This window comes from Oryctolagus cuniculus, chromosome 7, assembly GCF_051225735.1.
Source record: "Oryctolagus cuniculus isolate XC-2025 breed Fujian yellow rabbit chromosome 7, ASM5122573v1, whole genome shotgun sequence".
NCBI classification, from domain to species: domain Eukaryota; kingdom Metazoa; phylum Chordata; class Mammalia; order Lagomorpha; family Leporidae; genus Oryctolagus; species Oryctolagus cuniculus.
This window is the reverse complement of record NC_142873.1, coordinates 23,746,045-23,979,636: the sequence shown is the minus strand read 5'-3', so window position 1 is coordinate 23,979,636 and position 233,592 is coordinate 23,746,045. Positions and strand designations below refer to the sequence as shown.

The window sequence follows — 233,592 nt, the reverse complement described above, 5'->3', positions numbered from 1 at the left end:
TAAATGCTCATTCCTAAACTTTCTAGAAAATAGAAAATATGAATGCAGCCTTATTTGCCATCCTCAAATATTAAGAGGCAATAGACTTAGCTACAGTAATGCCTTCTGTGTACAGAGGACAGACCAGGTGCTGGGCACTATACTAAGCATTGTACTCATGTTGATTCAGCGGAAGTCCTCACGACCATCCTATGGGGCAGGTGCATTGGTAATGATCTTCATTCTACAGATGGAGGAAAGCCCTCTGCTCAGGGTTGTTTTTGTTTTTGTTTTTGTTTTTTTTTGTTTTTTGTTTTTTGTTTTTGTTTTTTTTTTTTTTTTTTGACAGGCAGAGTGGACAGTGAGAGAGAGAGGCAGAGAGAAAGGTCTTCCTTTGCCGTTGGTTCACCCTCCAATGGCCGCCGTGGCAGGCGCGCTGCGGCCAGCACACTGCGCTGATCCGATGGCAGGAGCCAGGAGCCAGGTGCTTTTCCTGGTCTCCCATGGGGTGCAGGGCCCAAGCACCTGGGCCATCCTCCACTGCACTCCCGGGCCACAGCAGAGAGCTGGCCTGGAAGAGGGGCAACCGGGACAGAATCCGGTGCCCCAACCGGGACTAGAACCCGGTGTGCCGGCACCGCAAGGCAGAGGATTAGCCTAGTGAGCCGCGGCGCCGGCCCAGCTCAGGGTTATATGACCATCACACACTAGAGCAGGATGTAAACTGAGGCAGCCAGCTGTCCAGACTTTCTGAGTCTCAGTTTCTCCTTCTGCAAGCACAGTGATTTCCAACCCAAAGATTTTGCTTTCATGAGGTAAGACACTGAGAGTTCCACATGTTGTCTGATATATGCTTATTGCTCCATGAATATTACAAATTACCTTTTAATTATTTTTAAAGAGTTGATTTTTAAAAAAATTATTTATTTTCATTTCATTTGAAGGGCAGAGGGACAGAGACAGGGACAAGTTTACTCCCCAGATGCAAGCCACAGCTGGGACTAGGCCAGGTTGAAGCCAGGAGCTAGGAAGTCAATCTGGGTCTCCCACATGGGTGGCATGAACCTAAGGATTTGGGTCATCACCTGCTTTCTTCTATGGTGTGTGGGTGGGTGTGTGTGTGTTAACACTCCAATATGGGATGTGGGTGGCTCAAGTAGCAGCTTCAGGCCTGCACTAAACACCCACACCCAGGGATTATTATTTAAAAGAAAGCTCCTTCTCTCCCACTCTTGTTCCGACCTTGGTTCTGGAAAGTATCCATCTTGGACGAATGGAAAGGAATCCTTCTGCCGTGGAAGCAGGGACTTAGACTCTGTGCTCTACAGGATCTTAGCGACCACTTAGTCTGCTGATGCCAAGCTGGCTTCTGGTTCTGGAGAAGGTGCCAGGAACCTACACATCTAGCAGGATCCCCAGATGGGGGTTTCCTGTGGCACTTCCCTGTGCAGGTTGCTCCCCGTCATTTCATTCCCCCATTGCTGGAACTCTTCACACACAGAGGGGTCAGCTCCTCTGCTCCCCAGTGTCCAGGGCCTCTGAGGTAGCTTGACTAACCAGACTAAAAGTTTTCCAAATGTTACATTTGAATCCAACTCATTTACAAGTAGGTGCCCTTTGGGACTCAGACTTGGAGTCATGTCACTTCTAACTGTGAACAGAGATGGGGGCCTGTATAGAAGATTCCATGCCAGAGCTCCTCAGAAGTCCTGCAAAACTGGGCTGTGATCTACTTTCAGAGGCTCCCCCAAGCCTTCGTCCATCTCCCTCACTGGGCAACTCCTCTGAAATACCTCAACCCTCTTTGGTCCTGCTTCCTTATTCCTAACACCACAGTTCCTTACTTTGGGCCTTTCCACCTGTGCTGTGATTTCTGTTTATGGAGCCAGCCCAGGAATGGAGAGAGAATGATCTAGAACCCTGATGAAGGCAGCTGCCCCCCCCCACTCTGCTCAGCAACAGTGATAGCAATGCCTGTAAACTATTGCTTAAGACAAGCAAAAAGACCCAGTGCAAAAGTTCATGTACAACAGAAGAAAGAAAGGAAGAGAGACAGAGAAAGAAGAAGGAAGACAGAAAGAAAAAGAAGGAAGGGGGAAAGGGAAGGGGATGGGAGGAAAAAGAGAAAAAGGAAGAAAGGAAGGAAGGGAGGGAGGGAGGAAGAGAGGGAGGGAGGAAGGGGGGAAGGAAGAAAGAAAAAAGGAAGGAGAGAGAGAGAGAGAACCATGTTTGTGATCCATCCACCGTCTCAGCCCTAGGCCAGCCCTTATGGTCTAACCACGTCTTCTTTCCAAGGCAACCTCTCAGGGGCATTTCCACTTGCTCCCTGGAGACACAGGTGCCCACAGGGAGTGAGCTCCTGAGGGGTCACTGTGCTCCATATGTTCAGCTCCATCTGCTGCACCCAGCAGCTACTCCCCTACGTAAGTCCCTGTAAAACACAGGACTGCAGCATTAGAGGATTCCATTTCAGATTTAGAAATTGTGATTTTAGAACTCTGGCATTTGTTTCAATAAAACCATACCTACCATGGGGAGTAGACTCAATCCGATAAGCCTACGTCTTGGTGTTTCCTCCTTTGATAAGCTCCTTCCGGTGAGTTGACCAGCATCTGTGACTGCATTGGGAGGTCACTGTCATCATCACGTCCCAGTGATGATAAGACCTGTTTTCCAGCAGGGGTTCTCTTGGCTGCACTGAGGAAATAGCACCATGTTGGTGAAGCCCACATGGCAAAGTTCATGTAGACAACTTCTAGGACCTAAGGGTGACCCCCAGTGGACAGCTGTAAAAAGCCAGAGATGGGAGGAGTATTGTGGCACAGTGGTTAAGACACTACTCAGGATGTTTGGCTCCATTTCTAATCCAGCTTTCTGCTAATACACACCCTGGGAGGCAGCAGGTGATGGCTTAAGCACTTAGGTCATTGCCACCCATAGGGGAGACTCAGTTTTAGTTACTGGCTCCTGGCTTCAGCCTGGCCCAGTCCCAGCTGTTGCAGGTATTTGGGAAGTAAACCAATGGATAGAAGATCTTTCTCTCTCTCTCTCTCTCTCTCTCTCTCTATATATATATATATATATATATATATATGTGCACACACAAATACACACACACATACACACATATTCTTTACGTCACTCTACCTTTCTTTTTTAAAAAAATTTTAATTGTAGAAGCTGGTGCTAGGGCATAGTGGCCTAAGCCTCCACCTGCAGCTCAGGCATTCCATATGGATGCCAGTTTGTGTCCTGGCTGCTCCTCTCCAATCCAGCTCTCTGCTTATGGCCTGGAAAAGAGTGGAAGATGGCTCAAGTCCATGGGACCCTGCACCCTCTTGAGAGATCCAGAAGAAACTCTTGGCTCCTGGCTTTGGATCAGCCCAGCTCCAGCCATTGCAGCCATTTGGGGAGTGAACCAGCACAAGGAAGACCATTTTCTCTGTCTCTCCCTCTCTGTCTGTAACTCCACCTCTCAAATAAATAAATGCAATTATTTAAAAAATAAAGATTTAATTATTTATTTTGAAAGAGGGAGAAACAGAGAGATCTCCCAAAGGCCCAAGGACTTAGATCATCTTCCACTGGTTTCCCAAGGCATTAGCAGGGAGCTGGATCCGAAGTGGAATAGCAAGGCCTTGAACCAGCATCCATATGGGATAGTGGCATTGCAGGCAGTGGCTTTACCTGCTAGATCACAACATCACCCCATCTACTAGAGAGAGGGAGAGGGAGAGGGAGAAGGGAGAAGGGAGAGAAAAAGAGAGGAAGGAGGAAGGAAGGAAGGAGGAAGAGAAGGGAGGGGAAAGGAGGGAAGGGAGGAAGGGAGGAAGGGGGAAAGGGGGAAAGGGGGAAAGGGAGAAGAGAGAAGAGAGAAGGCAGGCAGGAGGAAGGAAGGAAGGAAGGAAGGAAGGAAGGAAGGAAGGAAGGAAGGAAGGAAGGAAAGAAGGAAGGAAGGAAGGAAGGAAGGAAAGAAAGAAAGAAAGAAAGAAAGAAAGAAAGAAAGAAAGAAAGAAAGAAAGAAAGAAAGAAAGAAAGAAAGAAAGAAAGAAAGAAAGAAAGAAAGAAAGAAAGAAAACATTTTTAAAAGCCAGAACCCTTGGTCTTGCTGCCAGCTGGAGTAAGGAAATAGGCTTCTGCTAACGCGAGTGAGTTCCTAATAGATTGCTCCCAGTCGAGCCATCAGTTGACCATGGGTCTTGGCTGACACTTTAATTACAGCCTTGGGACCCTTGGTGGGGGGCCCATCTCAGCCGTGCCTGGTCTCCTGACCCATGGAAATGTCAGAAATAAGCAGGTGTTGTTTAACGCGGCTCAGCCTGTGGCCATTTCACAACAGTGGGGAACTAACGCACTCACATAAGCTGGCTTCCCCTTCTTTCATCTTCATTTTATTTATGTTCATTTTGATGTGAGAAGAAACACATCATTATAGAAAACACGGGAAAGTACAAAGAGGGTAACAAGTGCCCATACAATCTCGCAGCAGCTGAGTGTCTGCTGTGTGCCGAGCCCTGTTCGCTGCTCTTTCTAGAGCTTAAGTCTGTAACCACGCGATGGGGAGACGAAGGCTGACTGGGGGCACACCCTGCATGTTAGCCTTCCGTTACTGCAAGGAAACACCCGTGGAAGCTGTGTTTGCAGGAAAGAGGTTTATTTGGCTCACAGATCTGAAGATTCAGCTCCAAGAGCAGGTGACTCTGTGGGTTTGGCCCCTGCCAAGGGTGCCAGTGGAGCACTCGTGGAGGAGGATCACATGGAGAGCCAGGAATCAGAGAGGGCTGCTGGGCCCAACTCAGGCATTTACAACCAACCTTTCGAGGTGCACCCACAGGTGCACAGGCCTCCTTCCAGGTGCACTTCCTAAACAGCAGAGGTAGATTAAGTTTCTAGCATCTTAGTACCATTAACTTAAGACTTGGGAGACAAAACTTTTATTGTGGGGACCTCCAGAGGACATTCAACCTCCAAACTCATATCCAAGCTATAACACCCTTGGAAAAGTGGCAGATATGGGGTACAAACCAATGCCTGCTTGATTTTACAGCCAGAACTGTTGACACAATGTCAGGGATTTTCAGGTTTTTTTGTATTTAAGGTCTGATGACAGACAGGATTTTGATAGCACTGTAAGAGTTATTAATCTGAAACACTGTTACTTTGAGTCTTAAAAAAAACTGTAGTGAAGATTATATGTTAACAATGTTTCTGGAGCATTTCTGAAGATACCTGGCTATTTATTTGGTGGCCTTTTCCTTCTCTGTTGCTGTTTATATGGAATGATTTTGAGCTAATAGCATGTTCTATTTTAGATTCTTGCAGCTAACTTCATGTATTTTCCAGGAATATTTGGCATTGGCTTGCAAGTTTGCCATATTATCTATTCTCAGTTTGCAGAGAATGGTCCCCTGCTGACTCACTGTGGTACAGCCTTCTCTGTCTTCCAACGACAACACCAGCTGACACTGAGCAACTACTATACACTAGTATCAATCATACTGGGTCAGGGCTGGCACTGTGGCATAGCTGGTAATGCTGCCCGCCTGCAGTGCTGGTATCCCATATGGGCACTGGTTCGAGTCCCGGCTGCTCCACTTCCAATCCAGCTCTCTGCTATGGCCTGGGAAAGTAGTACAATATGGTCCAAGTGCTTGGGCCCTTGTACCCACGTGGGAGGCCTAGATGAAGCTCTGGCTCCTGGCGTCGGATCGGTGCAGCTCCAGCCATTGTGGCCAGCTGGGGAGTGAACCAGTGGAGAGACCTCTCTCCCCACACCCCCACTCCCGCCTCTCCTCTCTCTGTGTAACTCTGACTTTCCAATAAATAAATACTGGATCAGGAGGACCTGTGTTTGTTGGAAACACTTGAGAACAATCCTGTCCTTGATCAGTTTAATAAGATAAGATTCAATGGGAGTTTTGTTGTTGCTGCCTTCAGTTAACTCTGGCCAAGATTTGCACCCAGAATATGTCAAGCCTTGTGCTATATTATTTTGTTATTGGCATTATTTTATTTCATCCTAGCACCAACCCCAGGAGGAATTATCATTTTTAAAAAAGATTTATTTATTTATTTGAAAGGAAGAGTTACAGAGAAGCAGAGGCAGAGGCAGAGAGAGAGAGAGAGAGAGGTCTTCCATTCGCTGGTCACTCCCCAGATGGCCGCAATGACTGGAGCTGCGCTGATCTGAAGCCAGGAGCCAGGAGCTTCTTCCTGGTCTCCCACATGGGTGCAGGGACCTAAAGACTTGGGCCATCTTGTACTGCTTTCCCAGGTCATAGAAGAGAGCTGGATCAGAAGTGGAGCAGCCAGGACTCGAATTGGTGCCCATATGGGACTCCAGCACTGCAGGCGGTGGCTTTACCCACTACGCCACAGAGCCAGCCCCAGAATTATCTTTTTCTTTTCAAATATTTATGTTATTTGTTTGAAAAGCAGAGTGACAGAAAGAGGGGGAGAGCCAAAGAGAGGTCTTCTATCTGCTGGTTCACTCCTCAAATAGCCGCAATGGCCAGGTCTGGGTCAGGCAGAAGCCAGGAGCTTCATCCAGCTCTCCTATGTGGGTGCAGAGGCCCAAGCACTTGGATTATCTTCTGCTGCTTTTTCAGGCATATTAACAGGGAACTGGATCAGAAGCTGGGCAGCTAGAACTCAAAACGGTGCTCATATGGGATGCCAGTGTTGTAGGCAGCGGCTTTACCCACTGCACCACAATGCTGGGGCTAGGAAGTATTTTACCCATTTCTCAGAAGAGGAAAGTGAAGCTAAGATCATAAGTCAGTTGCTCAGCCTGGTAACTAGAAGAAGTGACAGATACCTCACCCCTGAGTGTATTCATGCCTCCTGCCAGACTCTTAGCTGTGATACGTGTTTGTTTTCCTTAGCGTCTCAGACATTCTTGCACTGTCTGGACTGGTACACTTTGCATGTAAGAATAAACTCCTGAGTTAGAGCAGTAAAAATATTTCTCACTGACCCAATACTTTCCATCATTAAGACTTTTCTATCTCATTGTTTTTCAGCAACACATCATGGATTTTATTGGGCGGAGAGTTATGGTGGAGTTCCTGGGCTGGCTTGTATGCAGGCACTCAGCTGGGACCTCAGTAGCCCTTTGCAGAGCTGGGGGCCAGCAGGGGGCAGGTCCAGGGCCTTCTCAGCCTCCTCCAGTCTCTAGCCGCATTCTCTGTCACTGCTAATCTCCTTGGTGTAACTGAGAGAGCCATGGAACCAGGCACACAGGAGAACTCACATTCTTGTCTGCAGATGCTTCCACCTCCTGCTCCCTGCTTGAATTCACCTCTTAACCGTGTTGCCCATCTGACCAGGATTTCTTCTGACACAAAATCTGATGTGAAAGCATGGGAATCAGGGGTAGGGAACAGTAAGTGGGACACAGGTCAGAGGGAGCCCCGTCCCCATCTGGGTGCCTATAGTGAAGACACCTCAAGTTGGGCCCCTCAGCCCAGAAGCAGCATGGCCTGCTGTCCTCCCCTCTTCCAGGATCTACAAGCAACATGCAGAAGCACCTGACACCCTCTGTCCCTCATCCACCTGTGCTGGTCCCTAGATGATGATATAAGAAAGTAACTTTGCACTAAAGGATGATTTAGATAAAACCCACGGTTTACCAGGGGCACTAGGCAGAAAGCAGAGTGGGTGAGAGATGGCTGGTTTCTGGCCCTCTGCACTGGTGCTGTGTTCTTTCCCTCCTTGGGTCCCTGACAGGGAGGATCGAGGACCCAGAAGCTCTTGGGGAGCTCTGGGTGAGGTAGAGACCCACCACCGGTCTGCTGCTTGCCAAAGCCCAGGGGCAATTTGGTGTGACTTCCTGCCTTGGCACAGGCACACTAGGAGGAGCAGGCTGGCTCCTGGCTGCTGTTCTGGCAGAAGGCACTGCACCAGGGACTGCACAGCTGCCTCTGAATATCAAGCATCATTAAAAGTATGGGAAGATCAGAAAGGTGCAGAAACCAGTGCTGTCCTGACCATCGTTTTCCTGGGGAGCGACTTCCAGCAGGGTCTTGGTGGCAGGCTGGGCAGATGGGCTGCTTCCAGCTTGGTTTGTGCATGAGCTGCAATAGGAGAAGTGTGTCTCCATCCATGAACAGATGTCTTCCTGTCACGTGTTCGTCTTGAATGCCATCCATGTAGAAATCCCCTGGGACAGTCACCCCAGGAGGCACCACACCCTTCAGGGGTTGCAATCCCAGGGAGTCTCCTTCTCCACATCTTGCTTGTTGAGTCTGGAGCTCAGCCCACCAGAACTTGTCTTTCCAAGTGAGGAGGGAAGCCTGCCTCACCACCAGCACAGCTCTCCCATGCCTGTCTGTAAATGGCTTCAGGTGACCCAAGAAGAGCCAGATCCCTTGTTACAGGCTTTGACCCCAGGGTCCCACTGATCACTTCTGCCTCTGTGACATCTCTGCTGGTTTGGCTTGGAGGATGGGTTCTGCAAGGAGAGCTTTGGAGGATGAACTTGACCACAGACAAAAACCAGCCAAAAGCCACTCAGATTTGCAACTCCATCTGCAAAAGGCCAATCCCTTTCAGCGATACTAGGTAAATACTAGGACTCCTCCTAGTGCGTGAATACCTACGGGATTTCAAATAGGTAACTTGTGCTCCTGGGACTCTTCCCTTGTCCATGGCATTCTTGTCCTTAGGATATCCCATCACAGAGCTGCAGGAAGCTCAGAGACTTCTCTCTAAGCCTGGCCCTCCAGGAGACTGCTGCCACTCAAAGCAGAAGAGAAGCTATGACTCTGATGGGAACAGAGACAGGAGACAGGGGTGAGCGCTTCCTGCTCTGCTTCCTTCCTTCCTGAAACAAAGCAAGACATTCTGAAGCGAGATGAGGGACAGGAGGCTGTGCTGCTGCAGCTCCAGGATAAACAGCTTCTAGTTAGAATGTGCGACACAGGTGGGGGCAGAGGAGGCAGGGAGATAACTCCCCAGCACACTGAGGGTGCTGAGAGCGGGGCGGGGCTGTGTGGCTTCTGCCTGCAAACACTTATAGATGTATCTCCCAGCGTCTGGGCTCAGCCAGGCAGGGGTGCCTGAGTCTGAGCTAGGGAACAAGGCAGGAGGACTCCTTTGGGCCAACTGTGTGTCCTGATCCAGTCCCAGACCCTAAGCCTACCTTGGCTATGGCTTTTAATACTCCATCTCCCAAAGCCTGATGAACAAGAAGAGCGATATTGGGGTGGAGGAGGGGTTCCCTCTGGCTCCACAGCTGCTCCCCAGTTGCATTTAGGCTCTTCCTGTGGAAGGGGCAGCCCCCAGGTGTGCAAAGTCACAAGGAGAACAGTAGCCTGCTAGCCTGCTGGCCCAGCAAAACATGGAGCCCACTCTTCTTCCCCTCCCACCCTTTGGTTCCCATGGGAGCCTCTTTCCTTCTGCAAAGTGATAAGGCTTTATTAGGGATAGGGCATCTGTCAGAATGGAAGGGGCAGATAGAGAGAGCCCAGTCGCTAGGACTGGGGGAGAGCGAGGTTACACGGTTGAGTGGAGAGAATGCGGCTCAGCAGAGAGGCAGAGACTGAGTGCAGTCTGTTTGGGCTCCCTAGGTTTTTAAGGGAGTCTGTTTACCCACCTCCCCCTCTCCTCCAGGACAAAGGATGGGAGTCCTAGCAGGAGGGTTTGTTGGGAGAAAAATAGCAAATTCCTCCCCAGATTTGCTGGCACCTGTGCAGAGTAGGAGGGCTCCCCTTAGGGTGTCTGAGAAGGCTTCATGTTATCAGGCCAGGTAACCCATTTGGTCCTGAGGAGAGAGAATTCTCCTGGGAGCTTTCCTTGAGGGAAGGGCTAGGACCACCTGAAAGGTTATCAGGGTCTGGGCAAGACTTTGAAGTGCAAAATGCTGGGCTTCTGGAGCTTCCACAGTGGGTGCTGGTCTTCAGGCCCTTCTCACATACACATAGGCTAAATTTCTGACTTCCTACATGACACTAGGGCTGGGCATTTAGCCTAGCAGTTAAGGTACTAGGCAAGACATCCACATCCTAAATCAGAGAACCTAAGTTTCATACCCACCTCTGGCTCCTGACTCAGCTTTCTGCTATTGCACACCCTGCGAGGCAATGCCAGCCACATGTGAGACCTGGATTGAGTTGCCAGCTTTGAGCTGGCCCAGTCCCAGCCTTTGCATGCTGAGCAAACCAGGAATACCCACTTGCTCTCTCTCTTTTTTCACTCTGCCTCTCAAATAACTTTTAAAAGTTTGTGGGAAAGTAGAATCAAAAGATACATTTATTTTATGCAAAAAAAACTTTGAAACCCATGCATACCAGGAGTTTTAAAAAGTATGTGAAAATGCCTATTATGAAAAAATTATGCATGGACTTTAAAAACTTTTCGCACCAGAATAAACATCTTTTCATTTATTTTCCCATGAACTTTCTTTAAAGATTTATTAATTTTTTGAGAGGCAGAGTTACAATCAGAGAAAGGTAGAGACAGAGAGAGATCTTCCATTTGTTGGTTCACTCCCCAAATGACTGCAGTCACGAGAGCTGAGCCAATCTGAAGCCAGGAACTAGGAGTTTCATTTGGGTCTCCCACACAGGTGCATGGACCCAAGGACTTGGACCATCTTCCACTGCTTTCCCAGGCCACAGCAGAGAGCTGGATTAGAAGTGGAGCAGCTGGGGCATGAACCAGCGCTCATATGGGATGCCTGCACCACCTCTCCCATGAACTTCTGAAGTGCGCTTGTACAAAGAGTTTGTGGCTGGGATATGTTTGTGAAATCACACCTCACATCTACTTCATATCATTGCTTTGGGCAGGACACTTAGCTGTAGGCCCGGAGTCAAGTTGGGGGGGGGGGGTGGGGAATGACTTGCTGAATTGATTAACTGCAGGATTTGTGCTTTGCTGTCATCGTGGCTTAGCCCAAGGCTGCAACTCTGGAAAGTGTATTTCAGGCACTAAGGTTGCCTCATGGAGTAAGGTTTTGAGATGGGTAGGCCTTCTACAGGCTCTTCTTCCCACTACACAATCCCACAGCCTGTGGCGAGCCCTCCATTGTGTCAGATCCTGAGAATGCAAAGCAGGAAGACACAACTTCTGCCCTGAGAATGCTCCCAGTGGGCCTGAGAGATGCGGCTGTCACTCCTACAAGGATTTGACCTTTCTAAGCCCCGGTTTCCTTATCTGTAAAATGAGCAGAGCATCCTCATTCTCATGGGGACTTGGGAGAATAGAGTGGGAACCTTGTTCACAGCGGGCACTCAGCAAGGTTTAGGTCTACGTAGACCAACAGCTGGAGGGACTGTCTGACATTGTGGCAAAGAGTGGGCCCAGGAGAGCTTAAAAAGGAGATACAAGGCCAACGTTGTAGTGAAGCAGGTTAAGCTGCCTGCCATGCCGGCATCCCAAATGAGCACCAGTTCAAGTCCCAGCTGCTCCACTTCCGATCCACCTTCCTGCTAATGTGCCCAGGAGGGCAGCAGAAGCTAGCCAGAGTGCTTTGGCCCCCACACCCCATGTGAGAAGCTCAGATGTGTTAGGTAGAAAGTTAGAAATTAGCCTATGTGTGTGAGGGCCCCAGGAGAACAAAGTTTCTTGGGAAAAGAATGCAACAGCCTCAGAAGCAGCCCCGTATTTACACTACAAAGGCCTGCCCAGACCCTGATAACTTTCCAGGTGGAAATGGGTTACCTGGCCTGATAACACTGAGCAATAAAACCTTCTCAGCTTTCCTCCTTCCTTCCAGGCAAGCACCCTAGGGGAAGCTCTCCCTAGTCTGATAATACTGAATAGTAAACCTGGGGAGGAATTTTCCTAATTTACACTAAGCAAACTTTTTGTCCTGGAGGAGAAAGGGGAAGAATTAGACCTATTCCTTTAAAAAACCAGCAGTCTGAACAAAGGCTGCACACTCAGCTCTCAGCTCTCGATGAGCTGCCTGCCTGGCCTGCCAGGTGTATTCTCTCCATTTAACCATGTAACCTTGCTTTCCCCCAGTCTGAGTGACTGGGCACTCTCCCTCTATGTGCCTTTCATTCTGACGGATGCCCTGTCCCCAATAAATCTAGCTACTTTGCTCACTGTCTCATGCCTGAGTTCTTTCTTGCATGAAGACAAGAACCCCACCACTCATTTCCACTAAGAGAGTTCTAGGCTTCTGGCTTCAGCCCCAGCTGTTGTGGCCATTAGGGAAGTGAACCAGCAGATTCAGACCTGTGTGTGTGTGTGTGCATGTGTGTGTGTGTATAACCTTGCCTTTCAAATAAATAAAGATAAATCTCCCCCCCTCAAAAAAAATAGAAGGAGATCCTGGTGCCTGGGGTTGTTAGGAAAGGCCACCATGGAGGAGGTAGCCTCCATCTGGGCTTGAAGAAGAGTTAAACAGAAGCTAAAGTGGGCAGTTACTGAGGAAGCCAAGGCAAGCCACAGGTGGAGGTGGGACTGCAGCATGCTTAGGAGAGAAAGACCCCTCAATGACAGCAGGAGTTTGTATACAAGAGGTAAGGAAAACAGGCTGGAAAAGCTTGTGGGAGCCAATTGCACAGAGCTGGCAAGGCAATGGCTGCGTGCTCCATGTAAGGAAGCTTGTCATCCCCAGAGGCAGACGGACACAACCGCAGCATAACAGCACCCGGTGTGTCTGTTAAGTAGGAAGTCAGAAATTGAGCTTATGTGTGTGAGAGAAGGGCCTGAAGACCAGCACCTACTGCGGAAGCTCCAGAAGCCCAGCATCTTGTACTTCAAAGTCCTGCCCAGACCCTGATAACCTCCTAGTGGGCCCTTCCTCTAAGGAAAGCTCCCAGGAGAATTCTCTCTCCTCAGGACCAAAGGGGTTACCTGATAACATGGGGCAATAAAATCCTCTCAGACTCCCTAAGGGAAGCCTCCTTACTCTTCCCCAGGTGCCAGCAAATGCCCTTCCACCAGAACTCCCATCTTTGTCCTGGAGGAGAGGGAGAGGTGGGTAAACAGACTCCCTTAAAAACCTAGGGAGTCCAAACAGACTGCGCGCTCAGCCCTCTGCCTCTCTGCTGAGCCGCCCGCCTGGCCTGCCCAGGTGTATTCTCTCCACTCAACCATGTAACTTCACTCTCCCCCAGTCCTAGCGACTGGGCACTCTCTGTCCCTTCCGTTCTGACGGATGCCCTATCCCTAATAAAGCCTTATCACTTTGCTCTCTGTCTCACGCCTGAATTCTTTCTTGTGTGAAGACAAGAACCTCACGGCTTCCATGGCCTTCCCTCCGGTAACATGTCGACCACCCTAGCACCTGGATGGTCAGAGGAGCAGAGTTTCCAAGCCGGGGAATAACCACCGAGGAAAGCCAGCCTGACACCTGCAGAAGCTGGGAGTCAAGCGCTGGGGAGAAGCGGGAGGCAGAGGCTGGGTGGCAGAGGGGACAAGCAGTTCAGGTCATCCATGAGCCTGGACTTGGTGCAGGGTGAGGACCAGCATCCGAAAAGGACAGGCAGCTTACAGAGTGAGGTCCACTGTTTCAGGGAGGAGGGCTCTGGAAAATCCAGCCTGCTCTAGAGAGAGCCACCCTCATCCCCTCAAATCCAGCCTGTCTGGGAAGGAGCTGAGGGGCGGAAGGGGACGTCTCTGAGGGACTCCTGAGTCTCCAGTGAACTTGGAGGGGAGAAATCCCAGCAAGGTTTCTCCTGCAGCCCACGGGAATTCTGTCTGGCTGTGCTGGAGGGGAGCCCCCCGGTCTGGCTCCCAGAGAGCCTGAAATAGAATCGAATTGCAATGCCCCTGATGATGTTACATAATGACATTACATAAGCCCATTACATAAATCATAGCCCTGCTAGTGACCAAGATGTCCCATGGCCAGAGGCTGACCCAGTCCAACGCCCGTAGGCTCTGTCCTTTGTGGGGACAGTTGGATAAATCTGCTTCGGATAGCCCGTCTGAGCCCAGCATCGCTGCCGGTGGGCTCCCTGCCACCTCTGCCTTCTTCCTCGCTGCTGCTTTTGGACTCTGTGAAGCCCCAGCGTGGTGCTCAGTGGGCCCCAGATCTCTGCTGCCAGGCAAGGACAGGAGGCCTCTCCATTACAGCAGGGGTGGGGTGTGACCTGAGAGCCCCAAACCCACCACCAGCCCTCTTCAGGCCCTGTCACCCCCTCAGCAGTGACCTCAGCCTGTGCAGCTGTCCTGCCCTTGGTCCAATGTCTCTTCATGAACAAACCCTAGCACACACATTCACAGGCATACACACACACACACACACATGCAGCAGCGATGTTTGGTGGAAAGTACACCAGGCTTGGTTGCATGAAAAGTCACTTGCAGAGTAAAGTAATACAAGGCAAATGTTTTGAGTGATGATGCCTCTGCAGGGATAACAGCTCAGCTTGAGGCAGATGTAATAGGTCTGGCGGTGGGGGTGAGCTGCCTACAGGTTCCTGGTGCACCCCTGCTGATCACAGTCCAGCTGCCCCAGCCCCTCCCAGCCCCAGGGAGCTCATGTCAGTCTCTCTGTCTCTCTCCAGCTTTGCCGCAGTAGCTCAGGCAAGCCCTCTGCTGTGGATTGACCTGTGTCCCCCACACAGCCCCTGCCTGCGAAGGTGACCTATTTAGAACCTATTTAGAGTCTCTGCAGAAGGAGTCAAGATGGGGTCCAGATGGTGGGCCCCAATCCAGTGTGACCAATGTCCTTAGAAGAGAAGGGACATAAAGACAGAGCCGCACAGAGGGAAGGCACAAGGAGACTGTCACAGCAGCACAGGCAGGGACTGGAGTGATGCTTCTTTAGGTCAAGGCATGCCAGCAGAAAGGCCTGGAGCATAGCCTCCCCAGAGCCTTCAGGGAGCGTGGCCCAGCCTCAGCACAGAGAGACAATAGATTTCTATTGCTTTCAGCTCCACAGTTTGTGGCACTATGTTGAGCAGGCCCCAGGAAGCTGATATAGCACCTGTGGTGAAACAGCGGGAGCCACATGACACAGCCTCCCCTCTGTGTGTGTGTGCAAGCAGGGCAGTGAGCGTGGGACACGAGGCAGGCGGGACAATTTCCAGGAAGTCCTGAATCTGGGGCCTGCAGTTGGGTCCGGTTGGTGGTGTCACAAGTCTGTGATACCCACACTGTCTTCCCAGGTTCCTACCCATCTAACCCATGAACAAACACTCAGATTCCTTCCTCCACCTACCACCCCTCCCTTTCCTGCCTTGTGCTGTCTCAAGATCTCCTGGGTGCATCACCTGCCCCAGTGCCTCTGTTCTAGATGTCATTTTGCATGGAAACTGAGCTTCATCCTGCCTGACAATCCCTAAATATTTGAAGTCACCCTGACACTCATCCCTCAGCACAGACTCCGGCACTGCACCTTAGGGGGACTCCACAGCTTACAGACAGAAACTCCCGGCAAGGAGCATTCTGCTGCAGATACCCACACCCACCTTCATGGACCTCTCTTAGGTCTCTGCACTCAGCATTGTGGCTCCTTGCCTTGAGCTTGGCAGTGAGCATGCCCCTTTCCTCTCCCAGAGGGAGTGAAATGTGGGGTGAATGGAATCAGATTTCCTAGCCAGCTGGGAGGCCTCTTCCCAAGGAGCTTCTTGGCAGGTACAGTCCAGTTCTCTTGCTCTTTGGCCCATGATCCTTTGCACATACCTCTCTTTACGTGTTGCTCTGCCACATCCCACCTGTGAGTCTGTGAGCTCACTGAAGACCAGATTTCGAGGGTCCTTTTTGCAAGGGGGCAGCAGGACCTGGTGTTTAGAAGCCCAGACCCTGGGGCAGCCATTTAGTGCAGTAGTTAAGATGCTGCTTGGACTGCCCACATCCCTTATTGGTGCACCTGGGTTTAAGTCCCAGTTCTGCTTCCAATTCCCACTACCAGCTAATGCACACCCTAGGAAACAGCAGGTGATGGCTCAAGTGCTTGGATACCTGCCTCCCACATGGGAGACCTGGATTTACTTCTTGGCTCCTGGCTTCAGCCTGGCCCAGCCCTGGCTATTGTGGACGTTTAGGGAGAGGACTAGCAGATGGGAAATCTCAACATCTCTCTCTCTCTTTCAAATAAAATAAATTAAAAACAATGTAGATTTTTTTAAAGTCTAGGCCCCAGGGAAATATAACTCCAAACCACTATAAGATACCAGCCCACACTTATCAGGATAGCCACTATAAGAAAAAAAAAATTAAAAAACCAGGAAATAGCAAACGCCAATGAGGATGTGGAGTAATTGGAACCCTTGCACACTGTCGATGGGAGTGCACAATGATGCGCCCACTGTGGAAGACAGTGCAGCAGTCCTCAGAAATGTAACGGCAGGGCTCCTATATGATCCAGCAACTCCACTTCTGTATATGTCCCCCAGAGAACTGACAGCAGGGACTCTGCAGGGGCGTGCCCACCCCTGTTCCCAGCAGCATGATCCACAGCATCCATAAGCTGGAAGCTACTGAGTGTCAGGCAGGAGACTAATGGAGCAACAGAATGGAGGACAGACACATAGCCTCGGCTGCAACTTGGATGAAACCAAGGGCGTTTTGCCAAATGACACAAGCCAGATACAAAGATAACACGAATGTTAGTCAAATTCATAGAGACAGAAAGAAAGCAAAATGGGATTGGCCAGGGCGGGGGGAGGGGAAGACATGGGAGTTATGGGAGTTATTTTTGGTGAGACAGATGCAGTATTTTTTCTTTTTTTTTTTTTATTTATTTGACAGATAGAATTAGACAGTGAGAGAGACAGACAAAGAGAAGGGTCTTCCTTCCATTGGTTCACTCCCTAAATGGCCGCAATGTCCAGAGCTGTGCCAATCCAAAGCCAGGAGCCTCTTCCGTGTCTCCCACGTGAATGCAGGGGTCCAAGGACTTGGGCCATCTTCTACTGCTTTCCCAGGCCACAACAGAGAGCCGGGTAGAAAGAGGAGCAGCCAGGACTAGAACTGGCACCCATATGTGGTGCCTGCGTCGCAGGCGGAGGATTAACCCACTGCACCACTGCGCTGGGCCCCTACAGTTGCAGTATTGTAAGATGCATTACATGGGGTTCTCCAGAGAAACTGAAGCAATAGGATGGGTATAGAGATGTTGTAAGGAATTGGCTTGTTCCACTACAGAGGAGGACAAGTCCAAAATCCATAGGTCAAGCAGAGGCCTGGGAAGAGCCAGTGCTGGCTGAGCTCCTTCCTGCTCAGTGGTGGCGCTGGGTGCAGTCTTCGTTCTGCTCAAGTCTTCACCTGATTGGGCGAGGCCCACCAACACCTAGGAAGGCGATCTGTTTTCCTCAAAGTGCACTGGCTCAACTACCCTCACACAAACCTCCAGGATAATGTGTGACCGTACATGCGGACACTGGCCACTACACAGACGCAGCCAGTTCTGGGGAGGTTTAGTAGTGATGGCTGCATAATGTGAATGTACTTAACACCCCTGAACTGTACACTTCAGCATGGTTGAGACATGATGTGTATTTTTGCCACAATTAAAAACAATTCTTTTAAATAGCACAGGCTCCGTGACCTGATGACTGTGTAGCTTTCATCACACACAGCCTGTGTCTGTGTTGTTGAGACCCGCTGAGCCCCCTTCACCTCAATCAGAGAAAATGGACCAAGGACCACGATGCCCACCGCCAAAGTAGGCATTGGATTTATTTTAGATTATTACTATTGCTACCATTACTACTCCCAGCATCTAACAATCCCAGTCACTCAGGGCATACTTGTTGAATAAGTGAATGAATGAATGACTATTCCAGTTACTTAATTGCTCTGTGCTTCAGCTTCTTCATCTATGTAATGGGGGTGATAATGGTCGTTATTGTGAAGCTCATGTGGATGTGTGTGGATGTGTGTGTAAAGACCTCAGATCAGCCTCTGGCACAGCAATTGTTAAATAAATAATAGCTACCATTATTATCGGGGTATAATGGCAAAAGCTTTGCCCTGCCCCTCGGTAGTTCCAGGGAGCAGCCGGCAGAGGGAGATGTAGCACGGGGACCTGCTCTACGAAGAGGCCAAGAGGGAAGAACTCTCATTATTTCCTGCTGCAGTGGCAGAGGCCCTGGGATAGGGGGCGCTGCAGAGGGGGAGTCTCTCCTCCCTAACTTATTCTTGCTTTAGCATGAATTGCACAGGACTTTCACTGAACCCTGGTCTCTCTGCCCCCTCTCTGTCAGTTCCAGTGCTGGTGCCCTTAAACAATCGCCCAGGACTCTTGGCCAGCCCTGACTGCCACAGCCCAAGCCCTGCCCCTTCTCTACCCTCCTCCAGCACTCAGAAGGGGATACCATCCTGAGTGCATCCACCCACACCTGATGGTGTAGGCATAGCACAAAACTGTAACTTCTCTCCCAGTTGAGGTCTACTCCTGTGAGTCAGGGGCCTTGTTACTTCTCCGGAGTCTGCCAAAGCACCCAACAATCCTGCTCCATGAGGGACTCACAGCTTATCTCACGTCTGAGCTGACAACTCCAGGGGGACAAGTGCTTTGCACTGTTCCCTACAGTGTTGGTACAGGCTGAAAGCTCAGCCGGTGTCTGTGGGCAGTGGATCAAATCCAACTTGAGACTCTGGCAGTCTGCAATGTCCTAACCCTGCAGATGGAGAGGGAGCAGGTGCAGGGGGTGGAGCCACACCGAGATTCTTGTGTGTTCCTAATCATGACACGGGCAGATTTTCACAAAAGCCTAGATTTAGCATCACCAAAGTTTACTACCTCACTTCCCTCAAATCTTACCCTTGCCAAACAACCTCTAGATTATGAATCTGGTTCCCCAAGCATGGGTCTGAGGAACATTTCAGGCATCTTCCAGTAGGAAGCAAGATACTGGCCATGTGGTTTCTTTTTCTTTTTTTTTTTTTCTTTTTTATTTTTTGACAGGCAGAGTGGACAGTGAGAGAGAGAGAGAGACGGAGAGAAAGGTCTTCCTTTTGCCGTTGGTTCACCCTACAATGGCCGCCGCGGCCGGCGTACCACGCTGATCCGATGGCAGGAGCCAGGTACTTATCCTGGTCTCCCATGGGGTGCAGGGCTCAAGCACTTGGGCCATCCTCCACTGCACTCCCTGGCCACAGCAGAGAGCTGGCCTGGAAGAGGGGCAATCGGGATAGAATCCGGCGCCTGGACCGGGACTAGAACCCGGTGTGCCAGCGCCGCAAGGCAGAGGATTAGCCTAGTGAGCCACGGCACCAGCCGTCCATGTGGTTTCTTTAAAACACACCACACTTGGGGCCGGCACTGTGGCATAGCAGGTAAAGCCACCGCCTAGAGTGCCCTCATCCTATATGGACACCGGTTCAAGTCCCTGCTGCTCCACTTCCAATCCAGCTCTCTGCTGTGGCCTGGGAAAGCAGTGGAAGATGGCCCAGATCCTTGGGCCCCTGCACCCATGTGGGAGACCCGGAAGAAGCTCCTGGCTCCTGGCTTCGGATCAGCGCAGCTCTGGCCATCAAGGCCAACTGGGGAGTGAGTCAGAGGATGGAAGACCTCTCTCTCACTCTCTCTCTGCCTCTCCTCTCTCTGTCTGTAACTCCAACTTTCAAATGAATAAATAAATCTTAATAAAAACACACACACACACACACCACACTGGCTTGTTCACTGGCCATCTTCCTGCCTCCCCCAAGGGAAAAGGCAGCAACATTAACTTGGGAGGGGAGTACTTGGATTCACGGGGTGCCCATTAGTTGTTCACACTTCTAAGAGCCAGCCCAGCTTGGGGATGGGCTTCAAATCTGAAGCAAGAGCCACTGTCCTCTCTGCTTACTGGGGTTTGCTCCAACACTTGGGCTCCCAGCCTGTCACACAGGAGGGCAGCACTGGTCTGTGTCTCTCTCCATCTCTGCCAGCAGGTGGGGGTGGATGCACCCAGGGATGATATCCTCTTCTGAATGCGAGGGGATGACCACACTGGCTGTGAGCTGGGTTCCAGTGAAGACTTCCCAGGTATCAGGTGTCTAGATCAGAGCTTAGAGCTTAGAGGAGGTTAGCAGTGTAGGGAGTTAGCAGTGTAGGGAGGAGGTGGAAACCCAGGGCTACCAGAAAGATGTAGTGCATGGCAGACATGAGTGAGTCCTTTGCTTTCACACATAAAGAGCGCCCGAGTCTATGACCTTTGAAAATTCTGGGATATGATAGCAGTGAGATAGCTGTCCCGCAGCTCACCTTTTTTGAAATATGGTGCAAGAAGCTGGAGCCAGGGGTGAGTATCAAACTCAGACACTGGGATGTGGGATGCAGACACTTTAACCAGCATCTTAAGCCCCAGGCCAAATGCCTGCCCCTCTTGTCTCTATTAAACTATCACAGTCCAGAGCAATGGGTCCAATTCTATCATTCTGGTGTTGGACGGACCTGACCCCCATCTCCCTCACATGTGAGAGCTGGAGTTTGTGGGAAGGAATGAAGTTTTCTCACCTGTCAGTTGCCAAACTCTCCAGAGTCTGGATTAGTTATGCCAAGAGCAGTTGTCACAGACAAGGTCCCCCTCAAGCCTGACTATTTTTGTACGTTGTCTACTTACCCTTCTGGATTCCACCACGTGATGAAGCAGCATGAAGCCCTCCCCAGATGGAGCCACCCAAGCCTTCAGAACCATAAGTTACCCACACTGGGTACTCCATACCCATTAGCCACAATAAGCCTTTTTGCCAAAACAAGGTTGGTGAAAAGTACATGTCAGCTAATTGTTAAAACCTTTCTTTCCTCTCTCTATATATAATAGCCAATTTGTGTGAAACTTCTGGGAGTACTTTCATATACAGGCATGTTAAAAAGTTTAATGTTTTGCTAAGAGTCGTGCCTGGGCACCTACCCCAGGAGCAACGCGTGGGGCTTACATGTTGATCTCTGTGAAACCACGGCTGTCTGAGCCCAGAACCCCTCCTTGGGGACAGCCTTTGGAAGCTCCACACTTTCATGGCAGAGAGACTGCATTTTTTGAGCCCATGTTTTCTGTTTTGATTACCACCGGGCTTGATACTAAATGACTTTAGACTATTTGCAAACAAGCTCAGAGGACAAGGATATGCCTTGTAGGGACTCTTCCAAGAGAATGTGAATTCTTAGAAAACAGAGTCTGGCACACAGCAGGGTTCAGCAAATATGTTGCAGGATCGAAAAGCTGTTCCTACACAAGAATCCCAGAATGTTTACAGAAAGCAAAGCATTGGTATAACCAACACAAACATCGTTTTCATGTGTTTAATTGTAGAAGTTGAGGAGATTTACTTTTCTAGCTAGAATTACAAGCTCGGTGCCTGAGAGGGCAGGTAGGTGACTTCAGAGAGAGACACCGAGCAGGGGTTTAGGACAATGGGGAGTAGTGAGGACCCTGGTCCCTTAGTCTAAAGAGGTGAACTTCTGCTCGCATCCAGCCATTGGTTGTCAAATCTTCTGAGTTTTGACAAGAGGAGCTAGAAGCGCTGACTTTTCTGTGAAATTTCCAGATATTTAAAATACTGGCATGGAGAAGGGTCCATTCCTGTTTTCCGATCACATCTACTACCTTAACCTGGAGTCACCTACTCATTCTCGGCCATGAAGCCTAAAAACTTACCTGCATTCATGCCTCCCCAGGCCCAACAGTGAAAGAGGCTTCCTACCCAACAGCTACCCCTCACCTGTGTCCAGGTGTCACTGTCTTCTACCTGCTTTAGGACCTCACTTGTGTGATTCACCTCTGCAACCTAAATTCTACCCCAGCAACCATCAGCACTGCTCTCTCCAGGACTGCCAATGCAGATACAGCCGCATATGGAGGTCCTTAGTTTATGTGATCTCCCTACAACCTGCAATTGCTCCCTCTGTCCAGGTACAGTGTCTTTGCCTAGCTCCTTTTTCATTACCACTCAAGAGGTTTTCCTGTCCATTCTCCGGCACCCTTACTTTCCTGGTCTACAGGCTTCTCTCGAGGCCATTCCCTAGTGGTGCTGGCCCAAAGGGTCCTGACCCAGGCTGCCTCTCTTCTCACTCAACACGCACTTCTTTGGGAAGTTCACCCACTACCCCATAGCTTCAGACAATTACAGGGGTAGTTCTCAAATCCACTTGTCTCCAGCCCAGCCCTCTTAGCTCTGCATCTGTACACCCTACTTCCCACTGGTCATACGCAGGCCACACTAACCTGTCAGGTCCAAGCGTCCTCCCTTAGCATGAAACTCTCCTTCCTGGGTAACCTGCTGATGGAATGCCACGATCACCTGCACAGTTAGTCAAGCAGAAACCAGACTAACCCTGCCTAAGCCCCCCACTCCCTCTCCATCCCTCATTCATCAGTAAGTCCTGCCCCATCTGCCTCAAGGGTCTCTTGAGTGTATCACTTCCCCCTCTCCTCTGCACGACCATGGCCCCAGGTCACTGTGTCCAGTCTCCCTCCCTCAAGTCTGACATCTTTGTAATGTGCACAAACGTGAATGTGCCAAGTTCCTTCTGCTCCTAAACCCTGCTGTGGTCCCTCACTCCCTTGGGTACAGTCCAAGCTCCTGAACATGGGAGAGGCCTCACTGGCCCTCAGGCTACTTCCCAGGCTTCTCAGCCCGCTTGGTGGCCGCTTCAGCCTCACTGCCCTTTGGGCCTTCATCCACACCACCCTCTCCAATCATGACCTTTCTCCACTCACCTGAGACGTAGCTACATCCTGCGAACCTCGCTCAACCTGGTACAGGTCTGGGGATGTTCTTCCCACACAGCCCAGGGACCCTTGGGACTCCCCCCACAACAGCACTTCTCACATCAACTGGGAGCGCAGTGAGGGCTCTTCCCTCACTCATGCTCACTAGCACTGTGCCAGCACAGAGCAGGCCACCAACAAATACTTCCTAGGATTATCTTTGGTGCTAGCAGCATTAACAAGGAAAAAGCCTCAGCCCTCGTCCACATCAACTCTGTGTTTTAATGAGAAAGTGGAGGCCCAGGGAAAATGAATGCTGTGCTCCACAGGAACTCCAAGGCCGGCATTCTCCCCACCACCCTTCTGCCCTTTACTGCCATCCCCAGTGCTCCTCCTCCTTCTGCCCCTTCACACCTTTTTCAGGCCTCACTGTAGTCTGCAACCTTGGCAACCTCCCTTGACCTCTGCGAGCTCTCCTGATGTCCTCAGGCCTTCCCCTGGTTGGGAGAGTGCAGTCACAGCAACTCTCACCAAGAGAGAGTGCACTCCAAAGTGTGCTGGGAAAGCGACCTCCATCTGCTCTTGGCTGCGACCAGCCAGGCTGGCGGCAGGTGAGGCCGGCTGCTCCAGAGCCCTTCGCAGAGCTGCTCCCAGGGCTCAGGGCCCAGGCTGGCCGCGGTCTCCATGGGAATGGCCAAAGGGCGGCCTGCCTGCCGGCATTCGCTTCAGTTCCGGTCTGCAGGGAGAGCACACCAGTGCTTCTTCCTCGTACAACGCCTCAGAAGCAGGGGGCAGGGGAGAGGTTGGGCCATGGGGTGTTTCACGTTTTGATTTGCAAGAGCGAGGGAACAGCAGCTGGCCACATTGAACTTCTCCAGAACAGAAAGGTCATCGGGGTTTGTTGATGGGCAGGCAGAGCGGGGGCAGGGGAAGGAGTCAGGGGTCTCCTCCCCTAACCACTAACTGCCCAGAACTTGCGGTTTTGAACTCTCACACACTTTCTGCTTATAGATAACTATTCTCTCCCTCCCCAGTACACAGCCCAGGCTTTTCTGAGCAAGCCGTCGGGGTGGTAGTCTCCCAAGGACTAAGGCCTCAACAGCTTCACGCAGGGGCTCGCTGCGCACCAGTCTTCGAGGACTGCTCCCCTTGACACGCGGGGAAAGGAACCGGCCCACAGGGCTCTAAGCCGCCTGGCAGCAGCCCAGGCTCCCCACCAGGGCAGGGGCTCAGAAGAAGATTGGGGGTGGCGCCACCTGGGCAGCAGTGGGCCAGGCCGGCGCCGAGAGGTCTGTGTCTGAGGCCGAGTGAGCGGCTTCGCCGTGGATGCGCTGGTGCCGCACCAGGTGGGTCTTGCGGCTGAAGCTCTTGCCGCACTGCGGGCAGGAGAAGGGGCGGGAGCCCGTATGGATCGCCTGGTGGCGGACCAGGTTGGTTTTGGAGCTGAAGCTGCGGGCACAGACAGCGCAGGCGTGGGGGCGACTGCCCGTGTGCACCGCCTGGTGGCGGCCCAGGTGTGACTTGCGGCTGAAGCGGCGGCCGCACTGAGCGCAGGCGAAGGGCCTGGCTCCACTGTGGGCCCTGGAATGGGCAACCAGGTTGGGCCGCGAGCCGAAGCGACGGCCACACTGAGCGCAAGCAAAGGGCCGTTCTCCAGTGTGCACGCGCCGGTGCCGCGCCAGGTGCTGCCCGTGGGCAAAGCCGCGCCCACAGTCTGGGCAGAAGAAGGACCGATCACCTGCTGGGGCGCTCTGGGGAGCTATGGGGCCCGACCCTGGACCGCAGTCTGGCCCACGGGTAGCACAGGCCAGGGGCTCGGCCTCAGTGGGGTCCACGGTGGTGCCCAGTGCGCACTCGTCACACCCAAAAGGACGCCCCTCGCTGCGCTGCAGACACTGATGCGTGGCGAGATTCTTCTTCCAGCCGAAGCTCAGGCCGCAGTCAGAGCAGGCGAAAGGCTTCGGCCCTTGAGGGGAGGGAGCGGGGAACGCGGCGGGAGAACCAGGTGAGGCCGACGCCTCGGGAGAAGGCTGGGCCCTGCTGGCCGCCTCATGCACCCTCTGGTGCCGCACCAAGTGCTGCTTGTGGGTGAAGCTGCGTGAGCACTGTGCGCACTGGTAGGGTCTCTCGCCGGTGTGGATGCGCTGATGCCGAATCAAATGGGTCTTCTTTCGAAAGCGCTTCTCGCACTCGGTACAAGGGAAGGGCCGCTCGCCAGTGTGGGTCTTCTGGTGCGAGCCCAGGTGTATCTTCTGGCTGAAGCGCTTGCCGCACTCTGCGCACGGGTAGGGCCGCTCGCCCGTGTGCGTGCGCAGGTGGCGGGTCAGATGCGCCTTCTTGCTGAAGCGCTTGTCGCACTCAGAACACGGGAAGGGCCGCTCTCCGCGGTGGCTGCGCTGGTGCAGCAGCATGTGCGTGCGCTGCGTGAAGCTGCGGCCGCAGTCCGGGCAGGCGCAGGGGCCCTCGCCACGATGCAGCCTCTGGTGCAGCCGCAAGGTCAGCTGGTCCCGGAAGCGCCGTTCGCACTCTCCACAGCCATAGGGCTTCTCCGGGACCGGAGCCCACCCGGACAGCGCGAGCCCACCCAACGTCCCTGGCGTGCCTGGCTCCAGTTTGTAGGCAGCAGCCAAGTGACCCAGTTCAGGCGTAGGAAAAGGGCTGGGCAGTAACGCTAGATGTTGGGGCCATTCCACTTCCTCTTCGGCCTCCTGATCCTCATCCTCCACTTTGACCTTTCGAATCATCCACTCATCCCCTGAAAAGCCAAAACCGGAATTGTCTAGTGAGCCCCATGCACCGCAACTTGGATTTGCCAACAGACAGCCACTTCCTGGAGCCCAGCAGTCTGCCTCCTGCTCTCTCCCCTTTACCCAGAGACTCCTGGGAACGAGCAGGATTCCAAGCTCTTCTCTTAGTGCCCCTCCCACTGTCTCTGCAGCCAGAATTGCTGAAGCCACTTCCCATGCACACACACACACACACACACACACACACCTGCTTTACTCCCAGGCTTGCACTGTCACCAAAGGCCTTCCCCAGCCTCCTTGGCAGCCACTGCTTCCTCCTGCACCCCTTGAACAGGAATGCTGCCCACCCTGCTCCTCATGCTGCACTCTGGTTCATATCACTATGAGAGGCCACCCCAAATCTTCCTGTCCAGAGGCTCCTTTCTGAAACCAGAGTCTCCCATCTCTAGTTGAGCAGCTCCCTGGGGATGTCCTGTGCTTAAGCTGCTAAAATCGTAACCTTCCCAAGCCTACCTCTGGCTGCTGTGAACAGGAGACCTATGACCTTCTCCCAGTGGGATGTCCCCGGAACCGTGACCTCTCACCTCCACCTCCCCTCCAGCCGCCACAGAGTCCCAGGGCACCCTTGTATTCCTTGCCGTTGTCTCTCCAAAGCTGCCCCTGCTGCTGCTCCCTTCCTTCCTGCTGGTGCAGTCCAATGGGAAATCCCAGTTAGGGAAGACAGGACTTTGGGAACTAGCAAGGCTGCATTTCACAGGACTTGGGGAATTAGTCACTGTTGCCAGCCCCTGGAAGATCGCAGCCAGCCCTCTAGAGGAGTCCTGGCCCAAAGGCAGGTTTGAATTCCTGGGTAACTCGAACACACGCAGGGGCAGGACCCAAGAATCTGCTCCCTTTCTTTAAAGCTCCCAATGTAATGATCCAAGTTCCTGTCTGGCCCTGACGTCCACCATAGCTTCAGCCTTGATTTCATCACACACGGACAGCCACAATTATATCTACACCCACCTTGCTTCTGCCAATCCACTGGTTCCCAACAACTGTCTACTTACTGAACCATAATATTATTTGCAGTTCCTTTGTGCTACTCTCCTACACTGGAACCATCCATAGATCCCTAGTACCTACATAATAAAGTGGATTGTTGCTGCACCCAAGGCTCACCCTCAACCTAGTCCAACTTTCTTACTTGCCCCAGGCAGGAACCCTTCACTGTAACCAAGCTCCTCTCTTCCAATCCTGTCACATGTCAACTTTCCTGCTTAAAAGTCTTTCTCAGCCTAGATTATCATCCCAGCTCCCACCCATCCCTCCTCAGAGCTGAAGTTCATGCCTTTTTCAAAATGCTATACAAAATCAACATTTTTGACAAGCCCAGTGCGTAAGGATCTCTTACTGTAAACTTGTAGCATTTACTGGTAACACTTTTATACTTACTGTCACTTGCCTTTGCATTGCTCCTTTCCTTGTACTAATTCCTACTAATGTTAGCTCAACTAAACCTTAGCTTCCTGTATTCTATTAACACCTGTCTTTATGTAGCTCATCAGAATGATAATTACCACCATTTATTGATACACCCTGGATACACTCTGCTGCAAACATTTACAACCACCTGGAGGTGAGACAGCCTGCCAGAGAGCACTCTGATAGGAAATGTGGAATAAGAACTCAAACTGGGTCTGTGCAACTATAGCACACCTCTTTCCACACTTCCCAGCCACCTGTGCACGGCAGGCATCAAACCAAACCCTTGTTGAATATGTGATGTCACGCAGGTGAGAGGACAAGAACTGTGGAGTGTGGTGGTGGAAGGAAGTGATGCGTGGGGTTGTGGAGTGAGAAACAATGACTGGGAAGCCCCACCCTGGACATGGAGAGATGAGTTAGAGACAACAGATTTGGAACATCTGAGATCAGTGGATGCTGGTGGGAGGGGACAGATGGGGGAAGGCTATCAATACCGTACATCTTTATGAGGACTGTCATCCAGGTGATGAACAAGCATGAATTTAGATGGAAAGAGATGAGGCCAGGAGGCCAGGACTCAGAGTGGGTCTGAAGTGAAAGTGTGTTTCTTTTGGTGGCCTGCCTCTCTGATTCCCACCATCCACGAACAGGAAATCCCATTTGGGTCCAGCAGAAGGATGCCAGGACCCTAAGGTGGAATAGATCAATGGGATGACTCACCTGGGCAGGAGCCCATGGGCTCAGCCTTCTGTGGTGTACACACCTGGCCTCCTCTGCAGGGAGTCTCAGCTTGTTCAGGGTGGGCACCTTCCTGGCGCCTGGGAACTTCGGGCCCTGGCAGAGAATAGGGTACCTCAAGGACTCTAGAAGCATCACAGATGGGTGAAGGGCCCTACTGGTGCTGGGACATGACAACCCCAGTCCCTGCCCCAGCCCATAGGGTTACACTGCAGGCATACCTGCAGAGGCTGAATTCCCAACTGCCCCAGGGAAGCCTCAGGCTCCTTCAAGCAGGGTAGCTGCTATGGGTGTACAGGTGCAGGAGCCACTTGGAGGAGTTTCTGGAATATGTGGATGTCATGTAGTGGGAGCCAGCAAAGGCCCCTGCCCTGAGCCTTGCTTGAGGCCCCAAGGAACAGGGCTGGGGGCTTCCTCTTCAGAGGGTCCCCAGTTAGTTCCAGGGCATACTACTATGGGGATCTGAGGGTCAAAAGGCCAGGCAAACTTCTGCCTTAGGCACTCTGTTCTGGCTGCTCCCCCCTGCCTGAAAGCTCTCCAGCCAGGAGATCCTCCCCTTCGCTGCCTCCCTGAGCCCTCTTAACTCTTGCTCAAAGCTTCCCTTCTCATTGAGGTTTATTTACTCCTGCAACATGGTCCATGTTCACCTTGCTTCATCTGCTCCCCTCACAGGACACGCCAGGTTCTCACATAGTTTACAAATGTACTTATTTTTATTGTTTAGTGACTCTCTATAGTCACTAGAATTCAGCTCCCTGATGGTAGGGATTTTTCCTCTGTTGTGTTTAGTGAATGTGGAAAGGCAGGGAGGCAGGCAGGCTCCTCCCTGAGCCACCCTCGCTGGTTCCCACTTACTCACCTGAGCACAAGCCCAGTGCTCGCTCTTCCCTAGAAGAGGACGTCTGCTCCTGGGCATTATGGGAACCCTCCCTGGGCTCATTTTGGGGGGCCATCTCTGGCTGTCCCACAGAGAATCCTGTAGCAGACAGAAGGATGGAGCCACATAAAGAAGTTGGCATGAAATCAGAGGTGGGGACCCTGCCTTCCCAGCCAGTCTGAGGGGCTTTTCCCAACCTGCTCAGGAAGGACACGGTCTCTGGCTACCATGGACAAAGTCAGCCCAGGATCCCTAGCAGGCTGGCCAGGCATCACCCTCAACTCCTTGGAGCAGGGCAGAAGCAAGAGGTGGAACCGATGTAAATGCCACCGTGGCCACTGGGTGCACATACAGTCTGGCACAGCCTCCACCACGCACAAGGCTTTCAAGTGCCCTGATGGAGTGGGGAAGGGTGCTTGCTGTCCCACATGCCCCCCCAGACCTCTGTGGGGGGTCTCAGGGTTTCAAGCCCCTGAGGGTGGCTCCACTCCCTGAGTTGTAGATGCCCCTGAGCCCTGCTTCCCACTTCTCCCCTCCAAGCTCCTTCAGTTCTGCCTGCTCACCCAGGGAGCTGAGGGCCTCCAAGGTCTCCCTCATGGCAACCTGGAGTAGCTCCTCTTGGGAATCAGGCCACAGACCCTAAGGAAAAAAGACAGGCATCTTTAGAGTCTTCAGACAGCTTCCACCTGGTCCCTGGCTCTGCCCCACCCCTCCCTAGGAGCTCTCCCAGGAGCTCTAAAGGTGATGTCCCCAAGTATAACTGAGGGAAAGGATTTCAGAAAGAAGGGGGGAAGGGGCACCCCCAGAAGAAGGCCTAGGAGCCACCTCTGCAAGCTCTGTTCAGCTCCAGCAATCAGCTGCCCCCAGCCACCCTCGCCAGGCAGGTCTCAGAGCCAGTCCCAGCCCATCTGCACCTCCACCCTGCACCTCAAGGTCCTTGCCTGGGGAAGTGCAGGAACCACTGGATTCTCTGGGGAGGAAGTGGAAGGTGGGAGGACAGGGTGGGTAGTGGGAAACTTCATCTCCTAGGCCCTCCAGCTGTCACTGCCTGAGCAGGTGAAATAGAAGCCAGCCCTGGGCGGAGATGAGTGTCACTTTAGGGCCACCGCTGGGGGAGCCCCTCAGAGAAGGGTCCTTGTTAAAGCTAGGAAAGGACTCTTGCTTCCCCCTAAGCTCCTACTTCAAAACCATCCCCCACCCCCTCTGGGACTCCCCACATCAGGACACTTATTCCTGGGCCCCCTTCCCTGCTTCCCCTCCCCCAGCAGACTCCCCGTCCCCCTCTCCCAGGCAGCCTTCCCTGCCCCCTTCCCTCTCCCTCTGCCTTCCGCCCTTTCTCCCCACCGAATGGGGCTGGCTTCTGGAGCTCCGCCCCTGCCCCGCCCCCGCCCCGCCCTCCCGCTTGCCCACACCGGACCAGCCCCTCCGGCCCCCTCCGGTTGGCCCTCTCCAGCCGCTGCCTCCCCTGACCCTCCACTCCGGGCAGTCTCCGAAGCAGCGCTCCCCTCCCCCTGCCCAGGCTCAGGGCCGCCTCTCTTGCCCTCCTGCCTCTCCTTGCTCCATCCCCCCTCCCGGCTGCGCACCCTCTCCCTTCCTTCCCCCCTCCTCTTTTCCTTCCTCCCCAACACCCGCCCTCCCCCTCTCGGCTCCTCTCCCCCACCTCGCTGTCCCCTCCCCTTCCCCTCTCCTCCCCCACTCGGGTTTCTCTTCCTTCTCCTCTCCTCCCCCTCCCCAGCCCTACTCCCCGTCTCCTCCCTCCCTCCCGCAGCTCTCCTTCCCCTCCGCGGCCCCCGCCTCCCTTCCCCCTGCCTCCCCAGCAGGCTCTCGCCTCGCTTCCCTCCCCTCCCCTCCACTCCCGGGCCTCAGTGCCGCTCTTCCCCTCCCCCTTCCAGTCCGCTCCCGGGCTCTCTCCTCTGGCCCCCCACGCCAAGGGGGGGGGTCTAGGATTGGCACCGGTCACACCGACCCCAGCCCTGCTCTTCCCCAGCCCGCCTCTTCTGGACCCCTTTTCTCCCCAAGACCTTCCCTCCCTCTCAGTGGCCCTCGTCCCCATTTCTGCCCCCCCCCCCCCGACTTCTCATCCCCCTCCCAAGTTTCCCTCGCGACCAGACCCTCCCGTTGGCCGGCGGCCTCTGTTCCTCCTCTCCAGTCACTCCGGGTCCCGGCGCCTTCCCCCGCGGCGGGCTCACCTGTCAAGCGCCCTCTTTTCCAGCCCCTCCCAAGCGGCCCGGAGCTCCGCGCCCCGCTTTTCCTTCCCCTCTCCGGCGACCCCCTCCCACACTCCCTCTCCCCTTTGCCGAGACTCCGACTCCCTCCCCCCGGGACCCTCCCAACCCTCTCCCACCCGATCCACCCCCCCCCCGCCCTGCCCTCCAGCTCCTGGTCCCCTCTCCCTTCCCCATACGCCCCTCCCCGTCCTCCCGGCCAGTCTGGTCTCCGACCCCCTCCCCTCCTCCGCCCCCCGCGCTCCCTGAGCCCCTGCCCCCGGGCTGTCACCTGCGCGGAGCAGGCAGTGCCTGTGAGTGTTCCCGAAGAAGGGGAAGCGGGCGGAGCCGCCTGCAGCCGGGAGCCTCCCCGGCCCTTACCTGGCGGCCGGCTGCTTCACCCGCTTGCGGCGGGGACCCAGGCGCCCGGGCCTCCTGCCCTGGCTGGTTCAGCTCACAATGGCGCCCGCTGCCTGCAGCTCGGGTGCCTACTGCCCGAAAGACGGACAGACTGACAGCCCCGAAACTTCGCGGGGAGGGGAGAGGAAAAGACCGGAGGGAGAGGGAGCGGGGAGGAAGCGGGAGGGGAGCCCCGAGGCAGCAGGCTGGGGGCGGTAGAGGTGGGAGTCCTTAGGAGCGGGGTCGCGGGAGGGTGCACCGCGGGGCTAGGTGTGCAGGTGACGGTTTGGAGGCATGATGCCCAGAGTAGGTGACGGAAAGTGGGAGCTTAAGACCGGGGCCTGGAGGAGGGGGAGAGACAGCAGGGTGGGGAGGGGGAGGGAGAGGAGGCTCGGGAGGAAGGGCGCTGAGGCTGTGAGGGAGGGTGCTCGGCGCCTCCGAGGGAGGAGCCGGGGATAGGTGGAGCGCGGGCTGGGGGCGGCGAGGAGTTGGGGGGGCAGAGGAGGGGGCGTGTTCAGGAAGGGGTCCTGTGAGTGTCCCCAGGGCCCGCGGGAGCAGTCCCAGACCACGTCCCAGCTCAGCCGATCCCGGCTCCCACCCGGGTAACACTCGGATCCACCCAACCCCACACCCTCCAGCCCCGAGGATTCGACTCGACAGCCCTTCGAGGAAGCCAGTGAGGGAGAGGGCTGTGCCCCGGGGCCTGCGGAGAATGGGCCTTCGAAGCAGACAGCGGGGGGGGGGGGGGGGGGGGGGGTTGGAGCTAGGTCCCTAGAGAGAAGGCTGGAGAAGAGACACCAGGGGGTGAGGCTGGAGAAGAGACACCAGGGGGTGAGGCTGGCCCAGGGCTGGGCGGAGACTTAGGGCGGGGCCGTGGGAGGGGCAGAGAGGGGGCTGCGGGGAGGGGAGGGTTCTCCCTGCCACCTCCCACCCCACCACGCACCCCGGCCTGGAAATCACTTTGAGTTAGGTATGGAGGGCTTCCCTGGGCCCTCGGAATGGGCTTCTGGGGAACCAGACCTGCTCACCCTGTCCATTTTAGAAGTGTCTCCAGCTGAAACCAGGGGTCATCATCCCAGGCCTCCTTTCTGAGAACTTTCTCCAAACTCTCCTGGGTCCTGAACTGGGGCTGCCTCCCTCCTGTTCCTTTAGGGAGAAAAGAGGACGGTGGGGATGCAGAGCTGGGAGTCTGAGAAGGGCAGGAAAAAGATCAAGTGCCCCTGGCTCTGGGTCCCATCGCAGGGATGCAGATACATGTGGAGTCAAGATCCCAGGGCCAGCCTCAGCAGGTGTTGACAGTTGCAGTGAGAACCTGCAGGAGCTGGGCCATAGCTCAGCAGAACACAGGAGGCTCTGGGAGCAGAATGTGTCACTGGTGTGGTGGGGAGGGCTGTGGGCACATGGGCCTGAGTTTGGGTCACCTGGGGAGTGTGCAGGTGCTAGTGAGTGAGAGAGAGGGAGGCTGAGAACAAGTGTGGCCAGGGCCAGACCCTAGGGTGGGGAGCCAATCCTAGTGACCTGTTTTGGCTCATGCTGTTATGGCCCTGGGACCAATGGTGGGCCCAGAAAAACATGCCTAGCCTGGCTGTGGTGCCCAGCAGGCTCCTCCCTCACTCCAGCTGGGACTCCTAAGCAGGAGGCTCAGTGGGATGTGGGGTTGAGGAGATGGAGAGGTAGGAATTTGAGGTTCAGACCATATACCAGCCTAGGAGCTGTGCTGGTAACCAGGATGTAACCAGGATCGCTCTGTGGCTGTCCCCTCCCAACAGGACACTGGAATTAGTCCATCCGGCTCAGCCTCCCTGCCACTTCCCACCCAGGCATCCTTCCTGAAGCTCCTCTCAGTCCTCAGGCCAGGCTCCATGGTTCTCCACCCCAGGGACCCACAGAGACTCACAGAAGAAGACAGAATGGGTCCAACCAGCCACATATAATCACCTCCTGTAAGAAGTCATGCCACACAAAGGAAAGGCTACAGTGTCTCCAGGGGAGCTCCAGCTACCCTGGAAACTCCTGCTCAATAGCTCTCACCTCCTGTGTGCCTGGTGGGAGAGGGGGTAAGAAAACAACAGGGAGAGAACCACACAGCCAGGATTTTAGTAATGGAAGATCATAGGGGTCATTGAGCCTCATAACCTTTTTTTGTGGTGTTGAAGCCTGCCCTGAGAATCTACTAAAAGGTATGGATGGAACTGTCCTCAGAAAAACACGCACATGTGCAATTTCAAAGTCACAGAGTCCCTAGGTCCCACCATGCACAGGTGGGAAGTCCCTAAGTTTTTGCTAGGAGGGACACTGAAGCCCAGGGAGGGAGTGTGGCACTTGTCCTGAGTCCCCTGGGTTAATCTGCAACAGTGCTTGAGGGTATGGACATGTCAGAGGCTCAGAGTCTGGTGGCACCCCCCCCCCCTTTACACACACAGCTGGGGGATTGTTTCCTGGGAGAGTTGGCCTTGAGGGGGTGGTGTGGGCAAGTCCAATCCGGTTCTTGTCAGCTGGTGCCCCAGGGTGGGGGTTGGGGGGATGAGGCTGGGATAAAGCCTCCCCAGCCCCAAGAGCCTGGCTCTCCTGGCTGCCTTGAACAGGCTGCCCACCTGGCTGCAAGAGTTAGCAGTGTGGCGCAGAGACCAGCACTGCTCCCCTGCAACCCTTCCGCAGCATCACATCCCTCAAGCCAGGCCTCACTCCCCCCAGAGGAGGCCAGGCAGGGACACCATGCTGCTGCGTGCCCTCCTCTATGGGGTGTTGTGGGCACTGGCTTATGGGTAAGCAGCCCACCCTGTATCCCTCCCATTAAGATCTTCCTGCTGCTGCCCTCTGCCCGGAGACCCTCAGGGCACCAGCCCCCTCCCCACCCCACCCCCACCCCCCGCCCTGGGCTGCTCTCTCCACCTTGTGGTTTCAGTAACTCCTGGAAGTTCATTCTTATGGATGGGAGTGGGGTCCCAAGTGACAGGGCTTCTGGGAGGCCAAGGGACAGCTGTGGTTCCCCCTTCTTGGCCAGGCGGTGGTGTGAGTGGACAGAGACAATCCATGTGGAAGAGGAAGTAGCCCCTCGCCAGGAGGACCTGGTGCCCTGCACCAGTCTCTACCATTACAATCGCCTGGGCTGGCGGCCGGCCCTGCCCTGGAGTGGCCGTGCAGGGCTCACGGGGCCACCAGTGCCTGGACTCTGTCCCATCTACAAGTGAGTGAGGGTCAGAGCCTGCACTGTCTACCAGGAAGGAAGGGATGACAGCCGGACATCCTGAGACGGGGAGGGCTGGGGAGGCCCTGGCAGAAGCAGGCATTTGGGAAGCAGGTCGTGGGTGGGCCCAGAGAAGGGTGGAGAGTGCAAGCTTGGAGTGGGTGGATGAGTGAGCACCAACAGCAGGCTAAGCCACAAGTGGCACCGGGTCTGCTCCCTCTGCCAGCCCCCTAGACATCTTCCCAATGTCCTTCTCAATTTGCATGTGAGAACATTAAGGCCAAGAGGGGAAAATTGCGAGACAAGGCTCCTCACAGAATAGATGGCCAGACTAAATGTCCCAGGCCCTTTCCTGTGGTGAGGCTGGACTGGGCACTAACACTTCTCCCCGTGTCCTCCTTCTCCGTGGGTGCAGGCCCCCGGAAACCCGGCCTGCCACGTGGAACCGGACAGTGAGGGCATGCTGCCCAGGCTGGGGCGGCACCCACTGCACTGAGGGTAAGTGCCTGAGCAGGTTGGGGTGAGCGGTACCTTCTGGGGGCTCCTGGGCAGGAGAGGGAAACCCACATCTATAGTTTAGGAGCGGTGCAGGCTGCCTGAGGAAGGGAGCAGGCCAGGCTGAAAGTCCCAGCTGCCCCCATACGTACTGTCTGATTCCTCTCCATTCTCTCTTCTGCCCACCACAGCTCTCGCCAAAGCCGGCCCTGCCAGCCACTGCTTTGCCACCTGGCATTGCCAGCTGCTGGCAGGCTCAGTTAATGCTTCAGCAGGCAGCCTGGAGGAGTGCTGCTCCCAGCCCTGGGGACACAGCTGGTGGAACGGCAGCTCCCAGGCCTGCCTCAGCTGTTCCAGCCAGCGCCTCCCAGGTGGGTCCACAGACCCTGGCATTCACCACCCCCATGGAGGTGTTGAGCTCTGGGTCTTGTTCAGGGCCCTGGCTGCTCCTCTTCCCGCCACAGTGACTGTGCCCTGCCCTCCTGCCTCCTGCTCTGCTGGGAGCCCTGTGTCCTGTGCCTGAGCAGAGGCTTACTAGTGGTGTGTCTTGCCAGGCAACACCTCTTCCCCGGCCCTCCTGCAGCCCCTGGCAGGGGCCGTGGGCCAGCTCTGGAGCCAGCGCCAGCGTCCCTCAGCCACCTGTGCCACCTGGTCTGGCTTCCACTACCGTACCTTTGATGGGCGCCACTACCACTTCCTGGGCCGCTGCACCTACCTGCTGGCAGGCGTGGCTGATTCCACCTGGGCTGTCCACCTGCGGCCTGGGGGCCACTGTCCCCAGCCTAGGAACTGTCAGTCGGTGAGGTGCAGGAGCCGGGGATGGCCCCAGGGAAGGGCAGCACAGGGGAGGTGAGCCACTGATCCCTTTGCACTCTGCGTCCTCCCAGGTTCGTGTGGCAATGGGCCCTGAGGAGGTGCTGGTCCAGGCTGGCGACGTCTCTGTGAATGGGCAGCTGGTCCCCAAGGGGGAGTCTCGGCTGCTCCACGGTGAGGGCATGGTGGGGCAAGAGACTGACTGCCCAGGGTCTTACTGGCCCCTCTTCGTCAGGCTGCCCACCTTCTGGGCAGGTTCAGAAGAGCAGCTGAGGTCAGCTTACAACCCAGCCTCTGCCTCCTCTCCCCCAACACTGCTGGTGGAAGGGGTCTGGAAATGAGAAACCGCCTTCCCTGCCCCATTAACTCCCTCAGAGTGCAGCCTTGGGCAAGTCCCTCAGCTTAACTGCCCCAACATCAGGGGAGCATCAAGCCTCAGTTTCCCCATGGGCCTTGGAAGTGTATGATGAGGAAGCACTCTGGGGCTAATCGAGGGGAGGCTCTCCTGCTGGAAGCTTTGTCCTGGCTGGGATCCCAGGGGCGAGGTGGGGGTGGGCTTCCGTGTGCCTGTGTGTATGTGCACACGCATGTATGTGTGTGGGTGTATGGGAGATAAAGTGCAGAGCTCTCTGGAGTTGTGAGATTTCTTCCCTGCTCCTGTCCTCTGAGCTGCTCCAGCCCTGCTGTAGAGGTGGGAGGGGTGAGGAGAGTGGCCACAGGAAACCAAGTGACCCCCTCCCCCTGCCCAGGGTTGAGCCTGCAGTGGCAGGGGGACTGGCTGGTGCTGTCAGGGGGCCTGGGAGTCGTTGTGCGGCTGGACAGGTCCAGTGCAGTCTCCATCTCGGTGGACCATGAGCTCTGGGGACTGACACAGGGCCTCTGTGGTCTCTATAATGGCCGGCCTGAGGGTAAGTGGAGATGCAGCTGGGTAGTGGGTACAGGAGGGAGGGAGACACAGGAGACCTCAGGTCCCACACCCCTACCTCACCTGTCCTCAGACGACTTTGTGGAACCGGGCGGGGAACTGGCCATGTTAGCTGCCACCTTTGGGAATTCCTGGAGGCTCCCTGACTCTGAGGTGAGACTGCCCTCCTGGGGCCCTGTCCCCACCTGCCTGCCCTCTCCTGGCTTCTCAGCCCCGGCCACTGCTCCTACTCCTCCCAGCCTTTGTTCTGTCTTCATCTCTGGTCTGTTCCCAGGATGGGATGGGCTGTCTCCCAGAGCTGGGCCCTGGAGTCCCACAGGGAGCCCAGCTACCTGCTGTAAGCTGACTGTGGGGGCATGCATCTGCCCCCCTGGCCCAGTAGCTGCTCATGGAACCTCTTTCCTCTCCCCACTGGGGCTTGCCACCCTGCCGCTGTCCATAGCCCCAGGATGGGCACTGCAGTAGGACCTTGAACTGGATACAAGGAAAGTGGTCACCTTCTGGGTGTCCTGGTTAATGTCCCTCACCACTGCCATCTGGCTTGCCTCTGTTTGTCACCAGCCTGGGTGTCTGGATGCAGTGGAGGTGGCCCAGGGCTGTGAGGGCCTCCTGGGGGACACAGGGGCAGGAGTTGAACCAGGCCGACTGCGAGCGGAAGCCCAGGACGTGTGCCACCAACTGCTGGACAGTCCATTCCGGCAGTGCCATGCCCAGGTATGGGTAGTGATAGGGATGGTATCTGGCTCCGAGGGGTCAGTGCTACAGAGGTGCCAGTTAGGTAAACTGGTCCTGCCACTAGATTGCTTTGGGCCATTATTCTAGCCAGGTCCCTCTCTGCCCTCAGCTCTGTCTCTGGGGTATGCAATGTCTCATATACAGGATCTCAGAGCAATTTTCCAGTACTCGTTCTGTTTGTTTATCAATCTGGGGATAACAGAAGCAGAGGTGGCAGGTACTGGCGAGAAGGCACTTATGGGCTGAGGGGCTGTCCATTCTTGGCAGGTTCCCCCAGATGAATACCACGAGGCCTGCCTCGTTGCCTACTGTGCAGGGGCCATGGCAGGCAGCAGTTGGGAGGAGCTACGGCAGACCGTGTGCACCACCTTCACCATCTACGCCCAGACCTGTGCCAAGCAGCGTGTCCACGTGCACTGGCGGAAGCCTGGCTTCTGTGGTACTGACTGGGCCTCCTGCCCTGCAGAACTGACCAATGGCCTTCCTCTGCCACCTCCCAGGGCCTCCCACCTCCTCGGGGCCAGGTCTGGCAGAGGACTACAGCCCCTCTTCTGTGCCCACAGAGCGCCTGTGCCCTGGGGGCCAGCTCTACTCGGACTGCGTCTCCTCCTGCCCACGCAGCTGCTCAGCAGTGGGTGAGGCCGAGGAGCCGTCCTGCCGAGAAGAGTGTGTGAGCGGCTGTGAGTGCCCGGTCGGCCTCTTCTGGGATGGCGCCCTCTGTGTGCCCGTTGCCCGATGCCCCTGCTACCACCGGCGCCAGCGCTATGCCCCTGGTGACACTGTGCACCAGCTGTGTAACCCATGGTGGGTCTCCAGGCCTTGCTGAGGGTGGTGGCTGTGTGGTTCTCTCTGATTCCCACTTTTATGCTGTATCTGCAGCCTGCCTCCCCCAAATAGCGAGCCTGCTCCCGGGCCTCCCGCACAGATCTGCCACCTCTCCCGGCATGATGGGTGGTCCTGCTGACACCTGGCTAATGCCCTCTACCCCTTCTAGGAATGGTGGGGGGAGAAAAGGTACTGGGATGCTGGGGAAGGAAGTCCTCTCCAGCTCAGCTGATGCCACATGACTCTGTGCCCACAGCGTGTGCCGGGATGGCCTCTGGCACTGTGCCCAGGCCCGGTGCCCTGCTGAGTGTGCAGTGGGCGGGGACGGCCACTACCTCACGTTTGATGGGCGGAGCTTCTCCTTCCGAGGCAGCCAGGGTTGCCGCTACAACTTGGTGCAGGTGGGCAGAGGACAAGCTCCCGGAAGGGGTAGGGGGGTCTTGCTAGAGCTGGGGCCTGCCTAGGGGGTATCCTGGTGACTGCAAGGAAAGCATTAAAGAAATCAACAAAGCTCACAGCCATGCAAGGAAAAGCTGAGTGAGACCCACTGTTGTGGGGAGATGGCTCTGCAGTCCCAGGGCCTACATTCGGTTTCCCACCTGCTCCTTAGGCGCCCCAGGAGAGTCTCCCTGTCCTCACTACCCCAGCCCAGGGCCTCAAAAGCAAACTGTCCCCATAGTCCCCTCTCACACATGGGACAGGCTGGGTTCATCACGGGCCACTTCAGGCAAGACAGCCACAGGGAATGTGAAGTGCTCCTTCCCACTCCAGCCCACTCCCAAAAAAGTCAGGTCACTTCCCGGGCTCAGGTGCAGGCCCTGTTCTGTTCAGCCCATTGGAGTCTCATCAGTCATCTCTCCACCTAACTACTGGGTCATTCCCGCTGCTTTACAAGCAGCATGGTGTCCTCAGGTGACTGGTGGCCACCCTCCTGACACAGCACACACAGCCAAGGATGCACATGTATATACATGCACACAAACACACACACACACACCCCAGCCCTTGGCCAGGGCCGGGCCTCACCTACCCCCGGCTGTACTGAAGGTATTCTGTAGAGAAGGTTCACAGAGGCCTACCCAGAGAACCTGAGGCTCTGCCCCCGCCCCCCAGGACTACACGAAGGGGCAGCTGCGGATCACGCTGGAGCACGGGGCCTGCGACTCTGGCAGCTGCCTCCACGCCCTCTCTGTCTCTCTGGGAGATACCCATGTCCAGCTCAGGGACTCAGGTAACCTCAGCTCCGCCTCCTCAGGCCACTCACCAGGCCTTTGTCCTCTCTCCTCCCACCACTTGGAGGCCAAGACTGTCCCCTGCCTCAACTTCCGCCAGTCTTCCAGATCTGAAGCAGACACTGTCCTGGGAAAATTTTCTAAGGCATCTTCTGACCTGTCTTTGGGGGGAAAAGAAAGCCATACGGTGAGGAGAGTCCGGGAGGCCTGGTGGTGTGACTAGGCCTGGCAGGCCCTCTCAGCACTGTGCTCCATACCTCCCCCTCCCCCTTTCTCTCTGCATCTCTGTTTATTCATGGCTTTCTCACATGCTGACCTCAAAGAGAAAGGGACAGGCAAAAATGGATGCTGGAGGAAGGGGGGGGGGGGGCTCAAGTAGGACAGGTGACGTCCAGAGGTCATTCTATTTGAGGCCCTGACACCGGCCCTCCCACTTCCCCCCAAGGTCCTTCCCTCCTTGCAGCCCCCTACTCACACCTGCTGCCCCAACTGCCCTCATCAGGCTCCTTGTTCCAGGAGCTGTCCTGGTTGATGGTGAGGATGTGCGCTTGCCCTGGACTGGTGCTAGAGGGCTCAGCATCTTCCATGCCTCCTCTACCTTCCTGATGCTGCGCTGGCCAGGGGCCCGACTCCTCTGGGGGCTATCTGACCCGGCAGCCTACATCACCTTGGACCCTCGGCTTGCCCATCAGGTGTGCCAGGGTGGTGGGTGAATGGATGGGCCAGGCCACAGTGGGACTGGATGTGACTGTCCCCTGTGCACTCCTGTGGCCCAGGTGCAGGGCTTGTGTGGCACCTTCACCTGGAACCAGTGGGATGACTTCCTGACACCGGCAGGGGACGTGGAGACCAGCGTTGCTGCCTTCACTAGCAAGTTCCAGGTGCTGGGCAAGGAAAGCTGCCCCCCAGGGGACAATGCCCCCCTCTCTCCTTGCAGCATCCACTCCCAGCACCACACTTTTGCAGAGGCAGCCTGTGCCATCCTGCAAGGCTCAACCTTCCAGGTAGCCAGCTTGGGCTCCTTCCTCTCCTGTAAGATGGGAAAACACCTGCTCTACCCTCCTTCTGGGCTTTGGGGAGGATTAAGGGAGACAGACGGCCTTAACCACAGAGCTGCTGAAAGGGAGGGCACAGTGGGGACTTGAGGGGATGGGGCTATCCGTGGGGGAGGAGCTGACCCACTTCCTGTCTCCCTCCCAGGAGTGCCACGGGCTGGTGGACAGGGAGCCATTCCGGCTGCGCTGCCTGGCAGCCGTGTGTGGCTGTGCCGCCGGCAGGGACTGCCTGTGCCCAGTGCTTTCTGCCTATGCGCGCCGCTGTGCCCAGGAGGGGGCCCCGCCTCTCTGGAGGAATGAAACCCTCTGCCGTGAGTCCCTGGGCCCAGCCAGACCCAGCTCGTTTCCCAGCCTCCTTTTAGGAGTAGCTGGGGAGAACCTCTGAACTTGAGGGTTTTGCTGGACTTATTATTCCCCTGGGGGAGGCACAGGAGGTGTAGTCAGAGCTGGCATTGGCTGTGCCCCTGACCCGCATGTATCCCTGTGCCCAGCTGTGCTGTGTCCTGGAGGCCAGGAGTACCAGGAGTGTGCTCCGGTGTGTGGTCTGCACTGTGGACAGCCAGAAGACTGCGGGGAGCTGGGTGGCTGTGTGGCTGGTTGTAACTGCCCCCCAGGGCTGCTGTGGGACCCCGAGGGCCAGTGTGTGCCCCCCAGCCTTTGCTCCTGCCAGCTTGGAGCCCGCCGCTATGCACCTGGCAGTGCCATCACAAAGGACTGCAACCACTGGTGAGGGTGGCAGCCTCTGAGGCAAAGGCAGCACCTAGTGTGACACAGAGGAGCTTCTGAGAGAGTGGGCTGGGCTGTGTCTGGGACGGGGTGGGGGCTGGGGCACTAGGGTCCAGAAAGCTCTTTCATGTATACTTTCTCAGAATAATCTAGTGAAGTAGGAAGCGGAAGGATTGATCCCACTTTGCAGATCAGAAAACAGGCTCAGATGGGTTTGACAGCTTGTTAATGAGAAAGAAAAGCGGGTTTGGGGCCAGTATCCAAGGCTTGGTGGGTGAGGGTGAGGCTCTGGTGGAACCTGTCTCCTACCCAGGCTGAGAGATAGGGCTCAATGTTTTGGCCCAGAGACTGGCCCAGCTGGGGAAGCAGGGGCGCCAGTGTTTGTCCCCAGCATGGTCATTTGGCTTTTGGGAGGTGAGCTGCTCAGGTCTCTGGTGTCAGGACTTTGCCCTCAACATTGGAGGATACAGACACCTGGGTGCCCAGTGTCGGGGCCCTGAGACTCTCACCAGGTCAGATCGGGGCATGGCTCTTACTCCCTTCCTCCCATCCGCTGGCAGTGTCTGCCAGGACAGGGGTCTCTGGAACTGCACAGCTCACCGCTGCCCCCCACAGCAGACATTCTGCCCCCGGGAGCTTGTCTACGCCCCTGGTGCCTGCCTCCTCACCTGCGACAGCCCCAGCGCCAACCTCTCCTGCCCCACAGGTGGCACTGACAGCTGTGTCTGTCCCCCAGGCACCGTGCTGCTGGTGAGGCTGGGAAGGGGCTACATGGGGCAGTGGGGTGGTCTTCCCAAAGCCAGGGTACTGTCTGTTCCCCCTAGCTGCCCCAAAGGGTAGGCAGAGCCATTAGGCAGCTCTCTGCAGTGCCCCTTGTCCCTGCCCTCTGCCCAGGAGGAACGCTGTGTGCCTCCTGACCTCTGTCCCTGCCGTCACAGTGGGCGGTGGTACCCACCCAATGCCACCATCCAGGAAGACTGCAATGTTTGGTATGTCCAGCCCCCAGGACCTGGAACTCTTTGACTCCATGACCCCAAGCTCCCTCCACTAGAAGAGGGTGGTGGTGGCAGGTGGGATAGGAAGTCCAGGCTGGCATGGATGATGGGAACCCTCCAAGCTCCCTCCACAACTGAAGGCCCCACTGGTGTTCTTTGGAACCCAGGCCAGCTGCATGCCCCATGCACAGCTGCCAGGGCCCCCTCAGTGACTCTGTATCCCACCCCCAACCCTGTCTGCAGTGTGTGCCTGGACCGGCAGTGGCACTGCACAAAGCATCAGTGCAGTGGTTGGTGCCAGGCATCCGGCGCCCCCCACTATGTGACCTTTGATGGACTGGCCCTCACCTTCCCTGGGGCCTGTGAGTACCTGCTGGTGCGAGAGGCCAGCGGCCACTTCAGTGTCTCTGCCCAGAACCTTCCCTGCGGGGCCAGTGGCCTCACCTGCACCAAGGCACTGGCTGTGCATCTGGAGACCACTGTCGTGCACCTGCTCAGAGGTGGGTGCACTGCCTGTGGAGAGGTGGGGTGCACTAGCCTGGCATCACAGCTCCCCAGGGCTCCCTGTAATCCCCTCACAGCCACCTCCCTGGGCCTGGTGCTTCTCCTCATGGTTGGGACCTGTAGCTCTGGGAGAGTACCTGAATTCAAGACACAGAGGAGTTGAATGCCTTGCCAGGGACATGTAGGTAGAGAACACAAGAAGCATGCATGGCAAGGCCATTTACGCCAGGCTGGGCCTGAATGTGTCTGTTCCTCCACAGGCCGGGCGGTGATGGTGAATGGGGTGAGCATTACACCCCCCAAGGTCTACACAGGCCCTGGGCTGAGCCTGCGCCAAGCTGGCCTCTTCCTGCTGCTGACAACCCGCCTGGGCCTCACCCTGCTCTGGGATGGAGGTCAGCTCCCTGCCCACTTGATCTGCACTCGGTCTTAGCACCAAGGGGCTGGACTCTGCCAAACCCTCCCTCCCACTGCCTGATGGTCCCTCTTCCTGACCCACGTAGCTCCAAAGTCAAGGCTGAGCACCCCTCGCCCACCCAGGGCAGATTCCCAGACTGACCACCCCTCTCCTAGCCTCTGCTCCATTCCCCCAGCCCAGCTGCCGCCCCTAACTCTCAGACCAAGCGGGTCAGTTTCCAAATGATGTTTGCATAATTCTATTGTTCTTTATCCTGAAAGCAATATCACTTCAGCAAAGCAACATTTAGAAAACACTAAGTTTTAGAGAGGAAATGCAAATAAATCTCATAACATCCCATCACCCAGACACAGGCAGTTGGCGGTTTAGAAATAGAACTGTGACTGGGAAACTGAGGGAAGCCCAAATAACCCTCCTACGGACTTGGCTCAGCACAGTGGTGCTGTCCCCAAGCTTGCAGTCACTGAGAGCTGCGGCAGTGGGAGATCTCACTGTCCATCCTGGAGCCCAGTTCTTCATCCAGAATCTGGCCAGATGGAGAATATTCCTACTTACTCCCCAGCCTGGCTCCAATTAGAAAAAGAAAATGGCACTGCTACTTCTCACCCCCACCCCCACCCCCACCCCAAATGTAGGTCTGTTTATGTATCACCATCAATCACTCCCCCAAGAAAGAAGGCACCAGCACCTCCTGTTGGTGGGGGTGGGGACCATGACCATGCAGGAGGGTACCCACACACCTTGGGTCTTGTCTCCCCACCGAGGCCCTGGTGAGGGCCCCAGGGTCATTTGTCCATGATGCTGCTGCCAGGCACCCGGGTCCTGGTGCAGCTCTCTCCCCAGTTCCGTGGCCGAGTGGCTGGGTTGTGTGGAGACTTTGACGGAGATGCCAGTAATGACCTGCGGAGCCGCCAGGGAGTCCTGGAGCCCACAGCTGAGCTAGCTGCCCACTCCTGGCGCCTCAGTCCCCTCTGTCCTGAGCCAGGAGACCTGCCGCACCCCTGCACTGTGAGCCCAGCAGGAAAGGGAGAAGGGAGGTGGGGGTTCCGGAGCCTGGGTCCAAGGAGGGCTTCCGGCTGGCCAGGCGCTGTATACAAGTGCATCTGTGCCTACAGGTGAACGCCCACCGGGCCGGCTGGGCTCGGGCCCGCTGCGGGGTGATGCTGCAGCCACTTTTTGCCCAGTGCCACTCCACAGTGGCCCCACAGCAGCACTACGAGTGGTGTGTTTACGATGCCTGCGGGTGAGGAGCGGCCGGCCTGCTGAGGGGTGAAGGTTGGGGGGACCAGGTTCTGAGGGTGCTGAGCTGAGTGCTCCCTCCCACAGCTGCGATTCGGGAGGTGACTGTGAGTGCCTCTGCTCTGCCATCGCCACCTACGCAGACGAGTGTGCCCGGCACGGCCACCATGTGCGCTGGCGCAGCCAGGAGCTATGCCGTGAGTGTACCTGCCCTCCCACCCGCCCCACGCTCAGCCAGCCAGCATTTCAGGTGCTCAAGGGCAAACATGGCTTGAGTGCTCACTGTGGGCCAGGTGCTTTTCTAGATGAACAAAGTAGATACCAATGGCTGCCACACAGAGCCGACATGTTCCAAAGTGCCTGAGGGAAGTCTCCATGTGTCCTGTGTACTCCATGGGTGTCACATTCGGCTAGCTCATCCAGTACCATTGCAAACTAGTACCTTTGCAGCTTGGCGAACCAAGCCTCTCTCCTCTCTACCCAGCCCTGCAGTGTGAAGGCGGACAGGTGTATGAGGCCTGTGGGCCCACATGTCCCCCAACCTGCCATGACCACCAGTCTGTGCCTGAGTGGCACTGCCGGGCAGTTGCCTGCGTGGAAGGCTGCTTCTGCCCTGAGGGGACCCTGCTGCATGGTGTGTAGAGGCAGAACGGGCGGAGGGGAGGGGGCACTGGGACTGGGAAAGGGCCACGAGGCCATGGGGGGCAGGGCAGGGCCAGGAGCACTGTGCCACTTTCTCCCGGAGCCCTGCTGTCTGTGCTCTCAGGAGGAAGCTGCGTGGAGCCGGCTGCCTGCCCCTGTGAGTGGGGTGGCAGCTCCTTCCCGCCAGGGACTGTGCTGCAGAAGGACTGCGGGAACTGGTGAGTGAGGTGGGCTAGGGGGTGCTTAGAGGAGCCTTGCCGGTGCTGATCCCGGGGCTCTGTGTGCTCAGTACGTGCCAGGAAAGCCAGTGGCACTGTGGCAGTGATGGTACCCACTGTGAGGAGCTGGTGCCTGGCTGTGCAGAGGGAGAGGCCCCATGCCGGGAGAGCGGGCACTGTGTGCCCCATGAGTGGCTTTGTGACAACCAGGATGACTGTGGCGATGGTTCAGACGAGGATGGTGAGTGTCCTCGCCTGTGTGTGGCAATGACAGGGACGGGAAACTGGGTTTACTAGGGCTGCAGCAGGTGCCCCCAGAGTGGCTTCCCCCTGCTGCCCCACTGTTCCCACTGCCGGAGCTACGACTTGTAAGGGCTGAGGTGTGGGTAGGGTGTTTGCTCCTGCTGGGGCTGGGGCTTCTCTAGGATCTTTCAACAGTGTCTTGAGCCTGTTCACTTGCCCTATGCCAGGCTGTGCCACCCCAGGCTGTGGTGAGGGGCAGATGTCCTGCAGCTCTGGCCACTGCCTGCCCCTGGCCCTGCTCTGTGATGGGCAGGATGATTGTGGAGATGGCATGGATGAGCAAGGCTGCCCGTGCCCACCAGACTCATTGGCCTGTGCTGATGGGCACTGCCTGCCCCCCGCCCTGCTGTGCGATGGGCACCCTGACTGCCCAGATGCTGCTGATGAAGAATCCTGTCTGGGTGAGTTGCCCCACCCTGCACTCCTGCCCACCAGGCACCCCTCACACACACATACACACACACGGCCCAACTCCACATGAGTCCATCCTTGTTTGGCCAGGTTCCCCCTATGTGTTCCCAGCACTGAGAGTCAGGACAGTGGTTGTTGGAACAGCTCCTCCCTTCTGGTTGCAGGGCAGGTGGACTGCGTGCCTGGGGAGGTGTTCTGTGCTGATGGTACCTGTGTGCGGGCCTTCCAGCTCTGTGACGGAGCCTGGGACTGCCCTGATGGCGCGGATGAGGGGCCTGGGCATTGCCCCCTGCCCTCTCTGCCGGTGCCCCCCGCTGGCACCTTGCCTGGCCCATCCACTGGCTCTGTGGACACTGCACCAAATTCCTCCGCCAGCAGCGGCGCTGGTGAGTCTCCAGCGGGGACTGGTGTGAGAAGGTTGGCTGGGTCTGGCCAAGAGAGGGAGGGTGGGAGAGGGCTTTGGCTGCGGCGCTCTGCGGTGAGACGCAGCCGGCAGACTTCCAGACCTGGAAGGGAGGAGAGGGCTTCTTAGGGGGATTGAAGGAGCCCAGCCCTTACTTCCAAGCCGTTAAGGCCTCCCTGAGCGAAAAGGGAGTGTAGTGGAAGTTCCTGGGCCAAGGAGGCAGCAAAATGCAGGAGGGGTCTGACCTCGGGGAGGGGCTGGAGGTGGAGTAAGGGGCGGGGGCCAGGGCGGGCCTGCAGCGCGGAAGGGCCTGCGGCTGCGATCGCATCGTGAGACACGCCCAGGGCGGTGGAGCCGGTTGTGCGTCGCCCAGGGTGTCACCGGGTGCCCGCCGCAGCGCCTCCCTGCGGCCCCTGGGAGTTCCTGTGCGGCAGCGGCGAGTGCACACCGCGGGGCTGGCGCTGCGACGCCGAGGAGGACTGCACCGACGGCAGTGACGAGCGCGGCTGCGGCCGGCCCTGTGAGCCGCACCACGTGCCCTGCGCCAGCGGCCCGCACTGCGTGGCCCCGGGGCAGTTCTGCGACGGCGTGCGGCAGTGCCCCGACGGCTCCGACGAGGCTCCCGACGCCTGCGGTGAGCGCCCTGCGCGCGCCTCTCCCCGCTTGCGCACGGTCCCCCGCCAACGCCCCCTGCCGCCCCCAGGGGGCGCAGCTAGAGAATGATGGAGGTGCGGGGGCATCTGAATAATCCGTGCCGCTTTCCTCACTCCTCTGCTCTTTTGCAAGAAACATTCTATTTAAAACTTTTCTGCCCCCTCACCCAGCCCTGGGGAGAGAATTTAGTCTTGGCCCACAGCTAGGCAAGAAGGGTCAAAATGGAGTGGGTCTCTGTGGAGGGCTTCTCTGTCCCAAGCTTCTCCCCGCCACACCTGAGTGGAGCACTCCGTGTCCCCTGCAAATCAGTCCTACAGGTGCTGGCCACCCCTCCCCAGGCCTGCCTGCCCCTCCTTCAGCGTCCTGTGAGCCTGATACTGCCCCCTGTTGGCTCTGCTCCTACCTGCCCCTTCCCAGTGCCAGCTCCTCTTCCCCAAGGGGCCAGGAGGGGCAACAGGCCAAGTCCAGTGGTATCCACAGGCTCCACCCAGCTGCCGCCCTGCCCCGGCCTCTTCCCCTGCGGCTTGGCTCCCTGGCTATGCCTGAAGCCAGAGCAGCTCTGTGACGGGAGCCCTGACTGTCCCCAGGGTGACGACGAGCTGGGCTGTGGTACGGACACTTTGTTCCCACGATGGGGGTGGGGGGGTATGGTTGTGTGGGCCAGGAAGAGAGCCCTCCCCCCCATGACTGTTTTCGCTCTTCTTCCCCAGAGAGGCTGCCAGCCCCAGGAGGCCCCAACAGGACAGGGGACCCCTGCCCAGAATACACTTGCCCAAATGGCGTCTGCATTGGTTTCCAGCTGGTGAGATTGGGGAACGGGGTGGAGAAGGCAGAGACATTGTGCCCCCCGCCCCAGTATAGCGGGAGCCCTGAGCGACCCTCACCCTGCTCCCCAGGTGTGTGATGGGCAGCCCGACTGCACGTTGGCAGGGGAGGCAGGGCCCTCCCCAGAAGAACAGGGTTGCGGGGCCTGGAGCCCCTGGAGCCCGTGGAGCCCGTGCAGCCAGACCTGCGGGCCTGGGGTGCAGGGCCGGAGCCGCCGCTGCTCCCCACCCAGTGTTCCAGTGCTGCAGTACTGCCCAGGCCCCGAGCACCAGTCTCAGGCCTGCTTCACTGTGGCCTGCCCAGGTGAGTGGCCTGGGCCATGAGGGAGGGGCAGAGGGCAGTGGGGCCGGTGCAGTGGAGGTGTGAGGAAGGCCACTGGGCCCGCCTCGAAGCTTCCTGCCCTTCCCCTTCCCAGTGGACGGTGAGTGGAGCTCCTGGTCACCCTGGTCTGTGTGCTCTGACCCATGCCAAGGGACTGTGACACGGCAGCGCCAGTGCCACCCGCCCCAGAATGGAGGCCAGGCCTGTGCCTTGCTGCCTGGAGGCCCTCACAGCACCCGCCAAACTAGTGAGTAGAAGGGAGGAGGGCCTCAGGTGGGGCACAGGTGGGCCCTGCTGCAGGGGGGAGGTTTGCCTCTGCTGCAGGCCCACCCGCCCTGACCTCTGACCTCTGCTTCATCTCAGAGCCCTGCTCCCAGGACGGCTGCCCCAATGCCACCTGCTTGGGGGAGCTAGTGTTCTGGCCCTGTGCCCCCTGCCCTCTGACCTGTGATGACATCTCTGTCCAGGCCAGGTGCCCACCTGACCATTCCTGCAGCAGCCCAGGTACGGGAACTCTAGGCCCAGGGTCAGGCTCTGTATCTGTGAATGGAAGCCTCACCCTGGGCCTTCCTAGGCTGCTGGTGCCCAGAAGGGCAGGTGCTGGGCAGTGAGGGGCGGTGTGTGTGGCCTCGGCAGTGTCCCTGCCTGGTGGATGGTGCCCGCTACTGGCCGGGGCAGCACATCAAGACCAACTGCCGACTCTGTGTCTGCCAAGATGGGAGGCCGCGACGCTGCCGGCCCAACCCAGACTGTGCAGGTGGGGCCTTGCTTTGCCTTCCTTGGGCTCCCTGTCCCATCCCTGGGCCACCCAGGCCCTCTTCCTGGCCTGACTCTTGCCCTGCACCCCTAGTGAGCTGTGGCTGGTCATCTTGGTCCCCCTGGGCCGAGTGCCTGGGCCCTTGTGGGAGCCAGAGCATCCAATGGTCCTTCCGGAGTCCCAACAACCCCCGCCTCGTGGGCCAAGGTCACCAATGCCGTGGCATCCACCGCAAGGCCCGCAGGTGCTGTGCCCCACCCCAGGGACCCATCTTCACCCCCACCTCCTCCTCAGGCAGCTTCCTGTGTGGCCCTTCACATGCCAGCAACTCTGCATCCATCACAGACTCCCAGTTAGGACCCCGGCCCTGTGGACCCCCATGTCTAAACCCCAGTACTCCCAGCATCTTTGGGGATCCCCAGTCCTCTCTTATTTCAGTTTTCTTCCCCTTAGATCCAAAAGCAGGGTAGACAAAGTCTACAAATGCTGCTTGATAAATCCAGCGCAGGAGTGGGACCTTGGGCCTCTGGAGGTGCCTGGCTGAGGCTCACAGGGTCCCCACTGGGCTGGCACAAATTGTCTCCCTCCTTTTGTAGGCCACTTGCAGTTTTCAGGTGCAGGGGTTGGGTGGGGGATAGGGTGACCAGATATCCCCACTCGTCCTGAGTCCCAGGAATCTCCATACATAGTCCCAGTAAACCAGAGGATTGGTCACCCTGGGGCCCCCTCACAGGCCAGTGCCAACCCTCCCTCCCTAGGTGCCAGACGGAGCCGTGTGAGGGCTGTGAGCAGAGGGGCCAGGCCCACCGTGTTGGGGAGCGCTGGCGTGGGGGCCCCTGCCTTGTGTGCCAGTGTCTACACAACCACACTGCACACTGCTCCCCCTACTGCCCACTGGGCAGCTGCCCCGAGGTGAGGTGTCTGGGAGTGGGGTGGGCAGAGGCTGGGCTCGGAGGAGGTGGACAGGTGCCTGACTTCCATGCCCTGCAGGGCTGGGTCCTAGTGGAAGGCGTGGGAGAAGCGTGTTGTCACTGTGCCCTGCCTGGTGAGTGGGTCTGGGGTGTGGCAGGGCAGCCCTAAGGGCAGGGGAATGTGGCAGGGGTTCTTGGAGAGAGCCGAGGATGGTGGCATGGAGCAGGGGGTCAGGGGGCCAGCCAGACACCCAGCCTCAGGATGATGGGAAACCTGGTGCTAGACCCTGGAGAGGGAATGAGCCCTCTGGGGCTTGTCCCTGTGCGCTCTCTCTCTCTCTCTCCTTGCCTCCCCTGTCCCATTGGGGCATTCTGCTTCTCCACCCTTGAGGGTGCCCCCCTCTCTCCAGGCCAGGCATGCTTGCTTCCCTGTCTCCTGCAGAGCAGCCAAGATACAGGTGGGCTTTATCTTGCTAAGATGCTTTTTCAAGAGCATCTTTACTTGGAAATGAGTTGCAAATGAAATAGGAAAGGAGCGAAGGTTCAAAAATGGGTGTAACTTATGGGTCCAACTTCCTTATCCTAAAAGTGCACCCACAGGTTGCTGAGGTTAGGATGGAGTTGGCATGGACAGTTGTACAGGTTGTTCACTGCACAGGTTAGCTGGCGAGGAGTAACTGGACTCTAGCCTGCAAAACTGGACCTGAATAGAAACACACAAATATGCCCCATTTATGACAGCAGCCTGGCTGTCTTGGTCCAAAAATGGCTTAAGATTGGCAATTTTGTTCCACATTCTCTATTCAGTAGAGGTGACAACCTACAATTCACATCAAGGAGAGGAGGTAGGGCTTTTCCAGTTAGGAGGTTGTTCCCGGGAAGCAGGGAACAAGAAAGCAGGGAGAAGCCTGGAGTGTTGGGCTGAGGACTGGTGTGAGCCTCTCTTGGGCTCTGCCTCCTGACCCTTGAGTGTTGTCAACAGGAGAAAACCACACAGTGTCTCCAGTGGCCACTCCTGCCCAAGCTGCAGAGCCCAGTCCCCAGATTGGACCCCGTCTGACCACCTACATCCTGCCTTCACTGGGTGGTAAGAGCTGCGTGCCTTCAGGATGGGTGTCGAGAGGGGACATGTTGCCCAACCTGGAAGGGGGCCCAGGACCCCTGGCATCCCATGCAGTGGAGGACATCCTAAGAGTGTGGGAGTCACCCCATCTGAAGTGGCCTCCCCTGATTCTGCCATCTTAGGACCAACCTCTGGTCCTGGGCTAAGCTCAGCTGGCTGAGCCTTTCAGATTTGCTGGCTCTACTTGGCTTCCTAACATGCGGGACAGCCCCTGCCAGCCCCTGTCCTTCCTCCCCAGCTCCGTCCTCCCCTCCCCAGCTCCGTCCTCCCCTCCCCAGCTCCGTCCTCCCTGCCCAGCTCCGTCCTCCCCCTCCCCAGCTCCGTCCTCCCCTCCCCAGCTCCGTCCTCTCCTCCCCAGCTCCGTCCTCCCCTGCCCAGCTCTGTCCTCCCCTCCCCAGCTCCGTCCTCCCCTGCCCAGCTCCGTCCTCCCTCCCTAGCTCCGTCCTCCCCTCCCCAGCTCAGTTCTCCCTGCCCAGCTCCGTCCTCTCCTCCCCAGCTCCGTCCTCCCCTCCCCAGCTCCGTCCTCCCATCCCCAGCCTCTGTCCTTTCTGTGTCCAGACCCCTGCTACGCTCCCCTGCACCTGCCCCAGCTGCCCGAGGAGGGTCTACACGCATTGCCCCAGAAGCTGGAGCACCTCCTGGTGGCTCCCACCAAGGTTCCCCGCCCTCAGGCATGGAGCCCGGGAGAGCACTACCTGCAGCTGGACCTGCTGCAGCCCCGAAACCTAACTGGTGAGCAGGGAGTCTGAGGTGGACAGAGGAGGTGTGAAAGGACAGTGATGGGGGCTGGGGTGAGGTGGGGCAGGGGTGCCTCCCTCAGCTCTGGTCCTTGCCCTGGCCCTGGCCTCTCCCCAGGCATCATCGTGCAGGGCGCTCGTCCCTCCAGTGCTTACGCCACCAGCTTCTCCCTCCAGTTCAGCAGTGATGGTCTGCACTGGCATGACTATCATGACATCATGCCGGGCACCCTGCCTCCACCCAAGGTACCACCCATGGGCCCTTGTGCCAGTAACCCACCATGCCACTTTGTCATTGTCCCCAAGCTCCTTTCAGTCTCCCCAAGGAGCAGGCCCTACACCTGTTGCTTGTCGGACACCTGTAAGTAGCAGGGACTGTGCTCTGTGGAGCAGAGGACCCCGGGGCCGCTGTTAAGTGGACTTGAGAAACCACTGAAGTGGCTCAGGGCAGGCATGCAAAATTCTACAGCTGGGGGTAGAAGGGAGCTGTCAAATTCACTGACAACTCCAGGGAGTGCAGACCCACTTGGGTCCCCGTGGAGCAGCCTGGGCCATGCCCTGCCCTCCTGGTGTGCATCCTCCCTGGGGAGACAAAGCCTGTGAAGTGCTTGGTCACCCTCACTGTCAGGAGCACCTGCTCTGTGCCAGGTGCCAGGCCGAGCTGTGGTGCCACAGCAGTGAGCACCCCCTGGCCTCTGCTCTTAGAGCCCTGCTTGCTCAGTGGAAGGAGCTTCAGCCAGGACCCACGTGGCAACTGCAGGAAGACTCATGGAACCCTGCCTTGAAGGCTGTGGGACGTGGACAGGGCAGAGAGAAGGGGCCTCCAGCAGAGCCATGGTCAGCAGGTGCTCTCTGCTGCAGCTTGTCCCTGGAAGTCAGGGTGGCGAGGCCCCCGAGGTGTGGACATTTGGCCAGATGGTGCAGGCGAGGTACATCCGCGTGTGGCCCGGTGATGTCCCCCGCAACAACGTTCAGCACAGCGTCTTCCTGCGGGCTGAGCTGCTGGGCTGTGAGACAGGTACAGGCTGGGCTGCAGAGGAGGGAGCGGGAGTGGGATAACAGGAGCCTTCAGCAACACCCCACCCCCACCCCCACCCCTGCAGTGTCCCCGCCAGTGTCCCCATGCCCAGGCGCCAGGCACCGCTGTGAGAATGGTGAGTGTGTCCCAACGGGAGGTGTGTGCGATGGTGTTGCAGACTGCACAGACAGCTCTGATGAGGAAGGCTGCTGGCCTCTGCCTGCAGGCACTGGCAGGTATGGTGTGGCCCCTGCCCAGTTGCACCCTGCCTAGACGTGGACCCAGCAGGGGGAGGTGCCCTGTGCTGCCTGGGCATCAGTGGTCTCAATATGGCTGCTGCACCAGCAGCCGCAGCCATCACCTGGAACTGGTTGGAAATGCAGGTTCTTAGGCCCCACACAGCCCTGCAGGATGGAACCCATGGATGTGTTTTGCAACCCCCCTGCTGATTCTAACACGAGCTTGAGTAAAGAGCCACTGTTGGGAGCCCTGCCTTTGTGCTTTGTGCCTTGCCTGAATGCTCCACCCTGGCCCAGAGACCCCCAACCTCCCGATTGGGTAGGGGGTGTCTCTGAGGCTGCGAGAGCCCCTCTGGTGGTTTGTCTTCCCAGAGTCCATTCCACAGCCAAGACCCCAGCCCTCTCCATGCAGTCAGGACAGCTGTCACACCCCCAGCCCGGGGAGGTGAGTGGGAAGCTGTGGGGCCGGCACCAGGGCACAGCCTGGACCTCATTGGCTCTCAGGGCCTGGCCCTGCCCTGTCGTCTTCTCCAACCTCAGTGGTGTCTCCTCCCTCTGTATTCCCTGGTGCTGCTCTGTGTCAGGCCTGGGAGCCTCAGGCTAGCCAGAGCTGGGTGGCGGGCAGGGGTGGAGGGGTGGACAGAAGTGCAGGGATGCGTGGGGCAGAGCACTGCCCTAGGGGCCAGAGAGGCCAGCTCCAGGGCACCTGCTCTCAGACTGGGACAAGAACTGTGCCTGGGGATGCCAGAGGTTGGGGGAGGTGTCCCAGGGAGAAGAGGGGGCAGGGCCTTTCCCACAAAGGATCAGAGTGTGTGTGTGTGTATGTGTGTGTTTGGACAGAGATGTCTGGGAAACAAGAGCTAATGTGGATTACACTGATGAGCCAGTGACACTAGTGCCCCAGAACCCGTGAGGGTGGTAGGCAGGCCCTGAGGGGGCCCAGTGCAGAGATGAGAACCCACCTCACTTGCAGGAGAATCAGCTCCATCCTCAGCGCTGCCCTGGGCCACGGAGGAGACACAGAGAAAATGGGGAGGGGGCACAGTGGGACTGTGGGTGACTGAGCTGCATCCGCCGTGGGAATGAGAGGGTGGTGCTGGATGGGCCTGCAGTGCACCGGGTGCCTGAGCCCTCTCCCTCCCTCCGCAGAGACTGGCAGAGACTGGACTCTGGCCTGCCCAGCAGGGGTCACTCATGCCTCCTACAGGTATCTGCACAAACTCCAGGTCTCCTCTTACAGCCTTCCAGAGCAAACGGTAGTTATCTCTCAGAGGCTTCCAACACGGAGCACCTTGGCCGCAGCTAGGTCCTGCCGTGTGCACCTTCCTGGATTCCAGGGTGTGACAGGGAGGCTCCTGCGGCTGGCCCCTAGCATGGACTCCCTCTGCTCGCCCACTCACCCGGCCGGGTCCCCCTTTCTGAAGTGCTTACTGGCACAGAGTCTCCAAGTGGGCATGGGTGTGGGCAAGATCACCAAGTTAGCCTGTCCCCAACCAGGACAAGGAAGGTGTCCCCTACCTGGCCATGTGCCAGCCTCCCCAGACTACCTGTTATTCACCTGTGCCGCAACCCAGGGAAAGGCAGCCAGGGAGGAGAGTGAGGCATGGGCTGTGGGAGACATTGGGCAGCCCCACAACACGTGTCTGGCTTCAGTTTCCCCATCCATGAGACAAGGGAGTGTCCTAGGCACCCTGTACCTGCCTTCCCTGTGGGTTTGAATGGAAGTTGTTCAGAAGCTTGGCTGAACAACTGTTTTTATTTCAATTGATTTATTTTCATTTTATTTGAAAGAGGTCAGTGGGGAGGTAGGAGCGGGCAGGAGAAATCTCCCACCTGTGGCTTCACTCTCTAGATGCCTGCAACAACCAGGGTAGCAAGCCAGGAGCCTGGACCTCAATCCGGGTCTTCCATGTATGTGGCAAGGACCCAAGTACTTGAAGCACTACCCGCTGCCTCCCACAGTGCATGTTAGTGGGAAGCTGGAATCGGCAGTGAACCCAGACTGGAGTCCAGGCACTTGGATGTGGGATGTGGGCGTTCCCAGCAGCATCTGACCCCTGAGCCAGACTCAGGAGCTGGACCATGTTTCTGTGTCTTTGGTGAGGAGCAGAGAAAGCAGCCATCCTCAGGTCCATAGCAGGTCGACCCACGGGACAGTCTGCTCTGGCTCTGAACGTGAAGGCTGCCTCTGAAGGTGAAATGAGATTGCCAGAAAATGAGATTTCAATGTCCTTTTCACTGTGGCTGCCAGGAAGCTCAACACTAGGTTTTTCAATTATACAGCAAATCTCTGGCGGGGTTAATCTTTCTGTTTCTCAGTAAGCATCTTTTATAGTGACCTTGCCATTTATGTCTTTTAGAGACTTAAGTATAAACCTCAGATCAAAACTGGGCTTTCCACTGCCTTCAGTTAGAACCCTCCTGGTGCTACCCTTTTTGGGCTGAGGATTCTCAGAAGGTGGGGTGTGGCCTGTGGTAGCTGTCATTGCACCCCTGCAGGATCCTGGGGTCCCCCTGAGGGCCTGGGTCACTCCCTGTCACAGGAAGGTGAGCTGTGCACACCTCCCCCGCCTCTCTCCTCCACCCACAGAGAAGACAGTGAGTCCGGTCCCAGCCCCCGAGGCTCCTCATCCAGGTTCTGGGGAATCTGAGCCAACCGTGACCACCGCCCCCACATCCCAGTCGCGACCCAGAATGGCTGCTGTGACCATGCTCCCCCTACGCCCGGTGCCTCCAGGGACCCTGGCTGGTGAGATTGCGTACCCTGCCAGTGTCCAAAGCCTGGGTGAGCCTGACTTCCCTGGGGGGTTGGCTGCTTTTCTCAAAGCCATTTTGGTGGAACCAAGCCTCGATCCCAGCCTCCTGATCCAATTTACTCCTCGAGGCAGAGAGGGGGCTCTCTAGATGCCAAGAGCAGGGAGGTTGAGGACCTCTGGGACATGACAGGAGGGATGGGGCAGGTGGGACCCTGGTCAGCTGGCTCTGATGGTGCCCGCAGGCCAGAGCGTCACCCCGGCGCCCTTCCCACTCGTGCGGTGCAGCCCTGGCCAGATGCCCTGTGAGGTCCTGGGCTGTGTGGAGCCCAAGCAGCTGTGTGATGGGACGGAGGATTGCCTCGATGGCTCTGACGAGAGGCGCTGTGGTGAGTGTGGGACCCGCAGGCTCCCTGACAGTCAGTCTGTGCCATCCTGTTCAGTTTGGGGAAGCCCCGTCCTCTGTTTCTAGCTCATAAGGGAAGGATCTCGCAGGGGCTTGGGGCAGCAGGGAGTGGAGAGAAACTGAAAGGGTAAAAATGAGTATGTGTGTCTTTGGGGATGGGACAGGTCTTCTGTCTTCTGTGTGACCTGAGGAAACTCACCTGCCCATTAATCCATTCACCCATTGTCTGTCCATCCATCCATCCACCCATCTAAACATACATCCATCTATCCACCTATCCATCCATACATCCATACATATACACATCATCCACTCATTCACCCATCTAAACACCCAAACATCCACCTATCCACCCACCTACCCACTATCCAAGCATCCATCTATTCATACATGCACCCATCTGCAACTCACTTATCCGTCCTCCCATCTTCCAATCGGGAGAGGAGAAACCAAGTGTTAACCAGTCACAGGAAGGCGCTCAGGGGGTACCATGCAGGGCCAGGGTACCCACAGGCATGCACTGCTCTTGTGGATGCTCTGGTCTCTCTCCGTGGACACCCTGCGAGCCTCTGTCGAACAGAGAGCCTGTGTCAGAGCCTGTGCAGACCAAAGGTCCTGTGATCTCAGCCGTGCACCGTGGCAGGTCTGCTTTGGGCATGGGCTGTGGGTGGCACCAGGAGGAAGGGGAGGCCAGCACCCCTGGCCAGCCAGCATTTTTCCACTCTTGGCTGGAGGTTGAAGGGGCTCAGTTTTATCTTTCAGCCAGAAGTCACTTCTGTTGCTCCCTTGTCCCCACCCCTGCCTCCTGGGCAGCAAGCCCACTGCCCTTCACGGTGCCCACCACGGCCCTGCCTGGCTTGCCGGCTTCCCAAGCCCTCTGCTCCCCAAGGCAAGTGAGCTGTGGCAGCGGGGAATGCCTGCCTGCTGAGCAGCAATGTGACCTGAAGCCCGACTGCCAGGATGGCTCAGATGAGGATGGCTGTGGTACGTGAGGGTTGGGGCGGTGGCAGCCCTGTGGGCCCTGCTCCTGCCTGAGTCGGCTCTGAGCTCTGCGTCCCCTGTCGCTGGCAGTGGACTGCGTGCTGGCTCCCTGGTCTGGCTGGAGCAGCTGCAGCCACAGCTGCGGCCTGGGCCTCACCTTCCAGCGCCGAGATCTGCTGCGGCCTCCCCTGCCTGGGGGCAACTGCCTGCTGGAGAGACTCCGCAGCCAGTCCTGCTTCCTGCAGGCCTGCCCAGGTAGCCTGGAACCCTGGGCCCCCTCATGGCCCTTCCCATGTGGGAAGCCCTGTGGAGTGCCCACCTAAGACCCTCACCAGGGCAGCACCCCCCGCCCCGTCCCCATGGCCCAGTCTCTGACCCTGGGACTTGAGGAGCATGGTGCCTTTGCACCCCTGACCCTGCCCCTTCTGCCCTGCCCGAGTGGCCTTGAAGGAAGACGGAGGGTGTCCTGGAGGACATCGGTCAGAGCCAGATGTCCGTGCGCTGTTCTGCCTTGTCCCTGGACTCCACACTGAAGTCCCTATAGCCCTTTCACTCCAGGAATCTGAGGGGCTGGTCCCCCACCCCTCCCCTGTGCTTCTCAGGGAGGGGCATCCCACGCAGGGGTCTCTCCCCAGCATGCAGCTCCTAACCCTGGGGCCTACTTTCATTTGCCACCACCAGGGGGAGCTCCACTCCATGTTCCCACAAGCCCTGCCCTTTGCCAGAGGCCCCAGCTTTCATCCCTAGGAGGCACCTAGAAATCTTTTGCCCAGGTTCCCCACCCATGAGAAGTTTCCTGGGACAGAAGAGGAGGATACCAGGGCACTTCCCTCAGCTCTCGTGCCGGGGTGGGGGTGGGGGGTTCTGGCTCTGCCCATCTATGTCGCCCCCTGCGACCCACTTTCTTCCTTCCCCTACAGTGCCTGGGGCATGGGCTGAGTGGGAGGCCTGGGGACCCTGCAGCGTCTCCTGTGGGGGTGGCCATCGGAGTCGCCGGAGGAGCTGTGTGGACCCCCCACCCAAGAATGGCGGTGCCCCCTGCCCAGGGACCTCCCAGCAGAGGGTGCCTTGCCACTTGCAGCCCTGCACAGGCAGCACAGGTAGGGGGAGCTGGGCTGGCTTGCAGTGGGCCCGATGGGCAGGTCTCTGGGCCTCCCTGTGCCCACCCCAGCTGCTGCCTGCCTCCTCCCAGACTGCGGGCTGGGCCATGTGCATGTGAGTGCGGAGCTGTGCCAGCAGGGCCTGGTGCCCCCGTGCCCACCCACCTGCCTGGATCCTGAGGCCAACAGCAGCTGCAGCGGGCTCTGTGTGGAGGGTGAGGCCAACCTGGCATGCGGATGGAGCAAGGGGCACCCTCCCAGGCCCACCAGCCCTCCGTCTCCATTCTCCCCTGCCTGCTGTGCCCCTTCCCAGAGCTGAGTGCTCTCCCCACCAACCCATGCCCCCAGGATGCCGTTGCCCCCCTGGGCTCCTCCTCCTCGACGGCCACTGCCTGCCCCTTTCTGAGTGCCCCTGCCTCGTGGGCGAGGAGCTGAAGCAGCCGGGGGTGTCCTTCCTCCTGGACAACTGCAGCCGCTGGTGAGGATAGCTGTGCTGGGGGCTGGGGGCTGGGGGGAGGCAGCCTGGGCGGGGCCTCCCCACACCTGACGGGCGTGTGGCCTCCCTCCCCCTGCAGCGTGTGTGAGCAGGGGGCGCTGCTGTGTGAGCCAGGGGGCTGCCCCCAGCCCTGTGGCTGGTCAGCCTGGTCCTCCTGGGCTCCCTGTGACCGCTCCTGTGGCTCTGGAATGAGGGCCAGGTTCAGGTGTGTACAAAGAGGGAGAGGAGATGAGAGAAGTGGGATGGGGGTGGGGGAGGTGGAGGACAGGAACCAGAAGGTGAAGTGGGGGCAGGGACAGGAAAGTGGGGGACCCAGAGGCTGCCTCTGCTCCCAGGTCTCCCTCCAACCCTCCAGCGGCCTATGGGGGTGCCCCATGTGAAGGTGACACGCGGGAGCTGCAGGTTTGCCACACGGAGTGTGGTACAGGTACGGCAGAGCCCCCTTCCTCCTCCCATTGCATGCCCTTTGACTTGGTAGCCAGTGCCAGCGAAGCCTCACAGGCTGAGAAGCAGCCCCTAAACTGGTGTTGGGGGACAGGGCTCTGACAGGTAAGGGGCAGATGGCTTGCCTGGTGGAGCCAGTGGCCGCAGGGCCGGCGAGTGGTGTGGCCGCCTGGGCTGGTTGTGTGTGTCGCACAACAGAAGGTACCAGATGGCTCCCTGCTTCCCACGTCCCCGGTGGTGTCCTGAGGTCTCCACTGAGCAGGCAGAGCCTGCAAATTCAAGGCAGGGAGAGTTAAACAGAGAGGGGGAGGAACCTGAGAAGGAGGGTGGGTGGGGCAAGCTCTTCAGGAGAGGAGGGGCTGATGGAGACTGGCGGCCAGTGCACTGACAGGTGTCCACAGGAAATGTGAGGATGGGTGGGCCCATGGCCAGCTGCCAGCTGGACCCATGGGTGGAGGTGTTGGGGGGGTGGAACTGGGGCCACTTGCAGTGGGAGGCTCTGCTTCTGGCTCCTGAGCCTTAGAAGTGGGACTGGAGAGTGTGGGGTCCCCGTGAGCTGAGGGGCTGAGCATCCATCCTGTATCCTCTTGCCCCTGTCCTGTATGCTCCTCCAGAGGCACCGGGCTGGACGGCCTGGACGCCCTGGACCACCTGCTCTCAAAGTTGCCTTGTCCCTGGAGGGGGCCCAGGCTGGCGCCGCCGTGCCCGGCTGTGCCCCGGCTCTGGAGCCATACCCTGCCCTGGAGAGTCCACCCAGGAGGAGCCCTGCAGCCCCCCTGTGTGCCCAGGTAAACCCCTCCCATCCCTGGAGTGACCTACATGCTGGGATGCAATGAGGAGCCAGGAAGAAGGACGCCTTGAGCAGCTTCTGGACTCCTAGGGAGGGGAGGCCACAGAGGGGGCAGAGCAGGCCACTGTCCTGCGGCCTCTGCCCCAGGAAGCAGGTGTGGGATTAGCAGTGTGGGCCTGGGACTGTCCTGGGGCCAGGGGCCGGGGGTGGATCCTGGTGGGGGCTGCCCACCCCATAGCTCTGAACCTTCCTGCACGCCTTACCTGCTGTTACTGTGACCACGGACTCCATTCCTCCTGGCAGTGCCGGCCGGCTGGGGTCTGTGGACTCCCTGGTCAGCTTGTTCAGCCCCCTGTGATGGAGGTTTCCAGACACGGGGACGGAACTGCTCTGGCTCAGCTCCTGGGGACACAGCCTGCCAGGGGCCCCACAGTCAGACCAGGGATTGCAACACACAGCCCTGCACAGGTACCAGACTCCCGCCCCATTCTCCACCTGCTCCTGGGGACCTCAACCTTTCCCCCACACACACCTGGGCACATGGCTGACCTCTGCCTTCAGGACAGGCCATGGCTCAAGCTGAGAGAGACTTGTGAGGTCTCCTGTGTCTCCTTCAGAGCCCTACATACACACACACGACTGGGGACCAGGCCCCGGCCGTGGCAGACACCTCACCTCTCCAGGGAGCAGCCTCCGTCCCACACCTGGGACCCAGAGGGCTGGCTCCTTCCCGCCTTTGAGCAGAGCCCACTCGTGGCCAGAATCACAATGCACAAAGCAGTCCTGGCAAGGCCTGGTCCCCTACCCACTCTTCCTAGCCCAGAGAAGGGGTGTCCTCCAGTTATGCCCTCACGCGTGCCTCTGCGGGTGCCATTCCAGACACTGGAGCAAGCCTGCAGTGGGACCTGGAGGGGCTTCCTCCACCTCGGTCCTGGGCAGCAGGCCCCTGGTAGCCAGCTGCCTGCAGGCTTGCTGCCCCTCGCTCTCCCTTTTCTTCCTCCCACCCCTGCCCAGATCTGCTGATCTCCCATCCAGCCCAGTGCCCAGGGGACATGGTGTTCCGCTCGGAGGAGCAGTGTCAGCAAGAGGGCGGCCCATGCACTCGGCTGTGCCTGGCACAGAGCCCCGGGGTGGAGTGCATGGGATCCTGTGTCCCTGGCTGCGCCTGCCCCCCTGGCCTCTTCTTGCACAATGCTAGCTGCCTGCCTCGCGGCCAGTGCCCCTGCCAGCTGCACGGGCAGCTCTACACACCGGGAGCAGTGGCCCGCCTGGACCCCTGCAACAACTGGTACGTCCCCAGTGCTCGGGCTAGCGGGTGGGGGAGGGGCTGCATGGCCCTGGAGGTGGGCAGGTGTGATGGCCTCTCTCTCACATACATCACACACACACACACACACACATACACATCACACCCCTGTCCCCTAAGCACATCAGCAGTCCTAGGTGCCATGCACGGGCCCTGGGAATGCTGAAGGAATGAGACACGACCGCCTCAGTGACTTGTGGGAGATGGTCTCAGGGAGCTGGAGTGACATGATGGAACTAGAGACTTGGGGGAGGGGCTTCTAGCTTCGCCCAGTTTCCTCTGCTTCTTTCCTGAATATCATGGCCTGCCTGGGCTGAGCTGGATTTCAACTCACAGAGGTTGCTCAAAGCTGATGCCAGGATCTTCCAGCAGAGGGTGCTCTAACCCTCTGCCCTCATTTTCTTCCTTTTTGTTTCATTTTGTTGTCTTAATTTTTCATTTTCTTCTTCCCTTTTTCTTTCTATCCCCTGGCTACTTCCTCAATTTCCTCCTTTATATTAATATTCTCTCTCTCTCTCTCTCCCTCTTTCTCTCTCTCTCTCTCTCTCTCTCTCTCCTCCCTCTTTCTTAGGTTCTTTATCTGGAACCTCCTGTATCTGTCAAACAAGCTTTAGAGCAAGTGTTGGAGAACACTTACTGGGAAGGAAGGCATCCCGTTCTCCCTCCTAGGAGAATGCTAGCGCCTTCTAAGTCGCTGCCCCTGGTCCTGTCACTCCAGGTCGTTTCCACGTGGTGTGTTTAGTGGTTTCAAGTGGAATAAAAAGCATAGAGAGGTGACTCCTGATAAAACCAGGGACTGAAGGATCCAGTCAGGGGTACTCCGGGGTGGGGGTGTGGGTCTCCTGGTGAACTCTGCATGGGACACAGGGCAACTTGTCTCACTCCCCAGATCTGGGCTTTCCATTCTGTGCAGCGGCCTGCCCTGCCCCCAGCCCCCAGCTGTTTCCCCCTGGGGACAGATACACAGGGGTCTAAGGGCAGAGCTGTCTGTGGCCAGGGTGGGCCAGGTTGGGCCTCACTGGCCACTCTCTCTGCAGCACCTGTATCTCTGGCAAGATGATATGTACCTCGGAGCTCTGCCCAGGTACCTCCTCAGTGGTGGGTCCTCAGGGGTCGTCGGGGATTTGGGTCCCTTCCAAGATGAAACGTGGGGAGTGTTGGTGGTGCCCCAGGGACATCAGGGTCCTGTGGGCTTGGCCTGGATTCACACACTGCCCTCCACCCCTCCACACACACACCCCGGCAGTGGACTGTGGCTGGAGTCCCTGGACCCCATGGAGTCTCTGTAGCCGCAGCTGCAACGTGGGCATTCGGCGCCGCTTCCGGGCGGGCACTGCACCCCCAGCAGCCTTTGGAGGTGCTGAGTGCCAGGGCCCCAACATGGAGGCTGAATTCTGTAGCCTGCAGCCATGCCGAGGTGAGAGCAGGGACCCAGGTCCTGAGACCTCCCCCTGAAAGACCCTTTCAGAGAGAACCCAGGAATGCTCCCATTGTCCACACCCCAGGACCCCAAGGTGCATGGGACTTCCCTAGGAGACATCACTGAAAGACAGTCCCCAGAGAGCCCTGGGCGTCCATTCCCCACAGACCCTCCCTAGAGGACCCCCGAATCCTCACCTGAGCCCAGACCAGTTCTAGGCCCAATCCTGGAGCCCCCTGCCCTGCGTCTGAGGTGTGAGATCTCCTGAGGGTGGATGTGAGGGGGGAGGTGAAGCGAGCAGGGGTGCCCAGGGTGTCTAGGCGGGACGAGAAGGTGTCCTGGGTGCAGCAGGCATGGCCTGCAGTGACCTGAGTACCACCTCCAGGTCCCAGTGGGGAGTGGGGCCCTTGGACCTCGTGCTCCGTACCCTGTGGAGGTGGCTACAGGAACCGCACCCAAGGCAGTGGCCCGCACAGCCCTATGGAGTTCTCTACCTGTGGCCTGCAGCCCTGTGCCGGTGAGGGCCGCCCTGGGGACCCTCCAGGTCTTGTCCCCACCAACCCAAGGTGCAGTCAGCCCCCTCCCCACAGCCATTGTGCAGCTCTCGTGACGACCCCAGCCAAACCCAGGGCTAATGCCTCCAGCAGTTTGGGAGCACAGGGGAGAGCTGTGTGCCAGGACAAGGGTGTCAATTTCCATGTCCCCAGGGCCAATGCCAGGCATGTGTCCCGGGGACAAGCGGTGGCTGGACTGTGCCCAGGGCCCTGCCTCCTGTGCAGAGCTCAGTGCCCCCAGAGGCGCCAACCAGACCTGCCACCCCGGCTGTTACTGCCCACCAGGGATGCTCCTGCTGGTGAGTGTCCTCCTGACAGCCACTGCTGAGGCCCCCGCAGCTGCTGGGGACCTGGGCATGGCAGGGGAGGGACTGACGGGACCTGGGCAGGGGCAGAGCTAAGGATTATGGGCTGGAGTCAGGGAGACCCTACATCGTTGAGGAAAGCTCTGAGCTCAGGGTCATGGCTCAGCACCAGCCAGCAGGTGACCTGGGCGAGTCTCTGGTTTCTCATTTGCAAATGGGGATAGATCTAGAAGGTCCAAATGAATCTCCCTGCTCAAGAGCTGTGTCCTCTCAGATTATCACCGGTTATTTATTGAGCACCTCCTGTATGCTCAGTCTTGGGCTCGGGGGAGGGAGAGCCATCAGATGGACAGGAAGTGAACTTTGCAGGTTGAGACTCAGTTGTGAAGGGCTTCCTGGAGGAACCTTCCAGGGCTTCCTTGACCTGAACCTCAAGACTGGAATATTGAGAACCAGGGCTCAGAAACATTGTTGGGAAGGGTGGAGTGAGGATGCAGGGTTCCGGAGCTGCTGTGGTTATGGGACAGATTTTTGTCAGTCCAGTGCCATGAGGCTCTCCTGTAGTAGCAGCCTCATCCCTCAGTCTCCTCTTCATAAAATTGGAGGAATCATGTGCCTGGTCACGGGAGCCAGGCCCAGGGCTCCCCAGGGCCTGGCCCATGAACTTCAGTGTGTTTGACTTTGCTACTTGGCCGATTTCTTCTGGATCTTAGGGACTCCACCTACTTCCCCGTGCACGCTGGGTTTGTCCATTTGTCTTTTGCTGATGAAACATGGGTTTTATTTGCACACCATTGCTGTGGAAGTGGCACATTGCCTATTTGCATAGCTGCTGTTATGTCCTGCCGAGGGGGGTTTGGTCTTGTTCTCCCAGAAACTGGGGGCTCCTGACCCCTGCAGCCCAGAGTCTACGTCTTCCTGGTGGGAGCCCAGGTGGTGTTTGGGGGGGTCGGGCTGACTGTGGGTAGGGCAGGCTGACGGTTGGGATTTCTTTCCAGAATAATGTGTGTGTGCCGGCCCAGGACTGCCCCTGCGCCCATGGGGGGCGCCTCCACGCCCCCGGCAGTGTTGTGCTCCGCCCCTGTGAGAACTGGTGAGGCGCCACCCCCACTCCAAGTAGCTGTACACCAGAGGCCACACCTGCCTGCCTCTCCCCTCCCCTTGTCCCACCTGTCTTGCTGCATGCACACCGCGGGGTTGAATAGCAGACTCGGGTTGTGCCAAGACCGGGCAGCTCCCTGCTGAGGCGAGGGCCCTCTCCACTCCTGGTGTTCCATAGCTTATAGATGTCGGCCACTCCCTGCATCTCTCCTCATCCGGCCCGCCTTGTGTGTCTGTGTCCAGATCTCTTCTTCTTAGAAAGACAGGGCTTGGTGGGACGGGGGCCCAGCCTAACAACCTCCCTTTGATTTGGTGACCCCTGTTTGCAAATCAGAACACATTTATAGGTACTGGGGACTAGGACTTAGGGATTCAGGGAGGCACAGTACAGCCCTTAAGACCACCCAGACCCCTCCCACTCCCCTCACAGCTCCTGTGTGGCTGGGCTCATCGCCAACTGCAGCTCCTGGCCTTGTGAACAGGGTGAGAAGGGGACCCCATTTCTGGCAGGCACCCTACCTTCTCACTCAGCAGCAGCAGTGGGCCAGGGGATGGAAGCCCTTGGGAAAGGTGGGGGACATGGGGCTGGGATGGCCTCTCCCTGGCCCAGGCCAACCAGCACTGCTCACCTTCTCTCTGCCCTCACCTTCCGCACACCCTCAAGGTCAGCCCACATGGTCACCCTGGACCCCGTGGAGCATGTGCTCAGCCTCCTGTGGCCCTGCCCACCGCCATCGGCACCGCTTCTGTGCCAGGACCCCCACCGTGGCGCCGAGCACCATGGCCCCACTGCCCCCACCAGCCACCCTCACATCTTTCTGCCCAGGCCCAGAGGCTGAGGAAGAGCCTTGCCTGCTGCCCCCGTGCGACCGTGAGTGCTTGTCCAGGGTGGCGGCCACTGTGCCTGCCATCTCCTCCCCATTCATTCCTCTGTTGTCTCCCCAGGAGCCGGGGGCTGGGGTCCTTGGGGGCCCTGGTCCAGCTGTAGCCGGAGCTGTGGGGGAGGCCTGCGCAGCCGGACCCGGGCCTGTGACCAGCCTGCACCCCAGGGCCTGGGGGACTATTGTGAGGGGCCTCAGGCCCAGGGAGAAGCCTGCCAGGCTTGGCCATGCCCAGGTACCTGCCAGGGATTGGAGGCCCAGAGGGACAAGGGAAAAGCTGGAGGCAGCGTGTCAAGGACCCCACAGGGCTCTCACCTCACCCTGCCCTGCCACAGTGACCAACTGCACCACCATTGAAGGGACAGAGTACAGCACCTGTGGCCCTCCCTGCCCTCGCTCCTGCGATGACCTAGTGGTGAGTCTGGGCACCCTCGGCATCTCATTTGACCCCACCTGACCCCACCTGACCCCTGACCGCTGGCTTAGGGGGGTCACTGAGTCGGGGCAAGGTGTAGCTTGCAAGTCTCTATACTTGCAAGGTGTAGCTTTGGGGTCATGGCCTCTTGTTGCCCCGTGCTGGGCAGCCCAGCACCGACGGGGGCGGGGATGAGGCTGGGAAGTGGGTTCAGGTGACCACGCCCACCAGGCCAGCTCCCTTTATCCAGAGGGAGTCCGCCTCCTGCTGCAGCCCTTGGCTTCAGAACACCAAACATCTCTCAGATTAGAATTTATATGGTATACATACCATGAACTTGCGGGAGGGGAGCTGGCTCCACCATAACTTTCCCAATGCCCCGGGTGTGAATAGTCGCTGAGTGCCCATGGGGGCCACAGATCCCCGTCCCCACCGCCCCTTCCCTGACCCAATCCTGTGTTCTGGGCTGGGAAAGGCAGATAGGAATCCTAGACTGGCTGGCTCTGTAAGATCTCTGAGGAGTAGGACAGTGCCCTGAGGCCGTGGCGTGGGGAGCTGGCTAAGAGAAGCCTGGGAAGGCTCCCAAGCAGTGAGGGAGGAGGCAGAGGAGGGCTCACCAAGACTGTGATCTGGCTGGCTCCCAGCTCCTTCCCAAACCCATCCCCTGCCCAGCCAGCTGCCCAGGGCGCCTGCACAACCTCAACTCCCAGGCTATCAGCCCCAGTCACTCTCTGAGCCCGAGACACTTAGGAACTGGGGCTTCACTCTCTCAGACACCTCGGTCCAGATCCATTCCCTGGGGAGCCGCAGTGGCCCTCCTCACGGCTGCTCCTCCCTCCCCTCTCTTCCCCAGAGTGAAAACCGCAAGTCTGACTTGTCCCCCTCTCCCCCGACCCTTCCCCGTCCCTGGCCTTTCTTAGCAAAATGTGCAGCCTCTGAACTGGAGGTCACACTTCCCCCAACCCTGCTGGCCACTTTGCTGTCCCTCCAGAGTGCTTTGTGGTTGATTGTCTGAGATCCCCCCCACCCCCAACTACTGATCTGAGCCCTCCCTTGCTATCCCCCAGCACTGCGTGTGGCGCTGCCAGCCCGGCTGCTACTGCCCACCGGGCCAGGTGCTGAGTGCTGACGGTGTCATCTGTGTGCATCCGGATCACTGCAGCTGCCTGGACCTGCTGACCGGGCAGCGGCACCGTCCAGGCGCTCAGCTGCTGAGGCCAGACGGCTGCAACCACTGGTGAGAGAAGGATGCGCCGAGCTGTGCTCCGGAGCTCTCCAGAGTCTCCGCTGTCCCCGAGAGTGTGCAGGGCGGCCACCATGACCCCTGTCTTATCCACAGGGGAACTGAGGCAGCCAGCACTGTGTGTCTGCAGAGGGCTGAGCCTGTGCTCCTGGGGAGTGGAGGAGGGCAGGAGGAGCAGCAGACATGGGGTTCGCACCTGCTGTGGGCCCACATGGTCTGCTGCAGGGCATCCTGGCTGGAGACACGCTTGGGGGACTGAGTGGGACAGGAAACAGGCTCAAGAGGCTCAGGAGAGGGGAGGAGAGCAGAGCTGAGGCCCCAGCAGGAACTGGGGAGCATGCGAGGGAGGCAAGGGATGAGGTGCTTCTTCTTCCTCCCCTGTGTGTGTCCCCCTGCCCAGCACCTGCATGGAGGGGAGGCTGAACTGCACAGACCTGCCTTGCCCAGGTATGTGCCCAGCTTGCAGGGAGGTGACAAGTGGCCCTGGGCCACATGGGGCCTGAGCTGCAGGAAGAGCTGGACTACATCCCAGAGCCCTCTGTTTTGGCAGTGCCTGGAGCCTGGTGCCCATGGTCAGAGTGGACAGCCTGCTCCCAGCCCTGCAGGGGCGAGAAGAGAACCCGTTCCCGGGCCTGCACCTGCCCTGCGCCTCAGCACGGGGGCGCCTCGTGCCCCGGGGAGGCTGAGGCTGAGCATCAGAGGGAGGCCTGTCCCAGCCCTGCCACCTGCCCAGGTGCGATGCCCCCTTCCCCCAGGCCCCCAAAACATCTCTGCACCCAGGATAACCTGGGCGCTCCTGAGGTGGGTGCTTCTGTCTGCCCACATAGTGGATGGAGCCTGGAGTCCGTGGGAGCCGTGGTCTCCCTGCGACACATGCCTGGGACTGTCCCACAGGAGCCGGGCCTGCAGCCGGCCCCCCACCTCTGAGGGAGGCAGGCCCTGCCTGGGGGCCCACGTGCAGAGTCACCCTTGTCAGGACAATGCCACACAGTGCACAGGTGAGGACTCGGGCACAGGCTGGGAGCTGCTGCTGCCTCTGACCTCTGACCCGATATCCATGTCACTGCCAGGGACAGCCCTCAGGTCACTCACCTGTGGGTTGGAGCAAGGTGACCAGTCCCAGCAGGTAGTGGGCATGGCAGGCAGGGTCTCACCTGTCAGAATAGTCCCTCAGCACCTACCCTGTCTGCTTCCCTCCTGCCCTAGACTGTGGGGGTGGCCTGGCTCTGCTCCCCTGTGGGCGGCCCTGCCCCCGCTCCTGCCAGGACCTGTCCCCTGGGAGTGTGTGCCAGCCAGGCTCAACCGGCTGCCAGCCCAACTGCGGGTGCCCCCCGGGCCAGCTCTTTCAGGACGGGCTCTGCGTGCACCCAGCCCGCTGCCGCTGCCAGTACCAGCCTGGAGCCATGGGTCAGTGCCACCCTTGCCCGCGCCTGGCCCAGAGCCCTCGAGTACTGCAAGGCCACCCTGCCTGGCCCCTGTGCCTCTCCCCTCCCCCAACATGGTCCCCTGCATCTCCCCCGACCCGTCCCCACCCCACATCCCAGGATATCCCAGGGTGCCATGAGGTGGAGGCTGATAGGGAGGGGAGTAAAAGGCAGGGGGCAGGAGGAGGGAGTTACAGGGGAGTGCTAGGCTTGGGCCCCACCCCATTCTCATGCCCTTCAGGGATTCCTGAGAACCGGAGTCGTTCAGCAGGGTCCGGGCTCAGTTCTTGGGAAAGCCTGGAGCCTGGAGAAGTGGTGACCGGGCCATGTGACAACTGGTAAGCCCAGAGAAGGGGGGCCCCCAGGGAGCAGGGCAGCTGGCCAGGCCCCGCGTTGGATGCCCTCTCTTATCTGCAGCACCTGCGTGGCAGGCATCCTGCAGTGCCAGGAGGTGCCCAGCTGCCCTGGCCTGGGAGTGTGGGACTCCTGGGGTCCCTGGGAGGATTGCAGTGTCTCCTGCGGCGGAGGAGAGCAGCTGCGCTCCCGGCACTGTCCCCGACCCCCCTGCCCGGGGAACGCCCGCCAGAGCCGTACTTGCCACACCCAGGTGTGCAGAGGTGAGCCCCAGCCAGCCTCCGCCCTGGACACTCCCACCCAGCTGGGTCTCATCTGGCCTCCTGGCTAACCTCACGGGCACCTTTTGAGCTCCCCCTCCCTGTCCCCTCGCCTGTCCCTTCTCCTGCAAGTGAAGGAGGAGGCAGCCAGGTGAGGGGAGCCTGTGGGAAGGGGCACTGCCCAGGGCGGGGGCATGGGTGCTGGGGGGAGGGCCAAAGGTAGGCCGCAGACAGGGCGAGCCCCGAGGGAGGCAGCCTGAGCAGTGGACAGGAGCTGGGCTCTGACACAGGTGTTTCTCCAGAGGCAGGCTGCCCGGCCGGCCGCCTGTACCGCGAGTGCCAGCCCGGTGAGGGCTGCCCCTTCTCCTGTGCCCACATCACGGGGCAAGTGGACTGCTTCGCCGACGGCTGCGAGGAAGGCTGCCACTGCCCCCAGGGTGCCTTCCAGCACCAGCTGGCCTGCGTGCAGGTCAGCACCCAGCTGGCCAGGAAGGGGGCCTCTGCCACTGTGCGTCCATACCCCACTGGCCCAGCCTCATCCCTGCCCTCCTGTGCAGGGGGTGGGGGTCCTCACTGCCCCTCTTTTACCTCCTCGCCCTTCACTCTGGCAGGCAGGTGCAGGGCTCAGCGGTGCTGCTTCAGCTCTGTGGAGCCCGGCTGGCACACCGGGATTCCTCTCCCAGTCCTGAAACTGGCTCTCCAGTGGCCTCCGCCCCCTCTCCTAGCCCAGTTCCTTAACCATAGCCATGGCCCGAAGGGACCTGAGCAGCCAGCCGGTCCCACCTACCTGACTTTAGAGACAAATGACACGGGGGCCCAGGGAAAGGGGCACATCAGAGCCGTGCAGTCAGCTGCAGAATTGACTCAGTCGTCCAATTCCTCCGTTTCCTGGATGGGGCTCTTTCTGCCTGTTGCCAAGCCCTGTCCTCTAAAGGCCTCTGTTCATACCTGCTGTGTCCTGCTCTAGTGCTCCACACATGTGGGGAAGCAGCTGATCCCTCGGGCTTAGCCCATGGGCCACGCACCTCTCACAATCATTCACATCCCTGACGCAAGGCAACCGTGCCCCTGCCCCCAGAGCCTCCTCCAGGTGCTCACACTGCCCCCTTCCCCGGTCTCCTTGGAGGATGTGCAAAGGCACTGTATCCTCTGCCCGCCCACTCAGGAGTGCCCCTGCGTGCTGACAGCGTGGCTGCTGCAGGAGCTGGGAGCCACAAGCACCCATCCTGGGGACTACCTGCCCTTTCTGGGAGAGGAGGCTCAGCCCCTTGGGCCTGGGGATGAGCTGGGTTCAGGCCAGATGCTTCGGATAGGCTGCGGCAACTGGTGAGGGGACTGTGGGGGCTGGACTGGGCAGCCTGGGGGAGATTTGAGGTCTAGGGAGGGGGTCTGGTCTGCTCTCTGGTCCTGAGCTAACCCGGGCTCCATCTCTTTGTCCTTTGGGGCCCACACCCTTCTCCCCGTCCACCCTCCCTGTGCCTCACCCCTGGCTTTCTCCCCAGCTCCTGTGCACATGGGAAGCTGTCCTGCTCCATGGAGGACTGCCCTGAGGCCCGTGGTGGTTTTGGCCCCTGGAGCCTCTGGGGCCCGTGCTCGCACTCCTGTGGCGGGCTGGGCACCCGTACACGCAGCCGCCAGTGTGTGCGCCCCCTGCACCCTCCTGGTGGCCAGGGCTGCCTTGGGCGCCATCAGGACCTGGAGTACTGCCCCAGCCCGGACTGCCCTGGTAAGGGAAGGGGGAAGGTGGTGGGCAGCACCAGGGCTGCCAGGGCTGGGTGAGTGGCGGCCGAATCCGCTTCCATCTGCCCCTCATCCTCTCCTGCGTGTGTGTCCCTGTTGCTGTGTCTGGATCTTTCTTCCTCCCACCTGCTGGTTCTATATGTTCACTGGGGCACATTCAGCTTGCACTTCGGAGCTCTTGGCAGAGGCAGCATGCTGTATGTAGATGGGGGTGGGGGTGAGGAGCCCTGGCCGTGGAGTCCAGTGCCCGATTTCAACATGTGGTGAGCTCTATTTGAAGGTGCACAGTGCTGTGGAAAGTCAGGGAGAAAAAGATTCCCCTAGAGGAGCAGTCCAGGAGGGCTTCCTGGAGGAGGCAGTTTCCGAGAGTTTTGAGGAATGGTGAGAACCTTGACAAGCATTAGAAGGGAAGGAATGCCAGGCAGCAGGAAAGGTTTAAGCAAAGGCTGGATCCTGTGAGAAAACACTGAGCCTGGAGTGTCCACAGGAGAGGGAAGGCTGGGCCAAATTGTGACAGCTCGGGGTGGTGGCGCCCTGCCAGTATGGACAGGGTGTGCTGAGCAGGGTTTCTTTTGACACAGGGGCTGAAGGGTCCACAGTGGAGCCAGTGACGGGCCTTCCAGGTAGCCCCAGACTCCCTGCACGTCTCCCACGTGGTCTCCCTTTGGGAAGAGAAATGCGGGCCCCTTTCCCTCTGCAGCCCTGCTTCCAGGAGGGGCTGGAGGCCAGGCTGACTCAGCTGGAGCTGCCCCTCCCTCCCGCTCCTCGCAGGTGGCTGGGGCCCGTGGTCCCCGTGGTCCCCGTGCTCCCGCAGCTGCACAGACCCCACTCACCCTGCGTGGCGCAGCCGCAGCCGCCTCTGCCTTGCTAACTGCACTGTGGGGGACCCCACGCAGGAGCGCCCCTGCAACATGCCTTCATGCACAGGTGCGCCCGCCGGCTGTGATCTCCAACCCCAGCACGACCCCCAACCCCCCACACCTAATGGCCCGAGCAATGACCCATTTGTGCTGCTGACATCCAGCCACAAGTCAGTCCAACTCCAGACCTAGGTCTCTTTGCCAACCCCACCAGCTGTTGGGGAACCTGCCAACTTCCAGGAGATTCCTTGGTCCTATCCCACAGCAGCCCCATCAGTCTGGGTTTATTGCCCAGTGAGAGTCCGATCCTGAATGGGAGCCTTGCACTCTGGATGAGGTCGAGGCTTCCCTCACAGAGGAGGTCTCCAGCTGAGCGAGGCAGGTGCGGAGAGGGCGAGGCAGGATCTGCTGACTCCAGCTCCACTTGGACCTGCAGAGCTGCTGCCCCTGTGCTCCGGTCCTGGCTGTGTGCCTGGGAACTGCTCCTGGGCGGCCTGGGGCCCCTGGGCACCTTGCTCACGCAGCTGTGGGGTGGGCCAGCAGCGCCGCCTGCGGGCGTACCATCCTCCTGGGCCTGGCGGCCACTGGTGCCCGGACATCCTTACCGCTTACCAGGAGCGCCGCTTCTGCAACCTGCGTGCCTGCCCAGGTGAGAGCCAGGCTGGGAGAGACCAGGGCCTGCACCAGGCCCCTCCGTGGCTGTCCCCAGGGAGGCCCCCGTGCAAGTGCCCCTCCCAGGCCCCAAGCTGGCCTTAGCCAGCCTTGTCCTTGCCTCACCCTGACCCTGGCCCAGGTTTGTGGGATGTGTGCGGCCTCACTGCTGGAGCAGACCCCTCATGAAGCTGTCTTCTTGTGCACACAGTGCCCGGGGGCTGGTCACGCTGGAGCCCCTGGTCCTGGTGTGACCGGAGCTGTGGAGGAGGCCAGTCCCTGAGGAGCCGCAGCTGCTCGAGCCCCCCACCCAAGAATGGGGGTGCCCCCTGTGCTGGGGAGAGGCACCACGTCCGGCTCTGCAACCCCATGCCCTGTGGTATGGCAATGGTGACAGCCACTCCCAACCCTGTCGGGCTTCCTCTGCCGACTCTGTCCCCTGCCACCTCAAATGCTTCCCATCAGTGCCCATGTGACACACAGGGAGATGGGCTGCCACCCCACCCTCCAGGGGGGTGTGTCTGTCACCTGCACCCTGGCCCAGAGATGAGCTGCAGGAGCCCACCCCCTGCCCACCACACCCTCCTGCCATCTTCCCCCATCTCCAGCTCCTGAAAAACCACCTGATCCTGTCAAGATTTTGAGGGGTTTGCCAGTGACACAGTCAGGAGTGTGCCTAGTCCCTGTGGGGTATGGGCTGAGCCAGCTGGGCTGGAATTGAGCTCTGGACCCTCCGCTCCCCTATTTTTATATATATATATATATATATATATATATATATATATATATATATATTTGAAAGGTGCAGAGAGAGAGAGAGCTTCCATCTGCTGGTTTACTCCCCAAGCAGCCACAATGGCCAGGGCTGGGAGCCAGGAGCCAGAAGCTTCATCTGGGTCTCCCACATTGGGTGCAGGGGCCCAAGCACTCAGGCCATCCTCCACTGCTTCCCCAGGCACATTAGCAGGGAGCTGCATCAGGAGCGTAGCAGAGAGGACTTGAACCTTGCTCTATATGGGACACTAGCCTCACAGGCAATGGCTTAACCCATTCTGCCACAACGCCACTCACCCTGGCTACTCCTTCTTTAACTGACTCTCCCAGCCCTGTGAGCCCTGGCTCCTCTGTGGTGCCAGGCTCTCAGGGAGGCACTCGGCACCCACACTGCACCCCCACCCAGGCCCCTGGGGATGAGCACACAAATCCAGCCCTATTCCGCCAGGTGGGAGAACTTAATGGCGGATGACAACAAATCATTTTCTGCTGAAGACTGTCCCAACCCCAGGGCCTCCACAAGTACCTCTCATTTCCGTGGGCACCTGCATGGGAGGGGAGAAGCCAGGGAGGAGGAAAGGCCCCTGCTGGCGCCCTAGGGCTCAGCACTTTCCTCACTCTGGGCTTCCTCGCCACTCAGAGGAAGGCTGCCCAGCGGGCATGGAGCTGGTCACCTGCGCCAACCGCTGTCCCCGCCGCTGCTCGGACCTCCAGGATGGAGTTGTGTGTCAGGGAGACCAGGCGTGCCAGCCGGGCTGCCGTTGCTCCGAGGGTAGGTGCTGAAGTCTCTTCAGATGCATTTGGGGATGGCACAGTGGGAAGGGGTGGTGGGGCCAGGGTGGCAGCACCAGCCTCCCTGCAGGGTCCCTGGAGCAGGATGGCGGCTGCGTGCCAATCGGGCACTGCGAGTGCACAGATGCACAGGGCCACAGCTGGGCCCCGGGGAGCCAGCACCAGGAGGCCTGCAACAACTGCTCCTGCTGGGCCGGCCGCCTCTCCTGCACGGCGCAGCCCTGCCCGCCTCCCACTCACTGTGCCTGGAGCCGCTGGTCAGCCTGGAGTCCCTGCAGCCACTCTTGTGGGCCTCACGGGCAGCAGAGCCGCTTCCGGTATGGGGTGAGGGGACGCTAGTGTCCCCTGTCCTACCAGGGCTTCCCTCTTCCCGGTGCTCTTACTTGGTGACATGGTGTTCCTTGGTCCTACTGTCTCTGCCAACTGCATGTCTCCTGTGCTGGGTCAGCTCTGTCCCTGGTCTCCTTAGCTGTCTTCTGTGCCACCCTAGGGTCTCTGCTGAGGGTATCTCCCCAGGAAGCAGAAGGGTGGGTGGTAAGGGCCTGAGCTGTCTCCTCACCTTCTCTGCCTGGGCCCTGCTCAGGTCCTCCACATCAGGTTCCTGGGCCCCAGAGTGTCAGGAGGAGCAATCACAGAGCCAGCCCTGCCCTCAGGCCCCATGCCCACCGCTGTGCCTGCATGGCACCCGCCCCCGAGCCCTAGGGGACAGCTGGCTGCAGGGCGAGTGCCAGCAGTGGTGAGTGCAGATGGGGAAGGGTGCCTGGGACCCTCCTGCTGCACAGCAGGGCCCCTGAATCTGAGTTTCTCCCCCAGCTCCTGCACCCCGGAGGGTGTGGTCTGCAAAGAAGACACCAAGTGTGCAGGTCTGGGCTGCATCCCACTGCCACTTCAGCCTACCCCACTGCCCTCATGCCCTGCCTGCTGTCTGCTCTGTGTCCCCTATTTCCCTCCACCCAACTGCCCACCCCCTGTGCCACAAAAGGTCCCCTCCCCTGCCCCTGCCTCTGCCTCTACTCTCCCAACCTCATTGTGCCCTCCCGCAGTGCCTGGGACCTGGACCATGTGGTCCCCCTGGTCCGACTGCCCCGTCTCCTGTGGAGGTGGAAACCAGGTTCGCAGCCGATCCTGTACGGGCCCGACCCCCAGCCCTGGGGGAACCCCGTGCCATGGCCCCAACACCCAGACACAACACTGCGGGCAGCAGCCTTGCCTGGACCTGCTGGAGGCCTGCTCCTGGGGCCCATGGGGGCCCTGTTCCCAAAGCTGTGGCTCAGGCCTGGCCTCCCGCCCTGGGTCCTGCCCCTGCCTGCTGGCTGAGGCAGACCCCACCTGCAATGGCACCTTTGCCCACCTGGACACCCGAGCCTGCTACCTGGGGCCCTGCCTGGGTGAGTGTGCTTGGGAGGCAGGCCTGCTGCCCTGTTTTCCTGCCTTGGAGAAGTCGGGGATTAATGCGTGTTTCCTAACCCCCGGACCATCACCCAGAAACATGTCTTTGTTTACCCCCCAATCTTGCCCACTTCTTTTCCCCTTTTTTCCATTGCTTCCCTTCAGAGCCTTCTGTAATGTAGCTCCCTGCTGGGTGAGCGGGAGGCCAGTCTGAGGGGCCTCTGGTTCCCTCCTGGCCTTCTGCTGTGCCAGGGTCCTGGCTAGAGCTGGATGAGAGGGGAGGACAGGCACGGGAGAATCTGCAGGGCTCCAGGAGGCCCGAGCCTGTTGTCCCCCACTCTGGTCCCTAGAGCAGTGCATGTGGAGCAGCTGGAGCAGCTGGACACGCTGCTCATGCCAGGTACTGGTGCAGCAGCGCTACCGACACCAGAGCCCCACCTCTGGAGATGCTGGGGCAGGGGCCACCTGCACACGTCTGGATGGCCACTTCCGGCCTTGTCTCACCAGCAACTGCTCAGGTGAGGCCCATCGGCGGGAAGCCAGGCAGCTGAGTCAGAGCAGTAGCTTCCAAGCGCTCCCCTGCACTCCCAGCTCTTCTCAGGGCAGACCCAGTGCCCCAGGACTTCAGAGCGGTTGCCTGCACCTGCACTGCCCCTGCCCCCGGTTCCTCCCCTGGCCTCAGCTACTCTCTCTTCCTAGCAGCTCTCCCCAAGCCCTCACCACCAGCTGCTGGCCCAACTGTCGGTTGCCCCTTGAAGTGGCCCCTAGGAGAGTGTACCATGTCCACCTCATCTCTGCCCCTGTTTCTCGTGTGCCAATCCCTGGAGCATGTGCCTGGCCTGTAACTCCCGCAGCCCCCTCCTCCATGCAGCTTCCTGGCTCTCTGAGGCCCAGACTCTATGAGCCTTCCCTGGGGACGTGGGTCTGTCGTGACATGCAGCAGGGGGCAGTCTTGTCCTCTCACCAGGTGACCCCGAGGGGCCTCCGTGGGAACTTGCAATCCGGCTCTGGGCGTCCAGAGTTGGGGAGGGTGTCTCTGGGCTGTTCTCCCATCGGTCTCTCTCCCCCTCACTCAGAGGACAGCTGCACACCTCCCTTTGAGTTCCAGCCCTGTGGCTCCCCCTGTGCTGGGCTCTGTGCCACACACCTGAGCCATCATCTCTGCCAGGACCTGCCGCCCTGCCAGCCCGGCTGCTACTGCCCCAAGGTGAGGGCTGGGACTGGGGGAGACTCCCGAGTGGAAGGAGGCCCACACTCCCTCTTCTTCTCTGCGATGCCCGTGGTGACCCCACTCTCTCCAAACACCTCAGTCCCTGGAGCCTCTTCCCAGTTCGTGTTCATTTTCCTGCCCGTGTGCTCAACAATGCTCATGTGCACCTGCTGCAGGCCTGTGCTGGTATCCGGGTGACAAAGTGATCACCAAACATTCCTTCCTCTGTCCCTCCTGCCACACAGGGGCTGCTGGAGCAAGCGGGGGGCTGCATCCCCCCAGAGGAATGTAACTGCCAGCACACCTCAGAAGAGGGAGCCGGGTTGACCCTGGCCCCCGGGGACCACCTGCGACTGGGCTGTAAGGAGTGGTGAGTGACAAGGAAAGGCAGGGAGCATGAGAGGCCTGGGGCCGGAGAGTGGGCGGGCAGCCTGACCCAGGCAGAGAAAGCCAAGATGAGCCCCGAGAGCCTAGTCCAGCCTCTGGCCAGGAGGCTCTAAGATGCCCAAGCTTACAGCTCCCTCATCCAGCCCTATATGCACCCCTCCATTTTCCCCTCCCAGCTCTGGGCTGGGTCCTACCCCACCCCCAGCTCACCCTGACTGACCCCTCCCCCACAGTGAATGCCAGCATGGAGCGCTTCAGTGCAGCAGCCAGGGCTGTCAAGGTAACCCTGGCCTTGGGAGACAGTGGTCCACGTAGCCTAGGACTGGGCAGGGCGGGGGCAGTTCCCAAGGAACCGGGAGGATGGGTCGCCTTCCCTGCACCCCACACCCCCCAACCTTACCTGTTTCCCACCTCTCTTGCCTCTGCTGGGCCAAGGGGCCTCTGGGAAAGGCACCCACGTACTGCCCTTTCTAGGTCTTCTGCCTCTGAGCGGCTGGTCGGAGTGGTCGCCCTGTGGGCCCTGTCTGCCTTCCAGCATCCTGGCCCCCTCCTCTAGAACCACCCTGGAGGGGCACTGGGCGCTGGACCCAGCCAGTCTCTCCCCAGCCTCGGCTCCCATGCTGGCTTCGGAGCAGCACCGCCACCGCCTCTGTCTGGACCCTGAGACAGGGAGACCCTGGGCTGGAGCCCCGGACCTCTGCACTGCCCCCCTCAGCCAGCACCGCCTCTGCCCTGACCCTGCGGTCTGCCGTGGTAATGGGGAGGGGTCTGGGATGTAGGTGGGGTGAGCTGGACAGGGGGCCCAGCCATGCGTCCATTCCGGTAGACCAGAGTTAGCCCGCCTGCTAACCCTGGTGGATTTGAAGCTGGCTGGGGGCCAAGCAGTGGCAAGAAAGAGGCTTTGAGGCCAGCGCCGTGGCTTACTAGGCTAATCCTCCACCTGCGTCGCCGGCACACCAGGTTCTAGTCCCGGTCGCTACTCTTCCAGTCCAGCTCTCTGCTGTGGCCCGGGAGTGCAGTGGAGGATGGCCCAAGTGCTTGGGCCCTGTACCCGCATGGGAGACCAGGAGAAGCACCTGGCTCCTGGCTTTGGATCAGCGGGCTGCGCCGGTCACAGCGGCCACTGGGGGGTGAACCAACGGAAAAGGAAGACCTTTCTCTCTGTCTCTCTCACTGTCCGCTCTGCCTGTCAAAAAAAAAAGAGGCTTTGAGAAGAGAGCCTAGCAGGCCCAGTGTTTGCTGGGGTGGAACCCAAGGCCTCAGGTGACAGCAGGAGGCAGGGAGAAAGGTGGTGCCTGGGAACTTCTATTTTGTCTTCCCAGATTCCTGCCAGTGGGGTCCGTGGGGGCCCTGGAGCCCTTGCCAGGTGCCCTGCAGTGGGGGATTCCGGCTGCGCTGGAGAGAGGCAGGGGGCCCCCTTGGAGGAGGCTGTCAGGGGCCATGGGCTCAGACTGAGAGCTGCAACGTGGGGTCTTGCCCAGGTAACTCCCATCCCAGCATGGAGGGGGCGAGGCTAGAACATCAGAGATGGCACCTGAGGAGGTCAGTGCAGTGGAGAGGAGGGTGCTGCCCTGGGATCCAGCAGCATCCCCAGCACAGCCTAATCTCCCGGTTCCCAGGGGAGAGCTGTGAGGCCCGGAACACTGTGGCCACCCTTGACTGTGCCAACCGGTGCCCTCGCAGCTGTATCGATCTGTGGGACCGTGTGCAGTGCCTGCAGGGACCCTGCCGCCCAGGTACCTTGGCCGTGGCCCTGCCAGGGAGTTCTGCCAGAGCCTGCCCCCTGCTCCCAAAGGGTGTGTGGTCTGGGGAGGGATAGGGCAGAGGGAGGTTCAGACTAGGGGATCATGAATTATATAGGGCAGGACCCTGGATCTTGGAGTCACCTTCGGCAACTGACAGCAAGCCCTGTATAAAGTGAGGCTCAGCTGAGCCCAGGCGGGTGCTCTCAGGGGCCTGAGGGCTGTGAGGTGGTGGCCACCTGTGGGATGAGCTATAGCAGCCCCTCCTGTGCCCAGGGAGCCAGGGAGATTGTGGAGACCAAGCTTGGGACTCCATCTGGCTGCCAGAGGCTCCACCAGCACAGCCTGGCCTGACCAGTGAATCCTGTCTGTCCTCCCCACCCCCATCCCCAGGCTGCCGCTGTCCCCCTGGTCAGCTGGTGCAGGATGGGCACTGTGTGCCCATCTCCTCTTGCCGCTGTGGCCTTCCCAGTGCCAACGCCTCAAGGGAGCTGGTCCCAGCCGAGGTGGTGCAGCTGGACTGCCAGAACTGGTATGCCGCTTTGGTGGCCAGGCCAAGAGCCAGGGCAGGGGGCTCAGGTGGAGACTCGCAACAGGTCAGGGCTTATGGGTGCTACTAACTCTGACTCAGGCTTAAGCCTGCTTCGTACACTTTGTCCACAGCACCTGTGTCAATGGGTCCCTGGTGTGCCCACACCAAACGTGTCCAGTGCTGGGGCCTTGGTCAGCCTGGAGCACGTGCTCAGCTCCCTGTGGTGGGGGTACAATGAAGCGCCATCGGAGCTGCCAGGAGCACCCTGGAGGGGCACCATGCCAGGCCCAGGACACAGAGCAATGGCAGGCATGCAGCCTGCAGCCTTGCCCTGGTGAGTGTCCTGGGTGGTGGGTACCTGTTCTTCCCTCTGCCACAGCCCTGTCCCAGCTGTGGCGAGGGATGTCTGAGGTAGCCTGTCCCCAGGTTCACTCTCTTCACTGCCTGTGCACCCTCCGCAGAGTGCCCCCCTGGCCAGGTGCTCACGTCCTGTGCCACCTTGTGTCCACACCTCTGCTCCCACCTGCAGCCCGGCACCGTCTGTGTTCAGGAACCCTGCCAGCCTGGCTGTGGCTGCCCTAGTGGGCAGGTGGGTACGGGTCCTGACTCCTGCGTGGGGGAAGTAGGCTATGGGGAGGGAAGAGGAGGTGGTCCAAGTGTAACTGAGCCTGCCCGCTTCAGCTGCTGCACAACGGCACGTGTGTGCCGCCCGCTGCCTGCCCCTGCCCTCAGCTCACTCTGCCCTGGGGCCTCAACTTGACCCTTGAAGAGCAGGCCCGGGAGCTGCCCCCAGGGACCGTGCTCACCCAGAACTGCACCCGCTGGTGAGGACATGCAAGCCCAGTGGCGGGTGGGGGTAGAGGAGGGGTCTGGGGGGATCAGGGCAAAAGTGGGGGTGGGGAGAAGGGAGCGGGAGACATCTGAGCCTGTACTTCTGTCTTCCCAGTGTCTGCCAAGGTGGCACCTTCAGCTGCTCCCTCACCGACTGTCAGGGTGAGATGTGGCTGTCCCTGCCCTGCTGGCCCTCAAAGCCAAGGCTGAGGAGGAGAGGAGTGCCCTGCCCCCAAGCCCAGGCCAAGCTACCTCTTTCAGGAAGCCTCTTCCAATCTGTCCCCACTGATGCCTCCCTGAGACCCAGCACTCCCTGGGCACTGAGCGTGATGCCTCTTGCTCACGGCAGCAATCACCAATGTACTGTGTGTGCCAAGTCAGGGCTGTGGGTGATGCCAGGGAGTAAAGGTTCTTGCCAATGAGGAAGCTGAGGTGCAGAGGTGCAGAGGGGTGAGCAGAAGCAAGGGGCCTGGCCTGGCAGTCCCCAGGCCCAGGTGTGTGTGGTCTGTGCAGCATGGCCCCAGCTGATCAAGACTAAGGGCCCAGCACTGTGTGCCCAGCTCTGCCCTACTGGGCTCTGGATTCAGAAATAATGTGTGGCTGGGTGCAGCCTCAGCCTGGCTGGTAAGGGTGGACGACCCAGCAGAACAGGTGCAGCAGGAGACAGTCTCTGGGTCTCTGACAAGAAGGCAGCACCACAGGATGTGACGTCATTGTTGAAAATGCAGAGGTCAGGGTAGACAAGATTGGTTGGGGGGGCTTCCTGAAGGAGGTGAGACCTGACCTGAGCCCAGCTAGTGTTTGGGTGGGTGGATTAGAGCAAGAGGTGTGGGTAGGAGCCCCTGGGAAGGGAGGAGGGATGGGAGGGCTGCCCAGCGAGGTGGTGGTGTGGGCAGGAGTTGTGGAGGGAAGATGCAGGCTGGATCCAGGCTGAGATGGGGTGCATGGTCTTCCGGGCAGTGTGCCCCCCAGGGGAAATATGGCAGCAGGTGGCCACCGGGGAGCTTGGGCCCTGCGAGCAGACATGCCAGGAGACAAACACCACAGAGGCTCTGAGCAACTGCAGTGCCTCACAGGACCCCGGCTGCGTGTGCCAGCGAGGGCACTTCCGCAGCCTGGCGGGCCCCTGCGTCCCTGCAGACCTCTGCGAGTGCTGGCACCATGGGCGTCCCCACTTGGTGAGACACCATGCCTTCGGCCGCTGCCCCCATCCTGAACCCAGCCTCCCCACCCAGTGAATTTGATCTGTAGCCCTACCCCACTCTGGCCATAGCCCTGCCCCGCCCAGCCACTCTGCAGCCCTGCAGCAGCACACAGGGCTTGGCTGGCTCTCTCTGGGACTGGGTCCTCTTGCTCTGGCCCCAGCGGTCCATCTCCATCCTGAGACTCTTCTTGCCCCTACTCTGGTCCAAGTCCACTGCCCGGCTGTGCGCTCCCAGGCTGGGTTTGGGGATCTGGGGTGATATCAAAAAGAAGGGCACCAGCCAGGGAGACCAAAGGGAAAATCTGCCCTCCCTCTCCCCAGCCCGGATCTGAATGGCAGGAGGACTGTGAGAGCTGCCACTGCCTTAATGGCAGGAGTGTCTGCGCCCGGCACTGTCCCCTCCTCACCTGTGCTCAGGTAACCCTGCAGCCCTACTACCCTCTGGAGGTGGCTCCCTGGGCTCCTTGTCCAAGGCTGGTCCCAGGGGCTTGGGCTATCAGCACCACCTACTGAGTGGATCTGGGACGGCTCCCTCTACAGGGCGAGGTGAAGGTGCAGGAGCCGGGGAGCTGTTGTCCCACGTGCCGCCTGGAGGCTCTGGGTATGGAGGGGACCTGGGGTACCTCCTGCACTGCCTCTCTCTGGCCTGGTTCCTTCTTCCCAACCACCCCCTACAACTGGCATTTTCGGCCTAGCATATGCCTGCTCCAGGGGGTCTGAGCAGTGACGACTCCCATGCCTGGCCATCCCCGCCCCACAGGCTCCCCTCAGTCACAGGCTCTGCCCCTCTGCACTGCAGAGTCCCCCTCCCCCTGCCCCTCCTCCTGCCATATTCGCCTGCTCCTCCCCTACAGCACCCTGCCGGCACCTCACGGAGCTTCGAAACCTCAGCAAGGGCCCCTGCCACCTGGATCAGGTAGAAGTGAGCTACTGCAGTGGGCACTGCCCATCCAGCACCAATGTCATGCCTGAGGTGAGCCAGGGACTGCTGTACTGGCCCAGGGGCCTGGTCACTGGGCACAGCCTGGAGGGCACCAAGGGCATTCTCCATTCTCACAGCTCTGATAGGCAGGCAGGACAGACAGATGGCCAGGGCCTTGCACCGAGGCACTGTCTACGCCAGCGATCTGCCTCTTCCCGGGGAGCTCTACACTTGCTGCAGCCCCCACAGGCTCCTTTGCCCACCCCACGGTGCCCCCTCCAGGGACACGAGGAGCCAAGATAGACTCTAATACCTGGGCCCAGCATACAGAGTAAGAGCTCCTAGGAGACGGCTGCCATATTCATTTCCCAGCAGGGCACTGTATAGGGCAGGTCCCGAGAGACTTGCAGTGGCTCTGCTCTGCACTCGCTCTCCCTGGACCCAGAAGCCCAGCCCTGCTTGTTGTTAGGATCTTCCTAGGGACTCTGTGCCCACCCCTTCACATAGCCCTCTAACCCTGAGCCTGGGGAGCTGCTGCTCAAGATCCGCACAGCCAGGGCCTGGCCATCTCTGAATGAAACAGCCCGACCCCTCCTCTGTGGCCCTTCCTCCCTGCTGGGCCCACCTGGGTCATGTCGTCCTGGAAGAAAGACAAAGCTGCCCGCTAGGGGCACTCCCTGTCCTGGGAATGCGTTCCCTAGTCACCTTGGGAATTTGTTTTTAAAGATTTATTTATTTTGAAAGTCAGAGTTACAGACAGAGGAGAGAAAGAGAGAGAGAGAGAGAGAGAGAGAGAGAGAGAGATCTTCTACCCGCTGGTTCACTCCCCAGATGGTGTAATGGCCAGTACTGGGCCAGACCAAAGCCAGGAACCAGGAGCATCATCCAGGTCTCCCAAGTAGGTGGCAGGGGCCCAAACACTTGGGCCATCTTCTGCTGCTTTTCTCAGGCCATTAACAGGGAGCTGGATAAAAAGTGGAGCAGCTGGGACACAAACCAGCACCCATTTGGGATGCCAGTGTCACAGGCAACAACCTTACTTGCTATGCCACAACGCCAGCCCTCACTTTGGGGATTTTTAAAGAAAGAAAGTCATTAAGAGATTCCTTCCTTCCTCCACCCCGGGAAAGGAAATTGAATGATCGTGGGATAAAAATTGGAGGTAGATTCTTTTTCACCCAACAAGCTTTTATAGTTTTTGAACTTGGTATTGTGTGAATGTATTACCAATTTCAAAGCACAGTTAGAAATACAATTATAGGCACAATTAAATCACATGCTCAGAGGAACCCTATACTCATGGAGCAAGAGGAGTGTGCTTTGGAGGTAGCTTGCATTTAGGACTTGAACAGTTAGGGCTTAATTGTTTGCAGTTCCTTATCTTATTGGTCTGTCTTTCCTACTACACTGTAAGCCCCTCGGGGTAGAAGCTGTGGCTTTCCCCTGCTGTCAGAAGGCAGTCTTTGAACCTGTAGAAGTTGAGGTTCAGATTGGAGTGGAGGTTGGCGTGAAGGAGGTGGGCTTCCTGGGGAACGGAGACTTGGGGGTGACACTGCCCCACCTCCCTTGGATGGGACAGGGCCAGGAAAGGGAGGGAGCTCCATTCTGCCCCCTGTCTCGCCCAGGAGCCCTACCTGCAGAGCCAGTGCGACTGCTGTAGCTACCGCCTGGACCCTGAGAGCCCGGTGCGGATCCTGAACCTGCGCTGTCCCGGAGGCCGCTCTGAGCCGGTGGTGCTGCCAGTCATCCACGGCTGCCAGTGCAGCGCCTGCCAGGGTGGGTTTGGGTGGGGTTCCAGGTGGGGGGCGGAGCCGGGAGCTGTGAGCCAGCCCCTCACCTCGTTCTTCCTTGAGTGCTTCTAGTCCGGCCCTTGCCCCTCTTCTCCTTACTCCAGTTCATTTCTTCTCCTATTACACAGTAGTGTCCGTGTGTGGAGTAATCAATCCTGGGAGGAGCACAGTGCCAGGGCTGGTGTTTGCTCTGGGCTGTTTCCCTCCCCTGCCCTGCCTCCCGCCCTCCTGCCCTGACCACTCTGTCTCTGTTGCTGTCCCCTCTCTCCCTTGCTTGTCCCCAGGAGGTGACTTCTCAAAGCGCTGACAGGCCCCACTCAATGAGTCTACTGCCGCTGTTGTCCTCTTTGGATTCTCATGCCCTGGCCACCTCCTCCCCGGCCTGCCCACCTACCCCTGACCAAGGATCCATGCACTAGCAGACCCTAAATAAAGTGACACTGACAGCATGGCTGTGTGTGGCGTTTCTGTCTTGGGGCCCAGCAGGGAGAAAGTGGAAGAGGGGCTCCGAGACCTGCCCTGGGCTTGGGCAAAGAGGTATCTCCTGGGGTCCTCTGTGAACAGATTCACCATGGCACTCACAGTGGTTGGTGACCTTGGGCAAGTCACTTCCTGTATCTGAGCCTGCTTCCTCATCTGCAGCAGGACAGGGTAGAATAAAAGTCTGAAGACCTCTCGCATTGGATGTAGCCAGTGTCCTAGATCATATCCCTCACCTTGATGTGATTTCAGCTGCAGTGTGGCAGAGCTCCACGCAGGCTCTGACATGTGCTTCCCCTGTGTCGTCCTCCTCCTCCTCCTCCTCTCTTCTTCTTCTTCAGATTTATTTATTTGAAAGGCAGAGAGAGAGAGAGAGAGAGAGAGAGAGAGAGAGAGAGGTCTTCCATCTGCTGGTTCACTTACCAAATGGCCAGAGCTGAGCCAATCTGAAGCCAGGAACCAAGAGCTTCTTCCGGGTCTCCCATGTGGGTGCAGGGGCCCAAGAACTTGGGCCATCTTCCACCACTTTCCTAGGCCATTAGCAGGGAGCTGGATCAGAAGTGGAACAGCTGGAATTTGAACTGTCACCCATATAGGATGCTAGCGTTGCAGGCGACAGCTTTACCCACTATGCTACAATGCTGGCCCCAAATGTGAAGTTTATAGGTGTACTTCAATGACTTTTAAGTTACATTAAGTTTTAAACATTTCCATCATTTCACACTCATTTGCAATCAGTCCACCTCACTTCCAGCACAGGCAACCATTAAACTGTTTTCTCTCCCAGTAGATTTGTCTTTTCCCGATACTTCATATAAATGTCACAGTTCTTCCAATTAGCATGATGATTTCAAGGTCTGCCCCTATTATAATACAGCATGTATCAATAGCTCATTCCATTTTATTGCTGAATTTTCCATTGTATGGACATGTGACACTTGTTCTGTATTTTCAGTCAATGGACACTTGAGTCCTTTCTTCCCTCCTTTCTTTGTTATGAATAAAGTTATTACCAACATTCCTGTACAGGTCTTTTTGTGAACATATGTCTTAAGTTCTCTTGGGTATACTATACTTACCAGTGGAATTGCTGGGTCATATGGTAAATTTATGTGTAGTTTTTCTTCTGTTAATTAATTAGAGAGAGAGAGAGAGAGAGAGATTGAGAGAGAGATCCCTTCCACTGGCCAGGGCTGGACCACACAAAGTCAGGAGCCAGGAACTCAACCTAACTGTCTTATGTGGGTGACAGGAACCCAATTTCTTGAGCCAGGAGGCACATTAGCAGGAAGCTGGAATCAACACTGAAACCCAGGCACTCTTGTAGGGAATGTGAGTGTCCCAAGTGGGATACAAATGCCTTCCCTGTTTATGTTTAATTTTTAAAGAAACTGGCAAACTATTTTCCAAAGCATCTGTAGCATTTTGCATTCCCACTGGCAATATATGAGAATTTCTTTCTCCACATCCTCTCCAACACTTGTTGGTATCAGTCTTTTAAAAATAAAAAACACATTCAGTGGGTGTGAAGTAGCATCTTGATGCAGCTTTGGATTGCATTTCCTTGATGACTAAAGATGCTGAGCATTTTTTCCGGTGGGCTTATTTGCCATAGCTTTTCAAGCTTTTCAAGCTTCTTCTGTTTTGTACATTTGGCCTGTGCATGAGAACAGCTGGAAGCACAAGCGCAGGGATAGGATGTAGTTAAAGCGATCCCTCCTGCTGAGGATGAGAGGGGCAGATGAATGTGGTGATTTCAGAAGCAGCATCAAGTCCTTAATGCCTAGAGACGTGATCACTACAATGTACATTTGTATCAGCTTTTCTTTTTTTAAGATTTTATTTATTTGAGAGGTAGAATTACAGACAGAGAGAGGGATCAACTGAGAGAAAGATCTTCCATCTCCTGGTTCATTCCCCAAATGGACGCAACGGCGGGAGCTGGGCTGCTCTGAAGCCAGGAGCCAGGAACTTCTTCCAGGTCTCCCACGTGGGTGCAGGGGCCTGAGGACTTGGGCCATCTTCTACTGCTTTCCCAGGCCATAGCAGAGAGCTGGATTGGAAGTGGAGCAGCCAGGACTGGAACCGGCACCTATCTGGGATGCTGGTGCTGCAAGTGGAGGCTTAGCCCATCAGTTTTTCCTCTTCCTTGTTCTCCTTTCCCAAGTCCCACAGCCCTGCCTTGTGGGATCTGTTTCCAGGACCACATCCTTGTCTCAGGCTACACATCCAGAATGTGGTCGAGAGGATGGAAATCAGGCTAGAGAGCCCTGCTCCATACTTGGTGATGCCTTATCTTACTAATACTCCTCAGACAGCTGCACACATGACAGTCCTATCCAGCTACAGTAATTGGCAAAGGGGAGAGGGCCTGGGAGTGATGCAAAAGACTCTTGGGTGAACAGTGAGAACCTGGATTATGAAGCAGGGGCCCTGCTATGCCAAGTCAATGGGATTTCTGCAAGCGGCTACCATGGAGCATACACACGTTCTATGTGCTTCCTAGAAAATGTTCTTTCCTGCAAATCCTTTCTCATCCTCTGACTTCATTTTCCTACCCTTCCAGCTTCCATATGGTCACCAACACCCTCATCCTGTGCCTCTTCATTGTGGTCCTCAAGCACCCGGGTTCTTCCATTTTCTATACCAGTCAACTCCTTCTTCTACTTCTCATCCTCCTCCTCCTTCTATTTATTTATTTTATTTAAAAGAGAGAGAAAGCAAAGAAAGAAAGAGAGAGACCAAGAGACCATCTGCTGGTTCCTTCTCCAAATGCCTGGAACAGGCAAGGCTGGGCCAGGTCATGACAAGTCAGGTCTCAATCCAGATCTCCCACATGGTGGAATAAACCCAAGTCCTTAAGCCTTTGCCAGCTACTCTCCAGGGTGTGCATTAGCAGGAAGGTAGAATTGGAAGCACAGCTAGGATTAAAAATCAGGCACTGCAATATGGGATGCATATGTCCCAAGTGGTGTCCTAACCACTGTGGTAAATGCCCTTCCCTTCCTTCCTTCTTCCCCCCTTGCCTCCTTCCCTCCCTCTCATCTGCTCCTTTCTTTCTTTTCTTCCCAGAAAGGATGAGCACCTTCAATTCCTTCTCCCAACTCCTAGAGAGTCTAAATCCTCAGTCAATACTGACATTTAACTTTTCTACTTATACCTGCATGTGATGTTGGAAAGGGCTTCGCATACTGGGAATTCAGCGTTCTGTCCATGTCAGTGATGACCCCTGCAGGTATCTGGGTGCACAAGGCCAACTGTGATTTAAAAAAATGGTGACAGAGCGCTAACACAAAATGAAAGACAACAGTGAAATGAGCCCTAGCCAAAGAAGTGCTTCTGTGGTTGTTCCAATGAGCTCAGATCAACCCCACTCATGATCTCACAGTTTTGTAGGTCAGGAGTCCCACATAGCTCAGTTGAGGTCTCACAAGATTAAGCCTAACTGGATTCTTATTTGGAGGCTCTGGAGAAGAATCCACTTCCTGACTCATTTGGGTTCGTAACTGACTTTGGCTCCTGGCAGTTGTAGCACTGAGTTTCCATTTCCTAGCTGACTGTCCACCATCCCAGTTCTTTGCATAATTTTCCGCTGCCTCTTCCCCCATCTTTAATCCAGCAAAAGCTCTTTGCATCTTCTTGAGTCTCTGACTTCTTTTCTGCTCCACGACAGAGAAAGCACTGCGTTTTGAAGGGCTCATGTGTGATTACACTGGGCACATAGCAAGGATGACTTCCCTATTTTAAGGTCAGTTGTGCCGTGTAATACAACACAATCATGAGTGTGGAATGTCATTAAATCTGCATGTCCTGGTGATTGTTTGGGGACATCTTAGGGCCCATTATAGGTCTTCCTTCCACAGCAGGCCTGCATGGCAAGTCAGCTGTCTCAGGTCCCCAAGTCCCGGTATGAGTCCCTCCTTCCTGCCAGGTGGCAACAGTGACCAACAAGTGCTCACATATGACTCTCTGGGGGGTGGATTATTAGAGGAAAACAGACAAGAGAACAGACATCCTTGAGAGCCAGCAGCCATTGTAATTTGACTAGCCACATGATGTCTGTCCTCACAGACAAATGGCACTTGGTACATGCCTGTGTATTCAACAGCTGGCTGGACTACCAGTCTGGGTATCACTTGTACTTCTCTTCCCACCACTCCAGCCCAACCCTCAAACATGCTCCTTGTTTGATCCACCCCAGTCCTGCTCCACTCTGTGGAAAGCAGCTGGCCAGAGGTCAACTTCTGAGCTAAGTATTTGGGACAACAGTCAAAAGAAGAGGGCCACTGTGCTCTGAGAAACTAGGTCCATCCCATCACACGTGCCTGTTGATTTCATGTATCCCCAGAAGACCAAGCCTCTCAGCTCACCCCTCAGAATCACATCCCATGAACAGCCTGCACTAAACACTCCCCAGTCTGACCCAATCCCCCTTACCACCTCTCCTCCCAAGCCCCCAGCTGTGCCCTCTGAAACTCCTGGTTTGGCTTTGGTAGCTTCTGCTGTATTGTCAACAGCTCTCACGGTTTCTTCCATGTCATGACTGACACCAGATTGCCTAAACCTTGAAGTCATGGCCCCAACTCTGTTATTTCTTTCACATCTCACTTCAGGGTCAGAGACAGACATGTGTCTTCTCTGATATTCATGGTCACTGTTCCTTCAAGGCTGTTGTCCCTTTTCCAGTGATGTCTGTGTTACCCTATAGCTACACTGCCCTCCTCTCCTCCCAACTGCCCCTGTCACTCCCCATCATCCGTAGAATTCAGCTCATGTACAGTACTCTTTCCCACATATTTCCAGTGTCCATGCAGATAAACTATTCAAAACTGGTCTCCTGCTTTTTACTTCCCCTCCTACAATGAACTGACCTCCTTCGTTCCACCTTGAGAGTCTATTCCCACACTAGACCATCTTTTTATTAAAAAAAAAGGGGGGGGGGCCGGCGCCGCGGCTCACTAGGCTAATCCTCCGCCTTGCAGCGCCGGCACACCGGGTTCTAGTCCCTGTCGGGGCTCCGGATTCTGTCCCGGTTGCCCCTCTTCCAGGCTAGCTCTCTGCTGTGGCCAGGGAGTGCAGTGGAGGATGGCCCAAGTACTTGGGCCCTGCACCCCATGGGAGACCAGGAGAAGCACCTGGCTCCTGCCTTCGAATCGGCGCGGTGCGCCAGCTGCAGCGCGCCGGCCGCACCGGCCATTGGAGGGTGAACCAACGGCAAAAGGAAGACCTTTCTCTCTGTCTCTCTCACTGTCTACTCTGCCTGTAAAAAAAAATGATTTATTCATTCATTTGAAAGGCAGAGAGAGCGAGAGAGAGGTCTTCCATTCACTGGTTCACTCCCCAAATGGCCTCAACAGCTGGAGCTGGACCTATCTGAAGCCAGGAGCCTGAGGCTTTTTCCGGGTCTCCCATGTGGGTGCAGGGGCCCAAGGACTACGGGCCATCTTCCAGTGCCTTCCCAAGCCATAGCAGAGAGCTGGATCGGAAGTGGAACAGCTGGGATCCGAACCGGTGCCCATATAGAATGCTGGCACTGAAGGCGGTGGCTTTACCCGCAAATGCCACAGTGCCGGCCCCACCTAGGCCATCTTTAAATATTAACTTACCAATCATGACTTGCTACCGTTCTAGCATACTTGCTAATAGTACTCCACTCCTATCATTTATTGATGGCATGGTGTTCTCACATTCATTGACCCCCACCCCTTCCTTACTTTCACCAGCCTCCCCCTATTTTCCCTCATGTCTTAACTTAGATTCATGGTTGACAGAGTGATTCTCAATGCCAGTTGCACATTAGAAGCACAGAGATGCCTTCAGACCTATTAAGTTGGGGTTTTGGAAGCTTCAGAGTGATTCTAATGTGCATTCAGCATCGAGAATCACTTTTCTACCAACACATTCACACCAATGCGAATATCATTAATTCCCTCAATTTTCTATTGCCTCATTCACACCCATCTTAGGTGGGCAGTTAGCCTAGTGGTTAAGTATCTTTGTCCCACATTGGAGTACCTAGATTCAACACCCAGATCTAGCTCCTGATTCCAGCTTCCTGCTCATGCAGATCCTGGGAGGCAATGAGGATGGCCCAATTGATCTTCTGCTTCCCACGTGGGAGACCCAAATTTAGTACTACCTTCCTCCCCAGTCCAGTACCAGCTGTTGTGGATATTTGGAGAGTGACCAGGTGGGTGGTAGTGTTCTCTCTCTCTCTCTCTCTCTCTCTCTATCTCTATCTCTATCTCTATCTCTCTTTCCACCTCCTCCTCAGATTTAAAGAAAACTCCACCTATCAGTTCTCCAGTTCAGCATGAACCCCAATATCTGCTCCAGTTTGTGCTTCTAAACAGAATTTTGCAACCAACCTATTTTTAGCTTAAATTTGTGATCATCAATCACAATTCAGTTTGGTCATTCTCTCATGTTTCTCCAGTAAGTTCTATTTCCCATTCTCTGAGTTATTTGTGCATACCTTTTCTTCTTTACCTCATCATTTTCATGAGATGATCTTGTCTCACAGAGATGTCATCAGATGGAAATTCTCTCAATAAACATACAAACAAACTTTCATCTGCTCCTCTCCTCTTTCTTTCCTTCTAACAATCTACAAGCATCTCTGCTCCTACCCCCTTTGTACTCTGGTTCTATTCTCTCTTGTCTTCTCAGGGACTCAAGTTCTTGTATCATCCCATCTTCGCTGAATCATCAGTTTCCTTTCTATCAGCATAGAAACGTGATCTGTGTCTAATATCCTAGTCCCATTGCCTTGAACCCAAAATTCTCTCTACATACTGCCCTGTTTTTCTGGAAAAAGGGGGAAGTCTTTCAGGGAGAAATTTGCCTAATGAATTCTCTGTACTGGCTATCTCAGCTGCCTCCCCTCTGCCCCTGTAACCTGGCTCCATTGCTGATTGCACCTTTCTGCTGAGGCACACCCTGGAAGGCAGTAGGTGACAGCTAAAGTATTTGGGTCCCTGACCACATGGAGACCTGGACTCAGTTTTGTCGCTCCCTTGCCCGCAAAGGAACAACGTTGCTCACAGCTTATCGGTCTTCAGTAGACTTTTAATGAGAAAATAACAGCGACAGAGAAAGAATAGAGGGAGGAAGAGACGAGATGGAAAAAAAAGCCCCCTCCTTCCTCAGCACACAGCTTATATACAAAATCTAGCCAATTACAAGCAAGCTCAAGTCCATGCACAGAACACTCCAATCAGCTGCTTGTTCATGCAGTGTGCATGCGTCCTCGGGCCAATCAGATGAAGTGTCACGCAGCAGGCAGGCTCACTGCATAGTCCTCAGCGCCATCTTGTTGTTTACGAAACAGGCTCAGTTCCTCTGGAAAGTCCCGACCATTGGAAAGCATTGCCCTAACTGAAACTAGCAATATCCGCCTTGTGATAAAACACAGCAACAACTATAAGACGGACCTTGACATGGGAGCTCCATGGCTGCGCATCCCATGGAGCCCCACAAGTTTCAGGCTCCTCTCTTTGGCCTGGCCCAACCTCAACTGTTGTGGGTATTTTTCAAATAAATAATTATTAAAATATAAACTATTTCCTTTATTTTTATTTAAAACTTTGAGTTGTGACTAAAGATAAATATCCATGGAAGTGCACAAAACATAAGCATACCATTTCGGGAATAATTGTAAAACAATCATCCAGGTAACCACCATCAGGCTTAGGAGTAGAACACCTCTCAACCCAGAAGCTTCCCATATGTCTCTTCCTAACAATACCCTAAAGTTAATTTTATCGAGTCCTTCATAGTAATCACTTCCTCATTTTCTATAGCTTTTACATCTATGTGTGCAGTCAGCCCCCTATATTCATGGGTGGAATCCATAAATTTCAACTAATTGCAGATCAAAAATATTTGAAAAAAAAAAAAAGTCCCAAAGGCAAAACTTGAATTTGCTGCATGCCAACTACTACACTGAATCCACATGAATGAAGTGAGGTGTATACATTGATGATAAATAATCCAGAGATTCTTTGAAGAGTACAGGAGGATTGCAGATATTCTGCCATTCTACATAAAGGACCTCAGAATTTAATTTCCGAGAGTGTTCCTGGAGCCACGCTTCACCAAATCTAGAGGTATGGCTATGTCTTTTTTTTTTTTTCATTTTTATTTGACAGGTAGAGTTATAGACAGTGAGAGAGAGACAGAGAGAAAGGTCTTCCTTCCGTTGGCTGGTGCTGCTCCTATCCGAAGCCAGGAGCCGGGTGCTTCCTCCTGGTCTCCCATGCGGGTGCAGGGCCCAAGGACCTGGGCCATCCTCCACTGCACTCCAGGGCCACAGCAGAGAGCTGGACTGGAAGAGGAGCGGCCAGGACAGAATCCAGCGCCCCGATTAGGACTAGAACCTGGTGTGCCGGCGCCACAGGCCGAAGAATAGCCAAGTGAGCCACGGCGCTGGCCAAGGTATGGTTATATCTACTGGGAGAGCCAGAGGGAGTGATAAACAAGACTGCATGTATCTGGTCTGTGTGATAGTTACATGGTAAGACTGCTATGTAAGATACATTGAGTTACACTCTTACTCTTGGTTATTTGTGCTATTATTATAGATGTTACATATATGCACAATACAAATTAAGTGTATTGTCACAACTATTTTATATAATTTTTGTCTTTTAAAGAAGATGAGAGAAGAGAACAAGTGTATTTATGGAGTCTGATCTATAACAAAATACCTGAGATAATAAAGATTTTGGATTAGCAACCCATATCCTCTCACCATCTCTCTCTCTCTAAGGTGACAAAATGTGTTTTAATTGTGTCTGGTGCTTACCGCTTTAATTGCATTCATGTCTTTATTTTGCAATTATCTGTTTCTAGCTGTTTCCTCAATAGACTGTAAGTTCCTGGAAGGCAAAGGCTTTGTTTCATTCTACTGTGTACCCTGAAACCTAGCACAGTAGCTGGTACGGGGTAGGCAATCAGTCATGCTTTTTGACCGAATGCAAGAGAAAGTATTGCCCTCTTTGATTAAGCAAAACCTGGCACCTTCAAGGTTGACATTGGCCCCAGGAATGTTAAGGGGGCAGAATCTCAGCCCAGTCAGCTTTGTCCTTTGTGGAGGGTCTAGAGTGTGCCTGAGGGAACGCTGCCTAGTAACCATTTCCACAGGGAGGAGGGAAGGGCAGGAAGTGATCTATTCGGCGTCCAATCAGCACCCCGCATGCCAGGAGCCAACAGCAACTTGGCGAGCCACTTGCAGAGGCCGGACTACGCTTCCCGTGATGCCCCGCTGCCTCGAGCCCGCCGGCTGCCGTAAAGCTGTTCGCTTGCCACGACGCTGGTCCCAACTCAGCAATTCTTCCCCGCTCCGCGAGCGCCACCTCCCCCCGACGTGGGAGAGCGAAGTTCCCGCCCGGGCTGCGCTGGCTCCGGGTGTCCCGGTCCTCAAAGCGGTCTCCGCGGCTGCCTCCTCTAGCCCGGCTGTGGGGGGAGGGGGCGGCCAGGAGGCAGTGGCGGGGTCAGCACGGGCCAGGAAAGCGGGGCCATGGAGCGCAGGGAGTCGGGGAAGGTAGGATTGGAAGGGCCCCGAGGTCGCCCACTCCCCTTTCGTGGATCCCTTCTCTGGGCTGTGGCGGGGCGGGAGCGGGACAGCGGAATCCCCACAGATGAGCCAGGCTTGCAGGGAAGGACTCGCCCGCCCGCTCGCTTTGTTCCCGCTGCACTTTGGCGGCCGCCTGGTGCAGCGGGAGCAGATGCACCCGCCCCGGGTCTCGCGCATCCTCTCGGCTCCTCTCCTCGGCGGCAACCCTGAAGCCCTCTTCGCAGAGCGGAGGCTTTGTGAAGCGGGGCTGGGCGACCCGCTAAGCGTGATGATGGGGAAGTGCCTTTCATTTCCATTCACTACGGTGGCAGTTTGAGGAGGCCCAGCTAGTTGGAAGGCCTTGAGGCTGGATTGGACGTCCGTGTGAGCCAAAAAGGGTGGGAATGGAGAGGCGGGATGAGGGGCTTGGCCCGGCCTAGATCCTCCGTCCCAAAAAGGGCTGAAAAGAAAGAGGGCATCTGGCGTAGTTCTGGCTCTTTCGTGTGCCTAGGTTGTCTAATTCGTGGAGTAAAACAGCCTTGCCTTAAAGCGTACGCTCCATAAATTTGCTTCAGGCGTCGGGCCAGATGCCTATGGGTTGGAAGAAAAGGTGGGAAGCCAGTTGAGAGTTCGGTGGGTTTGAAGGGTTGCCAGAGCTCCAGGCAGTGTCAGCAAAAGCCAGCGGGGTTGTGTGCACGATGACTTGGCGACGTGGCAGCCTCTCTGGGACGGATCTTTTTAGAAGTTCTTTGCTGACAGTTCTTAAGGGTTGTTTGTTTTTTGACACAGAGGTAATTCTCTTAACAATTGTCTTCGGTTGCTTATTGAATAAACATTTGTGCTTGGTGATTTGCATTGATTGATGCTGGAAGAACAAGGATAAACAGGAAATGACCGCTTTTCTCAAGGAGCATTTCTGGGATGGGGGGGGGGGTCCCATACACAAAAGATAAGGATAAGGAATTTATTTTGATGCTGTAGTTTCTCTTCTCCTGGGAAGCACTCTTAATTATAAATGAAGTTACTCATTGCGTCTGTGTCTCTTTCACTCTCGCCTCCACAAGCTACAGTGATGCATTTTCCAGACACTACAGCCCACAGAATACGTGGTCTGTAATGATAAAGCTCAACAGTAGAAAGAAAGATCGGAGATGAATTATGTGCCTGCTTTATGTTAAGCACTGTGGGGCGTACAAAGCTATAAAAGAAATAACACTTACCGCTGGGTAAAATCCCTGGATTACTTTAGTTTAGATTGAATTTGAATTTGGGTAAAGAAGATAAAAATGTAAGAGGAAGAATGGTTATAGCAAATTGTTATCCAGAGTGGCATTGGTGATTTATGGTTGATTTCTAGGATATTTTGTTCAGTAGTAGGCTTTCTTAGCTTTTCATGAGAGGAGAGAGAAATGCAAATATTTCGGAGGCAGAGGACAAATGTGATGTCCTATTCAAGTCCAGCCACTATTTCAAAATCCTGACAGCTAGAAATTTCACTCTCGATTATAATGATTGCAAGGGGTCTCAGAAACATCCCCTTCCCGAGCACATCTGTTTTCTAATCTGGGAAGTAAGGATGCTATCCAAAGATGAAATAAGTGATTGCAAAACCGCTGTGTAAGCTGTATTGCGAATCAGCGAGTAATCATTTTTTAGCTCAAAGCTGGAAGACAGAACCCTCTTGAAGTAGTGGCTTGGTCTGTTGCTAGAACTTCCTTGGATACTATTTTGTGCTATTTATTAACTAAAAGCAATCTGGAGCCATTGGATTAGGTAAGGATTAGGCAGAATAATACATGGAGGACTTCCCCCATCACGTTCTACCCCACTATCCTATTTTATTCACAGTCTTTATCATGATGCAACATTTATATGTTTGTGGACTTGACTTTCTCCTGTAGCCCCAGCTGGGACAATGAAGTGCCTGGTATCTAGTAGGTTCTCAGGAGGTATTTTTTGAGAGAGTGGCTCAGAGCACAGCGTGGCTGTTGGTGCAAGGTAGGGTGCTGGGAAGAACACTGAGTCTGGTGCCTCATGTACCCTCCTGGGAGTCTCTGCGTGCACAGCTGACTGTCCATGTACTTCTTTCTGTGTGTGTTTATCGCCTTTACAACTCTTGTTCCTAGCCCTCTCTGCCTTCACCATAGAAACTGCTGCTCCCTTCTCATTTTTTTCTTGAACACAGTTCTGTTTTGGCATGTGTATTGTTGTTTGTTACCTCTTGATAGATTTTAATCTCCTTTTATATCTCTGGATCACCATGCCTTCAGCTGGTAGAAACACTCAAAGAATAAATGTCGAATGAAAAAAAAATTACGAGCCTATGAAATATTTTTTATATAAGGTGGTGGGGGGAGAAGGAGTAGTGCTGGTGGAGGGTGGGGGTGATGAAATAAGCCAATCAGCATGGATGCCAGGCTCTAGGAGGGGTCGAAAGCCTTCCTTGCCCAGGAGAGGGTGGATAGCAAATCCCTCCTGGAAGAGGCGAAATGTGAGCAGAAATTTGGTGGGTAGGTAGGATCTCAGTGTGGGAGCAGAAACGGGCAGACAGGATCCGGTGTGGAGACAGGAAAGGTACAAGAAGGGTTGAGTGACTGCAGTGAGGAAGGACTCCAGGAGGGACAAGATGTATGTAAGCTTAAGGCAGGTGAGGATCAGGGTGAGGGGACTTTGGTGCTAGGCTGAGAAGTCAGAGCTTTACCCTGTAGACAATGGGAACAACTGAAATAGAATATACGGAGATACTCTTTGCATTATACATCATTAGTGAGTTCCTCTTATTCAGGCATATTTTTCTTTTCTTTACATTGCAGTCACCTGGAATCCAAAGGCTGTTGCCATAGCATTGTTTAAAAGAGAGGTACCTACCATGTGTTAATGTGATCACTCCTGTTGGAAAGATACTGGTTTATTATCTTATCAGTCCTAGGCATTCTCAGTGTGGAGCTTATGTGATGGGCCCGTTGGCCTTCATATACTCACCTGTTCACTCTGGGTGACAGGTGGGTATGAAAAGAGAGCCCTGCCTGTTCTTGCTGACAAGTATTTTAACTTGCTCCCACCAGAACAGGTTGCTTCCTTGTCCTGTCCAAGCAACAGTCATGCTTGGATCTGCCGTCAGCGTAATGTCAAGGTTCTGTTCCCCACACTGGATCTGCTTAGGCTACGTCTTGTGTGTACCCACTGGTTCTGTTTGACTGACTGGCTTCTTATGATGGAGCCCATTTTCAAGTAGGTTTTTGGAATATAGTGACATTGTGCTTTGGAAGACTGGGCAAAATAGTTATTTTTTAAAAAGATTTATTTATTTATTTTTTGAAAGGCATAGTTACAGACAGACAAAGGGAGACACAGAGAAGAGAGGTCCTCTATCCACCTGTTCACTCCCCAAATGTATGCAACAGTCGTAGCCGGGCCGATCCGGTCCTGGTCTCCCACATGAATGCAGGGGCCCAAGCACTTGGGCCATCTTCCACTGCTTTGCCAGGCTATTAACAGGGAGCTGGATCAGAAGTGGAGCAGCCGGGACTCAAACTGGTGCTCCTATGGGATGCCAGCACTGCAGGTGGTGGCTTTACCTGCTGTGCCACAACACAGGCCTCCCATTTTTGCTTTTAAAACTGTTCACTTGTACATATTCACAGACAAAAGACTAGAAGGTTCACAAATTATACATGTTAGCTATAAATCTTTTTCAGTGACAGGAAAATGAGTGATCTTAAAACATTTTTTCTGCTTACTTCTGTTGTCTAAGTTATCTCCAGTTAACATCTATGGATGCATAAGAAAAATATTTGAACTATTTTTCTGAGTTTGTAATAGCAACACAATCTATACAGTTTTTCTCAAAAGTCTATTGTTGAAGTTAAAATAATTATTTCACATATTTTAAATGGCATGCTATTGTTTCCCAAAATGTTATTTTTCTTTAGGGTGGCGATGCATTGATAATTTTTCTTATTTATATTTGATTTTTCTAAGGAGGCAACAAGTTTTCTTGGTATAAAATTTAAAACAGAAACAGAACAATATACCCTATTTTCTTTTTTGATTATTTCTTCCATAACCTCATTTCCTGACTGCAGTATCTTACCTCTCTGGTGTTAGGGTTTTTTTGTTTGTTTGTTTGTTTGTTTTTAAGTTTTCTTCTCCATGCCTCACCTCTCTTTCCTTGGTCCACACCCCTCATCTGTTTTGGTCTCCACTGACTGTGTTAGAACCTCTTGGTAGGTGTCTGGTAGTCCAGCTGGTTAATGTTTCACAGTGGGAGACCAGAAGTCTAGGTGAGTCCTCTGCACAGGTGAAAGGGAGGGGCTTGTCAAAGGAACTCTGCTGGAGGGGATCTGGTTGGGCTTCTAAAGGGAGCAGCTTTCCCCTGAGTGTTACTGTAGCCTGCCTGCCTTCAGTCGGAGGCCTAGGTTTTGTGTCCTTGCAGACCCTGAGCCTTTTGAAGAGTTAGTCGTGGAAAGTGGGCTGTTTCTCCCCTTTGCCCACTGCCAGTGAGAATTCAACTTTCTTGGCTCTGTTCTGCTTTTTCAGTTTCCAAAATTATACTGCTACTCTTTCTTTATCGTGCTCTCCAGCCTAGTGTGTTTTGTTTTGGGGGCAAGTGTCTTCCTTTAAACTCGCAGGGAAGAGTAAGAGTGACATGCCTGTGTTTTATGAACTCACCCACCCCACAAAGCTCCTTTAAAGCCTGTCCAGGGGCCCTTTTCTCTCTAAAGCTTTGTCTGTCTTGATCGTTGTTTTGCTCAGAGGCGTGTGACTTTTGTAGAAATCAGATGCATCTTCCTAAGAGAAGATTTACTGTGTTCAAGATTTTGTAAAAGATTGTGCCATGAGTTGTGGCTGAACCACTGGCAGGGAGGTCTCGGGTCACATGGGAAGGCAGGCGAGAAGGATGCAATTCCTGAGTCAGTCTCAGTATGGTGCTTCCTAGAAGAAGGAGCCTCACTCTTGCTATGATTTGCACTTGGTGGTAAGAGACATGGGGCATAGGCCATGCTGGTACCTTCCCAGAGTGGGCGCCTTTAGGTGGTCATGAATGTGGAAGACGCGTCTTAGGAAGAAGCTGGTACTTAGCTGCTGTCATTTTCCCTTGCAGGCCCCTGTGACCTTCGATGACATCACAGTGTACTTGCTCCAGGAGGAATGGATGCTGCTGAGTCAGCAGCAGAAGGAGATCTGTGGTTCTGACAAGCTGGTGGCACCGCTGGGTATGGATTCTTGTCCACGCCCCCCACCAGTGGTCTAGATAAGTACCCCCAACCTTATCTGCACCAGGACCTACTGGGGAGTTTTCTGTAGTCCAACTGTTCTTGCCTAGCACTGCATGCCAAGTCACACACCACCCTTTCTCTTCTGAACCCAAGTGAAATGGGGGAAATCTGGCATGCCAAGGCCAGACCTAAGGGCCTCAGATTATCCCAAGATGCTACATGGGAAATGTGGTCCATGGGTCTGTGGTGCCCATGGGACGCTGAAGGCAGCAATGGGTCGTGGTAAGAGTACCAGATTTGAGGGTGGAAATCTGCTCTGAATCCCAGCCCTAACACTCAAGACTTGAGTTCCTGTGGTTCCTGTGGCCTTTTCTTTCTTTCTTTCTTTTCTTTTCTTTTTTTTTTTTTTTTTTAAGATTTATTTATTTGAGAGGCAGAGGCAGAGAGAAGTCTTCCATCTGGTGGTTTATTCCCCAGATGGTCACAATGGCTGGAACTGGGCCAATTTGAAGCCAGGAGACAGTAGCTTCCTCCTACGCAGGTGCAGGGGCCCACGGACTTGGGCCATCTTCTGCTTTCCCAGGCCATAGCAGAGAACTGGATTGGAAGTGGAGTATCCAGGACTCAAACTGGTGCCCATTTGGGATGCTGGCATTTCAGGTGGCGGTTTAACCTGCTATGCATAGCATTGGTCCCCACCTGTGGCCTTTTTAAGCCTCAGTTTCCTTAATGAGATAAAACTGTTTGAAATAGGTCTTTTTCATCTCTTTTGTTTCCTGGATCCCCGTTCTCAGCTTCTGTGGGTAGACTTTCTACACCACAGAGAGAGGTGGCTGGATCTTGCCTGTGTCTGTACACAGATATACTGTTTGCTGATTGCATTTTTTCAAAGATTTATGTATTTATTTGAAAGGCAGAGTGACAAGGAGAGATACAGAGATCTTCCATGTGCTGGTTCATTCCCAAGAAGGCCACACATTTGGGTCTGGATCAGGCTGAAGCCAGGAGTCAGGAACTCTATCCAGGTTTTCCGTATGGGTGGCAGGGGTCCAAGTCCTTAGACTGTCTTCTGTTGCCTTCCCAGGTGCATTATCAGGGAGATAGATCTTAAGTAAGAGTAGCCAGGGCTGTACTCCAATGTGGGATGAGGGCGTAGCAGACAGCTATGTCACCCACTTTGCCATAATACCAGCTCCTGCTGATTGCAATTTGATAACCACCTACCAAACCTTACTTATTTCACTGTGGTCATGCAGGGGTGGTCCACGGGCCATATAAGGCCTGTAAAATCATTTGGTCTGGCTCTGCCAAGGGAACCACAGGCTGGACTGGAAATTCAATAAATTTATAGCAGGCTAATTTATAAGTTGATAATTTTGTATGGCCTGCGAACAATGTTATAAGTATCCCAAATGGCCCTTAGCAGAAAAAAGGTTCCCTACCCCCGCACAGGTGGAGGAATCTCGATTTCTGTGGGTGGAGGAATTACAGCTGGGGTGGAGCTTCTTCCGGTGCTGGCTATAAAATATTTGAAAATCACCGGTTCTTCTAAACCAGAAGTTGCAGGGTAGCAGCTCAAGGGCCAGATTTGGCTCACAGATTGGAGATTGGTTTGTTTTGCTTTGCTTTATTTTTTGACTTTTGCTCTTTTTGTTTGACTTCTTAAAAATATTTAAGTAAAGTGCCGATATTTAACCATTGGGAATTTTCTCATAAAACTAGGGGTTTCTTCCCTCTTCTGACAAACGGGAAAGTGTGGCAGCAATGAGCCCTTGTTCCGCGTGGCAGCTTTATAGAACTGAGGAGCCGCTGTCCCCCATACACAGGATTAAGTCCTCTAGGTTGCCACAGCCTCTGTGCCTGGCTGAGTATCCTCAGTTGCATTGCTGGGCTGTCCTCTGTCAGCATTTGAGTTTGTGGTCCCCTGTCTGAACTAGTAGTTTTCATTCCTCCTAACTTTGCTTGTGCCCCTCATTGCTTTCACCTTGTCCCCCATTCTCCCAGGGGTCTCCTGGGTAACTGAGTAGCTGAACTACCAAGGTTCCTGCTTTCTTCTTGACCTGTCATCTTAGAATGCTGAAAGGAGGTCTCAGACAGTGCTCTTCTCGAAACAGACCTGAAGCCGAGCCTTACTGAACTTTTCTCTGTTCCTGACTCAGGACCAACTGTTGCCAACCCCGAGCTGTTCTATAAGTTTGGGCAAGGACCAGAGCCATGGCTGGGAGATGTCCAGGGCCAGAGGAGTCTCCTGGACCATCACCCAGGTGCGTGTGGCCCTATACCTGGAGGAAGTGTTCAGCTGAGATGGAGCAGGACCTGGGAACCAAGATCTCATTTTTGTCCTCTGCCTTCCCTATTTTCTGCCAAATTACACAGTCAGTGATGCGATTCTGCTGCGTCGCCTTATCTGAACATACCTGCTCCCCGCCCCCATATCATTCTGCAACCCCTCATCTCCCTTTCTCTATTTCTCCCTAGGAGCATGTATCTTATTTTACTACTGTATTCCCAGTGTCTAAAACAATGCCTGGCACATGGCATTTGCACAGTAGACAATGAACAAATGAACAGGTGCTGAGTTCGTTCTAGGGATTATCCTTTGTCCCCTCCTTTGGTAAGCCTTCCTGCTCAGTGCTAGCTGAGCTAGAGCCAGGCCACATGGCATCTCATTAAATAATACCACTGTGTTAATGCAGCCCCTGCTGTTGGGGGTGGCTTGGGTTGGGGAGAACAAGATGCTGTGTGGATTGAAGGTTTTCTCTCTCTTGTGATTTTTCTCAGATTGTACTATAAAGAGCCCAGATTGCTCTGTGGCTCTGTGAAATAAAGTACCATAGAGACCAATTTCTTTGTTTCATTTCTCCTTGGTTGACTTAATTTTGAGCCTACTAACTCTGTGTTAAATCCTGTGCTCCTAAACTTAGTTACACTTTTGTAGCCAGTCTGCTGGCCTGGAGCAAATTAGACGCCTTGGCTACTGGGCACATGGACTTATGTTACTGCTCAAGAAATAGCTCCAGGAGAGTTAAAAGCATTTGAGTTTGGGGGCGGCACTGTGGCGTAGCAGGCACTGTGGCGTAGCAGGTAAAACCACCGCCTGTAGTGCTGCCATCCCATATGGGCACCAGTCCAAGTCCCGGCTGCTCCATTTCCAATCTAGCTCTCTGCTATGGCTTGGGAAAGCAGTAGAAGATGGCTCAAGACCTTGGACCCCTGCACCCGTGTGAGAGACCCGGAACAAACTCCTGGCTCCTGGCTTCTGATCAGCACAGCTTCGGCTGTTGCAGCCAATTGGGGAGTGAACCAGTGGATAGAAGACCTCTCTCGCTCTCTCTCTCTCTCTCTCTCTGCCTCTCCTTTTCTCTCTGTGTAACTCTGACTTTCAAATAAATAAATAAATCTTTTAAAAAAAGCATATGAGTTGTATTTTATCTCAGGAATGAATGCATTTTTACTTCGATTTAAAGAAGAAAAATCTTAGTGAGGTCATGAGAATTTTTACCTTTTTTAAAAAAAAGTTTATTTGAGAGGTAGATTTACAGATGGAGGGAGGGAGAGACAAAGAAGAGAGATCTTCCATCTATTGTTTCACCCCCAAATGGCCCTAGCAGCTGGAGCTGAGTCAATCCAAAGCCAGGAGCTAGGAGGTTCTTCTGAGTCTTCCACACGAGTGCAGGGGCCCAAGCACTCGGGCCATCTTCCACTGCCTTCACAGGCCACGAGCAGAAAGCTGGATCAGAAGAAGAGTAACTGGGACACGAACCGGCACCCGTATGGGATGCCGGTGCCATAGGGAGGCTTAGCCTACTACGCCAGAGCGCCGGCCTCAAGATTTTACCTGTTTGGATTTTGGTGTAAGAGAAGAATTAAGCTTGGCTTTGTGTTGAAGACTGGCTTGGGGTCACTGGGGAAAAGTACTGAAAGGTGGAAGCAGCTTAAGGGAACTGAGGACCAAAACTGCCCAGGAGACAGGTAGCTGTCTTCCCGTCGATGTGCTTCAGCAAATACAGATGCCTCTCTGTCAGGCTGGCTCCAGAAGGTTCCTGCTGAGCAAGGATGATGTTCTATGGCTCTAATTATCTTTTCAGCCCTGTGCTCTGTGTGGTCCATGTTCTTATCCATAAGTAAGTTTTGAACCCTTTAACATTGATCTTAGGTTGTGTGGATCAAATTACAAAGAGCTCCTTTTGGCCAGATGTATCTTTAAATTTGTAAAAATAAATAAATAAAGAAAGAAAGAAAGAAAGAAAAGTAAAAAGAGAGAGAGAAAGAGACAGTTTATTTAAAGCCCATCTGTTTGCTTTCCCTCCTGCATTAGATAAGATGGGCCTTGAGAGTCAGGGGGACTACAAGAAGAGTTCAGAGAGAGGCTGGGGCCCCTTTTGGCTGAATGTGTACTTTCTACCTTTTGTACTTGATGAATCTGCAGGGTGTCTGACTATAGGACTTAAAAGAAAGTTCAATTTGTTTCTTTTATTTGAAGGAAAAAAACAGATGGGCTACCTGGAAGAAATGGACATGCAGGGTCCTGCCAGGGAAAGTGGACAGTTCCTGCCTTCCCAGGAGAGAGCCTGCCTTACCCACTTCAGTCCAGAGAGCCACAACATTGAGGGGGACTGGACAGGAAGAGGCAAGAAATCCCCGAGGCCCCGATCTATCCAGAAGTCCTGGTTTGCACAGTTCCCATGGCTGATCATGAATGAGGAGCAGACGGCTCTGTATTGCTCTGCTTGCCGAGAATACCCGTCTGTCAGGGACAAACGGTCAAGGCTAATAGAAGGTTACACAGGACCATTTAAGGTGGAGACTCTCAAATACCATGCCAAGAGCAAAGCTCACACGTTCTGTGTCAATGCCTTGGCTGCCAAGGACCCTATCTGGGCAGCCCGCTTCCGGAGCATCAGAGATTCATCTGGAGATGTCCTGGACAGCCCGGAGCACCTGTTCAGTGCAGATTATCCCATGTTCTGCCCCTCAGGGCCTCTGGGAGATTCCAAAAGTGGGGCCGAGCTCCTGCCAAGCTCAAGAGCAGAACTGGAGGACCCCAGGGAGAATGGAGCAATTCCTGCTTTGTATTTAAACTGCATTGCAGACTCGAGGCCAAAAGAAAGCACCGATGATACCACCAACTCCTCCAACGTTAACATTTTATATAATGATGCTGTTGAACTCTGCAGTCAGGTAATAGAGGATTCCATGTCTTGCAAGATGATGATGAAAAAAGGAATGGTAGCGCTACTCATTCCTATAATTACAATGCAATCATAAGCTAACATGCTTCTAATGTACTAGACATTGTTTTAAGTGCTTTGCATGTATCATCTCACCTAATTCAGGCAACAACTCTATTATTATCATCATCTCCTTTCAATTAACAAAGTGTAATTAGTGGGACAAGAACATTTACTTTCTGATATAAAGGGAACAATAATCTTTACCCAGAACCCCAAAGAATTAGAAAACTCAAGAAATAATTGACAAACACAAAACAACTATAGAGCTCTTAAATGATAAGGGTTTTTATTATATTTTATTTTAGCTTTAACATTGGAGTAACACGGCAACTTTAAACTGTGAAAAATTTTCTCACTTGTGCTTGGAATAGTGTTTCTCCCCCCCCCCCCTTTTTTTTTTTTGACAGGCAGAGTGGACAGTGAGAGAGAGAGAGACAGAGAGAAAGGTCTTCCTTTTCCGTTGGTTCACCCCTCAACAGCCGCTGTGGCCAGCGCACTGCACTGATCTGAAGCCAGGAGCCAGGTGCTTCCCCTGGTCTCCCATGCGGGTTCAGGGCCCAAGGACTTGGGCCATCCTCCACTGCACTCCCAGGCCATAGTAGAGAGCTGGCCTGGAAGAGGAGCAACCGGGACAGAATCTGGCGCCCTGACCGGGACTAGAACCCGGTGTGTCGGCACCGCAGGCGGAGGATTGGCCTATTGAGCCACGGCGCTGGCCTGGAATAGTGTTTGTAATGTTGCTGTGAGGCTGCTGGGCAGACTCTGGTTCACCTTGTTTGAGGAGACAGCAGGGAGGGAGACACACATGTGGCATCTAAGAGCTACTGCGGTGAATGCCGACTCCACCCACAGCCCTCGACTGCTCGCTGGGGCTTTCCTCCTACTCCCCGTAGCCCTGCTGGAACCTAAATTGCTCACCTTAGGCTTATTTTATAATTAACTAAATATTTGGAAAGTTGTGCAGTTTCTTAGTTCATTTTCTGTTGAATACTTGAGATGGGGCCAATTTATGAGGAAGGAAGTTTTTTTTTTTTTTTTTTTTTTTTTTTTTTTTTTTTTTTTTTTTTTTTTCTGGCTGGTGGTTCTGGAGGCTGGGAAGTCCAAGAGCAGGGCACCAGTGAGGGCCCCGTGCTGCTTCAGCTCATAATGGGGAGTGGAAGGGCACGCAGACGTATGTAGAAGAGGCAAACCCAAGGGAGACCCTGCTTCGTAACAACTCACTCCTGCAGTAACTAAGCATGACTCACCAGTGCAGAAGCTCACTCAGTACCATGAGAATTAACCCACTCCCTTCCAAATCATTAATGCCTCTTAACAACCTAATTGCCTCAAAGGCCCTACCTCCTGACACCACCACAATGGCAGTCTCATTTCAACCTGAGTTTTGCAAGGGAAAAACCATAATCATACCAGCCTCTAAGGAAACTGAGTTAACTGGGATCTTCGTGAGTTAAAAGTATTGGGGCTGGCGCTGTGGCTTAGCAGGTAAAATTGCAACCTGCAGTGCAAGTATCACATATGGGTGCCGGTTCAAGTCCCGGCCGCTCCACTTCCAACCCAGCTCTCTGCTGTGGCCTGGGAAAGCCATAGAAGATGGTTCAAGTCCTTGGGCTCCTCCTGCACCCACGTGAGAGATCTGGAAGAAGCTTCAAGCTCTGGCTTTGGATTGGCTAGTTCTGGCTATTGAGGCCATTTGGGTAGTGAACCAGTGGATGGAAGACCTCTCTCTCTCTCTCTCTCTCTCTGCCTCTGCCTCTCTAATTCTGCCTTTAAAATAGATAAATAAATCTTTAAAAAAAATAAAGTCTTACCCATTTCTCAAATACTGCATGTAAGTAGGATTTTACTACCAATCATTTTTAGTACTGCCTTCAGGAGTCTGATGAGAATAGATTAGATGTTCTTTATAGCTAAAGAATCTGACCAAAGCTGTAGAATCTAGAAAAACAGTAAAGCGCATTTCTATTCTTAATTCCAAATACATTTTTTTTTAAATATTTTTATTTATTTATTTGAAAGGCAGAGTTAGAGAGAGAGAAGGAGAGACAGAGAGATCTTCTATCCATTGGTTCATTCTCCAAATGGTTGCAGTGGCCAGGGCTGGGCCAGGCTGAAGCTAGGAGTCAGGAGCTTCTGCCATGTGGATACAGGGGCCCAAGTACTTGGGCCATTTTCTTCTGCTTTCTCAGGCATATTAGCAGGGAGCTGAACTGGGAGTAGAGCATCTGGAACTCGAACAAGTGCCCAAATGGGATGCTGGCATTGATAGACAGTGGCTTAACACACTGTGCCACAGTGCTGGGCCATCCAAATACTTTCTTTAAAAGAGATTTATTTGAAAGGCAGAGTTACAGAATAGTAGAGAGAGAGAGAGAGTCTTCCATCTGCTGGTTCAGTCACCAAATGGCTGCAATGGCCAGAGCTGGGCCAATCTGAAACCAGGACCTTCTGAGTCTCCCTTGCGGGTGCAGGGGCCCAAGGACTTGGGCCATCATCTACTGCTTTCCGAGGCCACAGCAGAGAGCTAGATCAGAAGTGGAGTCGGAACTTGAGCTGGCGCCCATATGGGTTGCCAGCAGTGCGGGTGGCAGCTTTGCTTGCTATGGCACAGCACTGGCCCTTCCGAGTACTTTTTAGTATTAGAAGCTACTAAACAGATCTAACCTTTGATAATCTGAATTCCTCTAGCAGCAAAGCATGTGGAAGTCTAGTTCTTGAGCATCTGTGCATCTTTCTTGCTACTTTTTCTTCCTTCCCATCCCACTGGGAAAACAGCAGGCCCTTCTTGAAGCAGCTGAGCGGATGGCACCGTTCTTAGGACTCTGAAAGACAGATGTGGTCAGAGGTGCTACCTGTTCTTCCCAGGTGCATGTGTTTCCTCCCAGGAGAGCCTGGGATCTGACTGGGGCTCATTTGGTTCTGATCTGCTAATTCTAGGCCTTGCGAATTTGATTGTTTGACTTTCCGTGGATACATTCCTTCCTCAGACTGCATCTGGGCCTCTTGGTGAGTTTCCCATGAGAAAGGGGTCTTAAGACCCCCAAAATGTCACCCAAGCGTCTATCTCCGAGGGCGTGCTGAGTGATTGCTGCTCTTTGTTGCAGGATCCTCCGGAAGAGGGGCTGTTGGAGGAGGTTCCTGTGGTCTTTGAGGCACTTCCGGTGGTGTTTGAGGATGTGGCAGTGTATTTCACCCGGGAAGAGTGGGGCATGCTAGACAAGCGGCAGAAGGAGCTGTACAGAGACGTGATGCGGATGAATTATGAGCTCTTGGCATCCCTGGGTAAAGATTCGTGTAGACTTTTACATGCTGCCGCCACTTGGGAAACCCACAGAGCGGCTGTGGCTTGTGGTGCTCTTTCCAGTTCTGCCCTCTCCCTGTGCATAGGTAGCGTGATCAGATCTTTGATACCTCAGAGGTCTCCCTGTTCTGGGATTTCGTTTTCAGTATCTTCACCCACCTGTCCATCCACCCATCCTCTATCAAACATTGACTGTGTACCTACTTTATGTCAGATGAACATGAGTGAACTAAGGTCTCTACTTTTAAGGGGCCATCAGGTTTGTGGGAGAGACAGGTATTTGAATGAAAAGTAGAAAATAATGCAACCTCTCTCTGAAAGAGCTTCGGGGAGAGTGCCCTGGGCTGCTGAAGAAGAGTGATTTCAGTTTGCTGAGTGTTGGAGGAAGGGATCAGTTCCTTGTCTGTACTGCGTGTGAGCTGTTTGAATGAGAGTCAAACCAAGTGGACCAGATGGAGGAAGGGCACCTAGACATGACGGAGGGATGGGACACCATGGGCAGAGGCCCAGAGACCAGAGGGCTTCCCAGGGGACTGCACCCTCCCTGTCCGTGTAGCTCAGCGCTGAGGCCCTCCCTCTCACCCAGGTGCCAGCCCCTGCTGGCGTCAGTGTCCCTAGGTTTGGACCTTGGAGAATTTTGAAGGTAGTTGTGGTTATTACTTTCTCAGAAATATGTTCTTTTCTGCATCTGTTCTTTTTCTTCTCTGCTGCTTTCTGGACAACACATGAGTTCCTCTGCAACATCCAAATGGAAACACAACTTTTCATCTTCTAACGCTCACGTTTCTCCTCTTTATTTCACAAACACGTGTTATGACAGAAGGCTGTGCAACGAGCTGCCTTACCTACCTTAGGATCCCTGGAGCGACCCGGATCATGACTTCTTAGAAGTACGAGTATTGATGACATCATTGATGACATCATCAATGTATAATCTTCTTGTTTACACTGCCCCTTTGGGTGCAGATAAGGTCAGGATTATTTCCTAAGCATTATCAGTCTATAAACTTGTTTTTCTCCTTGTTCATAATTCTTCAGTGGCTTCCCAACCATTCAGAAATGACTTAAGTATTAAATTTGCAGTGACAGGCTCTGTAATCACACCCTGGGTCCAGGACCCTTGAACACAGTGGATCTCCCCAGAGCACTGCAGCCGCTGTTGTGCTGAAAGGTAGCAAAAACCAGGGGACACTCATTTGTGAAAGTCCACTCCTGGCTACAGAAAGCTGAAGTAATCCTCAGTACTGCGTGGTTTGCACTCCGGAGCCATTGTGGACGATTGTGGTGAAAAGAACATTGTCAGTCCAGCGGGCTGCTCCTGCCATGCAGCAGGAGCCGACTGGAATTGCACAACCTGAATTTGTGTTTGACAGAGAATGATCTAAGCATTTTATCATTTTAATTTACATACATGAGGAACAATGAGAAACCTTAGCCAACTAGAGGAAATTAAGATACAGTCCAGTCTTAGGTAAGTTTTTTTTTAAATTTGTTGTTGTTGAACAAATAATAGAATCAGAAGAAGGGGGGCTACTATTGTTTGCATATCAGAGGCAGGGATCAGGAAGGCTTTGTAGAGGATGAGCTTTTCTGGGTCAGTTGTCTGTGGAATCAAAATGGGTGCAGGAATCTGGCAACTGAGTTCCATGTGTGTGATTGCTTTGAGATCCTTTGATTAGGTTACCAGCCGTTGGCTTTTAATTTTCCTCCTGTTTAAATTGTTTTTCAGGTTTGGGTTATAAAATCATTTAAAGGAGCCTAGAGGCTACTAACCAGGACCTGGCATAAGTGACCATGTTAATGTGATAACCAGTTAAACATGTGTGTTTAAAAGTGACCCTTTGAAAGGGATTAAGTCCATAATTGGGATATAAAATGGTGTTAAAACAGCAGAAATTCTCTAATCATTATTTTTGCTCTTGCAAGTTTTTTTAACCTCTCACATTTCTACCCCCTGTGATAATGTTTTAAGAGTTGAAAACCAAATATTATTCTGTATTTTATTTATTTTTGTCAGTAGAACACAAATAGAACTCCTTAGACTGTACTCAATGTGTGAAAAAGAGAACTTCAGTTATAATTTTTTTACATCCAAGAAAAGCCTTTAAAATTTTTTCCATCCATTTCTTAAATATTTCTTGTAGTTTGTCTTGAAATGCTGTAATCTGCCTATATGAGATGTTATTGGAATCCTGTCTGTTTGCCTTTTGGTAAGTTCCTTTGTTTGAAAAAGGCACAGTGGCGTTGGCTGTTGATGAGCATCTGTCAAGTACTGGTTCTGTGTTGAACGCCTCACCTGTCTTCTGTCCCATCTCTTAAACTGTCCTGTAAGTGGGTAGTAGTATTGTTTTTCAGATGAGAAAAATAGTGCCTCCTTGCCAAGTCCCAGTTGGCTAGTAAATGGCTACACCGACTCTTACTATTACTATTACTTACTCTTACTATTCTATGTGTTGGACTTGGGTAAAATTCTTGCTTTCTAAATGATAATTACTAATTGGGCTCCCTTTCTTTTTGTTTCAAGATTTGTGCCGATCATGTGGCTGATATTAAAATAATAATAGCATCAAATATAAGATTATTTGAAAGTTCAAATAGTATACAAATAAAAAAGCAGTGGGTCTTAATTCATGTCCCTCTTACTCTGCAGTCCCTCTTCAAGATGGTTAGTAGTTTGGCCTGGCTCTTTCAGGCCTCCTCTGTTATGTAGGTCACTGTTAGCTCTGTATCTCAGTAAGAGCTGGGTGGAGAACAGGGATTGACTGTCCAGGGCTGGTCAGGTTTTGTCGACTTAAGCTCAGTGTGGGCTGTGGATCTTGGTGGTTCTCTGGTCACCGTTCTGCATTTCATGTGTTCATGCAGTAGATTTCCTTTTGCTCTGATCATTTGAAGAAATCCAACTAATCCTGCCATTGCTTCTTATCAGAGTTTAAAACTGAAAAGACAGAATTACAATCTGAAAAAAAAAAAAATCTGTCCTTTTAGACTTTATAGTTCTTGGACTTATTTTTTAAAAAACAGTATATTTAAAAAGACTTATTTTTAAAAAGCAGAAAGATTTGCTATTAATTTCTGGTAGTTACATTTCATAGACATATTTTCAACATATGTGTGTTTCTGAGCTGTATCCACTTATCTAGTACATTTGCCTTGGCCTTGCCAGGTGCCTTACCAACAGGGCTGAAATCAGAGAGGATAGTTTTGATTATGCAAAAGGGAAGATGGCTTGGTTTTAGTTTTAATCTTTTCCTATTTCAGCCTTTCCTTTTGTGTACTTGCTCATTTAAAACTATTTATTTATCTCTCTGTAGAATTTCTGACTTTTATTTCCATTCTTCAAAATTCTGGTTTCAGACTTTGATCATATTCGATGTAGTCTTTTGCTCCCCCCAAAAAGTATCTGGAAATTGCAGTTACAGTCCACTGTGAGACACTAATATTTGCCAGTAGCAGAAACAGACATGTCAGCAAAGGGACAGTGTGGGTGGCTTTTGTTTTCATTAGTAAAGGTGTCCTTGTCTGCTGAGTGGCCAAGTTACTTATTTCAGGTGGGAAGAGGAGGTCCTTAACTTCAGCCAGACCTCATGTAGCTGGGGCAAGAAGTTGTGTCACCAAATGGAAACCAAAACTGAGTGGGAGAGCCTTTAAGGAGATGAGGAGAGTTAGAATCTCTCAGATGATGTCCAGGGGGCCAGCTTCTCCATGGCCAGTGTAGCAGTCAACTTCTTAACACTACAATGAAATACCGGACGCAGGCTACTTGTGAAGTAAAAAGGTTTATTTAGCTCACAGTTCTGGGCAGCCCTGTTGATTTGGCCTCTGGTCAGGACCTGACAGCTGATGGTATCACATCATAGTGGAAATGTGTTAAGTGACCAAGTGGTCACATTGCCAGACAGTCAGAGAGAGGAAGGAGGGGCCAGGCTTGTTCTTTTCTTTTGAAAGATTTATTTATTTATTTATTTATTTATTTATTTATTTGAGAGTTGGAGTAACAGAGGTCTTCAGTCTGCTGGTTCAGTCCCCAAATGGCCACAACAGCCAGGGCTGGGCCAGAATGAAGCCAGGAGCTTGGAACTCCATCCAGGTCTCCCATGTAGATGGCAGGAGCCCAGGCACTTGGACCATCTTCTGCTGCCTTCTCAGGTGCATTAACAGGGAGCTAGATTGGAACCAGAGCAGCCTGAACTCAATAGGCTTAAAGGCTACACCACAACATGAGCCCCAGGCTTGTTCATTTTATAATGGCCCTCTCCCAAAACCATCAGTGGGTCACACAAAGAATACCTTAATCCTTTGGAGTGCAGAGCCTCCATGTCCCTTAGGACTTCCCACTAGGCCCCACTTCTTAAAGGTAACACAGTACTTCCCACATGCCACCCTGTGTATCAAGCTCCCAACAGACCCTTGGGGGATACCATGCTATACCTAAACCATAGCAGTGGGTCACATGATAATAGCCTCCAAGTAGGGGAAGCCAGGTGCTAGAGAGAGATGAACAAGGCCAGGGGCCAGTGTGGCGTTTTTAGAACTGATTGATGGTATAGGACCTGCAGGCCTGGGGATCAAGTTAGCGCAGGCTGTGCTTTTTTCTTTCAGAATTATTTATTTATTTATTTGAAAGGCAGAATCACAGAGTAAAGGAGAGACAAAGATCTTCTATCTGCTGGTTCACTTCCCAAATGGCTGCAAAAGGCACTACTGAGCCAGGCTGAAGCCTGGAGCCAGGAGCTTCTTCAGGGTCTCCTGCGTGGGTACAGGGACCCAAGTACTTGGGCTCTCCTTCACTGTTTTACCAGGCACGTTAGCAGGAAGCTGCATCAGAAGTGGAGCAGCCGACACTTGAACCCACATAGGATGCTGGCACTGTAGGCCTCAGCTTTGATCCACTGAGCCACAGCACTGGGCCCTAAACTGTTTTATGGACTTTTGTGAACTGTGTATGTGTGTGCCTTCAGAACTTTTCCCATTTCTAAGGTATAGAAAGTGGAACTGAGAGCCCTGTTTGTTGCTGGCTGTTGGCCATGGATCACTCTCAGGTCCTGGGCGCTGTTCTCATGTCCATCCTCAGGCGAGCAGCAGTGCATGGAGTCATCTCACGCTTTGAAGCCCTGACTTCCCTGCCTCCTGCCAGCCAGGAGCACTCTGCTTTTAAAGGGTGGTGTGATTGGGGCAGGTCCACCACCCAGATGACCTCCCCTTGCCATTGCATGCAACATGCTCACAGGAATGATGTGTCATCATTTTCACAGATTCCACCCTCACTCAGAAGGGAGAGATTAGGCAAGGGTGAGTGCCACTAGAGGCCTTGTTGAAATTCTGCCCACCACCTATGAGAATGTCCTTTTTAGGGCTGGCTTTGTGGTGTAGCAGGTTAAGCCTCCGCCTGTGACAACGGCATTCCTTATGAGCACTGATTCTTATCCTGATTGCTCCACTGCTGGTCCAGCTCCCTGCTAATGGCCTAGGAAAACAGCAGAAGATGGCCCAAGTGCTTGGACCCCTGAAATCATGTGGGAAACCTGGAGGAAGCTCCTGGCTTCTGGCTTTGGCTTGGACCAGCCCCAGCTGTTGTGACCATTTGGGGAGCGAACCAGCAGATGGAAGATTTCTTTCTTTCTCTCTCTCTCTCTCTCTCTCTCTCTGTAACTCTTTCAAGTAAATAAAAAATAAATCTCTAAAAAATCTTTTAAAAAAGAATGCCCTTTTTGGGTAATACACATGGGAATCTTCACGGATAAAGGAGTATGAAAACAATTTACTCTCAAGTGGTTCAGGAATGTATATGTGTATGCATCTCATACATACACACAGAAGGAGGCTGGCATGTGAGCTCTGAAGTGTGATAAGGCTAAGGGGACCAAGTGTAAATGGTTGGCCATCCTTGTAGTGCTGTTGAAACTATTCTGTAGGCTTGAGATTATATTTTTGAAATATATCAAAAAGATGTCAGCCATCATACCACCCTAGATGCCCTATCTTGTGTAAAATGTATTAAAAAGAAGACAAAAGGCCAGTCCTTGTGTAGCAATAAAACAATCTTGGTTTCGTTTAACTCTAGAAAGGTGTCTTGCCTTTTCCACATCAACCTGCTTCAGATCTAGAATAGGGAGTCACGTGGTAGGAAGAAAGGGGTTCTTCTCCTCCTACCCATTGCTTGTTTCAGGATTTCTGATGCATCCTCCGAGGGAACAGGGTGGTGAGTGGATGGCGTACGAGACATACAGGGAAGGTTTTACCTGGCAGCCGTGTTATCTGATACTGGCTACTCATAGCTGTGCTCATAGTTTAAGGCTGATTCTTCTGGTGTGTTTGTGGGTTCTACAGAGCCACACACTCCTAGTCACTGGGGAGTCTCACTTGCCAGCCCCAAGGCAATCTGCCCCCTATGGGCTCCCTCACAAGGCAGCGTCACACCTGTAGACTGCTATCACAGAGAGAGCTCCTTCAGGGTGAGTCCAGGCCTCTTCTCTGTGCCTGCAAGGCCCACATCTGCATCATGGAAAACATGTACATGCCCTTTGCTCTGAAAACTGCTAGAAATGGAGGCTATTTCCAACATGGCCACCCAAAAGGCACCCATCGGTCAGTTTCTGCCTTTAGTTTTGTCCAGACCTGGAATCATGACAGATCCTAGTGATGCCATTCAGGATGCAGTTCCTTTATTAAGCTTAAGGCTAAAGAACCCATCCCACTTGCCCCCAGGGGAGGGGGAGGGGCTCCCAACACTGGTGATAACTCTCAGAAACATCTCTAACACCCAGCTCCCTGTCTTCTTCTGTTTTAGCCCTTTGAGTCCCTCTTTGTAGGTAGGGGCAGGGTCACAGCACTAGGTTTTCAGGCATCCTCTTTCCATGATCTAGCTTTGGAATAGGGGTAGTTGGCATCTACTTTTGGGGTCATCAGCCCAAACAGGCAGACAGCATCACACTTAAATACCCTGCTGCATGCGCTCATTGCTCTTCCTGGTTTATTGATTTTAGATATTATCTATTGATTCCTACTGTGGAAAATGAAGATATGACCTCTTACATCACCCCTGGCCCCACTTCTCTTCCTTCCATCCTCTCAGAACAGGTATAGCACACTTTTTGGTTTAATCAATGTAAATTATTTGCGTAATTATTGTTGTGTATTATTTACAGCTGAACAAAGTGGTATGTTATGGTATTTCCTTCTTTGTAAGAATACTTTCTTTGGGATTGGCATTTTTTTTCTCAAATGTCATTTTTGCCAACTTTCTGTCCTCTGAGCAGCTCTTCCCACGTTATCCAGGGGAATTATAAAACTCTGCGGGGGGTCTTTTCTGAATGGTCTAACATCCTGTGACCTCTGGATTCCATTGTTTTTCTGGAAGCTCCTTATCAGGCCTTCTCTCCCCTTTCTCCATCTGAATCTGTTCCTCTCCAGGCCTGCTGCACAGGGGGGCCTTGGATTTCCCTGCTTCCTGATCTAGCTCTTCTTTCATGGCTTCATGATTTATAGCTTCATTTGGTTGGTGCACATCTTCCATTAACTCACTTTAAAAAAGGATGTAGAATGTAGGAAAGGACTTTGCTTTTTCTTTCTTTCTTTTTCTTTTCTTTCTTTTTTTTTTTTTTTGAAGGCTGCATATCTGCAAATGCCCTTCCTCTATCTCACAACTGATAACTTTGTTAGGCCTAGTGTTCTAGGTTGGAAACAATTTTCCTCAGCATTTTGAAAGCGTTGCTCCTCTAGGTTTTACTGATGCTTTAAGAAGAATAATGCCATTTTTAGCCCTAAATAGTTGAACATGACCCATTTCTTCCTATGCCAGAAGCTCTTAAAATCTATTCTAGTTTTCTGAAATTTTTAATGATAGGCCTTGATGTGGGTGTTTTTAAGATCTTTTGTTCTAAGTACTTGATGCTTTCCTGTGGAAACTTACTTTTCAGTTTAGGAAAATTTTCTTGTGTTATTTCTTCTATAATTTCTTCTTATCTATTTTCTCTTTTCTTTCTTCCAGAAACTCCTATTAGTTAGCTACTGGCCTTTGAGCCTCTGGTTTTTTGTTTTGTTTTTCTCCTTTTCAACTTCTGTCATCTTAATACTACTTTCCCAGAGATTTCCTCAATTTTATTTTTATTTATTTATCACTCTAAGTATTTATTTGAAAGGCAGAGTGACAGAGAGATTGGGAGAAGCTGGCTTGCCAAGCACATTAGAAGGAAGCGGACTGGAAGCAGAATAGCCAGGACTTGAGCCAGCACTCCATCGTGGGATGCTGGCATTACAAGTGGCTGCTTAACCTACTGTGCCACAATGCTGGCCCCTTCAATTTTGTTTTCTAATGATCTGTCTATTTCCTTTTTATCTCACTGAGTTTTTCTGCTTCTAAGCACTCTTACTGCTCCCATCTTGAATGACCATCATGATGACCCTTTTCTCTGGGGCCAGTAGTTCTTTTTGTTTTGGGCCCTGCTGTAGCTCTTGTTCTTCCAGTCCTTTTTTCGACTGGTGTTGGTCACTCCCTGTCATGGTAGAGGTGCTTCTTAAATGATTATCTCTATTTTCATTCTCAGTAAAGAGTAAAACCTCCAAACACCGACCAGAAGCTGTGCGTGGCCAGGCTTTCATAAGGTGTATCTCACTATGAACCCTCTGCAGGCTCTGCGTGAGCCATCCGGGTTTACAGTGAAGGGCAGGTCCACTTCTTCAGAGAAGTCTCTCCCCGCCTGGAAGGTCTGCACTGAGCCAGCATTCTCGGTGCCGGGCACTGCGCCTTTCCACCTGCAGACTTGCTTCAGTTCTCTGTGTTCACACCACGTTTCTCCTTCACCTCTCCCTGTAGGCAGTATCCTAGGTCTGGAGTCTATCTGGTGGTTTTCCTGTGTACACAGTCCCTGTTCCCTTCCCCAGATATGGGGGCAATGTTTCCTGCTTTCCTGCAGCGGGCAAGAGGGCCTGGGGTGAGCAGGTCTCTGCAAAAGTTGAGCCTGTGCCCTGTCCACCTATTCCTTACCCACCTCCTTCCTTCACTGTTTTGGCTTCCTCTTTCTGAATGGTTCTGGGGTTCTGTGGTGCAGACCAAGTTGCCTCTCCTTGTGACCCCACCTCTGCAGCAGCATCTGATGTTCAGCTCTGTTCTCTTTTTATCTCCTTTTCTTCTTCCAAAAATGTATTAGCGTTTCTAGTCCAACATTTCTCTTGGACTTGTGCTTTCTTTCATTATTGTTACTCCTTTGCTGTCATTTTAGAAATGTTTTAAGAAAGAAACATATTCAGTCTACTACGTTTTAACAGTTTACTTATGTACGTATGTAGTGTGTGGACCGATGCATATGCCAATAATAAATACAAATATTTTCAAGTGATCCAAAAGATGAATGGTAAAAACGTCTCCCTTTTACCATGCCTTCACTTCCTCCCCAGAAGCACCCAAGTTACCAGTTGCACTGTCCTTCCAAACTTTAATACTTGTTCACCTAGACATATACAAAGGCTTGTAAATAGAGAGTAATGTGTTTTATTTTAAATGAAGGAAGGAGTGTCTTTGCCTATCCCTGTAAAACTCATATTTTAAGTAAAAGACACAGTCTCCTTTAGTCAGATTTCAGGTTTTATTGATGGTGGTAGATATATTTTTAAAGATTTATTTATTTGAAAGTCAGAGTTCCACAGAGAGAGATTAGGCAGAGAGAGGTCTTCCATCTGCTGGTTCACTCCCCAATTGGCTGCAATGGCCAGAGCTGCACCAATCCGAAGCCAGGAGCCAGGAGCTTCTTCCCAGTCTCCCACGCAAGTGCAGGGGCCCAAGGACTTGAACTGTCTTATACTGCTTTCCCAGGCCATTGCAGAGAGCATGATCGGAAGTAGAGCAGCCAGGACTTGAACCAGCGCCCATATGGGATGCCGGCACTGCAGGCGGCAGCTTTACCTGCTACACCACAGCACCAGCCCCAGTAGATATTTTCAAGGGACCATCCAAGTGCTCCTTCAAATAACCTGTGTCATTGGCTAGCTGTGGGTGTGCTCAGGGGCACTGGCAGGGGGCAGTTGTGGGTGGTACCTTCCGCTTCTTGTGTGGCCCTGCCTCCTCTCTGCCTCTGGGCTGTCCTTCATGTCTTCCTGTTTTCACCCTCCCCCAGCACCTGGATGCGTTTTTGCTGGCTCATGGCTCCCTGGCTGGGCCCTGGAGCTGAAGAAGTGATCCATGCTAGCTGAGGGTTACTCTGCATGGGTTTGCACACAGCCTGCTGCAAAGTGACTAGGCGCTATGGGAAGCATAGCACACAGGCCACATCTAGCTTGAGTGGGCTACTCCACCCGATGGCCCCTAGTGGTGACAGCGCTGTCACTCTTCATCCCTGCAACAGGGCCTGCTGCTGCCAAACCAGACCTGATCTCCAAACTGGAACGGAGAACTGCACCCTGGATCAAGGACCCGAATGGACCAAAGTTGGGGAAAGGCTGCCCTCCAGGTGAGTGTAGACCCACCAGGTTCTTTTTTTTTTTTCTAAAGATTTATTTGAAAGGCAGAGTTACAGAGAGGCAGAGGCAGAAAGAGAAAGAGAGAGGTCTTCCATCTGATGGTTTGCTCCCCAGATGGCTGCGATGGGCGGAACTGTGCTGATTCGAAGCCAGGAGCCAGAAGCTTCTTCCAGGTCTCCCACATATGTGTAGGGGCCCAAGGACTTGGGCCATCTTCTACTGCTTTCCCAGGCCATAGCAGAGAGCTTGATCGAAAGTGGAGCAGCCAGGACTTGAACTGGTGCCCATATGTGAAGCCAGCACTGCCAGCTTTATCCACTATGCCACAACACCAGCCCCAGACCCACCAGGTTCCAAAGGGCAAGTAGAGGGATCTATGTAGTTATAGCAAGTCACATGATGTTAGTTCTGCCATGCTTATCCTGTACTGGCTGTGCACCAGGCCCTGTGTCAGACCCTGGGTAGATAAAGAGAATAAGGGCTTCACCCTGACTTCAGAGTGTAGAACAGTTTGGGATACTTACTGAGACAGTGCAGAAGACATGAGCAGACATGCTGATTGGAGCTGTGGCAGAGCTAATGGGAGGAGACACATACGGGACGTGCATGAGGGACCCGTTGGCTTGTAGGTCTGTGAGCCTCTCCTTCCCTCCTCCCCTCCTCCCCTCCTCCCTTCTCCATTCTCCCTGGGTGTTCTGTGACAGCACTGTGAGCCTGTGAGAATTATTTACTGGCTGGCACTGGTATACTTCTGCACCAGCCCTTTGTCTAAGGCTCATGAGGAGACCCACAAATGTTTAGCCTCATTTCTTCTAAATCCTCACAAGAGGATTAGAGCCACTTGTTCCTCCAATGTGTCTAGAGCCAAGTTAAACTTAAATTAAGCTCATTAGCATCTGGTGTCCCATGATCCCGGGGTGGCTGTCTGGATAGACTGGGAGGCTGGCAAAAGAACTCACAAGGCTTAGCAGCAACTCTTGGGGTTACCAGGTGGGCTTTCATAGGTGGGTGTGTGGAAAGGCTTAACTATGAACAGAAGCCACTCGAGAGCTAGATCACATGCATCTTTTCTGGTTTGTGTGAGGGGCACTTGCTAAATTTGGAGTTGTCTTAGTTCATAGAAGACCACAGAGTTCTAGGCAGCAAAATCAACTGCATTTTCATTTTCTCCAAAGGGAAAAAGAAGATGGTGGCAGTAAGAGAGGTAGACACACAAGCCTCGTGTGTAGAATCTGTGTCGCTTCCAGCTCCTTCTGTGGAGACGTGTCCCTCCTACTGCAGTTCCAGCATCCATGAAGGAGACAGAGATGCACCTAGGAAGATCAAGAGGACTTACCGACCCCGTTCCATTCAGAGGTCATGGTTTGGGCAGTTCCCCTGGTTAGTAATTGACCCCAAAGAGGCCAAGCTCTTCTGCTCAGCCTGCAGAGAAAAACCCACTCTCCATGACAAATCATCTCGGTTAGTCAGAGGTTACACCGGGCCTTTTAAAGTGGAGACTTTAAAATACCACGAAGTCAGCAAAGCACACAAGCTCTGCATCAATACTGTTGAAATCAGAGACGACGTCCCACAGGCCACCCTGGTTCCAGAGATCTCCAGCGACCTCATGGCCAACATGGAGCACTTTTTCCACGCTGCCTACTCCATTGCATACCACTCACGGCCCCTGAATGACTTTGAGAAGATTCTACAACTTCTCCAAAGCACCGGGACCGTGATTTTAGGCAAGTACCGAAATCGCACGGCCTGCACTCAGTTCATCAAATACATCTCAGAGACTCTGAAGAAGGAGATTCTCCACGACATCCGGAACTCCCCCTGTGTGAGCATGCTGCTGGACAGCTCCACGGACGCCTCCGACCAGGCCTGCGTCGGCATTTACCTCCGCTACTTTAAGCAGATGGAGGTGAAAGAGTCCTACATCACTCTGGCCCCTGTGCACAGCGAGACGGTGGACGGATACTTCGAGACCATCGTTTCTGCCCTGGATGAGCTGGACATCCCTTTCCGGAAGCCTGGCTGGGTGGTGGGTCTGGGAACCGATGGCTCCACCATGCTGAGCTGCAAAGGAGGCCTTGTGGAAAAGTTCCAGGAGATCATCCCCCAGCTGCTGCCTGTGCATTGCGTGGCCCACCGGCTGCACCTGTCTGTGGTAGATGCTTGTGGCAGCATCGATCTGGTGAAGAAGTGTGACCGGCATATCCGAACTATCTTCAAGTTTTATCAGTCATCAAACAAAAGGCTGAATGAGCTGCAGGCGGGTGCGGCTCCCCTGGAGCGGGAAATCATCCGCCTGAAGGACTTGAACGCCATCAGGTGGGTGGCCAGCAAGAGGCGCACGCTGAGTGCGCTCATTTCCGGCTGGCCTGCCCTGGCAAGCCACCTCCAGAGCGTGGCAGAGGCGGGGGGCCAGATTGGACACAGGGCCAAGGGCATGCTGAAGCTGATGAAGGGCTTCCATTTCATCAAGTTCTGTCACTTTCTTTTGGACTTCCTGAGCATCTACAGGCCTTTGTCTGAGGTGTGCCAGAAAGAGGTCGTGCTAATTACTGAGGTGAACTCCACGCTGGGACAGGCCTATGTGGCGCTGGAGACCCTCCGTCACCAGGCAGGGCCCAAAGAGGAAGAGTTCAATGCCAGTTTCAAGGATGGCCAGCTCCATGGCATCTTCCTGGACAGAATGGAGATGGCAGAACAGCGGTTCCAGGCAGACCGGGAGAGAATGATCCTGACCGGGGTTGAGTACCTGCAGCAAAGGTTTGACACAGACCGGCCCCCACAGCTCAAGAACATGGAGGTGTTTGACACCATGGCCTGGCCAACTGGGCTCGAGCTGGCCAGTTTTGGGAATGACGATATTCTCACCCTCGCCAGGTATTTTGAGCTCTCCCTGCCCACAGCGTACAGCGAGAAGGCACTACTGGAGGAGTGGCTGGGCCTGAAAGCCATTGCCCAAAACCTCCCGTTCTCCATGCTATGTAAGAATGCCCTGGCCCAGCAGCACCGCTTCCCCTTGCTGAGCAAGCTCATGGCTGTGGTCGTCTGTGTGCCCATCTCCACCTCCTGCTGTGCGCGTGGGTTCAAGGCCATGAACCGGATCAGGACTGATGAGAGGACCAAGCTGTCCAATGAGGTGCTCAACACGCTCATGATGACGGCAGTGAATGGCGTAGCAGTCACAGAGTACGACCCCCAGCCCGCCATCCAACACTGGTACCTAACTTCCTCGGGCCGGCGCTTCAGCCACGTCTATGCAAGTAAGTACAGGCAGAATGCATGTATGTGGACAGAAACAGCCAGAGAATGGTACCTTGCCCAGTCCTATCCTGAGCTACAAGATCGTCTAGGCCCACAGGGGTTGTGAAGTTTCTGTAGTGTGTCCAGCCTTATGCTAGGCCAATGGGTACTGGAGATGTGACACCTACCCTCAGGGAGCTTATGATCCATCTGGAAAGACTAGACACAGGGCACAGTGCTGTGTGCAGGAACTTCTGGAGGTTGTCTGCCCAGGTTCCAGTTCCTGCTCTGCTGCCGTCTAACTAGTTTTGCAGCAAGTCAGTCTCTTTGTGCTTTGTTTTTTTTAACCTGTCTGTTGGTTAGGGAGCATGGGGAGCACCAAGCAGCCTTGCTGGACTGTGGTTCTTGTGCAGGGACCAGGCTTGAGGGGGTTAGGGTAGAAGGGAAGCCAAGCCACTAAAAGTAGTCACCAAATTCTCCTCTTCCCACGCAGGCACTCAATCCCAAAGAAAACACATTCACTTCTGGGGCTCTGCAGGTGATTTGTGTTTGCTTAAATAGGGACAGGGCAATGGTGTTTTTTTTTTGTTTTTTTTTTGTTTTTTTTTTTTGACAGGCAGAGTGGACAGTGAGAGAGAGAAACAGAGAGAAAGGTCTTCCTTTGCCGTTGGTTCACCCTCCAATGGCCGCCACAGCTTGCGCACTGCGGCCGGCGCACCATGCTGATCCAATGGCAGGAGCCAGGTACTTATCCTGGTCTCCCATGGGGTGCAGGGCCTAAGCACTTGGGCCATCCTCCACTGCACTCCCAGGCCACAGCAGAGAGCTGGCCTGGAAGAGGGGCAAGCGGGACAGAATCCGGCGCCCCGACCGGGACTAGAACCCGGTGTGCCGGCGCCGCAAGGCGGAGGATTAGCCTAGTGAGCCGTGGCGCCGGCCCAAGATTTATTTATTTGAAAGTCCATTACAGAGAGAAGAAAAGACAGAGATCTTCCACCTGCTGGTTCATTCCCAGATGGCTACACCAGTCAGGGCTGAGCCAGACCAAAGCCAGGAGGTTCATCAAGTTCTCCCACATGAGTGGCCAGGGCCCAGGCACTTGAGCCAACTTCTGCCTTTCCAAGGCCATTAGCAGATCAGAAGTGAAGCAGCCAGGACTCGAATCCACATCCACATGGGATGCCGGCACTGCAGGCAGCAGCTTTACCCATTACAACACACCACCAGACCCTTTTTTTTATTTTTTTTATTTTTTATTTTTTTTGACAGGCAGATTTATTTATCTACTTATTTATTTGAAAGGAAAGTAACAGAGAGAGATGGAGAGATAGAGAGAGTCCGAGATCTTCCATCTGCTGGGTCACTCCCCAAATGGCTACAACAGCCAGGTCTGGATCAGACCAAAGCCAGGACCCAGGAACTCCATCCTGGTCTCCCACATGGGTGGCAGGGGCCCAAGCACTTGGGCTGTTTAATGCTGTTTTCCCAGGCACATTAGCAGGGAGTTGGATCAGAAGCAAAGCAGCTAGACTTGAACCGGTGCTCCAGTATCTACTGCTAGTATCACAAGCAACAGCTTAACCTGCTGTATCACGACGCTGGCCCCAGTAGTAGTTTCTGCTTTCATCTAACTGTCTTCTTCCTACTGATTCCACTCTTCTGAGTCTGTGGTCATCAGCAGTAGGACTGGGTCTCAGGGTTGACAGAGGCTCTGCTGGAAACAGGGTGGCCCTGGAGCAGCTACTGGGGAGTATGGAAAAGAGACCCCTCCCCCTATGAGACAAGAAGACTAGAGGATGCACCTCAGTGGCTCCATCCCTCAGGCACCTGTTGGGTGTGCTGTTTGCAGTGTTCAATCCCGTGGGGGTGAAGGAGGAAAAGACGATATCAGGTGTGCCCTTGAGCAAGTTATTCTTCCACAGGGTGGCAGACCAGGCACACCCAAGGAAACAGAGATCACTCAGACCGGGTGTGCTGACACCTCCTTCCCTGGCAGACACTGAGGATGTTTGTGGATGGATAATTCTTTGGTGTGGGGACCCCTCCTGGGCTTTAGCAGCATTCCTGGCCCCTACTCATTGGATACACACAGGATGCCAGCAACAGCTCCTTGCCCTGCCTAGTTAGACCATCAGAAGTGTCTTTAGACATTGCCAAGTATGCCTGGGGCAGGAGGCAGAGGCTGAGACTCCTGTACCAGGGCATCGGTGAGGGCCGCAAAGCCCAATCCTGGCCGTGGCCTCCATCTGGCCTGGGTGCTCTCTTCACCAGGCAGCCATGGGGGCCAACCTGGATGTGTGCAGGGATCGCTGTGTGTTTTTCTCATTGTCGTGCTCTTTCCTCCTACACAGGTGCAGGGCTCAGGAAACAGGAGGTGGGCGCACTCCATACAAGGGGGTCTCTGACCCAGAAGCAGCCCATCACACCCTCCGGGGAGTCGGAGGAGGTGCTGAAGGACTGCATCACAGAGCCTACCGAGAGACTTCTGTACCCCCACGCCAGCCAGGGGGCCCCTGAGCTGTCTTGAGGGAGGGGCATCAGAACTGTGCAAACGAGGAGAGGCCCTCTGCAGAATCCAGACTGCCCTAGTGTTTTCCTTCAGTGGGGTTGCTCTCTAAAGATGGCTGAAGCATCACTGAAAGGCAAGGTAATTAGGAGGTACACCACCTGTTGCCCAAGGCCACACACACCCCCACCACCAAGCACAGCAGTGCCCTCAGCACACAAATATACTTAAAAGGCTCTTATCTCAAGTCCCTTTCTGAGGTGCACCAGGGAGTAATCATGGAAGATTTCACCTCATGTTCTGGTGGCAAGTGGACTTCCCTGAAGCTGGAGAGACTGTTGGAGGGAGGGGCCTAACAAAGTGCCCCAGCCCTCCAGACACACTCCTAGGGAGCGTTCCAGAGAGGCTGCCACAGCCTTAGTGGCAGGGGGAAGGTCACTGTTGGGAGTGACGAGGACTGTGCTCTAGGGACAGCTGGCCTGCCCTCAAGCACTCGCGTGTGTCATTGTGGTGGGGTCTGTCCCCCTGGCTTCTGTGGTGAATCAGGTGGGAAACACGCATCACAGAATGTCTCGCCCTCCTCCTGGGGCCTGCCTTTAGGATGACACAAAACTGCACAGAGCACTCATAGCTTCTGGACAGGGAGGACAGGTGCTTTCCCTGGAAGGGAGCCTGAGTGCCCACCAGTTGAGCACTTGGACTTGACCCGTATCAGGCTGGGCCAAGTTTGGAGCTGGAAAGTTTGGAATCCAGCCCTGGCTCTGCTGCAGGCAGTGGTTTGGCCATGACTCATCCTTCTTTTCTGTGCCTCAGTTTCCCTATCCTTGAAGTGCAGCAGAAAATCCAAGTGCCTGCTAGCTCCCATCTGCCATGGGGTTAGTGAGTGAGAGAACCTGGTATAGACTTAGATGCCTCAGCCACTGCCCTCGTCTTAGTGGGACAGGTATGCATTTTGCCACCAGCCTTTCTTCCTTTCTTGTAGGGAGGGGTACCCTCCAGATGAACCAGCGGCTGGACAGCCTGCCCCACTCTTCCACAGGCTGCCCCGGGGACTGTGCAGAATCGCCAGGGCCGCCTGTTGAACATGCCCAACCCAGATGTGCAGAATCAAGTCCCCCTAAGTGGAGCTCAGTGCTGGGGGTTTGTAACTTGCTTCATGGGCTTGCTCCAGCTTAGGAACCAGTGTCCTGAAGGCACAGAAGGGCCTGCGGCACTCCAGATCCCCAGTCGTCCGTGCCTTCTCTTCCCTTTTAGCCCAAAGAAAAGCACTTTCCCTTCCGGGGCAGCTTTGTCTTGGCAGGCTCGGGCGGCTGCTCGCCTGGATGAGGACGATTTTGTCCGGGTCCCACCATCCTTAACAGTGGTTGGGTAATACGGGACGTTTGAGGGAGGGGGGTCTCTGGCCCTGCCGCACGCTCGTTTCAGATAGGCAGAAAGTAGTATTCTTTCCACACCGTGCATGCCGCCTGTCTCCAGTGGGTTCCTGCTCTGTGCTCCAAGCCCTCTGGTTGGGCCTCTTCGCCAGCAGTCTGGCCTTTGCCAGAAGGTGCTGGAAGCCCCTGAGATGCTGGCATCCAAGCACCTCACCGCTGTCACAGCACTGCTGGTTATCCCCTCCCTTCCCATCACCCTGCCCTCAGCACTTGGCCATTGCTTCCCTGTTTTTGTGGGCTCAGGTCAGGAATTCCTTTCTCATGTTCTGCCTTTAACCAGTGGCACTGGTGGCGGTGGCTTGCTTCCAGCCCTGTGGGCCTTGAGTTCTGAGGGGTACCACAGGCCTTTGGAGCTAGAGCTCTGGCAGGCGCCACTACCTGTGTGGCCAAGATGGAGCATAGCCTTCCCTCTGTGTGAGTTGCCATGGGAGTTCACGCTTTTGCCTGGGCCGAGTGCTATGGACCTGGTGGGATGGAAAAGAAAGGGGGACTTTTTCAAGCATGTCGTAGTTCCCACCCCTTCCACAGGGATTTCAGACTGAGGAGTTGTTCCAGCAAGCAGCACTCTTCCCTTTGCATCTTCCATCCTGTAAGGGTCCCTCTGAGAAAGGGGACTGCTCCAGGGAGCCAGCAGGTGTGGGTGTCTTTGAGAGCAATTCTAGAACATGGGGAAGCAGGTGGGGAAGGCCCCACCCCCTCTACACCAGCAGACTCTGAGGATGGCGAGAAAGCCGGTCTGCTTGGAGCAGGGCGACTGAAAATGTGATTTATCCTAGGTCTTTGCACAACCCAAGGTTCCCAGGGTGTCTTTGCCAGCTGCAGGCAAAGAAGAAAGAAGAGGACCGATGTTCTACCCAGGGAAGGGGTGTGGTGAGCGCCCTCACTGAAGTCCAGCCCAGGCTGACCCTGCTTCCAGAAGCTTCCTGTCTGTGCTTCTCCAGAAAGCCAGCAGAAGGGCACCAGGAGTGGAAGGAGCAGGCCCTCTCCCTTGGCTCTCGACCCCACCTCCTTCCCACCCATGATCCTGACAGTGCCTCCACATATATGTCCTGGCTTTTCTCCCTGTCAATGAAGACCGATGCCCACCGGGGCTGCCATTCCAAGTAACCAGCTTTATACCTGACACTTTGATTTCATAGCCACAGAGACGCCAGGTGGGAATGAGGAACTGGGCCCTTTTCTTGGCCAGGTGCATTAGCCTAACCTCCCCTGGCCCCTTGCTTTTGTGTCCTGCATGGGGCAAGCACCTGGGGTGCTAAGTACAGACAAGGTGAAGGTGGGCCGGTTCCCTCACGTAAGCATCTGTGTTGCCAGGGACACCAAGAACAAGAGTGACTGGCCTTGGGCATTCTCACCTCTAGTTTTGCAAATGAGGTTTTCAAAAAAAAAAAAAAAGTAAAAAAGTTTTATTTTTTTTAACCCTTTGCTATCTGAATAAAGCAGAGTTTATTTCGACACGTGTTTATCCGGTAAGTCCCTAAACAAGAAGGAGAGAGAAGCTGATCAAAGCTAGCTGGATCTCCTCCTTCCAGGCGAGGACAGGGCCAGGGGCAGAGATGGGCAGAGGAAGCGTGCGAGTGCGAGTGTGTGTGTGTGTGTGTGTGCATGCGTACTTTTCTAGTGAGTTTTGATTTCATTCCTCTGCTGCCCTTGCAAGTGAACCCAGCGAGAGTTGCAAGGCAGAGATGAGATGCTGAGGCAGTTTTAAGCAGGTGCGGGGCTGCTGCCGTACATTTATTTAGCACCTTGTAGTCTACCCAGTGCTTTCACGCGCATAATCTCCTCGGGTCTACGGGGAATAAAAGAGCCAGACTTCCAAGGAAAACCCCTCTATTTCCACCAGTAGTGAGAGCGGCTCTACCAGACCTGCCATGTGACAGAGGGCTCGCAGGATCCCTTCTGGAGCCAGCGTCAGGCTGGCCTTGCCACTGGGACCTGAGCAAAGGTTTACAGAGGCTGGGGTACAGTCAACTCTTTGCGGCTGAAGACACCCAGTGTTATTTGTGTGTGTGTGTGTGTGTGTGTGTGTGTGTGTGTGTGTGTGTTTTCAAAAGGACGTTAAAATGACCAACTGAAGCCAAAGCATAGGTAGGGATGCTCTTAGACTCAAGTCACAGCAGTCAGAACTGCTTGAACTGGCTCCCACCCGGCCAAGAAGTTCTCCCAGAGTGGGGCGGGACAGTCTCCTTTACCAGCTTCCCAGGGCTTCCCCTTGCCACATAGACCTCCTGCTGGGACATGGGATGCCAGGGCAGGCTCCACGTTCAGGTTGGGCAGTTCTCTTAGTGGGACAGGCTTCCAGGGAAGGCGGCTCCTGGCAGCAAGGAGCCTCTTCCATCGCCCTTGCTGGAAGATGAGAGATGGCACTGAGGCCCAAGGAGGTGTTGTTCCCCTGCCTTTCTTTACCAAGAGCACCCATGACACCACTGTGCTGCTGCCTTGGAAACGCATCAGCCCTTATGTTGGGGGACACAGGCAGGGCCTCCTCACTGCGGGTCTTCCCATGAGTCAGCATGGCCCTCATTCCTGGAAGCCTTTCCTGCACCAGGGACCCTGGTGGGCTCCTGTTTGGGTTGGGCCCTTGCTCCAACTCTGCAGATGCTGCCTCTGAGCACAGCTCTGGCTGCACTCAGCACCTGTGCCCCTGGGGATGGGTGCCCAGAGACTTCGTCTTTGAACATTTTGCCACGGTCAGGATGGCTGCTAGGAGCCCTTTGTAGGGTGGGCCTCTGTCTGGAACCCCCCTAGCTCACACCAGAAGGACCCCAGAGTGTTCTGCTCTGCTGGGGAGACACGAAGATCTGTTGGAGGCAGGGGTGCTGGTGACAAGGGTGGCTTTTAGTCCAGTCCCCAACAGAATCCTCACTTCCATCTGAGACCTCACTGGCATGGCCTTTCCTGTCTGCCTGACATGATGCTGCCTCAGCAAACAGTCTCAGCTGGGATGCAGGCTCCTGAGGCTGTGCTGGGTTTGTGGGAGACACTGGGTCAGGAATGAGTTCTGCTGCTTTCACTGATGAACTGTGGGGCTGCAGGGAAGTTCCTGCAACCGTCTGGGCTGCAGTTTTGTCATCAGCGAAGTACGTGGATTACCTTACCCTTTAGGTCCCTTCCTCTAAAACCAGAGTTCTATGAGACAGATGTGTGGTAGATAGTGTGGAACTGTCTTTTGAGAAGCTGGTTAGTCAGGGAACAGTTTATCTCCAAGGAGCCCGTATCATTCAGTCATAGTCTAGGGGGCCTGTGGCATGAGCCTGTGGGCCCAGGTCAGGCTTCTGTGCTAGGAGTAGGAACCAATCTATGGCTTTGATCCCCTTGCACCCCACGGTATCACACAGATGATGCTGGGAATCACGTGCAAATTAACACAGAAATGAAACATCAAGGAGAGTAAAACAACAGTAGAAACTAGACACCAGAAACAAGCTGGTGCTCACCAGAGCAGAGGCCAGGAAGGAAAGAGCTTTCACTATGGAGTTGGCATTTTACAGAGAATTGAAACAACCCAGGGAAGAACTCCTTTGAGCCAGAGAGAGGGAACTCTCCGGGTGACTCTGGAAAGACTCCATGGACCAGCCTGTTGTACTCATCCCCTGGTTACCAAGTGTGCACTGATCCTGGGCCAGTGTCCTCACCAGCGCACACTCCTGACGGGGATCCTAACCATCCCTTACAATGTCTCACCTCCTCTAAGGAGTCTCCCACATTTCTTCATCTGAATTCTCATAATGGGCATTGACTATTTTGAAGATAGGTCTCTTGATCAGAACATACCACTTCTCTACGCGATCAGAGGCTCCTGGGAGGCTAGGATGGCATTTTACCCCAACACACTCCTCCTACCGCCAGTTTGCAGGAACTGAAGGAGGGCTGATGGTATTTTGTACCTCAAACCCTGTATCACCCACCCCACCCCTATCTCCAGCTTGTGAGACTGCTGAATAGAGGGAGGAGGCCTCCCACTTGAGAACAGGGAAGGGTGGATGGCTGGTTCCTGCTTTGGGGGAATAGCCAGGAGCTCACATGGCTGGCAGGGAGTCAGGACAAGGACAGGCACGTTTCCCTTCAACATCCCGTGGGGATCGCTCCCTTTCCTGTGTTCTGCTGCCACTGAGGCCAGGGAGCCACTCATTACAGTAGAAGTTACCTGGGTGCAAGAGGTATGTTGGGTCAAAAAGCCTAAGGACACCAGGCTCCAAAGCCCCTTCCAGCTCCGATGGAAGAAACTACCCAGCCTTACCATATAGGTGCTGCCACGTGCTGTTTCATTTAGCCCTCCAGCAACCTTGTAAGAGCTGCCATAGTCCTATTTTATCCATCAGCAAACTGCAGCCCTTTGCACAATTAGCCCGGGATCTGATCCCAAGCCCCCGCTGGGCTGGCTGCAGACGGACGCTACCTGAAGAGGGCGCTGCCCCCTGTAGCCCCTCTCTCCTCCCACGGGGGCTCTGATTTTCTGTCCCCGCGTTCCCCCAAAACGTCCTCAGCTCTTGCCCGGGAGCTACGTGACCCGAGGCCGCCTGCATCTCCTCCTACTCCAGACCCTGGGCCCACGCCCCCGCCCCCAATGCAGGGCGGCCTGGGACCGGAGTTTCGTAGAGGCCCTCGGGCCGAGCCAGCGCGTCTCGTTATGAGGCACAGAACGCCTCAGATGACCTCCGAGGTGGGTCCCCAAGCCCCTGCGTTCTCCTGCGATTAGAGAGCAACAGAAGGCTAGCGATGCCCACACGGACGCGCCCCGCGTCGCCGGTGGGTCCTGGGAGACGCGCGTGCGCAGGCCGGGCGGGCCGAGCGCCCTTCAGCCCCGGGCCTGCCGCGCATGCTCGCCGCTCGCCGCTCGCCGCTCGCCGCCGTCGCTTGGCTGGGGACCTGCGCTCCTGGAGCGTCTGCAACCCGGCCCTGCATCCCGCCTGAGCATCTCGCGCCCGGCCATGACGGCGCACTCCTTCGCCCTCCCGGTCATCATCTTCACCACGTTCTGGGGCGTCATCGGTATCGCCGGGCCCTGGTTCGTGCCGAAGGGACCCAACCGCGGGTAAGGAAGGTGCACGGGCCTTGGATCGCTGCGGCTCCTTCTCCCGTCCCGTGATCGGGCTCATCCCCCACACCGTGGGCGCGTAGGCTTCCTGTTCTGCAGCGAGCGCCCGCCCCAGGGTCTCCGCCTGACCCCGCTCCCCCGAAGTCTGCGCCTGGGTCGCCTTCAGCTTGGAAACAGGCAGCGGGGTTGGGGGCGCAAAGGCAGATTCCGAAGGTAAAGACAGGGTGGCGGCCTCCTGCAGGTGGGCTCTGATGCGGCCGCTGCCCTGCTACTGGCCCTGTGACCTTAAGCAAATGTCAGGCCTCAGCTTCTTCATAGGTAATGCGGGCATGAAATAACGCACTTACCAGGGCATGGCGTATGGCATGTGTGGGATAGTTTAGGCTGGGATTATGTATTGAAGGTTCCCTAGCAGATGTCTGCGCCGTTCACCAGTTCCTGCTTCCTGGTATCCTCAGCTGTAAAGCCCCCTCCTCTTTGACTAGGAGCTCCGGGAGGTCAGAGGTTGTTTTATACGGCTCTGGCTTCCCAGTGCCCAGTGGCGATTGGCCCCAGGTGCAGAACAATGTTCAAGAAGGGATTGGGTGCCGATATCTGCAACACCAACTTGCAATGCTTTCTTCAGGTTAGAGGTCCTGGGCCCTGGTTCCAACTGGGTCTAACTTTGGCAGGAGATGCTTGGACATATGGGTGTTGCCTTTGTCCTTAAAAATCTCCAGGGATCAGGGATCCGCTGCTTCACTTTATAAACCATTTTAGTGTCTCATCTGTCTTGCAAGCCTTGGTGAGTTCTTTCTTCAGTCTAAAGTCTTTCCTGCTGCATTTTAAGCTTCTGTCTTCAGTCTGAGTGGACACAAACTAATCCCTGTTCTTTTTAGAACAATTTACTCAGCCTTAGAAATGGCTAAGCCTTAGAAATGGCTTCTGTCCCTGTCTCCTGCTCTGATGTTTTCTTCCCCTTGCCCAGTGAATGTTGAGTGCCAGAGACCACTCCATGGTCACATGGTGCAGGGCCTTTTCCCAACTTGTCTGCCTGAAGATGAGAAATAGTGGGTGATGGAGAAAGGTGATGGAGGGAAGGATTTCTCGGGTAACTTAGAGGCAGTCAAGGTTGGTTTTACTTGGGGGTGGGGGGAGCTCCTGGGGTTGGGCCAGGCTGAAGCCAGGAGGCAGGAACTCCACCTGTGGAGTTGGCAGGGAGCGAAGTACTTGAAGCATCGTGTGCTGCCTCCCAGGAAGCTGGAATTGAGCAGAGCTGGGACTCAAGCCGAGGCGCTCCGGTCTGGAATGTGGGTGTCCCAGGCAGGGTCTTACTGCTACACCAAACTCCTAGCTCCAGACTTGGAGTTTTTATTTTTCATCTTGTAATTCCCACCGTAAGTAAACCTCAGCCTCCTGAGGGTGGCACTGTGGAAAGCCAGAAGGAACGGAGCTGACCCCGAGGGTTCTTTCTCTGGCCCTGGCCATGCCTTCTGAGCGTGCTGGCTCCATGGGCTGGACCTGTGTCCTCCTTCTGTTGCAGAGTGATCATCACCATGCTGGTTGCCACGGCTGTCTGCTGTTACCTCTTGTAAGTATCACTCTCCTGGCCTTTGTCCCCCGCTCTTGCCCTCCCCCAGCCTCCTCCCATCTGTTCTGGTAGTGAACTCCTCTTGAAAGACTGGATGTATAGAGTACAGGAGTGGAGGCAGAAGTGAACTCCAGGCCCTGGCTCTGGCTCTGACACCAGCGTGTCACCTGGTTGAGCTCTGCAAGCCCGTGGCCACCCTTTTCTCATCTGTGGATCGGCTCAGTGCTGTCTGTGCCTGACGGGTCATCAGAGTCGCCTGGAAAGGGTCTTCAGACAGCTTTCAGAGCTCCAGCTAGACTCAGTGCTGTCTGTGCCTGATGGGGCATCAGAGTCGCCTGGAGAGGGTCTTCAGACAGCTTTCAGAGCTCCAGCTAGACTCGGTACGTCACAGCTCCAGGACCGGCACGTGGGAGCCCCTGTTTCTTACTGAATGCATCAAGTGTCTGGAATGCAGCCAGCTTAGAACCACAGGGCGAGAGCAGCCTGTCTTCAAACTTGGGAAAGAGACCCTGGGGCTGGAGAAAAGACACGAGACTCGGGAACCCGGACAGTGTGAGGAAATCAGTTCCCAAGTCCTCTGTGTCTGTATGTCTGTCTAAAATGACCATGCCCAACAGCCGCTTCCTCCTAACAAAACCCAGCCCAGTCCTGCTGTGAGTTTGCTCTATGTTAAACCATCCTGGCTGGCAAACTCAGGGCTAAGTTCCAGTTCTAGGTTTTGAGGTGGCCTCTGTGATTCATCTGGCCACACGAAGCCTGCAGGGTTCTTATACATCATCTTGACATAGTTGCATGTTCCTAACTTTAGGACAGTCAAGACAGGGTGGGGAGAAGGTGAGATGCTGATTAAAAACAGTTGGTATATTCCTCAGGACTGTTTCAAACATTGAGTTGATTGCAGATTTGCTCAATGTTATTGTAGTTAAAGTCTGCTTTTGCGATGAGGTTGTTAACTAGTTCTATTAGTTCTCTTTCTCTAATTTTACCTTACATGATGTTTAATATTTCCTACCTTACACGCACACAAACTAAAATTTGTTAAAGCTAATGTTGACTCTTAGATATTAATTTGCGTCCATGGAGATGCATGGTTGTTTCAGAATTCTCTCTGGACAGAGCAGCTCTGAGGCCCTTTCTCCAGTTCTGGTTCATGGTGCTTCAGAGCTTGACAGATTGACCTCACCTGACCTGGGGAGGACCTCCCAGTGGCCCAGAGTTGGTGGATCAGAGACTGGGACATACAGGCTGGGGGAGCCCGAGGAAATGCAACAAGGTGTGGGCTAATCACAAATGCAGGCCACAAATGAGATGCAGACAGGTAAAATATGGGGCCATGTCAGGAAACACCACAGCTGGAAATGACCACACATACCTGGGGAGCCCACGGCCACTGTTCAGCAGCTAATGACTTCTGGTGACTTCTAGTCCGTCGGGCACTCTGCAGGCTGTGCAGGGATAGTCAGAACAAAAGGTCAGGCAGCACCCTTCAAGTGGTCCCGGGAGACTTCCAGAGTCTTGAGGCCTGCTACAGTGGGCAAAGTGGGAAAGCTTGGCCCAAGTGCTGGGGTCAGGTTTCTGGGGGCAGCCTTGCCTCCTCTATAATCCCAGGTCCTGTCCTAATTCAGGGACCTTAACAGATCTACAGAAAACCAAATCGAGCCAAACCAAAGCCCCATACGCCTATAGAGGGTGCGGGTGATTCCACAGGGCAACACAGGCCCTGCAGTCTTTGAGTCAGTCACATACTCCCTGGGAGGGGGAGGAAAGTGTGCCCAAGGTCCCCCTGTGAACCTGGGGCAGGCTGCTCTTATGCCCGGCACCCCCTTACTCTGTGTCCCTGGCAGCTGGCTCATCGCCATCCTGGCTCAGCTGAACCCCCTGTTTGGACCGCAGCTGAAGAACGAGACCATCTGGTACGTGCGCTTCCTGTGGGAGTGACCAGCCCCAGGTACGGGGACATGGTGGGGGGGAAGAGAAGGGAAGGGTAGGGCCTTGGTGGGGGCTCCCATTTAGATTCAGGCATTTAGTTATTTAGGAAAATGAGCAAGTAACAGGCTGGGTACTGAGTGCTTGCCAGCCTGTCACAGTGTCAGGCTCCAGGAATAAGACAAGACCCACAGTCCCCTAGTCCCTGTTCTCTCACGGGGCTTCCTCCTGACATACCTGGGTGTGAGACTGGTTCAGCGTCCAGCGGGAGGGGGCCAGGAGTGGTGAGACACCACTGGGCGGGGGCTCTCCAGGGAGGACAACGCAGTGACCCTTCAGTGTGATATGTGTTTCAGGTGCCTCAGCTCTCTGGATGACCCTGGCTCGATGTCCCTGATGACCCCTCCAAGCCTGCCCTCCCCCCACAGCTGCAAAGTCCTTTCTGCTGGTACCTGAGACCTGCACTTGCAGGGCCCACCTGTCCCAGCCCTCGGGGAAAGCCCTTTGCTCAGAGTCAGGTTGGAGCGGGAGCTGTCCTGCCCTTACTTTCCCACTGCTCCCAACACCATGGGATGTGGCTTACAAAGCAGCCCTGTTGCCATCTGCTGTCTGCTGTCTGCTGTCTGGGGCTCTGTTGGTTTATGTCACAGGCCTCTCTCAGCTCTGGCATGGATTATTTAATTTGTGGCACATCTAGGTGTGCAATTCTTGAAAATATTAGAGTGACAGAAATATTAGCTCACACAAAGCACAGTAACTTGGGTCAAGAGTGACAGGGGTGTCGAGTACCCTTTGTAGCTACAAAGTTACACTGGCTTGCTCAGTAGGCTGTGTCTCACAATATTCCGTTTCCCCTTCTTTCAGCTGCCCCCAAACACCCTGTGTGGAAGAGCCCGTCCCCTTCCCTGAATCAGTCTGAGCACAGCCGCTCCTACCTGGAGATACCTGGACCCTGCCTCATCACACCGTGACAGGGGCAGGTTTCAGAGCCTCTCGGCAGCCATGAGCAGAACTGGAGATACAGAGGGATAGGTGACAGCACCATTTGAGTGGCACTGTGGGTGCTGCCCCCATCCCACCCCCACCCCCAGTTCCTGAGGCCTTTGCCCCCTGAGTGTACTTGGCTGGGTACTGGGGATGATGAGGGACTTGGAGGCACAAGCACACTGGGTCAGAGCAAGGGGGACAGGGTCCCTCCAGCCTGTGCACTCACTCATCAAGCAGAATGAGCTGGGATGCCAGACCCCGCCTGGAGCTCTCAGACCTAATGGGACAGAGCCTGCCCACCTGGCCTGATCCCCAGCAGGTGGCCCATCCACACTGCCTCTCCGAGGGAAGAAAGGCCAGCCCCACCTATTTATTGACTATTTATTTGGCACTCTGTCCCATGGAGCAGGCATCATTCTTGGAACAGCAGTAGAATGTGATGTGTCTCGCTCAGATTTCTTGGTTCTGGGCATGCCAACTGCTCAGAGCACAGGTCGAACTTCCCATGGATCTCCCCGACCCACCCACCCCAGCTCCTCTCCTCTCCTGGCCTCTGCAGCCTTCCTGTAGAGTGGAGGGTGTTGAGCATGACTTGTACTGAAAATCTGGTTTATGTCTAATAAAAAATGGTGATGGTCTATTACCCTTGGCCTCTGCCAACTTTGCTGGCTGCTACTCTCCTGGCTACCTTTTTCTCACTTCTTCTGTGGGGAGCAGCTCGGACTAGACTGTTACTGGAATTAAGACTTATTCTATGCATCTGCTCTCCCACAATATGGCGCTGGGAGAGGAGAAAACAGCTTCTACCCAGCTGCCTCCAGTTCAACCAATAAACAGCAGGACCTGCTCCTGATTGGAGGAGAGCAGCGTACTCGGCGTGTGGGCAGCCGAGTTGGGATTGGCAGAGGAGGACTATAAAGGAGGAGAGAGACGGCATGCACCAGGAACATCTAAGGGGAACACCTGTGCAGCCCCCGAGAGAGCCGGCCAGCGGTGTGCCGCTCCCCTGCGGAAGTGGGGAAAGCGGCCAGGGGGAACCGCCCTTCCACGGAGGAGGAAGGGACAGTAGCCAACCCGGGAAGAACCAGCAGCAAACCCGGGGAGGGCCGAGCAGACAGAAGAACAGCGCAGGGTCCTGTGTCGTTCCTCCACGAAGAGGGGGAGCGACATAATGATGCCGTGACTCGGATAGGAAGCCTAGGCAGGACTTAGTGTCGTTCCTCCATGAAGAGGGGGAGCAACATCTTCAGTGGGTAAATCTGAGGAACAGGAGAGGGGGCTGGCAGCTGACAGCTTTGGAGCTGTAGTTATGTGACCTGGACACGGAGGACCACGTTTTCCTGAGACCTGGTGGAAGATCTGGGTCCCGCCGACTGTGTTGGTTTCAGCCCAAAGCTGGGCCTGGCAGAAGGAGGAGGAGGAGGAGGGCTGATTGGTGTGGAACCTTGACCACCACTGCCCTGTGCCCCAGGTGACAAGAGGCATGCCACCTGGGGTGTGCAATAAAGCAGGTCCCCACTGCCTCTAGAGTGAGGCCTGATTCATTCCTAAATATCTGAGGGCCGGGAACCTGCCTGCACAAGGTGCAGTGAGAAGAGGGAACTGGACACTTCAAGGCCAGGGCCTGTAGCTGTGGGGATGTCCAGGAGGGTGGGAGTTGCAGAGAGGAGAAAGGTAGAACCTGGCTCTGAGGGCTGGAATCCACATTGAGGAGCTTACACTGGAAGCCATGAAAGTGTCCTGAAGCTAGGATGTGACACAGTCTGGTTTATCTCCCGGGTGCACAGTAGACAGGAGGCTGGGTTGGACTTGGGTTGATAGGCACCCAGGTGGTTGTGGTGTGGGGACAGAAGAGTAGGTGGGAGCAGGACATGGCCATGCACTGGTTGTGGAGGGGGAAGGCAAGGCTGGTGCTGCCAGCTGTGTACCCAATACTGCTCTGTGATGACCAACAGGGACAGAGAGTGCCATGTGCCTGGCCGGTGGGAGCACAGGTAGGAGCAGGTTTGACAGGGCATGTGATGCACTGGGATTTCCCCGTTTCCTTCCAACTTGGGCATGTCCAGGATGTCCCTATGGAAATGTCCAGAAAGTGGTTGACGGGATAGGCTGAAGGTCAGAAGAGTGTGGTCTGAAGATGCAGGGTTGAAGTCATCAGCTTAAAAGAACTGCTGCTCCCTGGGTTGATGGCAGTTGCCGAGGGGGTCCAGAGAGAAAGGCTGGGAAGAGAGCCCCCAGAAATGCCAGGGTTTAGGGAGTGGGTAGGTGAATATGAGCCCATCCCGGGTGGCAGGAGGCAGGAGGAGAAGCAGGTGTGTAGAACGCCAGGGAATCCAGAAGAAGAGTGGTTCAGGAGGAGGGAGGTGTCCAGGGTATCACCTGCCCCACTTCTACCACTGCTCCACCCCCACGAAGTGAAGTGGGCTGGCAGCAGTGGGCTGGCAGGTGAGAAACAGGAGTGACCTCTGAGGGGAGGACCCTGTGGACCCCGTGTCCAGCACTCTCCCCTCCGCTTCCTTTTGTGAGGACCAGGTTCCTCTTAAAGTTTTCTCCACCCTGCAGAGTGAGCAGGCTTGGTCAAAGATAAACCAAGCTGGACATCAGTTAATGCTAGGAAAGGAGATTTTTCTTCAGTTTTCATACCGACAGCAGGGGAAAGAGCTGAGCGCCATCCAGACTTGCGCAGAGGTGGGAGGGAACCGATCTGGAGCTCAGCTTGCATCAGAGAAGTGGAAAACTGCAGAGGGTTGGTGAGTGTCCTGTGATCAGGCCTGCAGGGTCTGCTCGTCGGCAGTGGCCGAAGTTAGGATTCTGTCCTCCCAGAGCTGGAGACGCAGGCCCCCGCATTCCTGATGATGACATTTCAACAGAATGTCTTCCAGACCCTTGAGAAAGACACCCCTGGGTAGTAGGAGAAACACACAAACAAGGGTACACAGATTCAGGGGAAGTTTGAAATAAATTTATTTTGTTGGAAAATAATTTGAAATTTATGCCTAATTTTCTCATAACATACATTCCTCACAAAGTTTGTAAAGGCCCCTCCCGTAGTATCTCTGAGAGAAAGAGGAAAGATTTACAATTGTAACCCCCTCTTTTTTTAAGATTTATCTTTTTGAAAGGCAGAGTTATACACACACACACACACACACACACACACACAGAGAGAGAGAGAATTCCATCCCCTGGTTCATTCTCCAAATGGCCTCAATGTCCAGGGATAGCCAGGCCAAAGCAAGGAGCCAGGAACTCTTTCTTGGTCTCCCACTTGGGTGGAGGGATCCAAGTACCTGGGCCAGCTTCTACTACCTTCACAGGTACATTAGCAGGGAGCTGGATGGGAAGTGGAGCAACCAGGGCTCAAACTGGCGCTCAGATAATAACCCACCATGCTGAGACACACCCCCACCTTTTTTTTTATGTTTTAAGTAAAAGCTTGAGGGCCTATCTCAAGTGTTGTCTGGAACAAACAAAATTCTTTTGAATAGCTGTGAGCTTTTTCAAACAGATTAAAAGAGGGCTGTGTGGCCCCAGGGATGCAGCTTTGGGCTGCTGGAAGCAGGGTTGGTCCAGTTCCCTAGAGCAAGAATTTGGATGCAGTCATTATTTATAGAAATGTCTTGTATATATGTAATTTGTATACAGAGAGATTTCTTTATAGTTCTGTTTTCCAAACAAGATCTCTCTCCCCCACTATGTGGTAGGGACATCCAATAGTGAATTTCAGCCTCTGACGGATCCACAGGGGACTTAAATTAAGCAAAAGATCTCTAGAAAGAGGCAACGGCTCAGAGTACCCCAAAACCATACTAGGTGGAGAGTGGGGAAGCAACCTAGAGAGCACCCTGAGAGAGGGAGACAAAGTCTTGGTGGCCAACCAGGTTATGCTGTGCACAAGGAGCGTCAGCAGAGGGCAGGGCCTACATGCAGCATAGACACCTCCAGAGAGCAAGTCCAAGTTACGCAGTACCCTGGGCGTGGGTGTTTGAGATGGTGGCCCAGAGCCAGCTTTGAGCAGGGAGCCCTGGTAATTCCCCAGACAGCACTGTAGTGGGAATGAAATGTCCTTCCAGCATATTTAACGCAAATGGCTAACATGTGTCGAGCAGTTAACCTGTTGCAAGACAGAGAGCTGAGGAACCCTGCCAGCTTAATGGGGCTACCAGCCCCCCTAAACAATCTGGGACCTTTTCCCAACTCAGCAGCCCCAAGAGATCTGGCACGCTGCAGGCTACGGCAGAAGTAGCTGCCAGCCTGGATTGTTTCTCAGTGGGGACTAGGAGGTGCTGTTTCTGCTGGCCACAGGCTCACCTCTCTTTGTGCATTCTGATGGCTTTGAACAGAAAGAGGATCACTGAGTCCTGGGGACGTGAGTAGCTGCAGGTGAACCACGAAGGCACTGCTCTAGGTCAGCTTGTCCGTGCCCTGGAAGTGACCTGTTTACAAACCCTGGGTTTTCCCAGAATGAAATCAGTTGGCAGGGTTTCCTTGACTTGGTACACCAGCAAAGAGAGGGCCAAAGTCCTGTGCTAATTCACGTCGCATTCTGGTTAACAAATCTCACTTGTTGGGGAGATGTGAGTCACCGAATACAAGCTTCAGTTGGACGAGGGGAATGAACTTAAGAGACCCAGTGTATAATAGGATGACTGTAATGAAATCACATAGTAGAAAATTGGTAATAGATTTTAAGTGTTTTCTACACACACACACACATATAAAATAAATGAGGTAACAGGTTAAATTATTCAATTTAGCCATTCCACTGTGTGTGTGTGTATGTGTGTATTCCAAAACATCCTGTTGTATACCCTGAATGTATACAATTTTGTCAATTAAAATTTTTTTTAAATAATTAACCATCAAAACAACCCATAGACTGCTGGGATGGAAGCCAGGTACATTACGACACTCTCCCGGGATGGAGCAAGACTTGGCTTGGTGAGACGCTTTTCAGTGGTTTTTTCACGAGTTCTCACAGGCCCAGGGACCAGTTCTGGAATCACGCTCCAAATCTGGTCTGCAGTGGTATGTCTCAGTGTGGAGTATAATGCACCTATATGAGTGATAGAGGATGAACTGGAACGCTTGAAGATGCACGTGTCTGGGCACCAATCACCACACCCATTCAGGTTAGAGCCTCACAGGTGGACAACAGACTTTGCATTTCTGAACAATGTTTATTTGTTTTCATCTATGTTAAAGTGAGAGAGAGAGAGAGAGAATCTTCCATCCACTGATTTACTCCCCAAATGGCCATAACAGCCAGGGCTGAACCAGGCTGAAGCCTGGAGCCCAGAACTCCATCCCAGTCTCCAATGTGGGTGGCAGGCAACAATGACCTGTTGTTGTCTCCAAGGATACATTAGCAGGAAGCTGGACCTGAAGTGGTGGAACTGAGACTCTGAACCAAACCGGTGCTCGGATACGGGTTGGGGGTGTCTGTCCTGAGTGGCTGCTCAGCCTGCTCTGCCACAACATCCTCCCCCAGACTGCATTTTCAGCCAGCTCCCAGGGACATGGGCGCTGAAGCTTTGCAGTACAGGGTCTCCCGACCTCAGCCCCGTCGACAGTTTGAACTAATTCTCTGGGCTGGGGGAGGTTGGGGGCACTGTCCTGTGCATGGTGGGCTGTGTAGCAGCACTGCTGACCTCCCACATGCCAGATGCCAGCAGAACCCTGTCCCTGCCCCCCATGGTGACAGTCCTAAATGTCTCTAGCCACTCAAACAGTCTTTGGGGGAGGCCTCCTCTCTACTTCCCCCCGTGTTGGGAACCACTACTGTAGAACCTCAACCCCTGAAATGATTTCCTAATTTAGTCATCATCCTAGAATCCCTGCAAAAGGAGGTTGGGAAGCCCTGAGGGAAGCTGGGCTCCTGCCCACCCCAAGTCCTTCACTTGGCTTTCTCCACAGACCAGGAGACCATGCTTCAGGGAGAAGGAAGCACCCACACTTTCAGGGAGTACAGGGGGTCAGAGCAGGCATGAATCCCAGCACGGGTAGCTGGGGGTTCCATGGAAGCCACGTAAGGCAGGGAGCCCAGGCATTGTTCTTGAGCCTAGCTAATCCCTGAGCTCAACCTCCAGGCATCTCCTTCCTGAAAAGGTGGGTGGATAATGGTTGCAATGCAGATTCTTAGGAACCCACAGCACCAGGCCAGGGTTGTAGGTTAAATTATGGCTTATGACATGGGCATTCCATATCCAAATGCTGGTTCAAGTCCCTGCTACTACTCTGCTTCTGATCCAGGTTCCTGCTGATGTGCCTGGGAAGGCAGCATAATGCCCTGCCACCATCTGGGAGACTTGGATGGAACACCTGGCTCAGCTCTGGCTGTTGTGGCTATTTGGGGAATGAACAAGCAAATGGAAGATGTGTATGTGTGTGTGTGTGTGTGTGTGTGCCCCTCTAACCCTATCATTCTGCCTTTCAAAAACACATAAATTAATAGTTTTTTAAAAAAGAAAGAAATCCACAGCACCTGTTGATTCCCTACCCTGAGGATTAAGGGCCATGACAGCAGCAGGGTCTTCTTGCTTACTGAAAGCTGCCCAGGACACACTGGGGCGGTGACTCTTCTCTGACAGGATCCTTGGACCCTGAAGAACCACTGCAGATTCGTCAGTCTCAGTTGCAGTGCCAGGTGCAACAGCCTGGCTCCTGATCAGCAGCAGGTGATTCAGCAAACCCATTTTTCTTCCTCTACCAGCCTCCCAGGAGCAGTTCACCTTCACTGAGCAGCTCAGCTTTGGGGTTAGGGTGCAGAGCCCGACTGCTGGGGCTCCACTTCCAGCTCCACCAATTAGCAGTTAAGTGAACATGACTTCATCCTTCTGAGTTTCAGCTGTGTGGATGCATTGGTATAGTAACAGTAGAGCCTGCGTGCTGGAGGTTGTGAACAGGAACTGAGGTCATGGATTAAAGCGCCTGGCTGATCACTAGATGCCAACTACTCATCGGATAAATTTTTACACAGTGTCTCTTCAGTTCTGTGCAGCATTTCATGTTCCCAGGGCACCAGGATCGCTATTTCTTCCCCCTAAACAGCCAACAACCTGTGTACTTTTTTTTTTTTTTAATTTATTTATCTTGGAAGTCAGAGTTACAGACACACACACACACACAGAATCTTCCTTGTGCTGGTTCACTCCTCAGATGGCACAACAGTCAGTGCTGGGCTAGGCAGAAGCCAGGAGCCAGGAGCTTCATCCGGGTTTCCCAGGTGGGTGCAGGGCCCCAAGCACTTGGGCCATATTCTGCTGCTTTTCCCAGGCCATTAGCAGACAGCTGGAATAGGAGTGGAGGAGACAGGACACCAACCAGCACCCATGTGGCATGTCGGTGGTGCCAGCCCCACCCTGTGTGCTTTGACATGTGAAACAGGACCTGGGGAACAGTGCAGTGAAAAATTCCCAAGGTTTGCTTCTGTATCTGCATGTCTGTCTGGTTCAAAAGTCCTACATTTATAAATGTCGTGTCCTCCCTGTAAAAACATGGATGTTTTTGTGCGGTGGAGGCAAGGGAGAAGGTGCTAGAATTGCTATGCTGATTCTAAAGTTCTCAGGGAAATACAAACATGAAAGGAATAACAAGTATATTTCTGGAAAAGCAGAATGATGAGAGGGAAACTGGCAGCTATTAAAAAGTGATACAGTTACAATTTGCTGAGCAACAGATATTAAAACAATGGTGTTGGCACATGAACAAATTAATAAATGGGAGAAAATAAGAGTCCAGAAATGAACTTAAATTTGCAATTAGGAATTAAGAATATAACAAGCATGGTGAAAAAGAGATGAGCAAGACAGCAGATACAGTCCAATGTCTGGCAACAAAATAAACGCAGATGGATGGAAATTTAACAAATTTAAATGGAACTATAAATGTACTACAAGAAAACACTGAAGAGAATCAAAAAATATTACGTAATGGGGAAGGTCTATCTAAGGGAAAGAAAAAAAATAGAAAACCAGAAGCTATAAAGATTAAGCTTCACTAAATTAAAATGCAAATTTCCTGCAAGGCAAAAACAGCACAAGTAGCTCAAAAGACAAAGGACACAAATAGGCAATTCACAAGAGAAGTAATATGGAAGACTTGTGGCCACGAAAAGGTGCTAGCCATCATTTATAATTAAGAAAAGCAAATTGAGAGCCGGCGCCGTGGCTCAATAGGCTAATCCTCCACCTTGCGGCGCCGGCACACCGGGTTCTAGTCCCGGTTGGGGCACCGGATTCTGTCCCGGTTGCCCCTCTTCCAGGCCAGCTCTCTGCTATGGCCAGGGAGTGCAGTGGAGGATGGCCCAGGTGCTTGGGCCCTGCACCCCATGGGAGACCAGGAAAAGCACCTGGCTCCTGGCTCCTGCCATCGGATCAGCGCGGTGCGCCGGCTGCAGCGGCGGCCATTGGAGGGTGAACCAACGGCAAAGGAAGACCTTTCTCTCTCTGTCTCTCTCACTGTCCACTCTGCCTGTCAAAAATAAAAAAAAATAAAAAAAATTTAAAAAAAAGAAAAGCAAATTGAAACAACAATGTCACTCTATTACCTATTATATTAGCAAGGTACAAAATTATTGTAACAGACTGCAGTAGACTATGCCTCTAAAAGCAAAATGTCAAAATATTTGAAATAAAACAAGAGAATAACTTTGTGACATCAGGAAAAGGGAAGCGCTTCTAAAGCGGCCTGGGAGAAGGCAGTCAGGGTACTTACTACTGAGTAGTTGCCCATGCGCTGCCTCCTGTCTGCTCCTTGGCTGTAAGTTACCACTTGTGCTTTCTGGATCAGGAGTTGAGCACGATCTCTCTTCTGAGCTGTAAGCACCCTCCCTGCGGCCATCCCCTTAAAGAGTCTTCCTTACCATCCCTAACAAGTGTGAGTAATTTTTCTTTCACACTGTAACATTTCCCATTTTAACATGCTAATAAAGAAATTGACACTGCTGTCTCTGAAGGGTAGAGAGGAGACCAAGAGGGAAAGCCTGCATATAGACTTTTGTTGCAAAGGGTCCCAGAGAGGACTAGACCAGCCGATGTTGGCTTGCTTTGGCCAGCAGGAGTGGAAAAAGGCAACAGGAAAAGCCGAGACTACCACAAGGTCAAAGGGACGCGTGCCTCCAGGCTGGGTCCTGGAATTTGTGCCTGGGTTGGCGGGGAAGAGAAGCCCAAGGCAGCCTGTGAGACACAAGCTGTCTCCCTCCTTGGGGGGAGCGGCTCTACCCAGGGACAACAGCGTCTGTGGCCCTTGGACGGTTTGGTTTGCCGAGGTATTAGTCTGCGGCCGTGACCCCCTGGGCCTGCCTAGGCCAGAGCGGGGAGGAGCAGACGTCACCAAACATGTATTAAATAAGGACACACACGTGTTTTCTCTATGGCTACAGCGCTAAGGCCTGGGGGGCATCACTAAGCAATGAGCAGCCGTCCCAGGAGGCACCCTGGCTTAGGTTCCTGAAATGACAAGTGGGCCTTCAAGGCAGGGAGACCCCCAAGGCAATCCTTGTTCTCGCGCCAGCTTCTTCTGTGCGAGCAGACTCGGGGTGGAAGGGGCCCGGGAGCAGACAATGCTGGCCAACACCGGCCACAGCGTGGCACGGAGTGCACACCACCGAACATGTGTTAACTAAGGTCAACTAAGCGCTTTCTCTATGGCTATACCGCTAAACTAGTACTAAGCGCTAAGCCATTAGCACTAAAGTCTCCATCGCCGCCACTCAGCGGACGATTTCCGGCCGAGCAGACTAGCCCCGCCCCTCCCGCCACTCCACCGTTTCCGGCGGCCCCTGCGGGCGCCTGCGCACCTGAGCCCTCCTCGGGCTGGTGGACCGTACCAATGGTTGCCAGGGCAGGGGTGAGCGCAGAGACCCCCGGAAGTAGGTCCTTGCGCCCCTGGCATCCCGGCCTGCCTCTCGCTGGCCGTTTGGTGCGTTCCTGGAGTTCCCGCCAAATGGGACTCGGTGGGTGGTGGGCGACCGGGCGCTGGGTCTGCGATGCTACGGGGCTGTGGGTCTTCCCTGAGGGCTGTGGAGCTGCCAGCTGCTACCGTGCGGGACCGCGCGGGCTTGATCAGCTTTGCCAGCGCTGTCTCGGCGGGCATCCGGCCCCGCCCCCAGCACCTGGTGTAAGGTAAGCCGGGTAGGGGCCGGTACTGCCCCCGCCCTACTGACGTGAGAGCCGAGGTTCTGGGGACAAGGGCAGCGTGGCGGGGCCTGCACCGTAGCCGCACGGCCCAGGTGGCCGCTTCCTCGGCTAGCCTTCTCTCCCCAGTTTCTCCGCGCCCCCCAAACCGCCAGGTGAGGCCAGAATCTTCCAAAACAGCCATTCTGACCAATTCTTCTGTGCCGAGACGTGCCATGAACTTTTGTTAACTCGTTTAATCCGTAACTCTTGCTTATGTCTACGGGAAAATAGGGACGCACCAGCGCTGGATCCCAGCTAGTGGATAGCAGGGTCACGGTTCGATCCCGCGGAGCCTACCTGGGAGGGCATGCATCGAATCCACTAGGAACCCCCACCTCCCAGAAAGGAGCGCAGGGCTCTGCTGGTGGGCTGTGTTAGCATAATTCCCTTTAGGATCATTTTTGCATGGCCTGAAGTCTGATGATGTTTGGTTATTTAAAAGGCCTGCCTTATGTTTTGTGTGCAGCCAAATTTGCATGTGGGACACGATCCAAAAGTATGTGTTGGTTTGCTGTGCTCTTTCTTTGAGACAGTCCTCTGTTCTCATCCTTTCCATCACGGCCTTTCAACCTCCTCATAGATGCTGGAGTGAGAAATGTAGGCCTTGAGGGCCCAGCACCTGCCTAGAAATCCTCTGGCGCCCAGTAGGAGGTGTGAGGAGGTGGGCCTGGCCAGAGTGAGAGCTGAGAAGGGGCTGGGCTGAGGTAGGCACAAGAGAAATGGAAGAGTTGCCCCTTTCTTCTGGGCACGCATGAGGAGAGGGATTGGCAAGAGCCGGTGGAAGCAAGCCTCTGACTTACTGAGCCAGTGTGTCTGTCATTGCTGAGGCACCTCCCGTCACAAGCTAGGGTTGCTGGGAGATCACTGGGCTGCTTCCCCTGGAGAATGAGTGTTCTCTCGCCAGCCATGAACTGCCTCCATGCTGTTGTACCCTAATCAAGCGCTTTCCTGCCACAATACTCCTACTTTGTCCCTCTAGCAGAAAAAAAAAAAAGAAAGAAAGAAAGAAAGAAAGGAAATTCTTTCCCTTCTCCACAGTTTTGTGCCCTGGATCCCTCTCCCCTGGGAAGCTCCTATCATTGATTTTGCTGCTTTCCTGTGGTCAGATTCATCTCTGCTCTCATTGCACATTGGCCAGGCCTCTCCCTCCCGTCCACACCTCCAGCATCTGGACACCTGCTTCTTCACATCTCTCTACTACCAAAGCTTCATTTTCTTCTGCAATGACCTTTGACCCCAAGGACCACTCCGTTCTGGGAAGGCTTTTCTCTTGGTTTCCTTAATATGACGTTCTTTGGGTTTTTCTGTGTCTCCTCATCCTCTGCCCTCCCCATAGTATTACTGTCAGCTCAGCAGATCCAAAACTGACTTAGAAAAGTTAACAGGATCCCTAGGGAGTCACTCTGATCCTGTCCTCCTCCAGCTCTCCAAACGCTCCCCACCCCCACGTCTGGCTTCCCCGAGGTGTGCTTGACTCTCCCATCTGGCTGCAGGGTGCCTTCCAGGCCACTGCCCATGCGATCTGCTCAGGGTACACCCAGAGGCTCCCTCCCAGTGTCACCTTGTGGCTGCCCTCCAGTGTGTGTGATATGCCTCACAAGTAGCTTCTTACATTTTGCTTCCTAGGGTGGCTCCTAAGGTCAGCCTGGCCGCCGTCCTCATGTGTTCGGTGGAGGAGAACAGGGTGGCATTACTGTTTTGCAAGTGATTGCGTGAGATCTAGATCTACCCAACGGGGTCTGTTGGGAGTTGGAGATCCGGAAACAATAGCCGAAGGTAAACCACCCCCTGCAAGAGGAAGTCCAAGCTCTTCAGTGTTACAGACCTGGTTTATCTGTAGGCGAGCCCAAGGCCCCCTGGAGATCCCTCCCTGCCCACAGTCCTATACCCCCCTTTGCTTGCTCTTTCCAAGTTGTCTCTTCTATCTGGCCCCAGGTGACAGCCAGCCTAGTACTGTGCCATAGTCCTGTCTGAGTGCACACACTGCTGGCTCGACGTAGACATCTCATGAGCTTTTGTTTTTGTTTTTGTTTTTTTTGACAGGCAGAGTGGACAGTGAGAGAGAGACAGAGAGAAAGGTCTTCTTTGCCGTTGGTTCACCCTCCAATGGCCGCTGCGCACCGCGCTGATCCGATGGCAGGAGCCAGGTACTTATCCTGGTCTCCCATGGGGTGCAGGGCCCAAGCACTTGGGCCATCCTCCACTGCACTCCCTGGCCACAGCAGAGAGCTGGCCTGGAAGAGGGGCAACCGGGACAGAATCCGGTGCCCCAACCGGGACTAGAACCTGGTGTGCCGGCGCTGCAAGGCGGAGGATTAGCCTAGTGAGCCACAGCGCCGGCAAGCTTTTGTTTTAACAATTGACTAGATCAAGAGCATCTGCAGAGTACAGAGTTGCCGATGGGATGAGGCTGGTTGGGAAATGGCAAGACTGGTGTCCTGGAGTGAGCTTGTGAGTCTTCAGAGAAAGGTTCTGGGGTGTGATCTGGGCTATAGTCCTGACAGATTTTTCCCTTTTCTGTGCCATTGTTGGTATGGGCCTGGTTTTAATGCCTTGTTCTGTGTCCTCATCAATAGTGATAAAAGCATGTGGTTTGCTTCTGCTGGCCTGGACCGTGACGCTGTGTTGCAGTCTCTTCAGCCATGAAATAAGAGCTGAGGTAAGTCCTCTCCAGCTCTGACATCTGGGAGTAGTTCTTCTGGGTTTTTGTGTGCCTTCATCTAGCCCTTCCACAAGCATCACCTCACAGGGGGCTTTCATTTGATTTCTGGGTAGCTGCCGAAGTTTTTCAGAGACTGGCTTAAAGCCGTTGTCCCCTACCCCTTCTGAGACTTCACAGCAGCAGGGCCTCCTGTCTGGGCACTCCTCCCAGGAGCCACGTCAGCTGGCTTGTCACCTGTTCAGAGGTAGCCCTGCCGTCTCTGGTGATCCTTCTTAATGGTGAACAGCACCCTGTCAAAATGTACAGGTTTTCCATCTCTCTCTCTCTCTTTAAGTTTATTTTCATTTACTTGAAAGAGTAAGAAAAAGAGATCTTCCATCTGCTGGTTCACTCCCCCAGTGTCCATAATAGTCAGGGCTTGGACAGGTTGAAGCCAGGAGCCCTGAGCTCCATCGTGGTCTCCCACATAAGTGGCAGGGGCTCAAGCACTTGGGCCATCATCCGGGGGCTTCCAGGATGCACTAGCAGGAAGTCGGATCAGAAGCAGAGGTGCTAGGACTAGAACGGGCACCTCGCTATGGGCTGTGTGCATCCCAAGTGGCAGTGTAATGTGTTGTGCCATAACATTTTCCTCTTCATCTTCCTACATAAGCTGTGTCATGTTCTGGTCTGCAGAGATGCAGGCTACTTACTGTCAAATATTGGTGGCAGGACTGTTAACTCCATGAACTCTCTTTGCCAGGGAAACACATCCTACGTGACTGGGCTTTTTCTTGACTATCGATGTCTATCTTTGCCTCCTTTTGCCCATTTGTCTTCTGATTACTTCAGGTCTTTATTCTCTTTGGAACCCTGAACTTGACCGAATCTTTAGGAAAATGGATGTGGAGGGAGGAACTGGGGATTGTGCTTGGGTTTGGGGCTTGCTCATCTGCGTGCACCAGTGTCCCATTTACCAAAATGGAGTTGGCCTTAGGAACAGCAAGCTTCAGAAGAGTTGTGAGCCAGAGAGACCTGGCAGTGGCCAACACGTCAGTGACCATCAAGTCACAGGAGATGAAAAAAGCAGCCTGGAGGTTGTGTTGAATGAGAAAAGGACTTAGGAAGGCAGCCTGAGGGACCCTTAAGGGACACACAGTAGAAGAGGGGACATAAAAAGGAGGCAGAGGTGTTAAGAAAACCAAGAAAATATGTACCCAGGAAAAGCAGCATTTCCAAGGGAGGAAAGCAGAAGGTGTCAGGCATCGCAGATAAGTGATGAGGTGGTCACTGGGGCCTTGGCCAGGGACTGGGAGGTGAGAAAGGGGAAGCAGTCTGTCCTAGAGTTTGTCAGTGACAGAGAAAGGAGTTTGAGAGGACACTGCAGGCCTGAGGTCTTTGGTATCTGCAGGCTGCTCCATCCCGTGCTGCCTTCAGGAGAATGACTTACCAAGGAGTTCAAAGCTGTGAGCAGGGACTGGTGTGGCGTAGTGGGTAAAGCCTCTGTAGCAACGCTGGCATCCGGTATAGCCACCAGTTTGAGGCCCAGCTGCTCCATTTCCAATCCAGCTCCCTGCTAATGCGCCTGGGAAAGCAGCAGAAGATAGCTCAAGTGCTTGGGCCCCTGCACCCACATGGGAGACCTGGAAGAAGCTCCTGGCTTCTGGCTTCGGATCAGTCCAGCTCCAGCTGTTGCAGCCATTTGGGGAGTGAACCGGTGGATGGAAGATCTCTGTCTCTCTGCCTCTGCCTCTCTCTCTCTTTGTAACTCTGCCTTTCAAATAAATAAATAAATAAATAAATCTTTTTAAAAAAGAAGCTGTGAGCAGGACCCATGCTTCACTGAGCAGCTGTCAAGCGACGTTGCACGTTTACTGTGCCGATGCAGCCAAGTGTGCAGGACTCAGATCGAAAGGCTCCATTCTCTCCTGGCCAGCACTTGCAGCAACTAGCACTGGTCTCTTCCTGGGAAGCTTTCATGACTCCTTGGCGAGGTCAGGCCCCTCCCGGAGTCTCACAGCGCCACGTGGCCCTGGTTGTACGTGTTGTACATGTGACTCTCGTTCACACGTTTCCTGCTAATCTGGAGGCCATGTGAACACAGCACATAGAAGAATAGCCAGGTGCCTCCTGCATTCTCAATAAACACTGAAAGAGAAAAATCAGTCGCTGGGGCAAAGTAGATGGATGCACAACCAATGAAGTGCAGAGGGCTGTGGGACCCGGTTTGGGGAGTGCTCCTTCCAGCTAGCGGAATGCAAGCCCTGCCTCAGCAAGGAGGTTTGTCTGGGGAGTTTTGTCCTGGGGCTGATTTCATATTGTGCTCCTCTTCTCTTTGCCATCTGGGCCTCTCCTTCCTCCTTGCATCATCTGGTGTTAAGTTGGGCAGCTGAGAGCCATTCTCTTCATCTTGCTTTGCAGCCTGGGCTCATCTCATTTCCCCAAGGTCCCAAGCATGTTGGAACCAGAAAAAGTAAAAAAGCCCCCCAAGAGACAGACGCCCTCAGGATCACTGGGACAGGAGCCCGATGTATGTGCCAGCTCCCCTGTGACCAGACCCAAGAGCCCAGCTGCCACCCTGGCTTGTTTTGGCCCCGAGTTCAACACCAAAGCTACCAACACCCCTCGTGGACTTGACAGTGCTGCCAGGGAGGGCCTGCCGGGGACTGAGGTCAAATCTGAGTTTGTTGAAGTAGAGGTGAAGGCTGCCAGTGGCCACAGAAAGAAGCTCAGACCCTGTGGTTCCCCAAAGGAGCATGAAAGTGACCTGTCCCTTCTAAGGAGCAGCCCCCACCCACTGCCCAGTGGCACATTAATGCCTTTACCTGACCTAGACCAAGTTCTGGAGAGACAGGTAGAAGGTACGTTTGACTTACCTGCCTGTAATAGAAAGAGAAAAGCCCATTCCCTGGGAGGGTCTGGTCTTCACCCAGCTGCCTCCCAGACAAAGTGCAGAGCCAGCCCTGGGCAGAGTAAGCCAAGGAGAGACCCTGGGGCACACGGCCTCAAACCTGTCCCTGGGCAGCAGGCCCCTGTGCAGCCTGAGAAGAAGAAGGCATCCAGACAGAAGGCACATGGCTGGAAAGAGGAAAGGCAGCCAGCAAGAAAGAGGTCGAGGTCCCTGCCGCCCAGCGTGGAGCAGACCCTTTCTGCCTCAGCTTGGGGCCAGACCCTCCCCGAGTCCCTTCAGGTGACAAGTCCTGAGAGGATGAATGTAAACCAGGAAGCAAACCAAGCTGCCATCCTCCCGGCCCATGTGCCCGGAGAGGTGCAGCACCTGAAGAAGCGGAAGAAAAAGCGTTTGCTTCCTGGCATGAAGGCGAAGGCAGAGACCCAGCTGAGCCTCCCAAAGCCCCCCTGTTTGAAAAAGCTGGTGAGGGCTATGAAAGCAGAGACCCAGGGCTTGGCTTCTGCCCAGCATTCCCTGGGCCTCCTGCAGGACACAGGTCCTCAGCCCGCACTGGACGTCAGAGAGTTCTTTACTGCCGACCACAAGGACGTCTGCCAGGTCATCTGCAACCTGTGTCACACCAGTGTCAGACAGAGAAAAGCGGAGGGGCCGTCCCAAACCACGGGCCTTGTCCGTCACTTGACCAATAAACACGGGCTGCGGTGGGAGAGGAGGCTGTCGGCAGTGAGCCAGCGGGGCGGGGGCAAGGCTGGAGGGGCGGTGGAGGCGCAGCAGATGGGCCTGCCAGCAGGTGCTCCCAGCTCTACGTCCGGGGGGTGCCCAGTGCCAAGATGCCACCCAGCTGCTGTACCCTTGGGAGGCAGCAACAGGGAGCTGGGCCTGGGCAGTCCTGAGCTGCCTTTCCTAGCCCTACCACCCTCACCTGCTCCCCCTGCAGCGGCTTGGGATGGCCAGAGTGGCACATACGCCCCCAATCAGCCCCGCGCCCAGGCCTGGAACCACAGCATCACGGAACTGCTCTGCAGCCTGGCCCTGCCGCTCTCCTTTGTTGCCTCCCAGCCCTTCAGGAGGTTCATGGCCCAGGTGGACCCCTGCTACCACCTGCCCTCCCCAGCCTTCTTCTCCAACAAGGCCTTGCCCCTGCTCCACGAGGCGGTGGGCGAGCAGGTGCTTCAGGAGATGCAGTGGGCCGAGGGGGGCCGGGTTCACCTCACTGCCTCCATGTTGGCCCAGGACTCGGTCGTGAACTATGTGGCCGTCACCGCACACTGGAGAGCCACACGGCTGGACCCTGCTGTGGCTTCAGGGAACCTTAGGAAGCAAGCAGTCCTCTGGGTCCGGGGCCTGCCCCTAGAGAGGGCAGTAGAGGACAAGCAGCCGGAGCTGCTGGAGCAGATCAGCCTCTGGCTGGGCCGCGGCTCCCTAAGAGCAGGGTTCCTGGTGTCGGGTGGCTGTCCTGGCCTGGAGCTGGCGGTGAAGGCTGAGGGTTATACCCACATCCCTTGTTTCGCCCACTGCCTTGACTCCCTGGTGAGCAACTTTCTGTATCACCATCACAGCATCCAGATCATCCTGGGCACAGCCAGGGCCATCTGCAGCCATTTCCAAGGTTCAGCGGAGGCCCGGCGGCTGCTCGGTCAGCTTCAGCTCCAGTGTGGCCTCCCAGCTCAGCAGCCCTTTGAGGCCCTCTCAGACCACTGGGCCTCAGCCTACTGCTTGATGGCGTGGCTGGTGGAGCAGCAGCAGCCGCTGCAGCAGTATGAGGAGAAGCACCAGCTCGGCAAGGATGGTACCGCCCTGTCAGCCATGTTCTGGAGCCTGACGGACAGTCTCGTCCAGCTCCTGCAGCCCTTCCAGATGGTGGTCCAGGAGGCAAGCCGGGCAGAGGCTTCGCTAAGCCAGGTGCTACCCCAGCTGCGCTACCTGCACATCTTCCTGGATCAAGTTCACGGGCACTTCAAGGGACAGAGCGATGGGCAGCTCGGTGCGGCCATCAGATTGGCCAAGAGCCTGGCCCTGCAGCTCTCCACAGACTCTCAGCTCAACGAGCTGTTCCACCGTGAGGAGTTTGTGCTGGCGACCCTACTGGACCCCCGCTTCAAGGGGAAGATCGAGGCCATCCTGCCCGTGGGGGCAGACATCGACCACTGGAGACAAGTGCTTGTGTACAAAGTGAAGGAGATCATGGTGTCTGAATACTCTTTGCCGGCCTCTCGCTCCCTGCAGAGCCCCAGGAGTACACGGGGGAACACCACTGGCATGGTCAAGAGCCTTCGGGCTGAGGGGAGGAGCCAGAAGGAGCCTCTGCAGAGAAGCAGCAGTCCTGGCTCTTTCCTCCCGGGCCAGAGGGAAAAGAGCCTGCTGGAACAGCTGGAGAGTGTGGGGCTGCTGGCGTCTGAGAGGAGCGGGGCTTCACTGTCCACTGAGAACCACCAGGCTAGCATCGTTGTCAGGAAGTACCTGCGGGAAAACGAGACAGTTGGCGCCCAGGAGGACCCCCTGGCTTACTGGGAGAGGAAGCGTGGGGCCTGGCCAGCTCTAGCCAGACTGGCCACCATCTACCTGTCTTGTCCTGCCACGAGAGCCTTCTCCGAAAGGATCTTTGCCTCCCTGAACAGCCCCACGATGAAAGAACAAACATCTCTCAAAGTAGAGACCATCGAGCATCTCCTCTTCTTGAAGACCAACCTGGAGAACTTCCCCACCTACACGCCCCCTCCCCTTGTCTTCTCCAGTGGTGACCTGGCCAGGGTGGAACAGAGCGTGTAGTCTGCATGCTGTGCTGGGTGGGCAGGTGGCATCCTTCCCTCGAGTCCCTGCAGTCTCAGGAGCTTAGCAGAGCACCTGGCAGACCCGTAGAGACCCTTCAGTAGACAAAAGGAGAGCTTAGAGTTTCACATCCTAGGACCCCACATGTCGACGGCCAGAATCTTTCCTGTTTGGTAAGAAAGGGAACAGTTTCTCGATTCTTGACAGGTTGCCAGGTTTTGTGTTTTTTTTTTTTGTTTTGTTTTGTTTTTTTTTTTTTTTGTTTTCTGGGTGCTGTCATTTCCACATGCCCACTGATTGACTATTTATATGTAGCATTATGTGCAGAGGCTGGCTGTGTTCATATGTGATTATGACTCGTACTGTAGGTTTTATAAACTGAATATTCTACTACAATAGTGGGCATTAAAGACTGCTTACAGCTTGTCCATGTGGATAAATGGATGCATGCTGTGAAGCAGTTTGCTTTCTCAAAAAGTGACCGGGGACAAGGGGAGACCTGTGCTGGTGGGTGGGACAGGCGCTCAGTCCCTAGAGCCCCCTGAAGCTCTTCCTGAAGCTTTCACTGTAGATATAAAGAAAACTCAAGGTAGAGTAGCCATTTCAAGAGGAAATTGCACACATGTGAACAACCCAGTCTTTTTGGAGACTCGCAAAGTGGCCAGAAAACCCATGATGGATGGATGGAACTGACCAGCTAGCCAGGAGAGCTAGCTGTACTGACAGTTTGCAGACTACTGGAAACCTTGGGATTTCTTTGCTCCTGCAGTGAAATCCATCTGAGAAAGCATCCCAGGTTAGCCAGCCTCTAGCTGGCAGAGTATGCATTCCACTTGCCGGCCTCTTGCTCCTCCTACTCTTTGGCTGCTTTTAAAGAGCAGATCCTTCATTTGGAAGCCAGGGTGGATGTGCATAGGCCTCTGATCTGAATTTGGAGCATTTGAGCCCTAATAAAAGATTGCCCAGAGTTTCTTCTTTCTTTCTTTCTTTCTTTCTTTCTTTCTTTCTTTCTTTCTTTCTTTCTTTCTTTCTTTCTTTCTTTCTTTTTTTCTTTTTTTTTCTTTTTTTTCTTTTTTTTCTTTTTTTTGACAGGCAGAGTTAGACAGTGAGAGAGACAGAGAGAAAGGTCTTCCTTTTCTGTTTGTTCACCCCCCAAATGGCTGCTGGCCGGCATGCTGCACTGATCCGAAGCCAGGAGCCAAGTGCTTCCTCCTGGTCTCCCATGCGGGTGCAGGGCCCAAGCACTTGGGCCATCCTCCACTGCATTCCCGGGCCACAGCAGAGAGCTGGACTGGAAGAGGAGCAACCGGGACTAGAACCCCGGGGTGCCAGCGCCGCAGGTAGAGGATTAGCTAAGTGAGCTCTGGCGCCGGCCTGCCCAGAGTTTCTTCGGGTGTGGGACCTGAGGGATTAGGGTCTGAGAATGAGTGGAATTGATGGGAGAAGGAAAAGTGAGGGACCAGGGATGTGTGGGGCAGGCCCATCACACACCCACAGGACTTGGGTCAAGGTAGCTTGAGGGTGCTGGGTCACTGGGTGAGGTGACTGCTGAAATGAGTCAGAAGTAGGGTGTGTGTTTAAGGCCATGGGGGTGATGACAAACCACATCCTCACTGCACTGGCAGTCCTGGAAGCCTGTCCCTTGGCCTCTCCTAGATGGGCTGCCAGCTGGGGGTTTCAGTGGGACTGATTGTGATATTTGGAAATGTAAGACAGCAGGAAAAACGAACTCCTTTCCCTCAGAGATCCTGCCAGCACTTTGATGTATTTCCTTTTTTTCTCACTGAGACTATAACCTGTGTACAATGTAGTACATGGTATTTTCGTTCTAACATTGTAATGGCATCTTGTAAACAAATAAAGCTTTGTGAACATCATGTTTAGTGGCCAGAGCAGCGTGATTTGAATTCAAATCTTACCTTCAAATTGCTCAGATCACCTCTGCCTACAGCAACATGAGAGTGGGGTGGGTAGGGGGTGTCCAGCAGCACACGCACCTGAAGTGCTTTACGGGCAGCACGCTGCCAGACCACCTGCCCACGAGCTCCCCTCGGTAGAGGCTGCGGGCCTTTGCTGTCCGGCAGTGCTGTACTGGCTCTGGTGTTCTTGCAGAGGATGCGGCCTGGGATGGTGCAGCAGCCAGGGTGGGCAAGGATGTCAGGACGATGAGGAGTAGTAAAAAGGACAAGGACAGCAAGGTTTGAGGGTCCCAGGCTGGGGGCTCGGGCTCTAGAGCCTCGAATCTCACCTGGGGGCAGCTTTATCCCCCCGGGACCACAGACAGTGCCTTGGGGGGAGACATTTTGGGTTGTCCCAGCTGGGGGTGGGGGGTGGTTCTATTGGTGTTCAGTGGGCAGAGGCCAGGGGCTCTCCAAATACCTGACAGTGCACAGGATGGTGCGTGCCTACAGCAAAGTCTGCTGCTGCTTCGGCTGATAGCAATGCCAGGGTTGAGAAACTCTTCTGGAATGTTTGGGGAGCAGGGGGGAGGGGGTGGAGGAGTGGTCCCAAGTTCACCAAAGGAAGCTGAAGCTGCTGTGGCTGAACCATTTCTTTCCCTAGACTTTGTTCTGTGCTATCCCTGGCTGACTTCACAGGCAGCAGCTTTCTGGCCTTGTTTCCACGTAGGTAAACTGGGTAGTTGGCTCATCTTCGCTTGTTGAGTTGCTTCCTTCTTCCATTCCACCAGGTTCATTTTATGGACTCACTTCTTGGGCCAAGAGGACTGTCCACTTTGTTTCTATCATCAGGACCAAGATGGCGTCCATCCCGTGGAGGGGAGGCTGGAGTTCTAACGTGTGTGGCACCGTGTTGTGCTGAGCTCACTGTCTGCTATCAGCTTTGCCCTTAGAGGTTCGCAGTGGGTGGGTCCAGGCAGTCCTCAGGGCTACCCAGGCTTGTATTGAGTGCAGAAGTGAGGTATAACCTGTGGCTGCTTGAACGTAGCAGAGATCATTGGCTTCTGTGAGAATCTAAGTTTTGTTGCCACCACACAGCTGTCGTCATTCATCCAGCCACCAAAACCCAGGCAACCTGCATGGTGGTGAGGGCGGGACAGGGGGTGGCACTGTGCAGACCTGTGAGCTGGGGACACAGGTGTCACCCAGGCAGCTCTCAGGGGCAAGGAAGGACTCATCCGTGTCCCCGTCAGATCTGTGGGCCTCACCGTTTCCTCTTCTATAAGCCGTGCTCCTGGCAACTTGAGCATGGTGTGCGTCTATGGCTACTGCCCCTCGGTCTGCCCACACCTCTGATCCTCATCATCTGCCTGCCAGGGCATTCACCCCTTAGCCCTCCGTGGGCCCCCTGGACCTGCCCATCCAGTGGCTGTGTCTTGGGCTTCATCTTCTCTTGAGTCCCATGGGGCATTTTGCCAGTGTTTCTCTCCTTCTCAGAAGCATCACATCTCCTGTTCATCAGTGTCTTTCCCAGACTCCTTCACTCCACCTCAGGAGTGGTGTTCAGTCCTGGACCTCTACCTCTTGCCGCACATGGGGCTCCTTACCACTGTCTCTCCTGAGATGGTGTGGGCGGCAAAGAAGCCTGCGGGTGCTCGAAGAGATATGTGTCCGCATGTTCTTGCCTGCAGCTGCCACCTCTGTGCAGATGGTACCTGGATGTCTTCAGCCTGGAGCTGCAGCTGCTGCCGAAGCCCAGGGCCACATGGCCACTCAGGCTCTGTGCTGTGAAGCCAGACGTTTTCCTGTCCCCGCCCATCCTGTGTTCCACATGTCTGAGAAGAAATGCCCCTGCCTTTCACCCACCTGGATCCCTCCCTACTAGCCTTAATCTCTTCTCCCCCTCCCCACCAACCTCCATTGCTCCATGCCCTCATTGGAGTCTGTGTCTCCTGTTTTTATGACATTAGCAGAGTTCTGGTATCTCAGTTTCTCTTGAGCCTGGGCCTGGCCAGAGTCTGCAGAGCTGGGGAGGTCTGCTCTTGTTTTCCTCTCTGCTTCAGCCTTGACCGCCTGTGGGCAGTGTCGCCACCGTCCCTTTCAAGGCCTCCTCCCTCCAGTACCGCGGTTGCATACCAGCACCTGGCTCATGCCTTCCCACTCCACTGCTCCTCCCCCACCTTTCTGCAGCCAACTTGGGTGCCCCCTGCCCCTCCCTCCAACACAGCTTCCTTAACTATTCCACCTCCCCCTGCTTGCCCTTTTGGGCAATGATGTCATATTTGCAGCTGGCACAGTGCTTTCTGGTACATAATCAGTGCTGTTCTGTTGACCTCTGACCTGCCTGAGCGATAGAGCCAGTCTGGGCAGACGGTGGTGGGGTGGGGGTGGGGGTGGAGGGACCCCATCCTGCCTGGCTTGCCTGGCTTCCTCCCTTGACCTCAGTTTCCCCTTCTAGTACTAAAGGCTGATCCCTACAGCTTAGGCCCTATAGCTGCAGCTGGATGCAGGTACAACATGACCTACGTAATCAGGAAGCCATTTTCAATTTGTTGCTAATGTTAGGAAAAAATTGAGGTAACATTTTTGAGTGAATAAAAAGGGTGGGTCATACTTCCTGCTGTCACCTGCTACACAGGGCACAAGTACTGCTCAGGGGAGGACTGCCTGACTGTTTAATTATGTCTCCCTAGGATCCTGCTGGCCCTCAAGCGGGGTCGGATACAGCCCTCCCAGCACTGACCCAGGGAGAGTTGAAGGTGCCTTTTTTTGGGACAGCATCCAGCTGACCCCCAGTTGCACCCTGGTCCCTGTGACGGCACTGCCAGGGCCCAGGTCATCTGAAGTGACTTCCGCGTCATGGAGCCTCCAGGTGAGAAGCTGGGAGAGGCTGACGGGCTGCACATCACGCCCCAGCTGCTGAAGTTGCACACAGGCGAGTTTGCCCTGGAGTCCATCCTGCTGCTGAAGCTGCGAGGCTTGGGGCTGGTGGACTTGGGCTGCCTAGGAGAGTGCCTGGGCCTCGAGTGGCTGGACTTGTCGGGCAATGCGCTCACCCAGCTGGGCCCACTGGCCTCCCTGCGCCAGCTGACCGTGCTCAATGTTTCCAACAACCGGCTGACAGGGCTGGAGCCGCTGGCAGCCTGCGAGAGCTTGCAGAGTCTCAATGTAGCAGGCAACCTGCTGGCCACTCCTGGCCAGCTGCAGTGTCTGGCTGGGCTGCGAGGCCTGGAGCACCTGCGGCTCCGGGACCCCTTGGCCCGGCTCAGCAACCCACTGTGCACCAACCCTTCCTACTGGGCTGTGGTCCGAGAACTGCTGCCTGGCCTCAAAGTCATCGACGGTGAGCGTGTCACGGGGCGCGGCAGTGAGCTCTACCAGCTGTGCCGAGACCTGGACAGCTCCTTGCTGCCCAGCTCTAGCCCAGGTCCCAGAGCCCCGGAAGCCCAGCCCTGGGTGGAGCCAGGATATTGGGATGCCTGGCCCACCCGGAGCAGCTCCATCCTGGAGGAGGCATGCCGGCAGTTCCAGGACACGCTGCAGGAGTGCCATGACCTGGACCGCCAGGCCAGTGACTGCCTGGCCCAGGCCGAGCAGGCCCTCAGCCCTGCAGGCACCACCTCTTCCTTTGTCTTCTGAATGCTCCCCATGGCTCCAGACGGCCTGCTAGGCAGCCTCACTGTCCAGATCTGCCGTCCCTGCCTCTGCACTTCCCCTGTTGCTGGTCACTGGTCCTGTACTGAAGGCAGCTCCTCTCCCACGCCCTCTCTCTCCCTCCACATCCTGCAGGGAGGCACCTCCAGAGTGGCCCTTAGCAGCCATAAGGGCTCTCTGCAGGCAGCCAGCACAAGCATCTTAAGGCAGGTGGGCGAGGGTCTGCAGCTGCTCCAGACAGAGACTTCATGGAAGGACTTAATACCAGTGACTAAACATGGACAAGTCTCCCACTGCTAGCAGAGAACATGCTTGGCGTTTACCCACCTTCCACATCTGCCTGTCTGGATGTCTGGGCTGTGGCCCCATCCTGTGTTTCTCTGTTGTCACCTACTTGTCTCTACTAAACAGCCGTTTCTGTGTGCATCACTGCCTGTCATTCCACTTGGGCCAGCTTGGTCTTTGGGCTCCTCAGTCTCTACTCTCCCTGCATAAGAGGATCTTCTCACCCAGCTTCTGCCCAGGCCCAGATCCTGCTTTCTGGTGTCCAACAGGAGGGTCTTGCACATGTGCATGCAAGTTTGTGCACACAGACACCTCATCCCAATGCTGCCTGCAGACAGATAATGAGGGGACAGGGGCAACACAAAGAGTAGAGAGAACCAGCTTGGAGAGCAGTTTTATTAGCTCAAGATATGGGAGCGTGTGCCCGGGAGGATGGAGTCTTCCACTGTATACTGCCTGCAGCTGTCCAGGAAGCCCAAGGAGATTCTAGAGGGAAGGAAGAAAACAGATTTGGACGTGAGGGAGGCTGTTTTGGTCCCCGTCCCAGCCTTCTTCCCAGGCTCCTAATTCATCCCCTCTCTCCCACAGCCCACTCCATTCCAAGGGCTGTCCTCTGGCCACCTACCAGTCGGGCTCAGCTTGGGGGCAGGGCTTTGAAGAAGGCGAACTGTCCAGGGAAGTAGTAGCTGTGGGGGTCCTCGCCAGCCCGCTCCACTCTACTGCACTGGGTTCCCTGGTGCTCCTCCAGTTCCTCCTGCTGGCACCAGCAGCTGTTCAAACATTGTCTGGAGGGCAGGCAGGGCCCACCTCCAGATCCCCTGGGGAATGTTTGGACCAGGCCCAGGGCCCCTTCTTGCCTCCTTCCCAGCCCCTCCCTCTTTGCCCCGGTTTTCCCCCTGTCTTCCTCCAGTCAGCCTCTCCTGCAGGCCCTGTCTCTGTCCATCTTTTCAGCCCCCTCTTCTCACCCTTCGGATCTGTGTCTGGATGGGGCAGTGCACCATCCTGCCCAGCACTTTATCTTCAGGATCCAGTTTGATGCAGGCCAGGCATTTCCGCTTCCTCTGCCGGGGTGGGGGCGGGGGGGGAGGCGGGGCATGGGATGAGGAGAGGAAACTAGTGAGACAGGCAGCACCCCAAGGATGGAAGCTGGGGGCTGCCCACAATGGAGGCTGGCTCCCCTGGCAGGCCCTGGTGTGGAGGGGCAAGAGGCCTGGGAAATCTCAGAAAGCAAGCAATCCTACAGTTTTCAAACTATGGAACTTTAATGTGTGTAGGCAGGAATCCTTCCATACAAGTGTATTTGCACACGTGTGTGTGTGTGCGTGCGAGCATGTGAAGGCAAGAATTGTCCCCAGATGGGCTCTCTCCATCTGACTTCCACTAGAACTACTCTGCTGCTACCTGTTTGCATTTCTTTGTGCGATGTCATTGGAACCAGCATCCTGGAACTTCTGAGAAAATCTACAGAACGAGCTGAGGTCTTCATGGGACTTACAAAGCCCGGGCCTGTGGCTCAGAGAGTGGGAACCAGAACCCAGAAAGCTATGCTCCAGCCCAGGGAGGGTTCCCACAGTTGCAGATGTGCCCTAAGGTGGCTATTGACAGTTGAGGCTGGCTGTGAATCTGCCCAGGCCAGGGCCATCTCCACCTGCTGGCCTGGGTGTCAATCAAACCTTATGCCAGGGGCTGCTTCTGCCAATGACCTAGGCCTGAGAGGCACTCAGAGGTGGACCTCACCATGATGAAGACGAGTCCTCAGGGTCACCCAGCTCTCTCCCTGTCCACCCTCAGCCACAGGATGAGCCCCTTCTGTTTTTAGGGAGGCTCCTCACAGCAGGGTCTCCCACCTGTAGCCTCACTCAATCTCCTGGTTCCGCACACTCACACCCAATATGTGGTCCGAGACACGCAGCTTCACTCACCCCATTGGGCTTCACTTTGCATTCGGGTTTCTTCCAGTCCTTCTTCCGGCAATTCGTCTGCTGAAGCTTAAATTCCAGTCTCACAAAGGTTCCAGCTGGGAAGGGCTGTGGACGGACAGACAAGCAAGAACAAGACAGGAAGTCCAGAAGCCAGCAGAGTGGGCAGAGCGGCTCTGGATGTGAGATACACAGTGAAAAGTACAGTGGAGGAGGTGGCAAGCTGGGGGCTCACGGAGCCCAAGCAGTTCTGTGCCCACTTCCTGGGTGCTTTATGGTCTCCCAACGTCAGATCTCCCCATTCCCTGCCAGGGCCATGCTCCTAACCGTGTCCACGGCACTGTCCACACCAGTCTCCTGGAAGGCCCACTGCACAGGCGGGTGCTTGTGGAATTCCTCCAAGGCCACCTGCAGGCCCCGCTGCTGAGCCCTGGTGAGCTCAGTACTGCTTACACCCACCACGCCCAGCCACAGGGCCACCGGGATCATCAGCCGCCGCATGGTTTCACCTCCGTCTCCCTGGCCCTGCAAAGCAGTGTGTGCCGTCCTCAGCCTTGGTGCCAGCTAGGGAGTCACTTCCTCCCCTGGCCTACCCCTCTGGGAGCCACGCCTGCAGAGCTGTGGGCAGAGGTGGAGGAACGGGGCACTGGCTCTTTGCCGGAATGGCCCTTTCATTCACACCCCCCTCCACCCCCCACCCCCACGCGCCCCTTCCCGGCACTGTTCCCTGGGGCCAGCAAAGTTTTAGCCAAGTTCTCTGCCAAGAGCCTGGGAAGCAGTCCTTCTGCCCATCGGTCTCCTTCACTTCTTTCCCCCTCCCCACTGGGGGTCTGATTCCCTGCCCTCTGCTGTTCACAGAGCCCCTCTCTGCTTCCTCCCCCCACCTCAGCCCGCAGCTCACCGCTTGTCCCTCCCAAGTTTCGAATCTCCTGGCTCCTACCCTCACCGGGAGGCCGACAGCAGGGGAAGAGCAAGGGCTGGAGAATGAATATTTTTGGGAGGACGTAAACACATTGGGAAAGGAGTGTGCGCCCAGGGCGCGGGGAACTGCGGGGTGCTTAACCCTCCTGGCGCTGGCCTTGCCCCTTGCCATCAACACCACCCCTGAGTCCAGAAGGCGGGCGGCTCACCCGGGCCGGGCCCCCCTTTGCCTTGTTCTGAGGCCGGCCCCAGTACTCTTCGCCCCCCCTTCGGATCCTGTCCCCTAGTCCACGGTTAGGGCTGCCTGAGGGGGTGACATCGCCTAGAGCCCTGCCCGTACCGGTGGTCTTGGGACCAGAAAGCCACAGATGAGGAAGCTGAGGCCGCCTCCGTGAAAAGCTGTGGCTGCAAAGCAAGGGCTTTACCGTAATCGGACCCCGGAGCCGTTCCTCCGCCGCCCGCTCTCCTCCCGTCCTCACCTCCCTCACGGAGCCTTCGGGGTCTCTCCCCGCCTTCCCGCGGGACTCTTGGCCTCGGCTGTCAGCCCTCCCGTCTCCTCGCCCCTCCCTCCGCCCCGCAATCCCACCTTCTGGCCCCTCCAGCAACTGCGGCTCCTCCCACCCGGGCGGGGCCCCTTTCCAGCCCGCCCAGCTCCCTTCGGGCTGGGTCGCGCAGCTGGACCCTGACCGCGGCCCTGGCGGCGCACCCGGTCAATCAGGCCACCCAGGGAGCACGCCCGGCCCAGCCCAGCCCACCTCGTTCCCAACCCTCCCGGCTTAGGGGCCAAGCCTTGCACGGTCTCTCAGGGCCGGGCCCCTGCTCCCTGCAGGTCTTTCCGTGTCCTGCCCAGGTAGGACTGCGTTTCCTTGGGTCCTTCTGCAGTGCCTTCCCGGAAACAGACTCCCTCAAAGCAGAGGAGCACTTCAGGGGCCCTTGGGGTTCTTGCCCTGGCCTCCCGCGCCCTAAACCGCACGGAGGAGTACGGTTCTTCCTTCAAGGCTGCCCCTGGTGTCTGATAGCCTCTGTCCCTCGCAGAGACGCCCAGTCTGGATGCTGCCTGCGCCTTCCCTGGCCCACTGCTCATGTCCCATCCTTGGCGACAGTAGCCTCGGGGGCCTCCTGTGGGGTGTTGGGAGCCTTCAGGGATGGTGGAATGGCATGCTGGGGGAGACTCGGAGAAGACTGTCCACGTGTGAGCCCAGCTGCTGGAACTAAGCCTGCAGAAGCTCTGGGACTCTGCCTGTCACAGCAGCCGCCGTTTATGGAGTTCCCAGCCCCGCGCTAATCACCGGAAACACAGGCTCTTGCTTAACTTCCTGAATCTATCTGAGCTTTTATCTGTAAAATGAAGATCACAAACCTTAGCCTAAAGGGTTGCATTGATGATTAAATGGGGAAACGTGGAAAGTGACTGAGGATGCCCAGTGTGGAGCACACCCGTGCTTGTCCGGTCCCTGCCCACCCCCTGGTGGCAGTCCCAACCAATGAGCTTTGGCAAACAAAATATAATTCATTGTCTTTTATTTCTTTCAACAGTTCCTTGAACTGGCAATAATTCATAGCATTTGCACTTAAACCCAGAATAGCTTTAACAACTGCATTTATGATACTTGGAGAATCTGTTCAGACAACAAATGACTTCACTGTGTACTACGCAGTGGAATGAAGTGACATGGAAAGCATCAAATTAGTTTATTTAGAATGTATGAGGGGGCCAGTGCTGTGACATAGAGGATAAAGTCACTGCCTGTGGTGCTTGCATTCCATATGGGTGCTGGTTCAAGTTCTGGCTGTTCTACTGCTGATCCAGCTCTCTGCTAATGCACCTGGGAGAACAGCTGATGGCCCAAGTCCCTGGGCTCCTGCACTGACATGGGAGACCCAGAAGAAGCCCTTGGCTCCTGGTTTCAGATCAGTCCAGCTCTGGCAGTTGTGGCCATTTGGGGAAGTGAACCAGTGGATGGATGGTCTCTCTCCCTCTCTCTGTAACTCTGCCTTTCAAATAAATAAATCAATCTTAAAAAAAATGAGAATACTTCAAAAAGTTCCTGAAAATGGAATATTTTTAAAAAAACATTTATTTATTTATTTGAGAAGCAAAGTTACAGAAAGAGGTAGAGAGAGAGAGAAATATCTTCCATCTGCTGGTTAACTCCCCAGTTGGCTGCAAAAGCCAGGGCTGGGCCAGGACAAAGCCAGGAGCCAGGAACTCCATCTAGGATTCCTTTGTGAGTATCAGGGGCCTGAGCACTTGGGCCATCTTCCACTGCTCTCCCAGGAACATTAGCAGGGAGCTGGATCAGAAGTTGAACAGCTGGGACTTGAACCAGCACCCATATAGGATGTTGGTATTGCAGGCAACAGCTTAACCTGCCACGCCACAATGCTGGCCCCAAAAATGGAATATTAAAAGATAATTTATTTTGATGTAAAACTATTTTGAAATCCATGCATGAGAGCCCTTGAAAATGTTTATAGAAAATGCATGCTATGAAAAAAGATATGAATGAATTTCAACCTTTTTTTTTAAAAAAATACTTATTTATTTATTTGAGAGACAGTTACAGTTAGAGAGAGGGAAAGATAGAGAGAGGTCTTCCATCTGCTGGTTCACTTCCCAAATGGCCGCAAAGGCCAGAGCTGGGCTGATCTGAAGCCAGGAACTTTTTCCAGTGCTCCCACATTGGTGCAGGGGCCCAAGCCCTTGGGCCATCTCCTACTGCTTTCCTGGGCCATCAGCAGAGAGCTGGACTGGAAGACATGAACTGGTGCCCATATGGGATGCTGGTGCCACAGGCGGAGGCTTAGCCTACTATGCCACAGCACCAGCCCCTCAAGCCTTTTCTTTCTCTTTCTTTCTTCTTCCTCCATCCCTTCCTTTTCTTTCTTTCTTTCTTTCTTTCTTTCTTTCTTTCTTTCTTTCTTTCTTTCTTTCTTTCTTTCTTTCTTTCTTCCTTCCTTCCTTCCTTCCTTCCTTCCTTCCTTCCTTCCTTCCTTTCTCTCTCTCTCTCTCTCTCTCTCTCTCTCTCTCTCTCTCTCTTTCCTCCTTCTCCCTTTCCTTCACACTGAACAAACATCTTTCAGTCCATTTCCAAAATGTCTTGAATACTCTCCTAAAAGGGACTTGGGAGGGTCAGGCATAGTGGCACATAGTGGGTTAAGCCACTGCTGCTTGGGTCTCAGCAGAGTGCCTGGGATCAAGCTGTACCTCCATTTCTAATCCAGCTTCCTGCTAATGTGCACTCCAGGCAGCAGCAAGTGATGGCTTGAGCCCATGAGTCCTGGCCACCCAGATAGGAGACCAAGATGGAGTTCCAGGATCCTGGCTATGTGGGCATTTGGGTTGTCAACCTGCAGATGGAAGATCCCTGTGTGTCCGTGTCTGTGTCTGTGTCTGTCTGTCTTTCTCTATTTTTGGCTTTCCAATAAATAAAAATAAACTTTAAAAATGATTTTAGGAAACATTGCAAGTTACAAACTGAACAAAGAGCATTTCTAAAGCTCCCTCTGGCAGTGTCTAGGAATAGGGTGTGGGAAGGGATATTTGGAGGAGGAGGTTCACTAAACAGATCACAGGAAGCCCTGCACTTGACCTGATCAGGAGGGACTTTTTCTGCAAGAGCGGCCTCCCCAGGGGGTGGGTGCACAAGTCACACACAGTGTGCAGGGCGTCTGGAGAAGCAGGGCTGGGGAGCATGTGTTGACTTTGGTGTAGGTTGGACTGAATGAGTAAGGCTAGGTGCAGGGGCAGTGAGGGGAAGCAGTGGCCAGCAGGTGCTTAGAGGCAGGCAGGCAAGAGACTGCTCCTCCTCTCACCAGTCTGCTCACCCCCGGCTAGTCCTTTCCCCTGTGGGCCCCTGTCTTCTCTTTGCAGTATGGGAAGCATCTTTTCCTTTGTTCATTTATGAAGGACACATTTCTGAACATTAAGAGGCAGTGCAGCAAAGGCCATCTGGCGAAGTGCTATAGTTCCCCAGCTCCTCCGACAGGCTTCAGTTCTCTGGCTGGGAGTCTGTCCCTGGTACCAGGTGCTCCTGAAAAGACTTGGAAAAATAGTAACATCTCCTAGGGCTAAATCCAGAGGCTCCACTTTTATGAATTCTTATAAATTTTTATTTGAAAAGCAGAATAAGAGAGAGAGGGAGAGAAAGAGAGATCTCCCATCCACTGGTTTACTCCCCAAATGCCCACAATGCATAGCCATGAAGTCAAATTCATCAATCCATGTAGTCATATGGTATGCTTACTTATTTCATTCTTCTGGAACTTATAAAAGTGAGGAAGGAAAACAATGTTCCTTTATTCTTTCTCTTCCACAAGTCTGGCCATATATCTCAATACCTTTTATTGAATAATACACTTTTTCCTAAAGATTTGAAAAATATTTATTATGTATTTCACCTTTTTCATACATTAAATTTAGCATACATCAAATTAAATTCTCATAGATATTTGCACCTATTTCTTTACAAAAAAATTTTTTTTAAGATTTATTTATTTATTTGAAAGGCAGATTTACAGAGAGGCAGAAAGAGAGACAGAGAGCGGTCTTCCCTCTGCTGGTTCACTCCCCAAATGGCTGCAAACTGATGGAGCTGGGCAGATCTGAAGCAGGAGCCAGGAGCTTCCTCTAAGTCTCCCATGTGGGTGCAGGGGCCCAAGGACTTGAGCCATCTTCTGCTTTCCCAGGCCATAGCAGGGAGCTGGATCAGAAGTGGAGCAGCTGGGACTTGAACCAGCGCCCATATGGGATGCCAGCACTGCAGGCGGCAGCTTTACCTGCTACGCCACAGCGCCAGCCCCAACATTTTTTAAAATTTATTTTTAATTGTTTTGAATTTGCATTCCATTGATCTGTCTATTCTTTTGCTAATATCACTTTGTTTTAATAATTTAAGATTCTTAATACATTTTCCTATCTAATAAGTCATCTGGCATCTAAGAGGCAATATTATTCTTATTTTCATATTTCTGATTGTTCTTTCTTGTTAATTTTTCCACATTAGTGTTAGAAACAATCTGTCTTTTCTTGCTAAATGTAAACATTAAGTTAGAGATGATTTACGCTTTTATAATATTGATCCTACCTATCTTTTTCTCAGGGTTTCTTTCAGATACTTCAGTATCAATTTAAATTTTTTTATATTTTTCGTGTTTCTTTTACCGTTTTATCTCTAGGAATGTGAGCTTTTTTCCTTAATGTAAATGGGATTTTTAGAAATTATATTTTCTGGGGCTGGCGCTGTGGCTCAGCAGGTTAGGCTGCCATCTGCAGTGCGGCATCCCATATGGGCACCAGTTAGAGTCCCAGCTGCTCTGCTTCCAATCCAGCTCTCTGCTATGGCCTAGCAGAGAAGTAGGAGATGGCCCAAGTGCTTGGACTCCTGTACTCCTGGCTCCTGGCTTTAGCCTGCCAACCCTAGCTGTTGCAGCCATTCGGGAAGTGAACCAGCAGATACAAGATCTCTCTATGTCCCCTCTCAGTCTGTAACTCTTTCAAATAAATAAATATTTTTAAAAAGGAAATTATATTTTCTAATTATTTTCTGTATAAGAGACCTATTGAGCCTGTGTATTTTTTTTAAGGATTTATTTATTTATTTATTTATTTGAAAGGCAGAGTTACACAGAGAGAAAAGGAGAGGCAGAGAGAAAGAGGTCTTCCATCCTTTGTTTCACTCCCAATTATGGCCTCAACAGCCAGAGCTGTGCTGATCTGAAGCCAGGAGCCTGGAGCTTCTTCCTGGTCTCCCATGTGGGTGCAGGGGCCCAAGGACTTGGGCCATCTTCTCCTGCTTTCTCAGGCCATAGCAGAGAGCTGGCTTGGAAGCGGAGCAGCTGGGACTTGAACCAGTGCCCAAATGGGAGGCTGGCACTGCAGGCAGTGGGTTTACCCACTACGCCACAGCACCGGCCCCAAGTCTGCCTATTAATTCTATATCTTATCACTTACTATCTTATTGTTTCCAGTAATTTACTTCTATTAATTCTATTGGATTTGGCAGGCACACAATCCTACCATTTGCAAATAATGACACTTTTCACTCTGCCTTTCAAATTTATTTTTGTTGAATTTTCATACTGAATAGTATTTCTAGAAAAATGTAAAAGAATAACAATAGTAAAAGGCATTCTTTTCTTGATCCTGAATTTGATATGAATATTTCTTATTTTTTCATCAGTAAGTATACTGGAGTACACATACATATACATAATTAATTTGGGCATCACTTGGCTGGATTAAGGAATATCTAGACCTGGAGAATTGGTAAAGCAGTACCCCAGAGTGTGTCTGTGAGGCTGTTTCTGAAGGAGATTGGTGTGCAAGGTAGTGGACTGAGCGTGGCAGACCAGCCCTCGGTTGGATGACCAGTACCACATCGGCTGGAGTCCCAAAGGCAAAGAAAAGTCTCCTATCCACTCCCCCTCTCTCTTCCCCTCCCCCACCATCTTCCCCCCACTCCCCCTCCCCCCGCCCCACTCCCTTTCCCGGAGCTAGCAACTCACCTCCAGACTTGCACATCGTAACTCCAAGACTCCCACCAATACCCCACTCTCCAGCCCAGGGTCTCACATCAGCTTCCTTGATTCTGAGGCTTCTGGACTTAGACTGAGCCAAGCTACCTTCATCCCAGCTTGCAGGAGGCCTATTGTGGGACTTCTCAGCTGCTATAACCCATCTATCTATCTATCTATCTATCTATCTATCTATCTATCTATCCATACATCTATGTCTATCATCTACCCATCTATCTATATCTATCCATCTATATCTATCCATCTATAGCTACCTACCTATCTATCTATATTATAATTTATATATCTATCCATCCATCTAACCACCTACTTCTCTATCCTATTGCTTCTGTCTCTCTGGGGGAACCTTGACTAATACAATATATAATCATGATAAAAAGGTAACCACAATTTATTATCAATACATTTTATTTTTTAATTAAAGGAAGGTACTGAATTTTCTCAATACATCTTTGGCAATGATTATATGGGTTTTTTCTCCTTGATTGATTAATGTTTTATCTTATATCAATGGATTTTCTTTTTCCTAATTTAAGCTTAAAATTATTTGTTCCTTCCATTTCTTTCCCAAAAGTTCAGGTTATTTTTCCCACTTTCTAGAGTTAACATTTCACTTATTTTCACTTTTTTTTTTTTTAGTTAAAAGGAAAACTAGTTTTCACTTCTAAAGATATAGTGCACAGGTTCTGATATATAATTTCCATCATTGTTATTTTTAGGAAATATTCAATTTGTTTTATTTCCTCTTTGATCCAGGAATTATTTTAAAATGGTATTTTGCTTTTTTTATCCTCATGGGATTTTTATAATTTCTAGTTTTATTATTAATGTCTTTTAAAATAATAAAGTTAATAGAATATATATGAAATGCATGCTGTGATTAAAAGTGGAATCTCAGGGCAAGTGTTTTGTGGTGCAGCGAGTTCTGCTCCTGGGGACACCTGCATCCCATGTTGGAATGTCTGATTTAAGTCTCTCCTGTTTCTGATCCTACTTACTGCAGATGTGCACCCTGGAGGCAGCGGAAGATGGCTTGCATGCTTAGACCCTTGCTACCCATGATAAAAAATATCAGCATAAAATTTCAAAAGACAATGAATGCAACACAACTTTCAGAGACAAAGAATTGCAAATGTTTTTCAAACAGGTGAAACAAGGCCCAATAGCACAAGTAGAGGAAGCAAATTTAAGTCAACATCTCAGATAAGAAGCCAGTTAGCAGCTGGGGGGTGGGGAACAGGCGTGCTCATTGTGAGGAGTAACCTGGCACATTCTCTATGAGGCAATGTGGCAATCCCTACCCAAGGTAGAATGCAGATACCTGTTGACCCAGCAGTTACACTCTTGGTCATTCATCTCTATCCTGTGTTCACATGTGTGTAAATATGTGAGTATGAAAGAAGTCCCTGCAGCATTATTCATAGTGGCAAAATACCAGAAATAGTTGAATATTAATCAGTATGGTAAATACTCAACAAAAACTCTGCACACATTAAAAATAATGATGTAGTCATGCTGCGGCACAGCAGGTTAAATCCAGGTCTGCAGGCCAGCATCCCATATGGGTGCCAGTTCAGGTCCTGGCTGCTCCACTTCTGATCCAGCTCCCTGCTAATGTGCCTGGGAAAGCAGAAGAGGATGGCTCAAGTCCTTGGGCCCCTGCACCCACATGGGAGACCAGGAAGAAGCTCCTGGTTCCTGGCTTTGGGTAGACTCAGCTCTGGCTATTGCAGCCATTAGGAGAGTGAACCAGAGGATGAAAGACTTTCTCTCTCTCTCTCTCCCTCTCTCTCTCTGTGCCTCTGCCTTTCAAATAAACAAATAAATAAATCTTAAAAAATTATTTACAAATATAAAAATGATGTCAGAGGGGTGGGTGTTCAGCAGAGCAGTTAAGATACTGCTTGGGATGCCTGCACACCATATCAAAGCGACTAGGTTTGAGTATCAGCTCCACTTTTCTTTTTTTTTAAAGATTTATTTATTTATTTGAAAGGCAGAGTTACAAAGAAGCAGAAGCAGAGAGAGAGAGGTTTTCCATCTGCTGGCTCACTTCATAGATGGCCGCCATGGCTGGAGTTGGGCTGATCTGAAGTCAGGAGCCAGGAGCTTCTTCCTGGTCTCCCACACAGGTGCAGGGGCCCAAGGATTTGGCCATCTTCTACTGCTTTCCCAGGCCATAGCAGAGAGCTGGCTTGGAAGTGGAACAGCTGGTCTCGAACCAGTGCCCATATAGGATGCTGGCACTGCAGACAGTGGCTTTACCCACTATGCCACAACGCCAACCCCTCAGCTCCACTCTTGATTCCAACTTTCTGCTAATGCATACTCTGGGAGGCAACAAGTGATGGCTCAAGTAGTTGGGTCACTGCTACTCATGTGGGAGACCTGGACTGAGTTCCAGTCTCCTGGCTTTGGCCTCAGGCAAGGTCAATTGGGAAAATTTTGGGAGTGAGCCAGTGGGTCGATCTCTCTCTCTCTCTTTCTCTCTCTCCCCTATTTCTCTCTGCCTTTTTTTTTTTTTTAAACAGGAACTCTGTTGAAATAAAAATGATATGGTAAATATATGTCAGCTGGTATGGAAAAATCTTCAGGATATGCGGTTAATTGAAAAGCAAGATGTAAAGTAAGGTATGCAGTGTGGCATGGTTTTGTCCCTGTCAGGGTTTTTGTTTTTATATCAGAATCAGCCCTTAAGGCATTCGGATCTGGCTGAAGAGCCCATGAGAGTATTTTAGGCATGGAAAGCCAAGACACTCTGGCAAAAAAAAAAAAAAAAAAAAAAAGAAAAAAGAAAGAAAAAGAAAAGAAACCTATATGAAAGATCTCTGCGAGTGAGATTCTAGTGGAAAGAATGGGTCATCAAAGAAGGAGGTACCTTTCTCTGAAGGGAGGAGAGAACTTCCACTTTGACTATGACCTTGTCTCAATAAGATCAGAGTCAGCGAATTCAAAAGGCCTCCATAGCCTTGGCAACTCATGACAAGAGCCTAGGGTGATTACTGACATCATAAACAAGAGTGTCAATTTGTTAAGTCAATAACAGGAGTCACTGTGCACTTACCCCTCATGTAGGATCTCTGTCCTTAATGTGTTGTACATTGTGATTTAATGCTATAACTAGTACTCAAGCAGTATTTTACACTTTGTGTTTCTATGTGGGTGCAAACTGTTGAAATCTTAATTTAATAAATGCTAACTTGATCTTCTGTATATAAAGAGAATTGAAAATAAATCTTGATGTGAATGGAAGGGGAGAGAGAATGGGAGAGGGGAGGGTTGCAGGTGGGAGGGAAGTTATGGGGGGGAAAAAGCCATTGTAATCCATAAACTGTACTTTGGAAATTTATATTAATTAAATAAAAGTTTAAAAAAAGAGATTTATTTAATTACTTGAAAGGCAGAGTTACAGACAGGCGGAGGCAGAGAGAGAGAAAGAGATATCGTCCATCTGTTGGTCACAACGTCCAGAGCTGTGCTGATCCGAACCCAGGAGCTAGGAGCCTATTCCAGGTCTCCTACGTGGGTGCAGGGGCCCAAGCACTTGGGCCATTTTCTACTGCTTTCCTAGGCCAAAGCAAAGAGCTGGATCAGAAGTGGAACAGCTGGGTCTTGAACCTGTGCCCATATGGGATGCCAGCACTGCGGGTGGTGGCTTCACCTACTACACCACAGCACTGGCCCCTCTGTGAACACCTGAACACACACATATGCTTGCCCAGCGCTGGGTCATTCTGGAGAGACCCACGAGGAACAACTCAGAGTGGCAGACTCCAAGGGGAGCTAACTAGGGGATGAGGGAGTCCTTTTTTCACTTTATATAGACTTTGTTTTTAGTGCTGTGTTACGTTTACAGAAAAATTGCACAGAAAGTACAGAGTTCCCCTTTGCTGCCTCTCCATTCCCAAATTCTTCTGTTGGTACCTTTTGCACTGGTGTGCTACATGTTACGTTTGGTAACCTAATACCATTGTTCACCAAGGTCTACAGTTTGCAGTAGCGTCCACCCGTGTCATACATTCTGTAGGCTTGAACAGAAGGATAATGGCGTGGAGCCCCCAAACAGTGTGGCTTAGAGTCCCCCAAGTCATCTGAACATGTCTTCAGCTCTCCCTCCCTGGTAACCACTGAACTTGATATTTTTCCAGACACCCTATAGTTGAAATTATTCTTCATTTCCTTTGGAATTGCTATTTTTTTCCATGTATATATATGACTTTAATAAAGAAAGCTGAATTTTCATTAAAAGAATACAGGCGTGTATGTGTGTGTGTGTTTTAAGATTTTATTTATTTTACTTGAGAGGTAGAGTTACAGACAGTGAGAGAGAGAGACAGAGAGAAAGGTCTTCCTTCAGTTGGTTCACTCTCCAAATGGCTGCAACGGCCGGATCTTCGCCAGTCCAAAGCCAGGAGCCAGGCACTTCTTCTTGGTCTCCCACGTGGGTGCATGGGCCCAAGGTCTTGGGCCATCCTCCATTGCTCTTTCAGGCCATAGCAGAGAGCTGGATTTGAAGAGGAGCAATCGGGACTAGATAGAACTGGCGCCCATATGGGATGCCAGTGCCGCAGGTGGAGGATTAACATACTGAGCCACAGCGCCGGCCCCCAGACATGTGGTTTCATGTCTAGAAAACCATCACGGAGTTGGCATAACAGTGCAGTGAGCTAAGGGCCCCTTGTGTTGCCATCAGTCCATACCAGAGTGTCCATTTGAGTTCTAGCTGCTCTGCTTCTGATCCAGTTCCCTGCTAATGCACCTGGGAAAGCAGTGAAGATGGCCCAGTGCTTGGGAGACCTGGATGGCATGCTGCAACTCCTGGCTGCGGCCTGGCCTAGCCCTGGCCGTTGTGACTATTTGGGGGAGTGAATCAGCAGATGAAAGATTTCTCTCTCTCTCTCTCTCTCTGTCACTATTTCAAATAAATGAATTAAATATATTAAAAAAAACCCTTTATTCTATGTTACATTTGAATTATAGTCTCTTTAGGTGAAGGAGTCCACGTTGGTAACTCCTCTTCCCTGCACTGACTTCCCTCCTGCACGTGCGCCCATTCCTGGTCCTTTGATTGGGACAGGCCTGCTTGCACACTTCTCTCTCCAGGCTCTGGGGAATCTCTGCGTTATTCATTGATAATTTCCTCCCCTATTTCGTCTTCCTGGAATGCTCACTAGTGGCATTGGAATTCCAAGACTGATTCCTTAAATCTCATCTTTTCTCCCCTCTTCTTTCTCTTTGTAGTTTTTCTGTCACTATGTGAAATGTTTTTGACCTTCTTTCTAAACTTTTACTTTTAGATTTAAATTTCAACTACAGAGTTTTTTTATTTTTAAGATTTATTTATTTATTTGAAAGAGTTACACAGAGAGAGGAGAGGCAGAGGGAGAGAGGTTTTCCACCCGATGGTTCACTCCCCAATTGGTTGCAACTGCTGGAGCTACGCAGATCCAAAGCCAGGAGCCAGGAGCTTCTTCTGGGTCTCCCATGTGGATGCAGGGGCCCAAGCACTTGAGCCATCTCCTACTGCTTTCCCAGGCCATAGCAGAGAGCTGGATCAGAAGTGGAGCAGCCAAACTGGTCCCCTGAAGCTGACGCTTCAGGCCATGGTGTTAACCCACTGAGCCACAGTGCCGGCCCCTCTGTTTTTTAACATTAAAATTCTTTCCTTTTAAGACGCTCATCCATATTTTGAAAATGTCATCTTGTGACTATGGCAATGGTTTTTAAAAAGTTCCACTGTACTCACTATTTCAAAGTGTGGTTTAGGTAGGGCTTGTAAGTCGGAGGCACTTCACAAAGGCCTGGTTGCCAGCTTTGTGGGCAACTGGGGCCTTGTCCACAGGCAGGCTGTGTTGTAACATGTGCTGAGTCCAGTTCGTTTTTTTCTTTGCATAATCCTAGATGTCAGTATTCACCCATTCGTTTTCCCCCCTTTGGATCATAATAGTTTTACCATTGAAAACTGTGGACTTTCACCACAACCAGGCTGTTTGTGTGCTGGGTGCTGGCAGTCAGGGGCTGAGAGCCACTGTTTAGCGTGGGGCCATGAACTTGATCTCACTGTGTTCCTCCAGGCCTTTCCGTCTCACCTGGCTCCGTGTTTGCAGAGTGAGGCCTCACTCTCCTGCAGTGCTGTCGGACCTTCCTCCACGGCACGGCTTCACCGGGCTCTGCTGCACTTTGGGCGTCTCAGTCCAGAACCTTTTCAGGGTACAGTGGGTCGAATTCCTTCATTCCTGTGGCTTCCTCCTCCCCGCGGGAATGCTGCTCTGTCCAGTGGGTGACCACGGTTCCATCATGTGACTTTACACCTCTTTATTCCTTTACTGTCATTTTCATGGTGTTTTGGTGGGGAGGGTAAGGTTGGGATAAACGCATGTGTATCATACACCGGGCTTAAACATGAACGTTAGTACATTTAAGATGTATGTGTTTATGCATGAATTTGGGATTGGGAGTGCAGCTTAGACCATAACTGTGTCCCTCCCAAACGCGTACACTGAAGCCCTGCCATGGGCTGCGTCCCCCCAGATTTCGTGTTGGAAATTTAACCCCCAATGCAGAAGTGGGAGGTGGGATGGCCACAGGGCTCTGCCTTCATGAATGGGTTGGTGCACTTATACAAGGGTTTATAGGAATGGGTTCATTCTCTTATGCCACAAGAGCACACAGCGTCTGTCCTCTTTGGCCCCGCCACTTCCTGCCAGCAGGAAGTCCGTCACCAAATGCAGCAGCTTGAACTTGGAGTTAGCCTTCAGGAATGTTCATTATAGATTGTCCGATCTCAAGAGGGTTTTGTTGGTTTGTTTTTTGTTGTTTTGCTTGGTGTTTTTTTTTTTTTTTTTTTTTTTTTTTGGTAGCAGTGCAAACAGACTAAGGAAAAACCTAACCCACGGTACCTGGGAGTGTGACTGGATTTGGAAATAGAGTCTTCTGGGAGAGGCAGTTAAGGTTGAATAGGGTCATGAAGATGGGCCCTGTCCAGCATGACTGGCATGGTTGTAAGAGGAGAGGACACAGACATGTGGTGAGAAGGCAGCCAGCCACAGCCACCGAGAGAGGGCTCAGGGGGCAGCCCTGCCAACGTCTTAAGGTCAGATTTCCTGCCCACAGCATTGGAAGATGGTGCACTTCTAACGCAGCACCCGCCAGTCTGTGCTACAGTTATGGTAGCCCTAGCAGTCTCTCTCTCTCAGGAAAATCCTTTCTTCCTTCCTCCCTTCCTTTTCTTTTCTTTCTTTTTTTTTTTTTTTTTAAGATTCATTTACTTATTTGAAAGGCAGAGTTACAGAGAGGCAGAGGCAGAGAGAGAGAGAGAGGGAGAGAGAGGTCTTCCATCTGCTGGTTCACTCCCCAGATGGCCGCAACAGCCGGAGCTGTGCCGATCCGAAGCCAGGATCCAGGAGCCACCTCCGGGTCTCCCATGTGGTGCAGGGGCCTAAGAACTTGGGCTATCTTCTACTGCTTTCCCAGGCCATAGCAGAGAGCTGGATCAAAAGAGGAGCAGCCGGGACTAAAACCACCACGCGTATGGGGTGCCAGTGCTGCAGGCCAGGGCTTTAACCTGTTGTGCCACAGCGCCGGCCCCATCCCAAAATCCTTTCTTAAGACTTGGTTCCATGCACTCAACTTTGTTATTTGAAGAGTCACACTTTTTTTCTGTGTGACACAAAAACCAGTGGTGTTTTGTGAACAAAATCACAATAAAGGCTAGGATGGCTCATGGTACACTATAAAAAAAATCGCCTCGTTGAGATAATTATCAGAATGTTATCATTTATCTCCATAAAAGATGACAAATAAGGATGCTTTTTAAATATTTATGGAAGGAAATGAACTTTAGATTTGGGTAAGTGAATGAAACTCGACAATTAAACTCAGCATAAATCTATAATGAACACTTACCGTTGCTTTGTCAAGGACATTCAACAGAGTAACAAAGAACCTTCACCTTCTAGATCACACAGTGTCAGCTTTGTGAGTGAAAATTGTCCGCATGGAAGTGGTCAGCGTGCGGATCCCATTCTGAGGCCATTAAGCCTCACCCAGGATCCACCGCCAGAGGGAGACCCTGAGCACAAACTATGTCTACTGTAAACTGCCAGTTCTACTGTTTCTCATATAACAAAGCTGTGGAATTCTTTTCACAAATATTGACTTGTGGCTGAAGCCCATAGACTTCTCTTAACCCCATTCTGACCAGGCTCCGCGCCAGTCGGTCGCACTGGCTTCCAGCGCCTTACGCACGTTTGTCAGAACTCTAAACCCGCGCAAGGCACGGCCGAGAGCAGCGTCTCTGCCCGCGGAAGGCACTCAGCTTAGTTCAGAGGCTGTGAAAATTAAATGTTTCGGGAGTTCCTCTTAAAATTAGCTTTTAAGTGTTAGGACGCTGCCTGGGATTTGGGAATGAACCAGCAGGTGGAAGTTCTTTCTCCTTTTCTCTCTCTGCCTTTTATTTATTTTTTTATTTTTTTGACCGCACTGATCCGAAGGCAGGAGCCAGGTGCTTCTCCTGGTCTCCCATGGGGTGCAGGGCCTAAGCACTTGGGCCATCCTTCACTGCACTCCAGGGCCACAGCAGAGAGCTGGCCTGGAAGAGGGGCAACTGGGACAGAATCCGGCGCCCCAACTGGGACTAGAACCCAGTGTGCCGGCGCCGCTAGGTGGAGGATTAGCCTATTGAGCTGAGGTACCGGCCCTCTCTTTGCCTTTTAAATAAAATGAAAATACATTTACTATACACATTTACTATGTACATTTTCTATGTACTTATAATGTATTTGTTTTTGTATACATAGTTATATTCTTGTATATATAAGTATTCTATATATTATAATGCATCATATATTAATATAAATTTAGTATAACTAAAAATCAGTTTTTATTATATTTGTTGAGTGTAGCAACCTAGCAAAATGTTATGTGGTAAACATGTTATATTGTGATTTCTAATAACGTCCAAAAAATAAACTTTCTTAAATGTGTTAAGAGGACATTTTCTTCTCATGTTTTAAGAAAGTGAAGGCAAACCAGTTAGGAGGAAATTAGATACCTCCCTGACCAGCTCCCAAGGCACCAAGTTTAACTGTGGCCCAGATTTGGTCTTGGAAACAGATCAGAGATACTGAATTGAAGCCAGGTTTACACTCGGATTCCTTTAAGTCGCCCAAGTGGTTTTATTGGAAAGAAGCCTGGGAGGAATGAGCTAAGGCTAGGGTTTGTAGTTATTTGGTAAATGTTTGCAGATGGCATTCACCAACAGCAGTGCCTGCCACCCACAGGAAACAAAACACCTGACAATACACCTGCTTCTGCTGCAGTGCAGACTTTACAGAGATTCTGTGTAGACTTTTCTTGCATTTCCAAATCACCTTTAGCTTTTAGCAGCTGTTAAAACAAGCATGGGTACACACTGACTTCAAATCCATCTTTTTAATCAAGTTCTAGTAGAAGTTCGAAGCAGATCTCAGTTTGGACTAGAAAGAGATGTGTGATTACAACAATAGATGAGATTCACCTTGTAAAGGTAACAAAGTAAATTTCTAATTAGAGTAAGCGCTTGCTTTCCTGATTGAGCCACCAAGATGACTGGTGGCAGGTCTTTGCTGGTCCTAAGACCGGATCACCAAGAGGCACCGTGTTGTAAATGTGCTTCACCTCCTTCCACTGAGTGTGTGACTCTGCATATCAGGTCCCCGTCATTTCCTTAAAGGTTCTTGGGTTCCAGTTATTGTAACTGGAAAATGTTCCAGACCAAAGAATATGTTGAAGGCTGTTAGAATCAGAATCCTTCAAGGAAATTAAATTTCTGTAGACTTACATTTTTTTCCAGATTCCTGTTCTTTGCTCCACTCAGGTATTGGTTTGGATCTTCCTCTAAGAAATGGTGACATTTTCTCTCACTGCAAATCCTCCCAGGCCCCTGTCACCTGCTTTGCAAGCAGGAGTCAAGGGAAGACAGTGTGAAGGTTACTGCTAAAGCTACTCAGGCAATTCAGCGTGGCTTGATCAAGTCAGCTGCGCATTGGAATTGAGTTTGCAATTACTCATTTGCTTGCTCCACAAACACTTGTTGGGATGCAGCATGAGCCTCTACTCAGGACAAGGAGCACTTCAACCTTTTCCTGAAGAATTTTAACATGACCTAGCAAGCCTCCTTTTACCTGAGACGCTAACTTTGGAAGGGTAGGGGACTGTCGCTGTAACAGAGGATCTGTGACTGGGCGATGTCTAAGTGATAGAAGTGTCTTGTGGCTCACAATCGGGCAGCTGCATCTGGTGAGGGCCTTGTGCTGCTTCATAACATTGTGGGAGTCGGAAGGGCAGGTGGGCAGGTGCAGAAGGAAGAGGAAGTGGAGTTGCCTTTGATTTCTAACAAGCCACTTTCATGAGATTGAACCCACTCCCAAGAAAAAGGTACTAACTCCCTAATGACCTAATCACCTCTTAAAGTCCCCACTGCCCACCATCAGCACAATGGCACTCAAATCTCCACACGAAGTCCATGACCAAACCATGCACGGGCCTTCGTCACTTGGTGCCAAGGCTGCTGCGGTACTTGTTTCCTCAGTGTCTCTAGGCTTGTAGTTGGGCAGGACCTTGGTCATAAAAGACAGGTTAACAAGAGAAAAACAAATTCATTAACTTGCATGTTTCACACATATGTGGGAGACACCCAGGGAACGAGTAGTTCTCAAAGAAGTGGTTTTGAATCCAGCTTACATCTCCTCTGCAACAGAAAACAGCAGACTTTTAGACGTGGAAGGCTTGCATCTGGCAGAACCAGGTCAGGAAAGCTCCTTAATGTGGATTCCTCTGGCGTCATCTCCTGTGGTTGTCTATGGCAGTTATCGCTTGTTCTCCTCATTCAAGAAGGAAAGTGGGACAGCTTTTTTTGTAAATGGATGTTCTAATTTTAGGTGAACAGGGCAGACGGCTCACCTGCATGTCCTTAATTGTCTTCAGCTCAAGGGTCCTTCTTGTTGGGGCAGCATAGCCTCATCTCCCTCTGTTTTCTCTTGGTGTCCTCCAGCTGGGAAGGCTCAAAGGCTGGGGGAGTTGCCAGCATGAGGTCTGCCCACTGGATCTGTCCTCCACGGAGGGCAGCATACCCTGTGCTTTCTATCCCATCATGAAGAGGCCAAGGCTGTCTGACAAGGTCACAGCAGGAGGTCTGCCTCTGCAGGGCGTGAGAACGACAAGCTACAGTCCTCTTGGTGGTAGATTTATTAATAATTATATCCTAAACAAGAAAGCTAGAGTTTCCCGGTGCTTTTGCTGATGATCACTATATTCTTGGAACTCTGTGAAAAACAACCTCTGCTCAAAATGACCTCAGGGACAGTTGACCTGTTTGATGGATTAGATCCTCCTAGAGTAATTCAACTCCTCTGATGCTTCAGTTATCTGCAATAAAAGCCTAGAGGGAGTTCTAAACCATCAGATATGTGGTATGTAGCTATGTAGCTATGTAGGTGAGGGATAAGAGGGTCTTTGGGAAAGGTCTTCAGTCTTCTGCTATAATCCACTTGAGAGCGTGTCTTGACATGGATTAACAACTTGTAAATAAGGGCTAATAATTTAAGCAGCTGAGAAAAACACAAACAGTGATAAATATCTTAGTATGTGTGGTCTGGTGAAAAGAACATAAAGCAATTACTGAAATCAGTGAGTGAATCTTAAATGAGTTACTAAAATTAAATAATAGTGAGGGGTTATAGAAAGGACAAGTGTAATAAATGGGTTTGTTTGAGCATGGTGTTGTGGTTACTAGTAGAGTTAAACTAAAAGGTAAATGTTCCAACCTTCGTAATCAATTTTTACAAAACCAGTAGATGTTCCAATTCTTTACAAAATAACCAGTTGTTTTTGTAATCGATTATTATATAATTTAGTGTCACTTTGAGTCTTTGTTCTATTCTATCTTTTTAAAAAAGATTTATTTATTTTACTTGAAAGAGTTACACAGAGAGAGAAGGAGAGGCAGAGAGAGAGAGAGGCAGAGAGAGAGAGAGAGAGAGGTCTTCCATCTACTGGTTCATTCCCCAATTTACCACAACAGCCGGAGCTGTGCTGATCCAAAGCCAGGAGCCAGGGGCTTCTTCCGGGTCTCCCACATGGGTGCAGGGGCCTAAGGACTTGGGCCATCTTCTACTGCTTTCCCAGGCCATAGCAGAGAGCCGGATTGGAAGTGGAGCAGCTGGGACTAGAACTGGTGCCCATAGGGGATGCTGGCACTGCAGGTGGAGGCTTTACTCGCTATGCCACAACGCTGGCCCCTCTATTGTATCTTAAATATCAAGCAAATCTTTACAATCAAAGAACTTGTTACACAGCTATAGAAATTGGGATTAAGGAGAAATTACACATAGTACAAGGTCAATGGTTTAAAGTGGATGGAAAACAGACTTTGTTATTGTAAGGATGAATCATTAACTTTGTAAAGATCATTAATGAATGGACATTTGCAAAATTTATGAGAACAGTACAGAATGTGTAAAATGAACAGCAGATGTAACTTAGGGTATAAAGTCTGGTGCTCTCTCATCAGAGCCATGCCATCAGCCTTGCTGTTGAGTGTGTCTCTCATTTCTTCTGCACCAACAACACCTCCCACACCTTCCGGGACCCCTGGACCTGCTGGAGCCGTGCTCTAGCACCATCACCCCCAAACTGTTTGCAAACCCTTGGAAATGAGCCCCAGGGGAGTCCTGCAAATCTCTCTTTGGTGTGCAGTCCCAGGTGAGAGCTAACAATGAGTTCCACTGAGTGAAGTCTTCTCTGTCCTCCTTTGGTCCCTGGTCTTCCACAGCTTCTCAACAGTCACCCATCCAGAAATGATCAGCAAATATTTGGCTTTCTTTTGTATTAAATACTAACCTGGGGTGGGGGGTAGGGGGAGTGGTTCCATTGTTAAATGAGAGTGAAAAGCCTCTCCGTGTCCTTGCACATTAGGCAAAAACAACACAGACCCCTTCTGTCTGGTTCATGGTGAGGCTTAGCACCTGGCACAGCGGCAGATGGTGGGCACTGATCAAATATTTGCTGGTTGTATCATAAAGTCCAGTGTGGAGGACCAAGACCGGGTATTTGCAAGAGGTAGGTAGGTGCAGGATTCCCTCCTCCAGGTTCAAGGCTGCTTCCAAATACCTGGATATCTTCTTAGAGGATTTCTGGAGACGTGTCCTTCTCATCCTCTGGCAAGCCCAGCCATCTGACTCCACTGTGGGAAGCAGACACTGTTGGAAAAGGTGGGTTCTCCAGGGTGCCCCATCAGTTCTTACAGTCCTGTGGGCCCCATACCCTGTCCAGTCCTCTGACTCCAGCAAGCATCTCAAAAACAGTCTCCATTGGGCCAGGTCGTTTGGCCATGTAGTTGATTGTGGGATCAGCCCTCCCTACATCCATCACTAAGACATTCAGAAAGGTGATGTCCCAAAATACCAAGGCCTTATATTTCTGGCTATCACCAAGGCTCCGGAACCCCTTCACAACTCCCTTGTTACTCATTTTCTCTTTGCAGAGCTTAACTCACAGTCCTACTTAAATAAATAAATAAATAAAATGAAATAATAAACTGTTCTTTGACAGTCAAGACAAGGGCTGTTCAAGTAATTGCTTCTTGTAGTGCAGTTTCACTTCTAGAGGTTACCTTTTAGATGCTCTGTTGGTTGTCACAGATCAGGGAGAACATATGGTATTTGTCCCTTTGGGACTGGCTTATTTCACTAAGTATGATGTTTTCCAGATTCATCCATTTAGCTGTAAATGACTGGATTTCGTTTATTTTAACTGCTGTATAATATTCCATAGAGTACATATCCCATAGTTTCTGTATCCAGTCTTCCTTTGATGGGCATTTAGATTGATTCTACATCTTGGCTATTGTGAGTCATTGCTGCTTTCTCTTGCGGTGCATGCCAGCCCACTTCAATTCTTTTCTAGAGATCACAAGAACCCGACTTTCACCAACAATGTCACCCATGTGGTTGATCCCGATTGAGTTCCTGGCTCCTGGCTCCAGCCTGGCCTAGCCCCTGCTGTTGTAGGAATCTGGGGAGTGAATCAGCAGGTGAGAGCTCACTCTGTCCATCTGTCCCCACTCCAGTCTATCTGCCTTTCAAATTAGTAAAATAAATGAGTAAAAAATTACATGTAAGAAGTCAGCCACTACCAAATTCTGTAGCCTTGAAACGTTTCTTGGCATCTGTGGATTCTGGTTGTCCCATTTGTAAAATGAGACCCAGGAGAGTATGTTTTACAGGGTTATTGAGAGGGTTAAATGAGATGTGCTTGTGAAGTTTATCACCATGCCTGACACAAAAGGAAGACTCCTGAAACCTTAACTATTATCACTAAATATTTAGGAAAATTGGAGTATTCTCTTACTGCACTATTGGTAGAAAGATCCACTTTTTTACAAACATCAGACTTGACAGATATTCTACAATAAGCTATGAATATGTTTTGTGAACCCCCAAATCTCACATTTTTGCCCATGTGTGAGTTTTATTTTCTTTAAACTATAAAAGTTATGCATTTAATCTACAGACAGCTTGATTATGGGAGGTAAGATAAGACCTGCAGAAACAGAGACATGAATCTGAAATGTCTCCAAATGCCCACTGGGTTTTAAAAATACTCACAAGAGATTCTAAAGTTCACTTGGAAGAATAAACCAGTGATCCTGGCCAAGAAATTTTGAGAAACAACAAAGTGCAACCTGTGCATGGTGAGTACTTAAAAGTACAAGGCATGGAAACTTACTCTCCACTCTCCATGACAAAACATAAAATGCGACTTATGGAGGGGGTGGCTTCTCTAAACATAACTCTAGGGCAGAAACCATCAAAGAAGACTGACAGGTTTCAGCGCATGAAAACACAACTTTCTCACACTGAAAATTAAAATGTTGAAGTACAAACCAAAGAATCATGTTTGTCTTCCAAACAATACAACTAACTTCCCAACTTTAAACATGGGCACGAAGGGACATAAACTCACAGAACAGAAAGCACAAACCAGCAATAAACTATGTGAAAAACTGAAAAACAACCCAGCCAACTAGTAAGAGAAGAAATGCAAATCAAAACAATGAGAAAAAAAAATCTTAAGTTAAATTTGAAAAGACAGCTGTGTTGTTAAGGATACAAAAATAAGCATCTCAGGGAAAAAGAATCAATTTTTTGGAAGATAATTTAGAAAAGACTTAAGTATATTTTGCCTTTGACTCATCGAACTAGATTTTCTAGAATTTTAAAATCAGGCATGTGCAATAAAAGATTTTATAAGGGCAAGGAAAAATAGAAAACTTATAAACAATCTGTGCATTTATGCAGCCATTCTGAATCATAAGAATATCTAATAAAATCGGGGAATATTCGCGATATTTTGTTAAGTAGAATATATCCCAATTATGCCAAACACGCAATGAATACGCAAAGAAAAACCCCGGCGGACAAGTACTAAAATATTAAATGTAATTGGCTCTAGGAGTTCAACCTATGAGAGATTTGTACGTTCTCCATTTCCTATTTATGCAACAGGTTTTTTAAAAGGTGTTTTAAAAATAATTGTACAATTCAGAGATTGCCTTTGTTGAAAGCATGAAAGGACATGCACTTGTACTAGCCTGGAAACCTCGGGAAGTGTTTCCAAGGCCACCTGCTAGTGGGTGAGTCACGGGCACAGGTTCGCACCTGCCTACGCGGACGCCACACTGGCTGCCGAGCGTTTCCAAGCGAAGTGACCCCACGTGCACCAACGGCCATTCCGGCAGTCGCCCCGAGCCAGGCCCGCGGCCCCGGGGGAACCCGGCAACTTCGGCTCTTTCTTGATTTGTGCAATAGAGGCCTTCGATCCTGCTTTTGCATCCTCCGCTTGGAACAGATCTGCAGCGCACGCTGCCAGGTGCGCTCTTGCTTACTCCTGGGCGCGCTGCGGCCAGAGGTGCGCGGCCGCCGGGCAGCAGCCGCAGGCAGGTGCGGCCTGGGGAAGGCCCCGGGCACGACGCTCCGGGGGTGGAAGGCGACCTCTTTGAAGTCGGCCGACCGGCTCCGAGCCTTTAATAAGCCAGCGAAGACCGACCAGACCCAGTGACCGCAGCCCGGCCACGCGCTTGTCCCGGGACGAGCGTCCTCCGCAGCGGACAAAGGGTCGGGAAACTTGAGCTCAGGCTTGTCCCGGAAACTCCCGGCTAGGGGTCACCCAGGCAACGGGTTCGGGAGCTTAGAGGCCGCTCCGAGTTAGGGGGTGACCCGGCCTTTGCGGCCCCCGGCACGCCCCGCCCCCAGGCCGCGGCCGCCCGAGCCGGCGACTGACCCTCGGCAGCTCCTGTAGTCACGTGGCGCCTGGGAACCCGGCAGGGGGGAGGTTGGGGACGGGCCTGGCAGTTGTGAACTCGAACCTGCGGCTGTCGCCGCGCCGGGGTGGGGAGCGGGCCGCGGAGGCCAGCCTTCGGGCTCCATGGACGCGTGCCGCGGTCCTGCACAGCCCGCCGGAGAGGTACGGCCCAGGCCCGGGGCGCGGGGGGCATGGCGGGCCCGCGGGGGCGGCTCCACCTGCGGGGCGCGTGACCGTGAGTGTGCGCGACTGTGTGTGTCTGTGTGTGAGGGAGGGGGGCAGGGGGAGGAGGTTGCTGCTGGGTCCGCGGGCGGGGGGCGAGCGCACCTGCGCACAGGCTCCGCGAGCTGCGTCGTGCGTGGGACCCGATAAGGCTCAGTCGTAGGGGTGGACCCGTGTGTCCGTGAACGTGGACGAAGAACATGCACCAATACAAAGGGGGGGGGTGCGGGCCTCTAAACACCACTAGCCATCTAAGATGCCGAAGGGGCTTCTTCCAGAGTCCTGGTCACCGGGGCTCGGCACGTTGGGAAACAAACAGGCTTGGAATTCCTGTTGGGAGGGGGGTGGGGGAAGGGGAGCCAGTGGGGATACCAGAGTTACAGGCCGAAGCAGGCCTTTGGCTAGCAGGAAAAGCGCAGACCCTGGCCGCGGAAAGGAAAGGAAAGGGTTCTGCGACCCTTGCAGTGGAGGAAGTGTGGTCCCGAAGGCAGCAGTGCGCTTACTGCCCCGACGAAGGAGCACGCTCCTTTATCAGTCTGATATCCATTGTGGTCACTCTGCCGGGCAGGGTGTGGGGCTCTGTTGGGGGAGGGGTTGTGGCTATTGAGCACACCAAGATGACTGCCATGGAGGAGCTCGGAACCTCACACCTGTTTTCTCTCCCCTCCCCACAGGTAAGGCTGACCTCTCTGCAGTCAGAGGTCTAAGCTCTGCCATGGGGCTAGGGGTGTCTTTATTGCTGCAGTTTTCTCTGACATCTGGGGGCTACCGGAGTGTGGGCCGAAGCAGGCGTGGCAGCCGCAGAAGTATCCCCAGGAGGAGCTGGAAAAAGCCTGCTCCCCAGCTCTGCAGTTTACAGGGTAGAGTCTGGCCTTTGTTGTGTTTCCAAACCAGTCCACAGTGCCCCATGCTGGCAGGAGACAAGGGGCCTTTGGGGGAAGGACTCCTCTCCCACACCCTGGGGGTCATCCCTACACTCAGTCTGGCACTGGGGATGCGTCAGCTGTGTGCAGCCCTGAACAGACTGTAGGAAATTTCAGGAAGACGTGTCTGGAGCCCGTGAGCAGTCATGGAAGATCCCTTAGGGGTCTAATGGCCACCACAGCTCTTATTCTGTGTGGGAGGCTCTCCTGCAGGAATCTGGGCTCCCCCAAGCTGTGGGAGAGCTGAAAGCAAGGCAGCCCTTGGCAAGGCTGGGGCAGGACCAGGCAGGGGACAGATTACAATCTCTTCCTCCCTCTCTTTCTCTTGACTCAATAATCCCCAGCACCCCAAAGGAGGCAGAGCCAGGGTTTGGGCTCCCCCCACTCCTGCCAGGGCAGCAACCTGTGGGTGTTCCTGGGATTCAGGGAGAGCGTTCCTTCTTGCTGTGTTCTAATGGTGTGTGTGGGTGGAGGAGGGCAGGCGGGCAGAATGTGGGCACAGTCTGAACAGGTGGTGACCTGGTGTTAGCTGTGCTGGGAGTTGCACCCAGCGTGCCTCTCCTTTTCCCTGACAAAGCCCGTTCTCCTTTGCTCTCCAGAGAGTCGAAGGTTAGTGAGGCTGAAAGCGCCTCCCATGTGCTCTGATAGGAATGAAAGGCTATAGAAATTTCTTTCTTGGAGATCTTTGCAAACCCAGATGTATTAGAGGAATAATTGCCGGCCTGGGAGTTTAAGGGACCGGTCCCTGAGTCTTGGTTCTGCTGTTGGTTTATCATGTCTCCTGGGGCAGGTCCCCTCACCTGTGGTGCCCCACAGCTGCTGCATCAATCAGCCAGGGAGCCCAGGGTCTGCCTACCCAGCCTCACAGCTCTGAAGCTCAGAGATGGCAGTTGGAGGTAGAAACAAGAAGAGGACAGCAGGGAAGCACTTTGGAAAAGTCTAAAGCACTGCAGGGCGATGGGAGCGCATTCTCTGTTGAGTCCCTGGCAGGAATGTTTGAGCAGCCAGCGCTGGAGTGCTCACTCCTCGCCCGACACTGGGGTAGCTGTCAGGAGGGGGATTCCAAGAAGTGTCAGGGTCCCTCTCTTCTGGAAATTTGCAGGGCAATAAAGGCATGAGACAAACATCCTTGAAATGTCATCTAGACACCCAAGAGTAAAACAGTATGTAAGGTACAAAGAAATGGGAGAGTAGTCTAGAGTGATGGAGTTCACAGCTGGTGGCTGAGCCCCACCCTTCTCACCTTCCTGGGAGGATCCGGGTCAGGGGAGGGCTCTGGAGTGACTATGCGTTTTCACCCCAGCAGAGGCAGGACCCATGCTGGAGCATCGCTGCAGGGACCCCCTGGCCATGGGACCAGCCCAGCCCCGACTCATTTCTGGGACCTCCCAGAAGTCACCCCAGAGCCTGGAGACGGAGTCCCGCCGGCTGAAGCAACAAGGCACCTCAGTGGCCCAGGCTCCTGGCCAGGCCCCAGGCAGGGCCCATCGCTGCGCGCACTGCCGAAGGCACTTCCCAAGCTGGGTGGCCCTGTGGCTTCACACCCGGCGATGCCAGGCCCGGCTGCCCCTGCCTTGCCCCGAGTGTGGCCGTCGCTTCCGCCATGCCCCCTTCTTGGCCCTGCATCACCAGGTCCATGCCGCAGCCACCCCACACCTGGGCTTCACCTGCCACCTCTGTGGGCAGAGCTTCCCAGGATGGGTGGCCCTGGTTCTGCATCTGCGAGCCCACTCAGCTGCAAAGCGGCCTATCGCTTGTCCCGAGTGCGAGAGACGCTTCTGGAGACGCAAGCAGCTTCGAGCTCATCTGCGGCGGTGCCACCCGCCTGCCCCTGAGGCCCGACCCTTCATCTGTGGCAACTGTGGCCGGAGCTTTGCCCAGTGGGACCAGCTAGTTGTTCACAAGCGTGTGCATGTAGCCGAGGCCCTGGAAGAGGCAGCAGCCAAGGCTCTGGGGCCCCGGCCGAGGGGCCGCCCTGCAGTGACCGCCCCCAGGCCCGGCGGGGATGCGGTAGACCGGCCCTTCCAGTGTGCCTGTTGTGGCAAGCGCTTCCGGCACAAGCCCAACCTGATCGCCCACCGCCGCGTGCACACCGGCGAGCGGCCGCACCAGTGCCCCGAATGCGGGAAACGCTTCACCAACAAGCCCTACCTGACTTCACACCGGCGCATCCACACTGGCGAGAAACCTTACCCGTGCACTGAGTGCGGCCGCCGCTTCCGCCACAAACCCAACCTGCTATCGCACAGCAAGATCCACAAGCGGTCGGAAGGCTCTGCTCAGACTGCCGCCCCGGGTGCCGCGAGCCCCCAGCTGCCAGCCGGGTCCCTGGAGCCCCTGGCAGAGCCACCTGCAGAGGCCGTAATGCAGTTAATCCAGGGGCCTGCACCGGATTCTGCGCGGGAGGTGCTCTCAGAGCCCCGGCAGGACCAGGCTGAGACCCCGGCCTCACTCTACAGCTGCGACGACTGCGGCAGGAGCTTCCGGCTCGAGCGCTTCCTGCGCGCCCACCAGCGCCAGCACACTGGGGAGCGGCCCTTCACCTGCGCCGAGTGCGGAAAGAACTTCGGCAAGAAGACCCACCTGGTGGCGCACTCCCGGGTCCATTCCGGCGAGCGGCCCTTCGCCTGCGAAGAGTGTGGGCGCCGCTTCTCCCAGGGCAGCCACCTGGCTGCCCACCGGCGCGACCACGCCCCCGAGCGGCCCTTCGTCTGCCCCGACTGCGGCAAGGCTTTCCGTCATAAGCCCTACCTGGCCGCCCACCGGCGCATCCACACCGGCGAGAAGCCCTATGTGTGCCCCGACTGCGGCAAAGCCTTCAGCCAGAAGTCCAACCTGGTGTCCCACCGGCGCATCCACACGGGCGAGCGGCCTTACGCCTGCCCCGACTGTGACCGCAGCTTTAGCCAGAAGTCCAACCTCATCACCCACCGCAAGAGCCACATCCGGGACGGCGCCTTCTGCTGCGCCATCTGCGGCCAGACCTTCGATGATGAGGAGAGACTCCTGGCTCACCAGAAGAAACACGACGCCTGAAGGGGGCGGGCAGTGGAGGCGTGGGTGTCCCCGCAGGAGCTGGCGGAGATGTGTGGGTGGTTGCCTTGGTGCTGGTGGTGGGGACGTATGGGAAACCCGCTGGGGACAGAGGAGGCCAAGTTAGCTGGGCCTGGTTAGGGGGGGAGTTCAACACCCCCCTACTCCACCCCTTCCCCACGGTCAGGGCATCCACTTTAGGAAGCAAGGCCCGGGCCTCCAGCTGGTGTTTGCTGAGGCTCTCTCCTGACTGTTGTGCCCGGGAGAAGTAGCAATGGCAGCTCGGTCTAACCCTTAGAGCCCTGCGCTTAGAGGGACCTCCTGTGGAAAGGAAGGCCCGGCATCCTCTGGTGTTAACGCCTTAACGCCCCCGTCTTTTCCCGTGAATTACTCCGGATCGGAAGTAGGTGTGGTACAGTCCTTAGTAAATGAGCACTCGGGGATGAAAAGTGGGCCAGCTGGGTACACCTTGGAGAGCCTGCCCGCCTCGTTAGACAACACCTGAGCCTGTTCCAGCATTCAGAGCTGAAGCCCAGCTGCTCTTTACCTCTCCTCCCCCCCCCCCCCCCGCCCCTGCGTAGGCCTCGGGAAGACCTAACTACCGTTAGCCCGTCCTCTTCCTCTGCAGAGATCAGTCCCCGCAGGGCATTTTCTCACTGATGTGTCTGGCTTTATCCACCACCCCTCAGTACGTAGGGTTCCCCTGGCTGCCAGCAGCCCCTTCTGCAGGCTTTTTGTCTGAGCTCACCAACCCCTCCTTCCAAAGCTGGACAGCTGTGGAAGGTCTCCGATGGTGAGGAGGCCAGCCGCAGGGAGGACACTTGGTGAGTTTCCTTTTCCACATCGCTAGCGGCTGGATGCTCAGCCTCTGCTTGGGCACCTCCACCTCCTGAGGCCCTGGTTCTACTGTAGGATGATTCTAATTCTTAGAAGTTCTTCCTTATAATGAGTGAAGTCCGCTTTCCTATGATTTCTACCTACTGGGCCTCGTTCTGTTCTCTGACACTGAAGAGAACGACTATTTACCCTCCTTTTCAGACTATAGAGAATAAAGATTTGGTTTTAGAACTGGTGGCTGAGGTGTGTTCTTTTCTGGGGTGCCATGGAGTTGGAAGGAGAAGCAGCATGCACTCCTTCCAAGGCAGGGGTGGGTGCAGAGCAGGAGGGGGCACTCTGGCAAGCAGGCCAAGTGCCCGACCTGCTGAGTCCCTGTACAGCCCTACTCCACTTCCGTGAGGAGGAGGAGGCCATCACACTCCGAAGCTGGGCTGATTTTCTGGGTGGTAGGCCAGGGCTCCAGAATGTTCACTTCTTGGAACCCAGGTCTTGGTTCCTGGCTACCTGGCCCATTATGGTAGACCCAGGGTTGCCATTGTCTCCATCACCACTTTGGCCTTCATATCACCGTGGTGGGCATTGAGAGACACTTTCTGAGGAGCAGTGGACATTATAGACTTCCATTCGATTTGGACCCTCTCTCCAATGATAGCATGAAGAGTGAGTCTTCGAGTGGAGTCCATTCTGTGCTTCAAAGACAGCTCTCACGTCCCATGTACACTGGATGTATGCAGAGCCACATGGAGTTCATAGCCTTCTTTGGAGTCAGGCCAGTCTTTACAGGCTTGTTTCCAGGTGACAAAGGAGGGCAGATTTGATTGATCCTTCAGTCCCTCCCTGGCTGGCCCCATGGCAGGTCCCTAGGTCTCTGCTGACTGTCCCTGGGTATGTGGCCTTGCACTGGTGGTTTCATACAAATATGACTGCCTCTTTTTGTTAGGCACCAATGGGCTTTTTCTTGCCTGCCTTAGTAATTTCTGCACGAATCCTGACACTGAGTGTAAGAATATGATGCATAAGAATAATCATACTTCATGTGCACAGTACCTTGCAAAGAGGTTTTCTTAAATGATCTAGTGCAGTTCTTGGTGCGGTAGGTACTCTTAATCTCCTTTCACAGGTGAAGACATTTGCCCATGGTTGCATAACTGGTAATGAGCAGAGGCAGATTCAAATCCAGGTCTGTCTGGCTCTTGTCCACTCCCTCATGCTTGTTGGATGCATACTGCTGCGTTTCGTTAAAGTAAGTAATCAGTGTCTACTGTGTGTGAGACAATCATTGCAACCAGAGGGTTCCACAACTAAGGTCCAGTCCCTGCCCCTATAACGGCCTGGGTCTGAGGAGGACATAGATGGGTGTGATGAGTAGGGCTCAGAGCTTGGATGAAGGAAGGCAGCAGCATAAAAACTTTGCATGGGGTTAAGTGGCCACTTCAACACCTGTGTAGTTGATTGGCAAATGATCTGTCAGAGTATAGAGCAGAGGACATGGTCCCAGGAAAGCTCCACTCACATCTGTTCTTTGAAGGAACACTGGGCGTCTATGGAAGGGGAGATGACCGGGAATGATTACATACGTGTCGGGGATCACAGGCGGAAGGTGGTGGACAGGTCCTTGGGCATTTGGATCAGAAATTCCCTCCTGACGATCTACAGTCTTTGTTTTCTTCTACAGTTGTAAACTGTAAATTATCTTTTAAAAATTAAAAACAGTGAAGACGATCTGTATTTTAAATATGAAAGTCCTCTCCTCCCACCCCAAGTTCTTCCTCTGCACACCATGAAGAGTTTGAGGAGTGTTCATTTTTTCTGTGCATTTGCAGATGAACATAGGCACCCCTCCCCCTTTTCTCAATGGATGATCCCAGGTGTGCGTCACGGCACATCTTTCCATCCCTGGAATACACCAGGTCATGGGAATGTCCATCTGGAGGAAGTCTTTCACTCCACAGAGGAGCTAGCAAGCCCAGGGAGTGGAAATGACTTTCCCAGGGTCACACTTCCCAGCCAATGGCAGATCCGGAAACGAGAGTGAATTCCACAAGCCTTTGTGGAGGTTCCTGTAGATACTCCGGAAAACACAGATGCGTGAGAGACCCTAAAAGGATAGTCAAAGGTGTCCTTTGGTAGGGTTTTGTGTGTGTGTGGCCAAATAGAACTATAAAAATCCAGCAAAGCAGATAAGTGGCTAGAAAATTATTAACAATTTTACAGACGGATAAGTCAAAGTCCAGAGTCAGAAAAGCCTCTTTTGCAAAAACTGTACATGAAGTTAGTGCCAAAACAGATAGAGCCTCAGCGGCCCCCAGCTTCTTTTGTGTTATTACAGCTAAACAGCAGCTGGGCCTAGGGCCAAAGGCTTACTCACTCTGCTGCTGACTGATTAGGGGAAGGAAGGTCCACCTGCTTTGTAGTGAGGGTTTGCAGGAAGTCCCAGAGGGAGGCCCTGCTTCTGTTTGTAGCAAGCTGCTGTCCCAGAGACGTTTCTAAGCAGCCCTGGGGAGAATCCTGCCTGTGGGAGTTGACCTAGCTGTGCCTCATGTGAGGTCGAGGTGTGAGGTGTTTCCCTTCCATAGGGGATGTGAGGGAGATAAGAGATACCCTTTCCTGAAAGTCTCTGGGACCAGATTAGCAGCTGAGATGATTCACTCTTCCAACCCTGTGAGCTTGAAACTGGACCCGAGAACTTGACCTTCCCAGATTCCCGTTCCTCAGCTAGCAAACACCGGGGTGAATGTCATGGTGCCCAAGGGGGTTTGTCTGGCACCGTGGCTGCGGCGGTGTCGGGCGCCCTCCTCTGCAGCACACGGGCACGCGCACGCGGCACGTGCACTCTACTGCTGGTTGCACGCCGGGTGTGTGTGTAGTGCCACCGACTGAACAGTTTTCAGGCGGGAAAGAAAAGGACTCCACCAGATAAGACGCGCTCTCGAGGACACGCTCTCGGGGCAGTCCCAGAGGGATTCGCAGCGCCGAGAACAGTGGCTGGCGCGCTCTGGGCGCTCCGGGAGCAATTGCTGAGCGGACGGCAGAAGGTGCTCTCCAAGTAGGCAATTTCAGAACGTGCAGGGAGCGGACAGTTCACAGGCTGGGCTCTCAGGTTCTGGAGGAGTCTCGGCAGGTGGGCGCCCCACCACCCCGCCTCCGCCCGGGGCCACGACCTTCGCCCGAAGGCGAACCCAGTAACCGCGCCAGCGCCCCTAAAGCCCGAGGGGGGCGAGGTCAGCTCGTCCGCCTCCCCGCCTATTGGCTCTGGAGAACAAAGGGCCGCCCCGAGGGCTTCTCCGATAGGGCCGGGCGGGTCATCTGAGCGGCACAGCCAATCAGGTGGCGGGGAGGCCCTGGGGACGGCCAGGCCCATCAGCCAATCCGGCGCGCGCGCCCGCCCTGCCTGCCCCCCGACTGGCCAGGGCCGGCGCCCGGTGCCCAAGTCGCCCCCGGGGTGGCAGTTCCCGTTAACCTTAGCCACAAAGTCAAAGGTATTTATTTCCCCGGCCCCCTCCCTCCAAGTCTCTGCTTTTCGGGCGGGGGTGGGGGACGGCGGTGCAAGGGATGGCCCAGCGCCCGGCCCCGCTGCTCCTGCGCCGCCTCCAGTCGGCCCCGGCTGGAGCGGAGAGGTGGGGCAGGGGTCCCTGAGCCCCGCGCGACCCCAGTCCTCCGGGTTCCAAACTTTCCTCAACCCCCACACTGTCCTGGGGGAAGGGACCTGTGCGGGGGATAGGGAGGGCTGCAGGCCAGGGCAGCGAGGTCCAGGAGGGAGGCCGGTGAGGACGCGAGGACGGACATGATGATGAGCGGACCGGGTGGCGATAGGAGGGTCGCCCATCCCGTTGTTCTGAGTTCCCCGTTTGTGTCCGCCTCTCTGATGCCCACTCTGCAGAGTGACTCATAGTAGGTGCTCAATAACTGTGTGATTAAATGAGTGGGGATGAGGATCGGGAGTGAACAGTGGGAGGCAGGTGTCACAGAAGTTGCAAGTGTGTGCCTAACAGGGGGTGTTTCCAAAACGCCCATCCCAGGAACCTGGGCGCAGCAGCCGGATGTCAGTGGGGTGGGGTGGTGCGTGTCTTTCTCCGTGAAGGTGGGCGGTATGGAGATGCTGCCTCCTTCAGCCCTTTGGGCAAGATGGAGCCTGCAGTGGGTCTTGGAATGCCGCAGCCGGGGCTGGGTGTGGTCACAGTGACAGTCCAGACTCCACTGTTAGCAGTGCCTTTTGGGTCCTCATGTTCATCTATAAAATGAGCGGATGGCATTTGTATCTTTTTAGCCTCCAGGGTTCCATGATTCCCTGTTTCTAATCCGCTTTGGACTGAAATTTGTTTAAATGTTCCCACATAGTAGTTTTTATTAATTGTTTAGTGTGTGCAGGGCCTCTTTTAGATGCTGAAGAGAGAGAAGGAGAGACACTCTTGTGTTAAGGAGCACGCAGTTTTGTTGAGACAGATAAAATATTGATGATGATGATGAGTCCATAGAGCTGTTACCAGGTTGGATGGTTCAAAGGAGAAGAGGCACTTAATTGAGACGTGTGTATCTAAAAAGGCATTGTGGGCAAAGTGATACCTGATCTGGGCTGGGAAGGGACAGTCTGGCATTCTGAGACTGGTCAGAGGCACACAGGCCAGTGAGGGCAGGGCGAGTTCAGGAACCAAATATTGAGAGGATAGAGTGCAGTCGGGAAGTGAGCAAAGGCCAGATTTTGAATGGGCTTGCTAAGAAATTTGCAACTAAATCTGCAAGTGTGGAGGCTTTTGTTTTGTTTTGTTTCAGTTAGGACTAATGTGTACTATGATGTTAAGTCATTTTAGCTTTTGCACATGCATGTCACACTTCTGGCTGGTAACGGAGAAAAAAAGTGCAGCATTGTACTGCTAGGTTGCATCCATCCCTTGAACTAGTATCAACGTCAAGGTGATCATCCTCACTGTCAGACTTCAGCTGTACATAAAGTACATTAAGCAAAGTAGTAACATGTCCAAATTTCAATTGTAGAACATTTGCCTTGAGTCTGGGGTGGCAGATTAGAGAGAGCAAGATAAATCATGAAAGTGTTGGAGTCAACCACAGGAAAACCAGTGAGGCCTGAATTCAGACATCAGTAAGTCTGGAGATGTTAGAGATGTTAAAAATAGCATTGTTGGGACTTAGCGTCCCCCCCGCCATTGGTTGTGAGGCGGTTTGCACTCTGTGGTAGAGAAAGGTGTGGAGGTTTTGAGACGTCTGATAAAGATCCACTTAACCCCCTGAAGAGGCAAGGCATGCCATGCCCAGTGCTAAGTGCAGAGCTTGGTGGAGGTAGACAGGTGGCTGTACCAGTGAGGGTTAATTGAGGAATCCAAGACTTCCCTGGGCTGTGGTGGCCTGGCGGAAAGAGCTCCATCCAGGTGTGGAAGCCCTGAGGTCTGTCTTTCAGAAGAGAATATTCTCTGGGTCCCAATTTTTCTTTATCCATCCAAGGGGACACATTTCTTACCTTCCCTGAAATCTTTTGAGTCCAGTAAGGGATGAACAAATGTTTATGAGTTCAAAGTAAAATGTGACACCTGTTCCAAGGATTGTTGGCAGTTGGTTTTGTTCTCTGCTTTTAGATAATATCCATAGGGTCTCCCAGGCTCAGGCAGGCTCCTGAGTGTTAGGCTTGGGATCAAAGAATGTGAGTGCTGCTCTCTGTTCTCACAGGGGGTGGATGAAGGCGGGACAGTCCCAGCAAGGGTGTTCGTTTCCGGCAGGCTGGCTGTGAAGGCCAGGGCAGCCCTCGAGGCATTGCTCTTCAAACACAGGGAGGGGGGAAAGGGGTGATGACGACAGTGGTCTCAGCCCTCTCAGTGACTTTCAGTAGGTCCATGGCCTGCCCTTGCCTCTTGCTCCCCACTTTTGTCACCTGTCCTGGGATTGAGGACCAGTTTGTGAGACCAAGGTCTGGAGATGGGGGAGTAGGAAGGTGGGGGCAGGGGGAGGACATAGAAGATGGACAACAGTGGGGGCTGGCCTGGTGCTGAGTGAGACTGGGGGGCTGGTGACAGGGAGGGGACATCTACTAGTCTGGGTGCCCAAGGGCTGTGAGTGGAGGACTCTACAAGACAGCGCCTGGGCAAAAGCTGTGTCAAACCCCAAAAAAGGTGGGGGGGGGAGGGCGTGGCGGTCCCACTCTGGGGTGTGGCCCCAGAGGATTCTGAAGCTGTGGGGTGGGGTACTGAGCTGCAGAGGGGGTGTTGGCACATGGGGCTTGTAAAAGGTAGGTGAGGGTTGTTCTCAGATGATGATAATGAGAGAGAAAGGAGCTGCCTGTTTATAAGGGTTGGAAAGCGTGCTATTTTCCCAGACTCGCTTTGATGCTCACACCAGACTGGGGGTAGGGGTGGGGGGGCAGGTGTTTTCAGCCACCTCCTCCAGACATCCAAAGCGACTCACCAGGGGCGCAAGCAGTGGGTTAACGACAGCTGGGCCAAGGTGTGATGGGACCTGATGTGTGGAGAGATTCGGATGAGCTACCTTGCAAAGAGACCCCCACCAGCCTTGGGGAGTGGGCTGCAAGGGCAGATTCTACTGAGGAACCAGCTCTGTGGTGGTTCAGGGTCACCCAAAGCAGGCTGAAGGAGGGGATGCTGCTGTCCCTTGTGCTGGGCCCCAAGGCCAGGGCCTGAGGGAATCACATGCTGCACTGGGCTTGCCAGGCACAGTCTAGTTGTCTTTCCAGGGCTTTCTGTCCTACCCTGCCTCCTCCCCAGCCAGCTGGATTCCCCACTGGCCATGCCACCCCTCCCCCCAGCACAGGGACGCTTACAGGTGACTCCCTTCTCCAAGCTTTTTGGCCCACTGTGGATGTGTTCCATCTCCCTGAGTTCTGTTCCTTGGAGTAAGGTAGGACAGCCATGGATGTGCAGTGACACTTGTGTCACAAGTGGACTTGCACCTGTGGTTTCACAAGTGTGCCCGGTGGTGATTTGTGCTGACGTGATTCGCACTGGCACATTCTTTGGATCTGTAGGTGTATCTGTGAGTCTGACCTTTCGTAACTGGATTTAGATATGAAGATACTTGAAAAGATTCGTGGAAAATGGAGTAAAAAGATAAGTTTATTGCTGTGCAAAAAAATTAAAATCCATGCATATGAGGAGTCTTAAAAAATTCGTGAAAAATGTATATTATGAAAAAAATGCTGTGCATGGATTAAACATTTTTTTTTTGCACCAAGATCAGCTTATCTTTCCATATTTCCACAAATGTGTTGATGTAGTCTTATATGAGTGTATCTAGGTGAGTTTGTGTGTGCATTTGGTGTGAACATCAGTTTCTCATATGTCTAAGAGTGTGTATTTAAAATGAAAACATCTGCCTCTCTGAACAGAAATCAGTGTCCAGCTGGAGAGCATCATTTTCTGATTTTGAGGGATTTGTTGTAAGTGATGAAGAGCCACCTCTCTAGAGTCCTCCATTAGTTTCTTTAATTCATTCGTTCATTCATTGGTTTGGTATATGTGCTATATTGAGTTGCCTTCTGCATATCCAGCAGTGGGTAGAGCCTTTTTGGCATTTCCCTCCTGGGAAAACAGAAAGGATCTCTGCCATTCATTATGGTAGCACTAGCCACACCTGGCTGTTGAGTGCTTAAATGTGGCTGGTATGTTTAAGAAGGGTGTTTAAAAAAAAGATATATTTATTTATTTGAAAGAGTTAGAAGAGAGGGAGTGAAAAAGAGAGAGAAAGAGAGAGAGAGAGATCTTTTTTTTTTTTTTTTTTTTTTTGACAGGCAGAGTGGACAGTGAGAGAGAGACAGAGAGAAAGGTCTTCTTTTGCCGTTGGTTTACCCTCCAATGGCTGTTGCAGCCTGCGCGCTGCGGCCGGCACACCGCGCTGATCCGATGGCAGGAGCCAGGTACTTCTCCTGGTCTCCCATGGGGTGCAGGGCCCAAGCACTTGGGCCATCCTCCACTGCACTCCCTGGCCACAGCAGAGAGCTGGCCTGGAAGAGGGGCAACCGGGACAGAATCCGGCGCCCCGACCGGGACTAGAACCTGGTGTGCCAGCGCCGCAAGGCGGAGGATTAACCTACTGAGCCGCGGCGTCGGCCAAGATATATATCTTCCACCCACTGGTTCACTCCCCAGATGGCCACAATGGCAAGGACTGGGCCAGGCCAAGGACAGGAACCTAGAGCTTCTTCTGGGTCTCCCACATGGGAGCAGGGACCCAAGAACTTGGGCCATCTTCCACTGCTTTCCCAGGCCATTAGCAGGGAGCTGGAGTGGAAGTGGAGAAGGCAGGACTTGACCCAGGGCCCATATGGAATGCCAGCATCACAGGTGGCAGCTTTACTTGCTATGTCACAATACCAGCCCCAAAACTAAATTTTTAATTAATTTAAATTTCAATAACCACATGTGGGTATAGAAGTCCAACTCCTGAATTTGAGAGCAGGGCAGTTTAAGGTTGTGTGGCCATAGATGCTTCCTGAGCAAGTCGGTGTGGTCCCGGAGAAAGTGCTCTGGCTGGGACATGCTCACCCTAGGTCAGTCCAGGCCCCAACACTTCTTAGCTCTGTGAACTTGACGAATGACATCTGTTAAGTCATGGCGTCCTTAACTGTGGATGACATGGGTGATGCTTGCTGAGTCCTTGGTATACAGTCGGTGCTCAGCAGGTGGTAACATACTTCCTTTCCCTACTGGAGTCTTGGTGGACTACTCCCTCTTTCCATAAGCCAGGTCAATATCAAGGTGTTCAAAGATGCTCCCTCAAATAAGTGAGGCTGTAGGAGATGCATCATGTTTGCCCCAGGGGTGATCTTTGGGCACAGGAGTGCAGACTTAGCTGTCCTTGCTGTTCCTCTATGCAAATCCTATCTTGCCCTGTGGTCTAGTGCCCTGCTCCTGGGGGCTAACCTGAGTGAGTAGGGGTCCTACAGGGAAAGCAGAACTGTGTGAGGACACACAAGGGGGCTTCAGAAAGTTCATGGGAGGGGCCGGTGCCATGGCTCACTTGGTTAACCCTCCACCTGCGGCGCCAGCATCCCATATGAGCACCAGGTTCTAGTCCTGGTTGCTCCTCTTCCAGTCCAGCTCTCTGCTGTGGCCTGGGAAGGCAGTGGAGGATAGCGCAAGTGTTTGGGCCCCTGCACCCCCATGGGAGACCAGGAGTAAGCACCTGGCTCCTGGCTTCAGATCAGCATAGCTCTGGCCATGGTGGCCATTTTGGGGGTGAACCAACGGAAGGAAGACGTCTCTCTCTCTCTCTCACTAACTCTGTCAAATAAATAAATAAATAAATAAATGAAAGTCCATAGGAAATAAGGGGTTATGAAAAAACTACGCATAGGTTTCAAAATTTTGCACCAAAGTGAATGTATATTTTTATTTCATTTTCCATGAACTTTTGGAAGCCTCCCTGGTACCCGCCTGGTCAGAGTCTGTGAGGAGAGCATGGGTTGAAGAGGCTGCGGCTGAGAAAGCTGTGGCTGCTAGAGAGGGAAGTTAGGGCCCAGGGGGCCTGAGGAAGGGCCTCCTAGGAAGGCAAGGGGTAGTGTGTGTGGTTGAGCAGCTGACGGGCTGCAAAGGGTCTGGCGGTAGGGCCTTTGGCTGGGCTTTAGGGAACTGCCCAGTACAGTCCTGCTCCTTTGATGAGATGTCATCCACTTCTTACTTCCCTACCTGGTGCCTGAGTCTGTTCCAGGGAGGATATGGGGAGATCCAGTCAGGTGTCTGAGCTGCTGCCGCCCTGGCCTGTGGCCTTGCTGCTCACCCCATCTGCTGTCTGCCCTCCCCCTGCCCCCAAGTCTCTGCTTAAACCAAAGCTCCTTTGTTACCTCCCCTGCCCCCAGGCCTCACCACCTGTCGCAGGCCACAATCCCTTCTTTGTGTGGTGGGGCAGTTGTCATGGCAGCTGGGCTCAGCTGAGGCCTTGCCATCCAGGGGGCTCTTAGCTCAACTGCAGCCTGGACTCATAAGGGGAGGGCTGGGCCCAGAACCAGCTGGTGGGAAGGGGAGGGTGACCAGGGCCTTGTCCCAGGGCTCATCTCCTGCCTGTGTCCTGCTCTCCACAGGACTCACTGGGCAGTGGAAGGGAAAGGTGATGGGTCCGAGACGGTCCCTGTGTGATAGCCCCTAGTGGCCTTTAGAGGTCCCCAACTCCTGTTTCCTGCCGGGGCATTTTCCTGGGCAGCCTGCTTCCTGGGCATCCCTGCAGTCAGCTGAGTGTTGTGTCAGGGATAAAGAGGGACAAGCCAGGTGAGGGACGTGATGGGAGAGAAGTTTAGGATGGGGAATCTGGTGGCATGGACCACCTGGAGACAGTCCACGTGGAGAGGACTCCTTGCCATGGCTTTCCCAGGGCTTTGTCTGCGGGATCCCACTGTGCTATTTTCCAGATCTACCTGAGCACCCGGTGGAGGTGGGTCCCCAGACACATGGCCTACCTGCCCCCATTCCTGTCCTCTGTGTCCCCTTCCCTCTGTTACCACTTCTGCTCCTCCATGGAGACTACAGGGCTACCTTCCCCTGATCTCTGGGGTGGTCCCCGACAGAGGGACTATGGTGCTGGGGCCTCTAATTGTGTGGTGCAGGTTGAGCCCAGCCCTCTGTGCTTGCCTGGAACTCATAGCCCAGACGCTGACCCCGAGTCTGCATGCCCATCACCAAGCTGGCCTCTCTAGCTGGATATTAAGTCTGGTTGCTGGGCAATTTCTCTGAGGCCTGGAAGGAAGGGGGCAGTGGGTAGAGGAGGAACGCCAGCACCCCTTGGCCCCCCACATCTCACACTGTTCTCTTCCTGCTGCCCCCACATTTTCTCTGCACCCCAAGCAGGTTAGTGACTGAGCAGCCACGGAGGAGGCTCAACAGGGCCCTGTGGGGGAAACAGAATAAAACACACGCTCTCTTGCCCACCTGGAGAAGCTGTTCACAAAAGTAGAAGGTAAAGAAAGCAGGTTTTTTTCTCCCCTGAGTACACACTGAGACACCAGCACACGGACCTTTCACAGGCAATCCACAGATGGAGAAGCTCAGCCTTAGGTAGCTGGAAAGACGTAACCCACTGCAGGCATGCTCCCAAGATAAACCGTGAGGGACCTCCAGTGCAAGGACATGACGGCACCCTTTGTCACGCGTACGGCATCCCAAATTCATCTGGTAACTAGGGTGACTGTTGGTTATCTTACTGCCCTCATCCCAGGGAAAGTGAGTGGCTCCTATTTTATGACAGGAGGCAGGTTTAGGACTTGGAGCCTGGCGAGACTCCTCACTCCTGCAGAGCTGGGAGATGGTGCGCTGTCTTCCCTGATGTTTGCAGTTCAAAGCCATGGCTCCCACTCTGGGAGGAACACAACCCCGGCTTGTAAAGCTGGCAAAAGGCTTACTTGGCTTTTAAAAGGTATACATATATCTCAAAAATAGAACTTAGAAGTTTCTTTTTTTATTTGAAAGAGTTACAGAGAGAAGGAGAGACAGAGAGAGAGAGGAGAGAGAGGGAGGGAGGGAGGGAGAGATTTTCCATTTGTTAGTTCTTTCCCCAAATGGCTACAATGGCCAGGGCTGGGCCAGGCTCAAGCCAGGAACCAGGAACTCTATCCAGGTCCCCCACGTGGGTGAGGGACCCAAACACTTGGGTCATTTATGCTGTTTTTCCTAGGCCATTAGCAGGGAGCTGAATCAGAAGTGGAGCAGCAGGGACATGAACTAGTGCCCACAGGGAATGCTGGCATTGCAGGCGGCAACTTTACCTGCTACGCCACAATGCCAGCCCCATAATTAAAAGTTTCTAAAGAAAGTACTCTTTGCATGAGGGAGAATGGTTCCCCCTACCTCTCTTTTTTTGTAGATTCCTGTTACCCAGTCCATAGCATCCTCACCTCTCCTGTTAGGTCTAGATTCCCAATGTGAGTTCCTAGAATGGGCTATGGGAGGGGACCTGGGACAGGAAGAAGGGAGCTTGGGGCTCTGTGAGGCTCTCCGTGGCCAAGAGTAGACTGTGTAGTAAGGGTCACTGAGCTAGGTGCCTGGAAGGGAGCGTGGACTGAAGCCTGGAACAGCCCCTTCTCTGAGGCAGTGTGAAGGATGAATTGCAGGTTGCCAGGGGCCCCAGCCACGCAGGATGCAGGCAGGTGAAATCAGATCCCCTGCCTTAGGAGAGATGGCCCTGTAGCACCAGCATGGGTAAAATGAGCCATGAATCTGCTGCAGGCCCATCCCTGAGCTGCAGCTCAGAGGCAGGCATTGCATTTGTTAAGTGCTCTCTCCCTGCCTGGCAGTGTCCTCGGCCCTGGGGATTCAGCAGCGAGCATGAAAATGCCCTGTCCACGTGATGGTGGAGAATAAATAGACAAGTGGAGATCATGTCATGTGGTGGAGAGGCAATGTGAGGTGGTGTCAGGCTGTGGTTGTATAGGAGGCCACTCTGCGAAGGTGACATTTAAGTAGAAGCAAGGGGGTGAGCCAGGCAGAGATGACGAGGTGGGGGCCGGGAGGGTGGCCAGGGCAAGGCCTGGAGCATCCCAGCAGTGGCATCATCTGTCATCTGCCATTATTCCAGGCCTGAAGGGAGCCAGACAGGAAATAAAATGGTCAGAAGACTAGAGCATTAAAAAAAATAAATAAATAAAAGCTCAGCTCCAGCTTAGTACACTAGGGACTGGGCAAGCCCCCCTGCCTGGCTGTGTAGATGGTGTTGCATGGGGTTGAGCTGTTCTTTCGCACCCTGGAAGGGTTGTGCTGGAACACGGACCTGGACTTTAGAAGGGGGCTGCTGGGTTTTTGCCCAGTTTTGCCATTCAGGTGCCTTTGCTGCTCTGGGCACAGCAGGGGCCCTCTCTGGCCTAGTTTCTTCTTCCTAAAATGGGAATTATGCCTATTTTACCTGCCCAGCAGGTATGCGTGCAATTAAAAACCCCTGCACATTTCATTCGAGGGCATGAATGTAAAAGGTTTTTGAAACAGAGGCAGTGGGTTGGATGAGATGGGAGGGGCTCGGATCCTGGGTTTTGTGCTCACCCCATAGGCTGATTCAGTTCCTCCTGTCTCACCCACAGATGGCAGGGCAGGGACCTGGCCCTTGCTGGTGCCTTGGGAGGTCCCCAGGGACGGAGAACCATCTGGCTAGAGACAGCATAGTCAAGAAAGAAGGTGGAGAAGGGGGCTTCCTCCTCCCAGGCCTGCCTGCCCTGGCCTCCCCGTAGCCGAACAGGATTTACTGCCATTAGTCAGTTCCTCTACCTACCAGGTAGAGGAGCCTGCAGGGGGCCCAGGACTTGGAAAGAGTTGTCAGAATGTCAAGGAATGTGACAAAGTCAGAGGCTATGGAGCTAAAAAAAAAAAAAAAAAGACAAAGCCCAGTCTGTTAATTTGCCAGGACGCACACACACACACAGAGACAGTATAGAAACTGAAGTTTGTTTTCTAAGTGGTAGAACAGTGAGTTCAGGGCAGTTCTGTTCATTAAACCTGGAAAACTAGCATGCTAGGTAGGACAGCTGGTTACAGCAAGCCCTGCTGTGTTTGTGGGGGGAAAGTATCTTCATTTCCGGCCACTGCAGCTTCCTGGGGTCATGGAAGGTCAGGGTCCTTATCAGAGCTGGGTGTGTGATGAAGTACAGCAGTTGGTTTTGGCATCCTTGCCTGTGGTCATGTGCTCTTGGCTGAAGCCCCCACCCTAGCATTCCCACACGGGAGCAGTGGCAGCTGCTGGCATCTGTGGGTTGCTCTCACAGCCTTGTAAGCTGACTGGTCATCACGTGGACAGCAGGCCCAGCTGACCTTTGGGGCTCTGCCTCTGTGCCGCATGTGCTTCTTAACTTCCCTTGCCCACCCCAGGGGGGTTTACCACCTAGAAAAATCGTGCCTGTGGACCTAAGGCAGGAGAAAACCAGGCAACAGGGTAACAGAGAAATATGGTGGCAGGCTCATGTGGAAACTGTCCGGGGCTGACCCCTGCATGAGCATGGACTCACCTCTGGCCCCGCTGGTCGTCCCCTGGAGAAGCCAGAGTGGATGTGCAGGTTTCACATTGGAACTCACAGGGCATTCTGTAGGCTGCAAGGGGTGCCGTGGATATTAGGGTAATTGCCGTAAAACTTAGGGCGCATGCTCCAAATGCTGCCCGCAGACCAGCCCTCTCCCCCAGGTAAATAAATACCTACGTGGGATCCTAATTAGCTGTGAGGCAGCTCTGTGAGTAAGAGGCAGAGTCAGGCCCCTCTGTCCTTCCTGCTGTAGCTTCTGAGGCAGCCCGGTTGTTTTAAGGAAGAGTTTGAAAAACAGCCTAGTTACCACTGAAGCACGGGGGTCCTTTGTCAGCCCCACGGGGGGCCGCCACCTGGGCTGCAGCCCCCTCCTCTCCTTGGCCCCATGCACAGGGCATGACTCATTCTGGAGGGCTGCAGTTTTCAGATATCTGCCTCTTAAGTGCTTTTTAATTTTTATTTCATTGTGCTAAAAATACATAAGGTAAAATTTATCATGTTCAGCGACATTCAGTACATTCACAGTGTGGTGAGGCCATCACCACCATCTATTTTAGGAGGTTTTCATCACCCCAGGAACTCTGCAGCCATGAAGCAATAATCCCCACTTAGCACCTTTTTTATTTTATCTGAACCATTTCGGACTTAACACAGCGTCCTTGTATGATGACAGAAGAGCATCGCTGTGGTATCCGGACTCCTTTCCAAGGGCAAACCAGCGGCTTTGTGTCAATACCTGAGCCCTGGGGGCATGTGCCCTGGGACTGGCTGGAGTTGAGGCTCAGGCTCCAGGGGCATGTGCTTGGTTTCTATTCACCCCGTGCCCTTCAGCCTGTCCTGGCCTCCTGGGGCTTTCAGGTTCAGGGTCATCTTTCCAGCAGAGGGCAGCCGTCTGATTTTTGCCAGAGCCAAGTCTGACCAGGCGAGACAGTGACTCCTGGGAGGCACTGCTGGTTACCCTGTCACTCCGGAACAGTAGTGCCTTTCTTGTTTGAGTCTATTTTGGATGAATTCCCAGGCTGCCACATTGGATACACAGTGCTGTTAATACTTCAGTTGGCCCACATTTCGGAGTAGTTAAGGACACACTCATAATCAAACTCATTGGGTGTTCAAGCCCTGCCAGTCTATAATTTAAATCACCACTTTTGTGTTAAAATTATTACTCTTATCAAAATTTCTTTTTAAAAAATATTTATCTTATTTATTTGAAAGGCAGAGTTACAGAGAAAGGTGGGGGGGGAACAGAGGGAAGTCTTCTATCCGCTGGTTCACTTCCCAATTGGCCACAACAGCTGGGGCTTGGCCAGGCTGAGGTCAGGAGCCAGGAGCTTCATCTGGATCTCCCACGTGGGTGCAAGGGCCCAAGCACTTAGGCCATCCTCTGCAGCTGTCTCAGGTCCATTAGCAGGGAGCTAGCTGGATCAGAAGTGGAGCAGCTGGGATTTTTTTTTTTTTTTTTTTTTTTTTGACAGGCAGAGTGGACAGTGAGAGAGAGAGACAGAGAGAGAAAGGTCTTCCTTTGCCGTTGGATCACCCTCCAATGGCCGCCGCTGCAGCCGGCGCACCGCGCTGATCCGATGGCAGGAGCCAGGAGCCAGGTGCTTTTCCTGGTCTCCCATGGGGTGCAGGGCCCAAGCACCTGGGCCATCCTCCACTGCACTCCCTGGCCATAGCAGAGAGCTGGCCTGGAAGAGGGTCAACCGGGACAGAATCCGGCGCCCCAACCGGGACTAGAACCCGGTGTGCCGGCGCCACAAGGTGGAGGATTAGCCTATTGAGCCACGGCGCCGGCGCAGCTGGGATTTTAAATGGTGCCTATATAGGATGCCAGTCCTGTAGGTGGTGGCTTAACCTACTATACCACAGCATCAGCCCCTAAAATAATTTCTTATGACCAAGTAGTTGGGGAGTCATTCTGGAGTTGTTTAGGCAGCAAGAGAACTGGCACCTTAAAATCCCATCACATGATCTCCCCACCCCCGTGATGATCACCAACACTATGAAGGGGACTGGAACTCTTTGGCCCTAGAACAAAAGGCCGCTAGATTAGAAATGAGGATTTCGTTTGTCCTTTATATCTTTATAAATTGTAAGGATTTTTAGATTACAAAATGCAAATGTTTTCACAGAGATTCAAACCACACAGATGCAGCCGGGTTTCCTTTGGATGTCCCAACCCTGCCCTGTTATTGTCTGCATCCCCTCAGCAGGCGGCCTGCATCTTCAGGTTGACGTGCATTGTACTGAATAATGCACATACAAGGGACTCCCAGAAGCTGACGGAGGGGACCAGCATCATGGCGTAGTGGGTAAGCCCCACCTGCGATGCCAGAGCCCCATATCACCTGTTTGAGTCCTGGATGTTCTGCTTCCAATCCAGCTCCCTGTTAATGTGCTTGGGAAGGCAACAGAAGATGATTCAAGCACTTGGACTCCTGCCTCCCACGTGGGAGACCCAGATGGCATTTTGGGCTCCTGGATTCACCCTGGCCCAGCTCCAACCATCATGGCCATTTGGGGAGTAAACCAGTGGGTAGAGATCTCTTTCTCTCTCTCTTTCTTTCTTTCTTTCTTTCTTTCTTTCTTTCTTTCTTTCTTTCTTTCTTTCTTTCTTTCTTTCTTTCTTTCTTTCTTTCTTTCTTTTTTGACAGGCAGAGTTAGTGAGAGAAAGAGACAGAGAGAAAGGTCTTCCTTCCGTTGGTTCACCCCCTATATGGCTGCCATAGCTAGTGCACTGTGGCCTGTGTGCTGCACCGATCTGAAGCCAGGAGCCAGGTGCTTCTCCTGGTCTCCCATGTGGGTGCAGGGCCCAAGGACTTGGGCCATCCTCCACTGCCTTCCCAGGCCATAGCAGAGAGCTGGACTGGAAGAGGAGCAACCGGGACAGAATCTGGCGCCCCAACCGGGACTAGAACCCGGGGTGCCGGCGCCACAGGCTGAGGATTAGCTAAGTGAGCGCACCAGCCAGAGATGTCTTTCTGACTCTCCTCTCTCTGTGTAACTCTTTCAAATAAATAAATAACTCTTTTTTAATATTTATATTTTATTTTATTTAATGAACATAAATTTCCAAAGTACAGTTTATGGATTACAATAGCTTCCCCCCCCCCATAACTTCCCTCCCACCCACAACACTCCCCTCTCCCACTCCCTCTCCCCTCCCATTCACATCAAGATTAATTTTCAATTATCTTTATATACAGAAGATCAATTTAGCATATATTAAGTAAAGATTTCAACAGTTTGCACCCACACATAAACACAAAGTGTAAAATACTATTTGAGTACTAGTTATAGCATTAATTAAACACCTAAGGGTAATTGTGTATTAATTACAGAGTTCAACCAATAGTTTTAAGTAGAACATTAAAAATACTAAAAGGGTAAAGTATTAAGTTCTTTTTTTTTTCCTGTTTCTTTTTTTTGTTTGTTTGTTATATAGTTTTTTTTATTTAATAAATGTGAATTTACAAAGTGCAGCTTTTGTTTTGTTGTGGCTTCCCCCCACCCCAACCTCCCTCCCTCCCGTGGCCCTCCCCTCTCCCACTCCCTCTCCCATCCCGCCCTTCATCGAGTTTCATTTTCAATTACCTTCATATACAGAAGATCAACTTAGTATATACTAAGCAAGGATTTCAACAGGCTGCACTCACACAACCGCACAAGGTATAGGGTATTGTTCGACTAGTAGTGTTGTTTTTAAGTTTCATAGTAGAACACATTAAGGACAGAGATCCTAATAATAATAAATAACTCTTAAAAATTTTGTGGAAAATACATATTATGGAAAAACATGAAATCTATTATACGTGGATTTCAACTTTTTTTAATCAAAATAAACTTATCTTTTAATTGAATTTTCCATGAACATTTTGAAGTACCCTTTTATATATACATAGAGACATATAGTTTTATTTATCATAAATTGGGATCCGATGATTTTCATCTTGTTTTTTATTTTGTCTTAAAATATTTTAGAAATCTCTTTATATCAGCATTTATTATTTGTTTCCATTCTTTCAAATTACTGCATACTGCTCTATATTATGAAAGTGGTGGTAATTTTTGTAAACTATTATTTGTGGGTAATTAGGCTGTTTTCCATTGTTTGCTAATCACATATTTGCTTTGGTAAATATTCTTGGACATTTCTCCTTGCATTCACATGCAAGTATGTTTTCAGCTAAACATCTAGAGTGGCTGGAAGGGATGAAGTTTCTAGACATTTATTTATTTTCAAAGATTTGTTTTATTCATTTGGTAGGCAGAGTTTCAGAGAGAGGAAGAGATAGACAAAAACATCTTCCATCTGCTGAGTCACTCCCCAATGGCCACAATGGCCAGCACTGTGCCAGGCCAAAGCCAGGAGCCAGAACTCCATCTGGGTCTTCCACATGAGTGGCAGGGGCCCAAGCACTTGGGCCATCCACTGCTTTTCCAGTCGCATTGGCAGGGAGCTGGATCAGAAGTGGAATAGCCGGGACTCAGATTGTGCTTGTATGGGATGCCGGTGTCATAGGTGGCAGCTCAAACCCCTTTGCCACAATGCAAGCCCCCATTTATAATTTTAATAAGCACCACCAGATTGTCCTGAACCAGATTATGTCCTCAGAGTACCATGTGTGTCCTTGTTTTCCAATGTAGTTTCTATGCATAATGTGATATGGGGATATTATTGATCTTTTTCATTTTTGCTAGTGCAATGGTTGAAAAAATGCTACATTCTTATTTTTCAATTTTCTGATGACTAGTGAGGTTGGGCCACTTTTCATCATAACTGTCAGTATATTTGGATATTAGCTGCTTGTCTGTTATATTTGTACATATTTTCTCCTGGGCCTGATTGTTCACTATGTGGCAGCTAACTACATATGGCTATTTAAATTTAAGTTAAATAAATAAAAAACACACTCAGCTCCTCAGTCACACTGTTCACATTTTGAGAGCTCAGTAGCCATGTGTGGCTGGAGGCTGCTGCACTGGGGAGCTCAGGTGTACATTTCCATACCTGCCAGAAGCCCTATTGGAAAATGTTGCTCTGAGTTGTCATGTCCATTTGACTTAACAGGTGCTTTACATTTAGTTTTTATGTTTAAGAAAGCTTTAACCACCTGTAGATTCTAAACAGTTACCTGGTCTTTCTAATGCTTTTAATACCTTTGTTTTCCTTATTTAAGCCAGCACTTAAATCCACCTGGAAATGATTTTTTTTTTTTTTTTTTGACAGGCTGAGTAGACAGTGAGAGAGAGAGACAGAGAGAAAGGTCTTCCTTTTGCCGTTGGTTCACCCTCCAATGGCCGGCGCGGCCGGCGCGCTGTGGCCGGCGCACCGCACTGATCCGATGGCAGGAGCCAGGTGCTTCTCCTGGTCTCCCATAGGGTGCAGGGCCCAAGCACTTGGGCCATCCTCCACTGCACTCCCTGGCCGCAGCAGAGAGCTGGCCTGGAAGAGGGGTGCCCTGGGAAATGATTTTTATAAATGGTATGCACTGGGGCCAATATTGTGGTGCCAGCATCCTATGTGAACGCTGGTTTAAGTCTGAGTTCTGGATGCTCCCACTTTTGATCCAGCTCCCTGCTAATGACCAGGGAAGGCAGTGGAAGATGGTTCAAGTGCTTGGGCCCTTGCACCCACATGGGAGACCTAGAAGAAATTCCTGGCTCCTGGATTCAGGTCCAGACTGATGTGGCCATTTGGGGAGTGAACCAATGGAGGGAAGATCTCTCTCTCTCCCTCCCTCCCTTCCTCCCTCCCTCCCTCCCTCTCCCTCTCTCTCTCCCCTCCCCCTTTCTCCCTTTCTCCCTTTCTCCCTCTGTATTTCTGCCTTTCAAATAAATGAATACTTTTTTTAAATAATGGTATGCACTTGGAATCTAAAATATTTTCTCCTTTCCCCAGATAGTGAACTTGTGATTAGGCCAGTCTTTTGCATTGGCTTGGAATGCCATCTTCTATCATATATCAGAATATTCTCTTCTGTTGGCTTATTTGTTCTAATGATTGCATTTAGCTGTTTTTTGGGGGGGGTGATGGTGGTAGAGGTAATCTGACTTGTGACCTCACATAACAGGCTTATGGTGGAGCAACCATTCCAACAAAAATGGCATCAGTCAAGGTTTCTCTTTTCCCTTAAATGGACTTTATTTTTAGAGCAGTTTTAGGTTTATAGAAAACTAGCTGAGAATATAGAGTTTCCCCTTACAAGTTTATTATTCACATTTACTATTAGGACATTTCCCAAATTTATGAATGAATACTGGCACATTATCAATTATCTAATATCCGTAGTTTATTCTAGGGTTCACTCTTGATGTTGTACATTGTATGGGGTTTTGACAAAAGCTGAATGTGCTGTATCCACCATTAACAGTATCACATTGAATAGTTTATCCCTAAAACCCCATGTGTTGCACCAATTCATCCTTCCCTCCTTCTCCCCCAAACTGGTGTTTTGTTGAATTGTGCCTATTATTTTGCCATTTCCAGAACATCATATAGTTGGGATAACATGCTATGTGGCCTTTTCAGATTGACTTCTTTCACTTAGTGACATTCATTTAGGGGACCTACGTGTTTCTTAGTGACTTTGTAACATCGCCTTCTATCCATTGTCTGGATGTACCACACTTTCTTTATCCATTTATCCTTTGAAGAACATCAAAGTTGCTTCCAAGTTTTGGCAGTTATGAATAATGTGGCTACAAACATCTCTGCACAAATTTTTGTAAGGACATACTTTTTTTTAAAAACAATTTTATTTATTTATTTGAGAGGTAGAGTTACAGTGAGAGGGATAGGGAGAGACAGAGAGAAGGGTCTTCCATCTGCTGGTTCACTCCCCAGATGGCCACAATGGCCAGAGCTGTGCAAATCCGAAGCCAGGAGCCAGGAGCTTCTTTCTGGCTCTCCCTCATGAATGCAGGGCATTTGGGCCATCTTCCACTGCTTTCCCAGGCCACAGGAGAGAGCTGGATCAGAGGAAGAGCAGCCAGGATACAAACTGGTGCCCATATGGGATGCCTACACTGCAGGCAGAGGCTTAGTCTACTACACCACAGTGCCAGCCCCAAACGTCTAATCTTTTGCTTTAGTTATAACATTTATTGTAACCTTGGGTATACAACCTTGGTCAACTTAAGGAACTTTCTTCATATTCCTGATTTTGTAACACTGACTTTCCTTCCTTCCTCCCTTTCTTCCTTCTCTATCCCTCCTCTCCAGAGGAGAGGATATGATGTTGACTTTTATCATGGGATTTTATGAAGTTTTCCACTCTTTTTTTTTTTTAAGATTTATTTTATTTTATTTGAAAGGCAGTTTTACAGAGAGGCAGAGGCAGAAGCAGAGGCAGAGAGAGAAAGGTCTTCCATCAGCTGGTTCACTCTCCAAATGGCCTCAACGGCTGCAACTACACTGATCTGAAGCCAGGTACCAAGACCCTCTTCTGGGTCTCCCATGTGGGTGCAGGGGCCCAAGCCCTTGGGGCATCTTCTACTGCTTTCCAAGGCCAGAGCAGAGAGCTGGATTAGAAGTGGAGCAGCTGGGACTAGAACCGTGCTCATATGGAATGCCAGCCCTGCAAGTAGGCAGCTTTACCTGTTTGCTAGGCCACAACGCTAACCCCCCCCCCCCCCGCCCCCAGTACTCACTTTTGAGGCAGGATTTTGGTTTTCTTTTCAGACACTTTTATTGTTTATTATTTGTGGTTTTGTACCAACTCAAGTCAGTTTTAATTTTTATTTTCCCACATAATTATCTGTTTTATATATTCATGTTTATTGGTAGAAACCTGGATTGGTATTTTAGTATTTTCAGAATTCTTTCAGTATCTCTGTATTCCCTTCGTCTGTAGACGGATATGATCTGTGTCTGTCTGTATTAACACCTTCTTCCTATTCCCTCTATGTTTATGGTGTCCCTTTATGCTGTCCTTGCAATGTTGACCTCTGTTGTTTGAGGATGTCTTCTCTTGGCTCGCAACTGTTTCATCGCACTTTTTATTGGATATAAACTTTTTAAGGGAATATAACACACATACAGAAAGGTACAAAGGCCACCAGCTCTGTAAATTATTATCAAGTGAACAAGTCCTGTAACCAGCACCCAGGTCAAGGGACATTGCCAGAAGGTCAGCACCTGCGGTCCCCTCCAAATGCATCCTGGCACAGGGCATCATCCTGACCTGAACTGCGGGCTGCCATGCCAGCGTTGCATCTTCCTTACATGGAGCCATAGCACGGGTGTGAACATTCTTCCCCTCTGTGGCAGATGTTTCCCCTGAGGGCTTCTTGTGTCCCCCAGCTCAGAAACAAAGTGCCCTGTGGGCCTGGGGCTAGTGTGACGGGTGGGCTGGGGGCAGTGCATGTGCACCTCTTGTGAATAAAGTAGATCAGGTTTAACACTAAGGCAAAGCAACACCCATCTTGGGTGCTGAGGCCGTTTCTGCCTGACTTTCTTGTACTTGGTTTTGTTGAAGAAAGGTGAGATTGCCAAGCCGCTGAGGTCCCAACAGGTGAGGTATTCAGGCACCATGGCTACTGCCCTGGGACAGGGCCCAGCCAGTGGAGCAGCTGAGGCAGTGCCCTGGGGTCTGGTCACTGTCTCTCCCCCATTCACAGAGGAACGACACTGAACCCTGCGCTGTTCTTTTGTCTGCTCGGCCCTTCCTGGGTTTGCTGCCGGCCCCTCCACCTCCGTGGAGGGGCGGCACCCCCCGCCGCTTTCCCCGCTTCCGCGTAGGAGCGGCACACCGCAGGCCGGCTCTCGGGGGCTGCTCAGATGTTATCTGGATGTTCCTTCAGATGTTCCTGGTGCATGTTGTTTCCTCCTTTATAGTCCTCTTCCACCAATCCCAACTCTGCTACCCACACGCCGAGCACACTGCTCTCCTCCAATCAGGAGCAGGATCAGCTCCTGCAGCTTATCAGTCAAACTGGTGAGAGGCAGCTGCGTAGAGGTTGTTTGCTCCCTTTCAGCGCCATATTGTGGGAGAGAAGATGCATAGAATAAGTCTTAATTCCAGTAACTTAGTCTAGTCTCAGTTGCTCCCCACAGTCACCCTAACCAGTGGGGGACTGGGCATACCCTCGCTTGGAAAGCTCTCAGCACCTCCCTCCTTTCAGAAAGGGGAGGGTATGAACTTGGGACATTTTCTCCTAGCCTAGCTTAGATTTTTCATCTTCTCTGCTTCCCCTGGGCCTGGGGGTAGAGAGGGCTGGGCAGCCCATGCGTGGGGGCCCCATGCCCTTGGCAGTGGCGGCTGTGCACTGATCTCCCCTTTCTCAGATTTTTTTTCCCTCTCATTCTTCTCAGCTTCACTGTCCATTCTGCCGCCCCTACTCTCTTTGCTCTTGCCCCGTGATCTTTTTCTTTCCGTCTGCATCCTTCTCTTCTGCGACTCTCTGCAGCCCTCACCCCTCTGCTCGCCTCTGTCCTGCCAACAGGAGTGACCTCTCCCCATCCTCTCCCCTTGACCTCTGGCAGATGATGGGCTGGTGATGAAGATGAAGCAAGAGAAGCCGGAGTGGCTGCTGCAGACGCTGGCGCCGCAGGCGGAACTCTCCGAGAAGGACAAGGAAAACATTTTCCACCAGCATCCGAGCCTCTCGCCATGCCAGACCACGGGGAAGCCTAGAGCCTTGAGGGGGCAGGAGGAGACTGGTGGTCCACGGTGGGTCCCTCCCACTGAGCAGGATGGGGGGCTGGCAGGCCGGGCTTCTGGCGCAGCCCCCGACCTCCTGATCCCCGCGCTTTCTGCCGGCGAGGGTCACTTTGTGTGCCTGGACTGCGGGAAGAGGTTCAGCTGGTGGTCGTCCCTTAAGATTCACCAGCGCACCCACACCGGGGAGAAGCCCTACCTCTGCGGCAAGTGTGGCAAGAGCTTCAGCCAGAAGCCGAACCTAGCGCGCCATCAGCGGCACCACACCGGCGAGCGGCCCTTCTGCTGCCCCGAGTGCGCCAGGCGCTTCAGCCAGAAGCAGCACCTGCTCAAACACCAGAAGACCCACTCTCGGCCCGCCATCCACTCGTGCCCCGAGTGCGAGCGCTGCTTCCCCCACCAGGTGGGCCTCCGTATCCATCAGCGCGCTCACGCCCGGGACCGCCAGGGCGCGCGCACCAGTCTGCACGAGCTGCTCCGGGATTCAGCGGCGCGCCGGGCCAGTCGCCTGCGCCCAGGGCCATCGCGGGGACGCCCCGAGTGGGCCTGGCTGGGGCTGTGCCAGGGTTGGTGGGGCCGTCCGGGGACACGGACTGCAGGCCCCGGCCCCTCGGGTCCCGGCGAGCAGCGCCAGTTCATCTGCAACGAGTGCGGCAAGAGCTTCACTTGGTGGTCGTCGCTGAACATCCATCAGCGCATCCACACGGGCGAGCGGCCCTATGCGTGCCCGGAGTGCGGCCGCCGCTTCACCCAGAAGCCCAACCTGACGCGGCACCTGCGCAACCACACGGGGGAGCGGCCGCACCCGTGCCTGCACTGCGGGCGCAGCTTCCGTCAGAAGCAGCACCTGCTCAAGCACCAGCGCACGCACCTGCCGGGCGCCCAGGCCGCGCCGTGTCCCAGCTGTGGGAAGAGCTACCCCAGCCGCGCGGCACTGTGCGCCCACCTGCGTGCTCACGCCGCCGCCGCCGAGCTGCCGTGCCCAGTGCCCACTGTGACAGGTGCAGAGCCGAGCTGCGAGCCCAAGGCTGAGGATCTCCTGGGCATGGCCGCGCAGCCGCGCAGTGCTCAGCGGCCCCATGGGGCGGAGGGCGGGCTGTGGGGCCGAGGGGCTGGTGAGCCGCGCCAGTTCATCTGCAACGAGTGTGGCAAGAGCTTTTCGTGGTGGTCGGCGCTCACCATCCACCAGCGCATCCACACGGGCGAGCGGCCGTACCCGTGCCCAGAGTGCGGCCGCCGTTTCAGCCAGAAGCCCAACCTGACGCGACACCGGCGCAACCACACGGGGGAGCGGCCGTACCTTTGCACTGCCTGTGGCCGTGGCTTTAGTCAGAAGCAGCACCTGCTGAAGCACCAGCGCGTTCACCGCGGAGCCAAGGAGGAGGCTCTGTAGTGCAGCTGGTCCCAGGCAGCCCCGTGGTGATGGTGGTGGGGATATTTACAGGGGTGCGCGTGGGCAGTTAGGATGGCGGGGAATGCTAGCCATTAGGTCCTCGCAGGTGAGACCCCATCAAAAAGTGGTTTCCTTGAGACTCAAGCACTCAGAACTCCAGCACCATCCCAAGGGATGCCAGGAAAAGGTCCCAGGATGTGCTGAGGGCCAAGGGAGGAGGTAAAAACCAACGGCCTTCACCCCGGGCCTGGATGTATCCAGGATGGGCTAGGGCTGCCCGGCTAGCCTCTTAAGGTGGCTCAGAGTAAGGAAGTTGCTGGCGCTCTGGAGGGACTCATGGATGAAGTGGCCCAAGTGTGGACCAGTCAGCTGCAGCATCAGCCAGTCACACTTGGCCTGCAGGATGGCCAGGGGGCTGTTCCCCGGGAGAGTCCAAGGAAACTGATTCCAAGAGTGGAAGTGGAGACTGGCTAGCAAGGGGCAATGCCATCTCCAGCTCAAGGACAGTGCCAGCACTTCATGGACATTCAATAAAATATTTTTGGAAAGAAATGAATGGTTTGCTGGTCCTTCTCCAACCCTGAGTGCCCCACTGCCCAGGGTGCTGTTTCTGGTGGGCCTGACCCTAGGACCACTGTGCGGTGTGATGGTCAGAGGCTGGGACACAGCTGGGCGGAGAGGGGGTGGAACTCAGCTGGGGTCTGGTTACTGGGAAGTAGCTGTGAAAGAGAAAGCCAAATGTGCTGCTTCTGCCCAGTGGGCCCAACCTGTAGGGGGCTGGCTTGACTTACTGGGATCCTCATCAGCCCTTGTGTTGCAGAAGAGAAAAATGAAGGATTGAATATTGTACTTGGTCTCATCCTTTCTGAGCCTCCACCCTTGCTGAAGCCTGGGTCTGTCTTTGCTTTAGGTGACCTCCTGACTGCAGGACGAAGGCAGGGAGCTTTTGACCGGAGTGTGTGTCTGTGGTGGAGGCACTGTTCCTTCCTCCCGTCCCCAGTAAATTTAGCATCTCTTCCCACATACCCCCTTGGCTTCTAGTCCTCTACAGGTCGTCCCTTGTGCCCTTCCGGCAGGGTTCACTGAAGTCTTGGTGCTGACCGAAGAAACAAGGGCTCTTGCCCAGGCTGTAACCTTAAATGGTATCTTCCTAAAAGAGGCGGGGATTGTAGAGGGTGGGAGTGTGTGTTGGGGTGCTAGGATTGGATAGCTGTAAGGTGGCAATAAGAAAGTGTAGCAGCAAGAAGGTGGGACTCCAGCATGGCCCTGGGGAAGGAAGAACAGCTTCTTTTCCCCTCCTAGTGGCCCAGATCCTTCTCTGAGTGCGAAGTGCTTCCTCCTTAGGGAGTGTGTGGTCAGCCTGGCTTCTGCTCAGCCCTCTTTTCAGATCTTGTTTCATCCTCTCTATCTAGGGAAAGCTCCAGCTGTGGCAGCATCACAACCAGACATACGGCAGTGGTGGGGAGGACAGGGAGGTCCACTGCAGCCATTGCAGCTTACCTGGGTCGCCTAGCACTGGTCACACTGGTCAGCCAGGACTGCTAGGTCCTGGTCCAGTTCTTTTTTTTTTTTTTTTTTTTTTTTGACAGGCAGAGTAGACAGTGAGAGAGACAGAGAGAAAGGTCTTCCTTTTCCGTTGGTTCACCCCACAATGGTCGCTGTGGCCGGTGCACTGTGCTGATCCGAAGCCAGGAGCCCAGGTGCTTCTCCTGGTCTTCCATGTGGGTGCAGGGCCCAAGGATTGGGCCATCCTCCACTGTACTCCCGGGCCACAGCAGAGAGCTGGACAGGAAGAGGAGCAACCGGGACAGAACCGGCGTCCCGACCAGGACTAGAACCCGGTGTGCCGGTGCTGCAGGCGGAGGATTAGCCTATTGAGCTGTGGCGCCAGCCGTGGTCCAGTTCTTTGATCACAAATCATGCTGCACTGAGGAGAGGTGTATGGGGCTTATCCCACCCATCTGATTATTCAGTTCTGAGAACACAAAGGAAACTGAGCCAGAAGCATTTTCCTGAACACCCTCTCTGACTCACTTCAGCTCTGCTGCAGTACCTCCTGCAGGTGCTCTCCTTAGATACTCAGAAAACTCCTCACCCCTTTCCTGTAACTCTTTTCCCAGCCTGCCTTGCACAGGGGGTGCTGAGTACTCGGAAAAATCTCATCAAAACCTACTTAAGCATGAGGGAGGCCCAGGAGCCATCTGCTTCTTTCTCTTTTGCCACTTAGCAAATTCTGAAACCAATTCATTCGAGCAAACTCACCTACTCCAGGACGGTGTCTCTGAGAACTAGCATTCGTTCCTGGGTTAGGAAGTTCACCACCTGCAGAAACACTGGGTCCCCATAAAATCAGGTGCCTGAGGGGATGGTAGAGGGAGCTACTAGGATGAGACCTTGCAGGAGGATCTTTATAAGAAAATGTGTGACCTTCCACAAATGGCCTGTGTTTAATGTCCAAATCAATAAAGAGCCGTGTTAGTGAGAGTGGGGATTAATGGAGCCTAACGGCAGGTCTCCATACCCCCACACAAATTCAGGAGAATGCCTGTCCCTTTTCCCCAGTTGACTACCTCCTCACAAATGGGTGCTTTGGCTCAGTGGGGGGACTGAGGTGTATGCCCACTAACCACAGCAGGAGACTGCACACCACTGGCTCATCAAACAAGCCCACTGCATGCCAGAGGGGAGGTGCTAGACTTCTGGGGATGCTGCAATGAATAAGACACAGTTCCTACCCTTGAGGAGTTCAAGGACCGTCATGGAAAATCATCTGATGTACACTCAGCTTGGCAGGACCCACATGATCAACTCTGAACAAATTGTTCCCAGCTCCCACGCTGTCAGCAAAACTTCATTGTTCTTTATCATTTAATTTCTCCATGCATCAGTGACATACACAGGGCAATGATATTGCCGATGGACACCCAGGAAAGGGGACTGGGACAGTGGCTTCTCCATCAGGTCATATTGCAACTCGACAGTGGCTCCTGGGTCCCTTGATAGCCTAAGCCACTTTCATGGTCACAGTTAACAGGTTTCTCCAAGGGTAGTATGGCCTTGTCAACTTTGATTTTCATGCACTCTCATTTTAAAATAATATTGGATCATAGAATATTTAGGAAGTGGCATGTCATAAAATCAAAGACAAAGGCAGCAACCACTTACCCTGGTGGCCTACAATTCAAAATTGGGAGCATGCTGAGAATAAGAGGCTGCAGAGGCAGCAAGAACAAGAACAACAATGTTGAGTAAATAAATCAAGCTCTGAAAGGATTTATGTGCAGTTCACAGCCAGGTAAGTGAAGGTCTGCAGTCGGGGCCCGAGGCCAAGCTTGCGCCAGGTCAGATGTACCTGGTGGAGCTGGGGTTCCTGGAGCGACTATGAAAATGACTGAGATGCTCAGTAAATGATCGTCCCTTGGCAAGAAGCAGGAGTTTCAAGTCAGTTGGCAAGGCTGCTGGCCTCCTTGGGAGAATTTCATGTGCCATTGCCCAGCCTCAGGAGTTGCTGGGCTCAGCTGCCATGCAGAGCGGTCCTAAGGACAGCGGGCTGCTCAGCAGGTGCAGATGCGCTGACTGGGGGAGACAGCAGGCCCAGCAGGGACTTGGGAGAGAGCAACTGGCAAGAGTAGGGGATGCTTCTGTAGTATTTTATTATTTTTTAGATGGGCTCAGTTTGGCAAACAGACATCTTTGACCTTTTGCAGAAGGAAGAATGTTGGGGCCAGAAATCGTATGTTCTCATATATCACTGCTCTTGCTGGATCACGACAGGGGCACGAAGACAAAAATGAATGGCATCCCTTATGTTATACCTTAGGCTAAAAAGAGCATGATCCTCAGGTTTGAGGCAAGGTGCCATATACATCAGCTTTGTGCAAGAGAACATGAAGAAAATGTTCTCTATCTGCACTGTCCAGGATCATAGCCACTAAGCCACATGTGGCCCCTGAACAATTAGAATGTGGCTGGTGTGGCAGAAGAGCTGAATGTTAGCAGCAGTTTAAATAGCCACATGTACAGCTCTGGGAATGACGCTCCTGTTAGCCTAGAAGCGCTGTCTCCTTCCCTTCATGTTCCTTCCCCACCCTCACCACCTCCTTGGCCCAAATCTAGAAAGATCTTGATTTTTTATTTTTGGGAGTAGCAGACAGAATCACATATATCTGGGGTTGAATTCTGGCTCTGCCATTTAAACCATGGGACTTGGACACCTTACCTCTGAAAAGGATGTCGTAGAGTTCCTGGTACACAGCTAGCACTCAGTAAATGATCACTTTTATCACTGTTTTAATAAACTCCATGTATAGATAATCGCAGAACACTTGTGCCTATAAAAAGAGAAGGGTTTCCTGCTGTTTATCTCAATCCCTGTAAAGAATGTACCATCCCCAGTGCCGAGCAGGCCTCTGCAGGTTAAAAGGCTTGGCTAATCACATCCTGGGATTTAAATCTGAGGAAAGAGAACTTTGGAGCAGATGAGACCTCACACCCAGAGCCCCAGATCCTCTGCAGGCTCTCCCAGCCCTCAAAGTTGTGGCTGGGGCTATAGCTTGGCCTGCTTCTCCTCATGTCTTGCTACTCCTCAGCCTGCAACCTGCCGGCCTTGGGACCTTCTTTTTGCCCCATAGCTGCTGGTGCTCTCGGATATACGCAGCTTGTCGAAGAGCATTCACTCACTCCACAGACACTTGCTGCAGACCAGTATCTCATGCTGGACGTTTGGGATACAGAGACGCTAAAAACACAGTCCCTCCCTGGGAGGCTTACCACCTGAAGATTTTCCAATAGTGTGCTACATTTCAAATTGGAGGTCAGTGCAGGCTGCTCTGGAGAGAGATCAGGGGCCACTGTGCCATCCTTGAGGGTGGGAAGAGTTTATGGGTGATGGTGGGAGAAGCGGTGGCTCAGTTGAGTGCAGAAGCCCTGGGGATGCAGCCCTGTGCAGGAGAGGCTGGGGGATGGCAAGCATGGTGGGCTGGAGCTGCCTCAGGGAGGCCCAAGGGTGATCTTTCCATCTGGGGTGCCCCGGGATGAAAACAGTGCAGAGCCCTGGACAGGGCTTGGCTGCGCTATTCTCTAGCAGCTCTGCGGCTGGCTGTTCTCCAGGATGCCCTGCTATGGGCAGCCCAGGCCTTGGTGATGGTCTGGAATTCAGCTGCCGCACAGGCCTCCAAGGGTGGTGGGGGACACACGGCAGCCCTTCCTGGCCTGGAGAAAGAAGCATGGCTGGGTTTACAGAGAATCTCCACATCATCGTTCTGTTGTGTTCACCACAGCACAGGAGAATGGGGGTGGGGGACAAGGGGACATGCGAGGGTGAGTGTCTATCTGAAACCAGAGAAGGGAAGTGACTCATACGGCAGAGCGGAGCTGAGAACAGAGGCCCCTGGGAGCCTCAGGGATTCCCACCAAGACTCGGGGAGAGTTCCAGGTGATATTGTCTGCCTCTCACCTCTATCAGCTGGCTGTGTTCATTCCCTTTCTATTTTGGCCCAGCTTACCTAGAAAATGCTGCTAAATATACGGATGATGTCCTCAGGTGTGGGAAGCAACTGGGAGCAACTCGGACTGGACTGTTACTGGAATTAAGACTTATTCTATGCATCTGCTCTCCTACAATATGGCGCTGGGAGAGGAGGAAACAGCTTCTACACAGCTGCCTCCAGTTCAACCAATAAACAGCAGGACCTGCTCCTGATTGGAGGAGAGAGGCGTGCTCGGCGTGTGGGTGGCGGAGTTGGGATTGGTGGAAGAGGACTATAAAGGAGGAGAGAGACAACATGCACCAGGAACATCTATCTGAAGGAACACCTGTGCAGCCCCCAGAGAGCCGGCCGGCGGTGTGCCGCTCCCCCGCGGAAGTGGGGAAAGTGGCAGGGGGAACTGCCCTTCCACGGAGGTGGAAGGGTCGGTAGCCAACCTGGGAAGAACCAGCAGCAAACCCGGGAAGGGCCGAGCAGACAAAAGAACAACGCAGGGTTCTGTGTCGTTCCTCCACGAAGAGGGGGAGCGACACTCAGGTATATTATTGATTTTGCTTTTGAAAACCTGAGTCTCCACTCAGTGTCCCTATTTCTCTTGTGGCCTGCAGGAAAGATGAAAACTCTCTGCTCTGCCACAGGAGTTAGAGGGTGGGAAGGTGCAGCTGTCTTATGAGCAGAGGCGGGGGTGGGGGTTATCACTTGGCATTAGTGGTCAGGAGGTCCTATTGTCAATGACAGGGGAACTTCAACTTGGTTTTGGTGTAAATATCCTAGTGGATTCATTTCTTTGGCTTCTATTTTTAATTAAAAAATATTTATTTTTTATTTATTTGAAAGGCAGAGTTAGAGAGAGAGAGAGAGATGCACTGGTTCACTCCCCAAATTGCTGCAACAACCTGGGTTTGGCCAGGCGGAACCTGGGAGCCCTGAGCTTCTTCTGGGTCTCCCACATGGGTACAAGGGCCCAAGGACTTGGGTCATCTTCTGCTGCTTTCCCAGGAGCATTAGCAGGGAGCTGGATTGGAAGTGGAGCAGCTGGGACTCAACCTCCGCCCATATTGGATGCCGGTGCTGCAGGTCCCAGGCTTTAACCCGCTGTGCCACAGCACCGGCCTCTCTTTGGCTTCTATTTAAAATACCAATCTCCTTGAAATGTCCAACTCATGAAGTCCTGTATACCTCAGAGAGGCCCTACAGGAGCATTGCTGATGGGACAGGGTAGGGGCAAGGGTGAGGGTTGGGTGGCCAAGAGTGAACCAGGATGGGTCTGCTGGCCTCCAGGTCTGGTGTCAGGAGTAAGGGGCTGGGTTTGCTGCCTCGCGGCCAGCCCCACCTGGAATTCCTCAGTTCTCGTGCTCTGCTGGTAGGCTCCACTAAGGGCCTTTGTCTTCCAAAGCCCATCATCAAGCAGTTAGCTCCTCCCCTGCAGCCACAGCGGCCACTTGCTGGGAGGAGCCCTGTTTGGGCCTGGGGCAATCTTAACGCCTCCCTTTACTTGGCAGCACCCAGGGGCCACAGACAAAGAGCTATTTGGTGTTCCTGTGGCTTTTGTAACTTTTCAGAACCCTTTCCCGCCCAGGCCTCAGTTTCTTTAGCTGTCAAGCTCGGGTTGTTCCTTGTGATCGCTGTCATGAAACCCTGCTTGTGTCTCAGGGTCCCTGTCCCTGGGTGGTGCAGTGGAAGTGTGCCAGCCACCAGGCCTGCTTTTCCAACTGGGCTCTGCCACTTAAGAGCTTTGAGTCGGCCGGCGCCGTGGCTCAATAGGCTAATCCTCTGCCTGCGGCGCCGGCACACTGGGTTCTAGTCCCGGTCTGGGCACCAGATTCTGTCCCAGTTTCCCCTCTTCCAGGCCAGCTCTCTGCTGTGGCCTGGAGAGTGCAGTGGAGGATGGCCCAAGTGCTTGGGCCCTGCACCCCATGGGAGACCAGGATAAGTACCTAGCTCTTGCCTTCAGATCAGTGCGCTGCACCGGCTGCAGTGCACCGGCCGTGGCAGCCACTGGGGGGTGAACCAATGGCAAAGGAAGACCCTTCTCGCTCTCTCACTGTTCACTCTGCCTGTCCAAAAAAAAAAAAAAAAAAAAAAGAACTTTGAGTCTTGGGCCACTCTATGTTTCTATTTCACTTTCCTATCTATAAAATGGGATAATAATACCTGGCCAAGCTAGTCTGCACATGGTTACAGGAAGCATCCCACGAGGTAACATATGGCAAAGTTACCTATAGGTAAGGGGTATTGTTATCGCAACTGGAAAATAGAATTTGGCCCCGCCCTCATCAGCAGCATCTCCGACGTCACAAGCCCTCTTTTATGGGGTGTCTTTGGCCATAATGGACTCAATTCTGAGGAGGCGGGGCGGTAGGTATCTGACCTCTTCCGTCCTTTTGATCGCCCTGGTGGTGTAACCCGAGTCATATAGGAAGGTGGGCTTCAGCAAAACTGGCTGTTTCTCTCACCTCCGCCTCCCCACCCCCACTTTCCATGAAACCCATGCTCAGAGACGCCCCGCTGCTGGAGCTTCTGCGCTCACCCCTCATCTCCCGCAACGAAAGCTCCCGACCCTATCTCCTGGCCTCTGGGGGCAGTTCACGGGCCTGGCCAGGCAGAGGGCGACGAGGCTGATGCGCTAACGGCCTCGGGGAATCCTGAACAGCAGACGTGCGGACTTTGGGTGACTTGCCCCGCGGCGCGTTCTGGTCCCGAAACCCGCACCTGCTTGGTTCCTTTCCCTGCCGGGCGCGGCGGCTTTGGCAGTCCTCCTTTTTCCGCCAGCCAGGTTGTGGGCGAATTAGACCTCCCAGCCTCACGGGGCTGCTGTGCGGCTGCGGCGACGTCGGCTGCTGAGGCGCTGCGGAGGCGACGAGGGCTCCGGAGGCGGCGCCATGTGAGTCCCGATCCGGGCCGGGGCTGAGGCCGCGGCGGGAGGTTACCGTATTTATCGAGGCCAGTGCTGGACCCTTGAGGGCGGGTCACTGCGGGCGCGCTACCGTATTTGCCGCTCCGCGCAGATCCTTTCCAGGAGTGGTAGCGCCGACACTTAATTACGTATTTATCCCGGGTCTCGTGTTTCCGTGTGTGTTGGGGTGGGGGTGGGGGGGCGACGGGGGCGGGGTGGGATGCTGCTGGCGCGGGGGTGGGGGTGTTGCATTTATTCCCTTAGGGAGCCAGGTCTTGCAGCGTGGTGGGGTGGGGTGCCGCAGTTGGGTGTCGGTCTACGTATTTTCGTGGGGGTGTGTTTGCGATGCAGTTTTTACCATATTTCTCTAGGGTCGCTCCTGCCCTGAGAGTTGGCAGGGTTGTGCGCGGGGTTCGGGTGGGGTGGGGTCAGACGTCCTTTCAATTCATACAGCTTTTGGATAACCTTGCGGGAGGCCTGTTGTCTTTATGCGGGCGGGGGGAGAGGGGCTTGGGCGTCGCTGCGGGAGAGGTACCGTATTTGCGTTGGGCAGCGCGGATTCTGGAGGAAAGAGCCACCCCTGGACCCAGGAGGAGCAGGGGCAGCAGCCGCGGGTGTGAGTGTGGCACGGGATGGAGGAACTTGGTAGAGAGATGGAGGCTGTGGCTTTGGACCCTCTTGGCGAGTGGGCGGGTCCTCATTTAGGGGTACGGCTGGGGAGAATGGAGAAGCTGCCTAGTGACAGGGCCAGGCCAAGATTGGCCAAAGGGACTTTGATGGTCTGTCTTTGCAAATATCATTGCGGCTGCTCAGGGAGACTTGTGGGTGGGGATCTATTACAGTGGTACTTGTCCTCCCTCCCTAGGTTGTCTGCTTCACCCTGGCCTGAGGGTAGGGGGAGAAGAAAAGGGGAGTGTCTCAGAGACCCCCACTCTGCAGATTGATTGACTGAGGTTGGAGGTGTGGAGGAGGCTGGAGGTCCAGTGGAACAGCCAGCAAGCTTCCCTGCTTGGGTGGCAGGCTGGGTGAAGGTGGGGGAATGGCTGGAGCCCTCCTCACTGCCCCGTAGGAGCCTCTTTCCCTTAAAGGGGTATGGGGATGGTGGCCCTCCAGGAGCAGCAGTCCTTTGGGAGTGGGTGGCTCTGTGATGGCTGTTGCTGGTGGTCTCAAGTGTGTGTGTGTGTGTGTGTGTGTGTGTGTTGAGGGGTGTTTAGTTGTGAGCAGCCAGTATACTGGGTGGTGAGTCAGGAGACAGGGCTTAGTTCTGGTCATTTGCTATGTGACCTTGGGCAAATATGCTGACCTCACCGAGCCTCAGTGTCCTCATCTAATACAGTGGGTCCCCTGCTCTGCCCTTTTTTTATTTTATTTTTTTATTTTTATTTTTTGATAGGCAGAGTGGACTGTGAGAGAGAGAGAGACAGAGAGAAAGATCTTCCTTTTTCTGTTGGTTCACCCCGCAATGGCCGCTGTGGCTGGTGCGCTGTGGCCGGTGCACCATGCTGATCCGTAGCCAGGAGCCAGGTGCTTCTCCTGGTCTCCCATGGGGTGCAGGGCCCAAGCACTTGGGCCATCCTCCACTGCACTCCTGGGCCATCTGCTCTGCCCTTTCTCTCAGGGCTGTTGTGAGGACACTGGGAGGCCATTTCAGGGGGCCCTGGGTTCCCCCAGGGAAGGAGTGCTCTTTGAGAACCAGAGTGGGCCAGTCTGTGTGTAGGGACACCAAAGGAACCAGGCTCCCGGACCCCAGGGAGCCCACACTCTGGTTCAGTGATTTGCACTGCTTTTAAATGCATTCCTCATTTTGAAAACAAAGAGCTGCTGCCTTTAATGTTTAACCGAGGACACTTTCAAGTTTATAAGGTTTTGGCTTTGTTTCTTGTTTTAAGCTTTGCAGAAATTATCTTTAAACCACAGGTGATCCTACCCTTCACTCCAGGTTTGGGGTGTGCTGCCCTAGCCCTCTCCTTGAGGATCTGGCTGGAGAGAGAAGACAAATTCAGTGAAGGCTAACAAAATACTAGGAGCCTCTGAATATTCTCCATCAGCATTTATTCTATGCCCTTTGTCTGGAAGGAACAGAGCTCGGAGCTGGGGTTAAAGAAGGCAGCTCTGCCGGGGGTGGGTTGGGGAGACAGGTGGTGCGACTGGTCTTCATGGCTTGTAATGAGTGATGGTCACAGGGTTGGGCCACATGGCTCAAGAAGGGGTGGGAGGGGTCAGGGAAGGCTCCTAGGAGGGAGTGGCACTTGAGCTTGGAACGAAGGGGACTTTGATCCAGGGGTAGAGCAAGAAAGAAGGGCAGCAGTTCCCAGCAGGGTAGCTTTGGCTTGGACAAAACTACAAGGGTGGAGAATGCTGGAGGTTGTGGGCTGGGTTGACTCTCCCGCTCCTACTCACTGACCCTTCTCTCTGCTTGTTTCCCCCAGGGGCTGGTGATTGCAGCCGGAAGTGCCCATGACCGAGTTGGCGTCCTCCGGGGGCAGGTCCCCTGTGGGGGACGGGGAGGAAGGTCTAGGAGACGAGCGAGGCCTGGTCATCCACCATCCCGCGGAGGAGCAGTCCCACCGCTGTCCGCTGTGCGGCCAGACGTTCTCCCAGCAGCCCAGCCTGGTGCGGCACCAAAAGGCGCACGCTGGGGCAGGCCGCTCGGCCGCCTTCGTGTGCCCCGAGTGCGGCAAGGCCTTCAGCGTCAAGCACAACCTCGAGGTGCACCAGCGCACGCACACCGGGGAGCGCCCCTTCCCCTGCCCCGAATGCGGCCGCTGCTTCAGCCTCAAGCAGAACCTGCTCACGCACCAACGCATCCACAGCGGCGAGAAGCCGCACCAGTGCGCGCAGTGTGGCCGCTGCTTCCGCGAGCCGCGCTTTCTGCTCAACCACCAGCGCACGCATGCTCGTATGCCCGCGCCGCACCCGCGCCGCCCCGGCGTCTTCGGGGAGCGCCGGCCTTTCTTCTGCTCTCGCTGCGGCAAGAGCTTCGCGCGCGAGGGCTCGCTCAAGACCCACCAGCGCAGTCACGGCCATCTGCCCGAGGGCCAGGCTGCCCATTTAGGCCGCGTGCTATGAAGCGCCCGGGGCCTGCCTCAGCGGGCTGCTTCCTGCCCGGGAGCCGCATCCTGGATCCCTGGAGGTGTCGCTGGGCTATGGTCCCCGCCCTGGAACGGATCACAGGGGAGGTGAAAGACTGGCTTGGGATCTTCAAGGACCTGGGACCACCTGCTTCCGTTCCTGCCCCAGGACCCTGTGGCTCTCTGCACACAGCTGCTTTGGGTCCCTGCCTTGGTTTCCCTCCTCAGGCTTGTCCGGCCTAAGGCAGGTGAGCCTGTGTGGGCTGGCCAGAGCCCCTCTCAGGCTTGGCAGGTGGTGGTGGTGGTGGGAGGGGGAGGCCTACCGGATGTGGAGATCTCTTTATGACTAGCTGCTTAAGGATCTAAGTTCTCAGAATGCCACAGTTGAAAGCAACTTGGAGAGGCTGCTTTGTGTAATCCCCCGGCCCACCCTCAACCTCCAGGCTATCCTGGCTCCTGCATTCATTCTCTGGTGTCCTTGAAGTCATTTCACTCCATGTCTCGGTTTGCTCGTCTGTAAGTTGGGGTTGAAGATGAGGGACCTCTCCTTCTTGGGACCGTGTGTGTGATTGTTATTGCCATTACAAGGGAGCGTGATGTCACTGGAACAAAACGCATTTGCTGATCCCCCTCTGCAGGCCACTTGCTGTGCTTAGCTTGGCTCTTGGCACAGATGAGGACTCTGGGTGACCACACACAAGGGATTTGGGCCATAGTAAGGGGACAACCTGTAGACTGCTCCAGGTTGAGACGGTGAGCTGCTTCTCGCAGGAGTTTAGTTCAATGGCTTTAAGCTGCTCCTGGGGACAAAAGGAGCAGGCATGTGAAAGGATGCTTTGGGGTGGGGGTGCCAAGAAGGATTTTGTGGCTAGTGGGAGGGACATTTGAGGTCTTTAATGAGGAGCACATGGTGGCCTCAGCCTGGGCTTTAGAGGGACTGGGAGACTTGTGAGGGCAGATAGAAGGGCAGGAGCCTTGGCAGGCTTGGGGTCATCCCAGTGAGAGCCTACAGCCCCCCCCCCCCGGCTTTATTAGGGTCCCGCAGTGACAAAGAGAAAGCCAGGCTTCCCCTGGGGCCTCTGATTGCAAGCTGGTGCTCTGAGGTGCAGGCTGCTTCAGCCATTTGGCAGACAGGGAAGATGGAGGCTTGCCCAAATCCATCAGTACCCGGTGATCTGATAGGTGTGGCCTGGGCTTTGTTTTGGATTCCCAACTCTAAGACTGCAGGTTGGGTGTTAAAAGAATGAAAAAAGGACGTGGGAGGATTTGGTCCTGTAACCAGGGAGCCTGTGATAGGAGCCCCAGGTGAGGTCTGTCCCTGGGTGGTATGGATGCCTAAAGGGGACGTGGTGTCTCTGCTAGTGTTCTTGGGAGGGAGGAAGTTGGGCACTGAGAGGACTTGCAGTCTTAGCCTAGCTCCTGCCCAGTCCTGGAGACCCGTCTCTCCCCTCTGCCCCTACCCTTTCCTGGCTGCTGTGCTGCTCCTCGGAGTTGTCCCTGACTTGCTGCCCTAGGAGACTTTTACAATGTGGACTAGTGCTTGATGGTGGAGAATCTGAGGTTAAACGGGGACCTGGGTCATCTGGAGCTGGACACCAAAATGCCCTGAGCCCAATTAATATCTGTAAATGGTGCTAATAATCCTTGCAGTGCTTGCTAGCAGCTAAGGGGACTCACTCAGACCCTGGACAGATTTAGGCGGGACCAGCTGAGTGCTCCTTCCTAGCTTGAGGGGTGGCACTACACCTGTCCCTCGTCTCTTCTGTCTCTGAACAGATGCATGGTGGGGTGGACCTTGGGACCCAGAACGTACAGGCACATCTGGCACAGACTAGAACTGGGGTCCCCTGGGAGCCTGTCTGGAGCTGCTTCCTGGCGTGAGGATGCATCCCCTAAGAAGACCTACCTCAGGAGGTGCCCTGCAGGGACCTATAGAAGTGACTGGATGGAGCTCAGAAATGGAGGCAGTCTCTGAACCCCAGGGCTGCGGGGAGTCGCAGCCAGAGCATACCTCCACCTGGCTGCCTGGGGGTGGACTTCAGCTCCTGTGTGGCTGTAGGGGCTGTGGTGTGGAGAACTGGCTTCTCTGCTCCTGCCTGGTCCACCACTTGGCTGAAGTTCGGAGGGAGGAAGTGACTGGCCTGAGGTAACACAGCAGGTCATTGCAGCTCTGGCTCTTCCTGAGATATGCATGACACCCTACGGGCTGCTCTTTTCTGAGCAGTGGTTCTTAACCCTTGGGGTCATGCAGCCCCTTAAGAATCTGACCAAGGCCGTGGACCTTCTCCCGGGGAAAGCACACAGGCCCACATAGACTCAGCCATGCCCTGAACTTTCAGGAGTCCCTGGATTTCCTGAATGAAACCCATCCGTGGACTCCAGGGGCTGGGAGCCTCAGCCCTGGGGGCTTACCCTGCTGCTCTTTCCTTAGCTGCCAATCACAGAGCCCTGGGTTGAGGCCACTGTACAAGTTAGTGTTTCTCTCCTGGACAAGTCTCCTGTCCTTGGTCAGGAATAAACAATCCTGGCAAGAGAACCTTTTTCATTAAGCTGCTCTACAAGACTTTAAATGTATCAGGTTTCTGCAATCTGACTTCCTTTCTCCAGTCCTTGTTGGGGGGTCCCCCTACCCCAGGCTGCTTTGCTCTCCTGGTTTGGTCTCTTGTTCTGCCTAAGTGGCTGGCTGTTGGTTTTCACAGTGGCACCCTGTGCTCCTGGCCTGGGCTCAGATTCCACTGTGAGGTCTCCAGGGAAGCTGGACTGCTGTGGACGGTAGTGAAAACATGAGTTTGGTGTGAGTCTACCCTGGGGAGAAAAAAATCCTGCTTCTCTCAGTCATAGCCAGAGAGCAGTGCCTCCTGCCTGACCAGGTGGTCAGCCCCAGGAAGCTATCATGTGGGGGAAGGCTGGTGAAGAAGAGGAGAGAGTAGCACTCCTGGTGTCTGTGGTCTTGCAAAAAGAGAAACCTGTGGAAGAGCTGTGTGTGTGCTCCTTGAGTGCAAGCAGAGGGGCGAGTCCCAGACTGGCAGCAGGGTAAGGCCTTCTACCTTCACATCTGAGCAGGGCAGCCCACAAGTGCACACCTGCCTCCCCAGAATGAGCTGCCTGTCCGAAGAGGCAGAGCTGCCCAGGGATGGGAGGGAAACCTGTGGATCCCTGCTCCGGGTTCTTGTTTGTCCTGTATCCCAATGCAGTTTGCCTCAGAGATTCTTGCTGACCACCTGCCATATACCCTGGGGTAACAGAACATTCTGAGGGGTGATCAGAGAAAGAAAAGACACTCTATACCCCACAAGCTTCCACTCTGGCTCCCTCCTTGGCCAGGCCAGAGGAAACCTCTACACACCCTTCTCTGCTTTGTTCAGCTTGTCTCCTCCCTGCCTGTAACTGTGCTGTGCTTGTTCTACCTCTGTGCCTTCCCCTGTATCGCTCTAAAATGTTTCCCTCCACCCTCCCCCAACTAATCCTTTCTTATCCACCAGGGCCTGGCTTCTGAAAGCACCCAGCCCATGTTCCTCCCTCTGTCTCACTGTCAGTGGAACGTGCTGTCTTCTGTAAGCTCCGGTTGCCTGTGGGTGTATGTGTGTGTGTTTGTCTTGAGTCCCCAACTAGACTGTGAGCTCCCTGAGGCCAAGGGACTGTGTCATTTCTTCTTGAACCCCAACTGGGTCTAGCACAGGGCTGGGCTCATAACTCTCAGGAAACACTTGTCTACTTAATGATGAGTCAAATGCTGGAGGTCATGTGTGGGGGGTGGGTGGGAGGTGTACAGGGGGAAAGCACTGGGGATTAGCTAGCTCTGGACTGGCTGGCTCCCCTGGATTGATAATGGACACCAGAGGCCTCAGGTTCTCCAGTACTTGGGGCAGTGGGAGTAGGAGGGACCCCCATGGCTACACAGGCATAAACATATTATTGTCCAGGCTGGATGTTTCTGGAGGTGACTGAAACCTGCTGGAACTGACCAAGTAGAATAAATGTTCTCTTGACATTCATTGGTGTGAGTGTGGTCACTGGGGGCGGAGCTGGGAGCAGGGTGGGGGCTTCCACCTCAGCCTCCATCACTTGTTTTGAGGATTTTTGTTCAAGGGAAGGTGGCGGCCACACCAGAAGCCACAGCAGTGAGCTAAGGCAGGCTTCCTGCATTGGATTTGGGGCTCCTGCATTCATACTGCAGCCACAGCTGCTTGTTCAGTCCAGCACAGTGAGGCCAACCAGACCTCCATGGGAGCTTCAGTGTGATCGCATTGCCCCTTGAGAGGTGGGCCAGGGTCCCTGGCCCCCAGTGCTGGTCCATTTGGAACAAGAGGGCCTGGATCAGTCACACCTCTCCTATGATTGTGGTTTTCTTACCTATGGCATGGGGAAAACAGTATCTGCCCCTCTGCCTCACGGGGTGGCAAGAATCTAGTGAGCGTCTGAGTAAGTGGTGCTGATGCCAAGCAATGCAGAGGCTTTCCCATCAGCACCATGGGCTGCTTCTCAGAGCCACCAGCCCATTCACCTCGCCCCATAGCCTGCGAGCCTTCTCCAGCAGGAGGTGCTGTGCAGTGGCTTTGTGTCAGGTCCACCTGCCACCATGACCATGGCCTTGGGTATGTATGCTCCCCCCTGTTGATTGGGACGTCCAGGATCCAGTCCTGGCCAAGGCTCACTCCAGCACCCTCATCTCATGCCTGGCTCTCCTGCCAGGATTTGAGGCTGCAGTCATTGCCTCTGTCAGCCAAGGAGGGTCCTGAATGGTAGTAAATCAAGGATGGCGCCTTTCAAACCTGGCTCTGCTGGGGACAGTGATGCTGGTGTCTGTCACAAAGGGCAGTCACTGGCTCCTGGGACTGAGAAGTGCAGCAACTTGCAGGTGACAAGAGCCCAGCCCTGCTCCTGCTCTGCTCTGCTCAGCTCTCACGGCAGGGGAAGCAGTGGCAGCAGTGGCAGCAGCTCAGTCCTTTTCCTCCCCGGTTCCATTCTTTTCATTCATGACTCTGAAACGTGGCCTCTTGTTGGCCAGAATGGGCCACTTGCCTGTGTTCTGGCCAGTTGCAGGGGTCAGGAGCACAGTGTTCTGACACAGTTTGGTCACATGACGGCTGCCAAGGGGCTCAGCTCCTCTTGGTCTGGCATTGAGGGAGGAACTGTTCACCAGAGGAAAACCAGAGGTGAGAAGACAGGTGGGGGTGGATGCCAGGTGGAGACCAACGCTCTTGCAACAGAGGAGGTGCTGTCTGGACTGACAGTGTCGGGGCCACCCGGGAGCTTGTCATCAATGCAGTTACAAGCCCTCTCGGACTCCAGGCAGAAGGTATATCAAAATTATTTTAAAAAATTATTTATTTTTTAAAGATGTATTCATTTATTTGGAAGGTAGAACTACAGAGAGACAGAGGCAGAGACAGAAAGGTCTTCCATCTACTGGTTCACTCACACAGCCAGAGCTGCCTGCACTGATCCAAAGCCAGAAGCCAGGAGCCAGGAGCTTCTTCTGGGTCTCCCACACAGGTGCGGGGGCCCAAGGACTTGGGCCATCTTCTACTGCTTTCCCAGGCCATAGCAGAGAGCTGGATGGGAAGAGCAGCAGCCGGGACCATATGGCACTGCAGGCAGTGGATTTACCTGTTATGCCACAGTGCCAGCCCTTCAAAAAATTTTTAAGTTACCTTTATTTTTAGAGGCAGAGAGACTGAGAAATAGACACATAGGGAAAAGATCTCCATCAACTGGTTCAGTCCCAATTCTCAGGAGCTGAGAACTCCATCCATGTCTCCCATGTGGGTGGCAGGAACCCAACTACTTGAGCTGTCTCCACCGCCTTCCAATGTGTGTGGATTAGCAGGAAGTGGTGTTGGAACTGGAACCCAGACTCTAACATGGGATGTGGGTGTCCCAACCAGTGTCTTAACTGCTGTCAAATGCTCCCCCCCCAGCCCCCAGAAACTGCACTTTAGCAAGAACCCATGCAGTTATCTAAGCCGTCGCACTGAGAAGCTTGGCTTTGCAGCCCTTGCCCGCCTCTCTTTCAGGAGGGCCGTTTGGTTCACACAACCCATTGGCCCTACTGCCTCAAGTGAAGAATGAAATGGGGTTCTTCTCTCAGGCAAGCTTGTGGGGTGCAGACACAAGAGGCTCCTAGGGACCCAGAGAACAGCCATGGCCATCCCTGTTCCCTGGGACTGGAGCGCACATTCCGGGGGCCCATCCCATCCTTTAGCGTTCACTGGAGTCGGGAACACAGCACAGCACAGCAGGTAAGGGCCAGGTCTGGGCAAGCAGGCGTGGCTCAGGGGGAACAGCTCCTCCACTCTCTGTCTCCGCCCCCTAGGACCTCCTGAGCTTCACTCTCTGGGTCCTAGTCCTAGAATGCGAGGAAATCGGCTTTGCTCTTAGTGCTCTGCCCCCTCCGGCCCTACTGTCACCCCCACATCCGTTTTCCAGCTGTTAGCAGCTGTTGATGCTAATGGCTCCCAGCTGCCTAGCCTGGGCACTATCCCCAGCCTCCCTCCCCCCTCCCAGTGCTCTGGGTCAGGAGCTCTGCCGTGCAGCTTGGGTTTACAGCTTCCCCCATGGGACCAGACTGAGGCTGGGCGCCAGCTCAGACCGCATTGCCGGCTTCTTTCCCCTACCCTTTGCTGATTGCTCTTTCACCCTGGGGCCTTTCCCAACAATCCTTATTCCCCAAACAAGAAGCTTCGTCTCAGGCCCCACCTCCAGGATCCTGCCCTCTCCCCCCACCACACAGCTTCCCTGCAGCCAGGGCAATGCTCCTTGGAGAAGACAGGCTCATCAGAAGAGGCCATGGCCTAGCATCTTCCTCTGGCAGCTCTGGATGATGCTGGTTCCTCACTGGCCCTGGTGATGGACGGCCGATAGGCTCGTCATGGGCTGCAGGTAACTGCTCCGTTGCAAGAGCCTAGGCCAGAGGACATCAGTACTGGCATGCTCTCCTCTCACCAGCTGCACTGGAGCCACTCTGGACTGGAGACCAGGGGAAGAGTCTAGATTGTAGATCAAGGGGTTGCAGGTCTAGTCTGGCTGTGTGGCTTTAGCCAAGTTCCTCTGCATTTTGAGCCTGTTTCCAATATGTGAAATGAATGGGGTAGACTAGCTGGTCATTGAGGTGCCTGTCAGGTGCTTCCCTGACTGCCTGTGTGGAGCTGTTTTGGGTGTTGAAGAAGAGAGGCCCATGTAGGCCTAGAGATGGGCTGGCTCTCAGGCCTCTCGGGATGTAGGAAGGCCCCGGGGCCAGGGCTTCTCCTCCCTGGGTCTCATCACAATCCCATGACTCAGCCTCTGCTCCTTCCTACAGCTGCCACTGTCTGTGCTGCAGCAGATGCCTGATGAACTGAAACTGTCTTTTTTTTAAGCATAAGAACTGCAGTTGCTGGCAGTTTCTAGCAGCAGC

General features: G+C 53.7%; 9 protein-coding genes across 55 annotated transcripts; 7 read left to right on the top strand and 2 right to left on the bottom strand.

Annotated features, from left to right (window-relative positions):
- Window positions 1-21,104: 21,104 nt before the first annotated feature.
- ZNF467 (zinc finger protein 467) lies at window positions 21,105-31,613 on the bottom strand. 3 transcript variants are annotated; one of them, XM_051836969.3, is made up of 5 exons: window positions 30,855-31,613; window positions 28,922-28,997; window positions 28,341-28,457; window positions 27,464-27,577; window positions 21,105-25,281 (listed from the first exon to the last, which is right to left on the bottom strand). In XM_051836969.3, the coding sequence occupies exons 2-5, from the start codon at window positions 28,953-28,955 to the stop codon at window positions 23,756-23,758; spliced, it is 1,791 nt and encodes a 596-aa protein (XP_051692929.3). In that variant the 5' UTR covers window positions 28,956-28,997; window positions 30,855-31,613; the 3' UTR covers window positions 21,105-23,755. The 3 variants fall into 3 exon arrangements, with proteins under 3 accessions (XP_051692929.3, XP_051692928.3, XP_051692926.3); XM_051836968.3 differs by having other exon boundaries at window positions 30,944-31,612; XM_051836966.3 differs by lacking the exon at window positions 30,855-31,613 and adding an exon at window positions 29,300-29,582.
- Window positions 31,614-33,676: 2,063 nt separating this feature from the next.
- On the top strand, window positions 33,677-84,178 carry SSPOP (SCO-spondin). Its single transcript, XM_089299377.1, has 102 exons — window positions 33,677-33,726; window positions 34,564-34,600; window positions 34,780-35,014; window positions 35,198-35,442; window positions 35,531-35,630; window positions 36,206-36,364; window positions 36,455-36,534; window positions 36,943-37,095; window positions 37,384-37,555; window positions 37,680-37,920; window positions 38,198-38,342; window positions 39,055-39,172; window positions 39,690-39,865; window positions 39,950-40,177; window positions 40,374-40,539; window positions 40,720-40,954; window positions 41,515-41,704; window positions 41,849-41,943; window positions 42,193-42,449; window positions 42,714-42,848; window positions 43,683-43,879; window positions 43,987-44,114; window positions 44,198-44,307; window positions 44,595-44,744; window positions 44,877-44,970; window positions 45,042-45,211; window positions 45,441-45,674; window positions 45,849-46,070; window positions 46,485-46,721; window positions 47,452-47,543; window positions 47,638-47,869; window positions 47,982-48,134; window positions 48,251-48,391; window positions 48,462-48,644; window positions 48,738-48,888; window positions 49,403-49,556; window positions 49,635-49,689; window positions 50,538-50,642; window positions 51,237-51,410; window positions 51,534-51,661; window positions 52,277-52,433; window positions 52,519-52,669; window positions 53,045-53,117; window positions 53,822-53,879; window positions 55,263-55,421; window positions 55,671-55,814; window positions 56,645-56,815; window positions 56,903-57,067; window positions 57,733-57,912; window positions 58,005-58,127; window positions 58,261-58,390; window positions 58,488-58,613; window positions 58,744-58,835; window positions 59,467-59,640; window positions 59,946-60,110; window positions 60,657-60,930; window positions 61,986-62,032; window positions 62,195-62,365; window positions 62,754-62,885; window positions 63,076-63,221; window positions 64,226-64,320; window positions 64,759-64,811; window positions 64,993-65,199; window positions 65,274-65,444; window positions 65,545-65,624; window positions 66,692-66,861; window positions 67,268-67,314; window positions 67,418-67,600; window positions 67,695-67,865; window positions 68,074-68,274; window positions 68,533-68,629; window positions 68,709-68,908; window positions 69,208-69,374; window positions 70,071-70,231; window positions 70,408-70,631; window positions 71,227-71,268; window positions 71,417-71,572; window positions 71,942-72,154; window positions 72,368-72,535; window positions 73,571-73,702; window positions 73,793-74,039; window positions 74,306-74,458; window positions 74,536-74,585; window positions 74,766-75,110; window positions 75,462-75,629; window positions 76,188-76,318; window positions 76,567-76,691; window positions 76,942-76,988; window positions 77,183-77,461; window positions 78,031-78,189; window positions 78,328-78,444; window positions 78,844-78,982; window positions 79,114-79,316; window positions 79,444-79,571; window positions 79,664-79,806; window positions 79,929-79,975; window positions 80,774-80,991; window positions 81,339-81,434; window positions 81,558-81,618; window positions 81,872-81,990; window positions 83,565-83,715; window positions 84,014-84,178. Exons 1-102 carry the CDS (start codon window positions 33,677-33,679, stop codon window positions 84,034-84,036), a joined length of 15,252 nt encoding a protein of 5,083 aa, XP_089155503.1. The 3' UTR covers window positions 84,037-84,178.
- Window positions 84,179-93,509: 9,331 nt separating this feature from the next.
- On the top strand, window positions 93,510-126,605 carry ZNF862 (zinc finger protein 862). Of its 7 annotated transcripts, XR_515406.5 has the most exons (9): window positions 93,510-93,753; window positions 98,870-98,981; window positions 101,144-101,248; window positions 103,468-104,165; window positions 107,323-107,500; window positions 117,857-117,961; window positions 119,147-121,231; window positions 123,563-123,858; window positions 125,927-126,605. XR_515406.5 is itself a non-coding variant. In XM_008250091.5 (8 exons), the coding sequence occupies exons 1-8, from the start codon at window positions 93,730-93,732 to the stop codon at window positions 123,736-123,738; spliced, it is 3,483 nt and encodes a 1,160-aa protein (XP_008248313.3). In that variant the 5' UTR covers window positions 93,510-93,729; the 3' UTR covers window positions 123,739-126,605. The 7 variants fall into 7 exon arrangements, 5 of the variants coding, with proteins under 5 accessions (XP_008248313.3, XP_008248314.3, XP_089193046.1 ...); XM_008250091.5 differs by having other exon boundaries at window positions 123,563-126,605; XR_016237026.1 differs by lacking the exon at window positions 107,323-107,500 and having other exon boundaries at window positions 93,557-93,753.
- A 3,326-nt stretch (window positions 126,606-129,931) lies between these two features.
- ATP6V0E2 (ATPase H+ transporting V0 subunit e2) lies at window positions 129,932-135,314 on the top strand. 2 transcript variants are annotated; one of them, XR_011390313.2, is made up of 5 exons: window positions 129,941-130,185; window positions 131,711-131,758; window positions 133,603-133,706; window positions 134,041-134,132; window positions 134,549-135,314. XR_011390313.2 is itself a non-coding variant. In XM_008250090.4 (4 exons), exons 1-3 carry the CDS (start codon window positions 130,082-130,084, stop codon window positions 133,694-133,696), a joined length of 246 nt encoding a protein of 81 aa, XP_008248312.1. In that variant the 5' UTR covers window positions 129,932-130,081; the 3' UTR covers window positions 133,697-133,706; window positions 134,041-135,314. The 2 variants fall into 2 exon arrangements, 1 of the variants encoding a protein (XP_008248312.1); XM_008250090.4 differs by having other exon boundaries at window positions 129,932-130,185; window positions 134,041-135,314.
- Window positions 135,315-144,409: 9,095 nt separating this feature from the next.
- LRRC61 (leucine rich repeat containing 61) lies at window positions 144,410-159,148 on the top strand. 7 transcript variants are annotated; one of them, XR_016237024.1, is made up of 4 exons: window positions 144,410-144,795; window positions 146,476-146,625; window positions 147,426-147,508; window positions 155,860-156,161. XR_016237024.1 is itself a non-coding variant. In XM_051836982.3 (4 exons), exon 4 carries the CDS (start codon window positions 157,928-157,930, stop codon window positions 158,705-158,707), a length of 780 nt encoding a protein of 259 aa, XP_051692942.1. In that variant the 5' UTR covers window positions 144,410-144,795; window positions 146,476-146,625; window positions 147,426-147,508; window positions 157,762-157,927; the 3' UTR covers window positions 158,708-159,148. The 7 variants fall into 7 exon arrangements, 3 of the variants coding, with proteins under 3 accessions (XP_051692942.1, XP_089193041.1, XP_069933435.1); XR_007915984.3 differs by lacking the exon at window positions 155,860-156,161 and adding an exon at window positions 149,060-149,305; XR_016237023.1 differs by lacking the exon at window positions 155,860-156,161 and adding an exon at window positions 148,902-149,305.
- Window positions 159,149-159,389: 241 nt separating this feature from the next.
- On the bottom strand, window positions 159,390-163,035 carry RARRES2 (retinoic acid receptor responder 2). Of its 16 annotated transcripts, none has more exons than XM_070077344.2 (8): window positions 162,603-163,031; window positions 162,188-162,252; window positions 161,828-161,903; window positions 161,254-161,451; window positions 160,930-161,034; window positions 159,973-160,068; window positions 159,633-159,761; window positions 159,390-159,493 (listed from the first exon to the last, which is right to left on the bottom strand). In XM_070077344.2, exons 4-7 carry the CDS (start codon window positions 161,425-161,427, stop codon window positions 159,642-159,644), a joined length of 495 nt encoding a protein of 164 aa, XP_069933445.2. In that variant the 5' UTR covers window positions 161,428-161,451; window positions 161,828-161,903; window positions 162,188-162,252; window positions 162,603-163,031; the 3' UTR covers window positions 159,390-159,493; window positions 159,633-159,641. The 16 variants fall into 16 exon arrangements, with proteins under 16 accessions (XP_069933445.2, XP_069933439.2, XP_089193045.1 ...); XM_070077338.2 differs by having other exon boundaries at window positions 159,633-159,764; window positions 162,603-162,830; XM_089336919.1 differs by lacking the exon at window positions 162,603-163,031 and adding an exon at window positions 162,434-162,465.
- A 19,398-nt stretch (window positions 163,036-182,433) lies between these two features.
- REPIN1 (replication initiator 1) lies at window positions 182,434-189,971 on the top strand. 10 transcript variants are annotated; one of them, XM_089336913.1, is made up of 3 exons: window positions 182,434-182,455; window positions 185,622-185,807; window positions 187,174-189,971. In XM_089336913.1, exons 2-3 carry the CDS (start codon window positions 185,663-185,665, stop codon window positions 188,904-188,906), a joined length of 1,878 nt encoding a protein of 625 aa, XP_089193039.1. In that variant the 5' UTR covers window positions 182,434-182,455; window positions 185,622-185,662; the 3' UTR covers window positions 188,907-189,971. The 10 variants fall into 10 exon arrangements, with proteins under 10 accessions (XP_089193039.1, XP_051692962.3, XP_089193040.1 ...); XM_051837002.3 differs by lacking the exon at window positions 182,434-182,455 and adding an exon at window positions 183,951-184,293; XM_051837000.3 differs by lacking the exon at window positions 182,434-182,455 and adding an exon at window positions 184,315-184,887 and having other exon boundaries at window positions 185,693-185,807; window positions 187,177-189,971.
- A 3,256-nt stretch (window positions 189,972-193,227) lies between these two features.
- Window positions 193,228-215,295, top strand: ZNF775 (zinc finger protein 775). The gene is made up of 2 exons (XM_089336907.1): window positions 193,228-193,357; window positions 213,176-215,295. The coding sequence occupies exon 2, from the start codon at window positions 213,190-213,192 to the stop codon at window positions 214,741-214,743; it is 1,554 nt and encodes a 517-aa protein (XP_089193033.1). The 5' UTR covers window positions 193,228-193,357; window positions 213,176-213,189; the 3' UTR covers window positions 214,744-215,295.
- Window positions 215,296-220,482: 5,187 nt separating this feature from the next.
- On the top strand, window positions 220,483-230,191 carry LOC100344022 (uncharacterized). 8 transcript variants are annotated; one of them, XM_089336910.1, is made up of 4 exons: window positions 220,483-220,766; window positions 223,006-223,113; window positions 223,991-224,156; window positions 225,555-230,191. In XM_089336910.1, the coding sequence occupies exon 4, from the start codon at window positions 225,583-225,585 to the stop codon at window positions 226,192-226,194; it is 612 nt and encodes a 203-aa protein (XP_089193036.1). In that variant the 5' UTR covers window positions 220,483-220,766; window positions 223,006-223,113; window positions 223,991-224,156; window positions 225,555-225,582; the 3' UTR covers window positions 226,195-230,191. The 8 variants fall into 8 exon arrangements, with proteins under 8 accessions (XP_089193036.1, XP_089193035.1, XP_089193037.1 ...); XM_089336909.1 differs by having other exon boundaries at window positions 223,002-223,113; XM_089336908.1 differs by lacking the exon at window positions 223,991-224,156 and having other exon boundaries at window positions 220,487-220,766.
- Window positions 230,192-233,592: the final 3,401 nt, after the last annotated feature.

Excerpts from the sequence above, each read along its gene's own strand:
- ZNF467 (XM_051836966.3), bottom strand. The coding sequence starts at position 29,380 with ATGAAGTTTCCCACTACCCACCCTGTCCTCCCACCTTCCACTTCCTCC. Across the intron at positions 28,458-28,921 it reads GGAGGCCCTCAGCTCCCTGG|GATTCTCTGTGGGACAGCCA; the intron begins GTGAGCAGGCAG and ends TGTCTGCTACAG. Across the intron at positions 25,282-27,463 it reads GCCCATGGGCTCCTGCCCAG|GGGATGAGTGGATGATTCGA; the intron begins GTGAGTCATCCC and ends TTGGCTTTTCAG.
- SSPOP (XM_089299377.1), top strand. The coding sequence starts at position 33,677 with ATGCTGCTGCGTGCCCTCCTCTATGGGGTGTTGTGGGCACTGGCTTAT. Across the intron at positions 46,071-46,484 it reads CTCCGCCAGCAGCGGCGCTG|CGCCTCCCTGCGGCCCCTGG; the intron begins GTGAGTCTCCAG and ends TGCCCGCCGCAG. Across the intron at positions 52,434-52,518 it reads GCTGCTGGGCTGTGAGACAG|TGTCCCCGCCAGTGTCCCCA; the intron begins GTACAGGCTGGG and ends CCACCCCTGCAG.
- ZNF862 (XM_008250091.5), top strand. The coding sequence starts at position 93,730 with ATGGAGCGCAGGGAGTCGGGGAAG. Across the intron at positions 104,166-107,322 it reads CTGTTGAACTCTGCAGTCAG|GATCCTCCGGAAGAGGGGCT; the intron begins GTAATAGAGGAT and ends TCTTTGTTGCAG. Across the intron at positions 121,232-123,562 it reads CTTCAGCCACGTCTATGCAA|GTGCAGGGCTCAGGAAACAG; the intron begins GTAAGTACAGGC and ends CCTCCTACACAG.
- ATP6V0E2 (XM_008250090.4), top strand. The coding sequence starts at position 130,082 with ATGACGGCGCACTCCTTCGCCCTCCCGGTCATCATCTTCACCACGTTC. Across the intron at positions 130,186-131,710 it reads CCGAAGGGACCCAACCGCGG|AGTGATCATCACCATGCTGG; the intron begins GTAAGGAAGGTG and ends CTTCTGTTGCAG. Across the intron at positions 131,759-133,602 it reads GCTGTCTGCTGTTACCTCTT|CTGGCTCATCGCCATCCTGG; the intron begins GTAAGTATCACT and ends TGTCCCTGGCAG.
- LRRC61 (XM_089336915.1), top strand. The coding sequence starts at position 152,121 with ATGGCGTGGCTGGTGGAGCAGCAGCAGCCGCTGCAGCAGTATGAGGAG.
- RARRES2 (XM_070077337.2), bottom strand. The coding sequence starts at position 161,427 with ATGCGGCGGCTGATGATCCCGGTGGCCCTGTGGCTGGGCGTGGTGGGT. Across the intron at positions 161,035-161,253 it reads TGGACAGTGCCGTGGACACG|CCCTTCCCAGCTGGAACCTT; the intron begins GTTAGGAGCATG and ends GTCCGTCCACAG. Across the intron at positions 160,069-160,929 it reads GCAAAGTGAAGCCCAATGGG|AGGAAGCGGAAATGCCTGGC; the intron begins GTGAGTGAAGCT and ends CCACCCCGGCAG.
- REPIN1 (XM_051836999.3), top strand. The coding sequence starts at position 184,849 with ATGGACGCGTGCCGCGGTCCTGCACAGCCCGCCGGAGAG. Across the intron at positions 184,888-185,692 it reads CTGCACAGCCCGCCGGAGAG|TTTTCTCTGACATCTGGGGG; the intron begins GTACGGCCCAGG and ends TTATTGCTGCAG. Across the intron at positions 185,808-187,173 it reads CCAGCTCTGCAGTTTACAGG|CAGAGGCAGGACCCATGCTG; the intron begins GTAGAGTCTGGC and ends TTTTCACCCCAG.
- ZNF775 (XM_089336907.1), top strand. The coding sequence starts at position 213,190 with ATGAAGATGAAGCAAGAGAAGCCGGAGTGGCTGCTGCAGACGCTGGCG.
- LOC100344022 (XM_089336910.1), top strand. The coding sequence starts at position 225,583 with ATGACCGAGTTGGCGTCCTCCGGGGGCAGGTCCCCTGTGGGGGACGGG.